Source organism: Pelobates fuscus, chromosome 1 (genome assembly GCF_036172605.1).
Source record: "Pelobates fuscus isolate aPelFus1 chromosome 1, aPelFus1.pri, whole genome shotgun sequence".
NCBI classification, from domain to species: Eukaryota; Metazoa; Chordata; class Amphibia; order Anura; family Pelobatidae; genus Pelobates; species Pelobates fuscus.
In genome coordinates, this window is record NC_086317.1 from 313,589,664 (window position 1) to 313,878,021 (window position 288,358).

Here is a 288,358-nt window from a genome sequence, read left to right on the forward strand (position 1 = left end):
AATTATCAGTCTATAATTTTAATGGTAGGTGTATTTTAATAATGTGAGACAGAATAACAACAAAAAAAAAAAAAAATCCAGAAAAACGCATGTCAAAAAATTTATAAACTGATTTGCATGTCAATGAGTGAAATAAGTATTTGACCCCTTAACAATCAGCAAGATTTCTGGCTCCCAGGTGTCTTTTATACATGTAATGAGCTGAGATTAGGAGCACTCTCTTAAAGGGAGTGCTCCTAATCTCAGCTTGTTACCTGTATAACAGACATGTGTCCACAGAAGAAATCAATCAGATTACAAACTCTCCACCATGGCCAAGACCAAAGAACTGTCCAAGGATGTCACGGACAAGATTGTAGACCTACACATTGCTGGAATGGGCTTCAAGACCATCCCCAAGCATCTTGGTGAGAAGGTGGCAACAGTTGGTGCGATTATTCGCAAATGGAAGAAACACAAAATAACTGTCAGTCTCCTTCGGTCTGGTGCTCCATGCAAGATCTCATCTCGTCGAGTTTCAATGATGATGAGAACGGTGAGGGATCAGCCCAGAACTACACAGCAGGATCTTGTTAATGATCTCAGGGCAGCTGGGACCATAGTCACCAAGAAAACAATTGGTAACACACTAAAGAAGGACTGAAATCCTGCAGCGCCCGCAAGGTCCCCCTGCTCAAGAAAGCACATGTACAGGCCCATCTGAAGTTTGCCAATGAACATCTGAATGATTCAGAGGAGAACTGGATGAAAGTGTTGTTGTCAGAGGAGACCAAAATCGAGCTCTTTAGCATCAACTCAACTCGCCGTGTTTGGAGGAGGAGGAATGCTGCCTATGACCCCAAGAACACCACCCCCACTGTCAAACATGGAGGTGGAAACATTATGCTTTGGGGGTGTTTTTCTGCTAAGGGGACAGGACAACTGCACCGCATGAAAGGGACGATGGATGGGGCCATGTACCGCCAAAATCTTGGGTGAGAACCTCGTTCCCTCAGCCAGGACATTGAAAATGGGTCATGGATTAGTATTCCAGCATGACAATGACCCAAAACACACAGCCAAGGCAGCAAAGTACTAAGTCGAAGGGGTCAAATACTTATTTCAATCATTGACATGCAAATTAATTTATAACTTTTTTGACAGGTGTTTTTCTGGATTTTTTTTGTTATTCTGTCTCTCACTGTTAAAATACACATACCATTAAAATTATAGACTGATCATTTCTTTGTCAGTGGGCAAACGTTCAAAATCAGCAGGAGATCGAATATTTTTTTCCCTCTCTGTAGTTATATATACAGTATTTGATTGCATGCTTTTACAAAACTAGTTTGGTGTATGATTGATTGGTGAATGTGACTAGGTTGGTGGTTGGATGATAAGTGGGATAGAGCTGGGAGAGGGTATGTGTAGAGGCTACTTGTCGTGTTGTATGTTTGTAGGAATGCTGCTTGTGGGTTTGCCTGTCTGAGGATCGCTGCATCTTGTATTGCATTTATGGCTGTATTGGGGGAATATGGTTTAGGTGTGGGTTAGTGTTATAGTGGGAATATAGGGGCTGTAGTGGGAGGATTATGGCTATAGCTGGTAACTAAAAGCCCCACAGTGATGGTAGGGACTTTGGTGGGGTGGATAGTGGCTATGGTAGGGGGATGGGGTAGTTGATATGGTAGGGGGGTTAGTGGCTATTGTAGGGAGGATAGTAGCTATCGTGGACGGATAGGGCTTATAGCAGGAGAACTGGAGCTGTAGTGGGAGGTTAAGGACTATAATGATATAATGGGGGCTATGCTGGGGTGACAAGAGCTAGAGAGAGGTGAGAGGGGCTGTGGTGGGGTCACAGAGACGGTCATGGGAGGATAGGAACTATTGCAGGGAGGATAGTGGCTGTAGTGGGTGACAGGGCTATAATGGGGTGACACAGGCTGTGGGGGTATAAGGGCTATAGTGGGGGAACAGGAAGCCGTACAAAAGTGTATTCCCTCTTCCAGAGGTTTACCTTGGCGCCAGGGAAGGGGAAATCTGATTCTTTGGTAGTCAGGTGGGAGATGCAGCATGTCTGTACCCCCAGTGGGGTGCGGACAGCTCCTTCTGGCCGGCACCTGGAAATGTATGAGAGCATTGTCGCGGTAACCTCAGTGGAGCTAAAATCTGTGTTTTTTGCAAGCTGTCTTTAGATATACCCACAAATTAAAAATGCATAATTTAATGCATGCATGTTTTCATTGGAGGCATATCTACTAAATAGTGATTCATTTTTTTAAATTTGGACAATGGAGTGTACCTCTAAATGAAATGGGCCAGCATTATGTGTAACTGTTAAAGTTGCCATCTATTAACACCAGATTGGTTAAAAGGGAATTTAAAGCCAAAAGTATGCCTACGTAAACAATTTATTCCCTTCGTTTCCAGAAATGTGACAATTCTGGCCATGGTAAGAAATGTTTTGCCACAACTGTTGTTTGGCTACGAACGGTTTAATAAATACCAACTTTAAAAGCAGTTGTTCTCAAACAGTGGTCTACGGACCCTCATTGTTACTCAGAACAAAATAAGTGTTTATGGAAAGACGGGAGATGTGAAAGAGGTAGAAAGTTGAAAGAACGAGTTCTTCACTCTTTGTAAACTTTGTTTTACATCAAGCTTTCATATATGTTTTGGCTTTTGTTTAAGACTTCAAATGACATGGTGGAAAGACGTAAAACAACTGAGAACCAGCTTATTAAAGTACATGCCGCAGTCCCATCTAATTCTAAGTATGTACATATACATTCTGGGCTGGAATGGTGAATTAGCTGCCCTAAAATTACCGCTTCTCAACATGTAAGCACAGAGTTCAATAAACCATGTTCCGTCACGTTTTTCGTGTGTGATTGCTATGGAAAATATCCACTGACGTTTCATAACAAGGTCTCAAATCGTAGTCGCAATAACCAATAGAAAATCGACCCTTAAAAGAGAGGAAAAGTGCATTATTAATTTCTCTCATCACAAGTCCATGTGAGTGATAATACAGTACTTACTCTAGCCAACTTGAAAACAGCTATAATGCATGAAACACTAGTAGAAATAAGACATGCAATGTCAGATTATCAGTAAATCAGTGAACATTTTAACAGAAAGAGACAAGCTCTTAATTATTAAAGTCTAATTCCTGAATATCTTATACATTATAAGTCAATCACTAACTTTTTTCTTACAACGCAATAAAAAAATAAAATAAAAAAAAATTTGCTTGTATCTAAATATTTAGATTCACAATTTTTAAATTAATTTGGTACTATAATTTTGTTTTAAATATGTTTATTGGTATCATGTCAAGTTTTCTTACTTCAAACAGAGTTTCATGAAAGCGAACAGTCGCCTGCGCAGAGGCTTAAGCATCTGTATAAAATTACAGTTGTTAATTATCGCCTGCGCAGAGGCGTACCTATCAGGTCATTTTTATCGTACATAAACTATGTCTAGGCTTTAATCTAACATTTAACCACAGTATTCTGAATTAACATTTCAACATACTTGTCTAGAAGAACAACATTAGTTGTGTATTGCATACAGCTGTATAGGGTGGTTCTAAATTGGCCCTTGTGGAGATGTAGTGGTACCTTAAGGACTATGTAAAGGCTTGTGCCATGTAGGTGCGTTACCTAGGTGGATAGTGAAAGTGCTATGCTTTTAACATTTCGCATGGCTATCCCGTGGATGGTTATTTGTGACTCATGTAATTGTGTTGCACGTATTATCATCCGTGTCATGTCGTGGATGTGATTTACGGCTGCATGTGCACATTGCAGTCGGTCGCCTGTGTGAAAGTGTGTTCCTCGTTGTATTACTCGAAGCAGTCAGTCGTCTGCGCGGGGGCGTTTCATACCCTGCAGCTAACATCGCGTTTAGTTGCCTGCGCTGATGCGTGTTTCTCAATACTTCTATCATAGCGTTTTTTTTTGGTTTTTTTTGCCTGCGCCGAGGTTCCTTTCACCTAGCTGCAGTGATGACTTTTGGTGCCTGCGCAGAGGTTGTTTGGGTATGACTATTGCATCCTTAATAGTGATCTTAGTTTGTGTGCTGTGTTTGGTTTGAGTTGTGTGTGGGTGTTGTTCGGTGAGTGAGGTGTGTATTCCTGGTATCTATTGTAGAGTCTGTCAGCGCCGCGCGTGCTTAACATGTTCTTAGGGCTGTGTGTGGTTCAGTGTTGTTCAGATGTGTGGTATATTTGCTTGGCGTGTTTCGGGCGTCTGGTTTGTTATCTCGTGTGCATCCTAACTTTCTGGTGGGTTCGGTTATGTGGCCCGTGCCTCCTGTGTTATAGGCGGTAATGTGGGTTATGTGTGTTGCGTTGTTTCGTCTTGTTCTGTCTATTATTGGCCGCTGTAGCCCCTCGGTGTATTCTCAGGTATCTGTGTTGTGTGTGGCTGGTATGTCTTGCTAGTGTCTCCTCAGCATGTGGTTGGTCATTGTCGTATTATGTGTCTCCTTTCTCATCGCCTGGTTATGTGGCTATCTTTTGTGTCTGAGGTTGTTTTTCGAGTGTATGTGTGTGTGGCGGTGTCCCGAGGGGGTATGTGAGGGGGTTGCGGGTTGGTGGCCTGTTATCCAGTCCCCCGTTGCCGCCCCGTTCTGCTCAGCCCCCAGGTCCCTCGGCTCCCCGCTCTGGCCTGCCGCTTTCTTGCTCGTTCCTCTCGGGGGTGTCTGCCGCAAGGCGGCTTTGGAAGGGGTCGGACGTGGTGTGGCGTAGCCAGTAGAACCAGCGTTGTGTGTATTGGTCTCTTTGTCGCGGGGTGACGGCTTTCACGTCTTCGAATGTTCGCGTCGCTTCCACTTCTGCTACCCATCGTTTCAGTGGGGGCGTAGCTGTTTGTTTCCAGTAGATGGGGATGGTTGCCTTGGCCGCGTTGAGCAGTCTGGGGATGATGGATCTGACGTATGCCGGTGTTGGCATGGTGGTTTTGTGTAGGAGGAAGGCAGCTGGGGTCTCTGGTATTAATTCATCCGTTACTTCGTGTATAGTCTTCCCAATCATCTCCCAGTATGGACGGATCTTGGGGCACGACCACCAAATGTGCTTGAATGTGCCTACTGCCTCCTCGCATCTCCAGCAGGTGTCTGGCACCTCTGGGTTCCTTGCGTGGAGCATTGATGGTGTCAGGTACCACCGAGTGAGGATCTTGTAGGAATTTTCCTGTAGACGTGCTGAGCCCGGTGTCTTTTGTATCAAGGTGATGGCCGTGTCCCAGTCTGCCTCTGTCATGGGCTCGTCTAGGTCCTCCTCCCATTGTCTGATGCATGGGGGTGCCAGTAGGTATCTGCTCGTGATTAGGGTCTGGTATATCTGTGATATGGCTCGGGGTGGTTCTTGGTCTTGCAAACAGAGGTGTTCGAATGTGGTTGGTTCCCTCAGGAGGTATGGTTTCTGGGGGATGGATCGGGCGTATCGTGTCATTTGCGCTCTCTGGAGTGTGTGTGCGAAGGTATGTGGTTTGTCCGGGAATAGTTCATGTAGTGGTCGGATGTCGAAGGGGTTTCGGAGGATGTCTTTTATGCGGATGATTGGCTTGTGTCCTAGTGGGTGCGGAGTTGTGCCCATGTCTCCTGCCGGGAAGTCTGGGTTGCCTCTCAAGGGGAGGAGTGGGCCGGGGTCTGTCGTCAGGTACTGTTTCGTGCCCTGTTTGTGCCAGACTTGCATGGTGGCTGCCACAAATGGGTTGGTGATGTGCTTGTGTTTGTATGTGGCTTTTGGGATCCACGGTAGTGTCCTGAGATCGCAGTTGGTCGTGTCTGATTCTAGTTGGGTCCACTGTTTCGAGCCGCTTGCTACCGTCCAACTGATGATCCTCGTGAGGTGTGCCGCGTGGTGATATTTCTCGAAGTCCGGCAGTGCCAATCCCCCCCGTAGTTTGGGTAGGATTAGTTGGGCATGTGCTATCCGGGGGGACCTGCCTTTCCATATAAATTTGCGGACTTCCGTTTTCAGTGCCGTAAAAAATGATAGTGGAGCTGTTATCGGGACTGTTTGGAATATGAACAGTAGCTTGGGAAGCAGCGTCATCTTGACCGCGTTCACCCGTCCGAGCCATGATATGTAGTATGAGCTCCATTTGTGCAGTTCCTCCGTTGCTTTTCTCAACAGTGGGAGGTAGTTTTGGGCGTACAGGTCTGCTGGATTGGGTGTGAGCCAGACCCCCAGGTACCTCATTCTGTGGTCGCACCAGCGGTATGGGTGTTGTCTCTGGATCGTTGTTTTCAGTGCGTGGTTGACCGTGAGGTTTAGGATCTCTGACTTCGAGTGATTGATTTGGAGATTCGAGAGTCGGCCATATAGTTCAAATTCTGTCTGTATTGCCCTGAGGGAGGTCTCTGGGTTCGTGACTACAAACAACAGGTCGTCCGCGTACGCCATGATTTTGTGGTGCGTTTTTCCGATCTCCATTCCTTGTATGTCCGCATTCTGTCTGATCTTATTAAGAAAAGGCTCCAGCGTCATAGCAAACAGTAAGGGTGAGAGCGGGCATCCTTGCCTGGTTCCGTTGAGGATGTTGAATGGGTCCGATAGTGCGCCGTTGATCCTGAGCCTTGCTGACGGGTCAGTGTATAGCGCCATCACCCAGGTGAGGAACTTCGCCCCGACGCCGAACTGTCGCAGTGTTGCGAACATCATGTCCCAGTCCACTCTGTCAAACGCTTTTTCTGCGTCTGTAGACAGGAGTAGTACCGGCGTCTTTAGCGTCTTGGCGTGGGCTATGATATTTAGGGCTCTGATGGTGTTGTCCCTCACTTCCCTGCCTGGGATGAATCCCGTTTGGTCTGGGTGGATTGACGCGGGGAGCAGTGGCGCCAGTCTGGTCGCGAGGATGCTTGCGAGAAGCTTGAGGTCTGTGTTTAACACCGATATCGGGCGGTAGCTGGGGCACAGTGTTGGGTCCTTCCCTTCCTTCGGGAGTAAGGTGATGTTGGCCGAGGTGAATTGGGCCGTCGGTGTGGCTCCTTCTTGGATGGAATTAAGTGCCACCAGGAGTTTCGGTGTCGTTACCTGCGTAAATGTTTTGTAATATTGGAGGGGGAGGCCGTCCGGTCCTGGGGCTCTGCCGGTTCTCGCCCTCTTGATGGCATATGCTATGTCCTCTGGTGTTATGGGTGCTTCTAACGCTTCCCGTGCTATGTCGCCTAAGTCGGGCACGTTCGCGGAGACCAGGTAGTCCCTGATATTTTCAGTGATGTTTGGCCGTGGGGCTCCTGGGGCTGTCTGGCGGAGGTTATACAGGTTCTGGTAGTATGCTCGGAATGTTGCGGATATGTGGTCCGGCCTGTGTCTGAGTTGTTGTCTGGCGTCCTTGATTTTCGGGATGTAGAGTTGGGTTCTACGCTGTTTGAGGAGGTTTGCAAGTAGTCTCCCGCATTTGTCCCCGTGTTCATGTATCATGTGTTTGAAGTGTTGATATGAGCGTTGTATTGAGCGGTTGAGATGTGTGGTGAGTTGATCACGTTTGGTTATCAGGTCTCTGTATGTTGTTGCGTCCAGGGTGCGTTTATGTCGCGCCTCTAGGGTTGCTATGTCTCGGCCGAGGTCGGTTATCTCTTGTATCGCCTTCTTTTTGCGTGATGCGCTGAGTGCTATGATCTGGCCTCGGATCACAGTTTTGTGTGCCTCCCAACACGTCAGTGGCGTTACGTCGTCGGTTTCGTTTTCCACAAAGTATGTTCGTATGGAGTCGCTGATTTTATCTACCACTGTTGTGTCGGAGAGCAGCGATTCGTTCAGCCGCCACGACATTTGTTTGGGCCTGAACAGCGGTGATTTCAGCCGTATGCGGATTGGGCAGTGGTCTGACCATGTCATCGGTATAATCTCTGCAGCGGTGAGCAGAGTCAGGTTCGGGTGCGGTGTGAGGAAGTAGTCTAGCCTCGTGTATGTTGCGTGGGTCCTGGAGTAGAAAGTATAATCGCGGTCTGTTGGGTGCATCGCCCGCCAGCAGTCTGCCAGTTGGTGGTGATGGAGGAGGCGCATGGTGTTCGCATATCTGTTATTTGGGGTAGCACTTTGTGGGGACGAGGAATCTTGGTCCGGGTGTAATGCCAGATTTAGGTCTCCGCCAATTATTAGTGTACCTTCCGTGAAGTTCATCAGCGTATTCAGTGCGCGTCCGAGGAATTGGTGTTGCTTAGTGTTCGGGGCATATATATTGGCAAACGTGTATGTTTGGTCCAGGATTGTGCCTTTAGTGAAAACATACCTACCTTGGCTGCATCTGATGGTAGCTTTTTCTGCGTATGGGATTTGTCTGGAGAAGAGAATGCCGACTCCCCGCGTGCGCTTGTCCGGGTTGTTACTGAAGTATCCCACATGGAAATTGCGGTCTTTCAGGGCTGGTGCTCTACTCTCCTGAAAGTGGGTTTCTTGCAGGAAGGCTATTGACGCCTTGTAGTGCTTTAGATCTCGTAATAGTCTTGTTCGTTTTTCCCTGATGTTCAGTCCGTGCACGTTGTACGAGACGATAGTCAGGTCCTCCCGCGCGAATCCGTTTGGCCCCGGGGCTGGCATCCCGCGGGCGGCCCAGGGGGACCTGTGGATATGGCTGGGGGTGGGGGCTGAAGGAGGTGGGTGGTGTTGGGTTTGCGGGTGTTTGTGCGGGTTGCGTCGTGTAGGTGTCTGTGCGTGTGGGTGGTGTATCTGCCTTGTGTGTGTATGCACTGCCTCTGGGGGTCAGTGTCCGTGTAGGGTAATGGACAGTTAACCCGTCAGTGCGACTGAGTGTCCGGCCTGTCGGTGGGACCTAGTCGTCTTTTGGGTGTGTGCGTCCCTTCCTGCGAAGGGGGCCGTGTGTCCTGGTCCTGCGGGGAAGTCTAGCCGTGTGCCTGAGCTTTCCCTACCGAGTCCGTAGGGGTGTTTGTGTTTTGACGTATGATTTGGTGTGTGGATTCCCGTCTCTCTAGTGGCTATGTGATCGGAGCTTCCGCTCGTTCTCTCGGTGTGGTGCGTGGATGGGTCGTTTGGTGTGCGTTAGTGCGTGGTGGTGCTGGTTTTTGAGCTGCCTTATGGTGTTCTGGTGTGGTGGTCACCCTGTCAGCCTATGCGCTGGCGCGGTCCTACCGGGGGGGGGGCCCATGATCCGTGGGCTTTGCATGGTTTTTGGTGGACAGTCGTGTGTCGTGGTGGTTTGGTTGTTCTCAGTAATTTGTCAGGGTCGTGGGGCGGCTGGTCTCTCGGGTCTGCCTTGGGGGGGTGCTGCTGCGTACTTCTTTTAGCGTCTCTAATACTGGTATTTTGAGAACTGGGGTCGTGATAGGGCGGCTTTTGCCTTTGCGGCGTCTTAGGGAGTCTCTGTCTCGTATCATGTAGTATGTCTGTCTACCAAGTATGTGGGAGCACTAGTCAAAGGGTCTGCTGGCGCCACGTCTGCGAGCATTGAGGCGTTCTGTGTGCCCAGCGGGGGCCGTGTGGCATCTTAGACATCAGATATATCACAAATAGCAAGCATGCATAGATTATAACCCCTTAACTGCTTTGTAATTCGTTTTGTCTCCCCTCATCTGCTCTTGTTGCCTGTGGTCTCCCATTCCCCTCTCGCCATTCCTAGGGCGCCCCACGGCTAGCATTAGGGTTGTAGTGATCCCCTCCCTCCCTCCTCGCCCTCTCCTTGCCCCTTTCATGCTCTCACTGTCTCCCCTTTCCCCCCTTTCTTCCCCCAGCCCTCCTTCCTCTCCCCTCCCTCTGTATGCTTACTGCCGTCTGTGTTTGCACTTTGTGCTCGCGAAGCCCGTGCCCTTCCCCCCCTGCCCTTTTCCCCTGGCCCTCCCTCCCGTCCCTAGTGTGGCTCCATTTGTGCGTGCATTCTGTGTCCTTCCTGTGTGCCATGCGGTTCCGTAGAGCTTGGGCGTCAGGTGTTAGTTCGTCCATAACCTCTTTGGCCCCTTGGCCTGGCCCGACCTTTGTTCCCATTCCCCTCCCCAAGAGTCCAGTTCCCTCCCTTCTAGTTCAAAGTTGTGTGTGGTATTATGCGGTAGTCCCCTCAGGCCCCCCGGTTACCCTTTCCCGCCCCAATCTTTCTAGCTTGTACTTGTGTGTGCGTCTATAGTTGGTACTCACAGTTCGGTGTGTTCTCTCTGCCGCCCTTGAGTCCCCCCCTGGTTGTTTGATGGTCTGTTTACCGCTCACGCCTCGCCTGGCCCGGGTTATAGTCGCGGCGGCGTTGGTGCTGGGGCCCTTGAGGGTTTTGGTCCTGTCTGCGTGGTTGCTGCAGTCCTGGTGGTTGCTGGAGGAATGACCTTGTTAGCCAATCGGGTACCTGTATTGGTGGGAGGCCTAGGGTGCGTAGAAAGCTTGGGACTTCTTCTGCTTTTCTCAGCGTTAGTTGATCCGGGCCTTGTCTGGCTGTCAGGGAAAATGGGTAGCCCCATCGGTACGGAATTCCTGCTTGTTGTAGCGCTGAGGTCACAGGGCGTAGAGCTCGCCTTGCTTGTAGTGTATAGCGGGACAGATCTTGGTATATGGATATGCTTTGCCCCTCTTGGCGTATGGTTCCCATGCGGCGTGCTGTGCGCAGTATTTCCTCCTTTAGCTGGTAATTGTCCAGGCAGCAAATGATGTCCCTGGGCTGGTCTTCTGGGGCCGGTATGGGTCTTAGGGCCCTGTGTGCCCTCACTAGGGGTACTATAATTTTGTACATTGGTAAACAATCAGGCCAGATATATCAAGTATAAATCCGCTCCACACGGAGAAGGTTTGACACAGTAGTGAACCTTCCTTGCAGTTGCTTTCTTGACAAAATATATCTAAACCAGCATGTAAAATCATCCACCAAGTTAAAAAAAGAAATAAAAAAAAAGTCCATTTGCACGAACATTCGTGCATTCGAATGGGACTTAGTCGTTTTTTCTATGTAAACTGACTTTACGGTTGGAAATAGACCGGCCGCACAGCCAAACTCTGTGGAACTGTTTTGGGCAGGAAATCCAGCGTGCGGTCGGTCAAAAGAGGCTTCCCCAAAACTTTAACCTCATGGCAAATTTACTTTGTTCATGGGATCTGAGCGCTGTTCACCTATATTGGGCGCTCAGATCCGAGCTATCTGGGGATAGGTTAAATGTGGAGGTTCTGTGTAATATAATAAGAATTATTTATTTTTTTGTACTTTAACGTATTTTTGCTGTAAAATTTTCTGTACCTGGAGATAATTAAGTTTACTGCAGTGCCTTAAGCCAATTATCTCCAGGATGGAGAGGAGGGATTTCATTGTGTATGTGGGAGTGTTATTATGTTAATTAGTGTTCCCATTGGTTTGTGTCCCTTTTGTCACAGTTTACCACCAGGTCCAGGGGGTGTGCTTCTGGCCTGAAAACTTGTATAAAAGAAGTAATAAACGCTCATTGGAGTCAGATCATCTTGTACCTTCATGAAGTTTCGGCTCATGTTTGGGGGATTGGAGAACTACACTCTGGGGATTGCTATAATCACTATACTTCCCAGGGTATAATCACTAAGCTCTGCTAGGAGCTTGTTCCTGTTCTCTGGAATTCGGAGAGGTCGACCTACTGGAAGCTGGACCCTGGTCTTGGGTCAAGAGTAGGTGCAGACGGCGAGACCCCAACCAAGCTGCGGCGGTTCGTGGGGTCTGCAGTGGTTATGGTGTCAGGCGGAGTGCTTGGAGACCTCAGAAAGCACTAGGAGCATCCATCAGCGGAAGGTACTCGGTCGGGGTGCCAGCAGATCCGTTACAGTTACTTTTGATTGGTTTTCAAGAATAGGGTACAGAAAGGAATAAGGGATGTAGGGAAGAGACATCATCATACCAGATAATGTTACATGTTACATTTGCACCATTGAACATGCTTATGGCTTACTACATGGCATTATATTTTATCGGAGCCAAAAAACATGAAATGTACATTCAGAAGTCTCTGAACCTCCCAGTTACTGGGTACAAAATAATGGTTTAAGCTCATGGTTGAGATACATACTAGAGTTGTAACTCCGGACCCAAGGTTAGGTTCCTTGCTGTAGGTTGTGTGGCCTGGTCTGTACAAACATGAACGAACATGAAGTTTACATTTCACTTGGATATGGAGCAAAGAGTATTCGATCTAGGGTACTAGGCCTTTGTCTGGGGCCTGGTTTGTGTATCTGGTTGGTTGGTACCAGGTTGCTAGTGACAGCATTGTGAAACACAGGGGTAGGCAACCATTGAGCAGCACTGTGCCGAAATAGGATTGTGATGTCCCGTAGCATGCCCATCCTATTTTTTTTTTAAATTGAGGTGTGCATGTTGTGTTATTTATACTGCAGTTGCTTTGTATCGTTGTATTTGTGCGTATTTGGTCTGTTATATTGTATATGTTCATGAGTAGTTTGTGGTATCGTGTATGATACCTATGAATGTGGGCTATGTATGGGGGCTGCTTGTGGAATTGTGTGTTTGGATGCACAGGCATAACTAGAAACCACAGGGACCCGGTGTGAAAAGTGCCCTGGGCCCCCCCCCCCCCCCATGCATCTTCCCCCGCCCCTACATTTGTACTACACATACACATGCAGAACGGACACACATGCTAATACACAGACACACAGAATGACACTTCTACATATACATAGACACACACGCGGATACACCGACACACAGAATAACACTCATACAGATATAAACAGTGACACACATGCATAGGGGCACACACTGTTACACATGCAGACAAACAGATACACATACAGACACACATATAGACACGCATGCAGATACACAGACACAGTAAATGACAAACATTCAGATATACATACAGACATATACACACACAGACACACATATGTACTGATACAGACAGTCTCTCACACACACACAAACTGCTAAAAGAAAAAAAAATAGTCACCCTCCTGTTTCCAACCCTTTAGGTGCAGGAGGGTGACGTTCCTGGGGTCCAGTGGTTGCCTCATGCCTCCTCTCCTCCCCAGCGGTCTCCTCCCACGGGGCGCTCTGTTAGCTGGGAGGAAGTGACGGCTTCCTCCCAGCTCTGTCATCATCACTGGGGCCTGGTCCTGCTCTTGAAGCGCCGCAACGCTGACCGTGCCAGGAATACATGGTCATCATCATCAAGAGCATGGGCCACCCGATAGGCCCCTTCAATATGGCTGCAGTGGCACCCTTGGAGTGACGGGCCCGGTTGCAGCTGCGACCCCTGCAACCACAGTAGTTCCGTCAATGTGTGGATGGATTTGTCACATTGTGTGTTTGGTAGTGTGTGTATGTGTGGGGTTGTTTGGTGTATTGCATGTGAGAGGCTGCATGTGGGGTTGTGTGCAGGAATGAGTATTATCAGTGGTGTTGAGTTTGTGGGTGGACTTTTCGTATTATTTGTATAAGGGGAGGGTTATTCTGCATTTCTGTGTTTATCTAGCAGTGTGGGTAGCTTCTCTGGGTTCCAGTGGGGACCAGGCTGGTCGGGTAAAGTTCAAGAACATGAGCTGCAACAGCAGCTGCAGGCTGCTCGACTATAATGTGGATTCCCTTTCACAAGTGCTGGAATAAAGTAATCTGAGATCACTTCCTCTACGTGCTGCAATGCATACATTTAGGATTGTTCTTTACCACCCTGTCGTATTATCAGATATCTGAAATTTCACTGGGACTCCTGATAGGTCAGAGCCTGTTTGGCTCTGGCAGCCTTGAGTGCCGTGCAAAGACACCTTGAGTGCCGTGCATTGCACACGTGTCATAGGTTGCCTACCCCTGGTGTAACATATACTAATTTCATCTTTGCCTTCCAAAGAATTACCTTGTACAATTGTGTTTGGGTGGAATGAACACAGCTGTTGGAGTCGGTCCTCTGAAAGCTGGCCTCAGTTGACATTGAGGTTGGCTTTGGAGTTTGAGCGTTAGGTATTGTTCAATTCTGCGTATTGGTCCCATCTCTCCCATGCTTCTACCCAAAATGTGGAGGGCTGAAGTGCCTTTCGCACCATGATTTCATTGCGTTTTGTTTTTTAATTTGGTCTATACATTCTTGGGTCTTAGGGGAGATGGTTTGTAGCCAGTGTCGGTTAATTATGGTCAGTGCTGCTATTATTATATGGTATATTAGATATAGTTGATATTTTGAGGTTTTTTTCAGGAACTAGAGGCAGACTTAACACTGCAATGTAAACACTGCAGTTTATTTGAAACTGCTAAATTTTAGATTGCAGGGTTAATTGGTCAGGACAATGCACCCAGCCAACTTCAATGAGCTGAAGTGGTATTGGTTCCCTTATTGTCCCTTTAATAATATTACAGCCAACCTGCAGGGATCTACAGGACTCTGTCACCTTTATAAAACTATGCAACTAGGCAATATTGATAAGGTCAAATACTTATTAAAGGCACGATGTGCTTTATAGCCTGTATGGCATTATATCTTTATCATTGCTTGTAGTATATTGTAGCTGATAATGGTGTAAGCCAATATTTTAGCAAAGTGTGGAGATGCTGATAACAAATACAAGAAATAGGACTGCACTGTAAGCAAATACATTTTTAAGTATTTAATTTAATCCATGAGCACACTCACCTGAGGCTTCTTAAAATAGTCAAGTCCTCTTCCAATCTTAATCAACCAACCATTGTTGAACCTGCAGTTGTGAATGTTATAAATCATTAATATATAATAAGTTGGGATCCTTCGGCTATGTTTAATTAACACTAGTCTGCATGTTAAAGCCAGACATATGATTTATACCTACCTAATTTCTCGGTCGTGGATGGATGAAGAGAAAGTGACATCCAATGTTACACCATAATCCAGCAGGGAATTCTTGATCTCTTGCAAGCCACTGCACTGCTGATCTTTACCATTTTCCTGATCCAATACATAGTAGCTTAAGGTTACACTTTATGGTTTGCTAAAGAGTCATTATTGTTAGACTATATATGGCTGTGCTAAAACGATTATTTTCCTGCAAACTATACTTATTGATCATTTGAAAACAGAATGCTCATGTATATTAAGAAGAGTCTCTATTATAAACTGCCCATTAACAAGAAATCATAATTTGCTATATTACTACTAAACCATAGTGAATATTTATTTACTCAAAAGAAGACAAAGTCTTATTAAATAATTATCTAATGTACATTCCAAAAAAAACTCTTGAAATCTAGATAATGCTTACCTCATCTCTGGAAGTTAGTAGGTTAATTTGTTTGACTTTTGAAGGTCCTTTGATAAGCATTTCGCAGAAACGTAAAAAGTTATACAGCTGAAAATACAGAAATAGATGCACAGGACATATAGTGAGGGATAAAACAAATGCACCTAGGAAATGCAAAATGCCTTCCATACTATATACCTACCTGATGCACGTATCGGATGTAAGGATCTTCTACCCACACTTCTGTGAGCATTTCATTTATGTATGGCTTGAATAGATTTTCATAGCTATACCCTGTTGAATTTTCTAAAATCTTGATTTGCTTATGATATTTTCCTTCTGTAATAAAAAACAAACAAAAAAATAAATAAAAATTAGAATGTACTGATATATGGCATTGGAATTGCTTTAGAATGATCCCCTTCACATATGTATATACATGAAACACCAAGCCCCAGAATTAAATTAGACTGTAAGTCATATTTAGAAAGAGTAGTTCTGAGCCAGTTTCATTCTAATGGTTTCCCTGGTGATAATTACAGATTGAGCATTCTGAAATAGAATTGCTATATTTAAATACAGCTCTGTTTTTATCATGATCCAATGGGTGCAGTAACACTGTATACCGCAACAATACCCCTTAGCTGTATTTTTCAACTTTTGGAATGACAGCCTGGCTGTAATAACATACCTCCCAACTTTGTAAAGTATAAATGAATGTAGGAAATGGTGTAGGTAGACTATGCATGGGATGGCGGGTGGGGGGTATGAAGGTGACTGTGGGCTGTGTGAGTCTGGATTTGCATGGCTGCCCAAGTACTAACGGGTTGCCGAAGTGTACTTTGCCCTGGACTGTGCTTATTGGGGACATTTGGTGTGCTTAGAAGCAGGACATCAGGGAACAAACCCAAGATGGCTGGATAGGAGCCCCAAATCTGAAGTGCCTTTCCAAACTAAGGCTGTTGGTAGGTATGCAGTATTACTGCAAGCTGGAATGAGCAGCATGCTGACTAGATAGTGAGTATTGTGGAACTATATGTGTAAAGATTAATGGAAGGATTGAAAAGCCTTTCTAAACAGATGAGTTCCAGAGTAATGCGAATTTCAGGGGAAATAACTTCTAAGAAAGTTGTAAAGCATTAAAAGGAACACCCAAGACCACTGAAGCACTTTAGCTTGGTGAACTGCTTTATGTGTGAAGATTGTTCTCGTTTTACAAAACAGTGCAGATTTCAATCTAGATTGGCACTTTTATATATTAGCCTGGTTATACCGTGGCTGTCAATCAGACAAACAGTATTTTCCTGTTACTCACTAAAGCTAAACTCAAAAGGCAGAAATTTCCCTGAGCACCTGCCTTGCAAAGACTTCCCAATGAGCTGTATTGGGAAGTCTGTAACTGGAGAGACACAGATTGAAAGGATTATTTACTGTAGAGCAAACTAAAGTATGTGTATGACCTGGACACCCCCACAAATATACGATCAGCATACATATAAAATAAAATGCAATATCCTTTTGTATCTGACCTTCCTTCTCTTTAAGCACGTGGTGTTTGATTTTTTCAGCTCTCTCCATGTAGTCTGTTACCTTTTGTCTGTAATGGGCTCTTTTTGCATCATCTTTAGTGGCTAAGGGAAAAAAAAAATCAATGTGATCAATACATCAGTTAAGAGAATTGTGAAATGATAAAGTAATATACTACTATTCGGCAATTTAATTAGTCCCTCCAGTCAGTATTACACCATTTTCAAACAGTTTAAAACTGAACTAGCAACCTTGGCCACCCAAAGCCTAACCAATACAGGAGATATGGTTAAGGCAGAGATTACACACTTCCTTAGTTGTCTTTGGAACAAATTACACGTTACTGTTTAATGTTACGTACACATGGCTCAGTCCATCTACAATTTAGAATTTGTGCATTTATTAATTGATAATTGTTCCACATGTAATGACAATGAGTAGCCTTTACATGCACGTTTTTTAAAACTTCAATGCTATATTTTAAAATATTTAAAGAAATAATATAGCATTAGGAATACAAACATGCATTCCTAATTTTCTAGGGTCCTAGTAATAAGTTACATTAATGACATGTCCACTCCATGAACTAAAATATTAGATTAACCTACTTTTGTTCTTCCAGCATGCCTGATTTCTTGCCGCCATCCAGTCTGAGACCATCAAGCATTAGGAGACTAGTGCGCTGCGCGCAAATCATAGCACTGCACCAATCCGCATCTTCGCGTAGAGAACCCCTGACCCAATGCACCTCTATGGAACGTATTCAGCTTCTAATTGCAGAGCATACAGAAAGACCTCTATGTGGCGGAACCAGCCTCGCCACTGTCCACTGGAGGAGCCTGGTTGCTCGCCTGCTCCCTTTAGACTATGGCCCGGCATTTAAAACCTTTTATTTTCCCTGCAGAAAGGCGTATTCGTGCCTTTCTGCCGGGGTGTTCGATCTACCGTACAAAGTACCGAACAATCGACCACCTGGGAACTGGAGTGTGCTGTCAATTGACCGCCCAGAAGCTGCGGTTAACCGCAGCTTAATTGACGAACGCTGGGTGGCCTTTGTTTGTTTGCCGAACACATGGCAGCGTCCATTTTAACTCCCGAACGGCCAGCGGTGTTCAGCGCCCAAACTATGGAACTGAAAACGGACACTTATTTGCGCGAACACCGCTGAGCCGCCAGCCTCCTTACCTCTGCATTTGGTAGTGGAACCGAATGACTGTTCATTCGGTAGTTTAACCGTATGAACAGCATCACCCCAGATAGCCATGCCATGGAGCCTATTCGTGTAACGAAAGACTATCGGAAAGACTTTGGCTCCATGGCGATTTAACTGTATGTATGTGATCTGAGCGCCATTCGGTAATAATGTGCGCTCAGATCTAAGCTATCTGGGGATATGTAGAATGTGTATGTTTTATGTGATCAATGTAACCGTATGTAATTTTATGTCTTTTTACTGAAAATGTGTGTAATGGAGTTTTGCCTCTGTCCTTGGAGATAATTGGATTACTTCCCAATTATCTCCAGGCCAGAGAGGAGGGATTGTGATGCATTGTGGGATTGTTGAAATGTGTAAGTCTGTGATTGGTCCTTTTACTCTTTGTGTACCAGTCTTCCATCTGGTCCCCTAGGGGAGTGTCCACCAGGTGGGAGACCTGAAAAAAGCCGGGCAGTTAGCCCCAGTAAACCAGATTCTGCTTGACCCTCAAAACGAAGTGTCATCTCGTTATTGGGGGAATTGGATTGTATGTTGATTGCCAGGAGTCTAAGCTGATTGTATGCTTTTCCTGTTCGGCTGTTTCCAGTGTTCGTGTGTTTCCTGTTCGGGAGTTGGAGGATTGGTGTAGTTTGCAGTTGGGGAGATTGGTGCTTGCAGTAGCTGCCTGTGCATCTGGAAAGGGGAATATCGCCTAAACGTTTTTTAACCTTGTGTGCAAATCGGTCTGTTACACTCTAGATGTGGTATTAGGCAGCAGTGTAAACACTGCCTTTTCTCTGCAGGGACAGACTGTTTTCCCCAGAGCCACTATATTAAGGTGTAGATGGTTTGGTGTCTACAGTGTTCCCTTTAAAATTATTATTATTATTTTTTTTTTTTCTCAATTCTTTATTTTTGCAGTGCTTTAAATTCACAGACATGCTTGTTTTTCACGACAGCAGATACATGCCAGTGTAAAAATACAAATTATACATTGTCGCGGTAATTGTTGACAGCACTTTTTTTTTTTTTTTGTAAGCGTAATAAACAAGAAGATGATGATAGTTAAGTAGTGTTACAAATCACGAGTAATAGCATGCATAACATTGTAGACATAGATGTGTTAAACAGGCTATAGAAGGTTGAACAGCTAACTCTGCTTCATGACTGTAGGTAATTTCGTCGGTACATCTAGACTGCTGTTTTTGAGCGTCAAACATACATAGATTTTGCTTAGACTGAAATAACAAGCTGTACTCGCTTTGGACATGTTAAGTAAAGAGCATTAGGTTACATGGTAGGCAAGCAGATTGTATGTAGGCATACATTGACTATTGTAGGAGTAAATTGTGCTAACAAATTATATCTCAAGAACCTCTGAGTAACAACAAATACATTAAAACAGAGTAATGCTATGACGGTTATTGCTGTGTGGTGTACAGGTTTGAGTGACAAGATTGAGTATCTAAGTGCACGATGATAGTGAGCATTCTAAAATCAGCAATTGCGCCAGCGTTTCTAGCTAGGGGCACACTCTTTACTATAAGATGCTAAACATGTTGTGAAGTGTTGGTGGTGGGAGCTGGTGTATGGTAAGGTACGAAGTTACATAGAGTCCCAATAGGTAGTAGAAAGATCATGCATAGTTTTAGCATGTTAGTCCCATTGCGTGGAGCTCCATCACCAGCTTGCAGCTGCCTTCCCTATCCAGCCTTGTCACCCGATCCCTGAGCGGAGCTGAGTGTAGGATCGTTCAGAGGTAGTCAGCTGGTCGGCTGTACAGCCCTTTGTGGACGCGGTGCCTCCATAGCCCCGGATTATTGCGAGGGCTTGTACCTTCAGGCCACGAGCCTGGGGTCCTTCCAGGTCCAGGATCATCCCCGTCGAGGGGGTGCGTTGGGTCTTGCGTATGTCAGGCTTGTGTCTCCGTGTGTTGCTTACGGCCCTCCGCCTGTGTGGCCGGTACCTGCGGGTGAGTCCCCTCATTGCCCTCTGTCCAGGCGGGCGTTTTATGTGGATTATATAAGATTTACCGGTAGTAGCGCCCATTAGAGGCTTCCCTGTCCCCTCGGTGCTGCTGGGTTGTGCTGTGGTCGGATCAGGAGGAGGTTTGGCTGCAGCTGGTCGTGTGTGGGCCCAAAGCTAAGCCCAGAACCTCTCAAAAATCCGGTCCAGTGAGTCTCTTGTGTTGAGATTGGGTTCGGGTGGTGCAGGTTGCTGCTGATTGCCCTTGGTTAGGTCGTCGCTTGTGTCCGCCATCTTAGAGGCCTGTATCTCCGGTCCGTCTGCTCTAGCTGCCGGTTTCAATAGCAGGTCGGAGACCGGTCCAGTTCTTTGTGGCGGGGACCGGGATAACCCCCACCGGTCCGTAGGGGGGGGGGTTTGGTTAGTGCCTGCTTGTGGCTCAGAGTGATGAGCGGGAAGCGGCCGTCCTCCCAGCCCGGTCACTCTCGTAGGCCTCAGCCTTCCGCCTTGAATCCCGGGCATTCCGGGTGACGTGTTGGGTATCTGCGGGTGCATACTGGGTTCCCCAATTAGTGTAGCCTCGTTATGTGAGGTTTTCACGGTTGCACCCCCTGATTTCAGGCGTTTTTGTCGTCGGTTGGTGAGAGCTCAAGCAGAGCACGTCTTGCTCGGTTGCAGGTCAGGCTCCGCCCCCCTTATTATTATTTTTTTTTAAACGGTTAATAACTTTCCTTCCCACACCTTGGTAATCCACCTTGTTTCCTCTCCTAAAACTGTGTCATCCAAAAAACGAACCATTCATTGTAAACTATTCTAGTAACCTACTTTTTCCCATACATGAAATACATCCTAACTCCCTCTAGAATGTAAGCTCGTTTGAGTGTGGCCCCCTGCACTTTCTGTTCTTGGGTGTCCAACTTGTCTTGTAACAAATACTTGACTATTAGTCCACCTATTGTACTCCTAAAACGGCTTCATTAAGATAAAGTTGTTTGGGTGCTTAAATTATCCATCTAAGATCAAAATTAATTTCAATTTAAATGAAAAATGTGTATGTAATTAATTGATAACACACTGTCATTTGTGAAATTATGAATGATGTACTCTGCACTTCCACATGTTTTTGTCCCTTCACTGACCCTTTAAAACCTGTATTAGCAAGTCAATGCCCTCTTGGTAGCACACAAGACTCTCCTGATACCGGCCACTGGTGTCCAATTCTACAGCTCTCCTTAGCACTCCAGATGCAGAGTTCTCAATCCCAAACACAGAAGACATGGCAGATCTCAGGATCCCTCTAGAAGCAGTCCTCAAGCAGCGCTCTCCAATAACACAGCTTTTTGCCTGAAAAATAAACATTTGTGAGAGCGAGAACTGAGGATTAAAATAGATCTCTTGGGTTTTTTCAGGTAACACGCAATGCTTTAAAGACTCAAGAATGCAGTAACAAGACATCATATAAAAAAAAATGTTTTAATATAACATGGATGCAAAAAAATTAAAATTAAATACCGGTACTAAAAAACCTTCAACCATTACCCGTGGCAATTTTGTCACAATCATGTACATATCGACGGAAGGTTAAATGGTGCACAAGGAGGAAAATATATGTATAGCGAGCATACACAATATAAATCGAAACAAATAGCTGCAACTCACTGGGAGTCCTGGTGAGATCTCCTAAGTGCTAAATAGGTAATAAGGAATAGTGAGTGCGCTTACAATAAATAAAATACAGTGTTAATCACACCTAAAAAATCTGAAGGGCATATAACACATTTGATTACAATGCAATAATACCAAAGTGCTATAGTGCTTTAAGAAATTTACACAATATGTGGAGTGCCAAAGTGCATATATGTGCAGACAAGGGATATCCAATATAAATAAAAAAAGGACTGATATACTTGCAGAGCTTCTGGAACAAATAATACACGGCTCTGTAATACAAATAATACAACACCTAGTGCAATATGTTTGTACAGTGCAAAATTAACAATAAATAAATAGGTATCTCACTCACAATGGTGGAGTGGTTGAAGTACCACCCCAAACTATCAGGCTCCAGGGAGGATCAGCCCCCAGTGATCGTGGGATCCACTCAGTGTAGAAAGAACGTGGGCCAATCCGGATATGTGTAAACCAAGAATTTCTTTATTACCAATGCATAAAAAGATATAAAACACCAGTCTCCTGCAACCTGCTACCGATAGTCCGAGAAAGAGAGAGAAGGTCTATAATCAGAGTGTCCTCCTCGCAGCTCAATCCTCATGGATACACGGATACACGGTGTAGGTGCAAAAACTTCCAGATTGTTCAGATGCAATGCATTTCTCCCCTCCCACGGGGCTTTTTCAACTTGAAAAAGCCCCGTGGGAGGGGAGAAATGCATTGCATCTGAACAATCCGGAAGTTTTTGCACCTACACCGTGTATCCGTGTATCTATGAGGATTGAGCTGCGAGGAGGACACTCTGATTATAGACCTTCTCTCTCTTTCTCGGACTATCGGTAGCAGGTTGCAGGAGACTGGTGTTTTATATCTTTTTATGCATTGGTAATAAAGAAATTCTTGGTTTACACATATCCGGATTGGCCCACGTTCTTTCTACACTGAGTGGATCCCACGATCACTGGGGGCTGATCCTCCCTGGAGCCTGATAGTTTGGGGTGGTACTTCAACCACTCCACCATTGTGAGTGAGATACCTATTTATTTATTGTTAATTTTGCACTGTACAAACATATTGCACTAGGTGTTGTATTATTTGTATTACAGAGCCGTGTATTATTTGTTCCAGAAGCTCTGCAAGTATATCAGTCCTTTTTTTATTTATATTGGATATCCCTTATCTGCACATATATGCACTTTGGCACTCCACATATTGTGTAAATTTCTTAAAGCACTATAGCACTTTGGTATTATTGCATTGTAATCAAATGTGTTATATGCCCTTCAGATTTTTTAGGTGTGATTAACACTGTATTTTATTTATTGTAAGCGCACTCACTATTCCTTATTACCTATTTCACAATCATGTACAGTTGATTCTAGTGTTCCTGTTTTTGGAAGTCTAAATTATGAAAATGTTCATACTGGAAGCTGTAATCACAGAATGTCTGTCAGCATAAAAGGCTAACCAGTTGTTATCTTATGAACAGGAAAATAAAATAAATAGATGTATAAATATCCAATTTCTAGTTTAGCTAAAGGAAGATTCCAAGCATCACAACTACTACAGCACACAAAATTAAATGAATACTCTAAGTACCAAAACGCTTTATGAAGCAGTTTTGGTGTACAGATCATGCCCCTGCAGTCTCACTGCTAAATTCTCTGCCATTTAGGCTTCAGATCGCTTTGTTTATTTAGCCATAGCCACACTCCCCCTGGCTTAGTCTCACAAAGCCACAAGGTAAATGGGTGGTGGTGTGTGTGTGTGTGTGTGTGTGTCAGGAGAGGTGTGGCTAGGGCTGCATAAACAAAGACAATTAATTCCACTACATCCGACAGAGTGCCAGGCGTCCCTGCTTAGAAGCTTCCATTAGCTCCCCTGAACATTATAGTGCCATATATGGTGATTGGAGAGTTCCTGTAAGGGGGGACACAAATATCTAGACCGACTGTAGTATACTCTAATGTTAGAAATACAGGTTTGTACTTCTAAAGTTAGAGTGCTGCTTTAAAATATACATTCTCTATTAACTAAGCATGAACAATATTCCAATGGAATGGTATTACCTATAAAATGGTATGGCAATAACAGCACTGTAAGTATGATGAATGAGCTAGAGTTTCCCAGATGGCAACTATTTATTATATGTATTTATATAGCGCCAGCTTATTCCGCAGCGCTTTACCATAAGAGGGGAATTTACCAAATGAGACAATAACAAAATGTAACAGGAACAATAAGTAGTTGAGGACCCTGCTCAAACGAGCTGACACTCTAGAGGAGGTGGGGTATAAAAACACCATAGGAAGAGTATTGAGGTAGACAGCAAATAGACATGGTGGGAAAGTAGCAGAACTGAAGGTGAGAGTGGACAGTGGCCCTTTAAGAGAGGAAGGATTAGCAAGAGCGGAGAGACCGAGAGGGGGCATACCTATGAATCAGTGAAGAAATGTAAGAGGGACTATGAGTTGGTTGGAGCTTTATAGGTAAGGGTTAGTGTTTTAAATTGACACCTGTAGGGTACAGGAAGCCAGTAAAAGGATCGACAGAGGGGTGAGGTGTGAGAGGAGCAACAAGAGAGAAAGATCAGCAGCAGCATTCATCACAGATTGTAGGGGGGTAGTACGGCTACTGGGGAGATCAATTAGGAGAGAATTACAGTACTAGAGCATGAACAAGCTCCTTGGTAGCATCTTGCGTAAGAAAAGTAGCGGCCAATGTTTTTAAGCTGGAATCGACAGGTTTTAGCAACAGACTGGACATGAGGCACACAGGTGAGGCCAGGATCAAAAATGACACCAAGATAGCGAGCTTGAAAGGATGGGTTGAGCCAGGTAACGTCAACCTGCAGAGAGAGAGTGAAGGAGGAGGATCAGTGTTATGAGGAGGAAAAATAAGAAACCCAGTTTTAGAGAGATTGCGTTTCAGAAAGCAGACATCCAATCAGAGATAGAGGAAAGGCAATTGGTGACATGTTGTAGGACAGAAGGGGAGAGGTATATCTGGGTGTTGTCGGCATACAGGTGGTAGTGGAATCCAAATGAATTAATGAGTTTGCCAAGAGAGGCAGTATAGAGAGAGAACAAAAGGGGACCAAGAACTGAACCTTGAGGGACTTCCGATTGAGACAGGATGAGGAGAGGTGGTGTCGTCGGAAAAAGAGACACTGAAGGAGCGTTGGGAGAGATAGGAGGAGAATCATGACAGGGTTGTGTCACAGAGACCAAGAGATTGAAGAGTTAGGAGAAGAAGTCATGATCAACAGTGTCAAAGGCAGCAAAAAGGTAAAAAATAACTAGTATGGAGAAGTAGCCTTTGGATTTAGCTGCAATTAGATCATTTATAACTCTGGTCAGAGCAGTCTCTGTGAAGTGGAGGGGGCGGAATTCAGACTGAAGAGGGTCAAGGAGAGAGTTGGAATTGAGGAAACAAGTCACACGGGTAAAGACAAGTCTTTCCAAAAACTTTGAGGAGAAAGGGAGCAGGGATATGGGACAATAGCTGGAAGGAGAGGTAAGGTCAAGAGATGGCTTTTTGAGGACAGGTACAACAGTAGCATGTTTAAGGGGAGCTGGGACAACACCAGAAGAAAGAGAGCAATTGAAGATGTGTGTTAATGACTGCACCAGTCAAGGGACGAGAGATCTGATGAGGTGGGACGGGATGGGATCAAGCGGACACGTGGTGGGACGAGAGTAAAGGAGAAGTGTAGCCACCTCCTGTTCAGTAGCTGGAGAGAAGTCTTGGAGGGTAGGGATAGTATGGTCCAAGTGAAGTTGAGATAGAGAGGGGAGAATTAATCCCTAACTGTTTAATCTTGTCAGTAAAGTAACATGCAAAGGTATCAACTGAAAGATTAGTTTGTGGGGAGGCCAAAGCAGGGTGAAGAAAAGAGTTAAAAGTATTAAAGAGATTACTAGGATTGAGGAAGCATGAACTAATGACATAGGAAAAGTAGGACTGTTTCGCAAGGGTGAGGGCTACGCTCTATGAACTTTATTTTGCTGTCAAATAAACACTTTACCAAAATATCTCAGAACATCAACTCAGTCATGATATTAAAGGAACACTATAGTCGCCTAAATTACTTTAGCTAAATAAAGCAGTTTTAGTGTATAGATCATTCCCCTGCAATTTCACTGCTCAATTCACTGTCATTTAGGAGTTAAATCACTTTGTTTCTGTTTATGCAGCCCTAGCCACACCTCCTCTGGCTATGATTGACACAGCCTGCATGAAAAAAAAACTGGTTTCACTTTCAAACAGATGTAATTTACCTTAAAGGACCACTATAGTGCCAGGAAAACTTACTCGTTTTCCTGGCACTATAGTGCCCTAAGGGTGCCCCCATCTTCAGGGACCCCCTCCCGCCGGGCTGGATGGAGAGTAAAGGGTTAAAACTTACCTTTATTCCATTGCCGGGCGGGGAGCTCTCCTCCTCCTCTCCTCCCATTCGGCTGAATGCGCGCGCATTCGGCCGGTCTCATAGGAAAGCATTATCAGCAAAGAACCCCAAGAGACATATACAAAATAGAAAAAATCTCAGGCACTCACTGTGATTGTTCTTCAAGCAGGTTTATTGCAACGTTTCGACCTCAAGCTTGAAAAAGACCTCATTGAGGTCGAAACGTTGCAATAAACCTGCTTGAAGAACAATCACAGTGAGTGTCTGAGATTTTTTCTATTTTTTACTAGAGGATTTGGTGGCTGGATTAACCCATTTATAAACATAGCAGTTTCACTGAAACTGCTATGTTTATAAAAAAAATAATGGGTTAACCCTAGCTGGACCTGGCACCCAGACCACTTCATTAAGCTGAAGTGGTCTGGGTGCCTAGAGTGGTCCTTTAAATAATTGTATCTCAATCTCTAAATTGAACTTTAATCACATACAGGAGGCTTTTGCAGGGTCTAGAAAGCTATTAACAGAACGTGCAATAAAGAAAGCCTAAATAGGGCTCTCTTTACAGGAAGTGTTTATGGAAGGCTGTGCAAGTCACATGCAGGGAGGTGTGACTAGGGTTCATAAACAACGGGATTTAACTCCTAAATGGCAGAGGATTAAGCAGTGAGGCTGCAGTGGCATGTTCTATACACCAAAACTGCTTCATTGAGCTAAAGTTGTTCAGGTAACTATAGTGTCCCTTTAAGGAGCTTGTCTAACTCTAACTACACAGCAGGAATAAGTACATTCATGTCAACACACAAAATACTGAAGGAGATTTGTTTACAATGGCTTGAATGTTTTGCCAAAACAAAAAGAAAAAACAACCAACCTCTTCCATCAACTATTTAATACCAATATTAAACGAAACAAACAAAATGTATCCTTGAAGCCATAAGTTAAGTAAACAGTTCAGAGACAGATAACTAGTTAATGCTCAGTATTTAATGACCTGACCCTCATTATATAGAGAGCCTTTCCTGTGTGGGAGAGGGGAGGAGGATTCTCAGATTTTGCTTTTCCATTTAAAGTTAAGCCCCTTCCACATACAGCCTAGGGTTACATGTTTATCATCCATGTCCCACCCTGCCAGCCCCCACTACCTCCTATTTAGGGTGCAGCCAGTTTCCCCAGCTCACGTGTCCATTAGACTGATGGGCAACAACTTGACTTGCCAGATCCTGGACTTCCGAGTCGTGACGTCACCGTTAGAGCTCCACTCGGATCACTGACATATTACACTGTAAGAAGATTCCAAGCAGCCAGGCTGTAGGCAGGGGATGATACAAAAGGAAGTATACGTCATTGGCTTCGCCAAAATGGCAGACGCAGCGAAAACACAGAAATGCAGCGGTTATATCTTTTGTGTATAGAACTCGTGCTCCACTGAGGATACCGGAAGTGCCTGGAAAGGGACTGTCTGCATGTCACCTCTAGAGCTGTGAGCAGGGCTCTCCATCCCAGGCTCGGGTGTTATTGAAGTTATTGAAAGGTAGTAAGGTATATGTACAGCTGTTAATATGTATGGAAACTAGACCCAGCAATGCCAACTATAACTTACACAAGTACTCTGAATGTGCCTGCTTACCCTCATATTACTGTTTTTATAATAGGTTCCATGTTCATCTGTTCTTTTACCTATTTATTGAATGTTAATGTTTATATAGATCAATTTATATATTGGGCGTGGGGGGAACCTACTGGCATGTAGCTGATATATTTTGCAAATTAACTTGTAAACTAATGAACAACATATTACAGGTCAGAAGATTTCAGTGATGACAATGGCAACATTGTGCAGGAATGTGAAGGTATGTTTTTTATTATTATTATTATTATGTTATTATGTATATAGCGCCAACACATTTTCGCAGCGCTTTACATTGGGTGGACGAACAAACATGTAGTTTTAACCAGACAAGTTGGACACACAGGAACAGAGAGGTTGAGGGTCCTGCCCAATGAGCTTACATGCTAGAGTGAGTGGGGTAAAGTGACAAAAGGTAAGGATAGTATTAGACTAATGACAATTTCAAAAGAAGAATCATTCAGGAGCTATTAACAGTTTAATTGATACGCTTTTATAAAGAAGTGGGTTTTTAATGATTTTTTTGAAGGAGTGGAGACTGGGTGAGCATCTAACGGAGGAGGGAAGTGAGTTCCACAGGAATGGTGCAGCCCTCGAGAAATCTTGAAGGCGAGCATCAGAGGTGGGAGTACGGACAGAAGATAGATGTAAGTCTTCAGCAGATCGTAAGGGCCTAGACGGGACATAGTTGTGTATTAGTGAGGATAGATAAGCGGGAGTAGCATTATGTAGAGATTTGAAAGCAAGAACCAGAATTTAAAATTGAGCCCTATATCTTACAGGAAGACAATGTAGGGACTGACAGAAGGGTGAGGTGTGAGCGGACAGGAAGATGAGTCTCTTGAGCGCAAGTTGGGAGCACGTAAGACAACTGAGAAGCGGATTACAGTAGTCAAGGCGAGAAACGACAGTGGAATGGACCAGCCACTTAGTCGCATCTGGCGTTAAGTAAGGTCGGATGCGTGCAATGTTTTTGAGATAGAAGCAGCAGGATTTGGCAATAGACTGAACATGAGGTGTGAAGGAGAGGTCGGAGTCAAAGAGAACACCTAGGCAGCAAGCCTGCATGGTGGAGCTGATGGTAGCACCATTGACTTGGAGGGAGACAGACACAGGAGTAGCAACAACACTTGAAGGAGGAAAGACCAGAATTTCAGTTTTGGTTGAGTTTAAGGAAGTGAGCAGCCATCCAGGTAGAAATAGCAGAGAGGCAGTCAGAGACACTAGTCAAGAGGGACAGGGAGAGATCAAGAGAGGACAGATAGATTTGTGTGTCATACGCATAGAAATTATATTGGAAGCCAAAGGAGCTAATGAGTTTACCAAGGCAGGCAGTATAGATAGAGAACAGTAGGGGACCAAGGACTGAATCTTGGGGGACACCAACAGAGAGGAGTTGGGGAGAAGAAGCAGAGCCAGAAAAAGAGCGCTGGGTGAGGTAGGAGGAGCACCAGGAGAGAGCAATATCTTGTAGACCAATATTGCTGAGGATGAGAAGAAGCTGTTGATGATCAACAGTGTAGAAAGCCGCAGAAAGGTCAAAGAGAATTAGGATAGCATAGTGACCATGAGATTTTGCAGCGAGTAGTAGATCATTGGATACTTTGGTCAGTGCTGTTTCCAAACACACACACACACACACACACACTGCATTCACTATACACACTAAAAACACACACTCTACATTCATTATATATACATACACTCACTGCATTCACTATACACACTACACAAACACACACTGCATTTACTAATCAAATACTCTCACTGCATCCACTACATATAAACACATAGATATATTCTTGAAAACATAAAAAATTCTGACTGGCATGTTTATTTTGTGCATTTACCTTAATTAAAAAAAGATTTGCAAATAAATAATAAACATGTTCAGTTAACAGTAGATTTGTGTAGAAATAATGTATTTTTTCAAAATGGTAAATGTACAGAATATCGGTATGTGTAAGTAATCGGCCTAAAAGTTTGCAGATTATCGGCTCTAAAAAAATCAATATCGGTCGATTCCCGAGTAAGGATGAGATGCAAGGGAATTGGATCTAGGGAGCAGGTGGTGGGGCGGGAGGACTGGAGCAGAGCAGAAACCTCTTCTGCTGTAGCGGGTGCGAATGAACATAGAACAGCAGAGGGAGGGAGGTTAGGGAAAGTATTGTTAGGGGAAGAAGAAAGATGAGAGATCTCTTCCCTAATTGTAGAGATCTTGTCAGTGAAGTGAGTTGCAAAGTCTGAGGCGGTCAAGTTAGTAGGTGGAGGAGGAACAATAGGGTCGAAGAAGAGAGTTAAATGTGTTAAATAGTCATTTGGTTTCGCGGGAGTGTGTGGTTATGAGGCTATTGAAGTAATTTACTTTTGCAGAGGAAACAGCCAAGCTGTATGAGCGCAGCATAAATTTATAGTGGAGAAAGTCAGATGCACAGTGAGACTTTCTCCAACAGTGTTCAGCAGTTCTGGAGCATTTCTGGAGGTATCGAGTCAGCTTGGTGTGCCAAGGTTGTTGTTGGGGGAGCTTGCTGCGTTTAAATGTAGGAGGTGCCATGATGTCTAGTTGAAAGGAGAGGGTGGAATTGTAGAAGGGGGTTGCCGAGCTAGGACAGGTGAGGTTTGAGATAGGTAAAAGGAGTTTGGAGATTAGTGGAGAAATGATCTAGGTTAAGACATTGGAGGTTTCTATGAGATTGATGTTCAGACAGTGGTATCAATTGGGTCTTGGGTATGCCGATGTCAAAAGTCAGCAGATGGTGGTAAGATAGAGGAAAAGGAATATTGGAGAAATTAGAGGAAGTACAGAGATTGGTGAAGGCGAGATCAAGAGTGTTTCTCGCTGTATGGGTTGCTAAATTGGACCATTGCGTGAGGCCAAAGGCGGAAGTTACAGAGTGCAGACGAGAGGCATCACTGCAGTTGGGGTTGTTGATTGGGATATTGAAATCCCCAAGTATAAGGGAAGGAGTGCTAGATGAGAGGAAGTGGGGAAGCCAGGAAGAAAAGTGCTCAATTAATAGCCTAGGATGACCGGGCACGGGGTTGATGATAGCAATTCTTAAAGGTGTGGGGTTAAGTCGGCGGGCAGTGTGAACTTCTAAAGAAGAAAAGGATAGGGCTGGGGCAGTTATGATTGGTTGAAATGTACATTGAGGGGAGAGAAGTATGCCTACACCACCTCCTTTACAGTTGAGTCTCTGAGTGTGAGAGAATTGTAGCCCACCAAAACATAAAAAGGCAGGAGTAGTGCTATCAGAGGGGGACAGCTAGGTCTCTCTAAGTGCAAGTAGTGTGAGTGAGTTTGAGATGAAAAAGTAGTGTATGGCCATTGATTTATTTTCTCTAATTTATAGTTTTAAAAGAATTAGTAAAACAGCAAGTGATATGTAAATAATACATTATTTTAGAGCAGCTGAAAAGTCCACAAAGAGAGACAAAATATGATATGGATTTCTACTAGCAAACAAACAAGTTAGAAAATGTATAGGGTTATTCTCTAAAGTGAGAATTTAAGGTGAACTTCAAATTTAGGGTCGTAATAGCCAGCTACGCTTTTAGTTGAGTTTTTCTGACCATCAAATCTAAATTCACTTTGAATTCTCACTTTAGTGAATAAGCCAGTTTGTTTATTTTTTTAATTTATTTTTTTTTAGTTGCTGCAAAATACACCGTGCACAAGTTATGTGCTGTCTACTTAGTAGGCGTATGACTTGAACACACAACTTGATTTTTCAATTAAAATTTCAAATGGAAATTGATTTGTGCAAGGTAAGCCTAGTATAAATCATATTTAGCACATATACCCCCAAACAAAACATGCATGCAATTATTTTTGCTATGGCATTCTATCTAAAAACCACTTGCAAAAGGTGCAGTTCTCTTATCTGCAGCATTTGCAAGCCCTCCCCTTCTTCCCCAAGCCAGACATTCTATGACTTCCCAATCCCAGACTTCCAGTGCAGCTCAATTGCAGGGCAGGTGATCTGGGCAATACCTGCCTTTTTTGTTTAGTGCAGCTGAGCTAAACTACCAGGAGGTAATAGAACCAGTTGTCTGATCGCCAGCAGGCTGTAACAAAGTTTATTTATAAAAGTGCTGATTTCTATTGAAATGTGCACTTTTTAAAAAATGGGGGAAAAAGCGGATATACTCTTAACACATAAAGGACTTCAGCAATCTGAAGTGTTTTTAGGGCAGATTTTCTCAACCTTTTTACAGAGAAGTACCCTGCACATCTAAAAAAAATCCTAAGTATCCCTGCCTCGAGAAAGTAATTTCTATTGACTTAAATTCCAGATGAAATGTGTAGACACAGGTATTTAAGTTAATCTCATGTTTGAGAACAAGGTAGTAAATAACATTTTTAAGATAAATATGACATCATGTGACTATTGTGTATGTAAGGATGAGTGTATGAACTATTAATCTGAAGTATAAAAGTCACAAAGTGAAAATATAATACACAAACAAAAGTTTCACACAGAGGACACACATTTACTCACAGAGGATACTGACAGACACACTCACTGATTTAATTAATACTGACAGGCACACTCACTGATTTGACAGACACATACACATTCTCTCATACACACAAATTAATTGCGGCTGAATATGTAAAATAACAGAGAGAGTCCAATGTTGGAGTATATCTAGGTATATGGAATGGAATGGATGTGGAAATACACTTACATTCAGTAGAGCTCCAAACCACCTCTAGGGTATTGCTTTAAATTGAAACTTTAGGATATATGTGTGTCTGCTTATGATCAGTATAGATCTCCAATAAGACAAGCAATAGAAAGCAGAAGATAGGAGCAATATATAGTGTGGTATATATCGTGCAAACATGGAAAATATATGTATATATTATATGCACTCACATAATTCAGAGCCTTGAAGGGCTCAATTAAAATAGTGTGAATTTTTACAATCCCCACTCCAGGATAACATTCAGCCAGGTGTGGTGAGCGGTATGATGTAAGACAAAACACAAATATAGTGCTCTTTGTAGATGACAGCAAGGTAGTAGACCATAGAATACTATTTAATTTTTTAGCAATTTATGGTATTGCTCAGTCTGTTTTAGGCTTAAATGGATAACAATATACCCGCTACAGATTGTAGCTGATAAGAGTGTAGTATTACACATAATGCTGCTGCACAGTTGCAGGCTGTACAAAAATATAGCAAGAACACTAGAAATAGAGCAATATAACAAGCTACCTATACCTAGAATAAGAGTCCGATCAGTGCTAATTCAAGAAAGGGGAATCATAATCTGGTCATATGATCAGGAAGTTTAGTTCTGTCAGAAAACAAACTGCATATATGTTGTCATGGTGGTCCGGTCACTAGATCAGACTAGATGAGGATAGAGAATGAATTATGTGACTTTTTTTTGATACAATGGTCTGACCCAGCCGAAAATACATTCTATATTTAGGTGAGGATAAATAAAACAATGTGGAAATCGTAGATAAGGATGCTGTCCACGTGATCGGACCAAAAAATAAATAGTATGCACATGACTATAGAGAGCACTATATTTGTATTTTCTGTTCTGTTGCCTATTGCATGTCTTAATTAGGTTCTATACTAATCAGATTATACCTATATATTCTAAGGTGGGGATTGTTTCATCCAAACTTAGTACTGTAGAGCTGATTTGGAGTTTTATTGAATTTAAGTGCCTTTCCACATCCATTTTATATACCAAGATATCCTCCACCATTGGACTTTCTCTATTTTTTCTTTTACATATCCATCCATCTGAAGCGCAACTACCAACCTACTGTGAATAATTAGCATTATGCCAGAAATAACTTTGGAAGGCTATCGATTAACAGAACTATTTTAGTGCTTGATTTTTTTTATTATTCCAATGTTTTACTAATTGTCTATTATAAACTTGCTACTGTATTCAGTAGAATAGTACTGCATGTGAGTGTGTTTATAATTGATAAAACAGAATATGGTAGTGGTGTTTAGTAGCGAAGCACCTTTAATTATTTATTTTATAAATGACTGTTTTTTTATTTTTTTTTATTCAGATTTTTCAAGAGCTTCCAGTTCTGCCTATTCTGTCTCATGGTGGAATCCGACATAAATTTACCAAGACCCGTTATCCCGATGAAGTAAGTTTGCTTTTGTTCACTGGTTTTGTTATTTTTTTTGCTGTTTGGGTGTCATGAATATGCAGATGACCTTAGTTATCTTTTGTTCATTGGCATACTTTGCTTCCCTGGGCATCATTGCCTATTGCCTTAATCTGGTAGAAACAGCAAAGTTGTCCAGGCATTCAAGGTCTTCATACATCAGCAGATTTGTTGGAAAAGCATGACATGACTGTATACTTGTTTGTGTTTCTGCCTCTAAAGTGTTTCTTTAAAGGAACACGCTGTTGGCAAACAGTCTTCAATCTGGCAGGGCCATCAGCTCTACCCCGGGTCTTTCATTTCAGTCCGAGGCTTCCATCAGTAAATCTCAGGTTTACAGCAGTAGCAAATCCAAAATAAATTTTATTTAATGAGAAGACTAAAAAAAACCTTACATTTTGTCCATCATGTATGACAAAATGATTTAAATAAAAAGCAATAAATACCTGTGGTCAAGATACGACCGGAGATCAACAAAATAAATTCCCACCCAAATGTAATTCCTAACATGTCAAAGGATTGGCTGTGCATGTTATTTTGCTTCAAACAAGGGTTTCTTATAGCAACTAAAACAAAACCTGCATAATACCTAACGAAGCCCATCATGGGGGTAAAATTATGACAAGCACATAGTCATAGTAACATCACAACACAAGGGCATCAGTAAATCACGTAAACCAGCACAGTATTCAGAAACATAAGAAGCACAAAATCACAGAACATAGAAAGAAAAAATGGACTTAACATTCTGAAATTATTTTTGCTTACTCAACATCTTCTAGGTGCGTTTCAGTATGTGTTTTAAGACCATGTATACAATGAGGAAAGGAGGATTGCATGTTGGTAATATTGTAATAATTGTACGTTTTATTTTGCAGGCCTTCCAGCCAAAGCCTGAAGACCATGAAAAGTATGGTGGAGATCCACAGCAACCACATCAACTGCATCTTATAACGCGAATAAAATCTGGGCTTGGGCGACCACACTGGGAGAAAGAAACCTTGAAAGCTCTTGGTCTGATTAAGGTATCTTTGGATATTAATGTGTGTACATAAGACACAGGGTCTCCCTTTTAGACTGGAAGAAATTTAGATTTAGTCCAAGGCAAAAGGAAAGGTTTTATTTTTTATCTCTTTTTTTTTTCTTTTTAGTAAGAACAATAAGGATGGGGAAATCTCACCTGAAGGGGTGATTTTTATCAGACCTTATGCAGATGTTTAAACAGCAACTTGATGAATACTTGCAAACACAATATTCAGTCATATCATTTTTAATATGTGAGGCTTTTTCATCCAAGCAATGATATGACTGCAGTTCTGTGGTTGAGAAGGGATTTTGTTCCTAGCTTTTTGCCTTCTTTTGGGGCAACTGCAAAAACAGATTTGAGGGACCCAAGTATCTTTTCAGCATATATAACTATATGTACCTACTTCTCCTCCATAACACAATAACATAATCGGACAAGAGGTAAAATTTGTTTTTGTGTGTATCTCTCTCTCTCTCTCTCTCTCTCTCTCTCTCTCTCTCTCTCATTGTTTTTTCATATGTGCCTATCCATAAACATAGAATTTATATTAAAGAAAATAATATATATATATATATATATATATTATATTAGAAAAAATAGTGAAAACAAAGGCTTGCACTCACGGTCTTTTTCTTTTGTAAAAGTTTTCTTTCTTTATTCCATTACTTGTTAAAACATAATCTTAAAACATAATCTTAGTCATCTTAGTCGATTATGACTAAGATTATGTTTTAACAAGTAATGGAATAAAGAAAGAAAACTTTTACAAAAGAAAAAGACCGTGAGTGCAAGCCTTTGTTTTCACTATTTTTTCTACTATCTTTGGCTGTGGCTGGAATGCACCCGGCATTTGGAAATATCTGAAAGTGTGTGCAGGGATGAAAAGGAATTTTTATTTATTTATATATATATATATATATATATATATATATATATATATATATATATATATATATATATATTCTCTATGTTTATGGATAGACATGAAAAAACAATGAGATATATATATATATATATATATATATATATATATATATATATATATATATTCTCTATGTTTATGGATAGACATGAAAAAACAATGAGATATATATATATATATATATATATATATATATATATATATATATATATATATATATATATATATATATATATATATATACATTGTTAAACACAAATACACACCAGTCAAGCCATAAGACTTGCTTTTCCCACAGAAATCTTACGTTAACAGTGCTCTCACTACTGCAAGGGATTCTGGGTAGGCGTATGAGAAATGAGCTCAACAAAGAACCACATTTGTGTGTGTAATTGTGTTTAGCAATGTATTAACTATCCACTTCAGGTGGAAGGGATTTTCATCCACACTTTTTTCATATATATTTTTCCCCACCAAAACTCTTTTGGGGGGGGGAGGGGGGGGAGGGTGTGTGTGTGTGTGTGTGTCACAAAAGAGTTGTGGTGTATATATGTATAACAAAAAAGGTTATGGTGGGGGGAAAAATTGTGATTGATAACCCCTTCCACCTGGTCAAAGCTGTTCTATACAGCAAACACAGACTTAAATAAATCCATGTTTAAAATGGAATGAGGCAAAAATGTAATTCTTTGTTAAACTAATTTGCATATGCCCACCCAGACAAATTTGTGATTTCTTGATTGGTGTGCAGATTTTTGTCTAACATTGTTTTAACCCCTTAACGCCGTTACAGTGTTCTATGCTGTGCCCATTATAATGTGCTTTAAAGCCGTTGCGGCTGCATTGAACGCCGTAACGGCTGAAGCCCCCAGGAGGTAAGATTTACTTACCTCCGCCGCGATCCTCTTCGGGAGGACTGCCTAACAGCCCAGGCAGCCCTGCCATGGCAAATCGGGCCCCCTAAAGCTGGCTGTGGATCTGCCAGCAGGGGGACTGTCTGGGCTGTTATATTTATATATATCTCTATCTCTCTATCTCTCTATCTATCTCTCTATCTATCTCTCTATCTATCTCTCTATCTATCTCTCTATCTATCTCTCTATCTATCTCTATCTCTATCTCTATCTCTATCTCTATCTCTATCTCTATCTCTATCTATATCTCTATCTATATCTCTATCTATATATATCTCTATCTATATATATCTCTATCTATATATATCTCTATCTATATATATCTCTATCTATATATATCTCTATCTATATATATCTCTATCTATATATATCTCTATCTCTATATATATCTCTATCTCTATCTCTATATATATCTCTATCTCTATCTCTATATATATCTCTATCTCTATCTCTATATATATATCTCTATCTCTATCTCTATATATATCTCTATCTCTATCTCTATATATATCTCTATCTCTATCTCTATCTCTATATATATCTCTATCTCTATCTCTATCTCTATATATATCTCTATCTCTATCTCTATCTCTATATATATCTCTATCTCTATCTCTATATATATCTCTATCTCTATATATGTATATATGTAGAAACAATCGCACTCCTGGGACTTGGTTGAAGTAGTAAAATTTAGCTTTTATTTATTCCATATAAAATATCAACGTTTCAGCTCCAACATGGAGCTTTCACCAGGACAGGTAACATGTAACAAATGTGCAGACAAGAGAATATATACCCCAGATCCCTCCAAAACAAACTGAACACTCAAATTAAATTAAATATGCACCACTGGAGTGTATTTACTGAATCAGTGTCCGGATGTAGCACAGCTGGCCATGGCTGTCTCCCACTCTGCCCTTGTATCTGCATAATTGGGGCTCAGAGGGAAGGGGGGAGGGGAGTGTTTGTGTTCCAACCATTTCCTGGCAATATCCAGTATGCATGGTTTGAGGTTACCATGATTACAAACAGAACTTTAACTCTCATCATCCTTAGCCAGCGGTGTTGCCCAGGTACTTGATTCAGTAGTGTAAAAAAGCTTGTATAAATAGAAAGTTACTAAGCAGTTAATTATTAAAAACAAATACTCGCAGGACAAGATGGTGAATCACAAAGCTAACAAATTATTAGTATAATAGACGGATAGTTAGAATGCATCTTATCTATAAGGGAAGGACTTGGTGGGAGTAGCGACAGAGTACCGTCAACCTTATAGTAATAGCTTGTACTGGCACTTTTTTTAAGTGGCAAAAAGGTTTTAGTGCTAAGACAACATAACCTCAACAGAATAGCTATAGCAGGGTAATGGCAATAGGAATGAGTTAGTGCAGGACTTGACACACAGTGACAGTGCAATGAAGTAACTATTTGAAAATAGTAACATAATATAATTGTACATATTAGGTATATTGAGCTGGACACATAATGACATGGTATTGTCAATACAGTAGCTAACACATGTAGCAACAATTAATATACTGGAAGTGTTGTCACATTAAAGTTTAGCACACCAGAGATAAGTAGCAGATGCTAAGTATAGACATAGAGGAATTATCCTAAAAATACTGATAATTCCTCTATGTCTATACTGCTTAGTAACTTTCTATTTATACAAGCTTTTTTACACTACTGAATCAAGTACCTGGGCAACACCGCTGGCTAAGGATGATGAGAGTTAAAGTTCTGTTTGTAATCATGGTAACCTCAAACCATGCATACTGGATATTGCCAGGAAATGGTTGGAACACAAACACTCCCCTCCCCCCTTCCCTCTGAGCCCCAATTATGCAGATACAAGGGCAGAGTGGGAGACAGCCATGGCCAGCTGTGCTACATCCGGACACTGATTCAGTAAATACACTCCAGTGGTGCATATTTAATTTAATTTGAGTGTTCAGTTTGTTTTGGAGGGATCTGGGGTATATATTCTCTTGTCTGCACATTTGTTACATGTTACCTGTCCTGATGAAAGCTCCATGTTGGAGCTGAAACGTTGATATTTTATATGGAATAAATAAAAGCTAAATTTTACTACTTCAACCAAGTCCCAGGAGTGCGATTTGTTTCTACACCCATATCTACCTTTGCCACAACCAGCACCGGGCACTACAAAAGTCTTCTTGGAGTGCAAGCTACTACAATGTATATATATATATGTGTGTGTGTGTGTGTGTGTGTGTATGTGTATATATATATATATATATATATATATATATATATATATATATATATATATATAATCTATCCTGATGAAAGCTCCAAACGGGAGCTGAAACGTTGACCCTCTGGATTGACTTACAATAAACCAACACATTTTTGGAAGACCTAGAGTGCCGGTATTATTTTTCTATTTCTGTATATTGTATTTAGACTGAGCACCAGGCAATATTTATACCTATAGTTGGAGTGCTGGAATACCCAATTTTTGTGTATATATATGTATATATATGTATATATATATGTGTGTATATATATATATATATATATGTGTGTGTATATATATATGTATGTATATATATTTTAATGTTAAGTAGAAGTACATATATTAGTATTTAAAATACTTAGAATGACGTTATATAAAAGACCTCTATACATATTTTATATTTATACACATATATAATTACAAAAATAAAATATTTAAAAAAAATAATTATATTATAAATACATATGTAATTTCATTCTAACACTTAGAATGACATTCTATATCTATATATAAAATACAAATAACCGTGTGTATATGTGTGTGTGTGTATATATATATATATATATATATATATAAATAACTACATAAGTGTACACGTAGACTTTAAAAACATATATATTAAAATTCTACGTGTATATTTAAGTAATATTTTAACATAATTATATGTTTTTAATCAATTAAAATTTGATTGACAGGCCTGACAACCCAGGCACAGAGGTACAATGTTCAAAACACACACAATACTACAAGGAACCCCCTCAAGTCATATATCCCCGGATAGCTGCATCTGAGCGCCCAACATATCCAAATAGTGCTCAGATCCCGTAAATGCAGCCGAATCACCACTGGGGTTAGGTTTTGACCGACCGAACACGTGACGCCAGTTCAAAATAGTTCTATAAGGAAAGTGGTAGCGATTTGTGTCCGATTTTAGTTCCATGCACTTGACGAGCGAACACTGCTGTCTGCGTTCGTGTGAAAAGATAGCTGCCAACTTCATTCCCACGTGTTCGTGCATACAAACAGTGGCCACCCAACCGAACACTTAGAATACTGAGGTTGATCATAAAACCCACTCTAGCCCTGTCGGTGAGATAGGCTCTAGCCGTGTCGGTGGAATGGTTGTATTTCGAAGTGTATGCTGACCTGGTTTAATAACCCCTTAAGGACCAAACTTCTGGAATAAAAGGGAATCATGACATGTCACACATGTCATGTGTCCTTAAGGGGTTAAATACCGGTTATAAAGATAACCGCTGTAACATAAATGGGACTTCATGAGCGGACGTATTGACTGTTGCAACCTCCAGGTTAGGGGCAGCAACTACTGCGATGGGGTTTTACGCCTCGGCTTGATGTGCCGTACCGCCTAGTAAAGTCTGCAGAGTAAGGGGAAATCGGTCCATGCGGTGGTCTATTTCTTCGATTCGCACGTCATCACCAGAAGCTTGTGGGTTGACACCTGCAGGGTCCATGGCCCTATTGTAATATCAGTCGTGTGATAACCCAAGACACATCATGTAAACTAACAGAAAAGCCAAGCATGTATTACCGAACCTTAAAATGGTCAGGTTTAACATAGGTAGAAAAGAGTAGTCAAGGGATCGCCAAAAGTCAGGATACCAGAAATCAAGAGAACAATATAAGAATAGCTGGGTTAAGACACCAGAAATCAGAGTCAAAATACAAGCCGAGTCAGGGAACCAGAGAACAGAGAAGTCTAAAGCCAAGCCGAGTCAAAACACAGAAATAATATAATCGCAAGGAGAACCAAATAGCACTAAGGGGAACACAAGGAAGCACAATTGGGCAAGGAAGAAAGCAAAAGGTGCCCTTTTTATAAGGAAGTGTAATTTGCTTTAAGGCCACGCTCCCAAAACATTCTGGGCCAGTATTGATAATGCAGGACTGCGTCATAAAAGGACATGCCGAACTCGTTGGGAGAGGAGTCTGCCCTGGATCCTGCACGATGGAACAAGGTAAGAGATTGTGACCACTCCCTCTAGAATGTAAACTGATTTGAGCAACATTCTCTGTTCCTGTGCGTTCAACTAGTCTCGTTACAAATACTTTTGTTCATCCATTTTACTGTGCTGTGTAATTTGGGGGTGCTTTAATAATAAAATACATACATTAGCAACAATACTGGCAAACCCACTTGTTAATACATATATCAAAACTGACAACTACACATCCTAACACCTGTACAGATTCATATGAATAGAATGAGAGAGTGAAGATAAATAATATATTATTTGATTACTATTACTGCTCTGTATTGTCTAAGCTTATTAAACCGTTTACAAGGACTTGAATGACCCAAAGCCACATATCCCCTGGCTATGACTAAGACAGCCACCATGCTCTAGAAGTTTATAAACAGCGCAAGAGAGATGAAACTCTAAATTAAACACACTGTGCAATAAGGGAAACATAACAATTTTGAGTCTTATTCAGGAAGTGTGTAGGGAGACTGTGCGAGTCACAGCCAGCTGAAGTTTTACTAGGGCTCTATAACCAAAGTTATTTAACTTCTAAATGGAAGAGACTTTGTCAGTGATACTACAGTGGCATGATCTCTATACCAAATCGATTAATTAAGCAAAAATTGTTATGATGGTTAGTGTTCCTTTAAAGAGCATCACATTATTACTACAGCCCTTGTTGCCCATTAACGCTCTTGAAGTAGACCTCGCAAAAACTGTTACACTTGTATTAAAAGCAAAAACATGTGCCATTTAAACGGTGTTGACTCTCCTGAAGCGTTACATGACATTTCATGAGTTGAATATTCTAAATGTGTTATAATATTTTGTCTATAAATTGGAATCGTTATTTCTTTCATAGGCTCATCAACCAGTTGTGCACAAAAATATTCCTGCAGTCAACGAAAAGCTTAAAATTATCAAGCATTTGATCAGGTTGGTACTATAATTTATTCATTTTTCATTCAATTCAATCTCTATAAAAATGTTCTATTCTGCATTTTCCTTTTTTTGAAAAAAATATCAAATTAAAAAGAAATGTGAAACAGACAAAAAGTATAGACGTTAACCTCCCTGCAGGCAACATTCACCGGTCTTCAAATATATTTCTTCCTAGTTAGCACTTCTCACCCAGCTTATCTCTCAGTCACGTCTCAGTAATTTTCCTTTAGCATATACCTTCTCATGCCTTTCCATGCTCTCTCTCTCTTATGCCTTTACACTAGATTTGTAACCTTTTAATGTCTCCATTGCCTTCTGGATTATCAGTATAGATAAGTGCACACTTCAATCTTTAAGGGTTTACTCCAAGCACCATGACCAGTTCAATGATTTAAAGTGGTTATGGTGTTTGGAGTTGGTATGTGCAGAAATTCAGTTTGAAACCCTGCACATACAGAGTTAAAGCCCTTTGCTGCTTGAGGTATAATCCCACCTCTAACAGCATCATTAGCTAGCCTAGAATGAGAGTTCTGGACTGGTTTATGTTAAATCTTTGCATATTTGGCATCTGTTGACAACATTCAAAGCATGCTGGTGGCACTTGCTCCCTGCTTGTGCCACCCTAATCCTACCCTCAGCCCATGCTTTGGGATGTCTTTGCCCTACAGTGAAACACTGAAGAAGTGTCAGGCGTTTTTATTAAATCCCTGTATTGTTTTTTTTTTGTTTGTTTGGAGTAACCCTTTAATTCTGATAATTGTAGAGGGGTCTTCACACCCCCTAATGCCCACAGTCTGCATAATGGAGCTTGGAGTTCTCATGGTCTCTTTCCCCAACACAGCTGTTGTGATTCGAAATTCAGAATAGAAGGCAAATGAAGACTTCAGTGGCTCCTTTGTGGCACATTATTTAGTTAAATGTGTGCAATAAATGTGTTGCATATTTCTATGTATGATATTATAAATTGTATGCTATATAATGTTTTATTTGTTCTAACAACGTTTGTGTACTTCCAGAGTTCAACCACTGAAACTGCCTCACGGCATTCCAACAGAAGATGATATATCAGACACTTACCTGAAGAGCAATGGGGAGTTGGTGATTAGAAAGAAGCTGCAAGCAATTGAGACTAAATCAATTGAATCATAAAGCTTCATTCGAAAAGCATGTGATGGGCAATGCCATATTTATTGAAGGAAACCAGGAAATCATCCAAAAATACTAATTACATGTTGTGTATTGCACATTGGTGCATTCAGAAGATGTTGGTATATAATACTCTTATGTGTGTGTACTTTGTAAAATAAATTACATATTTTGTATAAATGATTTGTGGACTGTTTATAATGGAAAAAGTAGTATTGTGCATTAAGGCCTACAAAAAAAAGTACAAATGTGTTAGAAAAATTTGTTAAAGGGACATTTCAGGCACCCAGACCACTTCAGCTAATTGGAGTGGTCTGGGTGCTGTGACCCTTTTGCACTTAGAGCTGCAATGTAAAACATTGCAGTTCAAGAGAACTGCAATGTTTACATTGCAGCTCTAAGTCTGCCCTCTGTGGCTGTCTAACAGAAAGCCACTAGAGGGCTTCTGGCATCCAAACCGACCCTTGGTCGGCTATCTGATGCTGGACCTCATCAGAAATGGTAGCTTGATCCAATCACAATGCTTCCCCATAAGATTGGCTGAGACTGACAAGGCGGCAGATCAGGGGCAGAGCCAGCATGATTCAAACACAGCCCTGGCCAATCCGCATTTCCTCATAGAGATGAATTGAATCAGTGAATCTCTATGAGGAAAGTTCAGTGTCTGCATGCAGAGGGGGGGGGGGGGGGAGGAATGTTTGGATGCATTTTAGGCACCCATGACCCAGGAAGGATCTCTAACAGCCATCTAAGGAGTGGCCAGTGAAGTAATCACTAAGCTGTAATGTAAACACTGCATTTTCTCTGAAAAGACAGTGTTTACAGCAAAAAGCTTGAAGGTAATGATTCTACTCACCAGAACAAATTCAATAAGCTGTAGTTGTTCTGGTGACTATAGTGTCCCTTTAAATAGGTGCCCAAACCCAAAACGAAAAAAAGAAACCACAACCAAGTCTCTACATGATACAATGCAAGCCATGAAACCCAGAATGGGAATGACCTAAATTGCCAGAGGCATAGGCAACACTGATAGTCGTCTTTACACCTTTTTGGAGTGAGTTAAGGTACATGGCCCACATCTAAGAGATCCTCTGATGCGTACCTTCAATCTAAATAGATTGCTGAGTAAAGAGAACTGTGAATGTTACCAATGCCTCGGGTGTGTCACATGTGGAGACATGAGACCAGGTAAGACCTTTTCACATCCCCATACTGGCAAAGTGTTTCATATTAAACACTGTATATTACCTGCACCTCCATGTTTGTCATTTATAAACTACAATGTCCATGTGGACTTTCGTATATAGGTGCATTAAACTACGTGAGAGGATTTGGGGACATCACTGCTCTATAAGCACAATTTACAGGGATGCTCATTTGGACAAGTCGATGGCTAGACACTTTGCACAAATAGGGCACACACTTCTTTCCCTACGTTTTATGGCCATAGACTCTGTTCCAGATTCGTCCCTTGGGTTGATCGAGCCAATTAGTTATTCAAATTTGAATGTTTCTGCATCTACACATTGGATACCTCTGCTCCCCTGGTTTCACAAAAATAAAAAAAGACTCATTGTTTGTTGCTGACTCGCTAACTAGGCTGATCTAGAATGACTATTGAAGCCTTGTAGCAGCTGGCTGATGTGTATTGGGGTACCGCTACTTTGTTTCTGAGCATGATCTTTTAAAACTTTTATTTTGGAACAGAATTGTTATGTTTGCCTATATAGGTGTTGGTATGCTGTATTTGCACTTCATTTTTGTCCCAGTGGATTGAAATATTGATGCTGTTCATGTGCCAATATTCAAACTGCTTAGAAGTAAAGTGGTGAGTTTGATCACTATTTAGTCTCCTGAATGCTCTGTTTATAATATATATTATATTCAATAGGTCATTTTGAAAGTTCTCTATCATGAAAGATACAAAAAGATTTTCCTTCATTTTAAGGGATATTTAATTTCTTTATTTTTTTATTTTTTTATATTCTTTATTTTTATTGTGCAAGGCATAACAACACTTACGCTGACACAACAGCAGATGCAAGTACAATGGATTTAACATCGCAAAAACAAAGGCATGGCAATAATAATCAGCACGTTATTTTATAATGAGAAATAGAAAAATTGCAGGCTAGTATGTTGCTCAGATCCGGAAGATAGGGAAATGGAGTTGCATAGCCTGTTAAATTGTCTATTCGGTCTATCGCCTCTTATGAAAGAGTAGGTAGGTGCAGTTAGTGACATTTTGAGGCGGTATAGGCCTTATACCTCTTGTTTAGTAGCCGGGAAGTCGATGTGGGTCTATATGTACACCAATGTAAAGTCGGTGGGTGGGGAGGGGTTAAGAGGTGTATCCCTCAAGCCAGAAGATGGGGGAAATTGTGTCAGCGGGTATCTTAATTAGTGTCGGGTTCCAGGTAAGATTAACGTAAAACATAATTTAAACAGTGAAACAATCCGTTATAAGCAGAACAGAGCATGAACTGATATGAGTTAGAGGTATTGCAGTCTAATGAGTTCTTTAGGAGATAGCTGCCGAAGCAGAGTTGCCTCGTTTGGCAGCCGGCACAGACAAGCAAACATTAGCTGGGTCCCAGGTGTGTGGTTGCGGCGCTTGGGTTGTTGGTATCGTACCCTCTGGTGGCATGGTCAGTCCCAGTTGCTGTAGGGTGCTTTAAATTTAGATTCCCTGAGTCCCGCCTGGGGTATCAGCAAGAATTTTGGGGTGCCCCATTTGTAAGGTATGTTGTGTCATATCAATTCCGTTGTCAGCGGTTATAAGGACCTGCGCCACTCCAGAGTTCTCTGGATAGAACATTAGCGTGTGATCTTCGAAGTCATATGGTGATCTAGTCCGCATGCCGTTAGGAGCGCTTGCCTATCCGGCCCATTTTGAAATCGGACGATGACATCCCTGTTCACCTGTGAAGCGTGATGTAGGCGCCGGTAATCTGAAGCATCCATCCAGGGCCATAATTTTGGCCTGCTTGGCTGAGGAGAGGTGTGTGAGTAACCTCCTGACTAGGTGAGGAATTTCAGCTGAGCTGATCTGCTCTGGTATGCCCCTTATCTTAAAATCTTTCCATATCCTGCGGTCTTCCATCATCGCCATGCAGCTCTGAATCTGGGCCTGTTCACAGCGCATCTCACGTATCTCTTGTTCCATGTTATTTAGGCGGGTCTCAGGAGCGGCCGTGGTTATCTCTGCACCATTGAGGCGCCTCGACGCTCTGCTAATCTCCTCCTTGAAGGAGTTAATATCAGCAGCTAGATTGCGGCAGAGGACGTCCAGCAGGGCCTTCAATCTTTCTTCCATCACCGGTGACCCCCTCGGACCTCTTTACAGGTAAGTCAGCTCTCGTTCTTCTGGTGATGGGGGCTAGCTCCTCCATGTCAGGGAGGGATGTTTCGCTGGATGAGTAGGACAGCCTGTCGGAGAGAGGCGCCATGCCAGGCTTCATTGCTCCTTGCTGCCTTCTCACGAGATCTCTGATGTTCGAGCTTGTCAGGATTTTGTGCACTTTATATTTTTTAGTTTTTCGCCCGATATTTAGTGGGAGCGGTTCCTCTCTTTTGGCGGTCAGGTACCGTGCTGAAAAGGCAAGTATTAGGGCTTTATTTGCAGAATGGCCTGGAGCTCTCTTATTTGCGTCCGGACAGTATCAAGGGATATTTAATTTCTGATGCTAAAATGTGCAAATTTTTTCTTTTAGGTTGCTAATCATTCCAGGGTATTTAAAGGGACACTCCATTACCAAAAAAATAAATAAAATACTGTGTAGAACAGCGGTTCCCAGAGGTACACAAAAAAAAACTAGTAATGGTGGCGATGCAACAGCCCCACACGGGCTGGGGACTGCAATGTGAGCAGGTCCATCGGGTGGCCCATGCACTCAGGGCTACTCGATGGACATGTGCCAAGAGGGGCCCTGTTGTGCGCTGCAGCGCTTTAATAGCGCAACCGGGCCCCTTCTAACCTGACCGGAGAGCTGGGAGGGAGTGAGTGCAAGTCGTGCACTTCCTCCTAGATATAACCAAGCTGCGCAGAAAGGGGCCGGCGGAGAGGACCGGACTGAGACCTTAATTCACAACAGCTTCAGCCACAGAAGCCACCCAAAAGGTTTGTGTATGTTGGGTGTTCGTATGTATGTAGTGTTTGTATCTTTGTGTGTATCTGTATGCCTTTGTGTGTGCGTATTTGTGTGTGTGTCTTTGCATGTGTGTGTCAGTGTGTATCTGTATGTATCTGTATGTCAGTTTGTGTATCTATATGTCTGTGTATCTGTCAGTGCGTATCTGTATGTCTGTGTGTCTGTCTGCGTATCTATATGTATGTATGTCAGTTTGTGGGTCATTGTGTGTATGTGTCAGTCTATGTATCTGTACGTTAGTGTGTATCTGTTTATCTGTTTGTGTCAGTGTGCATCTGTACGTCGGTGTGTCAGTTTGCATATCTGTATGTTTGTGCATCTGTGTGTTTGTCAGTGTGCGTATTTGTATGTCTGTATCTGTGTGTGGGTCAGTGTGGGTATCTGTTTGTCAGTCTGCATCTGTATGTCTATCTGTGTGTGCATCTGTATGTCTGTGGTGTGTGTATATCTATCTGTGTCTGTGTCAATGTGCGTATCTGTATGTCAGTGTGTGGGTCAGTGTGTGTATGTGTCAGTCTATGTATCTGTATGTGTGTGTATGTTAGTGTGTATCTGTATGTCTGTATCTGTGTGTGTATCAATATATCTGTATGTCTCTCAGTGTGCATCTGTATGTTTGTGTATCTGTGCGTTTGTCAGTGTGCGTATTTGCATTTCTGTGTGTGTGTGGGTCAGTGTGTGCATCTGTATGCAGTGGTGTATCCTGGTTTTGTGCTGCCCTAGGCAGGACAAAACTCAGGCGCCCCCCCTTCCCCCCGCGCCACCCCCACCCAACCTTTCCCCCCGCCCCGCATTCTATATACACACACACACACACATTCACTGACAGATACGCATACACTAGCTAACAGAAACACACACTCGCTAACAGAAACACACACACACTAACAGACACACTCACACTCAGTAACAGACAAACACACTCAGTAACAGACAAACACACTCAGTAACAGACAAACACACTCACTAACAGACAAACACACTCACTAACAGACAAACACACTAACAGACACACACTCACTAGCAGACACACACACTCACAGGCAAACACACACACTAACAGACACACACACTAACAGACACACACACACACACACTAACAGACACACACACTAACAGACACTAACAGACACAGACACTAACAGACACAAACAGACACAGACACACACTCACCCACCCACATTAACACATTTTTTAAAATTAATTTTTAACACATTTTTTTAAAATTTATTTTTAACACATTTTTTTAAATTTATTTTTAACACATTTTTTTAAATTTATTATTAACACGTTTTTTTTTTAAATTTATTTGCTGCTGGGCGATCGGGCGGCACTGCCTGGCGGGCAGGCGACCGGCGAGGGAGCACTTCCCCTGAGCTGTCTGCTCAGCTCCCTCGCGCGCCTCAGAGTGAGGCTGGGAGCCGGAATATGACATCATATTCCGGCTCCGCCTCCCAGCCCCACTCTGCGGCTGGGGAGGGAGCTGAGCAGACAGCTCAGGGGAAGTGCTCCCTCGCCGGCCGCCCGCCAGCGCTGCCCGACCGCCGGCATGTCTGTTAGCCGCAAGGCTAACAAGACATTTGCCTTGGGCATTTGGGGGCGGCTTTTTTTGCCGCCCCCTGGAAAATGCCGCCCAAGGCAAATGCCTTGTTTGCCTCGCGGCTAATACGCCCCTGTCTGTATGTCTGTGTATCTGTGTGTGTGCATTAATCTATGTGTGTGTGTCAATCTGTCAGGCCTGGCCCATCCATAAGTCCCACCGATCAGCTTGTTCGCCAGAGAGGGCTGGGAGGCCACTCAAACCTAAAAATTTTTTTTAAAAAAATCATAGGAGTCTGAAAACAGAGGCTGGCCGGGTCCTTAGGGTTATGCATGTTTCCCATTGAAGTTCCAGCACTCTGAGATTACTAGCTGTGCGTGCTGGAACTTCAATGGGAACTTTACTTACAGCAATTTGCTGCAGGGCTGTTGCTGTGGGTTGGCACGCGGGAGTGTCAGAATTCACCTTTGTGTCTGGCAATGTGTGCTGTAACGGCCACATAGCTAATACACAGGCGGCGGGACGTGCAGGAGTCGGACTGAGCCAGCAACTGTGTAGACAAGAGGCGCGGAGCTACAAGGAGTCAATTCAGACTCCACTTCAGCTAGGATCCACCACACCATGGATACAGAAAGGGTAAATAATTATTAGCTTCAATGTACACAGTGCACTGGACATAGGGATTCCAACAGACACATTACATCTCCAGCACACACACCACATCCCCTGCACACACGCACACACTACATCCCCAGCACAAACACTACATTCCCAGCACACACACAAACACACTACATCTCCAGCACATACACAAAGACACTACATACCCAGCATACACACACACACACTACATCCCCAGCATACACACAAACACACTACATCCCTAGCACACATAGACACACTATATCCCCCGCACACACACATACACACTATATCCCCAGCACACAGACATGCTACATCCTCAGCACACAATGCCATAACTATATCATAACTACATAATACATAAATACAATGCCATAACTACATCATCAGCACACACCCATACACACTACATCCCTAGCATACACACAGACACAATGCATCCCCAGCATACACACAAACAGACACACGCTATATCCCTAGGACACACACAGACACACTAGATCCCTAGCACACACATCGACACGCTACATCTCCAGCACACACACTACATCCCCAGCACACACATAGACACACTACATCTCCAGCACACACACTATATGTACACACAAATATGTAGTCACGTTTCATTTAGTGTGCATTTATCTAAATATGTTACTGGAATGTATTTATCTAATCATGATGTATTTCATTTTGGTTTTAATTATCATAATACAACATAATGAATGTGGGAGTGTTTTGGGGGACCCAGGCAGAAAAATGTCTTGGGCCGGCCCTGGTATCTGTGTTTGTTATTGTGTCTGTATGCATGTGAGCGTGTGTATCTATGTGTCTGTATCTGTATGTGCATCAGTGTATATGTGTGTGTGTGTATATCTGTGCCAGTGTGTGTATCTGTATGTCTGTTTATCTGTGTGTTCATCTGTATATCTGTGTATTTGTGTGTGTGTCAGTTTATATGTCAGTATGTGTGTCTGTGTATCTACATGTGTATCTGTGTCAATGATTGTATCTGTGTGTCTATGTATCTGCATGTGTGGCAGTGTCTGTATCTGTGTATCTGCATGTGTGGTAGTGTGTTTATCAGCGTGTCTGTTCAACTCTATGTATATGAGTGTTTCCATATTTTTATCTGCATGTGTGGCAGTGTTTGTACCTGTGTGTCTGTACATTTGGATATGTGTTAGTGTGTGTATAAGTATGTCCTTCCAACTTTATGTATGTCAGTGTGTGTAGCAGTGTGTCTGTGCAGCTGTATGTGTGTCAGTGTTTGCATCTGCATGTGTGGAAGTGTTTGTGCCTGTCTGTAAATCTGTGTGTGTGTCAACCTGTGTGTTTGTATCTGTATGTGCCAGTGTTTTACCTGTGTGTATGTGCAACTGTATGTGTGTCTCTTCATTTGCATGTGTATCTCAGTGCTTGTATTTGTGTCTATGTATTTGCATGTGTGTCAGTGTGTGTAACTGTATTATATATCTGTACGAGTGTGTCATTGTTTGTATCTGTGTGTCTGTACATCTGTATGTATGTCAGAATTTGTATCTGTGTATTTGCACGTGTGTCAGTCTGTGTGTATATGTGTATCTGCACTATGGTGAGCCTGGAACAGAGAAAAAGGGGAGATGGGACAGAGGAAAGCATTTAAAGTTGAAATAACAGCAACTATAATAATTACAAATATTTCGCTAATATAAGGGGTACAAAAGTTTGGGAACCACTGGTGTAGCATATAAACTTCAAACGAAAACATGCATTTAATTATGCATTTTTTTCCATTGGGGGTTATATCTAAAAACTGATTGCAAAAGTTTTCTTATCTGCAGCCTTTGCATGCCTTCCACTTCTAACGTCCAATCACAGACCTCCCAATGCAGCTCAATGAGAAGTCTTTGCAAGGCAGGTGCTCTGGGCAATTGCTGCCTCTTGAGTTTAGCTCTAATGAACCTGTTGTCTGCTTGAAAGCTACAGTGTAAAAAGGTTAAATGATGCTGGCGGGTTAGGGCCTAACTGCCGACTGAGCAGGACACACACTGAAGGAACTCTTTGATGAAACCTGGGGATTAAGTTAAAATTCTCGCAAGTCATTAATTATTGGGGTCTCCTTACCCTTTTTTCGTCCTGGTGACACAGTCTACTTGCCTTGGACAACAGATTCCTATTATGGCTATGGGTGTCTCATGGACCTTGCAATCGACTGTTCTTTCACTCAAGGCAGGGGAAGCGACCGATTCCCCGCGCTTCATGATTTTTACAGGGCCATTCTTTATCCCCATGTCTAGCCCGATGGGGGTTATCCCAGTCCCAACCAGCACTGTTATCTACTATCCCTTTTACTCTAGGGACAGCACTGGATGCAGATCTGCAAGTTGAGCTGCCTAAGATGGCAGCTATTCAGTACAGATTTCTGTTCGGGTATGACGAGATCTGTGCTCACTTTTGGAGGAAATTTGAGGAAAGGGTGCTATAGTTCACTTTGCCAGGACTTTGCCCTGTGCATATGGCACAGAAGGGTAATTGTCCATTGCATATCGGCTCCTGAATTCTTGGGGCTGCGGATGCGGGAGCTGGGAATGCAAACAGCCAGTTTTGCTACTTTTAATAGAGAATGGCCTAGGGAGCGCTAGAGGGTAGTTCTGCAGATGTGGTTCTGCCTTAAGTAACAAACTAGAGAGATAACTTTATTGCGGGCATCATTAAATCAATGATCCATAAAAAGGATAAAAATAAAACGTAATGCACCATCACCACTAAGGATAAAATGCTGGGGGTAGAAGGGGCACAATAATATCAAAAAGGTAGAAATGCTAATGGGGTCTGAAGGGAAAACAATCCTGCAAAAAAAACGCTGTATAAATTTCTCTAACTGTAGAGACTCTTTACCACAGCAGCAGGGTAAACCCAAGACTCCAAAAAGGAGAGAGAATCTTTGATAGCAACTAGTCATAAAATGTGGAAACAGTATCTATGGGAAAACAAGTATATCCTTGCCACTTACTACAGTGAGCTAATGCGCAATGTGATGGATCTATCTAAGGAGATCCTCCTATGAATGCAGAGCTTTGTAGAGAAAAAGGGCTTATATGGTAGCTTGTGGAAAAACCCAACAGACACTGTTCTATAGACACACTGCTTAGCTGGTTCTCATACTTGAAAAGATGCCAAGTGTCTCATACCATAGATACAGTTGAAGAGAACCTGCTATGTATGCAGGGCTTGGTGGAGAAATACACTCACACTATTGCTGTAAAAGAAAAAGATTCTACTCTGAAAGCATACTACTTTAAGTTCTAACAATTGGTTAGATACCAATAGTCCCCATCCCTCCTTAACCGAAGAATAAACTCAAACGTGCATATATTAAAAGCAAATAGCGAACCTAACGTACGTTTCGGCGCTGCCAAAGCGCCTTTGTCAAAGGTAAGGCAGGTACTGAAACAGTGGCGCTTAAGTACGCCCTGTGAGTGATCCAGCAACCAATCATAATGAGAGGTGTGTCCCATCTATGCGCGCCAAGCCGGCACGCTGTACGAGCTGTCAATCAGCATTAGGTCCGCCCACGTGTGTAGGTGGGGCGGGACCTATGAGCGGCAAGAAAGATGCCTGGCCGATCCGTTCGCAAGTACAGTGTTATGCATAGAGGATAGCACTGTAATCCATCTTATATGGATACGATCATTTTGTGATTCCCTGTCCCTGGTGGAACCATAATATGTTGTAAACACCGTTGTATATAGGGAGGTAATAGATCTCTAAACCGATATAGTGATTTGTACACAACATGTCACAGTATCTGGGAACCATAATGTAACATGTTGTAAACACCGTTGTATATAGGGAAGTAATAGATCTATAAACCGATATAGTGATTTGTACACAACATGTCACAGTATCTGGGACACCCAGAAAAAGCACATGAGTGAAACTAATATCAACTTTGTTCCGTGTGTACCCATATATACAGATGGATGATGTGGAAAACAAGAGGTTTTTTTTTTTTTTTTAATTCTTTATTTTGGTTGTGCACAGGATGAACAAACAGCCGGCTTGTGCCACAACAGCGACATCCGGTAGGATAGGTGAACAGTGGTATTACATAGTGTGGCTTTTGATGTACAGGCACATTTTTTATAGTATTGATATGTCTTCATAGGTGGAATACACGAGTTACACTAAGCATTATTCATATGTGAAATACACGAGTTACGCTAAGCATTATTCATATGTGAAATACACGAGTTACGCTAAGCATTATTCATATGTGAAATACACGAGTTACGCTAAGCATTTGTCATAGGTGAAATACACGAGTTACGCTAAGCATTTAAATAGGTGAAATACACGAGTTACGCTAAGCATTTTGCATAGGTGAAATACACGAGTTACGCTAAGCATTTAAATAGGTGAAATACACGAGTTACGCTAAGCATTTTACATTGGTGAAATACACGAGTTACGCTAAGCATTTTACATAGGTGAAATACACGAGTTACGCTAAGCATTTGTCATAGGTGAAATACACGAGTTACGCTAAACATGCTTCATATGTGAAATACACGAGTTACGCTAAGCATTTGTCATAGGCGAAATACACAAGTTACGCTAAACATGCTTCATATGTGAAATACACGAATTACGCTTAGCATTTGTCATAGGTGAAATACACGAGTTACGCTAAATATGCTTCATATGTGACATACACTAGTTACGCTAGGCATTTTCATAGGCGAAATACACAAGTTACTCTAAGCATTATTACTATTGAATAGCCCAGCTATAACGATTATTCAGGTAGATTAACGTAAGGTATTATAGAACAAAGTGAGGTACGATAAGGTACCACCAGGCAGAGCGCGGCAGTTTAGATCGCCATCTGTGGTAGTCCGGGTGTTGAGGACCGCTATGTGGTGTTCGCTTGGCTGTGACCCAATTGTCAGTTATGTCCGTGTAGCGGTGTATACCGCCAGAGTGTTCTTTGGTGAGGCTGTCTGCGGTACTGTTTTCCATGTCTTCCTTCATGCTGTTAGTTGGCATCCTCACACAGGCATGGGTATGTACTCAGCTGTCAGCCAAAGTCCACAAGGTTTCAACGTCCTGCCGCCGGGCATTGTGTCAGAGGGTCGCTGTGGTTATAGTGCCTGGACGTGAGGTAAGTACAGGTGTTGCGCCATGCAGATCACAGTGTCCAGATACGGGTAGCTGTGTAGTCGTTTAAAGGGGATAGCTTATCCGGGCCTTCCCCCAGTGTTGGCCCACAATCTTGGTGGTAGGAGGTTGAGGTGAAGCGCTCTCGCTTGGGGCTTGCCCTGCGCTTGTAGGTTGAGTATGTGGCAGCGCCGTAAATTCCCCTCTCCCTCTTTCATCCACGTTTTCCGTTCAGGGTTGTTCTGCAATTCAGCTATGTGATATGTGGGGTCTGCATCTGCGTTGCCTGTGCGGTCTGTCTTCCGTGGCCTGTGGGGTAGGCGCTGCACGGTCGGCCATTTTAGTGAGGCCGCGTGGTAGCTATCAGCCATCGACGCCGAGTCACCCAGGCTCGCCATGGAGATGTTTGCCTGCCTGGTGGGGACCGGGATAACCCCCGCCGGTCCAAGGGGGGGGTACACGGGGCCGGGCGGTCTCCAGTCGCGTTGTGGTTCGCTGTAGCCGGGATGGAAAGCGAGGCAGCGGCCGTCTGCTCCACTCCCCTCCCAGGTAGGCCTCAGTCCCCAATCCCCAGAGCATCTCACCGGGACCCAGATCCACCCGATTTCAGGTGCTCTAGCTGCACCGGGACACTCCAGGAGTTTGTGCCACAAATTTCTCGGATGTTTCATGCGGATTTTAGAGGGTTTTTGCCCAATATTATATGGTTTCCTCAGGAGCTGTGGTGACTTGCAGCCTGCCAGCATGGCCGCCCGGCCCCGCCCCCGAAAACAAGAGTTTACAGGCGTAAAACCCTACTTAGTATTATAGACCCCTGAAAATAGAGCTGTCCATGTTTCTACCGGTGTTAAACCTCGTTTCTGGGGGAGACAGATCCCACTGGAGGAGGTAAGTATTGGAAGTCTCTGTGATCTAGATACACCCTTTGTGGTTCCCTGTGTGGGATCACATGAGTCTAAACTCGCTTGGAGGAAACAGAGATATCCAAATGTGGAGCTCTGTCTATGTATGGTCTATAACTCTATTGTGCTGCTGGTTGGTTGGAGAGTACCTGGTTATGTGAGGATTATTTACAGTAAAAAGTAAAGAGAGACATAAGTAAAGAACACTTCAACACATTAACTATATACATATCTACAGGTATAGAACATCATGTGTCTATGAAAGGAGTGAAGGTAAAACCCTCATTCAGACCTTTGGGGGCTAGTGTATCCAACTTAAAGATCCAATAGCATTCCCTTCTTTTGAGGGTCAGGTCTAAATCACCACCTCTTTTGCCTAGCTGAATTTTTTCGATGCCCGCAAATTTGATGCATTTAGGGGTATCTATATGACTGTTTCTGATGTGCCTAGCCACTGGTGTGTCCCTATTGGAAGTCACAGAGTGGACATGTTCCATGATGCGTTTTTTGAAAGGGCGTATAGTCTTCCCCACATACTTCATGCCGCATTTGCATGTAAGTAGGTAGATCATGCCTAGGGTGTTGCAGTTGAAGAACTGTTTAATGGGGATTTCTACACGCGACACATCTTCCACACTGATATGTGCCATGTATCTTCACCCAGGTGTGGTTTTTCTTTTTTGATGCCGAGAAATGGCTGGGTACCAGTATTTCTTTCACGTTTTTTCCTCTTCTGGCTGTTATTGACACTTTGGTAGTGATTGTGTCCTTGAGGTGAGGATCCTGAGTTGGTAACGGCCAGAAACGTCCCATCACTTTCTTCACCTCATTCCATCCCGCATCATAGCTTGCTATGCATCTTATAGTTTTCTTGGGGTCCAATTTGGGCTTGTTGGTGAGTAATTCCTCTCGTTCGAGGTTAAGTGCTCGCTGGTAGGCGTGTTTTAAGCACCTATTCGGGTAGCCTCTCTGTTTGAATCTTATTCGTAGATCTGCAGCTTGAGTTTTAAAGTCATCAATGGATGAACAGTTCCTTCTTAGTCTCAAGTACTGCCCCACTGGGATCCCTCTTTTGAGAGGGATAGGGTGGTGGCTTTCCCATCGTAGCATGTTGTTAGTAGAAGTGGGCTTGCGATAGAGAGTAGTCTCTATACCGTGGTCATTGGTTATCTTGAGGGTACAGTCTAAGAAATTGAGCATCTGATCCCCAAATTCCATAGTGAGTCTTAGATTGAGGTTGTTCGTGTTCAAATATTCTCTCTCCTTTTTGGAGTCTTGGGTTTACCCTGCTGCTGTGGTAAAGAGTCTCTACAGTTAGAGAAATTTATACAGCGTTTTTTTGCAGGATTGTTTTCCCTTCAGACCCCATTAGCATTTCTACCTTTTTGATATTATTGTGCCCCTTCTACCCCCAGCATTGTATCCTTAGTGGTGATGGTGCATTAAGTTTTATTTTGATCCTTTTTAGGGATCATTGATTTAATGATGCCCGCAATAAAGTTATCTCTCTAGTTTGTTACTTAAGGCAGAACCACATCTGCAGAACTACCCTCTAGCGCTCCCTAGGCCATTCTAGCTTACGGATTACGCTTTCACCATTTTCTAGTCTATGTACAAATACAAGGGTTATCCCCTATTAGTTCTGCAGACACACTCTTGTTTCCACTTGTTGGGAACTCAGCACTTAGGTGCTCTCTCTTTTTCTACTTTTAATAGAGTCTGACAAATTTTAAGCTGTCACCAACACACCTTTCCTTGTCTAGGTATAGGATGAAACATCGCTATCTACTGCCAGACGCTTAGATATTATACACCGACAAACTTTTTAGTTGTAATAATGTTTTCAGCAGTTGCTCTAATCTTTTGTTTATCTTATCCTTTATTTGTCTTCTATTAGTAAGCTCTCATTAGCCCAGGGATTGCTCCTGGTGGATCTCTATCAAGGCCAAAAGCAGCATCACTTTATTATTCAATTTAATGTTTATGTCACACCTGTAGCTAAGACCTAGTCTACACATTATTAAAAGCAGAGTTTATAACATTTTAAAAAATATGCATTCCATTTTATTTGCATTAGAAGCATTTATGATAATCTGCAAATATCTCCATATAAAATTGTAAATGTGCCAATTTCTATTTTGCTAAATGAAAAAACAAGAGGACACAGAGTATTTCAGCAAGCTAAAGTGGTTTAAAGGTCCAGAGCGTCCCTTTAACTGTATACTCTTTGGACGATAAGCATAAATGCATGGTAAAACCTGTTGCATGCTAAGTCAGTTTTCTGACAATGATGATACTGTGGCACAGAGCAGAACCAACTCTAATTGAGTTATAAACAGAATTCGTGCACATAAATGCACAATACAATGCCATAATAACAGGCCAGGCCTGTGTTCTCTTGTGACTGTCCTGCCATCAGAGTCCTGCCATCAGAGGGATACATTGATAGCAGAAGCAAAATTGATGTATATGTGGGAATGAGTGTTTCATTTCAATCACACATGGATTAAAACAGATAATTAAAAAGTGACGGTTTGCTTTTCTGGTTATAAATACCTGCATAATAATTTATTTTTGATGAATTTTTTGAATAAAATATTTCGATTGCTTCAGCCTTCCTTAAATATACATTTTATTAATATTTCTTCATCATAAATACACTTAAAGGTAGATACACATTTACAAAATATGAAACTTCAAAGGGCATAATATGAGAATCATTTTAATACATGGGTGGCAAAAAAAGTGCATGTTTAAATGTTTCAACTGTTGCATGTCTAACTAATTTTTTAAAAGGAAATCATTAAACCCACTCTTTAATCCCTAAAACTTTATATAAACTTGAGCAATGGGGAGATCTATTAATATTGTTATTGTCTAGAAATTATAGAATGCGAATCTGATAAAGATATGTCAGTATAGTGATTTATGTGTTAAGTGGAAATGTCCCCACCTCATTTATGTCTTTATTAGATCTTGCAGCTAATGCCTGCTTTAAGTTTGTGCAAAATATTAACTTGTTCAATTAAATAAAATCTCTTAACTTAACCTATGTGATCCCTAAATAAGAAAGTGGCAAATGCTATGATTTTCTAAATGTAATAATGCACTAGGGGAAAAAATGCACGAGGGGAAAAAAATAATAATAACAGTAAGTGATCTGTTTATACCATCTGAATTAAACAGTGATGCTTTAAAACGTTATAAAATTACAATTTCTTCTATTCAAATTACTGTAGAATGGTTAAAGGACCACTATAGGCACCCAGACCACTTCAGCTTTATGAAGTGGTCTGGGTGCCAGGTCCAGCTAGGGTTAACCCATTTTTTTTTACAAACATAGCAGTTTCAGAGAAACTGCTATGTTTATTAATAGGTTAATCCAGCCCTCAAATCCTCTAGTGGCTGTCTCACTGACAGCCGCTAGAGGCGCTTGCGTGATTCTCACTGTAAATATCATTGATAATGCTTTCCCATGAGACCGGCTGAATGCGCGCGCAGCTCTTGCCGGGTGTGCGCATTCAGCCGAATGGGAGGAGAGGAGGAGGAACGGAGGAGGAGAGCTCCCCGCCCGGCGCTGGAGAAAGGTAAGTTTTAACCCCTTTCCTCTCCCCAGAGCCCGGCGGGAGGGGGACCCTAAGGGTGGGGGCACCCTCAGGGCACTATAGTGGTCCTTTAAAAGTAATCTAGCTAAGTGGTGTATAAGTATTCAAGATTTATTCAAGTTTGCTTTTTGTAACTCTGCCACTTTAATTACTGCATGTTCCCCGTACTTAAATCCAACATGCAATGAGCAATAAGAACAATATACTTTGCTGCACATCCCTGTGTCAGAATGTACCCAGGTGAACCTGATTTAGCTATCATTTACAGTAAATTTCAGTAGTTCCTTTAAGTCTCTGATTAGTATTACTTCTCTATCACAGCCACTCTCTCAATAAATGGAAAATAAAACCTATAAATAACACACAGCTCCATAAATAAATCACCTGAGTGTAAACTGCAGCCTATTACTCAGAGTAATACATATGTTCATGGTACTAGTCATGTTAAATTATTTTTATCAATTCCTATTCTAATTAAAAGGACTTTCCAGGGCCACGAAAACAAACCCATTTTCCTGGCACTGCAGAATCCTGCAGTGCCCCCCTCCCACCCACCCCCCATCCAATGTTGCTGAATGGGTTAAAACCCCTTTAGGGACTTACCTGAATCCAGCGCCAATGTCCCTTGGCGCTGGGTCAGGCTCTGCCCACGCTCCTACCCTGCCGACATCAGCCCGCGGGGGGAGACTTTATGCGCATGTGCGGCAATGGCCGCGCGCGCATTAGACCTCCCCATAGGAAAGCATTAGTCAATGCTTTCCTATGGGGATTCCGGTAACACTGGAGGTACTCATGTATAGCGTGAGGATGTCCAGCATCATTTTAAACACTTTTCATGTTCTAAGAATCTGGAAGTCCCTCTAGTGGCTGTCTGTTAGAGGACTTAACTCTGCAAGGTAATTATTGCTGTTTATAAAAACTGCAATAATTACACTTGCACGGTTAAGGGTAGTGGGAGTTGGCACCCAGACCACTCCAATGGGCAGAAGTGGTCTGGGTGCCTGGAGTGTCCCTTTAAGCAGAAAAACTCAAGTGGTTGCAATTTCTTTGAGATGGAAAAAAATGTTTTGTGTAATTTGTTTCTAAGTAAATCTCAGTTTTTGGGCCTTACTGTTCTTTAAATGTAGACAATGTCATATATTTTATACATTTGCCTATACAAAATCTTCAAAGTCTGTCCATGTTCTTATTCCATATAATCTGTTAGGAAGAGGTAAGGAGCAAAAATTAGCAGCGTGGTTCACATCCCCACCCAAAAAATGAGGTATTGGAAGATTTGAGCCTTGCAGCTCTGTACAGTAGGAAATGTTGCAATCATATTCCTCATTACAATGTAGCAGAAGAGACAGTCTGGCATTCTGCCGCCATCACCATGGAATAAAAGATAGATTTTTCATTAGACAGTAAAATCGGTGGTTTGTCATACTCCAAAATCTGTAAAAGAAAAAAAATTAAGTCTGTCTGTCTATCTATTCCCACACAGCATATCTTAGTGTAACGTGGAGTGTACTTTCAGTTGTATGCTAGCTTTTGAAACATAGGATGTGACGGCAGATAAGAATCATTCAGCCCATTTAGTCTGCACAAATTATCTAGCCTTATACCTATACTAGCTATAAGATAAAGCCAGGGACTAATGAGAGTATTTAGAACATTTTGAAATGATAGCCTTCAGGAAATGAGTTGTACCCAGACAAAATGTTATTTTTCATTTGGCTGAACCACATTTTTATGCCAGGCACAAGTCTACCCTATACATAAAAAGCTAAATATGGGGGCAGGGCCTGACAGCTAACCATAATAGCCGCAGGGTGCCCACTACTCTTGAGAATTGTGTCTGCATACATGTTTATCCTCAGCACTACACAAGAATGTCAAAAAGCTATACATACGCATAATGACTATGTTTTACCATGTTTACACAATCTACTACTTATTCCACTCTCAAACAAAAAGTCCATAATTAAGTATAAAGTTATTTTCTGACAATTAAACAAACAACTGATCACTGCCCACTATTTTACAGAGATGCCTACCTCCTTATCAAACAAACAATACATTCTCAACACTAAACTAATATCACTGTTCTTTTTTTGCGATAACATTTACAAACGAACCCATGAAAGAATGATATTCCAAAAATGGAACATTTATAAGTATTGGATTACATGCAACCTGAAATCTTCTAGAAAATTCTACGGACTGTGTCTAAATAGGCTTATATTTACCAATATAGATACCGCACTCTCCTGGATCACTAGGCGCAACCGGGCCTGAGGTTGGCCAATCCTCACAATGTGATTTGCAAAAAAGTAATGATGGTCCAGGCACTCCAGTTCAATACAGTGGGCAGATTTGTTAGAGCAAAATCCAAAAAACGTTTCGTCCAACAACAGGGCCTTTGTCAGCTGGATTGAACTGGAGTGCCTGGGTCGTCTTTACTTTTTTGTAAATACGATTACAGACATTCTGGAAGCAATTTCTGTTAAAATTGTGCGGCTGTATATACGGTCCAGTCAGTACACCACCCAACAACAACAAAAAAAATAACAACGTAACAACAGAGTGCAAATTGTAAAAACATTGTGTATTCAATAAAATTGTGAGCACAAACCCAAAAGTACAAAAGCAAGAGAGCCACCTAGTGCATTTTGTGTCTAGAGTGGGTTTCACATTTACAAAAACAACACAAAGTTCTTTTTATTTATGTTGGCAACATCTAGTAGGGAATGTGGCTTTGTTACATTTGCCTCTGGCTGCAAAGTCTACATGTTTTATATGTGTTTCATTAATTAATCAGTGATAGAAAATATCTATTATGGAGCTATATACGATGTAGGTGTGTCTACTTGCCTATAATTAAGTGCCACTCACGCTAGGCTCAAAATGCATTTGGTGGCTTTGTGCTCTCTTATTTTTGGGTGCCAAATATTTTGATTAAATATAATTTTTTTCTACGATTTGCATTCTCGTTACATTCTATGGAGTGTTTTCTTCTCGGTTTTATTTGTTGGCTGGTATGTATAGGCTGGATCTGCATGTAGAAGGAGCTTCCTCTCTTATTCGGTGGATACCCGGTTACAGGCTACTGTAATTATATGCACATTTTATATTGTGACTGATCCTATACCTTCTTTTTATACACACGTATAACATACACACGTATAACTCATTGCTTACCTTTCCATTTTCCATTACAAGTATCTTGTCACAGTGGAATACAGTGTTTAGACGGTGAGCTATAATGAGCACGGTGCATTCTCTAAATGCATCTTTAATGGTTTTCTGGATAAGTGCATCAGTTTCATTATCAATTGCAGCAGTTGCTTCATCTAAAACTAATATCTACAAATAAATAATAAAACGTTTAGCACCTTTACATAAAGGAAAAGTGTATTGATAAAAAAAGTGTATGATATAGAGAAATACTTGAAAGTTTACTAAAAGCTATCCATGGGTTGTGCTTTTTTCTTTTTTAATTCCCCATCCCCATTTTAGGTAAACACAATTAAGATACATTTCAAAAGATTTTAAAATATTCAAAAATGTGGAGCAGTCACCATGGAAACCAACAGAATCAGGAAGGATACTCCATTTTCAGCATTTATTTAAACACTTTATACACCGCTCCCTAAGGGTGCTATCGTTTTGAAGTGAAAGTTGATTAGCAGGTATTAAATTGGAACTGACAAAATTCAGATTTTTGCACAAAGCAGAATTTAGCAGAGGGTTGAGCTATTTATTTATTTACATTATATCCATTTCTGCCCCAGCACAACTAGGACTTGCCATGCAGATTAATATAATTTACGAAACTACAGACGTACAGAAGGCATGTAAGAGAAGATTAGCTCATACAAATTTCTCTGCAGATAGCATCGAAAGGGGAAGTAGTCATTGTAGATAAACCATGAACAGACATTCCTAACCTGATCCTATATTTGCAGCTTTAACGTACAACCCAACACGCAGATTGTAAACCCACCAGGAGAAAATCAAGACAGAAAATCGAGACAGAAGGAATGGCCCTAAACCGGTCCTTATAATGGCCAGAATAAAGAATAAACTAAAGGAAAGTCAAGACAAGCCAAGGGACACCAGAAACCCCCACCAGGGACCTCTACTCAGGACCATACCCCTTCCAATGCATTAGGTATTGAAGGGCTCCCCTGGAGAGACGGGAATCCACAATAGACTGGACCTTGTAGTCGTTCTGCTATTCAACCTCAACTGGAGCGGGATCACTAAAGGGTCTCGTGAACTTATTATAAGTGAGTGGTTTCAATAGTAAAACGTGAAAGGTATTAGGGATGCACAAAGCAGAAGGCAATTGCAACTTGTATGAAACAGGGTTCACGCGTCTTAGTATCTGATAGGGGCCTATGAAGCGAGGAGCCAACTTTTTGGAAAGCACTTTCAGGTTGACATCCTTGGTACTGAGCTAAACCCTATCACCCACTTGATAAGTTGGAGCTGCTTGTTGGTGTTTGTCAGTGTAGTTCTTCTGCAAGGCAGCTTTATGAGTTAGGATGTGTTGATCCTGCTCCCATGTAGACCTCAGATTACCCAAATATTCCTCTGCAGCTGGAAGAATAGAAGAAAAGACAGCTGGAAGAATAGAAGGATGGAAACCATAATTGAGGTAAAAAGGACTGTGGCTCGTGGATTCTCGTTGAGTACAATTGTGAGCATACTCAGCCCAGGGAAGCAGCTTCGCCCAGTTATCCTGGTCGTCCAAGATAAAACACCGTAGATATTGTTCCAAGGATTGGTTAGTTCTCTCAGCAGCGCAGTTAGATTGAGGATGATAGGCCGATGAATGACATAACTTGATACCTAGTTGGCTAGTGAATGCCTTCCAGAATCGGGAGACAAATTGTGTACCCCTATCTGACACTATCTCTTCAGGTATGCCATGTAAGTGGAACACCGCTCTTGCAAATATATCCGCTAATTCTATAGATGAAGGTAGTTTGGGCAAGGACACAAAATGGACCATCTTAGAAAACAGTAAGAGTTAAGATTTCGGTAAATACACTATAAAATCAATGGAAATGTTGGACCAGGATTTTTTAGGTATGTCCAAAGGTTGCAACAAATCACAAGGTAAAACATGAGGAGTTTTAGATTAAGCACATACGTGACATGTTTGTACGTACTCTTTAACATCCTGCCTAAAAGAAGGCAACCAAAACTGAGCAGCAAGGAGATCACTGGTCTTCTTTGTTCCAGGATGGCCAGCGGTTTTGTTATCGTGGCATAAAGCTGGGATCTCTTTACGGTTACGGAAGGCCAAAGGAACAAACAGTCTATCCTGTGGAGTCTGGCTAGGTGCTTCAGGTTGTACTTCATTTAAAGACTTAATGAGGTCTGAACCAATGTTAAGTTGTGTAACTGCTATTATCTTGTTTTTAGGGATAATAGGAGCTACTTCATCAACTGTTCAAATTGACTGGATAATGCGTCTGCTTTGGTATTGTTGGTACCTGGTCTATAAGTAAGCACAAAGTTAAAATGTGAGAAAAACAAAGACCAACATGCCTGTCTAGCTGTTAGTCTTTTGACCTCACTAATATAGGATAGGTTTTTATGATCCGTCAGGATCGTAATAGGGATGGACGTACCTGATCCGGATGGGCTAAGATAGGAGCTGAGGCTAACGCAGCCTTCAGGGTGTCAAAGGCGGCAAGTGCTTCTGGAGTCCACACCTGATTAGCTTTGCCCTTCTTAGTCACGTTAGAGATAGGCGACATTATGGAACAAAACCCTTTAATAAACCTCCTATAGTAGTTAGAAAACCCTATGAAATGTTGGATGGCTTTCAACCCCGTGGGTATGGGCCATTTGCAGATGGCATCTAGTTTCTTGGGATCCATTTCAAAACCAGACACAGAAATTATATACCCCGGAAAATGCATCTTTTCTTGATCGAATAAACACTTCTCTAATTTGCAGTACAAGCCATTGTTCAACAACTTACATAGGACTTTTCTTACATGTATATGATGGGTTTTTAGATATGGGGAATAAATCAGTATATCGTATAAGTATACGATAACAAATTCATAATGCTCATACCTGTTATTAAAAGCCGTCTTCCATTCTTCCCCCTCTTTGATCCTCACCAAATTATATGCAATTATATCCTGGAACCTTTCATCCGGTCAAATAGTTCTGTGATCAGGGGATTGGGATAAACGTTACGTATAGTGATCTTATTCAACCCCCTGTAATCTATACATGGCCTGAGATCACCCTCCTTCTTTAAAACAAACAAGAACCCTGCTCCAGCAGGAGGTGAAGACCTTCTGATAAATCCCTTCTCAAGGTTCTCCCTTATGTATTCCTCCAATATCTGATTTTCTTTAAGAGAAAGAGGATAAACAGTGCCTCTGGGTGGCAACAACTGCAACAACTCAATAGAGCAGTCATACGACCGATGTGGTGGTAATTCGTCTGCTTTCTTTTTGTCCAAGACCTCCTTCAAGTCTTGGTAGATCTTGGGCACATCTGTGGATAATGGAGGCAAGACAGGCATGTTTATGAGGCCCATGGGTCTGACTTTAGTGATACATCCTTCTGTACAAGAATGACCCAATCTGAGAACCTCTCTTTTCTCCCAATCTGTGGGTTATGTTTACCATGGATACCCCAACACTATAGGAAATGACAGGAAGGAAATTGCAATACAACAATCTCCTTATGAAGAACCCCAACTATCATAAAGACCGGAATAGATTCCTTAGTATTGGTGGGTTCCTCAAAGGGTCTATCATCCACGTCCTCTACGGCCAAGGGTGTTGCTCTGTCTTCGAGAGGGAGACCATATTTATTAGCAAAGACCTTATCTATGAAGTTTTCTGCTGCCCCCGAGTCTATAAGGGCATGTGTATGGACAGCATTTCCCTCCCATTTCAAGGTGATGGGTAGTAGAAGTCTTTTTTCATGTTTACATATGGAGGACTCATTAAGTACACCCAAGGCCAGTCCTCCATAGGACCTTAGTCTCTGGAATTTTTTCGGCTTTTCTGGACATGATAAATTAAGATGTCCCCTCTTACCGCAGTTCATGCACAATCCTTCTCTCCTTCTATGTTGACGCTCTGCCTCAGACAATCTTGTCATACCCAATTGCATGGGTTCTGGGATAGCTACTGTCATAGAGTCTGAGGGGAAGGTTTGTGCTAGTCTGATAGCTGGTCTTCTGTGTCTTTCTCTGGTATTTTGTCTGTGCTTAGCCTCTCATCTATGTGCCCAAGATAAGGGATGAGCTCCTCTAATGTTTCTGGTAGATCCTTGGTGATCAGCTTTCCTGCCAGGGGGATCAAAAGCTCTCCTGAAAGCTGCTAGGAACTGAGAATAGTCGTATACTAAAGGACTGTTGTTCTCCCAGAGCGGATTTGCCCAAACAAGAGCTCTATCAGTGAGCAGGGTAATGATCAAGCCTATCTTGGCCCTGTCAGTAGGGTATGCTCTGGGACACAATTCAAACAAAATGTTGACCTGATTAAGAAAGCCCCTACATTTTGATGGATCCCCGCTATAACATAAGGATTGATTGGGATTAGAGGTACTGCTGTGGGTTGAGTAAATTCTGCACCAGCAGGTATAGGGCTAAGTGAATGGGCTGGCAGGTCATTTGATCTTTTAATCAGATTTTGCAAGGCCTGAGCGAACTGATCCATACGGTGGTCCATACCATCAAGTCTTGCGTCTTGAGCCATTACCTGGGATTAACACCTGCAGGGTCCATTGGCCCTATTGTAATGTAACGTACAACCCAACACACAGATTGTAAAGCCACCAGGAGAAAATGGAGGCAGAAAAATGTCCCTAAACCGGTCCTTAAAATGGCTGGAAAGAATAAACTAAATGAAAGTCAAAACAAGCCAAGGTCAAGGGATGCCAGAAATACACAATAACCGAGAAACAAAGCCGAGTCAAGGGAGCCGGAAAATAGAATAGTTGAGAGCAAGCCGGGTCAAAACCAAAGAACTATCACAAAGGACGCAGGAACGCGCTAAAGGGACACTAGTGACATAAGGCACACTAGGAACCACAACAGGGCACTGTGTTTTGGGCAGATTGGGCTTTTATATGGTTGGGGGAGTGGTTAGCATAGCCACATCCCCAAAAGGTGTGTATTTGCTGAGCTCTATTGCATAGAGCTCTCCTAATGTCATGACGCCGGCATGTGTGCCCCACGTCATAAAAAGGGGCTGGCGCACAGCGGTCGGCGTCCTAAAGCTAAGTGGAGCCTCATTAAGCGTGGGAGCGGTGGTCCGCCCGATCTCGGCGGACCGACAAGGTGAGTGAGAGAGGGCTGAGAGCAACCAATTACTACCTTTAAATACACTGATCAGTAATAACATTAAAACCACTGACAAGTGAAGTGAATAACATTGATTATATTGTTACGATCGCACCTGTCGAGGGGTGGGATATATCAGGAATGGAAGTGAACAGCCAGTTCTTGAATGTCTAGAGAACTGGGTCAGAGCATCACCTAAACGTCTTGTGGAGAGTTTGTATCTACCAAAAGTGATGCAAGGAAGGACAACCGGTGAACGAGTGGCAGGGTCACTGGTGCCAGAGGCTCATTAATGCATGTGGGGAGTGAAGGCTAGCCCGTTTGGTCTGATCCCACAGAAAAACTACTATCGCTCAAATAACTAAGAATGTAATTCTGGGCATGATAGAAAGGTGTTTGAATACACAGTGCATCTCAGTTTGCTGCGTATGGCGCTGCGTCGGTGCCGACCTGTCAAAGTGCCCATGATGACCCCTGACAACCACTAAAAGCGCCTTCAATGGAGACGTGAGTGTCAGAACTGGACCATGTTGCAATGTTAGAAATTTGCCTGGTATAATGCATCAACTTTTCTTGTAGATCAGGTTGATGGCCTTCCAATTCTTTGGGCAGACAGGCCCCCTTTTGGACATGTTCACCCCTCTGGGCGGTTCTGGTTATGTGATTCGTGTCAATAGCCCACCCTTTTACCCCGCCCACGGACATCCTGCTTCACCGGACACTGCTGGTAGTGGGCATGGATTTACTTGCAAGATGAAAGCGAGAGATTAGCATAGAGTATGTGTTTTCTGATAGCTATATCCTGTGAGTTTTTCCTCCAGCACCACCTTCACCAGATACATGACGCTTGGGAGGTATGACTGTTTTAGTGTAATCAATAAGATCCTGTAATTAGGTCCATCATAATTGTCAGCACCAGGCCCAATCGGCTCTTAATTTGGCCCTGCATCTGACCCAAGAGTTAACATGACAATTTCAGATAGTCATTATGCCATCGTCTTACTAGACAGCACCACCACTTAATGAATCATTTTGAAATCTCTTTTCTGACTATCTAATAACTTTTTATAAAGATTTTTTTTAAAAAAGATTTTTTTTAAATCATTATTTATAACAAATTATAAGCCGTTCCTTTTGAATTTTATATTCATGGTTTTCTATGTATTTTCAAACATCTGTCCACTCTGCCTGTCTGCCCCTTCCACCTTATTTTCTGCAAGTTCCAAGGTGAAGAAAATGTATGCATGTCATTATAAATGCAAAACTCCCTCTATTCATGATAATTTATTTTATCTTATTCCTGACAATGAAAGTACAAATTAAATTTATGAATATGCACTTATTCACTTTATTCAGATTTATGATCCATTAAAAACATTTTAACTAACTAGGTATCAAATATTATTATGTATGTATCTGTTTTATTCTATATTGATTCTGAAGTAAATGTCAATTGGCTGTGTTATAAGTGTATAATATATAGACTCTTTTAAATGAGGACTGTACTGCTGTGTAAGATCTATTACGATCACATTGAAGTATGCAAATGAAGTCTGTTTGCCATATCTATCTGCAATAAGAATTACACTGCTGTAGAACTTTAAATTCCCTGCTTGAAAATGGCGGCGACAGCATCACGTCCTGAGGAAGCAGGGCAGACCGGAGAAACGTGTTGACATCATTCGTGGGTGCGGAGACTGCAGGAGCTCAGGGTAAATACTCTCATGCCATTCGTGCTGTACTGAAACTGGATCATTACATATTGGACATTTAAACCATCTAGAGCAAGCGTCTCCAGCATTACCACCTGAGTTACTTTGACAAAGCTTGGCAGTGAGTAACAGCGTATGCTGAGCCTACTCACCACGTTCTCTTGTAAGAGACAGTGTGTTTACTTTTTATTACCACTAGGTTTTTTACTAATAAATTTGTTTGCACTTTGTTCAAATACAACTGAGCTTTTTCATTATTTTGCTTGAACCTGATTTCCTTAACCTAAATACTTGGGTAATTTTGTGGGAAATTTGGTATACCAACATAAAAAATGTTAAAAGCATTATTTTTCTAAGACAGTCTGCACTATTATGTGTATTTATATATTTTTTTTACATGTACTGTGAGATGTGTTTATCTGGGGCTATCTACTGACCATTGAGTATTACTACAACCTTTTTGAAAACATTTTTTTTACCATCTTTAGTTGACTTTGAGTTATCGTCTAAACGTTTATGCCACTATACTCCAATCTTCTTTTTTTTATATTTTTTAATATTTTCTTTTGCATAAATAATACAAATAAAACTTTTTTTTTTTTGTGCATGGTTTGACAAGATGATATACGTTGCCACAACAGCAAACATAATCACAGCAATATCACATGTTTCTACATATGTGGCATTGGAGTGTAAGCACATTTTTAACATTTTTAAAACGTGGTAAGTCATTCTAGTGATTTGACATGCAAGTATCAGCATTAGGAGATATGTTCTTTAAGCATTGTCATCAGTAGTGTATTTAAGCTATAAACAGGCTTGAACAGTTATATCCCTAAGTTTACATAGCTATGTCTAGACGCTTTATGCTGTAGGTGTTTAGGCTATTAGGCATGGAAAACATAGGCTAACAACATACTATAGGTACAGAAACATTCTGAGTGCTGGCTAGCATCGCCCATCCACTGAGTTGGGTTACGGTAGAGTCACCCTGCTTCGGTCTATCAACAAGCTTTAATTCTAACATGCAATTAGGTCGTTTTTTACCCTGCCTAGCTGGCTGAAAGTGTGAACACGGTTCCTTGTAGGCATGGCATTAAGTCAGCGACAAATGTCATTAACTAAACATGTAATATATGCAAACCTAAAATATAAACTAACAGAAGGTAGCATTAGTTCAGATGCATCTGAGGGGTGCATACTAGGCAAGACCTGGTCAGCGGTGTCTGCAGGAGAAAGTCCCGTCTTGCGAGTATGCATAGCTCGCGTGTCAGTCCTCCGACCTGCCCTCTCCTCGCATTGGAGGGTTGGAGCCTCACCAGTGTGGCCCGTTCAGCCGATGCCCCGCTTGTGCGTGGGTGTTGCAGGTGATGCAGGTGTCTGGCTGGGAGCTGCTATGGTCGACTGCTTGCAGAGTAGTACAGTCTCTTGGGTAAGTGATCTCCGGGGTGCTGTGGGTGTATTGCGGGGACTCCTAGGTCGGTTCCGTCCCGACTGGCTGTCATGATGGGGCTGTACCTGCTCGGATCTTCCAGCCCGGGTTGTAGCGGCGAGCACTTCCCTGTGTCCTCGGGTCCCTTTCCCATACGTGGGGGGACTGTGGGCCCTCCAGCGCCTCGCTCTCCCGATGCTCCTTTGGGTGTGTGGACGGTGGGTCATATTTTGTTCCGGTATGCTCCCCTGCCCAGAAGGAGATTTGTTACTCCGAGCCGTGAAGCGAGATCGCGGTCGGGCTTGTTGGGGTGGACAGGAACGTTTGCTTTGCTGTGGTCGCTTTGCGCCGGCCATTTTGTGCCCTCCTTGTGGTTGTGGTGAGGGGTGAGTGTCACCCTTGATTTCGTCTGGAATGTCCAGGCGCCGTGGCAGCCTGCGCCAGAATGCCGCAAAGATTTTGTTTAGCCGTGCTGTGTAGTCAGCTTGGTCGGTGAGGATCGTGTTTGGCTCCCTTGTGCTCTCTCCGGGTTGCTTGGGAGCCATCCTCGCCTCAATCCCAGGGTCATTCCGGAGCTGTTGTGTGTCAGGCTGTAGTGCGGGGGTAGTCGCCCCCAGCGAGGACCGGGATATCCCCCACCGGTCCAGAGGGGGGGTTGCAGGGCCCTGCTGATTGCTTGCTTGCGAGCGTGGCCTGTGTCAGGGGATCGGCCGCCTCCCCCTAGTTGCAGGCTCCACTCCGAAGTAGGCCTTGTGGCCGGTCCAGGCATGTTCAGGTGATTTCGACGCGGGTCAGGGATCATTGTGTGCCCCTGGTGATCCTGTGTCGTTCTCTGGGCTCCGTTTGTTGTTGGCACCAGTAGTTCGTGCAGGATTGTCATTTTTGTGCCCTCTATTGCAGGAGCCCTCAGAAAGCACGACCGGCCATCTTGGCTGCCAGGCCCCGCCCCCAATAAAACTTTTTTTGAGCATTTGTTATTGGAGTGTGGTATCAGTTTCTATATTTTTGTCTTAGTATTCTTAGGTTCGTTATAGGTGGGGAACCTTGATACCTGCACCAAACGACAGTTTGAGTGCCAACACATACTTCTCTTTGTTATATTTAACAGCATGGTTATTTTGGGCTAACATTTGAAATTCCCTGGTTAAATTCTAACAATTGAAATTGAACTTCACATTTTATAGCTGAGCTGGACAAATTCTCTAAGTTGCCTTTGTTTTCATTTCAGCAATTTTATTCAGCTGGTGACTCTCAGCCAACGAATAACATCCAAAATTGGGCCTGGTTTAACATTTTTGCATAAGCTTTGAAATTATTCTACATTGATTTGGAAAAAGTGGAATATAAATATCAGAAATATAAAATATAAAAATCATGTATAAAAAATATCAGATATTAAAATGTTTTTTTAAAAATACTAAATCCAAAAATATCAAATCACTTGAAAAGCTTATCCAAAAAATATTAAATCAAGACCTTGGTATGATAATGTAGTAGTACCAACCTCCATTTTAGCATATCAACTCAGACTAGAAGCAGTGTTAGCGCCTGATAAAGCCAAGTAAGTGGCTCTGTCCGGTGCTAATCCGTTTCCGTTCTGAGCTGATATGCCACGGTGCCAGGGCACATGGCACCATAGCTACTACAGCATGATTTACAGCATACTGTTATAGTGTCTTTTGAACTGTTTTATATATATTGGTATATTTTGAGAAGGTGTGCCATACTGTACAGTGTAAGTTATATTCAAGAAATATTACATTTATTCAAAACAGTTGATCGGTTTGTTAGCTATAAGTTGTGATAAGATTTAAATTAACAGCTTTTTTCTATCAATCAAATACAAATCTGTTCTGGCAAAGCCTGAAAAGTAAATTCTAATTGTTTCATAATCCTCTGAATGTTTGTAGTATTGTTTGCTCAAGCAGTGACACATGCAAAATAACCCTTGGCACACGGGTACGTGCAGTATATAACAGGAATATGGCTCGGATTGAACTGCAGTGGAGGAAGGTGTTAGATTCTTACCGCTATACTTCAATAGCATTAACCAGTTTTTAAAAAAATTTTTACTAATACAAAGGTGCAGGCGTATGGAGTAATATGAGTGATAGAAAAGACTATCACATCAGAAAAACCCAGTGGTTAACTTACCCTTAAAATAAGGGATACAAAATATATGGTACAACAAATATCTGGAGAAAGAGATAAATAGGGAGATAATGGTGCAGTATGTCTAGTACTTTTAAATGGTGAAATAAAGACCAAATGTAGCAAACTCACATGGCTTAGAGCCTGGGAGGATAGGCTCAAGTCACACACGCAGGGGTATTTAAAGACAATACCGAGCTTCTTCTATAGTGGCATCCAGGTACTCAGGGAGAAGAGAAAAAAATGGAACAAACTCCTAGTGTATTACCCTTTCAAATGATATCACAAATTAGAATGTTGCAAATAATTGCTCACCTTGTTGAGAGCCAAAGGAAACTGGGCTCTCAGTGTAATTGGCACTGTGCCTTTAAGAGGGCACAACTCTTCTTTTAAAGCCGAAGAAGATGCTGCAGCTCACAGGACTCAGTTGAAAAATAAAAACACTTTATTTATAAACAAACATAAAATATATAATAGAATATCATGTAATAATGGTTCTTTTAAAAGTCCATTCTGATTGGTTCCTCTGATCTTCAATTAGTACGTCCGTCCATCCGTCCGAGTATTTCAAAAACAAGCGCAGAAAATCATTAGTGATTTTTCTGATAATGGTTACCATAAAAAAACTTTTGGACATTGCCTATCAAGAGACAGCACTTAAAAATTGAGATAAGCCACCAACCTCTAATGAAAGCGACACAGCCTTTATTACCGATTGAGAAAGCGTTTTAGTGATAAGGCGAAACGCGTCTCGGACAGCAAGGACTTTTAAAAGAACTATTATTACATGGTATTCTATTATATATTTTATGTTTGTTTATAAATAAAGTGTTTTTATTTTTCAACTGTGTCCTGTGAGCTGCAGCATCTTCTTCCTGCTTTAAAAGAAGAGTTGTGCCAATTACAGTTTAGTTTCCTTTGGCTCTCAACAAGGTGAGCAATTATTTGCAACATTCTAATTTGTGATATCATTTGAAAGGGTAATACACTAGGAGTCTGTTCCATTTTTTTCTCTTCTCCCTGAGTACCTGGATGCCACTAGAGAAGAAGCCCAGTATTGTCTTTAAATACCCCTGCGTGTGTGACTTGAGCCTATCCTCCCAGGCTCTAAGCCATGTGAGTTTGCTACATTTGGTCTTTTTTTCACCATTTAAAAGTACTAGACATACTGCACCATTATCTGCCTATTTATCTCTTTCTCCAGATATTTGTTGTACCATATATTTTGTATCCCTTATTTTAAGGGTAAGTTAACCTAATGTAGCGCTCCACTGGGTTTTTCTGATGTGATAGTCTTTTCTCTCACTCATATTACTCCATACGCCTGCAGTTTAGAGGTATCTGCTTATCCTAATTGGGTTCTGTAATCTATAACAATTTCGAAGTGCCTATTTTTCACAAATTTTTTGTATTTATTACTAATACAAAGGTGATTTTTTGCTAAAGTGAGAATGTAAAGTGAATTTAAAATTAAAGGCCAGGGGGGGCGGGGCCTGGCTGCCAACCGAGATGGCCGCATGTAGAGTGTGCTCCGGGTAAAACACTCCAGCAGAGCCCTAATTTAGAACCGTTACACCGGCAAACTCGACTACCTGAAAGCAGGCAAAAGCAGACTTTATTTCTGCAACACCTGAAAGACTCCTGGATACAAAATGAGCAGCCTGTTCTCGGCACACAACTGCGGCCTACCTGGGGGTGCTGGCGTGGAAGAAGCGGCCGATCTTCCTGCTGGCTATCCGGCTGCTAAAGGTGGAAGCGACAGGGGCTCCCGTCTCCCCCCCTTGCCGGTGGGGGTTATCCCGGCACCAGCACTCACACCGCAACCACGACCACTCGGTGGCCCTGCGACACAGCACATGTCCCTGCTGGAAGAATCGGCGGAAGCCAAGATGGCGGGAGCAAGACCCCACAACTTGCCACAAGACCCGAGGGAAACAACTCTCGCTAAGCTGGACGCACTACTTTTTGGCGCAAACTCGAAGAGAGGCAACGGAGTGCCAGCAAGCTAGACCTCTCACATCCGGCTGCTGACATAAAGAGCCGAAACCAGCCCACACCTAAAGCACCGGAGGCCCACAGACAGGAAGCCTCCACTCGACGACCGCACGCCGCGTGGGTCTGCCGCTCCTCTCTAGCTACCCATGCATTCGCTCGCACTAAGAAGAGGAGGACAGTCCGCAGGAGGAGTGTGGTTCCATCAAAGCCAACTCAGAGGCAATGCCTTATCAAGCTACAAACCACCAGGCGAATCACAGCCGCAACGCAGAAAGTGAGGAGGCCGGCTCGATGCCACCGACTCGCTATGGCTGAGCCCTACCGCCAAAGGCACACCTCGCACCGTTTGAGAGATCCTGCCCATCACAAAGTGAGGCACCAAGGAAGAGGGTTGCTGCCCCAGGTGATGATTAGCGCTACTCCCCAAGCCTGCACCTACCTGAGCTCACCAGAGACGGACAAGGTCCTGTACCTACCCTTCCTTACTGGACACTCCACTGGTTGGGACTGTAGATACCCACTGAGGGGCATCGGGTAGCTGTAAACGCAGGGCCATATCCTGCCACAGGCCTCCCCACCACATTAAGCCACACACAGTAGTAATTACCCTAACTAGCTTAAATAGGCTTCACCATAGCTTGATACTTAACACCTCTGGCTCAACAGGCACCATGTACCGTTATTATGTCCCAATGTTCCATATTGTTTTAGCTTACTTGTTTCAACTTACTTATTTTGCTAACCATAGGGAATCGTGTTTTCACATCATCACAGTTAGCCAAGGCGCTGTGAGGGGTGATGGGAGCCAGTGGCAAATATATGTGGTGTGTAGCCCCAACATGTTAACATATGTAACTTAGTCAGATCTACCATTCAGATCCGCAGTTTAGCTTGTTTTATCTAACATCTAAAAATGTGCACAATCCTCAAACGCTATGACACAACATCTCGATGTATGTTCAAGGAATGATTATTGCTGCCGTCATGGCATTTCGAATTTGTATGTTAATCTTTGCACAATAAAAATAAAGAATTTAAAAAAAAAAAAAAAATTAAAGGCCAGAGTAGCCAAAGTAACATTTCAAATTCTCTTTGAATTCACTTTTAATTCTCAGTTTAATAAATAACTCTATAAGTGTTTGAAAAACACAAAGGGTTTAATTAGGTCACAAATGAATGGGTCATATTTCACATATAACACTTCAGCTGGAGTCTGTCACATTTGTGTCAGTTTATAATAGTGCTTATTTCAATAGAAATCACACTTTTATAATTTGGGGAGAGAAACATCTCCCATATGATTTCAGCCCATCTAATGATTTTCCTTAGGAAAATATTGGGAAGCTATGGCATATGTGTTGCAAAACGCCAAACTGCGCCAATTACGATCTCCTCACAGAGATGCATTGAATCGATGCATCTCTTTGAGAAATGTTCAGCGACTCCATGCAGAATGAGGAGACGCTGAACGTCAGTGTTGCTCGGTGTACAGCACTGACCCAGAAAGCACTTCTAGCGGTCATCTGAGTGACTGTCACTAGAGGTGTTTCTAGGCAGTCATGTAAATACTGCCTATTCTCTGAAAACGCAGTGCTTACATTTAAAATGCCTTCAGGGACATACTATGCACACCACAACAACTGCATTAAGCAGACATATAGTGTCCTGTTAAGCCTGTTACTAAAATGATACTCAGTATCAAAACTCACACGTATATGACTGATCCTGAGTGTTTTTTTTTGGGGGGGGGGGGATGGTAAACCCCCTCTTGTGGCAGTCAGCATATTTTGTAAATACTGGAAGGTAACCAAGGATAGTGGGAGAGTCAACACTTACAAAAGCAGCATCTTAATTAAGATAGGGAAATAGCTGCATGTCCCTTTGCCTTTGATATGGTTTATTTTGTACTAGAATTTTAAATTGAAAAGGTGTCCTGCCCTTGGCTTCAACGAACAGAAGTGGGAGTCAGGGTAGGCAATGTTTGGCACTCCAGATGTTGTGGACTTCATCTCCCTTGATGCTTTGCCAGATTAATTGCTTTAAGAGCATTATGGGAGATATAGTCCATAACAACTGGAGTGCCGAAGGTTTATCACCATACTACTCATTTATCTCAGTGTGCAACAACAAGCAAAGTGTGGACTTGGCAAAGACAAATACAAATTAAATGTCCAGCACTAAACTGACTCACACTACGAGATTCTTAACATGTTGTTTGTAAGTACTGGCAGTGGCTGTTACAGTAATACACATACAAACATTTGACCCTCAAACCAGCTACTAGATGGTTACCATTATTAATTATTGTTATAGTTGCATTAATAACTTATTTACAGCTAATGGCTTAAATGTTAAGTGCTACCAAAAATATTAACGCTTATTTTTTAAATATAATGTTTGTAGCCTACCTTGCTGTTTCGTAACAATGCCCGTGCCATGCACAGAAGCTGACGCTCTCCAACTGAGAAATTACTTCCATTTTCTCTCACTTCTGAGTATAGCTGTTTGTCCATCTGTGCTACCTAAGCAATAAGAGATGGGAGTCATTTTGGAGATTTCATATAGGGCAGAACCAGTTGGTAAAATTCATTTTGTTGCATTTCCTTTAACAAAGATCTTGGTGTCAGTAGCTGTTAGTTTTCAATGTCTTATATTAGTTGAAGACACACTGGTATAAACATTCCCCTTAAATCGACTATGTCATGTTTATTTATTTTTAATGTATAAATAGAAAACTAAGGTGAATTTAAAACACCCCTAAAACAAACCAAAGGGACACAAAAAGGAACACTTAAAGAGATCCTATAGTGCCAGAAAAACAAAGCAGTTTTCCTGTCTCTACAGGTTTCTAAGGTGTCCGCCCCGGTGCTGAAGGGGTTAAAACCCCTTCAGTCACTTACCTGAATCCAGTGCCAAATCCACTTCAATGAGCTGAAGTGGTCTGGGTGCCTACAGTGTTCCTTTAAATGAAATTAAATAAACTTGCAACATGACAGAGTTGCTTAATGTTTGCCATTTATCAATTTACATTTTCATTTAAAGGAACACTGTAGGCAGTGGCACCCAGACCACTTCAGCTCACTATAGTAGTCTGGGTGCAGTGTCTTTTTTGCTGCAATGATAGTAGCTCGAAGTCTGCCTCCAGTGGCTGTCTACAAGACAGCCACTAGAGGGCTTCCTGAATTGAAACGGACCTTTGGTCTGTTATCTGACACTGGAAGTCCTCACGCTCTGCATGAGCACCTCCAGCGTAGGATTTTTCTCCATAGGAAAGCATTGATTTGATGCTTTCCTATGGGGAGGCCTAATATGCGCCCTGCATTTGCTGTGCTTGTGCTTTAGCGCCCGCTCGTCGCAGGATCAGGTAAGTAAATAAAAGGTTTTTAGCCCTTTATTTACCTCGGGGGGGGGGGGGGGGGGGGGGAGAGGAGGCTTTGTATTCCTGGCACTATAGTATCCCTTTAACGCTAATTTCTACTCAAGTCCTGTTTCACTTTCACTAACCGCCTGGAATATTTCACTATAGCTGATCTCAGCCACCTTTCCCATTTCACTTCATGGTCTCACACACACAATCTATTCCATTTCACTGTACTGTCTCTCATTCATCCTGTCCCAATTTCACCTTACCCTCTTACACTGACCCGTTTCACATGTGCCCCAGTTCCCCTATTTCATTATATCCTCTCACAAATAGCCCCCCTTCTTTTACTTCATTACAAGCTTACTGTCCAATATGATCTTGGTCTAATATGTCAGCTTCCTTTCTGTCCTAATCATGTGATTGGAGAGCAGTGACCTAAACATAGACACCTAACTTGGGTTTCATAGGTAGGAGATATTCCACCCAATGGGGAACAAACTGAAAAAAACAAATGCCATATTTATCCTCCAGACTTACCCATTAAATTAAAGCTATTAATTTATTGGATGGCAAAAGAAGGATTGGGTAGAGTATGGACTTCCCACAGCAAGAAACAAATACATTTTGCTTACAAGTGGATTTTCATCAAGCTTGGGTTTCAGTGGAATGTATTCAGGTGTCTTTCTTTGTTTTCCCCTCAAACACTCTTCCACGACTCTAACAGTATAAAATGATGAGGCACTCTACAGTGGTATAACTTTCTAGCAGAGTGGGAGACATAATATAGGGATTCTGTTGGCTCTGCCAGCAGCTTTTTCCTGTATTATGTTTGCACCCTCCACTCCAGCTCGCAATCTCTGGGCTTCTATAGTCATTTAGTGAAGGATATTAACGAAAATTATCTGATTCAACATTTCAAATAATTCATTTATTTTGGGGGAAATAGTCTCTGTGAAAAAATTTATGTGTCTGTAGCTCAGATTGAAAATATGCAATAATTCTTAAGGTATAAATCCTGTAATTATTGATACATTTGTTTGTTGAATTCAGATATTAAATCAAACCTATAGTTTCGTAACTACATGTAGAATTTGATTAATGCAGAGGAAGCGGTTTCTTAAAATGTTTCAATTTTTTTTTCAAGATTATGGTTTGTTTTTTTATAGTTATTTTTATTACCAATTTTTTAAAGCATTTAGATATTATCACTTTGTAATTCCAAGCTGAGTGGATTGGAAAACGTTAATGTGATTTGCAACCATTTGGGGAAATAGTTGGATATTATTTTAGATTGTCTAAACAAGTAATCAATACTTTGTAGAAGCAGAAAATTGGGATTATATTCCTGTGTAAAACTTCAGGAATACATGTGCTTTATGCTTCTTTATTGCAAGAGATATTGTAATGTGATTTTACATGTCATATAATGGTGAAGAATATTAAATTTGAATGCAATATGTCATTTTTGACATTTGGGGTAGCGGGAGCGTTAGCCTGGAATCAGTAGGTCTTGGATACTTTCAGACCTTGAGATCGGCTGCTTCTCCTGCCTGGTTTGCGCTAGGCCGCATTTGCCATGGTGGGGAAATAGATTCCTGCCAAGTCTGTAGTCGCTGCACAGTGCATCAGGTATGTCGGGGGAGCAAATACTGCACACAGCCCCTCTACTCCCAACCAGTTATGGTTAATATAATCTGTGTTTGCCAATACAGTTGAGGAGCTCGCTCAAGATGCGTCTCCCCACCATGATAGTCAAGCCCCACACTTAATTTTTTTATATTAAGACAATTATTATTATTATTTTTTTTTTTAAGTTTCACTAAATATTATTTGTAATATTTTGTCCTACTATTATCCCTATAATGACAGGTCTGGAATCAGATTCCCTATCACAACCAATGTCGGATCTGGAATCAGATGATTTATCACAACCAGTGTCAGGTCTGGAATCAGATGCCCTATTACAGCAGTATCAGGTCTGGAATCAGATGACCTATCACAACCAGTGTCAGGTCTGGAATCAGATTCCCTATCACAACCAATGTCAGATCTGGAATCAGATGATTTATCACAACCAGTGTCAGGTCTGGAATCAGATGCCCTATTACAGCAGTATCAGGTCTGGAATCAGATGACCTATCACAACCAGTGACAGGTCTGGAATCAGATGACCTATCACACCAATGTCAATTCTGCAATCAGATGACCTATCACTATTCAAATAACCTGTTCGTTCTCATATTTTTAGGTATCACTTGATATAACTTACTACTCGGGACATTTCTAATTTCTTCATTTTTTGCCAACATTTCAAGATGAAATGAAATTAAATGTTATAAAAATTGCCCAATTCAGACATGTCTCAGGTCCATTACATTTTTTTAACTTGGTTTCTATTAACTACGATTAGTTATTTAGTAATGGTGTACATGTATTATATTACATACTATGTCCATTGTTTGCTGGTGATAGTAATGTTGTTTACTTAAAGATTTATCTGCTATATACCAAGTTGTTTTGAGTGGACAACTGACTTGTAAAATGTAGGCAAATAATTACACTGGGAACTAATCGGTTAGGGTTCTTTAAAATTTTCAATTTTCACAACCCCCATTCAGTGAAGAAGTCCTTACGTGTGTGCATGGGCTATATTATACTTTATGGTAGTGTTGCACAGATCTTTCGGCTTTCTCACTTTAGCAAATAACCCTGTTAGTATTAGGTGTGCAAGTGCTATATTGTCTGTGTGAGAAGGTACTCCTGGTGAGGTCTCTATTTAAGAGCCTTCATTTTGTAATTTAAAATATAGGCTGCTGATCAGAATGTGTTTAGGGAAGAAGTACTTGATCATGTAGACTGATTTATACATACGTGTTGTCTCATGTGAGTTCTTTCTAAGGCTTTCCAGATCTCCTCATCTGTATGTTGACTCATCGGGTCCAAATTCGACCTACAATGTAGCATAACATTTACTATGACAATATTTTGGAACATGTTAAAATGATTTCCTCTTTATACACTATCAGGCCTATTCACAAAAGTTCATACTGCAGTGAATTAAAATCTCAATGAAAAAAAAGGGCTAAAATAGTCGATCTAGAAAAATTCTCCAACTCAGGTAAAGTCATAGATTGTTGTTTTAGCTACATATTGCCATTCAAACTATAATTAGTTATAACTCAGAGTTCAGTGAATATTCGTGTCTGCTCTTTCAAATGAGGGATCCCTGTGACCCCGGTGCAAAAACTGATCCGTGGCACCCCCCACCCCCCTACCGGTTACACCGCGCGGGCCGGGGGCCGCAACACACGGCAGTGGGCAACCGGTCGCAGGGCGGCTGGGCCCCCTGGTGTACCGGGCCCAGTCGCAGCTGCGACCCCTGCATGTACACCACTGTACACACACACACACACATGCACACATGCATACATACAGACACATACATACAAACACATATACATACACACACATACAAACAAACACACATACATACAGACATACATACAGACACATACATACATACATACATACAAACACACACACAGATATACAGACACATACATACACACAGACAGACATACACACATACACACAGACATACAGAGAAACATTCATACAGACACACACACAATATTTTAGTCAGCCTCCTGTTTCCTACCTTTTAGATGCAGGAGGGTCAATTCACTGGGGTCCAGTGATGGCTCAACCTGATGGGAGTCAGAGTTCTCACTCTGACTCCCTCCTATTTTCCTTCCACATGGCTCTACTACTACTACTGTAATCCAATTACCTCCAACCACAGAAAAAAACGAATTTTTACAAACCCCCCAAAATACCTTAAAACACACAAAACCCCCAGTTACATTCCCGGATAGCCCTGATCTGGGTGACCAACATATTCAAAAATCAGCCAGATCAGTTCAGGCGTTCAGGAATTTCCTGGAAGTCTTATTTTTTAAACCACCGTGCACATGGTCCTATGCCCAAAACAGTTCCAGGGAATCAGGCCTAACGTCGGTCTCTCTGTCTGGAGTACGAAAGTACATAACTCACATGAACAGAGCCTTTTAAAGTGCATTGGGCAAGGTATATTGCAGGGTCCATAGTCCTGAGGCTGGCCAGCAGGCCCCTCAAAGAACCCGTGAAGAGGTTCAGTTCGTCACACTATCTATAGGCCAGTAAGTCTTATTTCAGTATTGGGTAAAGTGATGGAAACCATGTTAAATTATAGGATTGTTGAACATCTAAAAATCACATGGATTTCAAGATCAGAGACAACATGGGTTTACTTCAGATCACAAACTAATCTTATTGATTTTTTTGATTGGGTAACTAAAATAATATATCAGGGTGGTGCAGTAGACTTTGCTTACCTAGATTTCAGTAAAGCTTTTGACAGTGTTCCATATAGAAAGCTTATCAATAAATTGCAATCTTAAAAAAAAAAAGTTTTTTTTGTATCCTAGCTATTAGTCAGCAACTGACAAGGGAGAGCAGAAAAGACCTCCCATGCGAGGTCTTTCTGCTTTCCTCCCATAACAACCACAACACATGTGCTGTGGTTGCTATGGAAACTCTTAAAAGTGCAGGCTAGGGAGTATAGGAATGTATCACATAACCCTTCACTGAAAAGTGTTGATTTTCTAATATCAGTTGAGGTGTCCTATATCCTCTAATGTTACTATGGAGTTCAAAACCCTTTACATCCTGTCACTTAGCATCCAGAAAGTAGTGATGGGCCGAGGCCGGCAGGGAGATCACACGATCTCCCCTGCCAGCCCCTGCAGGGCCAGCGCTATCCGAACGCTGGCCCTGCAGTAGGCCACGGCGGGCCGGTGGGGAGATCAAAGATCTCCCTCACAGGCCCACATACCATATACTGCGGCCGCCGGCGGGGAGAGAGGGAGAGAGTGAGGGAGCCAGGAGAGGAACCCGGAGGAGCTCTAACTTAAAGCTCCGCCGGGTTCCTCTTGCGAGATTCGGAGCGTTGCCATGGCAACGCTCCGGGTCTCGCGGGAGTGAACTCTAACCCCACAGGCTAGAGTTCACTCACCACTAGGGCCACCAGGGATGGATGGCAGCAGCACGATCCCCTCTCCCAGGCATAAGGTAAGCAGGGAGGGGGGAATAATCACCCAAGTCACATCGGCCTCACTTGCTCACACACACCCTGCACACTTGGCACTCACAGCACCCTCACTCACTCACACACTGCACCCCTGGCACTCACAGCACCCTTACTCACACACACACACACACACACACTGCACCCCTGACATTCACAGCAGCCTTACACATACACACACTGCATCCCTGACACTCACAGCACCCTCACACATACACACACTGCACCCCTGACACTCACAGCACCCTCACTCGCACACACTACACCCCTGACACTCACAGCACCCTCACTCGCACACACTGCACCCCTGACACTCACAGCACCCTCACTCACACACACTGCACCCCTGACACTCACAGCACCCTCACTCACACACACACTGCACCCCTAATACCCCCACAGAACCCTCACTCACTCACACTACACCCCTGACACTCACAGCACCCTCACTCACACACACACTGCACCCCTGACACTCACAGCACCCTCACTCACACACACACTGCACCCCTGACACTCACAGCACCCTCACTCACACACTACACACACACTGCACCCCTGACACTCAGCACCCTCACTCACACACACACACACACTGCAACCTTGACACTGACAGCACCCTCACACACACACACACACACTGGACCCCTGACACCTACATCACTATCACTCACACACACCCTCACTCACTCACACACTACACACACACACACATACTGCACCCCTGACACTCACAGCACCCTCACTCACGCACACACACACTGCACCCCTTACACTCACAGCACCCTCACACATACACACACTGCAGCCCTGACACTGACAGCACCCACACACACACACACACTGCACCCCTGACACTGACAGCACCCACACACATACACTGCACCCCTGACACTCACAGCACCCACACACACACACTGCACCCCTGACACAGAAAGCACCCACACACACTGCACCCCTGACACTCACAGCACCCTCACTCGCACACACTGCACCTGTAGCAGTACTTACCCTCTCCAGGGGCCAGCCGGGGTCCTCTCTTCTCGCCGCGCGCGGTCCTGCTCCTGCACGAGCCGCGCGCGGCTCATCCAACGACGAGATAAGGAAGGCGGGCAGTGACCGCGAGAAGCGGTCACGTGTCCCGCCTATAACTAAGAGCGCGCCGCGTGTCTCGGGAGCGCTCTTAAAGGGACAGTGGGAGACAAAATTAGAATCAGTCTCCCATTGGCCCCTGGCATGCCACGTTCCCCATACACTCACGTTTTGGGGGCGTGGATATAACAGGGGCCAATCAAAGTGAACATTAGGGTATTTATACTCACCTGTTTCCTTTGCACCTTGCCCTATCGTGGTTTCTGTTCAGTTCCCTTTAGTGCTTCTTTCGTTCAGTTGTTTTTTTGGTGCTTGACCTTGGCTTTGTTCCTGACTCCGTTCTCTCTTTATCCTTGCTTGTTTATCCGCCGGTTTGTCCTCCTGTGTACCAGTCCCCGGCTTGTTCTACTTTACGCTGTCTCTCCGTCCCCTTGACCTCGGCTTGTTCTGGACTCTGTCTTTTCTTGTACTCGTCTAAGTCCGGCCATTCTAAGGTCCGGTAAGACGAATCCTGTTTTCTTGTCTCTTGACTATCTGGTCTATTCCTGCGTGTTGGGGTATATTACCGTGACATTACGATAGGGCCTAAATAAAATCACCGTCAAAAATGCGTACCCCATACCTTTTATCACGGAACTATTTGATAGGCTTAAACATGCCATGGTTTTTACTAAATTGGACCTTATGGGTGCTTACAATCTCATACGTATCAAAAAGGATCACGAATGGAAGACCGCATTCAATACCAGGAGTGGTCACTACAAATATACTGTGATGCCCTTTGGCCTTTGTAACGCCCCAGCAGTTTTTCAAGAATTTATTAATGATGTCCTACGTTAGTACATACACACATTCGTAATAGTATACTTGGACGACATATTAATTTATTCAACTGATTTACAGACTCATCACATGCATGTTAAATTAGTGTTGAGAACTCTTCTTGTTAACGGTCTCTATTGCAAACTCGAAAAATGTTCATTTGATCAATCAGAAGTCCAATTCTTGGGTTATATAATCTCTGCTAAGGGTTTTCGTATGGATCCCAAGAAACTTTCTGCCATCATGGAATGGCCTCTACCTCAGGGTTTGAAAGCCATTCAGCGTTTTCTGGGTTTTTCAAATTATTATAGGCGCTTTATTAAAGGGTTTTCTGCCATTGTAGCACCTATAACCAGAATGACCAAAAAGGATGGTAATACTCATGTCTGGAAACCAGAGGCACTTGAGGCCTTTGAATTCCTGAAGGCTTCATTCGCTTCTGCCCCTATTTTACAGCATCCTGTCCCTTCCCTACCCTTTATTCTTGAAGTTGATGCTTCTGATATTGGGGTAGGTGCTGTCTTGTCTCAAAGAGATTCACCTGAAAAGCCGTTACACCCTTGTGGCTTCTTTTCCAGACCGATGTCCAAAGCAGAAAAGAATTATGATGTAGGCAATCGCGAACTCCTTGCTATCATTTTGGCACTCAAGGAATGGAGACATCTACTAGAAGGTACTAGGGATCCCACCCTCATTTTAACGGATCACAAAAACCTCTCCTACCCTAGTGAAGCAAAAAGATTGTCTTCTAGGCAGGCCAGGTGGTCTCTGTTTTTGTCTCGTTTCAATTACATAATCACATACAGACCAGGTGATCGTAATACTAAAGCTGTCCAGACAATTCGAAACTACTGACAAACTAGAAATTGATGTTACCCCTGTCATTCCTCCCGACAGAATAATAGCTACTACTGTTCTATCTATTTCTTCTTCCCTCTTACAAGCTATACAGGCTAAACAAAACATGGCTCCTGGAGAGAGGCCTGCTGATAAACTGTTCATTGATATCCCCGAGAGACGGGACATTATGTCATTGTATCATGACACAAGAACTGCTGGACACCCTGGTATTTCTAAAACGTTATCAGCAGGGGGGGTACTGTAGCAGTACTTACCCTCTCCAGGGGCCGGCCGGGGTCCTCTCTTCTCGCCGCGTGCAATCCTGCTCCTGCACGAGCCGCGCGCGGCTCATCCAACGACGAGATCAGGAAGGCGGGCAGTGACCGCGAGAAGCGGTCACGTGTCCCGCCTGACACTAAGAGCGCGCCGCGCGTCTCAGGCGCACTCTTAAAGGGACAGTGGGAGACAAAATTAGAATCAGTCTCCCATTGGCCCCTGGCATGCCACGTTCCCCATACACTCACGTTTTGGGGGCGTGGATATAACAGGGGCCAATCAAAGTGAACATTAGGGTATTTATACTCACCTGTTTCCTTTGCACCTTGCCCTATCGTGGTTTCTGTTCAGTTCCCTTTAGTGCTTGTTTCGTTCAGTTGTTTTTTTGGTGCTTGACCTTGGCTTTGTTCCTGACTCCGTTCTCTCTTTATCCTTGCTTGTTTATCCGCCGGTTTGTCCTCCTGTGTACCAGTCCCCGGCTTGTTCTACTTTACGCTGTCTCTCCGTCCCCTTGACCTCGGCTTGTTCTGGACTCTGTCTTTTCTTGTACTCGTCTAAGTCCGGCCATTCTAAGGTCCGGTAAGACGAATCCTGTTTTCTTGTCTCTTGACTATCTGGTCTATTCCTGCGTGTTGGGGTATATTACCGTGACATTACGATAGGGCCTAAATAAAATCACCGTCAAAAATGCGTACCCCATACCTTTTATCACGGAACTATTTGATAGGCTTAAACATGCCATGGTTTTTACTAAATTGGACCTTATGGGTGCTTACAATCTCATACGTATCAAAAAGGATCACGAATGGAAGACCGCATTCAATACCAGGAGTGGTCACTACGAATATACTGTGATGCCCTTTGGCCTTTGTAACGCCCCAGCAGTTTTTCAAGAATTTATTAATGATGTCCTACGTTAGTACATACACACATTCGTAATAGTATACTTGGACGACATATTAATTTATTCAACTGATTTACAGACTCATCACATGCATGTTAAATTAGTGTTGAGAACTCTTCTTGTTAACGGTCTCTATTGCAAACTCGAAAAATGTTCATTTGATCAATCAGAAGTCCAATTCTTGGGTTATATAATCTCTGCTAAGGGTTTTCGTATGGATCCCAAGAAACTTTCTGCCATCATGGAATGGCCTCTACCTCAGGGTTTGAAAGCCATTCAGCGTTTTCTGGGTTTTTCAAATTATTATAGGCGCTTTATTAAAGGGTTTTCTGCCATTATAGCACCTATAACCAGAATGACCAAAAAGGATGGTAATACTCATGTCTGGAAACCAGAGGCACTTGAGGCCTTTGAATTCCTGAAGGCTTCATTCGCTTCTGCCCCTATTTTACAGCATCCTGTCCCTTCCCTACCCTTTATTCTTGAAGTTGATGCTTCTGATATTGGGGTAGGTGCTGTCTTGTCTCAAAGAGATTCACCTGAAAAGCCGTTACACCCTTGTGGCTTCTTTTCCAGACCGATGTCCAAAGCAGAAAAGAATTATGATGTAGGCAATCGCGAACTCCTTGCTATCATTTTGGCACTCAAGGAATGGAGACATCTACTAGAAGGTACTAGGGATCCCACCCTCATTTTAACGGATCACAAAAACCTCTCCTACCCTAGTGAAGCAAAAAGATTGTCTTCTAGGCAGGCCAGGTGGTCTCTGTTTTTGTCTCGTTTCAATTACATAATCACATACAGACCAGGTGATCGTAATACTAAAGCTGTCCAGACAATTCGAAACTACTGACAAACTAGAAATTGATGTTACCCCTGTCATTCCTCCCGACAGAATAATAGCTACTACTGTTCTATCTATTTCTTCTTCCCTCTTACAAGCTATACAGGCTAAACAAAACATGGCTCCTGGAGAGAGGCCTGCTGATAAACTGTTCATTGATATCCCCGAGAGACGGGACATTATGTCATTGTATCATGACACAAGAACTGCTGGACACCCTGGTATTTCTAAAACGTTATCAGCAGGGGGGGTACTGTAGCAGTACTTACCCTCTCCAGGGGCCGGCCGGGGTCCTCTCTTCTCGCCGCGCGCAATCCTGCTCCTGCACGAGCCGCGCGCGGCTCATCCAACGACGAGATCAGGAAGGCGGGCAGTGACCGCGAGAAGCGGTCACGTGTCCCGCCTGACACTAAGAGCGCGCCGCGCGTCTCAGGCGCACTCTTAAAGGGACAGTGGGAGACAAAATTAGAATCAGTCTCCCATTGGCCCCTGGCATGCCACGTTCCCCATACACTCACGTTTTGGGGGCGTGGATATAACAGGGGCCAATCAAAGTGAACATTAGGGTATTTATACTCACCTGTTTCCTTTGCACCTTGCCCTATCGTGGTTTCTGTTCAGTTCCCTTTAGTGCTTGTTTCGTTCAGTTGTTTTTTTGGTGCTTGACCTTGGCTTTGTTCCTGACTCCGTTCTCTCTTTATCCTTGCTTGTTTATCCGCCAGTTTGTCCTCCTGTGTACCAGTCCCCGGCTTGTTCTACTTTACGCTGTCTCTCCGTCCCCTTGACCTCGGCTTGTTCTGGACTCTGTCTTTTCTTGTACTCGTCTAAGTCCGGCCATTCTAAGGTCTGGTAAGACGAATCCTGTTTTCTTGTCTCTTGACTATCTGGACTATTCCTGCGTGTTGGGGTATATTACCGTGACATTACGATAGGGCCTAAATAAAATCACCGTCAAAAATGCGTACCCCATACCTTTTATCACGGAACTATTTGATAGGCTTAAACATGCCATGGTTTTTACTAAATTGGACCTTATGGGTGCTTACAATCTCATACGTATCAAAAAGGATCACGAATGGAAGACCGCATTCAATACCAGGAGTGGTCACTACGAATATACTGTGATGCCCTTTGGCCTTTGTAACGCCCCAGCAGTTTTTCAAGAATTTATTAATGATGTCCTACGTTAGTACATACACACATTCGTAATAGTATACTTGGACGACATATTAATTTATTCAACTGATTTACAGACTCATCACATGCATGTTAAATTAGTGTTGAGAACTCTTCTTGTTAACGGTCTCTATTGCAAACTCGAAAAATGTTCATTTGATCAATCAGAAGTCCAATTCTTGGGTTATATAATCTCTGCTAAGGGTTTTCGTATGGATCCCAAGAAACTTTCTGCCATCATGGAATGGCCTCTACCTCAGGGTTTGAAAGCCATTCAGCGTTTTCTGGGTTTTTCAAATTATTATAGGCGCTTTATTAAAGGGTTTTCTGCCATTGTAGCACCTATAACCAGAATGACCAAAAAGGATGGTAATACTCATGTCTGGAAACCAGAGGCACTTGAGGCCTTTGAATTCCTGAAGGCTTCATTCGCTTCTGCCCCTATTTTACAGCATCCTGTCCCTTCCCTACCCTTTATTCTTGAAGTTGATGCTTCTGATATTGGGGTAGGTGCTGTCTTGTCTCAAAGAGATTCACCTGAAAAGCCGTTACACCCTTGTGGCTTCTTTTCCAGACCGATGTCCAAAGCAGAAAAGAATTATGATGTAGGCAATCGCGAACTCCTTGCTATCATTTTGGCACTCAAGGAATGGAGACATCTACTAGAAGGTACTAGGGATCCCACCCTCATTTTAACGGATCACAAAAACCTCTCCTACCCTAGTGAAGCAAAAAGATTGTCTTCTAGGCAGGCCAGGTGGTCTCTGTTTTTGTCTCGTTTCAATTACATAATCACATACAGACCAGGTGATCGTAATACTAAAGCTGTCCAGACAATTCGAAACTACTGACAAACTAGAAATTGATGTTACCCCTGTCATTCCTCCCGACAGAATAATAGCTACTACTGTTCTATCTATTTCTTCTTCCCTCTTACAAGCTATACAGGCTAAACAAAACATGGCTCCTGGAGAGAGGCCTGCTGATAAACTGTTCATTGATATCCCCGAGAGACGGGACATTATGTCATTGTATCATGACACAAGAACTGCTGGACACCCTGGTATTTCTAAAACGTTATCAGCAGGGGGGGTACTGTAGCAGTACTTACCCTCTCCAGGGGCCGGCCGGGGTCCTCTCTTCTCGCCGCGCGCAATCCTGCTCCTGCACGAGCCGCGCGCGGCTCATCCAACGACGAGATCAGGAAGGCGGGCAGTGACCGCGAGAAGCGGTCACGTGTCCCGCCTGACACTAAGAGCGCGCCGCGCGTCTCAGGCGCACTCTTAAAGGGACAGTGGGAGACAAAATTAGAATCAGTCTCCCATTGGCCCCTGGCATGCCACGTTCCCCATACACTCACGTTTTGGGGGCGTGGATATAACAGGGGCCAATCAAAGTGAACATTAGGGTATTTATACTCACCTGTTTCCTTTGCACCTTGCCCTATCGTGGTTTCTGTTCAGTTCCCTTTAGTGCTTGTTTCGTTCAGTTGTTTTTTTGGTGCTTGACCTTGGCTTTGTTCCTGACTCCGTTCTCTCTTTATCCTTGCTTGTTTATCCGCCGGTTTGTCCTCCTGTGTACCAGTCCCCGGCTTGTTCTACTTTACGCTGTCTCTCCGTCCCCTTGACCTCGGCTTGTTCTGGACTCTGTCTTTTCTTGTACTCGTCTAAGTCCGGCCATTCTAAGGTCTGGTAAGACGAATCCTGTTTTCTTGTCTCTTGACTATCTGGACTATTCCTGCGTGTTGGGGTATATTACCGTGACAGCACCCCTGACACAGCACCCTCACTCACACACACTGCACCTCTGACACTCACAGCACCATCACTCACACACACTGCACCCCTGACACACACAGCACCATCACTCACACACACTGCACCCCTGACACCCCTGACACTCACAGCACCCTCACACATACACACACTGCACCCCTGACACTGACAGCACCCACACACACTGCACCCCTGACACTGACAGCACCATCACTCACACACACTGTACCCCTGACACTCACAGCTTCCTCACACGCACATAGCACCCTCACGCAAACATAGCACCCATCGCACACAGCACCCTTACCCACACAGCACCCTCACGCAAACACAGCACCCATCACGCACACACACACACACACACACTACACCCCTTACACACACACTGCACAATACGCTTTCCTAGCATTTTTTTCTCCTGGTATCCCATCTATGGAGACACCAGAGACAAATTTCAAGCAAACACAGTGCAAGCATGTTATTAAATTCGCTTGCGCTGTGCAGAACAAATACAGGGTATTTTTCTCATGCTAGAGCTCTTCAGCAGAGCTCTGCGCATGATCTACCCTGGAAGAGCATAAAAACAACATCACTTTGTGATGGGGTGTGCTTGTCATTGGTGATGACAAAACACACCCTATCTGGCCCCGCCCCTTTTTAAGTGGGCCGCTGTAATTAAAAAAAGGCCCGGGCCGAATTTTCTTCCCAGTCCGGCCCTTAATGGAAGTATTTTCATCCTGTTCCCACCGGTTGACAGGCTTTACATCTGCACCAACTACATTATTGCAAAAAAAGTAAAAAATGTCTAAAATGTTAATTTGAGAAGGTGAATGGCAAACATAAAAAGGTAGAAAAAGAAACTGGCTGAGGTAAGAAAGCATTCCAGTTTTTCAAAACTCTTGTCAAACCAAGTGAATTTAAAGTAGTCAACCGTTCTATCAATATTTTACATTTAGCATTCTGGTTGGTAAATAGAGGTAACTGATTGAATGTCCAAATAAAACCATATGTTAGGGTTCTGATATTACAACTATACCAAATAGCTATGTGCAGGTTTGCAATAAAAAAGCTCAATTTTCACTAAATTTACATCTGTGTACCAATACTTGAAAGGAGGTCAATACAAAGAAAGATATCATGGCACTAGAAAAAGTCCAGAGACGAGCTACAACATTGATAAAAGGAATGAAGCATTTTAGTTATGAAGAAAGGTTAATTAAAAATTAAATCTGTTTAGTTTGGAAAGACGGCGCCTGAGAGGGGATATGATAACATTATCCAAATATATTCAGGGCCAGTACAAACCTTTATCTGGAAATCTATTCATAAACAGGGCTATACATAGGACACAAGGTCACACATTTAGGCTGGAAGAAAGGAGATTTCATCTAAGGCAAAGAAAAGGTTTTTTTACAGTAAGAGCAATAAGGATATGGAATCCTCTGCCTGAAGAGGTGGTTTTGTCAGAGTCATTACAGATGTTTAAACTGCAATTAGATAAATACTTGCAAAAACATAGCATACAGGGATATACCGTATATACTCGAGTATAAGCCGACCCGAAGATAAGCCGAGGCCCCTAATTTTACCCCAAAAAACTGGGAAAACTTATTGACTCGAGTATAAGACTAGGGTGGGAAATGCAGCAGCTACTGGTAAATTTCTAAATAAAATTAGATCCTAAAAAAAATATATTAATTGAATATTTATTTACAGTGTGTGTATAATGAATGCAGTGTGTGTGTATGAGTGCAGCGTGTGTGTGTGAGTGCAGCGTGTGTGTGTGTGCAGTGTGTGTGTGTGTGTGTGTGTGTTGCAGTGGTGGGGGGGTGGGCAATTTTATTATTTTATTTATTATTTTTTTATTATTTTAATATATTTTTTCATTATTATTTCTTATTTAATTATTATTTTTATTTTCATCCCCCCTCCCTGCTTGATACATGGCAGGGAGGGGGGCTCCTTCCCTGGTGGTCCAGCATTGGCAGTTCAGTGGGGGGGGGGGGGGGAGAGGGGGCTGGCAGAGATCTTACTTACCCGTCCTGCAGCTCCTGTCAGCTCTCTCCTCCTCTGCGCCGTCCGGTCAGCTCCTCTATCAGCTCACACTGTAAGTCTCGCGAGAGCCGAGGCTCTCGCGAGACTTACACTGGGAGCTGACCGAGGTGCTGAACGGACGGCGCGGAGGAGGAGAGAGCTGACAGGAGCTGCAGGACGGGTAAGTAAGATCTCTGCCAGCCCCCTCTCCCTCAGTCTGTATTATGGCAATGCAAATTGCCATAACACAGACTATTGACTCGAGTATAAGCCGAGTTCCGGTTTTTCAGCACAAAAAATGTGCTGAAAAACTCGGCTTATACTCGAGTATATACGGTAATTTCTAATTAGTGGGGTAATAGCTGCTTGATCCAAGGAGACATCTGACTGCTATTTTGGGGTCAAGAAGGAATGTTTTCCTAGTTTGTTGCAAATTTGGAAGCGCTTCAGAATAGTTGTTTTGCCTTCTTTTGGATCAACAGCAAAAACATATGTGAGGAAGGCTGAACTTGATGGACGCAAGTCTCTTTTCAGCTATGTAACTATGTAACAAAATACAACGTTGCTTTCACCTATACCAGTGGTAGTCAACCTTTTTCTACCTACCGCCCACTTATGCATCTTTTTGGTTGAAGAAATTTCCTTACCGCCCACCAGTTTTCGCGCAAGTGCGGAATATTTTTTAGAAAGGAGGGTGTTTTAAAAAAAATAAATGTACGTACATTTATCTTTTTATTTCTACTTAATGCATGTTTATAATGTTTTTAACTTTATAAAGTTTAATGAAAAACAATAAAGTAAATTTAAATTACATTTACTAGTGATTAATGAGATCCTTGAGGTTGATGCTGCAAGACTAAATATTTTATATCTGGTTCGATTTTCGTAAGGAACAAACTAAGGTCTCCTCTTTCAGTGATATTCAGACAACATCTCTGTTTGCGCATAATATGATTTCTCATCTGTGCGTCAGCTCCCCTCCTCTCCCTCCTCAATTCCCCTCCCCACTTTGCCTAACCTTCCTTATAGCAATGCCCAGTAGGAAGGCTGAGCTAGGTATCCCACTTACTATTACTTACTATAGCCCACTATAACAGACAGGCACACATACATACATACAGACACACACACACACATACATACACACATACAGACACACAGACACACAGACAGGCACACACATACAGACACATAGACAGGCACACATACAGACATACACACATAAGACACATACATACAAACAGACACACACAGACATGCATACAGACACACAAGACATACATACAAAGGCACATACACACAGACAGACACAAGACACACATACATACGACACACACACAAAGACACATACAAAGACACACATACATACAAAGACACATACATAAGACACACATACAGACAGACACATACAGACAGACACATACAGACAGACACATACATAGACACATACATACAGACAGACACAGGCACACACACACACACACACATACAGACACACACACACACATACATACAAAGACGCATACACAAACAAACACACACAATCACAGGAGGCCCGGTCGCGCTGTTAAAGCGCCCAGCGATGACCGGGCCCCCTTACAATCCACATCCATCGGGAGGCCCTGACAGCATGGGCCACCCGATGGAACCCTCCACATGTGGCACCGGCGGTTTGCCGCGCGGGCCGGGGCCGCAAATGGTGATGGCGGTACCCGGTCACAGGGGTACTGCCGTCTCGCACCCGCCTGCCCGGTCTCTCAAGATTAGAAAATCCCTACCGCCCGCCTGGAATCCTGAAACGCCCACTAGTGGGTGGTAGGGACCAGGTTGACGACCCATGACCTATACAAAGATATGTCACAGTAAAGCCCTTGTGACAGGATAAATTTTTTGTCACGAGTTCAATAATATTTAATATGTACACTATGTTAGTAAAACTACTAGCTTATGTATAGATGATACGTTTCTTTTCATCTATTAAATAAGCTACACAAGATGTCTTCTTTTTTAAATGTACTTGTATTCACTTCGCCATTGGTACAACAGTAAAGACTTCCAAGTATCATGTACACAGCCAGCTCCGCACAAGAGATACATCAATTATCTCGCCATTGCGACATATGGACGTCTACATGCATAATTTTAGTATCAGGGTGAAAGTGCTCTTCAGATAAGTATGTCTATTAGCATATCCACTAACTGGTGATTTCATGCAAAGATTCAGTCTATAACTTCCTGCACACGAATGTACTTGTGAACAACAGATTCAGTCTCAAGGTGTGTTACTTCTAGTCTTACCTTACATTTCCAACAAACAGAACAGGCTCTTGAGGGATAATAGACAATTTCATCCTTAGATCCTGCAGTCCAATTTTGCTTATGCAGATATTGTCGATACTAATTAGACCTCCGTCCAACTCAACTAATCTGAACAGTGTCACACCTAGAGAGGTTTTACCTGTTGATTAAAAAAAAATTAGCCCATGGAGCATGAAGTAAACATTTAAAAAGGATCAGAATTTACTCGAGAGCTGGTATCCTCCAGAATGGTAAATTAGAATTCAAAGCTAGATATGTTTCAGCTTTACACTATGTAATTATGATATGGTAACAACAATCTGTTAATGTGAGAATTATTAACGGAATGCAATCACCACAACCACTTAGTCTAGGTACTGTGGTTATGGTGCCATGGCTCTCTGGGTACAGCAGAGGGAGAGAGATGGGTGACAGAAAAAGCCCTGTTCTTTTTTTAAACCATTCCAAAAAGTTTAACAGAACCCTGGGGGATGGTTTCCACAGAGTCATAGCATCATTACCAGAACAACAAGCTGTTGTGGTTATGGTGGCTAATGTATTCCTTGAACTATGAGAACATAGTACTTCTATAACAATAAGAAAATCTGCAGAGCTGTAATTCTAAGATTTCATTGCTTTTTATAGTTTGTATTGTAACCAGACATTATCATAATAATTTTAGTAGCAAAAAGTCCTGAAAAAATTGTCCATAACTAAATATTTTGGATGTAAATCTAGACACTAGTTGTAGAATGTCTAAAAAAAAAAAATGGAAAAGGACACATTACATGAGTATAAAAGTAAAGGCATTATAATTAGGGTTGATATATTGGGATATTAGTGTAAGCCACAACTGATCTGATTGAAAATAATGAACTTTTTTTTTAGATTTGGGGAGAAATAAACACCAACCGGAGCCAGTTCTTCCAACTATTCCAACTTTCTCTTGTGGTCCAATACTGAATGATACATTCTTGAGTACCAGTGGTAAGTTTTCCCGATAGCGCATTTCTACATTTTCAAACTTGATTGCTCCTTGTTGGGGCCAGTCATCAGGAGGTGATTCTTCCGGAATTTTGGAGGGGGCTTCAGATTCCAGATTCTGGCAAAGAAAATTAATATAAATATGTAAAAACCTGGATATGTTCTCTGCCTATGATAACTGAATCTGCATTTTACAGAGGCATTTAATTTAAGTAAAATCATGGTACATTTTAAATATATGCTACAATATTTAGTGTTGTGCAATTGCCCCATATATAGGCGTACTGTATATATTGTTGGTTTATTTTGAGGTACATGCCCATTTCAGCTTTCACAAATAGATTTTTCACATTTTGATTTGCAAGGCTTGGGTTTCATTTAGGACAGTTTAGCAGCACACAAATTAATTGCTCCAAATGGAAGTATTCATTTTTCAGATGTAGTCAAATCAAAAAATGTAAATGGGATACTTTAATGTCCCCTTTTTATTATGTTTACCAACTTTTCGCTTTGTCATTTTACCATGAGACTATAGAAAAGCTTGTCATACACTTTTTTTTCCACACACATTGCAATGATGATGTAGCTTTATGTTATTTCATTGATGGAGAAAAAAAAAACCAATATGTATTTGTGTTAAATATTAATCCACACCTATGTATCCTTTAACTGGCTTTGCCTTTTTTTTTTTTTTTAAATGCTTTATTTCTGTTGTGCATGTTTTAAACAACTCGCGTGTGTTGCCACATCAGCAGTTACACGCAAAATCAAACATTTTCAAACATGGCAAGTAACATTTCTGCACATTTTTAAAAGGCTTTGCCTTTTCTGAACTGGACTGTGGGGCAAGTTTCTAAATATTTTATAATGTTTTAAAGGTTAACACGCGTTATTATTGATTTCTAAGTTTATTTAATGGCGGAAATGTTAGTCAAGTGAAAACAGCCCTTCATCTTAGATTGTACAGTGTACATAAATGTTTCCTTAAATCACGTCTTTAGAAGATACAGATGTGCCCATTCCAGTTTTTCTGGTCACATGGCTCATTTGGAACAGTTTGCCAGCCCACCAATTCAAACAACCCAAACAAAAGCAAAATAGTTTTTCATAAGTAGACATCACAGAGCCATTTAACTTATTTTATGCAGCATTTTTCCACCATATTCAGGCACCATTTGTGGCATTTGTTTTCTCTGCAGTTTTTTATAAAGTACAGTGTGACTATCAAAGCATGTATACGTTTATAAGGTTTATTTGGTTATTACGCGCGCAAATTTGGGTCATGAAGCTAACAGTCTCCAAACATTACTAAATATGTGTTTTGATTGAGTAGATTTAACAATCTACCACTTGAAATTAAGACAAGTTATTGAGACACGTATACAATATTTTTATTGTTTTGTTTTTGAAGTACCCACGTGCTGTATTTTATCATTTTTCATGCAGTCATTTTACCACCAATGGTTAATGGCACCCTGTCACAATAATACACAAATCTAATATCACACTCAATATGAAATTAAGATCCTAATTCTCGACTGGGAGGTGGCAGCACGGTCATACCCTCCCAAATGAGTGTTTTATAAAAATAAAATCTTTATGATATACTCATATTGACTTTGTTGGAATTTCACTAAAATTCCAACCCAGTAAAAAGATATACTAAGACAAATTAGGGACTACTCTGTCTCAGTATTTTCCTACACCTGGCACTTTTTGTCTCCTTTTTGTATCGACCTCAATGCTGTAACCCCCGGCCACAGGACCCTCATCAGCCATGTCACCGTTGACGGTCTTTGCAAATCATGCAAAGTCACCAGACAGTGACGCGTTAAGTTACAATATCACTATTCATTTTTGTTTGTATTTCCAAAGGATTCAACACTTCCACCTTCACTCTACCGATAGGGCTTACAAGAATGGAGTCCTTGTAAGTTAGTTTAGGCTGCTTGGAAGGAGAGTAGCAGTAGTTCTGATTTTTCGGTTTCTACAGGCCCAGCACAGTTTCTCAGAGATTTGCTTAAAGGACCACTATAGGCACCCAGACCACTTCAGCTCAATGAAGTGGTCTGGGTGCCAGGCCCCTCTAGTTTTACCCTGCAGCTGAAAACATAGCAGTTTCAGAGAAACTGCTATGTTTCACTGAGGGTTAATCCAGCCTCTAGTGGCTGCCGCGCATGCGCATTCGGATCTGCCGTCGGCAGGGGGTGAAGAGTTCCTCAGCACAGAGGGAGCCCGGCGCTGGAGAAAGGTAAGGGGCTGAAAGGCTTTAAACCCCTTCAGCCCAGCGGGAGGGGGGCCCTGAGGGTGGGGACCTAATGACCCTACAGTGCCGAGTTTGTTTTCCTGGCACTATAGTACTCCTTTAAGTGATGCATCAGGTTTCTAAATTCACAGCACCAATGCATTGTGTGTGCAACAGTCTGTATCCTGCAAACGGACAGCATGGTGTAACAGTTGTTCAGCATTTGAGATGACAGCAGAGTTTTTGTAGAAAATCATAGTCAGGCTAAGTATTCATGGTTAAACAACTGATAAAAAATAAACTTTTTGAGAAGTAATAGTAAGAACTATTCTAGACATGCTGAAGTTAAGTAGCAGAACACCCTAGAGGCCCACTGGTCCCTTATCATGCACCAGGCATCACATGTTTAACATTCCCCTCTGAATTAGGCTGCAGATAATTTAAATAAAATGCAAGACAAAAAAAACCCCAAAAACAAAACTATGCCAGAAAAAATGTTAAAAATAAAGATAAGACAGGATCATGCTGTATGGAAGCTATTGTGTGAGACAAGAGCAAACTAGCAGAAGTCTGCAGTCAACATATCCTCCTCGGGGACAGACCACAATCTTGCTCTGGTAATGCAGTCGATGGGCATAAGGGCCCAGGTAGAGGCCACAGGAGTATCATGTTGGATTGTGAGGACGGACCCAGCTGAGTCCAGCAGTAGGCGATCTGTGAGAGCAGCCACTTCTCCCGTCCAGCATTTCTACTATACCTCACTTTCACCTCTGCGGATTACACAGGTGAGCCTGGTGTTGAGGTCACCCTAAGCGACCCCATATGCAGGGCCGGACTGGCCCACCGGGATACCGGGAAATTTCCCGGTGGGCCGTCGGCACCTGGGGCCGGGGTGACCTGCGGCCGCAGGGAGAACTTGATTGGCGGCCACAGGGGAAGTTCTTCTGGGCCGGCGGCCGGTGGGGGGGCAGGCTGTTCTGGGGGAGCAGGCTGTTCTGTCTCTGCTCCCCCTCCCTCGCGCGCAGCTTAATGAGACCAGAGCCGGAATATGACGTCATATTCCGGCTCCGGTCTCTTTCTAGCCCGCGAGGGAGGGGGAGCAGAGACAGAACAGCCTGCTCCCCCACCGGCCGCCGGCCCAGAAGAGCTTCCCCTGCGGCCGCCAATCAAGTTCTCCCTGCGGCCGCCAGCACAGCAGTCTGCCCACCCACAGGTACCAAAAAGTATGTATGTCAGTGTGTGTGTGTGTGTGTGTCATGCTGTGTGTGTGTGTGTCTGTCATGCTGTGTGTGTGTGTGTGTGTCTGTCATGCTGTGTGTGTGTGTCTGTCATGCTGTGTGTGTGTGTCTGTCATGCTGTGTGTGTGTGTGTCTGTCATGCTGTGTGTGTGTGTCTGTTTGTGTCATGGTGTGTGTCTGTGTCATGCTGTGTGTGTCTGTCTGTGTCATGCTGTGTGTCTGTCTGTGTCATGCTGTGTGTCTGTCTGTGTCATGCAGTGTGTGTCTGTCTGTGTCATGCGGTGTGTCTGTCTGTGTCATGCGGTGTGTCTGTCTGTGTTATGCGGTGTGTCTGTCTGTGTCATGCGGTGTGTCTGTCTGTGTCATGCGGTGTGTCTGTCTGTGTCATGCGGTGTGTCTGTCTGTGTCATGCTGTGTGTCTGTCTGTGTCATGCTGTGCCTGTCTGTGTCATGCTGTGCCTGTCTGTGTCATGCTGTGTCTGTCTGTGTCATGCTGTGTTTGTGTCTGTCTGTGCCATGCTGTGTATGGGTCTGTCTGTGTCATGCTGTGTGTGTGTGTGTGTCTGTCTGTGTCATGCTGTGTGTCTGTCATGGTGTGTGTGTGTGTGTCAGTCGTGGTGTCTGTGTGTGTTTTTAAAAATAATGTTTTACTCACCTTTTTTTTTTTCCAACGTCGTGCTGGTCTCTGCCTCTATGACTGAGATCATCAAGCTTGATGATCTCAGCCAATCCGCACCGACACAGGAAGCGCCTCTAGTGACCGTCTGAGTGTCTGTCACTAGAGGTGTCACTAGGAAGCAATGTAAACACTGCCTTTTCTCTGCAAAGTCAGTGTTTACATTCAAAAGCCTGCAGGGACAGGCTATAGACACCAGAAACACTACATTAAGCTGTGTGTGTGTGCGCCTGCTAGTGAGCTTGCTTGCTTGCGTGTGTGTGTGTGTGTGTGTGCCTGCTAGTGAGTGAGCTTGGGTTTTTATGTCAATGAGCTTATGTATATTAGTGAAATTGTTTGTCTATGAGGCTGTGTATCAATGAGCTTGTGTGTGTCAGTGAGATTGTCTGTGTCTGCATGTGAGTATGCTTACTGTATAATTAAATGTTTTACTCTGAAAGGACCAATATATTATATTAGAAAAAGCTATATATATATATATATATAACATAACTCTATTATCTGGGGTGGCAAGACATAGCCTTACATATTACATGCGACAATATGTGGCGCAATGACTTATGGGGCTGGCATAGATTTTTTTTTTCCAGGGCTGCTTTGTATCCCCAGTCCGGCCCTGCCCATATGGCAGCAGTGCAGCAGGATTTAATCTGAGTCGGACAAGTGCCCCAAGAGTTGTAGAAGCCAGTTAAGTTAGTGGCTAAGCAAAGAGCTCTGGTAAAACACATCCTGCTGCAATGAAGATCAGGCCTTGTGCCGGGATCATTTTTCAACAAGCCATCATGTCACAATGAAGATAAAACACATTTTAATTGCACCACTATTCTAAAAAGTGGTCTAAACTGCTAAAAGTGGAGTATTCACCATGGATACCAAGGGAACAGTGGCAATTTATAGTTTTGCTCTACAATTTAGAACACTTGGATAAATCTCTCCACAGTGTGTACACTGATCAGCCACAACATTAAAACCAACTGCCCTTGTGCTGCCAAAACAGCTCTGATGCATCAAGGCATGGGCTGTACAAGACATCTGAATATGTCCTATGGTATATTGCACCAAGCAAAGAGCAGCAGATCCTTCAAGTTCTGCAAGTTGCAAAGTGGATCGGATTTGTTGTTCAAGCACATCCCGCTGATGTCCAATCGGATTGAGATCTGGGGAATTTGGAGGCCAAGGCAATACTTTTAACTCTATGTCATGTTCCTCAAACCATTCCTGAACAATTTTGCCAGTGTGCATTATCCTGATGAAAGAGGCCACTGCCATCAAGGAATACCCTGCAATGAAGGGGTGTACATGGTCTGCAACACTCTCTAGGTAAGTGGTACTTATCAAAGAAATATCCACATACCAAAACAGAACATTGCCCAGAGCATAACACTGCTTCTGCCGGGTTGCCGTCTTCCCATAGTGTATCATACTGACATCTTTTCACCATGTAAATGATGCACCCACCTTAAATAAAATTTGATTCATCAGACCAGGCAACCTACATCCATTGCTCCATGATCCAGTTCTGATACTCATGTCCCCATCGAAGGCATTTTCGGCGGTGGACGGGGTCATCATGGACATACTGACTAATCTATGGCTATGTAGCCTCATACGCAGAAAAATGTGATGCATCGTTTGTTCTGACACCTTTATATCATGGTCAGCATTACGTTTTTGAGCAATTTGAGCTACAGTAGCTCTTCAGTGTGATCGGACTAGATGGGCTAGCATTCGTTCTTCAAGTGCCCATGATCCTGACACCAGTTCAACAACTGCCCTTCCTTGCATCACTTTTGAAAGGTACTAACCAGTGTATACAGTGAACACCCATTTTAGAGATGCTCTGACCCAGTCCTCCAGCCATCACTATTTGACCCTTGTCAAAGTCACTCAGATCTGTTTACATTGTGTTTGCTTCCAACACATGCAATTCAAGAACAGACTTTTCACTTGTTGTCTAATATATCCTTGCCAGATGTCAATGTTATTCACTTCACCTGTCAGTGGTTTTAGTACTTTGGCTGATCAGTGTATGTATTTATATATAAAAAAAGAATTAGACAGAGACGCATACAGCGGAGGCAAAGTTATTGGCTTATGGTGTGCAGAAAACAATAACACTTATTATTTGTTACAGTGTGTGTAATAAAATCTTTTTTCTGTGTGTTTTTTCCAGTTGATTAAAATAAGTATTTTATGTATATATCTTCTTCTTGTGTAAAAGGCTCGCCATGTTAATATACGTCCATATTAACCAAAAATACTAATAAGCAATCAGAATTAAAGTTTCTTCAGGTGTATTCTTACAGTTACAGACACAAAATAAAACAACAAAGGATGTTACAGGATAATGGATGTTCAACAGCAGATGGTAATTGCCGGACTCCGGAAGGAAGAGTTAGTCTCTACATAGTCAGACAGCTGGACAAGAAGAACCTTGTGGTCCTATGTTCACTATTCTATATAGATATGACCATAATGATATCAGAGTATAACCATAGACTTCTCCAGGGCTGCATCTTTTCCGTGGAACTCCCTTCCCTTCTCTGTTAGACTTTCACCCAGTCTCCACTCCTTCAAAAAATCTTTGAAAATACTCTTCTTCAGGAAAGCATATATTTTAAACTGTTAGCGTGTTTCCAACCTCCCTCCCCCACCCCACTCCTACCCACACCCAATGACTCCTCTCCTGCAACTGTCAAAAATAAGATCTCAGTGAATACTTTTCTAGCAACCTATTTCATTACCCCTATTTATACCTTTTGTGTCACTATACCCCACTCCCTCTAGCATGAAACCTCACTGAGCAGGGCCCTCAACCCCTCTGTTCCTGTGCGTCCATTTGTCTAGTTACAATTACGTGTCTGTTTGTCCACCCATTGCACAGCGCTACGGAATAATAATAATATGGCGCTATACAAATAATAATAATAGCCATATAAGGACAAGACCCACAATTACAACATTCCAGAGTTCTCTTGGTACAGCATAGCAAAGTACCATCTGCTCTTTTTAACAACCATGCCTACTATGACTATAAATAGGAACATAGTAATATTCTACAGTGTGTTTATAATGACAATACCATTTCAGGACCAGAGTTAGGCTAATTACTTGTTACTTTGACAGACCTGGCTTTTCATTGGCCTTGAATGAGTTAAATAGCAATGCATAAAAGATTTTTATCAGCTTACAATGAATGTCAACAGTACACAATGGTGCAAGTTCAAGTACTTGTGTGAGTTTGATTGTCTCCTAGGGAACTAATAACATCACAATCACGCAAACTGTCACGTGGCACTTTAACCTACACTCTACTTAGAGATAAAGGTTTTAATCTTTGGACTGTGGCAGTGCCCAACTGCGCCTTTCGTAGTTTGTCTATTTAATTAGATATATACACAGAATTCCCATGGCTGCTATAAACATAGCAGACATTTAACCCCTTAAGGACCAAACTTCTGCAATAAAAGGGAATCATGACATGTCACACATGTCATGTGTCCTTAAAGGGGTTAATGTAGGTTACACCACGTGTTGTTAAAGCACATCCATACAGTCACATTTATGTTACACTTTCACAGATCTGCAATGTTTTTTTTTTATCCCAAACGTATTTTGAATGATATGCTTTTTTTTTTTTTATACAGGGACATAGATGCCACTAACCACCAGTTAGTACTTACTATTTTTCAAGCTGAAGCAGGTGTTAGTTGTGTGAGCTAGTAACTTCATCTGACATTGGTCATTTTTACCATCTAGCATGGAAATCGGGTGCTATGTACCAATCATCTTTTTGGGAGTCGTTAAAAGGAGCCACTAATAACCCATAACCAACCGTGAAATTCTGTGGCATGGAAACAGCTGCACGTAACAGCTATTTTAAACATTACCGGTTTGTTGGTTATTGATTGCAACAAGTGTGGAAATAAGCCCTAAGTTACTAAACTGCATACACACATGAATCACTGATCTCCGTGTTCTAAATACAAGGCGCAGATGAGAGTAAAGCCAAGAGGTGCTGTATCTACGTTTCCTGTAGATCTTGTTTGAGGAAGCACACAGATATCGCTCTTACACTGCTCCTAAGCACCTTTATTTACTATTTGGAACAATGTGTGGCACAATCTAGCACATGTGACATTAAATGTAGGGAAAGATGCACAGCAAATGTGGAATAAAATACAGCAAATGGAATCAAGGGTGGATGCGGTACCTAATCTTGGGTGGGGCACTGGTATCGGGCTGTAGTGTTGTGATAGGGGCTGTAGTGGAGTGATAGGGGCTTTAGTGGAGTGATAGGGGCTGTAGTGGAGGGATAGGGCCCGTAGTGGAGTGATAGGGGCTTTAGTGGAGTGATAGGAGCTGTAGTGGAGGGATAGGGCCCGTAGTGGAGTGATAGGGGCTTTAGTGGAGGGATAGGGCCCGTAGTGGAGGGATAGGGGCTTTAGTGGAGTGATAGGAGCTGTAGTGGAGTAATGGGGGCTGTACGGTGAGGGGATACGGGTTGTAGTGTGGGGTGATTGAGGCTGTAATGTGAGGGTATACAGGGCTGTAATCATGGCATAGAGGGCTGTAGTGGGGACTCTAGTAGGTTATATGGGCTGTAAGGGGTGGGGAAGAAGCTGTAGTTGGTGGATAGTGGCTTTGGTTGGGGGGCCAGGAGCTATAATTGGGATATTAGGGGCTGTAATGGCGGTTAGGGACTGAAGTAAGGGACTGTGGCTGTAGTAGAGGATAGGAGTTTATAGGGGTGGATAGGGGCTTTAGTGGGGTTATAGGAGATTCAGTGGTCCCCACTGGATCCTCCACTGCATAGAATGTAATACATCATCTGTGGGATGGAAAATGGCAAGCAGAGTGAAATGCAACACATCAGATAAAATCTGTGTAATTGGGAATAAAATCTAACTAAGGGGATAAAACATATCCAGGAGCATTTTATATATGATATGGATGACTTTTGTGAAAAGTTGATGGCATATGGTATATCGAAGATGAAATATGGTAAGGTGAATTATGGCATGAAGGCATTGTGCGTGGGGTTTATAAGTGGATCTCCACAGTAATAAACAAAATGTGCTCTTTGCAAGAGCTGAACACACAACTCCAGGACAATTGTTACTGTGTGAATTGCATTGATTTATCACTATTCGACATTGTAATGTGCATTTGTAGGAATTAAAATAAAACATACGTTGTGTTATACATTACCTTCTTAAAACAATGGAATCCAAAGGTTATGAAATCAAACAATACCATGAAGTCAATAAAAGGAAGATTAAACTTTACATATTAAATTAAGGCACGATCCAAAATTGATAGATAAACAATGCACTAACTTGTTACCCAAAAACTGAGAAATACACACACAACCAATTGTAACACAAAACAGATAATAGGATATCAACATTTGTTAATTATCATTGTCTGTAGTTTTCCCCTCTATTTGATTTGTATAATTTGACAGATCTATATATCCTTATCCAAACACATACCTATTTTATAAATCCGTGCTTAGTATTTTTTTAAGAATGTTGCACTAGAAAAAAAACAACAATATCCAGAAAATAAAAATTGAGATAGGCACTATGAAACGGAAGTGATCCTGTTCGGGGCTGTGCGGGACACATCAGCCTGGTGTCTTGAATCCCGATGGGGTAAAATCTGTGATTTTGCCAACGTGCCATTGATCACTAGGCCTGGCACTATTGCCCGAGGTAGGTATGAGTCCCAGTAATTGCAGGAATGTAGCTGCATTCGACAGCAATGTTAGCCACTGACGGTGGCCGTCTCTGTCAGCGATTAGTACTCCCATTTATTTGGGATGTCAGCTGCTCTTGTGCAGATGCGAGTAAACCCGAGTGAGGTCACTCCTTTTAGGGAGGCACGCCATTTAACATCTGGCGACTCAGGTCTTGAAAGAAGCTCTGGGAGGGCTCTTCAAAGGTGAATGGGGTTTGTCCCCTAATCGCCCATAGGAAGCCCTCTTGGTCTGTGCGAGATTTAAAGCATATAATGACATCTCTATAGGTGGTGTGCCTATCATGAGATTGCCCAGGCAAGCGGAATAGTAAATCTAGAGCGAGCCCCTTAGCTTGTTTGAGCGGTAATGTAGCGGAGATCAGCCTCCTAATATATTGTGGTACTTCTTCTGCCGCTATGGTGTCAGGAATTCCCTTACCTTTAGATTTCTTTGGCTTGCTGTGTCCTCCAGCTGTCCAGCCAAGGTATTCAACTGTTGACATATGTTGGAAAGCTCCAGCATTTGCTTCACAGTGGCATCTTGTTTGAACATCTTCTGCTATGGCCTTTATCTGGCCTGTCAGAGTGCCCAGTTCGTCCTTAATCACAGCAAGCTCTGATGTGAAGAAGGCCTTGAGATCGGACCCCATGCCTTGGTGGCTGGGGATTCAGTCTGCCTGTGGGGCAAGGCCTGACTCCTCTACTGGGGGATTGGTGTCGCCACATTGCCTAAATCTTTGTCCTCCGAGGCTGAGAGTGAGTCAAGCACTAGATCAGGCAAGAGGTCAGTCATCTTAGGCCTGCAGGATTGGGAGAGTAGCTGACGAATAACTCGGGTATTTCCTTCACTCAACCCCCAGGTCTTTATGGAGTACTTACCCATGATATACTAAGGGTTATAGCAGCCTCTGGTACTCTGGAGTAAGGTATAAACCGATTTGTAATACGTTATAGTCATATTTTTGTCGGAGCTCAAGACTTACTTTAAAGAGACATTCATTCATCTCCCCAGGCACTGTCCCTCCATTCGGTATTAAACCATTTTCATTTAGCCGGCCTTCACAGGAGTTATCTCTAAGGCAGAAATTACACATTTCCTTCAAGCCATACCAATTCACTGTCAGGATCGGGACAGGGATCCAACACGCAGAGTACAAAGAGTGGAAAGGTACGTATACCGGGCCTTAGAATGGCCGGACTAACGTACCGAGAGTAAAGAATAGTCAGAGGCAAGCCGAGGTCGAGGGAACGAGAAGACAGATAAGCGAGAGACAAGCCGGGTCAAGGGATAACAGAGAAACAGGGTAGTACAACGAGCCGAGTCAAAACCAATGAAGCAAACTAGAATACCAGAGCACTGAGTGACTAGACAAGCTAGAACCACGACAGGGCAATGAGCTGAAGTAAGGAGTAAGCTTAAATACCCTGGCTCTGGATGGAAATCACGCCTCTGACAAGTACCGATTGGATATCGGACACTTGAGTGACAGATTGCTCGTGCTAGCGTCATGACGTCACGTATTGAGCGTCCTGCTAGAAAAGGACGTGGATTCCTCGCGGCCGGTGTTTAAGTGATTGGATGAACCGCGAGGAACGGAGGAAACAGCTCGCCTGGACGGATACACCACCAAGTCTCTACCTCCCTTAGAGGTAGAGGCCTCAGGTACCCTGACAGTACCCCCCCTCTCAGATACGCCCACCGGGCGGAATGAACCGGGGCGAGATGGGAAGCGAAGGTGAAATGCTCTGCGAAGGCGAGAAGCATGGACGTCCTCCTGAGGTACCCAACTCCTCTCCTCAGGACCATATCCCTTCCAGTTGACCAGATATTGCAATTTTCCCCTTGAAATTCTGGAGTCAATGATGGAGTTGACCTCGTACTCTTCCCGACCCTCCACCTGAACAGGACGAGGCGAGGAGACCTTAGAAGAGAATTTGTTGCAAATGAGGGGTTTCAACAAGGAGACATGAAAAGAGTTAGGAATGCGTAAGGCAGGTGGCAGAGCAAGGCGATACGCAACCGGATTGATACGAGTGAGAACCCTGTAAGGGCCTATGTAACGAGGAGCAAATTTCATGGACGGAACTTTTAGGCGAATATTCTTAGTACTCAACCATACCCTATCCCCAGGAACAAAAACAGGAGCCGCTCTTCTATGTTTGTCAGCGTGTTTCTTGAACAGCGAGGAACTATGTAATAGAATTTGTCGAGTCTGGTCCCATAATTTCTTCAGGTTGGCGACATGATCATCAACCGACGGTATCCCCTGAGAAGAGGAAACCGAAGGAAAAATCGAAGGATGAAAGCCATAGTTCATGAAGAAAGGGCTAGAGCGAGTTGAATCGCAAACAAGGTTATTGTGTGCGAACTCCGCCCAAGGAATCAGACCGACCCAATCGTCCTGGTGTTCGGAAACAAAGCAACGCAGATACTGTTCGATCTTTTGATTAGTACGTTCAGCAGCTCCGTTGGACTGAGGGTGATAGGCAGAGGAAAAGTTCAATTTGATGCCCATTTGAGAACAAAAGGATCTCCAGAAACGTGAGACAAATTGAGAGCCTCTATCAGAAACAATTTCTGAAGGGATCCCATGTAGACGAAAAACTTCTCTCGCAAAAATCTCCGCCAATTCAGGAGAAGTCGGAAGTTTGGGTAGTGGCACGAAATGGGCCATCTTGGTAAATCTATCCACCACCGTGAGAATAACAGTATGTCTTTTGGAAGCAGGCAAATCAACGATAAAGTCAATGGACAAACAGGACCAAGGTTTCTCAGGAATGTCCAAGGGGTGTAACAGGCCACATGGGGATGCATGAGATAGTTTAGTCTTGGCACAAGTCTCACAAGCTGCAACGAACTCCTCAATATCCTTACGAAGTGAAGGCCACCAGAAATCCTTGGATATCAGAGAGTACGTCTTGCGAATACCAGGATGACCAGCTATTTTACTTTCATGAAAACATTGTAAGAGCTCCAGTTGAAGTTCAGGGGGAACAAAGTTTCTTCCCTCAGGAGTGTTTCCGGGAGCTAGATGTTGCGATTTCAAGATCTGGTCAAGTAGCGGGGAATGAATTTTGAGACTGGTATTAGCAATAATATTGCATTTGGGTACAATGGAAGACAAAAGTGGTTCAACTGAAGCAGAGGGTTCATATTGGCGAGATAGCGCATCGGCTTTAGAATTCTTTGACCCAGGTCTGTAAGTCAGAACGTAATTGAAATGGGTAAGAAACAACGACCAACGAGCCTGCCTGGAGGACAGACGCTTGGCCTCTCCGATATAGGACAAGTTTTTGTGGTCTGTCAGGATGGTAACAGGATGTAATGTACCTTCCAATAAATGTCTCCATTCTTTCAAAGCCTTGATAACCGCTAGTAATTCTCTGTCACCAATGTCATACCTGCTTTCAGTACCGGTCAATTTTTTAGAGAAAAATCCACATGGATGTAATGGTTTATCAACACCCAACCTTTGAGATAGAACAGCCCCTAAACCCGTCTCTGATGCGTCTACCTCGAGCAAAAATGGCAGAGAAGTGTCAGGGTGAACTAAAATTGGAGCGGAAGCGAAAAGCTCCTTGAGAGTCTTGAACGCAAGGAGAGCTTCAGTAGTCCAATTCTTAGTGTCAGCCCCCTGTTTGGTCATGTTAGTGATGGGTGCAATAATGGAAGAATAGCCCTTAATAAAGCGCCTATAATAATTGGAAAAACCAATAAATCTCTGTATGGCTTTAAGACCTGTGGGTAAAGGCCACTCTAGAATGGATTGGAGCTTATCCGGATCCATCTTAAATCCCTCCCCAGAGATCACATAGCCGAGAAAGGTTACCTGGGTTTGATCAAAGCTACATTTCTCCAACTTGCAGTACAAGCCATGCTGGAGAAGCTTGTGCAAAACCCTCCTGACTTGTTTGTGATGAATCTCAATGTCACTAGAATGAATGAGTATATCATCTAGGTATACAATGACGCACTCTTGCTGAAATTCCCTAAGAACCTCATTAATCAGATCTTGGAATACTGCTGGCGCATTGCATAACCCAAAAGGCATGACAGTATATTCATAGTGGCCATATCGAGTATTGAAAGCCGTCATCCACTCATGTCCCTGCTGGATTCTCACCAAGTTATATGCCCCTCTGAGGTCTAACTTGGTGAAAATTGTAGAGCCCTTCAAACGATCGAAGAGTTCGGTAATCAAGGGAATCGGGTAGGCATTTTTAATGGTTATTTTATTCAAGCCTCGATAATCAATACAAGGTCTCAAAGAACCATCTTTCTTTTTAACAAAAAAAAATCCAGCCCCGGCAGGAGAGGAGGACCTCCTGATGAATCCCTTGTCTAAATTTTCGTGAATATATTCCTCTAGGACTGAGTTCTCCTTTATAGATAATGGGTATACATGACCTCTGGGAGGCATGGTACCAGGGAGTAGGTTAATTTTGCAATCAAAGGACCTGTGTGGGGGTAAGGTATCGGCTTTCTTTTTGTCAAATACTGCCTTTAAATCTAGATACTGAGACGGAATTTGTGTCTCTGTAGGATTGTCAGAGGTATTCGATGTATTAGTTAATCCAAGAGGTAAGACCTTCCGCAAGCATTTTTCTTGACAATTCTCTCCCCACGAAACTATCTCCCCTGATTCCCAATTAATAATAGGGTTGTGTCTCCTCAGCCAGGAGTACCCCAGAACTATGGGAATAGACGGAGAAGAAATGAGCATCAAGGATATATCCTCTTTATGCAGGATGCCAACAGTCAAGTTAATCGGTATGGTTTCATGAAAAATAACAGGCTCAAGTAACGGTCTACCATCGATGGCCTCAACAGCCAGAGGTGTCTCTTTTAACTGGGATGGAATAGCATGCTTGGCAGCAAAACCCTGATCTATAAAGCTCTCAGCAGCTCCAGAATCGATTAGTGCCATAGTCTTAACTACTCCCTTCTCCCACTTTAAAGAAACGGGTAACACAAGCCTGAGCTCCTTGTAGTTGTGAATAGAGGACAAAGTAGAAACACCCAAGGCCTGTCCTCTAGAGGAACTTAGGTGCGAGCGTTTCCCGAACGATTGGGACAATTTAGGCGTAAATGACCCCTGACTCCACAATACATACATAAACCCTCCCTTCTCCTGTACTGTTTCTCCCTTTCAGTGAGATGAGTACTGCCTATCTGCATAGGTTCAGGAATACGTAAGTCTTCGAACTCAGAGATTTGAAAGGTAGGCGCTAGTTTAAAGGAGGGTCTACGGGTCCTATCTCGAGTGTTCTGCCTCTCTCTTAAGCGTTCATCAATACGAGATATAAAAGAAATTAAATCCTCCAAATTTTCAGGGAGTTCTCTAGTAGCGACCTCGTCAAGAATTACATCTGATAACCCATTCAGAAACACATCTATATAAGCCTGTTCGTTCCACTTAACTTCTGCCGCCAAGGATCTGAACTCTAGTGCATAATCCACAAGTGTTCGATTGTCCTGTTTAAGGCGCAACATTAATCTAGCTGCATTGACCTTTCTGCCAGGAGGGTCAAAAGTTCTTCTAAACGCAGCTACAAAGGCATTATAATTATAGACGAGTGGATTATCATTCTCCCATAAAGGATTGGCCCATCTCAAAGCTTTTTCAATGAGCAGAGTAATAATAAATCCAACCTTTGCTCTATCTGTAGGATAAGAGTGGGGTTGTAGTTCGAAATGGATGCTAATCTGGTTTAGAAAGCCACGACACTTCTCCGGTGACCCGCCATAACGTACTGGTGGGGTAATACGGGAAGAAGCACCTACAGTGGCTACCTCTAGACCTGAGACTGCAGGAGAGATAGAAGGAGTACGTGTCTCCTCAGGTGGATTACTAGCACGAGACAAAAGTGCCTGTAGTGCCAAAGCCATCTGATCCATCCTATGTTCCATGGCGTCAAACCTGGGATCCGAAGAACCAAGCTGACTGTTTGTACCTGCAGGATCCATTGGCCCTGTCGTAATGTCAGGATCGGGACAGGGATCCAACACGCAGAGTACAAAGAGTGGAAAGGTACGTATACCGGGCCTTAGAATGGCCGGACTAACGTACCGAGAGTAAAGAATAGTCAGAGGCAAGCCGAGGTCGAGGGAACGAGAAGACAGATAAGCGAGAGACAAGCCGGGTCAAGGGATAACAGAGAAACAGGGTAGTACAACGAGCCGAGTCAAAACCAATGAAGCAAACTAGAATACCAGAGCACTGAGTGACTAGACAAGCTAGAACCACGACAGGGCAATGAGCTGAAGTAAGGAGTAAGCTTAAATACCCTGGCTCTGGATGGAAATCACGCCTCTGACAAGTACCGATTGGATATCGGACACTTGAGTGACAGATTGCTCGTGCTAGCGTCATGACGTCACGTATTGAGCGTCCTGCTAGAAAAGGACGTGGATTCCTCGCGGCCGGTGTTTAAGTGATTGGATGAACCGCGAGGAACGGAGGAAACAGCTCGCCTGGACGGATACACCACCAAGTCTCTACCTCCCTTAGAGGTAGAGGCCTCAGGTACCCTGACATTCACACCAGCAATAGTTGCCTTGATTGGTTGAGATTGTCAGATGACCATTTTTAGCCAATCACTGCTGCCCATTGCTGCTCACACTAATTCTTCCTCATTAGTCTAATCAGCACAGAAGGGATGGGCTGATGGGGACTCTCTTTTAGCATTAAAACAATAAAATCGAAGTATGGTGCTAGGTGATTCCAGAAACTATGACCACTTCAATAAGACAAAGCAGTTACAATAGCAATAGTGTCCCTTTAATATGAACAGTTCTATAAAGAGTTTTTATAAATGTATGTTTTTGATCTTTTTGGTTTGGAACTAGCCGTACCATAAGTGATACTTGTAACGGAGCTCCAGTACTCCAACCGAGTACCTCCGCCAAGTCTGCTTCCTTGTAGCTATCAGGGACCCTGAAACACTTCAGACCCAGACGCCGAGGCTTGACTGGGATCACTTAGGGCCTTTTCCACCCTGGACCAAACACCAGATGACACATGGTGAAGGTTAAACAGCAACTCTTTAATGAATACAGCACACATAGTTTAAGCCCCCAACAGACTCATTTACATACAATAGGCTACATAGATTACTATAGTACAAGGAAGTACAAGGAAGGATGGGGTCAGACAATAGCAAGGGATGATGGGAGATTGAGGAGGGACAGAGTAGCTAGATTAAACTGGTCTGGCAGTGTCCATGGGACAACGCCCTGCTGGGGAAAGAATAGGACAGGAGAAAGGGGGGAGGGGAAGATGCACAGACCAGCAATACATTCAACATACCCTGCACAAATAATAGGCACAATGTGACAAAACACAAAAGGAATTTGGGAGCCCACCCATTGTGCCTGTCTTCCATCCCCAGTGATGGTGACTGCCGTCACAATAATGTCCCATGTACTGACCTAAAGGTTAACATACATGTAGACTTTTTTTTAACAGTTTTTTTTATATGTTTAAAAAAGTAGACTTACATCTATGTAGTAATTTATCCTCTCAACTGATGTGAATCTGGCTTCTGTCTCTGTCGCCAAACGAGCAGTAAACTGGAAGAGTCCTGTAAGCTAAAACAGCGGTAGAATCGATATACGATGTTTACTGTTTATGATTCAGAGAAAGCAAGTGAAATTAGAATATTTCCTTTTTTTATTTGTAAAATTTAAAATTTAAATAACACATATTCCTGATGAGCAAAACAGAATCACATGGAGATCACACCACCAACTAAATGCAATATAGCTTGCACACAAGTGTTTACTCCAGTATAGATGATGCTTTTTTTTATTCTGTAGACACTATGCCCAGGATGCTTTATATACTTGCTTGTATCTATTCAGGGGTCTCTGCTCTTGGAACCTCACATTGTACGGACTACAAAGTAGTGAATTATTCAATTAATGCAGTGTTCAATCCTAATGATCGACCTCTGGATTTACTTCATTAATGGGCATACAATGAGTATGTATGTGTTTTAATTTAATTATCAACAGTACAATCTGCAAATCACAGATTAGATTAGATTGGCACTATTTATATCAGAAGCAGATGCTTACCTACAGTAACAGAAAAAGAAGAATCAAATCATTTACAACTTTACTTTCTGTTACTGTGTATGATTAAATCAATTCTAGCTCATTACAATAGTTTTTAGCAACAATAATATATATTGTGATGAGTTTTGACCAATCTGCAGCACTCTGGATGTTGTTAATTGCAAATCAGCCATTGGCCTGCAGAAGATGATCGGAACTGTAGTCCAACAAGAGAAGGACAGATTTGCATCATTTGCAACATCTAGAATACTACCATCACTACTGTACCTGCACAGCATAAGAGATGGCTAACCCTGCATATGCTGGTGGTATATGCCCATGCATCAGGACTATGCACACTGCAGTGAGAGTAATAATGGTAATGCTAATCAGGTCAAGACGCACAGCCAGCCACCGTGTTGCACAGGTAAAGAGAAAGTAAGGCACATGGTTGATATCCAAAAGTTTGTGGAACCTAAAAAATAAAACAATTGTGACATACATTTAATTCCAGGTATAAAATAGAAGTGCAGATCCCTGCTGAAATATGCAAAATGAAAAAAGAAAAAAAAAAGAAATGGGGCAGACAGGGGCGAATGGAATAATACACCACATACAGATTAAGGATAAAATGTAAGTGTTTTTTTTTCTAAAAACAAAGAAGCCACATATTTTTTTTTCTTTCTACTAATGGCTGTGCAGCCTGGTCAGTATAAAGTTTCTGTAAGGTTTCCTAAACATATAACATGGGAACCGCTGTCTATTTCCACCCACAGTTCAATACAATGTTTTCAATGAAAAAACTGAACGAGTATCTGCCTTACCTGGTATTAGTGATGAGCATTATTTTTTTATTATTTGCCTGTGCATTTTGCATTCAGTTTGTACTAGAAAATGGTGAACAATATTACAGAAATTTATGGCGAGTTACATTTTAGAAATGTACACCAACTCTCACCTAAAACGTTTTATAGTTTCTTTATGAATCATCCAAACACATAGTTGTGGTGTGTGACGGTTAGTTAATCAATAACACAGGCTATTTATTTCCTGTCTGGTATAAAACTGAATACCAAGTATAATGGAAATTCTTTGTTTCCTCAATGAGCTATATTTCACACAGCAGCATCAATATTGCATATAACATTTCAAATTATTCCTTATATCTGTTCCAGATTTTGAGGTTTTTTTTAGCGGCCAGCAGGTTAAAAAAAACTACTGGAATAAATGACAATAAGTGTGTCACAGGACATGCCCATTACAAGTGTAACAACTTCAAAAGTACTCTGTATATGTGCAGAGCCGGCAAAACATAGGTGAGCACATATGGTAATGCACACATTACTGACAAGTCCTCTTTATAAGCCATCTCTCTTGCCACAATTTGATATATTGGATTGTGCACTCACAGGTTTGGGACATATGTAAGTCATAGAAAGATTAAAACTCACTTGAGAAGTGCATCATTGCCTTTGGAATAGGCTTGGATTGTTGTTATCCCATGCAAAGTGGAAGTAACATGAGATAGGAATGGAGACTGGCTTATGTTATCAAGACGTTTCAGTTCCCGTATCAGTATTCTGTAATTGCAAGGAAAATATTTAGTGCTTTACATTATATATTACTAACAGTCTTTTTTTTTTTTTTTTTTTTCAATATCTCTATTAAAGTCAGGAAACATTGCACCACAAAAGCATTACATATAACAATAAAAGAAGAGAGTGCAATTATCAGGGCATCGTAAAAAATGACTAACAAATACCTAACAATCATTTAACCACCAACCATAATGCTGTATGGAATGAGCCTATTTGTCTGCAAATTACTAAAAGATTTCGAGGACAAAATCTGAAGGAGAGCAGATGGTGCAAAGCTATTGTAGAACCTTTGCTGAAGGAAGAAGTTCCTACATGTAATCAGAGTCAGGTATTGCTTTTACCAACATGTCAAATATTTCGTTTGAAGTAGTATTTTATGTTAGTGAACCTTTTAGAATGCAGACAATATGTCATTCTCTGTAGTCCTATAATCTCTTTTTCAATACCTATGCCCTCTGTTAGAAGGCATATGTATTGTTAACTCAGTTAGAGTTACTCCCAACTAGTTGTCCACCCGCTCAAAGTCCAATTATGAGATCAGGAGACACACATTTGAGAGGCAGGAACTGGAATTATTGCTATCTCTATATATGCAATTATAACATTCTTTATTTAGCTAGGGATAACACATATGGTGGTGATGTTAAGTGGCAGAATTAAAATAAATAATATCTACCCTTATCTCCTTGGTATGATCTTTATCCTATACCCAGCCCAAATCCAATCAAAACAATATATATTTTTTTTTTTTAGCCAGCAACAATCAGAAAGCTCTGAGAGGCCTCATTTACATCAAAATCCACTACTGTTCCATGTCTTTATTATGCTCTTCAGTACCCAGGGACTATCTCAATCTTGCTAACCCACTCCCCAGCACTTCCAGACCGTTAAAGGATGGAATTGACATTTGAAGAATTGTTAATTCTTCATTATCAAGGTAGCCAAGTTGGTATCTGAGTACTGAATAGTGTTGGTTTACCGAAAAACAATTCTAAAAGGTCTAGTATTAAAAAGTGGGATGTCACTAGGGCTGTAGTAATTATGTTGCTTAGAGAGTCCCTATAATCTTCCCAAGTCTCATACCCAGTTAAAGTATTTAGATGAATATCGTGGGAAAGAATATAACATTAATTTCTACATCTACTAAAGAAGTAAAAGTTTTTTTTTACATTTATTGACTAAATAAACTAAAGTTTTCTTGCATGTCTCCAAACGGCAGAACCTACTTTGAAGCCTTGTTAATGGCAAAGAAGAGTATGATTAAAGGTATCACAGACAAAAGGAACCATGGGAATACAGAGCTAATAATTCCAAGGCAAAAGACAACAAGGATCAGATTTTGTATTAGTTGCTCCATTTGACTCGGAAGACGGGTATCCACTGAAATTACAATTAAAAAAAAATAGACTTAGACTATTTGGTAGGCATTTTGTTAAATATATAAAGTGTACTGCTAAGAATATTAATCAGATTTAACTGAAAACATTAATTAAGCGGTCAAGCTAATTCATTTTACCTTGGGATGCATAAGGCAAACTACGGTTATCTTCACAACTTGCTATGTTAAGTTTAGAGCACTCACAAATGCTTCTCATTTACTTACCATGTTGCTTCCTCTGATGTCTTACGTTCACACAGACAAGAGAGTAAGAATGTACATTTGAACACACAAGCATAACTGGACCTGTTCGGCACGTCTCATATATACTGCACTATATTCATCCACTTAATTCCTTATGGACAGGCGTGACAAAACCCCTATTTTGGCTTCCCCAGTCATTCTCCTACTCAGTTCGGCAATTTACTTAATATTGGATTCCCCTATCCTGCTACCAATCAAGAATACTAAGTACCGAACGCCGACCACCCCTCTGGCTCATTAAGTTCAAAGAAACCACAAGAATTAAGTGCTCTCTTTGTGTGGCTTAACAGAGTGGCAGGAGACAACCCCAGACTGTTAAGATGGAGCTTGGCACTGCAGTCATACAACTTTACTATGCAATACCGACCAGGAAAGCAGAACGCCAATGCAGATGGGGTCTAGACGGGTATGCCGTCCCATGGAACTGGGGGGGAGCTATGTGACAAAACCCCTATTTTCCCCAGAGCCATTCTCCTACTCAGTTCGGCCATTTACTTAATATTTGATTCCCCTATCCTGCTACCATTCGAGAATACTAAGTACCGAACGCCGACCACCCCCATGGCTCAGTAAGTTCAAAGAAACCACAAGAATTAAGTGCTCTCTTTGTGCGGCCATCTTGTCGCACAAAAGCAGGGAGCGTCGTCGAGTGCCTGGAACTCCGAGGCGGACACTCAACGGCCCGAACACCGGTGATACCATACGAACGCTTGCTTCTGTTCGCGGCAAACCAGGAGAGCGCTGTTCGGTAGGTTTGTTCGACTGGATCTCACGAACAAACACTACCCATGAGCCTTTTCGTTCAGTTTAGAACTCTCGAACTTCACCCCGGTGGGATCTGAGCGCTTTTCGGATATGTTGGGTGCTCAGATCCAGGCTATCTGAGGATGTATAGACTATGGGAGTTCGGATATGTGAAAAATGATTTTGTGTATTTTAAAGTATTTTTGGAGTTTTGGTAAAAGTAAATGTTTACTGTACCTGGAGATAATTGAATTTAATACAGTACTTAACCCAATTATCTCCCAGGTACAGAGGAGGGATTTTCCTATTTTATGTGGGAGTTTCCTGGACCTGAGAGCCAATGTCATTGTGTAATTGTTTGTACTGCAGTCTACTCTCAGGTCCGGGGGGATTGTCCCTTGCATGGGGACTTGCATAAAAGGCCAGTTGTGGCTACCATTAAACATATCGTTTTACCCCTTTATGAAGTCTTGGCTCATGTTGGGAGCTATAATCACTACAACCACTTCTATGCTTGGATTTCGGGAGACTCTTCACGGATATACTCAGTCAGAGTATAGGGGATCCGTTACATCAGGTGTTTGTGCTATATGTGTAGCATATTCTACAAAACTGAAAGATCTCAGTTGATTCCTTGTACGAGAGGACATCACTGCAGCAGCAGCAGCAAGTTCTAGCAATTTGCTGCAAGTACAGATCAACCAGATTTATCTTCTTTATTTTTTTTTATTTAATTATCTTTATAATACATTAAAAAGAGTGCTCCTCTGGCCATATATAGTGTAATAAAGAGGAGGGTAGGAGCCCAACTTTCTCACAGTTTCACAGTTTAACAATTGTCCTATGGACTCATGGTCATAACACTTATTAATTAGTTAATTTAACAGATTTTTTTTATTAATGCCATTTTAACAAGCAATATTAAATTTATAAATTTTCTTTACTATCCTTTTAAGTGCACTCAGAACTGTAACGTTTATCATTATGAAAACATACATAAAGAAATTATAGTAAAAAGTTTAGATCAAGTATCGCTCACCCTCATCCATGTCTTTGGTGAATCTGTTCAAGATGCGGCCTGTGGGTGTAGTATCAAACAGCTTTACAGGGCTATAGAGGATTTTGAGAAACAACTGATCATGGAGCCTTGTTGAAGCCTTCAGCGTGCTCTAAAAATAATATCAAGCACAATTTAATTACTTAGAGCACAGCTTCTGTGATGAAACAAGTAGTAATTTAATATGCTAGCATAACAGATTCATGAGGTCTCTGTCTACGCATACCATAATGTGATGCATTGATATAGCTATTTAACCAGCAAACAAGAGGTTAAACTATTCCATCAGGGTCCTGGTCTCTGGCCAGGAAGGAGTTAAATGTCTCTGGAGATTTGTTTTTCTGGCAAGAAAGGGGCAAAACATACATAGAGGGAATGTGTATCTGCGATAGAAGAGGTAAAATTTTACTGAGGGGTCTGGTGCTGTCCCTCTAACTATCACCTCTGGTCTCTGACACATAACTTGCACAATATGCATGAGTAACACTAGAAGAATACATTGTCATGTTGTTATATAATAGTGAATCACAATGTATAAGTGCAAATTCTTTATCTCGAACACAGTGTGGTGAAGCAAAGATGGTTGCCGCAATGGAAACTCTGCAAAGCCGCTCAAGTCGTGAGATCCAACGGTGGAGGGAATCATTCAATACCAGGTTTAAGGCACTGTGCCAAGTGTTTTGGCATCATCTCAGGATTCGATCAAAAAATATGTACCCCCTTTACTACACTGCCAGGGAAAGTAGGACCCCCTCAAGGTAACTCTGCCATACAAGTGCCTTCTACTTTAGCTGCCTGGGCCGAGAGCCACTCAAGGTACAGCTTTGATGCATCGATCACCCACGCGGAGGATCAAACTTCGAAGGCGGACTGCATCATCTGGATCCGCTGCCTACCGCAGAAGGGGAAAGCATTCGACACTCAGGAGTGCCTGAGTCTGTGGACTCATGATGCAGACTCTAACACAGGGCTGGGGCCAAAGGGGATCCTTCCTCAACCGTGGATCTGCTATATTATGCCCGAGCTTTCCTGTTCACACGACAACTCTACATTCAATCCTGCATAGGACCGTAAAGGGGCAAATAAGTATTTTAGAGACAGGGCTGGACTCGCTGCCGCATTCCATCTGTGGCATCGGATGAACAGACCAGATGAAACTTCTCGGCATGTTGAAGCCTCTGTCTTAACCTCTTTGCCGTATTAGTAGTTCAGCATATTATAATCATATTATATTATTGATATTATTGTGTTGTATTATTCTATAAGTCTCAATAAAAAAGAGATTTACAAAAAAAATAAAAATACAATAGGAAGGGCAGCATGGGCGATAGGAACCAAGTCACAGGGTGGAAAAGGTGAGTATGAAATGAAAAGTAGACCCACTAAGTAAAGGACCACTAAATTCACCCAGCCTAAACAGGCTAAACATAAAATGCCACACATGCAGACTCCATTTCAAATCACTGAAGTGGTCATGGTGCTCGGAGTAAACCTGTAAGTTGAGACAGTAGGATACAGGTCTCAGGAATGGCAGTTCTCCTCAGAGGCCAAGAGGTGGGTTTTAAAGGATTCTTCTTAAAGGATTGAAGAGTAGGGGGGAGTCTAATGGGAGAAGGCAGGCTGTTCCATATGAATGTGCGTTAGCCGTTAGCAGTACAGGTACAAGCAGCGGCCAGGATAATATCACCATTTACACATCAGACTGATCTTACCCATAAGAGAAAGAGTAAGAATTACTAAAGAAAAAGATTAGATTTTACTATAACTACTCAGTTATTTTACGATATACATTAAAGGCATTGTATGTCTGTGTGTAATACGACATATTTAAACATTTTTTTATAGAAGTTTTAATTGCCTGATAACATAACTGAGTTTACTTTATAACATGTCCTTGTACATCAGTATAGCTACAGATTACAGGTCATTTGGTGAGATTAGTGCCTCAAGAACATCAGTGTATCTCATATGTTACTCCATAGCAGATGGTGTAGCTGAGTCTCACATAAGCTTTCAATTAATGTGAACGTACATACACTAACTGAATGTGGTCTGTACTTGATATAGTGTCTGTACTGGGTGTTATTTCTGGCTTAATGGAGTAAGTGAAACTATTGTGGATATGCCCCATATCTGAACTTCAGAGCCATATCCCTGTATACTCAGACTCATGGACTGCATTGTATATGGTATAAAAATACAGTAATTTCAGAAATTACAAAGATTACATTCTTACTTTACCTTTACAAACACATATCCCCGAAAGAATCTCAGAAGGAGGCCTGCCACCATTGATAAAACATATATCAGAACATAGAAATGTAGGTGAGGGTTATCTCTCATGCTGCCACTTGGAAACGTTGTATTGTTTATAACAAAAGTTGTGTTCTAGGTAATGAAGAAAACAAAAAAAAAATAAACTGTATGTAATAAGCAATACTGGGATAGAGGCCTGAAAAACACATTGGGGGTTGTCATAGAGGGGCTGAATAGTTTTGGGTATTGGGATGACAAGCAAAAGAGGAGAGTGAGAAAAAAAAAGATGAGGGTGACAGTCGAGTGTCATTATTATGGATTTAAAACTACAAGGAAAAATACATAGATCCATTATTTTAAATATTTCATAGCCTTACAGTGGAATAACACAAGTTACTCCCTCAATGAAAGCAGTTTAATTAACTTTTTCTAATTGTGATTATACGTTTATTGTTTCACAGTGACTCACCCCGTTGCCTTGATTAATCCAGTAGCTAAGCCACCAATTGCAGAAGGCTAGGCTCCCTGTGGTTAATATGAACAATACAGCGTTGGCAGTGAATAGGATTGACCCTCCAGCAGCCTTAATGTAGACTCTGTATATGGACCAAGGTACCGAACCATCTCCCTTCTCTTCTGCCTGCATGAGCGCTGTAGAAATGTTATTACAAGAAGGACATTGATAAACCATGGCAATTATGGACAAATTATATCAATTAGATACTGACTAGTTGTATTGGGTTTCATTTGCCAGAAGAAATGAGGTTCTATAATTGCACACGCAAAAATGACAAGGTGTTGCTATGAGTAATAAGCGTAGCAACTATAGCACATGCTCTGTAGCTGCTGTGATAGAGGACATATAAGGATTCTCTAGCCAATCACTTAAAGGAACACTCCACTGCCCATATACGAAATAAATCAAACATACACATTAAACATCTTTATAACAAATAGAGAGTGATATTAAAGCGGTAGCCAAAGCCCGATAACCACTGCATACACTTGTTCTATGGTTCTTGATTCTACGGTTATGAGTCAAACTGTTTTCAAGTAGGCTGACCAACATTTTGGATCCCTAAGGCATCTCCTGCTAGCTCTCTGCTCCCCTTTTGCTCATGTAGAAATGTGGAAGTTCAATTCCTAGTGCAATATCAGTTTCATCCTTAATTGCATGGCATTGACTTGCTAAGTGTGTCATTTTACAATACGCCCATAACAGCGTGTCATTTTAAAATAGATTCATATTTAATATGCTACAGCATGGCAATTTGTCATGTGAAGCACATGTTACACTAAAGTATATTTTAACTGTGCATAAAGTATATATTTACATAATGCTTAAAACGATAGGTTTATGCATCTTGAAGTTTTGTGCTTTTATTAAGCAATCATACTATATGTAGTTAAGTTTTATTTCATTATTATAGATAAATGGTAATTAAACTATTGATTATTGAAGTATTATTAGGAAATACAGCAAACAAGAGATGAAAGGAAGAATTGCATTTAGAACATTTTCCTCGCTCTATGTCTACAATCAAAATTTCACCTCATCTACTCGGTACAACTAATATGTTATTTGAAACAGCAGCATTTTTACATAATGGCAATTCTCAGTAACAGAAACATATGTTGTATATGTCCCATTCACCAAAGAAAATATATTTCTTAATGAATTTAATTAACTAAGGAAGTTAGATTTTAGCTGTAGACTGATATGATTTTATTTCCTTTGTTCCTGTATGATGTTGCATACATTTCAAATACAATATTGTACAGCGGATAACTTAACCTTGCTGTTTAATATTTTATCAGGTACCATAAACATTTAGGCCCAAAATCAAAACTGGGCTCTACAGATGCAAATACGATATTCACATACCCCTGACCTTCTTCTCTTCATTGTAATTTAGGCTACCCAAATTTCCCTCTGATTCGTGTACAGATCCCTTTTCATCATCATCATGATCTTCATCATCACCATCTTGATCTGCCTGCACTACTGTTGGTAGGACTGTAGACGTCCCTCTCTGGGAGCTTGCATGAGTGTGCTCATCTATAACATCCACTGTGATCATCACCTCTTGTTCATCTTTTTCAGCAATGTGACTACTGTTTTGCAATCCTTCTGCAGTGGCCATCTTCAGGTTTTCAAGATTCCTAGACTCCTCCGTCAAAACTGAAATAAAATTATTGTCAGACTATTACTACAGTGGCTATAGAATTAATTAGAATCACTGACTACACATTGCAACTTAAACACCTTCTTTCAATTTGGAAATAAAAATAAAATGTATTCTGATGGCAATCTATTTGTATCTTCACTTCCAATGTTCACATTTAAGTAACTTCATTCACGTACTTACATGAATGAAAGTTCTTGTAACTGATACACTACATATTCCATAAACCTCTACTGTTTAGGGGCTAATGGTATATGCACAGCACTCCAGCTGAATGCAATCTGAGATTCACTGATAAATCGTAGCTAGATAGATCTTAGATCTGCAGCAAAAAAGAGGAATTATGATGTATATTTTTTATTTATTTTTTATTTTAAAAGGAATGCTAACTAAATCTACTAGGCTGCTGGAGTGCTTATTCCCACATTTTCGTAACCCCGTCAACTGACTTTGTGCCAAACCACTCACGTGGTTTAACACAAACTGAGGGTTCCCCATGGCTCATCACTCCCCACACAGCTATTGCATGAGTTACAATTACGCTTAAGAAATATAAATGTTTTAACAATATTCTTTAGCTGACATGCCTGGGTGACTGTTGACTTGCGTCAAATCACTCAAAAATGGCTTTACAGACAACTATATGAATTGCAGACACCATAGCCATTACAGTTAGTTGGTGTGGCTATAGTTCTTAGAATGCCTCCTTAATATTGTTTGTTTGTTTTAATGCATTAGTTCTATAATATTTTAAAAGGGGGTACATACATAACTCCAGACTTAAGTGCCCATTAAAAAAAATAAAATAAATAAATAAATAAATAGTACCACACTGTAATAAAAATAGCTTACCTTCATCTTTGCTGCCCTCAGGAAATAAAACAGGATAAGTACTGGATACGTTTCTGTGAAACACATCCTGTTTCTTCACAGAATGCTGTGTGTCACCTTTAAAGACATTCTGTAATGGGCGTTTGACAGGAAAGTGTTTGTCAGTGAAAATGGTTGATACTAACATAGGTGTTGTCTAGCACTGAATATACTACTAAGGGTCTGTTTACTAAACAATGAGAACTAAACACTGACCTTCAAATTGTGTTGGCTAAAATGATCAAAGTAGGAAACTGTCAGGATCGGGACAGGGATCCAACACGCAGAGTACAAAGAGTGGAAAGGTACGTATACCGGGCCTTAGAATGGCCGGACTAACGTACCGAGAGTAAAGAATAGTCAGAGGCAAGCCGAGGTCGAGGGAACGAGAAGACAGATAAGCGAGAGACAAGCCGGGTCAAGGGATAACAGAGAAACAGGGTAGTACAACGAGCCGAGTCAAAACCAATGAAGCAAACTAGAATACCAGAGCACTGAGTGACTAGACAAGCTAGAACCACGACAGGGCAATGAGCTGAAGTAAGGAGTAAGCTTAAATACCCTGGCTCTGGATGGAAATCACGCCTCTGACAAGTACCGATTGGATATCGGACACTTGAGTGACAGATTGCTCGTGCTAGCGTCATGACGTCACGTATTGAGCGTCCTGCTAGAAAAGGACGTGGATTCCTCGCGGCCGGTGTTTAAGTGACTGGATGAACCGCGAGGAACGGAGGAAACAGCTCGCCTGGACGGATACACCACCAAGTCTCTACCTCCCTTAGAGGTAGAGGCCTCAGGTACCCTGACAGTACCCCCCCTCTCAGATACGCCCACCGGGCGGAATGAACCGGGGCGAGATGGGAAGCGAAGGTGAAATGCTCTGCGAAGGCGAGAAGCATGGACGTCCTCCTGAGGTACCCAACTCCTCTCCTCAGGACCATATCCCTTCCAGTTGACCAGATATTGCAATTCTCCCCTTGAAATTCTGGAGTCAATGATGGAGTTGACCTCGTACTCTTCCCGACCCTCCACCTGAACAGGACGAGGCGAGGAGATCTTAGAAGAGAATTTGTTGCAAATGAGGGGTTTCAACAAGGAGACATGAAAAGAGTTAGGAATGCGTAAGGCAGGTGGCAGAGCAAGGCGATACGCAACCGGATTGATACGAGTGAGAACCCTGTAAGGGCCTATGTAACGAGGAGCAAATTTCATGGACGGAACTTTTAGGCGAATATTCTTAGTACTCAACCATACCCTATCCCCAGGAACAAAAACAGGAGCCGCTCTTCTATGTTTGTCAGCGTGTTTCTTGAACAGCGAGGAACTATGTAATAGAATTTGTCGAGTCTGGTCCCATAATTTCTTCAGGTTGGCGACATGATCATCAACCGACGGTATCCCCTGAGAAGAGGAAACCGAAGGAAAAATCGAAGGATGAAAGCCATAGTTCATGAAGAAAGGGCTAGAGCGAGTTGAATCGCAAACAAGGTTATTGTGTGCGAACTCCGCCCAAGGAATCAGACCGACCCAATCGTCCTGGTGTTCGGAAACAAAGCAACGCAGATACTGTTCGATCTTTTGATTAGTACGTTCAGCAGCTCCGTTAGACTGAGGGTGATAGGCAGAGGAAAAGTTCAATTTGATGCCCATTTGAGAACAAAAGGATCTCCAGAAACGTGAGACAAATTGAGAGCCTCTATCAGAAACAATTTCTGAAGGGATCCCATGTAGACGAAAAACTTCTCTCGCAAAAATCTCCGCCAATTCAGGAGAAGTCGGAAGTTTGGGTAGTGGCACGAAATGGGCCATCTTGGTAAATCTATCCACCACCGTGAGGATAACAGTCTGTCTTTTGGAAGCAGGCAAATCAACGATAAAGTCAATGGACAAACAGGACCAAGGTTTCTCAGGAATGTCCAAGGGGTGTAACAGGCCACATGGGGATGCATGAGATAGTTTAGTCTTGGCACAAGTCTCACAAGCTGCAACGAACTCCTCAATATCCTTACGAAGTGAAGGCCACCAGAAATCCTTGGATATCAGAGAGTACGTCTTGCGAATACCAGGATGACCAGCTATTTTACTTTCATGAAAACATTGTAAGAGCTCCAGTTGAAGTTCAGGAGGAACAAAGTTTCTTCCCTCAGGAGTGTTTCCGGGAGCTAGATGTTGCGATTTCAAGATCTGGTCAAGTAGCGGGGAATGAATTTTGAGACTGGTATTAGCAATAATATTGCATTTGGGTACAATGGAAGACAAAAGTGGTTCAACTGAAGCAGAGGGTTCATATTGGCGAGATAGCGCATCGGCTTTAGAATTCTTTGACCCAGGTCTGTAAGTCAGAACGTAATTGAAATGGGTAAGAAACAACGACCAACGAGCCTGCCTGGAGGACAGACGCTTGGCCTCTCCGATATAGGACAAGTTTTTGTGGTCTGTCAGGATGGTAACAGGATGTAATGTACCTTCCAATAAATGTCTCCATTCTTTCAAAGCCTTGATAACCGCTAGTAATTCTCTGTCACCAATGTCATACCTGCTTTCAGTACCGGTCAATTTTTTAGAGAAAAATCCACATGGATGTAATGGTTTATCAACACCCAACCTTTGAGATAGAACAGCACCTAAACCAGTCTCTGATGCGTCTACCTCGAGCAAAAATGGCAGAGAAGTGTCAGGGTGAACTAAAATTGGAGCGGAAGCGAAAAGCTCCTTGAGAGTCTTGAACGCAAGGAGAGCTTCAGTAGTCCAATTCTTAGTGTCAGCCCCCTGTTTGGTCATGTTAGTGATGGGTGCAATAATGGAAGAATAGCCCTTAATAAAGCGCCTATAATAATTGGAAAAACCAATAAATCTCTGTATGGCTTTAAGACCTGTGGGTAAAGGCCACTCTAGAATGGATTGGAGCTTATCCGGATCCATCTTAAATCCCTCCCCAGAGATCACATAGCCGAGAAAGGTTACCTGGGTTTGATCAAAGCTACATTTCTCCAACTTGCAGTACAAGCCATGCTGGAGAAGCTTGTGCAAAACTCTCCTGACTTGTTTGTGATGAATCTCAATGTCACTAGAATGAATGAGTATATCATCTAGGTATACAATGACGCACTCTTGCTGAAATTCTCTAAGAACCTCATTAATCAGATCTTGGAATACTGCTGGTGCATTGCATAACCCAAAAGGCATGACGGTATATTCATAGTGGCCATATCGAGTATTGAATGCCGTCATCCACTCATGTCCCTGCTGGATTCTCACCAAGTTATATGCCCCTCTGAGGTCTAACTTGGTGAAAATTGTAGAGCCCTTCAAACGATCGAAGAGTTCGGTGATCAAGGGAATCGGGTAGGCATTTTTAATGGTTATCTTATTCAGGCCTCGATAATCAATACAAGGTCTCAAAGAACCATCTTTCTTTTTAACAAAAAAAAATCCAGCCCCGGCAGGGGAGGAAGACCTCCTGATGAATCCCTTGTCTAAATTCTCGTGAATATATTCCTCTAGGACTGAGTTCTCCTTTATAGATAATGGGTATACATGACCTCTGGGAGGCATGGTACCAGGGAGTAGGTTAATTTTGCAATCAAAGGACCTGTGTGGGGGTAAGGTATCGGCTTTCTTTTTGTCAAATACTGCCTTTAAATCTAGATACTGAGGCGGAATTTGTGTCTCTGTAGGGTTGTCAGAGGTATTCGATGTATTAGTTAACCCAAGAGGTAAGACCTTCCGCAAGCATTTTTCTTGACAATTCTCTCCCCACGAAACTATCTCCCCTGACTCCCAATTAATAATAGGGTTGTGTCTCCTCAGCCAGGAGTACCCCAGAACTATGGGAATAGACGGAGAAGAAATGAGCATTAAGGATATATCCTCTTTATGCAGGATGCCAACAGTCAAGTTAATCGGTATGGTCTCATGAAAAATAACAGGCTCAAGTAACGGTCTACCATCGATGGCCTCAACGGCCAGAGGTGTCTCTTTTAACTGGGATGGAATAGCATGCTTGGCAGCAAAACCCTGATCTATAAAGCTCTCAGCAGCTCCAGAATCGATTAGTGCCATAGCCTTAACTACTCCCTTCTCCCACTTTAAAGAAACGGGTAACACAAGCCTGAGCTCCTTGTAGTTGTGAATAGAGGACAAAGTAGAAACACCCAAGGCCTGTCCTCTAGAGGAACTTAGGTGCGAGCGTTTCCCGAACGATTGGGACAATTTAGGCGTAAATGACCCCTGACTCCACAATACATACATAAACCCTCCCTTCTCCTGTACTGTCTCTCCCTTTCAGTGAGATGAGTACTGCCTATCTGCATAGGTTCAGGAATACGTAAGTCCTCGAACTCAGAGATTTGAAAGGTAGGCGCTAGTTTAAAGGAGGGTCTACGGGTCTTATCTCGAGTGTTCTGCCTCTCTCTTAAGCGTTCATCAATACGAGATATAAAAGAAATTAAATCCTCCAAATTTTCAGGGAGTTCTCTAGTAGCGACCTCGTCAAGAATTACATCTGATAACCCATTCAGAAACACATCTATATAAGCCTGTTCGTTCCACTTAACTTCTGCCGCCAAGGATCTGAACTCTAGTGCATAATCCACAAGTGTTCGATTGTCCTGTTTAAGGCGCAACATTAATCTAGCTGCATTGACCTTTCTGCCAGGAGGGTCAAAAGTTCTTCTAAACGCAGCTACAAAGGCATTATAATTATAGACGAGTGGATTATCATTCTCCCATAAAGGATTGGCCCATCTCAAAGCTTTTTCAATGAGCAGAGTAATAATAAATCCAACTTTTGCTCTATCTGTAGGATAAGAGCGGGGTTGTAGTTCGAAATGGATACTAATCTGGTTTAGAAAGCCACGACACTTCTCCGGTGACCCGCCATAACGTACTGGTGGGGTAATACGGGAAGAAGCACCTACAGTGGCTACCTCTAGACCTGAGACTGCAGGAGAGATAGAAGGAGTACGTGTCTCCTCAGGTGGATTACTAGCACGGGACAAAAGTGCCTGTAGTGCCAAAGCCATCTGATCCATCCTATGTTCCATGGCGTCAAACCTGGGATCCGAAGAACCAAGCTGACTGTTTGTACCTGCAGGATCCATTGGCCCTGTCGTAATGTCAGGATCGGGACAGGGATCCAACACGCAGAGTACAAAGAGTGGAAAGGTACGTATACCGGGCCTTAGAATGGCCGGACTAACGTACCGAGAGTAAAGAATAGTCAGAGGCAAGCCGAGGTCGAGGGAACGAGAAGACAGATAAGCGAGAGACAAGCCGGGTCAAGGGATAACAGAGAAACAGGGTAGTACAACGAGCCGAGTCAAAACCAATGAAGCAAACTAGAATACCAGAGCACTGAGTGACTAGACAAGCTAGAACCACGACAGGGCAATGAGCTGAAGTAAGGAGTAAGCTTAAATACCCTGGCTCTGGATGGAAATCACGCCTCTGACAAGTACCGATTGGATATCGGACACTTGAGTGACAGATTGCTCGTGCTAGCGTCATGACGTCACGTATTGAGCGTCCTGCTAGAAAAGGACGTGGATTCCTCGCGGCCGGTGTTTAAGTGACTGGATGAACCGCGAGGAACGGAGGAAACAGCTCGCCTGGACGGATACACCACCAAGTCTCTACCTCCCTTAGAGGTAGAGGCCTCAGGTACCCTGACAGAAACCAAATTGAACTCAAAAGAATTTGAGATATTTTCCAGTGCTTCTATTTGGATCTAAATTTTGCTAATTATTTATCAATTCATCAAAACCCATTTTTAAAGGGATACTTTATGCTGGAACTAAGCTACATTTCAAATATATAATAAAGATGAAAACATTAACAATATGCAAAACAACTAAAACAAGTCTAAAAATATACTACTGATTTTTTTCTAATACATGTAGTGAGAAGCAGTAGGTAGACACCTCCCATGTCAAGAAGAAGCCCCACCAATCATTGTGTTCTATAGTTACCAGTTTAATGCTCCAGCATCTATCATTCGACCTCTCTCCTGCTCAATAAACTGTCACCAATCCTTTATTCCTTTTTCAATGCAATGCTACAACATCCATCATCGGCTCCCTCTCCATTTCAATATTTTAGCGTCCATCATTCCTTCTCCAGTTCTATATGTCAACATATATTATCATCTTCCCATTTCTGTTAAATACCCACTCTCTAGCTCAGTACTCCAGAATCCATCATTCACACCTTTTTCACTAATATTTTACAGAAATCTGTGCTGTTAGTACCTAGAATTAGCACATGGGCTTAATGTTAAACACAGCCATCAAACGGTTTTTGCAAAGATGTGTTGAAAAAGCTTTTAATATTTGTTGTCCTCACCACTTCCTGCAGGCTCTGAAATAACGCTGCATAGTCACCCTTCAGGTCCATCAGATCCTCATGTGTGCCCTGCTCTGCAATGTGCCCATCTTTCATGAACAGAATTTCCTCGCATTCTGACAGATACTGCAAGAAAATATTATAATAATCATATTCAATTCTCATTATAAGATTTCATTTACTGTGATTAAGAAACTCACACTTTATGACAGTCTTACATAGATTATTCCTCTACCAGGAGAAGAAGTGTGAGTCTAGGGCAAACAAAAATTGGTATCAGTAAAGCTTTTAGTAGAGCCAGGAAAAAAATTGGTATCAGCAGAGCTTTCAGTAGAGCCAGAAAGAAAGGGGGTATTCTGCCTTCAAACATGTCGTGGGAGAACTATTATACATTATTCAAGGGCTACATTTGGACTTATTGTCTTGAGTCTTGACTGCCCCTATGTGTGGAATCATTCTGATATGCAAATGGTACAGGTTCTCTTCATAAAGTGAGCAAAAACATTTTTGAGATGTGAGCATTGACTAACCGAACTGCAAGCTACTGAGTTTCTCTAAGTTTTAGTTCTCAGACTTCTCATATTTTTTGTTTTTGTTACAGTGTAACCCCTTAGTGACCAGGCCATTTTTTAATTTTCTTACCGTTAAGAACTAGGAATGTTTTTCCATTTCTGCGGTGTTTGTGTTTAGTTGTAATTTTCCTCTTACTCGTTTACTGTACCCACACATATTATATACAGTTTTTAAAGATACCATTACTTTCATCATATCCTATAATTTACTATAAAAAAAAAATCACGGTACAAATCCCCGAAATGATCTGGAGCTGAAACTGTAAAAAACTCAGTTGCGTCCCTGGGTTTGCTTTTTTGAACATCAAAAAATCATTGTGGGTTGCAATCTGCATTAGGTAGATTTCAACCTTTTTGTACCAGGCCCTTGTCCTTCGTATAATTAGTTAGGGCTGCAGAAGCTGATCTGCCAGATCAACCCCACCCATATGCCGGTTATAGTCCTTGATGTACACTGGCTTCCTTGTGCTCTCAGCTCTGCCACATACAGAGACCTCCACAATCCGCTCAGTGTGGATGGTGGTAAGAAGATACGCATCCTTCTTGTACTTAACTGCCAACAGCTCCTCTTGGCGCAGAGCTGAGGTCTTCCCCCTTCGTAGCCGGGTGATTGCAATTTGTCCTGGGAAACCTGTGCGGTTCTTTTTAATTGTAACGCAAGCTACTGTATCAAAACAATACAGTAGCTTGAACAAATGGTCACTTGTTTAAAAATTGTCTGAATACAAGTGATACCCTTTGTTCATCAGGGGGAATATCAGGTCCCAGTCAATCTTGCCACTGGTTCCCGTATGTTCTGGGTAACCTGGAGGGTCAAGGTGGCTATCCTTTCCCTTGTACACCCGGAAGGCCTGAGTAAACCTAGTCTCGCTATCACAGAGCTTATACATCTTTACACTATACCTAGAGCGCTTGGAAGGAATATACTGCTTGAATACCAGCCTTCCCTTAAACTTCATCAGGGATTCATCCACGCATATATTCCTTCCAGGTTGTATAAGCCTCTGCAAACCTGGCAGCGAAGTGAGTGATCAGGGGGCGGATTTTTTACAGCCTGTCAAACTGGGGATGCTCCCTATGGGGGTACAGGCTGTTGCCGCTGAAGTGCATGAAATGTAGAATCATTTCATACCTCTTCCTTGACATACATTGGGGGTAGAGCAGATGGGGCTACTGCTCCAGGAGCGGATGGAGGGCTTCTTTATGATGCCCATCAGCATAGTCAATGCCCAGAATCTTTTAAATTCTGGCACATCGATGGGGGCCCATTGCTGCTTTGCCAAAAAAGAGTCAGGCTTTGCAGCACGAACTGATCGGCATATAAATTAGTTTGGGCGACAATGTTCCCCAAAACATTATCGCCCAGAAACACCTCCATAAACTGCTAAGAGCTAAATCCTGCGACATCCAAATTAACGCCAGGATTTGCAGTAAAGGATGGGATATCTGGCCTCTGGCAATGAGACACTACCCACTCCTCAGCAGTACGTCTCCTTCTGGCTGGGAGACTAGCAGGCACAGATACAACATAACTAGATACATCACTAGCAGCAGACACTGTATCTAGTGATGATGTATCTGAGCACCTGGCAGGGTCAAAATCAGGGTCGGAGTCTGACATAGACGCGTCAGGCTCTAGCGCAAGGATGGCATATGCCTGCTCAGCGCTATATGACTTCCGTGACCCCTATGACATGATCACAATCACTTTACTTAGTGATCTGCCACAAAAAAAAAATAAGTGCTGCTGTGCAAGAGCCTGTGATCTATACAGTGATCATTGGCAGGACAGGGGTTAATGGCTCTGAAAAGAGCCTTTGGGTCTCAAGATTTTACAAATCTCTATCTAAAACTACCTAAATCTCTCTAGCTAAAACACACATCTCTCTCACGAAAGCACAAGTGAAGAGAGGGATGGAGATCCACACTAATCAGACAAATGGGGAACACACTTGGAATAAAATTGTTAATGGGGCAAGCAGTAATTGGATGACCCTAGCCTGCCCCTATGATGAGGCAGGCTAGGGACACCCCCAGAAGCCCCATGATGCACTGCCTTTAGAAAGGCAGCGCCATCTTGGGAGCCACATGGCTGGAGGGGGGGGGGGGTCTAATATTGATTATTTTATAAATTTTATATATATATATATATATATATATATATATATATATATATTTTATATATATATTATTATATCTTCATTGAGTGCCTCGAGGCACTCAGCACATGCAGAGCATCGCTGCAATAGTATCAGAGCTTCCAGTGCTCAAAATAGCCGCAGACATATCAGGTACGTACGAGGTCATTATGGACTATTTTTTGTCGGACGTACCTAATACGTCCGCGGTTGGGAAGGGCTTAAATTAACCCTATAGTTACCCAGAACACTTCCTCTCAATGAAGTGGTCTGGGTGAAGTCGCTCTGTCCTTTTAACCCTGCAAAATAAAACAATGTAGTTTTATGTATATTTTGTTGGGTTAAATCAAGCGAGTTTCTTTCTGACAGCCACTGAAGGTGGTTCTGCTGCACTGACCAAGCAGAAGCCCCGCAGGAAAGCAGTGATTCAATGCTTTCCTATGGGGAAGTTTGAATGTGCCTGGGGCATATGCTGCACATGTGCATTAGGACCCTGATGCTCCTCTATAAGGAGCATTACGTTGGACCAACCCTGGAAGTGCAGAGGTATTCCTATTACCTCTCACTTTCCATGTACAAGGCAATGGCACATTCGTCTGAAAAACACCTTTATTTCTCACACTAAACTACAGCAGTTTCAATGTTAATCAGAAAGGTTAGAACAGTTTGTGAAGGGGCACATGAATACCAAATTGGAAGCTTTTATGAGTGAAAGTATATTTTTCTCCTAAACTTGGCAGCCTAGAAGATTTTTAAAAGTGAGACTACTGATATATCCCCATTGTATAAATGCAAATTACTACAGAATATACTAGTGCAATATAAAGACTAACAATGATAAAAATAATAATATGTACTGACTTCTATGGAGGCAATTTATAACAAATAAATGGTTTCTTTTTTGTGTAGACACATCTTCTGAGAGGGTATGGGAAGCAAGACAGCCCAAAATTACCAATATTGCCTATTTAATCACATATTAAAGCCAAATTCATGATGTTCACAATTCACATCAGAACTGGCAAGGAGAAAGATAAACTCTTACGGGTATTTAGTTTAGACTTAGCAATCATTTTCCGATAACAAGAGTGTCAAAACCTGTTTTTATAACACAGGGTGTGATATTTATTGTCCATTGCACTGCAGAAAATGATAGACACAGACAGTGATTTGTTTAGTATGTTCCAAGGCAGCTCATATGTAAAGAAACTGTACCTGCAGCTGATGTGTTACAAACAAGACACTCCTATTTCGCATTCCAATCTTAATTGCTTTGTTGAACAATTCTTCAGCCACATACACGTCCACTGCACTAAGTGGATCATCCAACAGAACCAAGCTTCTGTCACTGTAGAGAGCCCGGGCCAAGCTGATCCTCTGGCGTTGTCCTCCACTGAGATTTACTCCACGTTCCCCTATCTAGAGTGAGAAAGTTATTTTACTATCAGCCAAACACAAATACACATTGACAAAGGAGGTGGGATATCAGTGCTTGCTAGTCTCTTCTTTTCTAGCAATACGGTAGGTATGGAACGGAAGGTAGTGTCAAGAAGCAGCGCTTATGGTGGTCTTCTCAAGCTCAGGGCAAAAAAAGGAGAAAGGATACAAATTTAGAGTAGTATATTTGACTGTTGGTGATAGTAAATAAAGGAAAAATTGCACTTACAATTTTCTGGATCTTATATTCATGGTGATGGTCTTGATGCAGGTGCAGACACCTTTGTGAGTGCATCAAGACCACCATCATATCCATAGATGGGGATTGTACCATCCAGGCGCATATATCTGGAGCTAAAGATAAGCTCCAGAAAATTGTAAGTGCAATTTTTCCTTTATTTACTATAACCACCAGTCAAATATACTACACTATATTTGTGTCCTCTCCCCTTTTTTTGCCCTGAGCTTGAGAAGACCACCATAGGTGCTGATTCCTGACACTACCTTCCACAAATACACATTGATAAAAGCTGCCAAAAGAACACGGCATATGTATTAAAGGACCACTAAAGTCACCCAAACGACTTTCCCTCAACGAAGTGTGGTCTGAGTGCAGTGGTCCAGTCATTTTAACCCTGCAATGTAAAACATTGTAACTTTGTTGAAACTGCAATATCTACATTGCACAGTTAAATCCAGGGGCTGGATATTACCTAGGATAGGGGCACTTTGGCATTAGGAACACAGGTTTACTATAGTATTCCTTTAAAGAAAATTATATAAAAAGTCAAACCAGGAACTGCACTCATCCATACATAAAAATCAAGGGCCAGCATTAAGACACTAGAAATAGTTTGTAATCAAAAAGAAAAAAAGGTCCATACACTCCAAGACTTGGATATGAAAATTTATTGGAACCAAAATATCCAGTAGCAACGTTTCAAACATTAAGGACCTTTTGGTCGAAACTTTCCTGTTGGATATTTTTATTCATAAGGTCTCAAGGCCTGACTCAGACACAGGGTCATCACTCTCATCCGAAGAAGAACAAGATTACCCAGGGAGTGCAGACAAGCACTGGTGCGAGCTTTACCCACAAAAGACGATCCACAGGAAGCGTACGCAGCGCTCCAGGCCTCCATTAGGGATGACCTGTAATTGATCTGGGATGATATCCAAGGTCTCAAACACAGCATGGGATAGATGGAGACGGACTATAATAACATGCTGTCTGCCCAGTCGGCCACGGCAGATACACTTGCTACTTAGACAGCAAATTCTGCAATATGGCCTACCACACTACCACATCGCTACAACTCACTACACACTACCACACTACAACAACCTACTGGGTAGAAAGCTTCATATCCAGATTGATTTTGTGAGCCCACCTGAAGGCCCACCTTCAAAAAGACCTAACTGACCACTCTCCAATCTTTTCCAGATGGGATACATACAAGCAGAGCTGTATTTAGCTTGAGGGTGACTAGGCATTTGCCTTGGGCGGCAAAAAAACCCTTGTCAGTCTTTTTCTTGGGGGGGCCCAAGAGCTGGCCACCTTAGGCTTGCCCAAAGCTGGCGTCTGTTCTGTTTGTGGGCTGGCGGCGAGGGCTCACTCTCCCCTCAGCTCTTCCTGCTCATCCCCCCCGCACGCACTGCAGTGATGCCGGATGCCAAAAAAATGATGTCACTCCAGCATCACTAAGAGGTGCGCGAGGGAGCTGAGCAGGAAGATTACATCTCCCTCACCACCTGCAGTGACCTCACACCTGTGCCTGCCGAACTGCAGACAGCTTTACTGGATCCCAAGGAAGAATCAACTCCAGCACTCCTAAAGGTAGGGAGGCTGCATTGATTGGACATTTAATTTTTATTTTTTTAAATTGTGAGTGTGTTAGTGTGTGTCTGTTAATGAGCATGTGTGTGTCTGTTAGTGAGTGTATATGTGTTTGTCAGTGGTAGTGTCTGTCAGTGTGTTTGTATCTATCACTGAGAGTGTGTGCATGTATGTCTGTCAGTATATTCATGCATGTTTCAGTGTGTGTATGTGTGTCTGTCGGTGTGTGTATGCGTGTGTCAGTGTGTGTGTATGTCTGTTAGTGTATGTCTGTCAGTATGTGTCTGATCATGCCCATGCAGTCTCACTGCTCCATTTTTTGATACTTAGGAGTTAAATCACTTTGTTTATGTAGTCCAACACACACCTCCCTGCATGTTATGTGCACAGCTTTCCCAAATACTTCCTGTAAAGTGAGATCTAATGTTTACACTTCTTACATTGTATAGTCTGTTTTATTTAGAATTTCTTATCTATAGTTGTTATTCATTTTAGAATGCCCCTGAGTTGATCGTTCTCAGGCTTTATCAAAGTAAATCCCAATAAGTGAATATAGAGAGGATATATTTCAGAAAGATGATAGTAACTTGTGTATTGTGTTACTTACCTCTGTCAGGTCACCATCTGGTAAAGCATCAATGTCAGGATACAAGCAGCATACTTCTAAAGTGTTCTTGTATCTGTACATAGAATGATATTACGTGATAATAGCAATAATAATAATAACAATGCACATTCATTAAAGTACTATGAAATGTTGTGCAGCATGTGAACTCTTCAAAAAAAGGCTTATATCATGTTGTCATTGTGACGAATGCCCTTTGGACCCATTCTTTTTAATATTTTTATTAGTGATATTGCAGACGGTCTTGATGGTAAGGTATGTCTTTTTGCTGATGATGCTAAGATATGTAACAGGGTTGATGTTCCAAGAGGGATAAGCCAAATGGCAAATGATTTAGGTAAACTAGAAAAATGGTCAGAGTTGTGGCAACTGACATTTAATGTGGATAAGTGCAAGATAATGCATCTTGGACGTAAAAACCCAAGGGCAGAGTACAGAATATTTGATATTAACCTCACCATCTGAGGAAAGTCTTAACCTCACCATCTGAGGAAAGGGATTTAGGGGTGATTATTTCTGATGACTTAAAGGTAGGCAGACAATGTAATCGAGCAGCAGGAAATGCTAGCAGAATGATTGGTTGTATAGGGAGAGGTATTAGCAGTAGAAAGAGGGAAGTGCTCATGCCATTGTACAGAACACTGGTGAGACCTCACTTGGAGTATTGTACGCAGTACTGGAGATTGTATCTTCAGAAGGATATTGAAACTTTAGAGAGAGTTCAGAGAAGGGCTACTAAACTGGTTCATGGATTGCAGGATAAAACCTACAAGGAAAGGTTAAAGGAACTTAACATGCATAGCTTGGAGGAAAGACGAGACAGGGGGGATATGATAGAAACATTTAAATACATAAAGGGAATAAACACAGTAAAGGAGGAGACTATAATTAAAAGAAGAAAAACTACCATAACAAGAGGACATAGAGGGACAAAGGTTTAAAATAATATCAGGAAGTATTACTTTACTGATAGGGTAGTGGATGCATGTAACAGCCTTCCAGCAGAAGTGGTAGAGGTTAACACAGTAAAGGAGTTTAAGCATGCGTGGGATAGGCATAAGGCTATCCTAACTATATGATAAGGCCAGGAACTAATGAAAGTATTTAGAAAATTGGGCAGAATAGATGGGCCAAATGGTTATTATCTGCTGTCACATTCTATGTTTCTATGAGCCCATCGAACAAACGCTACCAACAATCCAGAGTATGCGTTCGGTATTTCTTTTGCATGGCACTCCCGAAGTTGACCGGCAAAAGCCCCCTGGAACTATTTTGGGCACAGGACCATATGTGCGATGTGTCAGAACTTTACCCCAGTGGCGTTTCAGCTGTGTTCGTGGGATTTGAGCGCTTTTTGGATATGTTGGGCGCTCAGATCCAGGCTTTCCGGGGATATATAGACTGTGGGGTTCCTATGTGGGAAATATGTATTTTGATGTGTTTTTCATACTTTATGTTTTATCGCTGAGTCATAGTGACACTGCACTTTGGGGACATTTTGTAGGTGTGTATGTGGGAGTGTTCTGGGCGGGTTTGCTGTGACTCTGAAATGTATAAAAGCAGGCCATCTGGCCAGATTCAAGCATTCCAGTTTGTACTCCCAGAACTATGTGTCGTCTAGTTACCGGGAAGGGAGAGAGCTAATCACTGTTCCAGCTTTTCCAATGTGGAGGATTCAGCGGGGAAAGTCCTTGTAAGGACTAGAGCTCCCAGGACTGTGTGTCATCCAGTCCCTGAGAGTAGATAGAGCTAGACCCCTATTCGGCTCCAGGACGGAGAGGTTCCAGGACCCCAGTCAAGCCATGGCGACTGGGGGCAGAAGTGCTGAGGTTTTTCCCTTGTTCCAGCTAGGAAGCAGTCCTTGGCGGAGGTACCCATCCGGGGTACAGGGAGCTCCGTTACAGTCATTGTTTGGTTAAAGAACGTTTTACTTTTGTACTCAACCAGTTATAATTGATGCCAACAAAAGCAAAAGCGCTAAACTGTACCAAATGACTCTACCAATGCATATGCTACTAACAAAGGCCTTGATTTAATATTTTTGGATGAGCTTCTCAAATTATTAATATTTTTGGGTAAACTTTTTAAATGCTTTTTGTAGGATGTTAAAATTTCAAAATATATCATAAATGAAAATATATATTAATATTTTTTTAAAAATATATATTTTTAAATATTTAATAGTTTAAAAATGTTAACAAACAAAATTAAATCTTTTGAAAAGGTTATTAAAAAAATCGATCTGCATAGGCCCCAAAAGTGGCATCCATTAAATTTTTAGTGTGTCTTTCTGACAAGTTAAATTAACTGAGGCGTCATAGTGGCGTCTCTTGAGACAGCGATCATACATTTTAATGTTAAGACTCTTCATGGCTAGCAAAATGAATACAGCTGCTTTAAAGGGCAATTGGCACTCTAAAAATTCATAAAAACTGCACAAATTGACACATTAACAAATTTGATTAGAACACTGCAACAGGCAGATGAAGTGGAACTTCTAGCTATAATTGGATTTCCAGATCACAGTACTGAAATCTTTACAATTATACTTAAAACAGAAAATATGCATATCACTTACTTTTCTCCATCATATTCTCTCCCAAACAAGATGTTTTCTCGCAGCGAAGCATTGAAAATCCATGGCTGCTGAGCTGCGTAGGCAATGTTGCCTGCCACTGACATTATACCTTTTACCAAGGTCACCTAAATAAAGAACAAACACACGTTTAGCACTGATTTAGCAGCATGGCAGTTCAGTATCTGAAAATAAAATTATGAACAATTCAATCCATTGATTTTGTAATTACTTTCTGTAAGGTAATTACAATGTATAGGTTAATTTCCAAAACACTAATACAAACATGCATTAAGGCAATTCTTCTAAAGGTGTGCTATTCTGCCATTAGATTATTAAAGGTAACTGGTTCAGTCACTGCTCAACCACTCGAGCATGCACAGCCTTTTACACTGCTGCAGAATATGTGACACTTCATCTATACTGCCTCCCTTGGTAAACTCATTAGCTCCTTTGGCTTCCAATATAATTTCTATGCAGATGACACGCAAATCTACCTGTCCTCTCCTGATCTCTCCCCGTCCCTCTTGACTAGTGTCTCTGACTGTATTTCTGCTATTTCTAACTGGATGGCTGCCCACTTCCTTAATCTAAACTTGACCAAAACTGTAATGCTGGTCTTTCCTCCCTCAAGTGTTGTTACTCCTGCGTCTGTCTCCCTCCAAGTCAACGATGCTACCATCAGCTCCACCACGCAGGCTCACTGCCTAGGTGTTCTCTTTGACTCCGACCTCTCCTTCAAGCCTCATGTTCAGTCTATCGCCAAATCCTATAATTTCCATCTCAAACCCATTGCACGCATCTGCCCCCTACTTAACGCCAGATGCGACTTAGGTGTTGGTCCATTCCACTGTCCTTTCTTGCCTTGCCTACTGTAATCCGCTTCTCAGTGGTCTTACGTGCTCCCAACTTGCGCCGTTTCAGTCCATAATGAATGCGGGGGCAAGGCTCATCTTCCTGTCCGCCCGCACCGCCCACACCTCACCCTTCTGTCCTTCCCTACATTGGCTTCCTATAAGATATAGAGCTCAATTTAAAATTCTGATTCTTGCTTTCAAATCTCTGCATAATGCTGCTCCCACCTATCAAGCCTCCCTTATACACAAGTATGTCCCGTCTAGGCCCTTACGATCTGCTGAAGACTTACGTCTATCTTCTGTCCGTACTCCCACCTCTGATGCTCGCCTTCAAGATTTCTCGAGGGCTGCATCGTTCCTGTGGAACTCGCTTCTCTCTTCCGTTAGATGCTCACCCAGTTTCCACTCCTTCAAAAAATCGTTAAAACCCCACTTCTTCATAAAAGCATATCACTTAAACTGTTAATAGCTCCTGTCTGATTCCTCTTCTGCAACTGTCATTAGTCTAATACTATCCTTACCATTTGTGTAATTTTACCCCACTCCCTCTAGCATGTAAGCTCATTGAGCAGGGCCCTCAACCCCTCTGTTCTTGTGTGTCCAACTTGTCTTGTTACAACTACATGTCTGTTTGTCCACCCATTGTAAAGCGCTGCGGAATTTGATGGCGCTATATAAATAACATAATAATAATACATAAATCCTACAAGTCAACAGAAAATTAGTATCTCAGATTTGTACAATGCCTACTCTGAGTATGTAATAGCACATCCTCAAGATTGGGTGTGTTCTTATGTGATTATGAGTTATTTAGTATTTTTTTTTTTTTTGAGTTTTATACTACCATACCTTAAATAATTAATTTAAGGCCACCTGTCATGATATTTTCCATTTTGCAGAAATGAATTCCTCTACAGAATTCATCTATATATTGTGCTAGCCAAATATCTAGCATATGTATACATTTCTTTATAAAACACCACTTAAATCTCACTCCCCAGAGACTCTATGTCTGTCTGCATCAGAACACACTTATGGGCTGCTCTCTGAGTCAGCTGCAATGTGTTTCAGTGCATGTACATTGTGCGCACGTCATCTGAGTAATTGCCATGTTGGATGAAGACCTTGCAAATGTTTTCTTTCCTTCATTCAATATTTTATATTCAGCAGGTCCAGCAATGCGAGCATGTACTCAGAATCAACAAAGAAGTCAACCGATTATTATGCCCTTAAGGACGGAGTCAATTGTACAAAACGTAAACAAAACCTTAAAATTTGCGCTACATGTCTGTTCAACCATGAATTACCTCTTTCACATTAAGTGCACCCACACCTATTATATATAATTTTGTTCAGGAGAAACATGGCTTTCATTTCACATCAACTATTCATATATATGACAAGTTGTTATGAAAAAAATCTAAAAAAGTGTGAGAAATTAAGATATTTTTTCTTCATTCTTTTAGTTTTGTGTGGCATTTTACCTGTGAATGTTATAATGCTGTTAGCTTTTAGTACAATAAAATACACATGTTTGTATTAAGCAATGTCTCACAAGTATAGCAGTTCCCCCCATGAACAGGTTTTATGGTGTTTTGGAAAGTTAAAGGGTCAAATATAGCACGTTCCATTTTACAGTTTGTACACATTGAAATTTGCCAGATTAGTTATGTTGCCTTTGAAATCGTATCGTAGCACAGGAATGAGAATTACCCCCATGATGGCATACCATTTGCCAAAGCAGAGAACCCAAGGTATTCAACATGGGGTATGTCCAGTCTGTTTTAGTAGAAACTTATTCACAAACACTGGTCAAAATTAGCGTTCATATTTGTTTTTGTGTGAAAAAAGCAAAAACAAATATGAACGCTAACTTTGGCCAATGTTTGTGACTAAGTGGCTACTAAAAAAGACTGGACATACCCCACTTGCAATACCTTGGGTTGTCTACTTTTGCAAATGGTATGCCATTATTGGGGTAATTTTCCTTCCTGGGCTACCATCTGAAAGGCAACATTACCAATCTGGCAGATTTGTATGTGAAAAAAACTGAAATACAAGCCTTATATTTGACTCTCTAACGTTCCAAAACTCAATAAAACCTGTACATGGGAGGGCTACTTTTATACTCGGGAGATTTCACTGAACACAAATATTAGTGTTTCAAAACAGTAAAATGTATTACAACAATATCATCAGTGAAAGTGCCGTTTGTGTGTGAAAAATGAAAAAAAAAAAAAAACTTTCACTGACAACATCATCGTTGCAATACAATTTACTGTTTTGAAACACTGATATTTGTGTTCAGCAAAGTCTCACGAGTAAAAGAATACCCCTCCATGTACAGGTTTTATGTATGGTGTCTTAGAAAGTTACATGGTTAAATATAGTGCTAGCAAATTAAATTCCCCGGACTTTCTGCCTGGGTTGTCAGGCACGTCCCTCAAATTTTAATTAATAAAATCACATAATAATGTTTAAAGATTACATAAATATACATGTAGAATTTTAATATATACACATATATATATTTAAATTCTACATGTAAATTTATGTAATCATTTATGTAATTATATATTAATTAAAAGATTGGAAAAAGCATTTGACTCTCTATTTAATAGGCTGATGTTCTGGCAATGAAGCAAGCACATCAGCATCATCATGGGAGCTGTGCCACGTATAGGGAAGCCAGGGCAAGCTTCCCAAAAGGAGGCAATGCAAAGCGTATCAATTAAACTGTTAATAGCTCCCAACTGATTCCTCTCTTGTAACTGTCATTACTTCTCTAATACTACACTTTGTGTCACTTTACCCCACTCCCTCTAACATGTACGCTCATTGAGCGGGGCCCTCAACCCCTCTGTTCCTGTGCCTCCAACTTGTCTGGGTACAGCTACATGTCTGTTCGTCCACCCACTGTAAAGCTCTGCAGAAATTGTTGGCGCTATATAAATAATATTAATAACAATAATAAAAGGATCATGCCCATGAGGGGAAGTGAAAAAAAAAATGTACAGCAAAAGGAACAGGTTTATAGAAAGTTTACATTCCAACAACAGGTTGACTTTAAATAACAAAACAAGCAGATGTATAGAGTTTTAGAAAACATAAAATAATTATTATAACAGCGGCAAATGTATTATTTTTTTTGAATTGGTTGGGGACTAAATATCCCATAAAGATCAGGCTCCAGACAGCTGCTTGTACATCATGCAAACGTAGTCTACAACAGCTGCAGCACCAAATGCATGCCATGACTGTTCTATAGCAAGACCCATGTGCCATCTGATCTGTTGCATCAGATGTTTGTGACTGTTAACATAAGCTTGGCTAAGCTGGATGACTTTGCACAAAAAACTGTGTTTTTTACATTTAACTTCTTACCCATCCTTTGCTCACAGATAAGAAGACAGTTCCTTATTTCTCTTCCAGTTTACATACATGTGAAAGTTCTCAGGTTATATATTAGAATGATAACTTTAAATGGGAACTGTCAACAGACTCTATGGAAATTGTATCACTGAATAAAATTAGCTTTTTGCATGTGATCCTCTGTTTTCTTTAAAATATTTTCACAAATGCCTTTACAATCCAGTTCATTCCAGACAAAACCAGGCTAACATTGCAAGTGAGCAGGAGGAGAAATATTATTTTAGACACCGCTTACAAAATTGCAGGGGTTGTGTTCAAAGTATAACTTTATTATATGCAACTGTTTGTCATTGCTTTAACACACAGATCACACTTGATCAATTCTGTTCGTATAAGCATGACTGCATACAGTACAAAACATTTATGCCACTATCTCAGGAAAATGAGCACATTTCCAAAAGGAACCTATTAAATGGGATAACTAAAAAAGTTTCTAAATAAGAAGTGAATCAATGTGCGATCCCATTCACACTCAAGCTGCACATAAAAAAATAATAAATAATAATAAAGAGGATGAATGAAAAAGATACTGTATTAATCAAAATTGTAGACATACAAAAACAATATTTTGGTTTTGTTTTGCCATATACATTGGTTTCATTTTCTTGAATTGCTAATCAATGAAATTATTATTATTATTTTGATTGGTATTTATATAGCGCCAATAAATGAGACAATTAAACAGTGAGACAGGAACAAAAGGTAGATAGGTAGACCTAATGTTCCTGTGTCACTGTGTAATTGCCTAATTTAGTGTAAATTTCTCCCACTTTCATAATATTGAGTAAATGATTGTGAGACTTTAGTTTCCTTTCCTGCCAAGCTCATGCCAGAATTTTACCCTTTCTAAATTTCATAAAATTGTAATCCTGATATGACAATAGTTCTTGATAAAGCACATTTATTACCTTTGTTTATAAGAAAAGCTTTTATAAATATTACTGTAGGGAATGACATGGTAAATGTTAGAAAGCATAATGTAACAGGATATCATATATGAAGTGACATTAAACCCCACTCTCCTCCTCCTCCACTTTCTTATGTAAAATTCTAAATTAAACTTGAATAGGAATGTTCCCTTACCTGACCAAGTATAGATAATATGAAAGAACTTTTGCCACTCCCAACACTTCCACATATTCCAATAAGTTTGCCCTATAAAAGCAGAAACATGTTGTTATCTGACAGCATTTTCGATCAATCTTAATTTTATTAGCAATGCAAGCATTCAATGAAACACATCTACATAGAGATGGCATGGACCACATTATTAAAAGGACACTGTAGGCACCCAGACCACATTATCTCATTGAAGAGGTCTGGGTGCTATGTCCCTTTGGCACTTAGTGTTGCAATGTAAAACATTGAGAAACTGCAATGCTTAAATTGTAGCTCTAAGTCTGCTAGAAGGACTTCCTGGTTTGAAACTGACTTTTGGTCCTTTGTTTGACGCTGGTTGTCCTCGCACTCTACATGAGGACTTCCAGCGTCAGATTTTTCCCATAGGAAAGCATCGATGAATCCTTTCCTAAGGGGGCATCCTAATTTGAGCGTGGCCATTGGCGCACATGCGCATTAGGTCTCCCCTGCAGGATGACGTCGGCGGGGGAGGAACATGGGCGGAGCCTGACCCAGCACCGAGGGACAATGGCGTTGGATTCAGGTAAGTGGCTGAAGGAGTTGTAATCCGTTCAGTGCCGCGGGAGGAGGGGTTGCGAGGGAATGGCTTTGTTTTCCTGGCACTATAGAATCCCTTCAAATAAATGATCAACACAACACATTGCAAGCAATTGTTAAATACATAAATTGTCTAGATCACGTAAAACAAGTCGCAAAAACTACCTATGGGTAGGATGGAAGACAATGACTAGCAGTGGAAAAGCCACAGTGGATAAAATAGATGATTTTTAAAATGTGTTTGTTTTTTTTTTTTTTTTGTTTTTTTTTTTTTTTTTTTTTTAAATTCTTTATTTTTCGTGCAATAGAGTTAACAGACAAGCCTGTGGTACCACAATAACAGCTCAGGCGATTCATAGCTTATATTGACATAAAAGAGGTACGTTGCACATTTTTTTTTTTTTTTTAAGGAAACAGGTTATAAACATTTGGTCAACAGAGATAAGACAAGCTTTGTGGTAGTTACGTTCAGAACATAGTGTTATTATATGATTTTAGCAAGCTTGACTATATAGTGAGGTCGATAGAGTATTATTAAGCTCGTCGTCGCTTAACAGTGCTAATTTAGTAATAGCTCATGGATTAATGTTTCTCGTTTAGAACATAACATTAGGTAAGAGTTAGTCATTTTTATGACCCTATGTAACACCGCTTTACTATCTAGTCATGCAATTCTTACTTTGAGGGCTATTAGAGCTAAGACTCGCATCAGTTAGGGAACCAGCATGAAATTTTATATTTATCGATTAAGCTAACACGTTTGTGGGTACTACATGAGTAAGTCGAAACAATGTTGATTAAACTAGTGGTTCGTTCTTAAGTTAGATATCTTGCAGGCTTTAGGCTAGACAATATGAAGCTGGAGTATCTAAACATATATACGTGTAGGCAGTTAATAACTCTGCAGGGAGTGAGGTAAATGCAGCCCAAAGACTGTAACATTACGGTCAGGTAGTAATTGGAGCAGTTCCCGTATGGAGGAGCCTGGTGAGGGAGTCCAGCAGGAGCTCTCTGTGTCTGGCATACCCCGGTCTAATCCCAACTGGTTGCCAGACGCAGTCCTCGAGGGCTCTTGTGCTGTCGAGGGCTGTAGCACCATGCGGTCAGTGGGAGAAGCTGATTGTCCTGCTTGTTCTTCCAGCCCTGGTCAGTAATGGAGCTTGCTCGGTCCAAGGTGGCCCAGAGTGCGCTTCTGGGGTTACCGCTTTGGCATGGGCATGTAGAGGAAGTGCTGGCTGTGGTGATTCTCGCCTGTCAGCTTGCATTGTCTGGGATCGTTTCATGTTCCTTCAGGGACCTCCCATGGTAGCAGCTCAGCTCACCGTCTCAGTCGGTTCAGTTGCTGTGCAGCCGTCGGCCATTTTGATGTGACCGCGTGGAGGCCGCGCTCCTCCAGCTTCGGGCCATCTAGGTGGGATGCTTAGTCGGTAGCCCGCCTTATGAGGACCGGGATGACCCCCCCGGCCCACAGGGGGGGAAACAGGACCAGGAGGGAGCCAGGTAGATGGTGGTTCATTGTAGTCGGGGTGGAGAGCGAGGCAGCGGCCGTCCGCCCCACTCCCCTCCCGTGTAGGCCTCAATCTCTGAGCCCCAGAGTCTCGTACCAGGACCTAGGGCTACCCTGCTGCGGGCGCCCCAGCTACACCGGGACACTCCAGAGCCTCGTGCCAAGGACCCCCGGGTCAGTATAAGCCAGGTAAGGTGGGTAAATACCCTGTTTTCCGTTGTTTGCTCGGGAGCCCTGTTGATATGCAGCCTCCTGGCATGGCCGCCCGGCCCCGCCCCCCCTAAAATGTGTTTGTTTTTTAACTTACAACAATCTTTTTTGTTTTAATTAAACATCACTTACTTTAATAACATTCTTTTAAAAGAAAAAACAATATCTATACATTATTTAAGACACATTATAGTTTAAAGGTTATTGAGTATACCAGTGTTATTTAGCATAAAGCTGTATATTCATGCAACATTTACATTTTTGGTAAATTAATTCTATTAATCCAAGTTAATTTGTCTGCAGAGATAACATGCACCTTTTCACAACAAATATAGTTAGATAGTTAGATAGGCTGAAAAGAGACTGATGCCCATCAAGTTCAGCTTTCCTCACATGTTTTGTTTTGCTGTTGATCCAAAAGAAGGCAAAAAAACCCACCATGAAGCGCTTCCAATTTTGCAACAAACTAGGAAAAATATTCCTTCTTGGCAGTCAGATTTATCCTTGGATCAAGAATATATTACCCTTCAGTTTAAAAATTATATCATTAAATATTATGTTTTTGCAAGTATGCACCTAGTTGCTGTTTAAACAACTGCACAGACTCTGATAAAACGACTCCTTCAAGGAGAGAATTCCACATCCACATTATTGTTCTTACGGTAAAAAAACCCTTTCCTTTACTTAAAGGACCAATATAGGCACCCAGACCACTTCAGCTTAATGAAGTGGTCTGGGTGCCAGGTCCAGCTAGGATTAACCCTTTTTTATATAAACATAGCAGTTTCAGAGAAACTGCTATGTCTATAATAGGGTTAATCCAGCCTCTAGTGGCTGTCTCATTGACAGCTGCTAGAGGCGCTTCTCACTGTGATTTTCAAAAAGCTAACTATTAAAGGGACACCCAAAACACAATTACAACCCATGCTCAATGCACATAATTCACACAACACATGTTATTCATTTTAGCTGCAATACTAATAACCATGTGCTTGCTGGTATCCATTTTTATCCCCAGCATATTTCCATTAAATGTTATCTTTCCCCATCCATAACAAAATTAAAGATTTTCTTTGAAAACTTAATTACCACACTACCGTTTGCATACAAACCTTCTGCAGAGTGAAATTGATATTAAGAAGCACAGGTGGGTGCTCAAACAAGGAATATTCCATTCCTCCAACACACAACGGTTGTTTCAAATCAAAATGGCCATTTTCTAAACTTGAGCTTTTCTCGGGGGCACTCTTGTTATGCTGCTGGGAAAGTTTTTTGTTACACGAATCTTCTAATCTATCGGTTTTATGGTTTTCACATATACTCTTTAAGCTGCCTTTCCCTGGTTTCCATGATAGGTAAGCTCCTTTGAATTCAATGATGTCATCTGGTATCCCATTCTGGTTACTGTACATCTCGATCTCCTCCATCAAGAACAGTTTCTGCAAAAGCGGAAATCCAATACAAGCATAAAGGCAATGAAAATTGAGATTTATTTTATTCAACTGCATGGGGATGGGAGAGGATATTCAAGTTGAAATGTACTATTGATAGTTACTATATGGAGGTACAGGAACTCAAAACACAATTGTCAAAATGTCAACAGGAAAGTGTGCAAATCCATAAACAGGTACATTCATGGGGTAAAGAGGTTAAACTAGACACCTCCTTGAATGAGTCTCAAAGTTTGAGTAAGCAATTGCAAACGTTGCAGGAACAGGTTACCCAATTAATTACTGTTTAGTCATGACAGAACCAATCGGTTAAACATTCTGTTGCACCCTCTTTCTCTGATAAAAGTGATGGAAGATTGTGGCTGAGAGTGATGAGAGTGCCCAGAGTGAAAGTTACATTTTCTGTTTATTCTGAAGGTCAGATTTTAGAAAAAAAAAAAAGAAAATCTGTGGTGTTACAAGGTGCCAACCAGGCCAGAACACACAGATCAGAAGGAATTTCCCTCCAAAAGGAGATAAAAAAGCAAAAACTTTAAATTTCTTAAGGAGACTGTTGCAGAACTCTCAAAAAATGGTACAGCTAATTTTGCTGAACATCTAGAGTCATGAAGATGCAATGCAATCTTTGGGAATGCATGATGATATTTACAAAAAGCATTATGTAGTGTGGACTTTTGCCAGTCATCATAGGCATTACTTTGAAGGGTCACAAGGTATGCGAACTTGGTCCAAAATTAAATATGAGATTAAGCTAGAAGTTGGACAGTACAAGACGGTTGCAGCAGCTAAAAAGGATGTGCATAATCCAAAATGTTGTTCTATTCTAATCAGAGTCCCAGATAATTTTTGACTGTTAAAATGTTATTGTTAAAGGGACACTATAGTCACCCAGACCACTTCAGCTCAATGAAGTGGTCTGGGTGCCATCCCTCAGGTTTTTTTTTTTTTTTTTTAATTCTTTATTTTTTTTGTGCAGATTATTACAAGTTATCAACAGACGTCACAACAGCGTGTTTCAGGAATTGCAAAAGTTAGACTGTGGCTGAGAGGTTCAAAAACTTTTTTTTTATATAAAGAGATAACAAGCTTAACTATACGTTTATATTGTCAGAGTAGCATTAAGTGAATAACGTTTAGTAATGCTAGTTTGGCTATGCTAGTGTAGTTATAATACAATACTATGGTATACTGTGGGACAATAACTGGCTTATGTGTAATATATGAGTCGTGCTCTACAGACATAGGCTATGAGGAGTTAGATAGCTGGAAATTACGCTAGGTCGTGCCTATGATGTCAGGAAATCTCGCTGAACTGTCTTAACAAAAGATAAAGTTGTTATGTCAGGAGTTAATTAAGCATTAAACAACTGGGAGTTGGCTTCAACATATTTTGCAGGTTCATAACCGATGAGGGCAAAAGTAAAAAAAAAAACGGAAACATAGTCTGCTTGGGTGATGCCTCAGGCCTCTGAGTTTGGGTACTTAGGTTTTGTGGAAGCTCGGAAAACAGTCCAGGCTAAGGATAAAAGTACCCTTGTGTGGCAGTGTGGTAGGCGCTTCAGCCTATACCCAGCGCAGGAATGTCCTGGAGTTTGGCGTTAGAAGCCCTCTTTTTTTTTTTTTTAATTCTTTATTTATAATTTTTGGTGCAAGATATTTTAGTTTCATAGACATGTGTGCACGTGAGTGCTCCAAAAAACAGTTTGATAGAATATCGTTTAAGGTTTGCACCAAATTTTGGGTCAAGCAATAACGTAGTCAGAAATAACATCAACATATGAAACTGTATATGAGGCGCTATCTAGATGTGTTCGTATGTTTTGTATACCCTCGTGAGTAGGGTGGAGCTGAGTGATTGGTGTCAGCACGTGCGGGTTATGGGTCTGCTGGTGTTGGCGCTCCGTGTGGGCGGTGGTGCGTTAGTGCGGTTATGGTGTGCCTGTGTTGCGCTTACACCGAGTTCGTAAGTCTAGCTCTTTATGTGGAGCTGAGTGAGGGAGTCTGTCGCAGGTGGTGCTTTAGCATTGATTGAGTACCCCTAACCAAGGGGGTAACGGGGGGGGGACCTGTAGTTGTGAAGCCTAAGTATACCTAAAGCGCTGGTAGTGAGTGTAAGTTAAAGAACCAGAACGAAAAAGCAAAAGACAATAAACAATATCAAACATTAATGTCCGAACAGGGAAGGTATGCCACTGTTGTGTTAGAGAGGCAGGTGGTGCCAATTCACACCGGTCATGGGACGGGGTGTTGTGATCCGCTGTGTCCCGGCTCAAACGGGTTGGTGTTCTCCGGGTCTTCGGACGTTATTTGAGGTCTGTGTCGTGTAGCGTTCATGGAGCTAGTCAGTCCCAGGGTGTCCAGGAGGGGTGTTGCTCCTTCAACTGAGGTCAGGACATGAGTGCATCCTTTATGTGTTATCTCCAAAGTTCCGTTAGCGCCCCATCTGTAGGCGATATTCGCTGAACGTAGTTGTGTGGTGAGTGGTCCATAGGATTTGCGCCACAAGAGAGTAGCTTTCGACAGGTCCTGGAAGAATGTCAATGATGAATTCTCGAATAGCAGTGGTGTCTTGCCTTTCAGCCCCGTCATTATGTGTAGTTTATCTTGTATAGAGACACATTTGAGGATAACATCTCTGGCTGGTGGAGATTTTATATGTGGGGCGCTGGGTAAGCGGTATACTCCATCGATTATGATTTTTTTTACGAGTGAGTGTGGTAACACAGTATTCAAGAGGCGCCTGACATAGTGCGGCAGCTCGTCGGCAGAGATCGCCATGGGTATGCCCCGGATTTTAATGTGGGAACGGCGTTGTCGGTCTTCCAAAGTCGACATTTTAATCGCCAGGTAGGTGTGTTGTTGCTGGAGTTGTCTGATGGTGTCTTCCATCTGGTTCATGTGAGTGTGAACCGACACCACTTCTTCCTCCGTGGCTCGCACCCTTTCTGCGACTGTGTGTAATTCAGTCTTGAGGATGGCTGAGTCGGCTGCCAGGAGTTTGTGGATCTCTGCTAGGAGAATTTTGAGGTCTCGTTTGGTGGTTGGAGCTGAGTCATCTGTGGACTCCAGTGGACGTGCCAGTGGCTCCTGTGAAGGCCCTGGGGAGTCAGGTCTGTGCAACATTGTGATGTGTGCACTTATCTGCTGTAGAGCCTGGGGGTGCTCCTGAGAGTCAGAGCCCAGGCTTTCACGGGTTTGCGGCCTTGCGGGTGTTGGTGCCTGGAGGGGCTCAGGGGAGGCAGGTTCAGGCTGTCTTATGCTGGGTGCCTTGTCCTGCTGTCTGTTCTGAGGGAGGCCAGTTGGATTGGGGCTCAGGTGGGCTGTGTTGGGTGCCCGGGCTAAGTCCGGCCTGTCTGGCATGGTAGCTGGCTTAGAGGTAGCAGGCCGTTGCAGCATGGCCCCTATATCCCTGTCCCCGGACGTACCTTGTGGCTTTTGGGACCGGCGCCCCATGGCTGGTGTGTGGGCAGGGATGGTGGGTATTTCCCACGGGTAGGTGGAATCCCCGAGTTCTGCCGGGTGTCCGCGTAGGATTTCCGCGAGGCCGGGGCTCGACGGCGTTTGGTAGGCCCCGTTTTTACGTCTCCTTTTCTGTAGTCGCTGCGGCTGGAAAAAAGGCATCGGGTGGTACCGTGAGTCGTGCTTGTGCCCGTGCGGTAGGTGGCAAGGCTGGATGGGCGCTGGAAATCGTGATATCGGTAGGATTAGGCTGAGATAGTTGGGAGCTAATTGAAATGGCGTCCGTTCGGGTCTGGTAGCAGGCTCCGCCCCCCTAGAAGCCCTCTTAATGGTGTCTCTGCAATGAGATTCAGCTTCTTCAGTAGGCTGTGGGGTGGACCCTTGTATTGCGACCCGGTTGGAGACTGTGGTCATAAGGGGCAGACGTGTGCCGCGCTGGTCCCTGGTGCTTGGATCCGGTGAGGTGCGTGGGGCTTGTTTGGGGCTCCAACGAGCGTAGGAGCGGGTGTTTATGCCCGAGGCTCTTGGCGCCTCTTCCCGCCTTGTCGGTCGCTTGCCTCTGTGTAGCCGCATAACTGCTCTGGGGGGCTGAGACCATGGATCATAGTGGTGGCGCCGGTTTGCAGGGTGGATCAACTTAGCCACTGATCTCACTGCTTTTTCTGTGAGTCATTCCTTGCTTGCACAGTGTCGTCCAGGAGCTTGTACACAGCCTGTCAAATGCCTCCAGTGCCTGCGTTGGCGGTCGGGTGCTTGTACTGTCGGAATTGGGCCTTTGCTGGGCCGCCATCTTGGCTGCGTCTCGTCAGAGTAATACCCCTGCAAGCTGCACGGTCAGTAACCCCGTCAGTGCACTCAGAGTGGCCAGTGGGGACCGGGATAACCCCCACCGGTCCAAAGGGGGGGGGGGGGTAGGGTGCTTGCTGCGTCGCTTAGGATCTCTGAGGTCGGGGAGAGCGGACGCTACTCCCAGGTTTCAGCTCAGGTAGGCCGCACTTGGTTTTCAGTGCCCCTGGTCCCGACGGGCGTCAGAGTGGTATTCCCCGCTTCTATGGTGCACCCCCAACGTGGGTAGTGCACCCTGGTGCTTCTTTGGGCCCAGAGGCCGGCGTTATTTAGCTTTTTCCTGCCCGCCGGACAGGAGCTCATGGAACCCACGTCCACTCCGTTTGGCGGTCAGGCTCCGTCCCCCCATCCCTCAGGTTTTAACCCTTCAGATGCAAACATAGAAGTTTCATAGAAACTGCTATGTTTACATTTGGGGTTAAGCCAGCCTCTAGTGGCTGTCTTCCGGACAGCCACTAGAGGCGCATGTGCAACGCTGGAGGCATATTATGCCTCCATCGCGCAGAGCGTCCATAGGAAAGCATTAAGAAATGCTTTCCTATGGACACTTTGAATAAGCGTGTGCGCGGCACTTGCCACGCATGCGCATTCGGCTCCGCTGACGTCAGATGGGGGAGCTGACGTCGGCAGGGGAGGAGAGGTCACCAGCGCCGAGAGAGCCCGGTGCTGGAATAAGGTAAGTGGCTGAAGGGTTTTAACCCCTTCAGCGCCACTGGAGGGGAACCCTGAGGGTGGGGGCACCCTCAGGGCACAATAGTGTCAGGAAAACCGCTTTATTACAGTGATCCTTTAATATTTTTTCCCCAGATTTATCCAACCAATACAGAAAAACTCAAACTCACTACTATTTATGTGAAAGTAGTGGAATGCGTCCAGCATATTAACATTTAGATCTAAGTAGTAATGTTGAAAAAAATCTTTAAAGCAGCTATACCTTTGCTATTTTGGCATACAGTATCATAAAGTATTAACTTATCACATTGTGCTGCTTAGTGAATAACCCCTTGATATATCTTTCACGCAGCCAGATCATGGAACTGACTGAAACAAGAACATTTCAAGATCTGTTTACTTAACACCAAGTTTGGTACAGCAAATGTAGTCACTTTGATTAATGTCAGTTCTCTTGATTTTTAATTCTGCAATATCTAGGCTTTTCATACACTGGATAACTAATTACATTAAGCAAATTTTACCTGGAATCTTGCTATAGAGACAGAGGCTTCAGAAGCTGCTTTTACCCCATGTGGTATCATTTTAATAGCTGATGTCATTGCATTGAAAATTGTGACAACTGTAAAAGCCTACAAAAAAGACAAAACAAAATTCCATGTGAGTACCATGAAAGCACAAAGAGGATGTGACTTTTATCTAATGTATTGTTAAAAGGCAAACAGAGCATTTTACATTGATTTGCCAATTTCTATTTAAATCAACATATCACACAGTGGAAGACCAAGTGACTGATGTTTTTCACAGTAGACTGACCATGCACAATTTATGAGATCCTTTTGTAAGAAATATGATTTAATCTATATATTGTGCTGGTAAAACGTAGCATTTAATACAGACCTATACAACATAAGGCCTGACAAAGGATTTCGTGAGATCCACACACTAAGGGAGCCCATCAGGTGGCCCATAAACTTAGGTCCATTCAGTGGGCATGTGTCAGCAGGGGTCGGTTGGATGTTGTGGCCCTTTACCTGCGTGACCAAGCCCCTTGCTTATCGACAGCATGGGAGGAGACAGCTGATCACTTTTTCCCAGAGATACTGGAGGCACGTTGGAGGGAGGACAAAGCAGTTAGGTTTGTGTGTATCTGTATTTTTGTCAGTGTGTGTATCATCTACATATTTAACCGTATTTATGTACTTGCACCAAAAGTTTCACTGTTCAATTTACTGCCATTTATGAGTTAAATCACTTTTGTTTCTGTTTATGCAGCCCTAGTCACGCCTTCCCTGGCTGTGACTGACACAGCCTGCATGAGAACAAAATGGTTTCATTTTTTTAAAAATTACATGTTAACCTACTTTAAACGTTTTTATCTCCTGCTCTTTATATTAAACTTTAATTATAAACAGGAGGCTCCTGTAGGGTCTAGCAAGCTATTAACAGAGCAGGAGATAAGAAATTCTAAATTAAACAGAAAGTGAAATACATGAAGTTTAAAAAGTAGACGCCTCTTTACAGGAAGTGTTTAGGAAGGCTATGTAAGTCACATACAGGGAGGAGTGTCTAGGGCTGCAAAAACAAAGTGATTTAACTCCTAAATAGCAGAGAATGGAGCATGGAGGTTGCAGGGGCATGGTCTATACACCAAACCTGCTTCACATGACTACATAAACACATTGCAATCTGTGAAAAAAATGAATACCAGAGAAGTAGAACACAAAAATGCATGCCTTTAAGAAGGATTTCCTCTTTAAAATTGGGAATCCTGAGAGGTATAAGAGTGTAAGAGTTTGAGGCTGTAAGGAATGTATCACATTATCTTTCTAGTTATAGAATGTCACATACCTCAGGTGCACTCAGATCATATCCAAGAGCCATGTGCACTGTGAACGTGCACACACTGGCAATCACTACTACAGCAGGAGCTATTCCAGTAGTAACACTCTGCACATACCCAGCTTTTTCCAAATATACCTTTTCTGCATTTCTGATAGCTAAAGGAGAAAGAAATAAAATATTTTAATTGCCTGTTATGCTTTAAAGGCGAAATGTCACTTCCCAGGATTTGTAATATTATGTGTACATATCCCTATACTAGCAAATATGTATTTATAACTAGTGGAAAAATACAATTAAATGCAAAAATCCACACATCTTTATTCTGTAAATGGGAGCCTCTACCTTAGCCACCTGTCAATCATTGTTACAAGCTAGGTCATTTGCACCTGGCAATCAGCAGAGAAAAATACAAAACTTACAGAGAAGTTTACAACTTCTGCTCATTTACAATGTTTGCCTGGTTTTGCTTTGTCTGAACTTGCTAAACCTTTAATATGAATGAAAAAAAGGTTAAATTGACACTATAGTCACCAAAACAACTTTAGCTTAATGAAGCAGTTGTGGTGTATAACTACATAATCCTAATTGTTGGGAATTCTCACTCTTTATCTCCTTACATCTTAGTATTTCATCCCATTTGCCATATTATTCACCTTCTTTATTTAATAATTTGTATAATCTCCAGACATTCATTGAAATGAGGTACATAGAGTAGACTCTCCACTTTGATTCTTCTCTTACAGTATCCACACAATTTTGTATGTTCTCGGCCACCTTCCTCTCTCACAAGTTGGTCTATGACGTCATAATTTCATTCGCCTATCATGGCTTAGAGCGCGATATTTAAACCTGAGTTAATAGAGATTTCATTCCCCCTTGAAGAGCCGCTTACCAGTGAAAAGCGTGTCGCGGCTCATTCTGTCTGATACCTCCAGCTTCCTACATTGATATACTACCTTTACTCTAGATGCTGATATTATCCAGACTATTTGATTTCGCTGATGTTAGGCTGCTGGGGGTTTTCGGCACATTAGTCTCCTGCAAAGCTACACCAGACTGAGACTGATTTCAGCACACTATAGTGCTCATTTTTATTGCGGGAGACAGTACCACTCATTAGGCAGTTAGACTAGTCATTTAACTTGATAGGTGCCCTTGAAGGCACAGATTTACCCTTTGGACTTTAGACCAGTCTATTTCTGCTCTTTTGTTTTTTGCTAACTATTTAGCTAAGTTATCCCTCTTTAGACCCCCTATTTAGGTAGCAATACTAGATTTAACTCTTTATAATTAAGGATTGTGTATATATGACTGCAGCAGTGAACAGTATTTTCTCCAGACACTCCAAATAATTGTTTAAAGGACCACTATAGGCACCCAGATCACTTCAGCTTAATGAAGTGGTCTGGGTGCCAGGTCCCTCTAGGAGGAACCCTTTCTGCTGTAAACATAGCAGTTTCAGAGAAACTGCTATGTTTACTTTAGGGTTAATCCAGCCTCTAGCGGCTGTCTCATTGATTTTCACAGTGAGAAGACGCCAGCATTGAGAATGCTTTCCTATGGACTGGCTGAATGTGCGCACGGCTCTTGCCGCGCATCCGCATTCAGCCGATGACAGGAAAGGAGGCGGACAGTCCCCACCGCCGAGGGAACCCGGCGGTGGAGAAAAGGTGAGTGTTTAACCCCTTCCTCACCCTAGAGCCCGGCGGGAGTGGGACCCTAAGGGTGGGGGGACCTAGAGACCTTATAGTGCCAGGAAAACGAGTATGTTTTCCTGGCACTATAGTGGTCGTTTAAGCGATATTTACCTAATTGTTGCTAATTCATCTCTGTTTAGGATAGGAACCAGATTTTGCTCTTCATTTAATACAATAACCTAGATACTATATTGCAACAGTGTCCTATCTACATAGTTAACCTACCCTGGGATCCTTTAAGAGTCTATAAGCTTATACCCAGCGTATGTACATCCTAAATATTTAGGTCTCTACATTTTATTATTTACTTGTTTACTTCACTCACGTTCCCTCACATATATTTTTTCACATATTTAGTTTTTTTTGTTATGTGTGTGTGTGCTTTTTAACTATTAAGTACTATTAAACGTTACGTTTTATGATCCAATTTCAGTTTAGGACAGTGCTTCTCTAAATCAGGGTTAACCCCTTCACTGCCCTACGATTTTCTTTTGTTACATATTAGCTTCCAACTGCTTTAATAACTACTAGTTGTGGAGTATAGATCATGTCCCTGCAGGCTCCTTACTCAGTTCTCTGCCATTTAGGAGTTAAATCACTTTGATTATGCAGCCCTAGTCACACCTCCCTGCATGTGACTTACACTGCCTGTCTAAACACTTCCTGTAAAGAGTCATCTAATGTTTACACTTCCTTTATTGCACATTCATTTAATTTTGTATCCCCTGCCTTGGTGATGGCTTGCTAGACCCCACAGAAGCCTCCTGTGTGTAACTGAAGTTCAATTTGCAGAGCAGGAGATAAAAACTTTTTTTCTAATTGAAAATTAAAATAATAATATTTTTTTCTTGCAGGCTGTGTCAGCCACAGTCAGTGGAGTTGTGGCTATTGATGCATAAACAGAAACAAAAGTGATTTAGCTCCTAAGTGGCCAGTGAATTGAGTAATACAGCTTCAGATGCACAATCTATACACAAAAACTGCTCTATTAAGGTAAAGTTGTTTTGGTGATTAAAGTATCCCTTTAAGACAAGTTATAAGTGATTTTCAACATTTTGTTCAATTGCATAAATTCCAGAAAAGTAACAGCTTCTCTATAAACTAAATTGTTACATGCCATTATTACATTGTAACAAATTGCAAGTTTGACCCTTGATAATTTCACCATGCAACTCCATGTACAAGGGGAACTATGCCATGACAAGTACAGTTAAAGAATCACGGGGGCGGGGCCTGACCGCCATGGAGAACAGACGTGCCTTGGAAGAGCTCCTCCATGACTCTGTGAATAAACGCATGATTATGCCTGTTACTGCTCAAAATGGGGGAACCCAAGCGAAGCCCTTTATACCCAACAGGTCAACCAAGCTGAGAATCGCTCGAGGAGATGCAGCCTGGTGAAGTCCAGACGGGGGACGCGGCCGAACCCCAGGACCGGAGAAGCCAGAAAGCGGCCAAGTACATACCAGGGCCCCGTTACTCCCCCCGTATGGACCGGGGGGGTGATCCCGGTCCCCACCAGGAGGAATACCCAGCTCCAACAGGGGCGCCCCGGGCGACAGGAGAAAGCGGCACTGTACCCAATATGGCGGACACCGCGTGGTCGCCACAAACCAGCACTGACCGAGAAGACATCCTCTCCAGGCTGGACCGGCACTTCTCCAACTTCTGGAAGCGACTAGAGCGGCTGATGAGCCGCCCTGCTCCTCCACCAACGAACACCTACTGCTTGCCGCGGAGTCCACCTCCTAAGCTCTCAGCTCCATCAGCGGGGAAAGTCCCAATATGGCGACGGACCAAACAGCACACCTCACTCAAAGCGAGAACACGGAAACCACCAAGAGGTATCCACACAAGGCCACAACCGCAGCCAAAGCCCTGGTCCTCAAGAAGAACCAGCACGCACCAGCAAGCACTGACTACACTGCACCTGTCGCCGGATGGGCCGCTGGCTTCACCTGGAAGCTTACAGCCCAGCCGGGGTATAGGTTAACTGACTGCTGGTCTGTGCTGGCATGCCAGGCTTGCTGCTGTAAAAGATCACTCCTCCATTGCTAGTGATGCATGGCAGTGTTACCCATGTCTATTAGCCACCAATTGATGATTAAATGTTTTGGCTAGCTTATGCTTTGTCTCTCCTCTCACCACTTACTCTCACATTTCTCTTGCACTAACTTAGCTGTGCTTTGGGTCTCCCATGCCGTGCATCGCTATAACTTATAAATGCAAACCCAGCACCAAGACTAGGCGCGCATGTGATGAGCCTCAAGGCTATACCTAAACTGTGCTTTTTCAAATCAGACCTGTTGTTTATACAATGCAGACCTCTCACCCATGCACAATTAGGACTAACAACGCTGTTGCGGTTAGCGCAGTTTAACATGTTTAAGTCCTCTCACCTTAAAGACCCATAGCGATATTAATAGAAGTTGATGCAAATGATTATAATAGTTTTAAAAAATCTCATGTTTTGACACTTCTCCAGCTTTAGCCTGATATTATTATAAAATGTGCCGTCAAGCCGCAATGCCATGTCAAACCCATTGTTGCTAATTATCTTGTCAATGCTGTTGTGGCATTGCTAGAAAAATGTTCCTTGTTTTTACATGCACAAGAAAAATAAAGAATTAAAAAAAAAAAAAAAAAAGATTCACTATAGGGTCAGGAACACAAACATGTATTCCTGACCCTATAGTGTTAAAACCACTATCTAGCCCCCCTGAGCCCCTCATGCCTCCATAAATATAGCAAAATCCTACTGTATTCAAGCCTGAAGCTGTAACTCTGCATGCTGTTTGTCTCAGAAAAACATCATCAGAAGTGGTAGCCTGATCCAATCACAGTGCTTCCCCATAGGATTGGCTGAGACTGACAAGGCGGCAGATCAGGGGCAGAGCCAGCATGATTCAAACACAGCCCTGGCCAATCAGCATCTCCTCATAGAGATGAATTGAATCAATGAATCTCTATGAGGAAAGTTCAGTGTCTGCATGCAGAGGGAGGAGATACTGAATGTTTGGATGCATTTTAGGCAGCCATGACCCAGGAAGGATCTCTAACAGCCATCTGAGGAGTGGCCAGTGAACTTATCACTAGGCTGTAATGTTAACAGTGCATTTTCTCTGAAAAGACAGTGTTTACAGCAAAAAGCCTGAATGTGAATGCACTACTTAATGGAAAGAAAATTTCTACTCACCAGAACAAATTCAATAAGCTGTAGTTGTTCTGGTGACTATAGTGTCCCTTAAAAAAAAAAAAACTGTCATATTTGTATTGGTGAAACTACTATTTAAGCCAGAGCTGTATTAAAATTGCCCAAGGGCCCCAAGGAGGATGCTGCATTGTGGCATTTTCTGAGAGCCCTGGACCCTGTTCTTTAAATGGGGGAGGAGTGTTGTGCGTGTCTGTGGTGCCTGGAATTGTGTATGTGTTTGTTGAGAAGGTTGAGTGTGTGTTGTGGGGGAGACAATGATGTGTGCTCCTTGTATGTGTTAAGTTGCCCCCTTTCATGCTTACATTTTGGCAGGGTGTGGGGTACAATCCCTTGGGGTGTGGTGGGGGAGCTCTATGGTCTTCACCTCTATCCGGTGCAGATCACTTTGAGAGCTCGGTTAGTGGAGTTCAGTCAATAACTTTGGAGTCTGGCTTTGGTCTTTTAATGACTAAAAAGCCATTACTTGTGTTGTTTGGTAATGCAGGGTGAGTAGGTATACCTTTTGATCTACCTGCTGGCTCAATGAGGGCATCCTCACAGACAGAGCTGGTGCTCCAGACCCAAGCAACGACCTATGTAGCCCTGACTGAACATTTATTTGTGTGAGGAGTGCCAAGCTGGTAAACAAAACCCATCTACTCACTCAGCACTTTTGGGCAGTAGGGCCAACATCTTCCCAATATGTCCAGAGCTCACATATACACATTAAGAAATTTTCTTTCCATTAAGTAGTGCATTCACACATGCGGGTGATCTTTCAAAGATGCCATGTCACACATGAACTTTCATGCCATGTTTTCGCATCATCACAAGATACCAGGAGATCTACAGTGAATGTCAGGTTCTGCCTTGACAGCCTTATAGATGACAAAAGTGATAATAAAAAAATATACAGTTCACAGCTATTATGTAGAGAATTATTGGATTGTGCAACCCTTTTCAAATTATTTTTTTGCATTCAGTTCAGTAATAATGTAGAGATTATTTTCAGATTATCAGATAATGTTAGAGATCATTATCAATGTATGCAATCACAGTAGAATCACTATTTTATTATAGACAAAGTCAAAGTAAAAACAAATTCAAGAAAAATACTAAATTAGGTGCCCACTATTTATTTTAAAAAGGGCTGCAGTAAATCTTACAAGGATTCCCCAACCTTGTGAAAATACAAGGATAAAAATTTAAAAAGTAGATAAACCGTGCCTAGGACCAGATAACCTCAAAATGCAATCTTACAATAACAAACCTATACATACAAATGCTGTAGATATGCTGTACAGATATATATATATTGTTGATTTGTAAGTTGTAATAAAGTTAGTCCTTTTTAGATTTAATTTATTATGAATTTATTTGGATTTTACTTTGCTATTTACCTGGTTTCCTGGTTCCACATATCCCTGGTGGGGATTATACCACCACCACCACCTTATAACACTAGAGCAGGTCCTTGCTCTAGATCATGTAAGTAGGATACCTACTTTTTACTACTTCAGATTATTGGCTTTGATACTGTGCCATTGGATATCTCACCTTTTGTTTCAACATATTGCACTTCTTGGAAAACACCATAATCACTGTGGACTGTATATCCTGAGACGGAGCTAGTACAGTCCACGCTGAAAACAGCAGAGCTCCTAGTAGCTCAATAAAGTGTGAGTGTGCCTTAGCTGATTTTAGTAGTTTGTATATATTTAAATACCTATTACACTATATTTGTGTTTTATTCTTTTCTCCCTTTTCTTGAGAAATCTGATTACATACAGATACATCATATTTATGTATGTATATGTTTTTTATTGTAATATTGCACTTTAAGGTTATCTGGTTCTAGGCACAGTTCATTTACTTTAAAAAATGTTATCCTCATAAAACAAAATTCACCTTGAATGTTCCGTATGAAAGTATTTTCCCATGCATACATTTTAATAAATCGAATGCAATTAAGAATTTCATTCATTATCCGCACTCTTCTGTCTGTCACCGTTATACATTTTCTTCTAAAATACGCAGTCATCCTGGAAGCCAACATCTGAAGGCAAGTAAAATGGGAAAAAAATTGTATTATTTGCAGGTTGCATTACATTAATATATGGCATTAAAATAAAACAAACATATTTAATCCTCTGATACACATTATAAAACTAAGTGGTGATTTTCATATAAAGAAGATTGTATAAATGAGAGATAGTAAGAAATGTGACGTGAGAAATAAGAAAGAAAAAAAAAGTGGATGGTTTATTTAAGGAGACCATAAGCTACAAAACGAGTTTCCAGGAGTCAACTAGAATTTTCTAGATCATTTGTTAAAGGGATATTTTAAGCACCAGAACAATGTAAGTTTAAAGGGACACTGTATGCACCCAAACCACTTCAGCCCATTGGAGTGGTCTGGATGCCAACTCCCATCACTCTTAACCCTGCAAGTGTGATTATTGCAGTTTTTATAAACTGCAATAATTACCTTGCAGGGTTAAGTCCTCTTCTAGTGGCTGTCCACCAGACAGCCACTAGAGGGACTTCCGGGTTCTTAGATGACTTTTGTCTAAACGACGCTGGACGTCCTCGCACGCTGCATGAGGACCTCCAGCGTCGCCGGAATCCCAATAGGAAATCATTGAATAATGCTTTCCTATGGGGAGGTCTAATGCGTGCATTAGGTCTCCCCCGCATAAAACACTATTTAATATAGTATACCTCGTAACAATTGTCCCTTGGCTTATGGTGGTGATGGATGATTACAGAGATTTATATAATAATATAATAATGTGTTATCAAAATGTGTTACAAAATGTATGATAATAACTCTTTAAGAGATGCACTAGTCCTCTGTAATGCCTATACATTACAATTTGTTTCTACTTAGAGAACTCTAACCAATCTACGGGTATTGGGGAGGAGTGCTGACCGCTCGACACACCCACATGGATTCTTGTGTGGATGTGTGTGTAACTTTTGGGTGTGTGATAGAATGAGAAATCAGATTAGCCTACCGGCAATTGGGGAGATAGGTGAATATAGTCACACCTCCCGTTCAGTATAATTAGGCGTATGATTTTGCATCCAATAGGAATAGGAGGGAGGAATGTTGCATAGATTTTGATCGATACACAATGAACTTGGTACCGCCCTTCAGTGGGCAAATCCCAATGAGGATTAAGGTGGGTGTATACATCACACACCCTGAGCATTTTGATTGACACACAAGGAACTTGGTACCGCCCCTCAGCAGGCGAAGCCCAATGGTTGTCTAAATGACGCTGGACGTCCTTACGCTCTGCATGAGGACCTACAGCGTTGCTGGAATCCCAATAGGAAAGCATTAGGTCTCCCCAGCCGGCAGACATCAGCGATTGAGGAGTGTGTGCGGAGCCTGACCCAGAGCCGAGGGACATTCAGCACTGGATTCAGGTAAGTGTCTGAAGGGGTTTTAACCCCTTCAGCGACATGGGAGGGAGGGAGGCACTCCAGAATTCTACAGTGCCAGAAAAACGGGTTTGTTTTCATGGCACTGGAGAATACCTTTAAGGGACCAGTTTTAGCGTAGAGATCATGCCGCTGCAATATCACTGCTCAATTCTCTGCAGTTTGGCAGTTAAATGTCTTTTGTTTCTGGTTAAGCTCTAGCCAACCCTCCCTTCGCTGTGTCTTACACAGTCTACATGAAAAAAGGTTTCATTTTCAATCAATATGACAGCACAGTGTGTTTACATTAAAAGTTTTTATCTCCTCCTCTGATAATTTAATTTTAATTACATGGTGTATATTCTACATTAAACAGACTGTGTAAAAAGTGATCACTCTTTATAGGAAATGTGTAGGAAGGCTGTGTAGGTCACATACAGAGGAGGTGTGAATAAGGCTGTATAAACAAAGTGAATTAAGGCCTAAATGGCAGAGAATTGAACAGTTAGACTTCAGGGATATAATCTATGCAAAAGAACACTCCATTAAGATGTTTTGCTGCTTATAGTGTTCCTTTAAATGACACTTTCTAGCAAAAGTATAATTAAATGGTTTTATGCATCACATGTTTGTAAAACAAAATGTCACAATGCCACTATCTGGTGTATATTTTCTCGCAAAGTGCTTTGTAATGAGGGAGTTAAGGAATGGAGTGATTGATAGAGATGGGAGTAAAGGATTTGAGTGATTGGTAGTGAGGAAGTTAGGGAAAGGAATGATTGGTTGTGAAGGGAGTTAAGGAATCGAGTGATTGGAAGCGAGCGAGTTGGGAAAAGGAGTGATTGGTTGTGATGGGAGTTAAGGAATTGAGTGATTGGAAGTGATGGATTTAAGGAATGGACTGATTGAAAGCGAGGGAGTTAAAGAAAGGAGTGATTGGCAGTGATGTGAGTTAAGGAATGGAGTGATTGGTACTAAGGAAGTTAAGGAACAGAGTTACTGATAGTGAGTGGGGTTAGGAATGAAGACACTTACCATGAACGGATAGAAGAATATAAATACGGCTGAACCTATCAGAGCAGTGGGACCTAGGAACACAGCCGTATATACCAGACCCAAGACTGCAATTACAGGACCGGCAGCCAAAATGCAGCCTATGGCAGCCACTTCAAAGAGCCGGTGACCATCATTGGAGCACATATTAATGAGCTGGAAAACAAACATTACTAAACTCTATTAACTTTGTAGGTTATTTAGGACCTCTAGCACTTTATAAGGATATTGGAGAACACTATTACCAAAGAAAAATTTATATTTACATTAAAAATCAAAAAAACAATAACACATATCCACACACATAGTATATAAGTCAATTTTCTTTCATTTACATTTTTTTTATTTAACTCTGTTTCCCAGTAGTTGGGCATGCTGGTGGGTGTTTCTTGCCATTCTAACTGCTGTGGAATACAACACACAGACACGCATATGAAACACATTTACACATAGACAAATGCACACTCCCTAGTAATTGCATTCTCTTCCTTCATACAAATCCTGGGCTACCTGGAATTGATAAAAGTCACACTCCAGTTGCAACAGGTTTTTGTTATTTCTGTCTCCATCCTCTGGTTTGTGGCTTCCTTACGGGCATGTAAACCCCGTCAATCTCAAGATTAATATTTCAATAGCCTCAGATATTTACCTCTCCAGCAGTCACTTCTTTTGATTCTTTTAGTTTTAGGATCTTCTTGAAAGCCATAGAGAGCACAGCTCCCTTTAGCCGAATTCCTGTTCTGTAATTCATAGCCCAATTTAGGGCAAAGGACCAAGAGCGAATAAACTCCGCTCCAAAAATGCCAAATGCAAGAAGAAGGCCATGAAGGAGATCTGAATCTGTGGATTGTGAATAATCCAATAATGCGCGAATAAAAATAGCCTACAAAAAAAAACAGACAAAAAAAGCAGAAAAACTATTAAAATGTATATGTTCATCTTGCTGTATACATATTTGTCCTATTTATTATAACTACTAAGACTGTAGCAGCATTAAAGGGACACTATAGGCACCAAATTAACTATAGTTTAACAAAGCAGTTTTGGTGTATAGATCATGCCCCTGCAGTCTCACTGCTCAATTCTCTGCCATTTAGGAGTTAGATCACTTTAGTTTCTGTCCATGCAGCCCTAGCCACACCTCCCCTGGCTGTGATATACACAACCTGAATTAATTTTCAATCAAATCAATAATTTTCAATCAAATGTAGCTTACTTTTAAGGGTCTAATCTCCTGCTCTGTAAATTTAACACTACTCACACACTAGGACCCTGCGGGGTCTAGAAGTCTATTAACAGAAGAGGAGAAAAGCTATTCTAAATTAAACAGAATTTGCACTAATATATAAATAGTTCATGTGAAATGAAAGCCCTGTGTAAAAGTGATGGTGCACTTAATATGAAAGAGGTAAATTATGGTTGAACAAACATACAGCGAAAATTCCAGGTTTAGTTTTAATTAGAACTTTTATAATTGCCTCCATCCTTAAGGGCTTAACAGAGCACGGCATACATTCTAAATCAGAAGAATTTGCAAGAAAGCAACTTTAAACATAAGATCTATCTTTACAGGAAGCGTTTGGAAAGACCGTATAGGTCACATGCGGGGAGGTGTGATTAGGGATGTGTAAATAAAGTGATTGAAATGATGATTGAGCAGTAATACTGCAGGGGCATTATCTGTACAAAAAAACTGCTTCATTAAGCTAAAGGTTTTTTTTATGCCAATAATGTCCCTTTGAGCACTAAAATTAATTGAAGGGCACCATTCTCTCATCTTTTCTCAAACAGTTTGATAAAAATCTGAGCTTTCTCAGGCACCCAGAGATCATTACTACTTTAGCTGATCTGATCATTTGTAAATTATATTAATACGTTACCAATTCTTTCTAACTCAGCAGAGACTGGGAAAGCGTAGTGATTTTAGGCTGGACAGATTTAATTTTGATAATGCAGAAGTGTAAAGTCTTCGGCACTATCAGGCACACTGAAGAAGGGCATTCTAGCTGAATAGCAAATATCTGTTGAGGAGATAAATTAAATCTCATTGCTTCCACTATGGTGAGATTACCTGCCAATACAGTTCCCTGAATACAAAGTTCTCACAAAAAAAGAAACCCAAAAACTTTTGTCCCTTCATTCCTGCTGCTTCATCCAGATCTATTTCCTATTCCTAAATTAAAAAAAAAAACCTGGTAACTGGCTCCTCAACAATTTCAAACCGTTAAACCCTACATGGTGGAAGAAACCAGACTGGTTCCAAGCAGGTAAACACAAAAGATTGAGCAACCAATCTCTCACTCTACCCAATTTCAGATATCATACCTTGCCACTGGCATCCAACAGCTGAAGTTCACTGAATCACTTTGAATCGATAGTAATAACAGGTGGGAAGTTGAAGGTGATGCACTAGTGTCTTTTTCCAATCCATATTACTGCGTAACTATGTTACTAAGTAACTAGGATGTTAGACAGTGCGCTGACACCAGTTAATACTACTTCGATTAATTCCTGTGTAACTGATCTCATCAACACTTAACACAATAACCTCCAGCCTCTTCCTTTCTATATCTCATCCAACTCTTTATCTCGTTTAACTATCTCTTTAAAACAATATCTGAAATATTTACTTTAAAAAAAATATTTTTAAAACCTGTTTTCTATGTTACAAAGATTATTTCAAACTCTCCTGGTTGTTTCTTACAGGAACACCCCAAGCACCACAACCACTACAGTATGCTGTAGTGATTATGATGCTTGGAGTGCCCTGGCACAGCCAAATGGTAAGGAGCCAAACCAGTGACTTCAAACCTGAGGCCACACCGCACGTACCCTACTAATTCCGGAATTCTGGGATTTTCGTGAGCTCTCCTGAGCCTTGTTGATTTAAGCACTTTGTAAATATTGAAGGTAGAAAGCAGTGCTATGTGAACAACAGATAAGAAGTCGAACTGTTCAAAAATAGTTTGACTCCTTATAAAGGAGGGAAACCATGGCACTCCTGCAAACATAGCCACTACAGCTGTATGTATTTGTTTCACAAGTTTTCTGTTCAGATATATAAAAAAGCAGGACTCACCGGGCCAATGAAATTTGCTACCATAGTAATAATCAGAGAAAACAATGCCAGCAAGGATCTGGTTTGACAAAACCTCCACATCACCAGGCTCAGAGATGCTTTTTTCTTACCCCGTTTTCTTACTTCATCTTCCCAAAGGCTTTGTAATCTGAATTCAATAACAATTGCAAATACTGTTATTAAGAAAGTGTATATCACAAAGCAATGTTACTATCAGATCATATATCCTAAGCAACCTTATACAGATGGCAGCCATTTTAACAACGTTATTTCCCTTAAATAAGGGTGCAGTTGCCCAAAACAGAAACATTTTTAGGAAGAAATAATTTAACAAATAAAAGAATGTATAAATAGAACAATAAAAATCTTAATTGTCTGGGACCCTGTGTATAAACGTTTCATTTGCATATAGAGTTGTACTCCAAAATTTAGAAAACATGAGTGAGCAAGCAAAACACATTTTCTTTTGTCTTATAGGATTAATATGCAACTGTAGGCTATAACAGAATAGCACAATCATAAAACAAAACATAGCAACAAAGAAAAAAAATGAAATGACCACTGTTCAAAATTCATCATACCCTTAGTTCTTAATACTGTTTATTGCCCCTTTTAGCATCAATGACAGCATGCAGTCTTTTAAAATAGTTGTCTATGAGGTCCCTAATTCTTGCAGGTGGTATAGCTGCCTATTCGTCTCAGCAAAATGCCTTCCGGTCATGCAAAGTCTTTGGTCCTCTTGCATGAACCGCACGTTTGAGATCTCCCCAGAGTGGCTCGATGATAGTAAGGTCAGGAGACTGTGATGGCCACTACAGAACTTTCACCTTTTTCTGTTGTAACCACTGGAGGGTCAACTTGACCTTGTACTTAGGGTCATTGTCATGCAGGAAAGTCCAAGAGCGTCCCATGAGCAGCCTTCATGCAGAAGAATGCAAATTGTCTGCCAGTATTTTCTGATAAGATGCTGCATTCATCTTGCCATCAATTTTCACAAGATTCCCCGTGCCTTTAAAGCTCACACACACCCAAAACATCAGTGAGCCACCACCATGCTGCACAGTGAGGATGGTATTCTTTTCACTATAGGCCTTGTTGTACCCTCTCCAAACATAGAGCTTATGGTTGTGACCATAAAGCTCTATTTTGGTCTTGTCACTCCAACTTACAGTGTGCCAGAAGCTATGAAGCATGTCAAGGTGTTGTCAAGCATATTGTAACTAGGTTTTTTATGGCATTGGTGCAGTAAAGTCTTCTTTCTGGCAACTCGACCATGCAGCTTATTTTTGTTCAAGTATCGTAATATTGTGCTCCTTGAGACAACCGTACTGTCTTTTTCCACAGCAGCCTGTATTTCTCCTGAGGTTACCTGTGGGTTTTTCTTTCTATCCTGAACAATTATTCTGGCAGTTGTGGTTGAAACCTTTCTTGGTCTATCTGACCGTGGCTTGATATTAAGAGATCCCCAAATGTTCCACTTCTTCATAAGTGATTGAACAGTACTGACTGGCATTCTCAAGGCTTTGGATATCTTTTTATATCCTTTTCCATCTTTATAAAGTCCCATTACCTTGTTACACAAGTCTTTTGATTGTTCTTTTCTGCTCCCCATGGCTCAGTATCTAGCCTGCTCAGTTCATCCACGTGGAGCTAACAAACGTATTGACTATTTTTACACAAACATTAATTGCAATTTAAAAAGCCACAGTTGTGGAACATTAGCCTTTAATTGACATTTTAACGTGTGTGTGTCACCTTGTGTGTAACAAGGACAGACATTCAAGAGTATGTAGGCTTTTGATCAGTGCCATTTGGGTGATTTCTGAATTAAAAAGGAGTAAAACAGTTATGTGATAATAAATAGCTTCCTATGATCACCATCCTTCAATGAATCATATTTTCAAAATCAATTCCAAAATTTCTCAATTTCTGCCAGCGTATGCAAACTGTAAGCACAACTGTATTTGCATTATTGGGGAACTTAGGTAAAACAAGAGTAACTGATGCTTCTCTAACATCAAATTTAATGAAATGAAAAAACGCTTGCTTTTTGTTCAAGTTTCTTAAGATAGAGTCCAAATTAATGAGATGTTACATTTTATGTCTATTTTCTGCATAATTCTATTCTTAAATCAAATGCAGGGTACTTAAATGTCTCCTTAGTAAAACAAGGTAGTGTTGCCTCAAATGTTATTCTATCATTACTTCATTAGTTTATTACCAATGAGATCTGGTAATTGGAGATCAGAAGACCAGAGTACCAGATTCTGTACAACCGCATGTAGGTACAAATGAATATGATGTTATTTCTAAACTATTTGACGGTACTTTTAAGGTACTCTCCAAATAAGTTTTGGCAGAAAAGTAAAACAAACCTCTTTCACAATTTCCAGTAAAATAAAAATCTTCACTTAAAATTGATGATTATGTTAGCTTTAGTGTACTAATAATCTTAATTTTAATAACGACAGGAGGCAAGTATTTTGCATAATCTTTCTTTGCTAACTCCATAGCAGCAAAGAAAAATAATGAGAAAACTGAGAAACAATCACAAGCAAGCATAAGTTACAAGAGGCATGTCTCACTGCAGCGATTCCTTCTTAAAAACTGCGACATCACAAGTCCATTAAACAACGAAACAGTAGAAGAACACGATGTTGTAAGCTTTAATTAAACACGAACAGGATGAAGAAGGTCCCAACAAAGAGACGTCTTGGATTCAACTGTATGTTCCGATTAAAATGACGAGGAAGATCCCATCGAAGGAACACTTTGGGTTCAACTGTGGGTTTCAATTAAACTGAAAAGAGAATATAAAGAGTTTTAGTCTCCAGAAAAGGTTGTATATAAAAGTATACCCTGACTGTTTATACTACGTATAATTGATATAGTACAATCCCGTCCTCCCCCAGCTAGTGTAACTAACTAAAACAAACAACTCCCGTACAAAGCGACAACGTCCCACAGAGAAAAAACTACGTTAGTGTAGGCAATACAAAGTATGGACATAACAACAAGGAAAACCATAAGCAAGGTAACCAGAAACAAAGGGAGGGAAATAGTCAGAGAAAGGACAGGGGGGGAAAATACTTGCCTCCTGTCATTATTAAAATTAAGATTATTAGTACACTAAAGCCAACCTAATCTTAAATTTTACCACATGACAGGAGGCTTCATATTTTGCAGTTTCAACGCTGAGATAAAAGAGCAGACGCTGGATTTGACAGAAGTCGGAAATAGAATGTCCGAAGAGTAGATTCTCTCGTCCAATCCGCAGCCCGTAGAATGTCTGGAAGTGAGGCCCCTGCCGAGAAGGCGGATGAGGCTGCGGAGAAGAAGTCTGCAAATGAGGGGGCCTTGCCCAACTGGGATCTCTTGGAGTGGAATGTGAGCCGCTGAAATGGCCAACATTAATGGACCGATACGATTTCCCAGCTGCAATCAGAGAGGTGAGAACATTTAGGATACAGGGAACAGGTGCAGTAAAGGGATCGAGGTCCCCTACCAAACACCAGTTGGCCCAAGATTTCCATGCAGATAGTTCCCGGAGCCCAGGAGTCCCATAGGAGGTCCTTAGCATCCTGCGATAAGTCTCCGACTCGCCAGGAACCCTGGAAAGTGTCCAGGCCAACAGGAGAAGGTGACCGTTAGCGCCACTCTCAATCGGATCTGGTGAAGGATTCTCGCTATCATTGTGAAGGGCAGGAAGGCATAGGCTTCTCGCTGTGGCCACAGTTGCAGAAATGCTTTCCACTGCTGGGCTCTCTGGGTCTTGTAGCGAACTGTAGAAGTCATTTGTCTGTCGGTTGTTGAGTGAGGCGAACAGGTTGAGGGAGAAAGGACCTCTTCGTTCGTTCAGCGAAGCAAAAATGTGAGGGTCCAGCTGCCAGTCGCTGCTGTCTCGCCAGTGGCGTGAATACCAATCTGCTGTGAGGTTGGATTTTTCCGGCAGATGCTCTGCTAGTAGCGTAATGTTGCAGGGTAGGCAGTAGTCGAAAATCTCTTTCGTGAGTTCTACCAGTGCATGAGAGCGTGTGCCTCCAAGGTGGTTGATCTAATGCACTGCTGAGATATTGTCCATTTGAAACAGGATGCAACAATTGGATTTCCCTTTCGCCAGACTGCGGAGGGCGAATGACACTGCTAGGAGCTCCAAGCAGTTTATGTGCATCAATAGTTCTTCGGAGGTCCATACTCCTCCCGTGGACGTGTCACCGCCCGTTGCTCCCCAACCTGATCGGCTGGCATCTGATTCCAGCACGGAGTTTGGTCGGCTTCCGAATATGGCTTGGCCATTCCAGGCCTGCATGAAGTTCAGCCACCAGTATAGTTCTGCCCAGATGTCGTCCGACATCTGGACTGGTTGATTGTACATTGGGTTTTGACGTAGGAATCTAGTCTTGAGGCGTTGCGTGGCCTTGTAGTGTAGGGATCCTGGGAATATAGCCTGTATGGATGAAGACAGAAGGCTTGCTATCCGTGCAAGTAGGCACAAAGGTATGGACCTCATGTGAAGAACCGTCCGGGTCTTCCTGCGAATCGAGGTAACCTTTGCAGCCGGAAGATGAAGGGTGCAAGGCCTGGAGTCTATTTCGAAGCCCAGAAATTGGACCGATTGTGCTAGATCCAGAACTGATTTGGCATGATTGATCACAAAGCCTAGCGATTCTAGCAGGTGTACTGTATAATCGGTGTGTGTCCGGAGAGTTTGTGCGTCTCCGTCGAAGATCAGGATGTTGTCGAAATAAATTATACATCTTATGCCGCGGACCCGAATGTGCGCCACCGCATGCTTCAGCATTTTGGTGAAGCACCAAGGGGGCGAGCTGAGGCTGAATGGGAGGCAAGTGAACTGCCAAGCTGTTCTGTGCCAGTGGAAACGAAGTAAGGAGCGACTGTGTTCGTGGACCAGAATAGTCAGGTAAGCGTCCTTGAGATTCGTTGTCTCGAAGCAGATCCTGGAGGAGGTGAATGCCCTCCATTTTGAAGTGTCTGTATACCACTGTATATAACTGAGCGAAATTCTCCAGTCTTCTTCCTGACCAGGAAAATGTTGCTGAAGAATCCGGTCAAATCCGGGGCCCGTTGGCCAGAAGCGGCTCGTGGCACAGCCCCTTTACCAACCAGCCCTGCCAAAAACACCACGGAAGACTTTCCTCATTGATGATTGAGCCTTGTTGAGGGATGTAAATATGTTGACCCTCTTGTTGAGCTCTTTAAGAAAGGCCTCTCCAAATAATTTACCTTGTGCTAGGGGTCCGAGCTATTTATTCCCCAATTCCACAAGCTTGTCATCGATACGGTATAGTGCTTGTAACGGAGCTCCCTGTACCCTGACTGGGTACCTCCGCCAAGGACCGCTTCCGAGCGGGAACAGGGGACAAACCGCAGCACTTCTGCCCACAGTCGCCGTGGCTTGACTCGAGCCCTGGAACCGCTCTTTCCTGGAGCCGAATGAGGAATTCACTCTAGACACCCCAAGGCACTGGACAACACTCAGTCCTGGGAGCTCTAGTCCTTACAAGGACTTTCCCCATTGAATCCCCTGCAAGCTGGAAAAGCAGACACAGGGGTTAAATCTTCCTTCCCTCCAATAACAGGACGACTCACAGTTTTGGAGTGCAAGCTGGAATGCTTTAATGGCAGCCACAACTGGTTTTATATGCATGTCCCGATGCAAGGGGCACTACCCTCTGGACCTTGTGGGGGACTGCAGCACAAAGTCACAGTCCAATGACAAAGGTGTTTAAATACATGACACTCCCATATACAAGCATACAATCCGTCCCCTCTGCCTGGGAGATAATTCGGTCATTAACTGTACTAATTCTAATGCAATTATCTCCAAGCACAAAAAAAACATACTTTTTCAAAACAAAAGTACCCCAAAACACATAAAATCCCCACAAATGTTACATCCCATGACAGCCCTGGTCTAGGTGACCAACATATCCAAAAATCACCCAGATCAGTTCAGGGGTTCAGGAATTTCATGGAAGTCATCATTTTGAACGACCGTGCACATGGTCCTATGCCCAAAACAGTTTCATGAAATCAGTGCTAACGGTCGGTCAAGTTTGGTAGTCTTTTACAGGTTTCCCTGCAGGGCCCATAGTCTGTGGGCAGGAGGCTGGCAATCAGGCTCCTCCAGGAGCTCGTGGCAAACTCATTTGGAGAGGGGAGTCTGTCACAGTGCTGCTCAGCGTCTCTCGGAAGAGAGAGCCACTTAGTATTCCTGATGAAGCAGAAGCACCTTTGTGCCCACTCTCGGGTGTCACGTGCCCACTCACACACCGTGTCTGGGGTAAAGCTGTCTGCTCGCTCATAGGCATCGTCTGCCAGTTTCATAATCCTCGCTCAAAGAGTTTATCCTGAGCCCCCTTAAAACTGCGTTCCACTCCTTTGAGTGGGTCCCAACCCCCACGGGACATGAAAGCCAGCATGAGCTTGTAACGGACCGTTTCAGCAGCAAGGGGTTAAAATCCGTTTAGGCGATATTCCCCTTTCAGATATAAAGGCAGCTTCAGTAAAACGCCAAACTCCCGAATTGAATACAAGTGAATGCACCAAACTCCCGAACTGCATACAAAGGAATAAGGTAGCACTCCAAACTCCCGAACCGAAACCTCACGAATAGCTGCTAGCAGACGAACAGGAAAAGCTCCCAAGCGGCTTAAACTCCTGGCAATCAGTCTCTATCAGCATACAGTGAATCCCCCCAAGAACGAGACAAGGCTCTGTGTTGAGGGTCAAGCAGTGGTCTGTTTATTGAGGGCTACCTGCCCCTGTATTTATGCAGGTCTCCCACCTGGTGGACACTCCCCTAGGGGACCAGATGGAAGACTGTAACAACGGACAGACAAGTAGCATTTCAGGACATACAGTCACAACACTTCCCCACAATGCATCTTGGCTTCCTCTCCTCTGCCCTGGAGATAATTGAGAAGTAATTCAATTATCTCCCAGGACAAAGGCAAAACTCCATTACACACGTGGGAACACAAAAACAGTAAAATACTTTAAAATACATAAAGTCACATTTTACACATAATACACAGACATTTCACATATCCCCAGATAGCTGGGATCTGAGCGCACAAAACTAGCGAATAGCGCTCAGATCCTATACACACAGTTCAATTGCCATGGAGCCAAAGTCTTTAATTACACGACTGGGCTCCATGGCTGTGCTATCTGGGTTAACACATTCACATCACACAAAATACCGAAGGGACATATATTTGTTAGATCGGTACGAAATAGAACCAGGCGGCGGACGGCTCAGCGGTGTTCGTGCAAGTAAGTGTCCGTTTTTAGCTCCATAGTTTAAGTGCCGAACACCGCTGGCCGTATGGGACTTTTAAAATGGGCGCCGCCACGTGTTCGGTAAACGAACAAAGACCACCCTGCATTCGTCAATTAAGCTGCAGTTAACCGCAGCTTCAGGGTGGTCAATTGGTGGCACACTCCAGCTCCCGGGTGGTCGCTCCTTCGGTAGTTTGTTCGGTAGATAAAATCTACCGAACACCCTGGCAGAAAGGCACGAATAAGCCTTTCTGCAGGGAAAAATAAGTTGTTTAAAAGTCTGGTCCATAGTCCAAAGGCAACAGACGGGCAACCAGGCTTCTCCAATACAATGTGGCGAGATTGCTCTTGTCACAGAGCTGATCAAAGTCGGGTGTATGAGCCACCTTACACAAGATCCAGCGCTCTCACCTATCCACTAAACAGCAACTTCAATGTTGAAAGATGTTATTATTATTATTTTTTTTTTTTTTTAAAAACACCTAATCTAGGCAAAAATAATGGGGGCTTAGTTACATTATATGATCATACATTGCATAAGCCTGCCACAACGTCAATGTGACCCATCTTTGGGAGCCACCTTGTCTAGTAGAATTGGACGAGGGCACTCTGACCTCATGCGTTTCCGCAACTCTTTGTCCAGGGATTTTCAGAGCCAAAAGTGCATAAACTTCACATGGTGTTCGGGGGGGTCCATTCCTCAGAGCGGGGATGACGTATTTTCCTGGGGTCAAATATCCGGAGGCCAGAGGTGTCCAGGAATACCTCTGATTCAGCTTGTGGAGCATCCATCGTCGTGGCCATGGAACCCTGGGGGTTAACCAAGGTATGTATCTTGTAAGGAACCAGTCAGAGTTGAGACCAGAGTCCCAGTCACTCTCCTCCGGTACGGAGGCCTCCGCCTGCCATTCATCTAGCACCGAAAGTGCTTGCCTGGTCCCACATTCTGATCCTCCTCTGACATCTGTGCAGGCCTGTGGGCCGTATGGGTCGCTGTCTTTTTGTGTTTGGCAGGGGCCCTGCCTTTTGATTTGGCATGAGTGTAGTGGCACGGAGGGTAGCAGAGGCCTGGGGACCAAGGGAGTCGTATGGAAACAGGTACCGGATGACCTGTACTAATTGTGGACGGTAAGCCAGTACAAGCAGATGGAGAAGGTATGTAATCACTGGGGCTCACCCAGGAGTTCAGAATCCTGCATGAACAGCTCAGTTCAGCAGCTCATAAATAGGGGCTCACCCTGACCAGAGTAAGGGATAAACCCAAATGGCTGTCATTATGAAATGCTGCACATACAAAGTTTAATTCCTGTGCTCCCGGAGGTGTAACTCCAGCTCTAGCAGCATCATTGGAGTTTCATCATCAGCCAGCCAGGAACAAGAATGAATGGCAATGGCCGTGGCTTCTGAGACACTGCAGAAGCAGGAAGAAGCATTACTGGACCACCATGGAGCAGCAGAGCCTGGCAGTGATGCAGGTAAGCGGGGACAACCATTGCTAATCGGTCCAGGTTACTCTTTGCATCATATTCATGGGCTGTAGTGGTTATGATGATTGAAATAACCCTTTAATAAGCAGAAAAAGAATTTGGAAACTAATCCTATGTAGAAGGCCACAGAGTACCCTGTTTCTATTGAGAGTATCTCTTCCACATGTCATACTGATGCTTTGATTGATGGATTTGTATGTGGTTTCACACATGTACCAGTTTTTTTTGTGGTATTCGATAAAAATAGTTAGAGGAAATCTTTATATTTGAAAGGTCACAGGAAAACACTTAAAAGCAGGAACATATTTTGAATGAATGTAGCACTAGGAAATATTAAAGCGGCACTGTCATGCCGAACTTACCTTTCCCTAATAGCTTCCTCTTATCTTTCTCTCTCAGGATCTGTTCTTCATTTCTTTCTGTCTGCTCTAGTTTTCTTTAAAACATAAGACAAAGTAGGGATTATTTTGTCTTATGTATATATTTCCTACGCCTGACCAGCTATGACCAGTGGAGGAGCAAAGTGTGCTCCATTTCCTGTGGTCAGAGCAATGATCTCACCAAACAGTGCCCTTCTAAGTTGAATAGAATCGATGGAAGTCCAGCGGTGTTCAGGAGTTTGTGTATCCGATTTTAGTTCCATGAAATTCATGCCCAAACACCGCTGCCTGCGTTCATGCGAACAAGATGGGGGGGACTGGTACGTAGTCCTGCCCTGTAACAAGGGGGCAGGTAGGGCAGAGGACAGCTGCGCTCTGCCCTGATGCCAGCTCTTCTGCTGGGACAATGCCAGGGGCTTGTCTGTGGGCGACAGCCCCAGATGTTGGTGGGTGGGACCGACCGTCTCCACTCCCTGTATCTTTCCCTGTGGTTGGAGAGGGGGACCACCTGTCCCCTCCCAAGGTGTCTCTAGCTGCCACTGGGGAGAGAGGGCAATATGCTCCTCTCCCTGTAATGCACATGGCCGCTGGGGAGTGAGACCGACTGTCACCACTCCCAATAACTTGCCCTGCTGCTGGGGAGAGAGATAGGATTGTCTCCTCTCCCTGTAAGTTAAGCCGACTATCTCGCCTCCCAGTAACGCTGCCCGGTGCTGGGTAGTGAGACCAACTAACTCCACTCCCAGGGATGCTTGCTGCTGCGGGGATGAGGGACCAACAATCTCCTCTCCCGGGAACACTGACTGACGCTGGGGAGAGAGACCCGATTGTCTCCTCTCCCTGCATGGTACACTTCCGCTGGGGAGTAGGACCGACTGTCCCTACTCCTGGTAAACAGGCTCCCCAACATTTAATTAGAATTCTAGTTGTATACTACTAGATAGTGGCAGGAAGAAAGGTGACGGTGAAGCGCTGATAATATGTATCCCGTGATATAAAGTGCGGCATATAGAGCAATACCTCTACCTTAAAATATTTCAATACAGGAATCTTAATGGAGGTATGCTGTACCTTAAAGGCAAAAGGCAAAATAACCACACATAGTGTATACTGTGATATAAATAAGCAGTGTACAAAAATAGGGGAAATATGCCCACTCACACTTTCAGGAGCTAAAAATATATAGCTCACTGTGATCGCTTGTAGGGTCCGTGGAGGCGACCCTATCCCTTCTTGGATGATTGTTCCTTTTGTCACTTGTTTTCTAGATCAAAACACAAACATCTATGGTGCAATATTGTGGGTTCCAGTAGTGATATTCAAAAAGTAAAATATGTACTTACAAACCCAGAGCCCTCCACATCGGCTCTGGTCTGAGGGTGTATGTAGTTAAGGACTACAAGCCTTCTTTATAAAAATAGCAGGAGATGCCACAAGTGGTATGAAAATAGTAAGCAATTTATTGTAACATATATTTTAAAAAAGTAATAGTAATATAAAATAATGTGTATACATAAAATACCACTAAAATGGAAAAAAAAGTCCAATATCAAAGTCTCTTTCCTCACAAGGTCCCCAGGACGCGTTTCGCCGCTCTGGCTTCTTCAACTGGTGGTTGGAGAAAAATCTTTGCTTCTTCCTTGGACCGGCTCCTGCTATAAGTACCCCTTCATGGGTACTGTGATTAATTTCCGGCTTGTTGAATCGCGGGCGTTCACCATGGGAACGGTGACGCCCTGCGTTCCAAGCCTCGCTTTCAGTCAGTCTTCTGATCCGCACGTCACTTCCGGTTTTCGTCTATGTGCCGATACGTCATCTCTATGCGCTCGTCACTCGCGTTCTCTATGTTATCGGTTGACATGGCAACGAGAGAGTTGGTACACATAATAACACACGATTAAATGCTCATATTGGACAAATTTATTTTACACCTTTAGAATAAATGATCTATCTTTCACATCACAATTCGGAAATGGTACATTGATCCTAAAATCCAGCCTCTCCTATAGGGATATTTCTACCTTTGTATGAAATATACTAATGTATAAATAAGTAGAATTAAAGTTATTTAAGGGGATAATACAGCCCATAAATAATTAAATTTAACAATACAATAGATAAAACCATTATATAAAAATTCCACAATGCAAATGTGCTATATTTAAAAGGAAAGGGTATAGTAGTTTAAAAAGTTTTCAAACGAGACCATATAAATAAATAAAAGGAGAGAAGGGTAGAACTCGCATTCCCATTTTAAAAGCCTATCACCATAAAATTATTGCTTTAAAAAATGGCACATCTCAAAATCCGCATTGAGACCGTAAGGGATTAGGGTGTTAAATTTAAAAATCGATTCCATTTCGTTTTTACTCATCTTGGTATTAAAGTCACCTCCTCCCCAATCTCTTTCTAATTTTTTATACCTATAAATTTAGAGTTTTTTGTTTCACAATTGTGGTATCTTTTATAGTGTGCAGAAACGCTATGGTTCTCAAAACCTTTAGTGATGTTTCTGACTGCTCTTCTATGCGGATATGTAATGCCCTTGTGGTTTTTCCAATATAGTATAATCCACAAGGGCATATAATTAGATAAATTAAATTATTAGAGTAACAGGTTAAGAGGTCTTTTATTTTATATTCTATTCCATCTTTATTTGTAAAGCTTTTTATATGTCTTTTTTTATTTGATGTCCTCCTGCATGCCAAACAGCTTCCACACCCATAAAAACTTTTATCTGTATTTAAAACTTTTCTATTCCTCTTCATTTCTTTTATAAAGCTAGATGTGAGGGTGGTACGGAGATTTTTAACTCCTCTATGAATAAAGTATGGTTTTTCTGGGAGAAATTCCTTTACTGCCGGATCCTGTAGAAGGATGGGCCAGAACTTTGAGATTTTCTGTCTAACTTTATGGTTATCTGTACTGTAGTTACATATAAAAGGAATTTCTTTTAACTCGTTTTCTTTTTTCTCTCTATACTTCAAAAGGCCCTCTCTTTCTATTCCCTCCACTTCTTTTCTGATTCTTTCCAATTTGAGTTCCTCATAGCCCTTATCTATAAAATCTTGTTTGATTCTGTCAGATTGTATTTCGAAGGTCGGGAGATCTGTGCAGTTTCGACGTATACGGAGGAATTGTCCTCTAGGGGCATTCTCCAGCCATGGTGAGAAATGGCAGCTTTCTCTCCCTATGTAACTGTTAGCTTCTACTACTTTAAAGTAGTTCCTAGTTTTAATCTCATTGCCTTCTGTATATATTTCCAAATCTAAGAATATAACATTGGACTTGCTCCAGTTGCTTGTGAGCTTTATTCCTCATGTATTAGTGTTGAGATGTTCCAAAAATTGAACAAGATCCTCCTATTCTCCCTCCCAAATGAAAAAATCAATGTAACAGCCATAGGTGACCAAGTTCTGCCTCCAGCTATGTGGACCATATCCGAAAACATTTTCCCAATGGGCCATAAATAAGTTAGCATAGCTGGGGGCGAACTTGGTCCCCATGGCCGTCCCATTTATCTGCAAAAAGAATTCATCACCGTACCAAACAAAATTATTTTTAAGGATGATCTCTATACCTTCCATAATGAAGTCTATTTTTGTCTCAGTAATATCCGAGAAATTGTTAAGAAAATATTTTACTGCGTTGCATCCATACTCATGTGGAATGTTACTGTAGAGCGCAGAGACATCGCTAGTAACTAAAAAACACTTAGGATTCCAAATACAATTTTTTAAAATGTTTAAAATAGCTATAGTATCTTTTATGTACAAGGTAGTTTTTTTCACCAGGGGTTGTAAATGTATGTCCACATAGTGGGACAATCGGCTAGATATCGAGTCTATCCCTGCAACTATAGGTCTCCCCGGAGGGTTGAGGGTATCTTTATGAACTTTAGGGAGGAAATAGAAAACAGGGTTTTTTGGATATTTAATGTTAAGAAAGTTATACTCTTTTTCATTAAGTATTTTCTGTTCTAGACCTTTATTTAAAACATTTAAAAAGACTTGATTCATATCATTGCTGGGATTCGAATTAAGTTTCTTATAAGTATGTTCATCCCCTAAAATTCTCTCTGCTTCTTTACAGTAGAAATCTTTAGACATTAAAACTATCCCCCCCCCCCCCTTTATCGGCTGTTTTTTTGGGGTTTTTTTTTTTGTTTTGTTTTTTTCATTCTTTATTTTTGCAGTGCTTTTGATGGTTACAGGCATACATATGGTACCCCAACAGCATTCCATACGCTGAGTTCGAAACATAAGTTACAGTGGGTAGTAGATGGACAATGCACTTTTTTTTTTTTGATATGACATAGATGTTACATAGATAACAAGCTGATAAGTGTTGCATTAGTGTATAAAATGCTAGGCTAAAATTGCGCTTAACTCCTACGCATCAGTAGTTATAACAACATGCTAGAGCTTTAAAAGCGAAACCCATACGTTTGGTATCAATGTGCTGTATTTTCCTGGCTCGGCTGCGCTTGGCAAATGTTACGGTAAGATTCAAAAGCGTAATCTGCGCTTTTTAAGATAGAGGTGCACGCTAAGTAAATACGGTTCTGGCTAGTAACTGTGTGAACCTTAAAGTAAAAGAACTGATTTTAAAAGTGTAAATAAAATCACCTGGCAACACTAGTATCCTAATTCAACATGCAGACCTTGATTCTGGTTACAAGGGGACAGTGCTTATGTTAGTCTAGTGTCAACACGAGTTATATAGGTATATAATGCTAGGCACAGGTTCTGGCTGGTGCGTTTAAGCTTTGTAGCAGTGGTATGGGTATACAAGCTAGTCAAACGTTAAGTCTCACATACAGTGGGGGCAATAGTGATCGACAGTTGCTAGTGTGAGCTGCTTAGAGATAATTAAAAGCATACGTTCCAACAGTGTAGACAGATTCAAATAATAGTAAAGTGGGGGAAAAAAAGGAAAGTTAGTTATGAGTCCACAAACCAGTCCCTTTTAACCCATGCCGGTTCGTGGCAAGTTGTCTCCAGGGGTAGAAAGGCAGCGGACATCGGAGCGTTGCTCGCATGCCGGGGGTCCCCTCTGACCCCAGACCTGTGTAGAGGGCAGCAACTTCGGACCGCCGACCGGAGGGCTCCGTGTTTTCAAATGTTGGTAATCGTATAGACAGTGTCTAATTTCAAGTAGAACGTCCCTAGAAAGACTCCTATCTGTACATAGGAGTCTGAGGCATCAAGGGACACTCAGGAGACTTTAGACACCGACGTAAAAATGCAAAGATAACCAGAATTCATACCCTCACCCTAGAGGACTGCATAGTGTAATGCCATTCTGGCTACATGCTATATCCTAAGATAGAGGGATTTTTAACAGCATTTGTCCATTAGGAGAGATGTTCAATCCTCTAACGTATATGAACGGTTAATCTGGTTGCCCTTTGCTATATGATAAATAAACATAACGAATCAGCTGTATTCAAGTATAAACATGTAGCAGTATCGCCCCATAACTGTCAGCAACATAATTTGCAACGTTAGCCTCGTTCAACACACTATTACCATAAATGGCATACAGTGATAATCATGCCGTTATGGTAACCTGCAACTTTGTATTACACTGTAGCGCATCTCAACGGCTACATTGTTACCGCTCCTCGCACACACCTAGATGCCGGTGGAATTCACCGGCACTGAGGTGGTTAATATGCTGTGAGGACTGTGCAGTGGAATGCCGCTCTGGCCGTAGGTCACACATTGAGACTGAGAGACTTTTAAAGCCCGGCTTCTCTCTGTTATACAATAAAGAAACAGAAAGAATCAGCTTTGAATCTCGATCGGCACACACAGTGACAACCAGGCCGTTTTGAATCCATGGGATGTGATCCGTAACTTCGGAATTTCTTGTAGCACAGTTCAATGGCTAAAGAGATACTGCTCCCTTTATATATCTAGATGCCTGTGGACTTTCACGGCACTGAGGTGGTTAATACGTGTAGACAACCACACGGAGTAGAACACATATGATTGGATGGCTGTACCTGCTCATTTGCATACCATCACGTGGGGGAGTTTGGCGCCGGAATACTCAGAATACCGGCTTATGATTGTACAATTCTCAGAGACACAGCTATCTGTCTACGTATAAAAGGAGACAAGGGACCAGTCTCCAGTCAGCCCCTGACGAAGGTGCATCTAAGCAAGCACCGAAACGCGCGTCGGGCTCTATGGGCTCATTTTCACTCACTATTCCTTTTCACTAGGGCTATCTATCACTATGTGCAGGCAACCAACATTCTAAGTATGGTTCTGCACATAGAGTCACTCTAATTATTTCTTTCACCTCCTTTTGCTGGGTCACAGTTTTTTACATATTATAGTCTGTAGAGGATTTTTCCTCAAGTACTATGGGGTTATCTTGACAAGCATGCAGTACACATCCCAGTAGATCTTGTGACTACTACAAGAGTAACGTTACAGGAACTTAGCAGTTATTTCTAGTGTTATATGTGTACCTAGATGCTAATAGTTAATCTACAGTGGTGAAGCTGCATGCCACCCCTGACGCCGATACAGGCTTCCGATTTAACCAGTCACTTACAACCATATACCGTGTGGTGTATAGTAGAGTTAATCAGTAACCATTCGGCGCAAACTATTACCCAGACTTTTTCAGTGACCTATTCCAGATACCTATGTCAGCCGCCTGACAGACACCTATTCCACACGCTCTAGCCACTGGACTTGACCGTACCTAATTGTCTAATAAAGTCAGTACCCAGAGGGGATTTCTGGAGCGAATAGGTACCAAGGTATCACTGGATCTATTTGGAGGTGAGCCATTAAGGCTGGATTACACTAGGTTTATTTAATATCTATTTATATACTTAATTCAGATTACTCAGTACCCATATCGTATGGTTATTTATCTATCTACCCATTCATTTATTATTTTTTCCAGTATTATACTCAGCCAGTCTGGATTACTCCAACTTTTTGAGTATCTTTTTCTATCTTTATTACTAGGGGTCAAGCCCCAGGACACCCCTGGAGTGTCCACCAAGGTGCTGTTCCACCAGTGTAGTGGTTCCAATTTTCTGGACCCATCCTCACAAGTGGAACCTTCCTATTTACTCCGTGTGTTCAAAGCTTTCCTATGTCTGGTGCAGCGGAGAATGCTGGTGTTCCGTCGCCGCCTGTGGCGGGCTTTCTTCCTGCAGGGTGGTTGCTGTCGCGGAGGCAAACTCCCCATGACCCTCAGCCCGGGCGGGCCACGTGCCTGTATGGCTAGCGTGGGGATGGTTGCTGCGCCAGGAGTAAGGCGCCTCTGATCCCTCTTTCTCGCTGCAGTAGTCGGGTATGGATTGTATAGCCGCCATTTCGGAGCTTGTTTTTGCTCGGGTCGAGTGTTCATGTGGCGTGGGTCAGGCTGTCGCTTCTGTGGCAGTTTAGCAGTCGAGTGGGTCTGGGTTGGATGGTGTGTCTTTTCCATCAGTTTTCGCCAGAAGTCGTTAAAGATTTTCTCCAGTCTGGCCGCACATCCAGGTTCGTCCTGGCTGCTGATAAGCCGCGTGGTCGCCGCCATCTTTGGCGAGTCTCTTGGCCCTCTGATGGGTGTTTTTGTGCCCACAGTGGCTGAGGGGACTCCTAGTAGTGGACCGGGATCACCCCCGCCGGTCCATAGGGGGGGTTGCGGGGTACTCGCGGGTGGCGCTCAGCTCTCGGGCCGCTCCGGACTGGGAACTCGGCCGCTGCTCCCCACCATTGCGCTCCCGGCCACATGCTTCCGCGGGTCAATCCTGGTGCCTGTTGTCCGTTCACGGTCCACATCACTGGTTCACCGTGTGGACTGAGAACAGGGTCGTCGTTTAAGGTCAGTGTGTGCCGGTTCATGAGGTTTGGAGGTGCCTTTTTAGCTGTTTTTCGCAGTTTAGTCAGGAGCATCAGTTAGGCACGTCTTCCCTCCATGGCAGTCAGGCCCCGCCCCCTTTATCGGCTGGTTTAATAATAAGGTTGGTATCTGCTTTTAGATCACTCAGTGCTTTCTTCTCTTGTATAGTTAAGTTATGATTAAAATTCTTGCCCTTTTCTTATTTCTTTATTTCCGTCATAACCATAGTTTCGAATGTTGTCATTTTATCCGAAACCATATGTTTCGGGTAGAATGCAGATTTTTCTTTTAATTTTGTATATTTCAATTCTTCCTCTTGATTATATTGCAGTTCTATGGGATTTTTAGCAAAATATTTCTTTAGACATACATTTCTCTTGAATTTATTCAAGTCTACATAGAAATCAAACTGGTTTAGAGGTTTGTTAGGGGCAAATTTTAATCCCTTCGTCAGAACTTTTTTGTGATGTTCCGTTAATATTTTTTGACTTAGATTAAAAATGCCTTAGGGGAGTTATATCCTCTGCATTCTTTCTCGTCTTTCTTTTTTTGACGTGTTTTCCTCCTCTTGTACCTCTAGACTTGAATTCCTTCTTCTTTTGTAGGGCGTTGTATTTTCTTGGATTTCCTCTCTCTTGTATCTCTCCTTTCCCTTGTTCCTCCAAAAATCCTGTTCTTCGAAATCATCTAAAACTTGGAATCTATTGCTAGTTTGCACTGGTTCCTCTTTCTTGTGGGTGGTAGGCCTTAAGCTCGAAATTTCCTTCATTTCTCTTCTGGTTCTCGTCCCTTCTTTCGGTCTTGCTCCTTCATGTCTATATCCTTTTCCATACCCTTCTTTCTGGGTTTCCTCATATGTGGGTCTTCTTCTCTCTCTAGGTGCTTCTTCATGTACAAACCTCCTATCATTATGTTCTTTTTCCTGATATCTTGTGTTGTTTCGATATCTATCCTTATTATATGTGTATTGCATTCTCGGTCTAGCATTCTCCCAATTTCTCAAAGGGTATTGGTCATAGTTGTTTCTATATCTATGATTATAGGACCTATATTCTCTATATTTCTGATAAATTTTATTTTCTGTGTTCTCTCTATACGGTAATTTTTTTATATTTTGGTGAATCTTTTCCAATTTCTTTATTTTCTACTTCTTTATTTTGATGGTTGTATTTTGAAAATGTTCTGACCTCTTTGGTTTTGTAATCTTTAATATCTCAAAGATATTTACTTTTCTTTACATCTATTACCTATTTCTCTAATTTATCCAAATTTTCTTTAATGTCTTGTGTCATCTGATCAAATTGTTCTCGATTTAATGTGTTCAAGATGGCGTTTTGGTTTTTATTAATTTCTAAGTCCAATTCTTTTACATATTCCTTTCTCTTTTTTAGTATAAGGTTCATGGAGGTTATGGAAAAATGCTCTAACATGGAATTCCATTCCTCAATGAAACTTGTGACATCTTTGTCAAATGTAGGCGTTTTGAAATATCTCAGACCTCTGGGAGTAATGCCTTCTTTTAAATATTTCTCTAGTAGGAGACAACTCTAGAAGGGTATGGAAAAGGATATAGACATGAAGGAGCAAGACCGAAAGAAGGGACGAGAACCAGAAGAGAAATGAAGGAAATTTCGAGCTTAAGGCCTACCACCCACAAGAAAGAGGAACCAGTGCAAAGTAGCAATAGATTCCAAGTTTTAGATGATTTCGAAGAACAGGATTTTTGGAGGAACAAGGGAAAGGAGAGATACAAGAGAGAGGAAATCCAAGAAAATACAACGCCCTACAAAAGAAGAAGGAATTCAAGTCTAGAGGTACAAGAGGAGGAAAACCCTTTCCTTTTAAATATAGCACATTTGCACTGTGGAATTTTTATATAATGGTTTTATCTATTGCGTTGTTAAATGTAATTATTTATGGGCTGTATTATCCCCTTAAATAACTTTAATTCTACTTCTTTATACATTAGTATTTTTCATACAAAGGTAGAAATATCCCTATGGGAGAGGCTGGATTTTAGGATCAATGTACCATTTCCGAATTGTGATGTGAAAGATGGATCATTCATTCTAAAGGTGTAAAAGAAATGTGTCCAATATGAGAATTTAATCGTGTGTTATTATGTGTACCAACTCTCTCGTTGCCATGTCAACCGATAACATAGAGAACGCGAGTGACGAGCGCATAGAGATGACGTATCGGCACATAGACGAAAACCGGAAGTGACGTGTGGATCAGAAGACGGACTGAAAGCGAGGCTTGGAACGCAGGGCGCCACCGTTCCCATGGTGAACGCCCGCGATTCAACAAGCCCGAAATTAATCACTGTACCCATTAAGGGGTACTTATAGCAGGAGCCGGTCCAAGGAAGAAGCAAAGATTTTTCTCCAACCACCAGTTGAAGAAGCCAGAGTGGCGAAACGCGTCCTGGGGACCTTGTGAGGAAAGAGACTTTGATATTGGACTTTTTTTGCCATTTTAGTGGTATTTTATGTATACACATTATTTTATATTACTATTACTTTTTTAAAATATATGTTACAATAAATTGTTTACTATTTTCATACCACTTGTGGCATCTCCTGCTATTTTTTATAAAGAAGGCTTGTAGTCCTTAACTACATACACCCTCAGACCAGAGCCGATGTGGAGGGCTCTGGGTTTGTAAGTACATATTTTACTTTTTGAATATCACTACTGCAACCCACAATATTGCACCATAGATGTTTGTGTTTTGATCTAGAAAACAAGTGACAAAAGGAACAATCATCCAAGAAGGGATAGGGTCGCCTCCACGGACCCTACAAGCGATCACAGTGAGCTATATATTTTTAGCTCCTGAAAGTGTGAGTGGGCATATTTCCCCTATTTTTGTACACTGCTTATTTATATCACAGTATACACTATGTGTGGTTATTTTGCCTTTTGTCTTTAAGGTACAGCATACCTCCATTAAGATTCCTGTATTGAAATATTTTAAGGTAGAGGTATTGCTCTATATTCCGCACTTTATATCACGGGATACATATTATCAGCGCTTCACCTTCACCTTCCTACCCTATGTTTTAAGATAAGATTTTGGTGTTATAGCGGCTGTGTTTTGCGGTGTTATACAACAACTACCCATCTTTCCATAGTAGCGCCAGTACACTCTATTTTCTATATAGATATTGGCAGGTGTTTGTAGCAGGTAAAATTCACTAAAATATACACTGTCAGAAATTAAAAATGAATCCTACATTTTAGGCCACAATAGAGAAACTGGAAACAAAAACACCACAGCCATGATTATATATATTTAAGCCTAAAATGTATAATTCAGTTTGAAATTAATATGATTTCCTGACCCTTTAGTGTATAACCTTGTAGATCTGCAGTCTTCAAGCATCCCCTTAAGCCTCTAGCTTAAGGGGATGCTATAGGCATCAAAACAAGTTAAGCTTAATGAAGCAGTTTTGGTGTGTAGATCATGCTCCTGCAAGCTCACTGCTCAAATTCTGCCATTTAGGAGTTGACTAGGGCTGTATAAACAAAAACTGATTTAAAGGACCACTCTAGTGCCAGGAAAGCATACTCGTTTTCCTGGCACTAGAGTGCCCTGAGGGTGCCCCCACCCTCAGGGACCCCCTCCCGCCCGGCTCTGGAAAGGGGAAAAGGGTTAAAACTTACCTTTTTCCAGCGCTGGGCGGAGAGCTCTCCTCCTCCTCTCCGCCTCCGTTCCTCCCCGTCGGCTGAATGCGCACGCGCGGCAAGAGCTGCGCGCGCATTCAGCCGGTCGCATAGGAAAGCATTCATAATGCTTTCCTATGGACGCTTGCGTGCTCTCACTGTGATTTTCACAGTGAGAATCACGCAAGCGCCTCTAGCGGCTGTCAATGAGACAGCCACTAGAGGAAAAAGGGGAAGGCTTAACTAATTGATAAACATAGCAGTTTCTCTGAAACTGCTATGTTTATAAAAAAAATAGTTAACCCTAGCTGGACCTGGCACCCATACCACTTCATTAAGCTGAAGTGGTCTGGGTGCCTAGAGTGGTCCTTTAAATGCTAAATGTGAGAGAATTGAGCAGTGAGTCTGCAGGGGCACGACCTATACACAAAACTGCTTGAGGAGGCTAACAATATTTTGGAGACTAAAGTGTGCCTTCAAGGACTGGAAAACATTGCAACTCTTATTGATAGTTTTGTATCCAATTCAGGCGACAACTCTAGGCACATTGTCACAAATATACCCTTTACTTTTATAAAAGTTGCTGTTTTCAGGAGCTAACTCAGCTACTAGCATCATACAATACAATCAGCCTCATTTAATTGATAAAGTCTTTGGAAATTGCATTGCGCCAAAGACGGAATACAAACATGTGGCATATATACAAGATGTTTTTTTTTTAAAGCAAATGATTAGAAATGAGTTCCTGATATATAATTGATTGACAGTAAGCTTTCTTTCTCATCTTTGTATTTTTCATTGCTCTTTACAATAATACGTGACTTGTGGAACAGGGGATTATAAAGTAACAATCTTGTTATTTTACACATAGCATTGCTGAGACGTTATGAGTTTGATGATAGTTCAAATATTTTCATTGTACTGTTGCAAAGACAACACTGTTTTGGTCCTGTTATTTCAAATGAAAAGCACAGAATGGCAGCAATGAGCCATATGGAAGCTGCCTGGATCCAAAATGATTTTCATTTTATTAGAACACTAGACTGTAAAACAATATTTGGCAAATTGATGTGCTAGATATAGTATGCTAAGTCCCTTTAAAACAGATCCTGTACTGTGGTGTCTAGCAATAGGCTAAGCAACATCAAATATATTTGAAATAGGATTAAAATGAAACATATCAATTATACCAAATTTGAATAATAAGAAGAGTGAAAATAAAACTAAATGGACGATACAAACATCTTAAACAAAATTACCAGAGTAAGTCTGCAAAGCATCATAAACAAAGAGTGGTACCGATATAAAGAGATTCTGTTTTAGTAATTTTAACAATAGGGCGACAGAAGCTTATGAAATACACTCAGAATAAAGGTGATAATAATGCTGGACAGAGCCAGCTGAGAAAAACACCACTTTGGGCTTTGATTTAATATTTTTGGATAAGCTTTTGAAATGATTTCATATGTTTGTTTAACCCCTTAAGGACCAAACTTCTGGGATAAAAGGGAATCATGACATGTCACACATGTCATGTGTCCTTAAGGGGATAAACTAGTTAAATATTTTTTTTCCAAATACATTTTTATTGAGAGTATCACATATATGTACAAGATTAAATCTTAGAAGTCAATTAAAGAATAACAGTTTACATTGCTGACATAAGATTAGCAGTGTGATGGTATGTACTAATACAAACAACACATACTGTAGTGTGATATTTTTGATTTACTGATATATTTTTTAGATATGATATATTCTGTGCTATTTTAATATGTTGAAACAATTATGTTTATCCAAAACAAATAACTAATTTCAAAAGCTTATCCAAAAATATTTAATTAAGTAAGCCCTTGTTTGAAGTGTAGTGAAAAAACAGAAGCCAAGAAAAATAAGGGGTGGGGTTATAACTTCATTATTTAAAGCACAATAAAGCAGAACATATATGTTGATGTTATTGTATAGCCATCACGAAAAAAATCTGAGAAGTAAAGAAAACAAAGCAAAAATCAATCCTTTGGGCAATCCCAAAACACAACCCATAGTAGAGATAAGCTTGAAAGAATCCCATCCACCCTTGCCCTTGAAGAGTCGGGGGTGAAATTAAGGGACATTTGCAAGATCCTTGACATAGAATGCATGGCTGACGTCATCAGAAGTGATGATCTCAGTCAATCACTATGCTTTCCCTTATGATCTCAGTCAAGGAGGTGGGACGGGGGGCAAAGCCAAACACCACCCTAGCAAATCAGCATCTCCTCAATCAATGCATCTCTATGGGGAAAGTTCAGCGTCTTAATGCAGAGCGTGGAGTCACTGAAGGTCAGGAAGCACCTCTAGTGGACGTCTGAGGAGTGGCCACTGGAGTTGTTACTGGTTTGTAATGTAAACTTTGAAAAGGCAGTGTTTACAGCAAAAAGCTTGTAGGGACATGCTATAAACCACGAATAGTGCACCAAGCGATAAACAATATCCAAGTCACACAGTAATTTGGAAACTGGACTTAGAGAGGATCTCTATTGCAGAGTGGAGTGACGTAAGTCTTGATAAAAGGTAAGCTGTTGGACCACAAAATTTAGTGGCACCTTGCCCTTTAGTGCCACCAGCACTATTTATCTTGTGACACTCGTAAAAGGAGAATCATGTCTTGGGGGACAGATTTAGGGACACAGGGACATTTAGAGATCCAGTACACCCCATCTATAGCCAGCCCTCTAGCCATTTTAGGAGGTAAGAGTTTAGAGAAAAACCTCTGAGCAAAATCGTAAAACTTCTCCACTTCAACTGATTCACTGGTGTCTCAACTTTTTAGGTTCCTCCTGTAGACTCTATTATGTAGAGAGTCAGCTCCAAAAGGGTTATTTACTAAACACTGGATATAACCTTACTCTGACTGCAATGGAAATTCTCACATTTACTAAAGCCAAGTATGGTTGCTGTTCGGTCAATCTTAGCAAATCTGCAGCAATGAATTCAATGACTGGATTAAAATCCATGTTTTTGCATTAAATGTCTATTAGAAAATTAAATAATATTACCCTAGTAATAGTAAAGGGGCATAACAACTACTACCTGTTAAAAGACAAAAAAGCCATCAGGTCTTTTTTCTTCTAACTCTTTTTTTCTTTGGCCCCAAAAAAGACTAAATTTAAACCCACAATTCTCAACGCGATTTGCACAAAAAGAACAAAAAAGACAAAAAAAGTCAAAAACAGCAAACAAAGTTGATACACTCCCATAAGCATTTTATTTTTTTTAAATCCTCGCTGATTGATTTATTTTTTAAATCCAGGACAAAATTTGCTGCGTTTGGTCAGGATTTCAGCCAAAATGTGAACCAAATTCAAGAAAAATTTGGACATTGTTAAATAGTGTGAACAATAATCAAATTTTTCCATCCGACACCCATTAAAGTCAGACTGAATGAGACTCCATTAGCTTCATCTCTGAGGTCTGCATTATAGTTCTTAATGTAGAATTATCCTCCTCCATGACCCTCTCCCTGTCACTGTATTAATCTCTTCTTCAACAATGTAATACATTTTTAATATCGCCTTAGAGGCACAGTATGTCTGTCCCCTTTAGTAACAGAGGTGTTGTGATCTACTCTAGCGTATTGTAGGCACAGAGCCTGTGCTACTAAAATGGGGTTCTGAGCCCCAAACCCATATGCCTGCAAGGAGGTTGAAAGCAGTGTCAGATTGGTCGACAAACAAATTAAGCCAAAATTTAGGTGCTAAAACTAAAGCAATTCAGATGACTAAAATACTAAGACTAAATACTAAATACTTAGACTAAAACTAAAACTGCATTTTTGTTGAAAGACTATGACTAAAATTAAATAGAAATTTGCCGCCAAGACACATAGGGGAGGTAGGACACATGGGGGAGGTAGGAGACGAAATGAGACACATCGGGGGCTGAGGTAATTAAACAAATGGGGGCCTGGGCAATTGAGACATGTGGATCGCTGGGGGAAAGAGACACATGGTGTCTAGAGCATGCCAGGTAAATTGCACCACGGTTTTCAGACATTAAAGACAATGGGAATATCTGCTCTGCTCTAGGGCACATGGGTTGTAGAAATAAAAAGGACTGTTTCCTGAACCCGGCTGTGCAATAGGAAAATGTTCTTGTTGGCCCTTCTAACACACTGCATGATTCCTAAGGGTCCTGAGGCATCCAGCCATTTTTATTTTTTAACTGTTTGCCTGCTTGCACCTCAGTGCCGTTGGCTATTTTCCTGAGCAGCACACTTGATGATTTGCAGCTGTCACAGAGCATTACTTCACAGGTAAATGTCCAATGAAAAAACAGTGAGAGCACACAATCTATAGAATTACCACAGGTTATCAAATAAAGACAACTGTAAAAGAACAAGAAAAAGACCATGTAATAGTATAGTTAATAACCACTTATTATAATAATCACTATATGGTCCCACTTGCATGGTGCTGAACCATGTTAGATAGCTGGCTCAGACTTTGAAAGCCTTGTAAAATAGAAGGATGAGGTAGATGGTCCTTTAGAGATGTTTAAAGTGCAGTTCCCAACTTGACTGGAGCCCCTTATCAGCTTATAAACTCCAGGATACCAAACGGGTGCAGGGATAACAATTTATTAAAGCACTATTAAAACACACAATCTCAGTAATATAAAATATATTAGTCCACCTCACTTGACGTGTTTCGGCAAAATAAGCTTTTCTTAAAAGTGTCTGTGTCCTTCTATTCTGTATTCTTCCTGCTTTTAAATATGAATTTGGCGCCTCTTTCTGTCAATTTTCCTGCCCAACAGCATCCTCCAATCAGTTCTTCTTCCAGGTTGCACGTCTATGACGTTGGGGTGTTCGCGACGTAGAGGTGCTCTCGGAGCTCCTCCCCTCTGCATCTCGACACAAGTGACTGGATCTCACCATGAACGCCTTCCGTGCACACTCACTAAATGTCGGGACGGAACTCTTATAACCACATTCCAGCTCAATGTCTTTTAGGGGCAGAAGTGGCGTTAAAAACCACTCCATTCATTACTTAAACCCTAAAGCTTAACTTTTTTTATTAATTCTTTATTTTTATCGTGCAGGGATATTCACAAACAGCACGCTCTGCCATAACAGCTAGGGCATGCAGAGTGTCAACATTAGTGTACATTGGTTCGGCAGGAAAAAACATTGCACATTTTTGTATTATAATTAAGTAACAGAAAGTTGCATCCTATTTCATGTTTGTAAAAATAATAAATTGTTTAACTTAGCTGATAACTGTAGCATAACCATCATATTCAATAAGACTGCATATTTGGTTTGGATTATCTCTTAGTGGTTCTCGCTATCTTTGCAGTATATCACAGTAGGATACTAAGACAAATAGGGATCGCGTTTGTTTTAAGCTGTACTTTGTAGTCACTATTCTTGCTAAGACATAGCTAAGTTACATACTGTGTCGTGCTTAATAGTAAATAGCAGGCTACAAGCATTTAGTTAGTAAGTGACGTCTAGCATATAGTTCTAACAGGTGTGGACAGTAGGAGAAACAGTTAAGCTAAAACAGGTGAGGCAAACATCCTAGAAATACCACTGGGCAGTAGAAAATGTGCTTCAGCATACTTTCCCATTAAGTTGGGTGTGGAGTAAGACTCAATGATTATATGAGAGTTCGTGCCTGGATGATGGAAACACAGTCCTACTATGGTAGGTTGTCTTAGGCCGTTCAGCCAACTTCCATAGAGGGAAAGACCCGCCGTCTTTTCCGCTCGGTAGGTTCAGATCCCCTGGGCATAGTCTCTCTGTGATAGGGGCCAGCTCCAGTACCACTCTGAAGTGTATGCAGCCGCTCTGTTCTTTTCTTTGTTGCTGTGTCCGCAGGGAGCTGGGTCGTGCTGTGCCGGGTGCTGGGAAGGAGGCTTGGTGATGCCTTTGTAGGTGCCGCTTTTGTGGAGGGCTCGCTTGTGTGTGGTCGCCTGCGGGTACCTGTGTTGCCGTCCGGATGGCTTTGCTCCATATCCCACCTGTCCGCTCCCAGTCTTCGTAGCTGTCGGGAGGCTGTACTGGGGCCACATGGGGGGTTTCCCCTCAGGCAGCGCCGAACCGCCGGGCAGATTCACTTTGCCACCGCTTTCACCGCTTGTTGGAAGGGCTGTCTCTTGGCCTTACACTTCGCCCAAAGGTACACGCAAAGCTGTTCAAAGAACCCTGTTATGTGTTTGGGTGGCTTGTGCATCTTGTGCCTTATTCTGCGCTGCTTCTGCGCCGCCATTTTAGCTCGGCCCTGGTGGTCCCTTGTGGACAGGGCTTGTGTCGCTTGGGTTGTTAGATTCATGGGGCTATTCAACCCCTGCGAGGACCGGGATATCCCCCGCCGGTCAAGAGAAGGGGGAGGGTGGGTAGCAGGGCTGCAGTGTGCTCACGCTTGGGAGCCCATCCAGTGCCGGGAGGTCGGCCGTCTCCCCCGGGTCCCAGACTTCGCTCGGGTTTAGGCCGCATGGCCGGAACGGGTTTATCTGCGGCGCACCGGTGCTGGTCCGGTACCATTCAGTTGCTCTTGTCGTGCTGTGCTCGTATCCGGTCACCGTTTGCTGTTGGTGCTTTTGGGTCACTCAATCGTGGCTTTCTTGTACCTGTCTTAGCAAGAGCTCCTAAAGTGTGTGACCGGCCATGTTTGCTGCCAGGCCCCGCCCCCAGAGCTTAACTTCTTTATAGGAAATGAAAGCCTAATACGCCATATTTTTGGAGTGTAATATAATACATAGTAATGTGGTATAACAAGTTAAAAAACATTGTAAATGAAATTTATTTCCTTGAAATAAAAAAAATTTATAAAACAAAATCAGGGTACTAAAAAGAAGTAAGAAAGAGATTCCCTTCTTTTTTATTCTGGCTCCAATAGTTCTCAATTAATAAAAAAGAGAATTGGCATATCTTGAAAGAAGAATGTGATATTAATATGTTTTTTTTTTATTGTCGAGATTGTGTAGGTTGCAAGGTAAGACCTAACAAGAATAGGACCATTATAAGTTTCACCTCATTAAATACTAAGGAAGAGTATTGAATTAAATCTTTTATCTCCTGTAATTGTAAAGATGTCATTTGTATGTTAACTTGTCCCTGTGGTCTAAAATGCATAGGGAAGACATCAAGATGTTTAAAAAATATGCATTAGGGAACAAATATACACTTTAAAGAGAAAATATGAAAACCATAGTGTATCCAAATATTTTGCAGAAGTATATAATGGTGACCCCAGTGGCCTTGATTTTGTGGGTAAAGATCAAGGTCCTATGGAGGGGTGGAGATAAAGACAGCTTCCTTGGGAAATCAGAAATGAGGTGGATCTTTAACATGGATACCTTGCAACCTCACGGTCTTAGCATTGATTTTTTTTGTTTAATTCAAGTTTTATTGTTTTGCAATAAAGACACATAAAAACATAGGGGTACAGAACGGAGAAAGGGACAGTCAGGGGGAAAGTGTATACATGTACATACACAGCATATAAGCATAGTATCATGTTTTACAGTATAGTTTCCTGTGTGGTCAGTAACTGTACATATATATATATATATATATATATATATACATCTATACCCTACCCTGTACGTTGATACTGGGTTCCTCAGTTCGGGAGGTATCCCTCTGTGCCTGTAGGGGCCCATGTGGAGGCGATGCCTCGGGATCCTGTCCCACCTAAGTGTAGTGCATCTCCTGAAACTACCTAACCCCATCGTGTCCGCTACCGTGGTGTGCGTGCTAAGTCGTCGCTGTATTATCAATTTTGATGTTGAACCAAACAGTGTATTAGGGTAATGAAAAACGAAAGGGGTGTGGGAAAGAGATGGGGTGGGACGAGTCCCATCAAGTATTTGAGAGGATGGGGGGAGGGTAGGGGAGGGGCTAGGGCACAGTGGTTACCATGTGGTGTATGTATTGGCGGGCTGTGTTTTACCTTTCTCTTTTGCCCAGTATCTGAACCAGGGCTCCCAGATACGTTGGTATTTTCTATGTTTACCTTGGGTGGATTAATGCAGGTTTTCCATTTCCCTCATAGTTTCTACCCTGTCAACCCATTCAGCTACCGTGGGGACTGCAGTTTTTTCCAGTATACCGGCGTGACGGACCGCCTCGCACCCCGACCGGGTACCTCCGTCAATCACTGCTTCCTAGTACTTGTGAGTACCATAAGCACTGCACTGGAACACCATAACCACCATAAACCCCACAAACCGCTGTAGCTTGGTTGGGGTCTCACCGTCCTCCACCCAGCTTCCAGTGGGTAGACCTCTCGTAGTCCAGAGAGTGTAGCAGGAACAGCTCTTATCAGAGCTAGTGATTATACTCAGGGGAGTATTGTGATATAGCAATCCCCAGAGTGAATGTACCGGGTGCTGGGAAGGAGGCTTGGTGATGCCTTTGTAGGTGCCGCTTTTGTGGAGGGCTCGCTTGTGTGTGGTCGCCTGCGGGTACCTGTGTTGCCGTCCGGATGGCTTTGCTCCATATCCCACCTGTCCGCTCCCAGTCTTCGTAGCTGTCGGGAGGCTGTACTGGGGCCACATGGGGGGTTTCCCCTCAGGCAGCGCCGAACCGCCGGGCAGATTCACTTTGCCACCGCTTTCACCGCTTGTTGGAAGGGCTGTCTCTTGGCCTTACACTTCGCCCAAAGGTACACGCAAAGCTGTTCAAAGAACCCTGTTATGTGTTTGGGTGGCTTGTGCATCTTGTGCCTTATTCTGCGCTGCTTCTGCGCCGCCATTTTAGCTCGGCCCTGGTGGTCCCTTGTGGACAGGGCTTGTGTCGCTTGGGTTGTTAGATTCATGGGGCTATTCAACCCCTGCGAGGACCGGGATATCCCCCGCCGGTCAAGAGAAGGGGGAGGGTGGGTAGCAGGGCTGCAGTGTGCTCACGCTTGGGAGCCCATCCAGTGCCGGGAGGTCGGCCGTCTCCCCCGGGTCCCAGACTTCGCTCGGGTTTAGGCCGCATGGCCGGAACGGGTTTATCTGCGGCGCACCGGTGCTGGTCCGGTACCATTCAGTTGCTCTTGTCGTGCTGTGCTCGTATCCGGTCACCGTTTGCTGTTGGTGCTTTTGGGTCACTCAATCGTGGCTTTCTTGTACCTGTCTTAGCAAGAGCTCCTAAAGTGTGTGACCGGCCATGTTTGCTGCCAGGCCCCGCCCCCAGAGCTTAACTTCTTTATAGGAAATGAAAGCCTAATACGCCATATTTTTGGAGTGTAATATAATACATAGTAATGTGGTATAACAAGTTAAAAAACATTGTAAATGAAATTTATTTCCTTGAAATAAAAAAAATTTATAAAACAAAATCAGGGTACTAAAAAGAAGTAAGAAAGAGATTCCCTTCTTTTTTATTCTGGCTCCAATAGTTCTCAATTAATAAAAAAGAGAATTGGCATATCTTGAAAGAAGAATGTGATATTAATATGTTTTTTTTTTATTGTCGAGATTGTGTAGGTTGCAAGGTAAGACCTAACAAGAATAGGACCATTATAAGTTTCACCTCATTAAATACTAAGGAAGAGTATTGAATTAAATCTTTTATCTCCTGTAATTGTAAAGATGTCATTTGTATGTTAACTTGTCCCTGTGGTCTAAAATGCATAGGGAAGACATCAAGATGTTTAAAAAATATGCATTAGGGAACAAATATACACTTTAAAGAGAAAATATGAAAACCATAGTGTATCCAAATATTTTGCAGAAGTATATAATGGTGACCCCAGTGGCCTTGATTTTGTGGGTAAAGATCAAGGTCCTATGGAGGGGTGGAGATAAAGACAGCTTCCTTGGGAAATCAGAAATGAGGTGGATCTTTAACATGGATACCTTGCAACCTCACGGTCTTAGCATTGATTTTTTTTGTTTAATTCAAGTTTTATTGTTTTGCAATAAAGACACATAAAAACATAGGGGTACAGAACGGAGAAAGGGACAGTCAGGGGGAAAGTGTATACATGTACATACACAGCATATAAGCATAGTATCATGTTTTACAGTATAGTTTCCTGTGTGGTCAGTAACTGTACATATATATATATATATATATATATATATATACATCTATACCCTACCCTGTACGTTGATACTGGGTTCCTCAGTTCGGGAGGTATCCCTCTGTGCCTGTAGGGGCCCATGTGGAGGCGATGCCTCGGGATCCTGTCCCACCTAAGTGTAGTGCATCTCCTGAAACTACCTAACCCCATCGTGTCCGCTACCGTGGTGTGCGTGCTAAGTCGTCGCTGTATTATCAATTTTGATGTTGAACCAAACAGTGTATTAGGGTAATGAAAAACGAAAGGGGTGTGGGAAAGAGATGGGGTGGGACGAGTCCCATCAAGTATTTGAGAGGATGGGGGGAGGGTAGGGGAGGGGCTAGGGCACAGTGGTTACCATGTGGTGTATGTATTGGCGGGCTGTGTTTTACCTTTCTCTTTTGCCCAGTATCTGAACCAGGGCTCCCAGATACGTTGGTATTTTCTATGTTTACCTTGGGTGGATTAATGCAGGTTTTCCATTTCCCTCATAGTTTCTACCCTGTCAACCCATTCAGCTACCGTGGGGACTGCAGTTTTTTCCAGTATACCGGCGTGACGGACCGCCTCGCACCCCGACCGGGTACCTCCGTCAATCACTGCTTCCTAGTACTTGTGAGTACCATAAGCACTGCACTGGAACACCATAACCACCATAAACCCCACAAACCGCTGTAGCTTGGTTGGGGTCTCACCGTCCTCCACCCAGCTTCCAGTGGGTAGACCTCTCGTAGTCCAGAGAGTGTAGCAGGAACAGCTCTTATCAGAGCTAGTGATTATACTCAGGGGAGTATTGTGATATAGCAATCCCCAGAGTGAATGTAGTTCTCCAATCCCCCAAACATGAGCCAAGACTTCATGAAGGGGTAAACAAATCTCTATTTAATGGGAGCCACACTGCCTTTTATGCAAGTCCCCAAAGAAGGTGTACGCCAACATGGACCTTGTTGGGGATAGGGACACAAACTTACACACCAATAATAACACATTTACAATGTAAGGAACTCCCACATATAGCACACAATCCCTCCCCTCTGCTTGGGAGATAATTTGATCAGTAACTGTACTAATTCTAATCCAATTATCTCCAAGCACAGTAAAAAAACATGCTTTTTTAAAACACCCCAAAAGTACCCTAAAATACATAAAACCCCACAAATGTTACATCCCCTTTATAGCCCTGACCTGGGTGACCAACATATTCCAAAATCACCCAGATCAGTTCAGGGGTTCAGGAATTTCCTGGAAGTCTTATTTTTGACCAACCGTGCACATGGTCCCATGCCCAAAACAGTTCCAGAGAATTAGTGCTAACGGTCGGTCTCTCTATCTGGAGTACAAAAGTACATACTTCACATGAACAGAGCCTTTTAAAGTATTTTAGCCAGGTCTATTGCAGGGGCCATAGTCACAGGGTAGGAGGCTGGCAAAAAGGCCCCTCCAAAACCCAGTGGCGAAGTTACTTTACACAGGGGAAGTTCAAGGATAGCAGCACATATTATAATTAAAAATTAAAGGTATAACACCTTGGATATATGAAAATTAAAGGCATAATACCCTGACTATATAACACTTAAAGGAAAAGCGCCTCAGATTAGTATCTATTTGTAACTTTCGTCACAACTGGTATAAGATTATTTGCCTCCCCCAGCAAAAGCCACATTAGGAGCTGTTTTTGTGGGTCCTGAAAGGTGTGTGGCTTTTCCAGCAGAAGCTGGGACGGGGTCAAGGTGTGCGGTAGTTCTAGTATGTGGATGCCTGTATGGTTCCAGAATTTTCTAATGTGCAGGCAGGTCCACTATATGTGTTCCATGCATCCCACATCTCCTTTGCACCTCCAGCATCTATCACTAATTGTGGGTCAGAACTGGTGGAGTATATCTGGTGTCCTGTATCACCTCGTTATGCGTTTGTAGAAAGACTCTCGGCTAACCGATGCTGCCATTGTTTTATTAAAAATGTGTTCCTGGGGCGGAGCTTGCATGCAGACCTGATAAGACGCCATTTTCTTGACCTCCTCCCGAGTCAACCTCAATCCGTCAAATTCAGACAAAAATAATAACAATCCACCCTGGAAACCTACTCACCCTGACCCAGCAAGTTGCGCTGAGCCGGCTGATGCCTTTTTTCCCGCCGCAGAGGCTACCTAAGCGGCGCCGCCGAGTTGAGGCCTACCGCCCGCTGACAACCACAGACCTCGAGTCACTTCTGTGGAGAAACTTTACTGACCAGCCAGGAGCAGAGCCACTGTCACACGACTCGGCCATGGGCCGCAGATCGCAGAAGTCGGCTACCGGGCCCGCCAACAGAGACATCGGGGCCATGCTCCAAAGACCGGCGAGACCCGAACCTCCTCTGCCACCGGAGGAATCCCAAAGTGAGGCCGAAACTGAGCCGGAGAGGCCGGAGAGGCCGGAGAGGTCGGAGGGGCCGGAGCGAAGGCAACCAGAGGTAACACCAACCCTAGTGACAACAGCGTCCCTAAACATAGCCGCCGCAGATGACTCTGCCCCGACCACAAAGGGGGATCTACAATTACTCCTTGCCAGCATCCACAAATTATTGGAAACAGATTCCGCAAAGCTCAAAACTGAGTTGCGAGAGATCAGGGAGACAGTGGGAGCAGTCGGCGACAACGTGCAAGACGCACACACTAAGATTGCTGGGGTACAGGACACAATACTCCAACTCCAACGGAACCAAACACTCCTAATGGGGAAACTTGCAGTTATGGAGGACCGACACCGCCGAGCCCACATAAAAATCAGGGGGATACCGGCCGCGATAACGGCAGAGGAACTACCCCATTATATACGGCGCCTCCTCATGACTATACTTCCCCCAGCTGTGGCCCGCAAAATGAATGCTGAAAGTATATATCGCCTCCCCTCGACAAACAACACAAAATCCAACTTAAACAGGGACGTTATCTTGAGATGCCACACCGTCCAGGACAAAATACAAATTCTGCAAGCTGTTAAAGGCAAGACACCAATTACCTTTGAGGACTCCACCTTGCTATTCTTTCAAGACTTGTCAAGAGCTACCCTATTGTGGAGGAAGTCATGCGGACCCGTCACCACCCAGCTACGCTCGGCAGGCCTGCCGTACAGATGGGGGACGGACAATTCCATAGTAGTCACACAAGCCGGTGCTGTACATGCCTTGCACACCATGGAAGAAGCAGCACCATTTCTAAAAAAATTGGGCATACCAGCCGTACCAGCGACACCAGAGCAACCAGCAAGATCCTGGGACCCGAACACAGTTACACCCTTCACCCCGCGCTCTCGAGTTGTACCACCACCCGTTACATAGGGCGCTACGTTGCGTATTGGATCTGATCAGGAGCTGATGTGGACATTAGTAGCGAAGAAGGGACTTTCGATAACGATGGTTCAACCTTTATTACTTTTCGTTTAAAATTTTATTGTTTGTCTGTATTTACGTTTATTGGTATATATGCTTAACCGGCACCCACCACCTCCCCACCCCCCTAACTACACCATGTGAACTAACCCTCAACCGCACCACTAGTACGGGGGATGACAGGTGAGGTTCCCTGACGTGCACCTCAATACATGAGGTTCAACCAAGCATGTTTACTTGGCCCATGGTAGGTTCACACGAATCACATGACGTCATATCACACCCCCCCCCCCCATGACCTCCTCCAGGTCTTGGGCCCAACACCCGCCCGCACCAACACAAAACAAGCTACCACACGACCGGGACTAACACTAGCCCAGCGACCTACACGAAACACCGACCGAGACCCAACAAGATGCGGGCGACAGCTGTAACCGAGCCTGACACACCACATATACTCGGGTCACCGACAGCCAGCCTCACTCTAATTACACGGATACACCCCCAATTGACCCAAGACCCCCAGCACACCACAGTGCAACCGACTTAAGAACACTATCCGGTGGCTTCACCGACGCTCTAAACCCCTGACACCAAGGTTACCTGTGGATCTAACTTAATTGTATGCTAACCTGACTTCCTAACCATAAAAAACAGTGTTGATGGCATACACGGCAAAACGGACTACAGCTATAAACAACATGTAAAACAGAACACCAGTCTCACCCTGTAGCAGCATGATGTGTAACTCTTCACTTGCTTATGAGATGTTATGATTTGTATTGAAGCTGGTCTGCACCTGCCGTTGTGACAGGGCAAACTTGTATGTTAAATTACAACACTGACAAAATAAAGAATTTATAAAAAAAAAAAAAAAAATGTGTTCCTAGTCTCTAGTTGACATATGCATGTGTAGTCCCCGCATCCATTTCCTTTGGAAAGTTTGCACCTCTTGCTCGCCCTGGGTTAAGTGTAACAATTGGTATATTTGAGAGCGAATACTTTTGTTTACTCAATGAAGTGCAAAGTCGTTCAAATGGGGTCAGTGCTCGGGGAGTCCAGTGGGGTATAAACGAATGCGTCAGGAAGTGCTTCAATTGCGAATTTCTCATAGTGTCACTCAGTGAAGGTTGCCCACCAGGCCTCTGAAGAGCAATAACTTTAGGAGGTTTCTCTGCTGTCAGTATATCACTGAGTCGTGGGTTCACCAATCCCAGCAGTTTCATCAAAAATGGTGCTCCCTGGCCTCCTAGGAGGTGCAGGTTGTTTGCCAGCGGGAATAACGGGATATACCAGGAGATAAATTCCAGGCATTTTTGTGTAATCTCCATTTTTGCAGGATATGGTGTATGAGGAGGTGTGGAACCTGTGATATTTTTTGCAAGTGGCAGGTCTGCCAGGTAAGTGTGGCCAGTGGTACTGTGGAGAAGCTTTGTTTCTAGTCATGCCATGCCTTTTTGTGGGCCTCATCTGTCCACTCCCTGATTCTGGTGAAGAGGACTGCGATATAATATTTGTGAATTTGGGGTAGGCTCAAGCCCCCTCCCTTCCTATTGCATGTAAGGGTATCTTATGACAACCGTGATTTTTTATGTCCCCATACAAAAGCCAGGAAACACCTCTTCAGGTTATGGAAGAATTGGTTTTCTAGCGCTATCGGTAAAGCTTAAAACAAATAAAGGATCCTTGGCACGATCATCATCTTAAGAATATTGACTCTGCCAAAGAGCGATAAGTGAGGTTCCCATTGTCTCAATTTGGATTCTATGTCCGCTATGAGCGGGAGATAATTAAGTCGGTAGAGACCCTTAGTAGTGTGTGTAAGTTTAACACCCAGATACTTCAAGTCAGACTCTGTCCATTTATAGCTATATGCGGTTTGGAGTCTAGATTTTATGAACTAATCTATTCCAAGCCCCAGTATTTCTCATTTGTTAGCGTTAATTTTAAAGTTAGAGCATGCACTAAACTTATCTATTTCTGTTTTGATGTGTATGATTGCTTTGGGTTGGTGAAGGTGAGGAGCATGTCATCCACAAAGGCGGAGACTTTTATCTCCCTCCTCCCGGTCCCATAGCCCCGAATATTATCATTGGTCCTAATGGCGTTCAGAAAAGGCTCCACGGACAGAAAAAGAGGAACGGTGACAGGGGCACCTTGCTACTATTCCGAAACAAAGGCGAGTTCTGCCCATAAACCTTAACCGTGGCCGTAGCTCCCCTATATAGCGTCTGTACCCAGTTCCTGAAGTTAGGTCTCAGCCCCAGTTTCTCAAGGATGGAAAAAAGGTAATCCCAATCTACTCTGTCAAACGCTTTTTCAGTGTCGATAGAGTGCAAGCGTGTTAGGGTTTTAGATGCGCCGTGGATGACATTAATGATTTGTGTGGTATTATCCCTAGCCTCTCGACCTGGGACAAACTCTGCCTGATCTGGATGTATTAGTTCCGGAAGGTGGGATTTGAGCCTATTGGCCAATATCTTGGTGAAAATCTTAAGGTCTATATTGATCAGGGAGATGGGTCTAAAACTGCTGCGTAGAGTAGGATCTTTACCCAGTTTAGGTAATACTGCGATCGATGCTTCCAGCATCGGGGGTGGGAGATTCGTATGAGGTGGTGATCTATTAAGTACTTCTAGGTAGGGGGTGCCAATATGTGTTTGAAGGACTGATAATATCGGGCTGTTATTCCGTCAGGGCCTGGGCTTTTGCCTTTAGGTAGGGTTGCTATCGCTGTCTGCAGCTCCTCCTCTGTGATAGGCGTTTCTAATAGAGAAATGTGTTCTATTGTTTTCTTTAAGTTAGCTGTGATGTAGTCTTTTATCTCAGGAGGGGGTGTTAATATTGATTTTGAAATAAATTATTTTATCTAATTTATCATTTCTCTTGTTATATATTCTCCTCTACAATATTTTATTATATAGGGTTTGATTATATATACATATTTTTATATATATATATATATATATATTTATTTATTTGTGTATGTGTGTGTGTATATATATATATATATATATATATATATATATATATATATATATATATATATATATATATATGGATTTTTGAATGTATTGACTCTCTCATCTTTTATACCAGAATTGTGATATATTAATAATTTATCAACTATCTTACACTGAATTTAATATTGTTTTAAATTATATATGTGAAAGTCAGGTTTTTATCTGTTGAAAATAAAAGCATAGTTACAATGTTTTTTTAACTTGTTATACCATATTACTATGTATTATATTACACCCTGAAAATTTGGCAGATTAGGCTTTAATTTCCTATAAAGGAGTTAAGTTCTGTGTTTAAGTAATGAAGGGAGTGGTTTTTAACCCAGGGAGTGGTTTTTCATTTCCCCAAAAGACATTGAGCTGGAATGCGGTAATAAGAGATGCGTCCCGACGTTTAGTAACTGTGCACGGAGGGCATGAATGGTCAGATCCAGTCACTTGCATCGAAACGCAGAGTGGAGGAGCTCCGCGAACGCCTCTATGTCATAAACATCCTGACGTCATAGACGCACAACCGGGAAGAAAATCTGATTGGAGGACGCGGTTGGGCCTGAAAATTGACGGAAAGAGGTGCCAAATTCATATTTAAAAGCCAGAAGAATACAGAATGGTGCTTAAAGGGAATCTCCAGTGCCAGGAAAACGATCCGTTTTCCTGGCACTGGAGGGTCCCTCTCCCTCCCACCCACCAATCCCCAGGTACTGAAGGGGTGAAAACCCCTTCAGTCACTTACCTGAGGCAGTGGCGATGTCCCTCGCCGCTATCTCCTCCTCCGCGACGCTCCTCCTCTCCATTGCGTCGGCCGGTGGGTGAGACTAATCCCGCCCACCGGCCGAGGAGACCTAATGCGCATGCGCGGCAATGCCGCGCATGTGCATTAGCGCTCCCCATAGGAAAGCATTGACAAATCATTTCAATGCTTTCCTATGGGGATTTGAGCGACGCTGGAGGTCCTCACACAGCGTGAGGACATCCAGCGACGCTCTAGCACAGGTTTCCTGTGCTATAGAGCAGGAAGTGACCTCCAGTGGCTGTCTAGTAGACAGCCACTAGAGGTGGAGTTAACCCTGCAATGTAATTATTGCAGTTTATAAAAAACTGCAATAATTACACTTGCAGGGTTAAGAGTAGTGGGAGTTGGCACCCAGACCACTCCAATGGGCAGAAGTGGTCTGGGTGCTTGGAGTGTCCCTTTAATAAATTGTTATCCATGCACCCATTTGGTATCCTGGAGTTTATAAGCTGACAAGGGGCTCCAAGTCAAATTGGGAACTGCACTTTAACCATCTATAAAGGACCAAATACCTCATCCTTCTATTTTACAAGGCTTTCAAAGTCTGAGCCAGCTATCTATGTGGCTCAACACCATGCAAGTGGGACCATATAGTGACTATTACAATAAGTGGTTGTTAACTGTACTACTCTATGGTATTATTCTTATGTTTTTTACAGTTGTCTTTATTTGATAGCCTATGGTAATTCTATATATTGTGTGCTCTCACTGTTTTAAACACTTTTGTTACTGTGCATGTTAAATACAACACACATGTCAAGCATAGTTTCAGCTACAGGAAATTTGTCATGGAACAGATACGGAGTCAAGAGTGTACATTTAACAATACAACATAAGTAAAACAAAACTAAAGTTTGTCAAGTATAACATGGCCATGGATAATTTTCAGACAGTATAGTTGTATCAAAGGTCAGTAGAATCCCAAAAAAACAAGCAAACAAAAAAAAAACTTCAACATCGTTGACAAAAAATCCGTTGCGAGCAAAGCAGTAACTCAACTTTTAACTGCCCATGTTTTCATGAGAACTTCTAATACTAACATACCTTGCATGAGGAATAGAAGGACCAGCCCACTGGTAAGCACTGCTACCATTATAATTCAAATACATAGATGACCTTCAAATGAACACTAGTGCTGGAAAAAGTAACCGTGTGCAAATGTTATTACTTACCACAAATCCCAAGGCCAAAGACACAAGAGTCAATATTCTATGTTCATGTCCATACATTCATATTTCACAAAGGATCAGACTTGTTTGTTCTTTCAATCAGTATCTGACATTTGGAATGTTAAACACACTCTATTATTTAAACTAAGTGATCTACACATTAAACTACTAACATGACAAGCAACGCTCAAGGGAACACATAACTGTTTGTGTATGGATAGGAGTATATGCATTTATCCTGCCATTTTGATATGTAAGCATTTGTGGATGAACAGGTTCCTTCTTATTTTTGGTTGATATCCATGGTTTAATGAATAAACCCATATATGTAGCAAATGAGAATTCAAGTCATTAGACTTTAATGATTAAGATTAAAATCTCAATTACAAAAAAAAATTAGAAAATAAACACACATATACTAAAATAATAATCTTTTGGACATGGGACTATTCCATGACACATTTTCAAAAAGAAAATGCAAAACGTATTTTAAAAATTCACTTTTTGGTGCCAGCCCCCTCTAAGTCTCCAGAGCCAAGATGTACAACAACAAAGTATACCGCCCAGTAAAAAGATCCATATGCAGAACAAAACAAACAACAATTAATAGGAGTGCCATGGTAAATGTTCTCTTATTGATATGTACATTGGTTCACAAAAGGTTGGGGCTATCCTTCATGCTCGTCAGTGATGTACACCTTGTTCACAGTTTCGGTCTTGCTGATGATTCCTACAAAGCCTGACATCTCAAAAAATGTTTTATGTATCACAATTACACAAACCTACACATATAGAACAAACTTCCTCTTAGTCACCTCCCGGATGGTCAAGGCAGATCTCCACTTTCTGATGTGAACAGGTTAGCAGTTAGCAGGAGGTATGTACAACTGCAAGCTCCTAAGGTCAGGAACAGGATGTCATAGTACCAAAAGCTGTACTATAATTGTAAGAAATATAAGAAAATGTGTGCATGCGAGTTGCTGACTTCACTATATTTAAAGAGTACAAAATATATGTTAATCCAACTGATTGATGATTACTTATTTATTATTTCATTCTTCAGAGCTGGCAAAAATCAGACACTGCTTACTAATCATTTTTCAATTTTCACAAAACTACAAGAAAGTTTATTCATGATAACCATAAGGAACTTATGTAAGAACCATATGCAGACTGTAAGTTTTGTGATGCAGATTTACAGGCTAACAATCTACACAATGTACATGCCAGATGCACTAATATTCAAGAGAAAAAAATAATAATTATGCAGTGACCTGTTTGTAATTTAAAATGCTATAACTAAGTTGTGTTCTAGGGACTACTTATCTTTTAAAAACACTATTCATGTCAGCCTAGAAAATGTCGCAAAAATAAATTATCCATACAAGTAAACTCTTATTCCAAATTATCCAAAGTATCCTAATTCTTTTTTTACAATTAAAAGCTACCAACTACCTTGTTTTCTTTTCCATATATAAAAATTCAATGTTTCTTGCATGCATGTTTATTGTAAAATTGTGCAGTCTTATCTCAGGCCACGCTATTGTTAACACTGAACTGCCAGTATCTGCAGTTGTGGCAATATCGGCATGTATGTACCTTGTATGCACATTAAAATAAGGAATAAAAAAAAAAATTAAATAAAGATCCTACCTTTCACAGTTCAATTCTGATGACTCCTGTGAAGGAAGACCCCATAGGTCACTCATTTTGAGTTCTGACATCTTGTAAGCCTTCCTTGCAAGGGGAGTAATCCAGTTCAATGTTGTGAAGGATAACAAGCCCGCATTATCAATGGGATGCTGGTGTCTATAAAACACAATTAACAGTTAAGTCAACGTCCTCCTGTCTATTTGCATTACCATATTCTTTTACTCTCAAACGCACCACTAAAATAATAAATGGGCCACATTACCAATGATTGTGTTTGTATGTAAGCTGACATGTATTAGGCACAGCACTTAGAACAGCACATGTAGTCGCGTCAACCATTTGGACAGTTGGAGATAACTTTAAATAGGCAGTGAGTCCATAGATCTACTAGTATTCAAGAGGACTTTGGGCACTGGTCATTAAATTGAACACTGAGTAGGGGAAAAGTAGTCTACCATTACTAATATGCCAGCACATAGCCTGGGGTGACAGAGACAGCACCATTCACTTCCCCTTCAAAAATGGCCCGAATTTAGAACAGCAGACACCATAAGAAGATGGTACCCGATAGTATACCAACCACCAATGTAGGTCACAATGGCATGTTTTTTTCTGGCAGTGCTCTGAGATCAACCGTATTCCTACTCAAATTAAAAAAATATGTAATAAAAAGATACATAATGCTGATTCACGTATTAGAGAAAATAATGGTATTTCTGTGTTCTAGAAAGATTAATAAACAACGTGTTTTATGGATAATTATAATCCTCAACAACCCCTTAATCCAATTATTTTCCCAGAAGACATCATCATTAAGTATCCCGTCTCACTCTCTCTTTCAATAAACTAGAAGTTGTTACATTTATCCATAGAAATTGAATTTCTGCTATTGAAGATTATAAGGAAATTAGCTACTCCTATTCATTATCTGCCTATCAACCAATCAAACTATCCCCAGCCAGTGTAAGATTAAGGATCTGCACACATGTAGGGACCAATAGGTAATTGTACTGGTATGGTAAGCCATGGGGTGATATCTGAGCCACTGCTAATGTGTATGTAACAAATATTTTAACATAGTTTAGGTCTTACTTAAAGGGACACTATAGTCACCCAGACCACTTCAGCTCAATGAAGTGGTCTGGGTGCCAGGTCCCTCTAGGGTTAACCCTACCTGCTGTAAACATAGCAGTTTCAGTTTTTGGGGTTAAGCCAATCTCTAATGGCTGTCTTCCGGACAGCCACTAGAGGCGCATCTGCGACGCTGGAGGCATATTATGCCTCCATCACGCAGAGCGTCCATAGGAAAGCATTGAAAAATGCTTTCCTATGGACACTTTGAATGCGCATGCGGCACTGCCGCGCATGCGCATTCTGCTCCGCTGAGGTCTGACGGGGGAGCTGACGTCGGCGGGGGTGGAGAGGTAAGGGAGCCCGGTGGTGGAAGAAGGTGAGTAACTGAAGGGGTTTTAACCCCTTCAGCGCCACGGGAGGGGGACCCTGAGTGATCCTTTAAAACCAACTGTATGGAAAAAAGGAATAACATAAAAAATATATATATATATATTTATTTATTTTATTTTAAATGATCTGTTATCCAAGAAATATCTTGATACCAAAGTCATCTGAACACAAATCCACACACCAGTCAAGCCGTAAGACTTGCATTTCCCACAGAAATCTTTCCAGTAGGAGTATGCAAATGAGCTCAGCAAAGAACCACATTTTTGCCTCATAATTACACTTTATACATGGATTCCTTGGAGTATGTGTCTGCTATATACAACAGCTTTGAAAGACAACTCAGGAAGAGTGGCAAAGCCAGTGAACCACTCATGGACAGCAGCATGAGGTTGGTTACTGGCTTGCTATGGAGGCTTGGCGTTACTTGTAAAGTACATACCAACAGAGATGTGGTGGGAAAAAAAGTGTGGATAAAAACCCCTTCCACCTGAAGTAAGTGGATAGTTAATACATTGCTAAACACAAATACACACACCAGTCAAGCCATAAGACTTGCTTTATCCCATGTATAAAGTGGAATTATGAGGCAAAAATGTGGTTCTTTGTTGAGCTCATTTGCATATGCCTTCCCAGAATCCCTTGCACTAGTGAGAGCGCTGTTAAAGTGAGATTTATGTGGGAAAAGCAAGTCTTGACTGGTGTGTGTATTTGTGTTTAGCAATGTATTAAAGGAACACTATAGTCACCTAAATTACTTTAGCTAAATAAAGCAGTTTTAGTGTATAGATCATTCCCCTGCAATCTCACTGCTCAATTCACTGTCATTTAGGAGTTAAATAACTTTGTTTCTGTTTATGCAGCCCTAGCCACACCTCCCCTGGCTATGATTGACAGAGCCTGCATGAAAAAAAATGGTTTCACTTTCAAACAGATGTAATTTACCTTAAATAATTGTATCTCAATCTCTAAATTGAACTTTAATCACATACAGGAGGCTCTTGCAGGGTCTAGCAAGCTATTCACATAGCAGGGGATAAGAAAATCTTAATTAAACAGAACTTGCAATATAGGAAGCCTAAATAGGACTCTCTTTACAGGAAGTGTTTATGGAAGGTTGTGCAAGTCACATGCAGGGAGGTGTGACTAGGGTTCATAAACTAAGGGATTTAACTCCTAAATGGCAGAGGATTGAGCAGTGAGGCTGCAGGGGCATGTTCTATACACCAAAACTGCTTAATTAAGCTAAAGTTGTTCAGGTGACTATAGTGTCCCTTTAACTATCCACTTACTTCAGGTGGAAGAGGTTTTCATCCCTACTTTTTACTCCACCACAACTCTTTTGGTATATATCTATATAGATAAATATATATATATATATATCCCTAGCAGGGCTCGACAAATCATAGGTGCCAGGTCGTTATTTTCGCCCTCGTGCCTGTGTGTTTGCCAGCCCGTTCTGTGGTGCGGACTCAGCTACCAGCGGCAGCTTTGGAGGCGAGTGGCAAAGGAGCAGAGCAGGAAGAACTTAACAGGAAAATATCCCCTCCAGCTCTCCCAAAGATTGGTAGGATGGGATAATTTAAATTAAAAACCAAATAAAAATAATTTGTGAGTTTGTCTGTGTGAGTGTCAAATCGTTGAGTGTGTCTGTCTGTCAGTAATTATGTGTTTGTCTGAGTGTGTGAATCTGTATGTCTATCAGTGTGTCAAATTAGTGAGTGTGTGTCTCTCAGTGGGAGTGTCTGAGTGTGACCAGCCCCCCTACCATTGCATGGAAAAGATCTTTTACTCACCTTTTTTTCCCGTGCCATGCCAGTCTCGCCATGGCTTGCTCCGCCTCCATGGCTGAGATCATCAATCATGATGTTCTCAGACAATCTTTCCTGCAGGAAGCATTGGGAAGCTATTGTGCATGCATGGCAAATTGTTGCACTGAGCCAATCGGCATCTCCTCATGGGGAACATTTAGCGCCTCCATGCAGAGCGTGGAGAAGCTGAATGTCGGTGTTGCACACTGTGCAGCACTGAACTAGGAAGCACCTCTAGAGAATGCCTGAGTGACTGCCACTAGAGAAATAGCTAGGCAGCAATGTAAACATTGCAATTTTTCTGATAAGACAGTGGTTATGTTGAAAAACATGCAGGGACAGACTATAGACACCAGATGTAGTGGTTCTGGTGACTATAATGCCCCTTTGCATTTTTTGTCATGGAAAATAAAGCTTTGAATATTAATAAAAAAACAAAAATCCTGGGAGCTAACTTTTTAGCTGGCTCCCAGATGCAAGCATATCTTGGATCTTGGATCTAGGAGCCAGCTAAAAAAAGTTAGTATTTTTTAATTAACAAAGCTTTAGTTTTAACAACAAAAATGTAAAGGGACACTATAATCAAAAAAACACTACAGCTTAATGATTCAATGCATCTCTATAAGAAGATGTTGATTGGCTCAGTGCTTTGCCATGCATGCGCAATAGCCTCCCAATGCTTTCCTATATATATATACATATATCAGCAATTCTTGTGTGCAGATGATTTTGGCATCAAGATATATTAGTACTAACATATACTAATTATATATATACATATTTTACGATAGAAGGGATGGTCCACACTCACTGTCTTTTTAAAATGTAGCTTATAATATTACATTATTAAAAAAGCAATGAACTTGATGATAAACAGCGTCAACGTTTCAGTCCCCGGTCGGGACTTTCCTCAGGACAGCTATCCTGAGGAAAGTCCCGGTTAGGAATTGAAACGTTGACACTGTTTATCATCAAGTTCATTGCTTTTTTAATAATGTAATATTAAAAGCTATGTTTTAAAGACTACAAGTGCAGACCATCGCTTCTATATTGATATATTAACGTGACTACAGTCTGTGTTCCTATATAAAATTCTCTTTGAGAACATCATTGTGACATATGGCATCAACATACTATGGACGATAGGTCCAATTTAAATACAAAAACTTTTATCAATGCATATTTTAAAAGTACAAACATTTCCATATGCTTAGTTTTAAATAAACATATGAACATATTCAAAATACCTGGAATATGATAAAATATTATACTGCTGAGATATGTATCACTGTTTTGCCCTGTGGGCTGTTTGAGCAGCCATATGCTTCCACAGTGGTGAATCCCTCAATGCTTTGGAACCAGCAGCTCATTAGGTTTGGTGACTAAGCATTGTGGGAGTGCACAGATGTCAATATCTGCAGGCATAATATTTTTAGTTTATATCTTCCTTGTACGACAAACACAGAATTTATTATTAGATTTGAATTATCCATGTGGCTGTGTTCAACTGTTACCAAAAAGCTATCTTCAGCAGGTTTCCTTAATATTAATGCATTGCCCTTTTAAGGAGTGGCTGTGACATTAACAACTTAATAAGGTTGACAATGCATAGGTTGACCTAGAGATGTGCTCAGCCAGCACCTGCTTGAGTGCTTGCAGAAAAGAAACACCAAAACACTAAATTAAAGGAAATATTAACTATTTCTAGTTCATGATATTCTATAGCTCTCTAGGAAAGATAAATTAATACCTACATGTACTTTTGACAAACGAGTAAGGTGATGAGGGCTCTGTACAAACAAGTGTACAGATTACACTTCCAAGATCACTTCAACTTTAAAAAGAATAAAAATACAGGTGGCACTTTTATGTTCCGATACATGTCACTGCTATGCACGTAACAGCAAGAAACACCAAAACGACAAGTCAAAATAGGTTGTTTTTTTAACCCCTTAAGGGCTGCTAGCAATATTTGCAATTATCACAATCTGGATAAATCTACCGCAGTGTCTGATTTTAAATGTACAAGTGATTTAGTGTCAACATTATCAACATGTAAAAGTTGATCTTACTGGTATTACAAATGTTGGCATCCTGTTTACTACTAGGGTCTTTAATGTGCCAGAGTGCCATGGACCATGTTTCAACGCCAGGGGTTTAAACTAATGATGTGCAGGGTAAATTTACCTTTTGGTGGTGCGGATAGGTTTGAGAAGAGGCAGACTATATTTATATCTGCAGGCAAACTGCTTCTTTTCAGGGGTCCCCATTGTGTCCACTGATCTGTTTGTAAGAAAAGAGTATTACATTTATATGTAGAAAGTAAACATAACAAGAATCAAATGTGTGCAGTGCAACCATACATAATACCTGAACCGTATCTCCCAACATTACAAATAGACAAGGGGAAGCACTTTAATTTAAATGGTCTGAGTGGAGATGTGGCCAGGATTGAGGTATGCTTGACAAAGACCCTGTTGGGTCAAAACGTTGCTGTTGTCTTGCTCTAAATAAAACTGCTATATTGGCTTTTATCCTTGAGTGCCTGGATCAATATTTATTTTCTATATCGAGAAATTGTTGGTGACTTACTAATAATTTCAGTAACTTAAATGTAATTTAGAACAAGAACAATGCATCTTATTTACACAGACCGATTTTTAAACACATTTATTGTAGTTTACAGGCACATTACTTGGGGTATTATTGATGTGGAGCTCTGTTATACTCTCATATACACCAACAATATGAAAAGAAAAGATGGATTTTAGGATAGAAAAATGATTTGAGCCAAAAATAGGGAGTGTCCCTCCTGATAAAGCACACTTGGGAGATATGCCTGAAATAAGGTCACCGTACACACTCTATTTTTTTTTTTCTTACCTCATCACTTTTGCACTATGTTTATATGGAGGTGGGATTAAAGGACGTTGAACTCCCTGAGTCATTGTCACTAACCTTTACCGCTCACTTACCAACAAAAAGGACAAGGTATAAGATATTTAATCAGATCACTCTGATTAATTCAAAATTAGAGACTAGGTCAGGACAACCAAACTGTTCCCAAATTTATCATAGCAGTGTTCTTCTCTGAGATCAATAATACTGAGTGCAATTATTTAATATAAAGAAGGATTAATACATGTAATAACATGTTCAAATATTTAAGTGGAAAAGGGATATGCCAGTGATGCATATTTGTGGGCATTAGTTATCCAGCCATGCCAGCACTGTATAAAGTAAACAAGGCTCAAACTACCCTTAAAACCATCCTACCGTTCTAGAACCTCACTGTGCCACGTTCTAACAGCCAGATAAGAGCACCCAGGAGAGCCTTCACACAGGCACTGCCGTGCAGCATGACAGAGGCACTAGGCAAAGTGTACACGAACCGGCTCAGCCACTAACAGGGCACCCAAGAAAAACTTCACCGGACTCCTAGCGCATAGTGGCCCTCCCACTACTCGGGTCACGCCCGCTATTGCCCACCCCCAGACCTCTCAGCATGTGCCAGGCTATATATATATAGAATACCGTACACATATCCCGTAGCTGGTAGGTCATGCTCACAGCAGGTGCTTGTATGCTAACAGGCTGCCAAATGCCAATCAACATTATAATGTCCCCTCTGTCAGCCAGGCATGTATTGTCACAGAGACAGGCAGCCTGGAACTAGGAAACCGAAATGGATACCAGGGTGCTTAGAAATAGTGCCTCCTGGCGGCAAGATAACTGCGAACAGTACTGTTTACGAAGTGGAAATTCAAATATAGGGGTTGGAGGGTGGGGGGTGCGTGACTTGAAGACTTTGGCTGCTTGGGGACTAATAAATGGTGTTCATAGAAGGATTCAGTTGCCACAGTGATCTAGAGTGTTTACCAGTTTGGGGCATCCCCTGCATTCTTCACACTGTAGTGTTATGGTGCTTAAGTGTTCCTTTAATCCCTAAAACATTGGCAAGATTTTTTCCTAACAGTTGTGGATCTCTAATAAGGAGAGCTAGGCCGCCTAAGGTTTGGGTCGAGTTAGGAAGTGGCGCACATCAGGGTGCCTGTGGACTGACCATCCGGTGGGTGCAAACCCAGTGCATAGCTCCCTGGAGTGCATCAGCGCAGTGGCGTACACGTGACCCATGGGGCCCCGGTGCGAAAATTGATCCGTGGGCCCCCCACCCCAGCGCTTACTCATAGGTCGTGTGTACACAAACACATGTAATACAAATACACACACACACATTGAAATACATGCAGACACACAGATATAAACACTGACACTTACACACAGGCAGACACAGACTGACACAGATACACAACCTGACACACATGCAGATACAAATATACAAACACTGACACATGGATTCAGACACACTGGCACACATACAGATACACAGATAAACACACTGACTCTATACAGATACACAGACAGATATACACACACAGGTACACACACTGTCAACATACATATATACAAATATATACAATAACATACAGATACACACTGACACACATACAGACATGCAGATCCACATCCTGACACATATGCAGATACACATAAGCACAAATACAAACACTGACACACATGCAAATACACATACACACAGTTACACACACTAACACACATGAACATACACACAATGACACACATGCAGGTACAGATACACACAGACTACAAATAGAAACATAGATATAATTGATATTATTATTATTATTATTACTGGCATTTATAAAGCACCAACAAATTCTGTAGCGCTGTACAATTGGGAAAAAGACAAACACAATAAGAACAGAACAATACAACAGGTAGAGGACCCTGCCCATGAGCTTACAAACTAAAGGTTAAACTGGGGAACTGAGGGGGGCGGGGCCGGACCACCGAGCTGGCTGGTCGCATGCGAGACCAGCTCCTGCAGCATAACAAAAGAAACTGCTATTTTTCCACGAAATTTGGCGCAAAACCGGCCGGCAGCGGTGGCCCTAGACGGGCAGAGATCCCTGAGATCCAGGGTGAGGCTGGCCCAACAGGCTACAGTCCCCTGGAGGAGGAATCCTGCCGACTCTCTCAAGGCCTACTCCGGAGGCGAGCGGGGCGGAAGGCCGCTGCCCTGCCGCCCACTGTTCGGGGCTTAGAGTCGGACCCGTGGGGATACCGGCCCCGTTCCCCCCCCCCTGGACCGGGGGGGTGATCCCGGTCTACACCCTCGAGACCCACTCTAACAAGCCTGCACCCTGACGTCTCCCGCCCGTACTGCAGACCGCATGTCGGGCCCAAGATGGCCGCTAAGCACCAAACCCTGCAACTAAGAGACAGCCTGGAAGCACAGGCATGGGGGAAAAAAATCTTACGGCTCAATAAACTTACCACGCATGGGAAGAGGGACGAGGCGACGGCTGCTCAGCCCGAAGGGCACACAGCAAGGCGACATGCTCGCCGATGCACCCGCCAGCGGATCCTCCGAGAAGGAAACTGCACTGCGGTACAAAGCCACATGCCGCGCAAGTTACCCCCTCGCATCCGCACTCCTATACAGCACTCCCACACACCTCAGAACCAACGAGAAAGTCCTGACCCAGGGGCCAGACGATCTGGAAACCGGGTGAGCAAGGAAGGCAATCCGCAGAGGCTAGTCCCCGCCGAAAACAGGGATCCCATTCCGGAAACATGCCACATGGACTGTCACAGGGTCCAGGACCAAAAGGGGAGCCCCATTGAAGAGACTACCTGCGGGGAAAACTGGGTCTCTCTACCTAGAGGCATTTGTTAAGTGCTATCCAACTTTCCTACTGATTGCTTGATGGGGATAACGGCTTACTGCTAATCCAACGTCAAAATATACATGAACCCCACCCAGTGGTTATTCTAAGCTTATATTTACATGCCGTTTTGTTTTAATGCATTTTATTTCATTCTACCTCCTCAACCAGTGCGTAATTACTGTGTATTCCTGCCTCTCTTATTCAAACAACCACAGGCAAGATCCACTTATGCAGGCTCAATGTAAAATACCAGTGCAGTTTTTGTTAATTTACATGTTCTTATTACCTCACAGCTGTCATTACCATTTTAACTTGGTGAACTTAGGACGAGCATAGCCTAATAATCATTATGTTACACACTCTTAGATCACAGCGTGCAACTCACTCTACACTAGTAATGAGTACTGTTATCCTGTTCATCTTATTTTATTATTTCTTAATAATCTGTGTACATTTTCATGCACAAGCCATGCTTTCCTCATATGTCTCTTCTCTAACCAGGTCTCCATGACATGTGCATTATGTTACCATATCCCAAACCAAACCTGAACCTAAACTGTTGTATTAGAGATCATTTAAATATTAACAAATTTGCCTGAATATCAGATGCCATAACGTGTAACACCATTGTTCAACTATTCTACCGGATGTCGCTGTTGTGGCACACGCCGGCTGTTTGTTCATTCCGTGCACAACCAAAATAAAGAATTAAAAAATAAAAAAAAAACTGGGGAAATGAGACAAGATGTAGCAGAGGGATTTGTATATGATGGCAGAGAGAGTTAATAGTATAACGCACTATACTGTCAATATACTGACTAAATACAGATACACAGATATACACACTGACACACATACTGACAACATATAGATACACACTGACAGATATTGAGACACACACACTGACATAGTGACTGACAGATATATGAACACACTGTGGCAGGACTGCTGCCGGTCTGTTAATTGCCTGTCTGATATTATGTGTGTTTCCCCATCTTTTCGTGTCTTTTGCCCAGTCCCCGTTCAGGAGTGCTTCCACAAAGGGAATTCATTGGCCTTTCGAACGAGGGCCACCCCGATACCCCGTTTAGATGTTGGCTTAGAACCTTCACACCTCGCAACATAGTGGCAAACCGCAAGGGAAGCAATTAATGAGTACTTCTCCTGGTGAATGCCATTTGTACAGACGAACGCCAGCCAGGGGTAGCACTCGTGGATTGTTTCCCGATTTGTTATTTCCCGAACGAGGGTCTCCACAGTGCCCCATTGGAATGTTCGCACCAATCAATTAGAACGTTCGCACTCGCAACATTAGTGTGAAACGGCAAGGGAAGTAATTCATGAGTGCTACCCAAGGTGGCCGCCATTTCGTATAGGTGAACAGCACTCACGGGGAGCATTCATATACTGAAAGGATATGCTTCCCTTGCCTTGTTTCCACACAGGGACCCCACGAACGGAGGCAGTTCACAACAGGGGCCGTGTGAGGGTCCCTGAGGTTGATGTGGACACTTTTGGGGCACTGGCGAGTTTGGCGGGCTTTGCGGTGCCTGCTGGGACAAAGCAGAACGTAAGGATGTCCAGCTACATTTAGGCGACATAGACTCTGGTAGACAGCTACTAGAGGCTGTCTTAATACTGCAATGTAGTTTCTCAAAAACTTAGTGGGACAGGGACACTGCACCCAGACCACTTCAATGAGATGAAGTGGTCTAGGTGCCTATATTGTCCATTTAAGCTGTAGTTGTTCTGATGACAACTACAGCTTAATCTTCCAAACCAAGAGGTAACAAGACCTGGTGTCTGCTGGAAATCCAGGGGGATGTTAATCAGGTTAATTGATTGATGTGTCAATTTCTATTGAAATCTGCACTTTGTATTCATTTTTTAAAAAGAGGACACACTCTCTTTAAAAATAAAGTATTTCGGGGGGGCGGGGCCGGGCCGCCATGCCGAACGGACGCACAATGGAGTAGCTCCTGAGATACTCTCCAGTTTTGGCAATTTTAAAACTACCTGCATACTCATCCAAAGACTGGTAGCTGTGACCCAGTGCCTGAAGCCACCCTGGCCCCGGGGAGAGGCTTGCTGGGAAGTTTAAGTCCCTCGGAGGGGCGATCCCCGTCATCCACATGGGGACCGCTCGGGCGGTGAGTGGGGTGGACGGCCGCTGCCCGGCTATCCTGCCCGCCAGCGGCAAGGCAGAAGCACAAGGCTCGGCGGATCCGGTCCTGTTCCCCCCCCTCTGGACCGGCGGGGGTGATCCCGGTCCCCACCCCGCGGCCCATCAGAGCGCAGCAACAACGGCACTCAAAGCGCCAGCAGAGCGGACACAGCGCAAAGAGGCCGCTTCTAAAATGGCGGAGACGGCACGACAAGCCACCCACGATCAAAAGCCGAATGGCGCCCCCTCCTCTACTGACTCCACACGGGCGGACTGCCGATGCGGGCTGCAAGGGCACAAGCAAGTACAAGCCATGACCCCACAAGCCAGGCTATGGCGGAGATGCGCTACACCAATCGAGCCCAAAGCCATGAAGCACGGAGTGAGACACTACCATAGTGCACAGGCCTTACCTACCACACCGCCCAGATCATCACAGGGGGACAGAAACAGAAGGATCTGCATCAACAGCCGACTGGTCTGCCGTCGAAGACAGGCACCCGACTGGATCACAGGTCAACCTTAAAGAGCCATACCGCCATGCTACTTTGCCACTTAACGGGACTAGAATACACATAAGTCTCCAGACCTTTTGTACCTCTCCAAAATGAAACCTCCTTCATGACCAACGAAAGGTCTCTAAATGTACATCCACGGATCGTCACCCTGCTGGCATGGAGTCCAATTGGGGGTGGTAAAGCTGCAGGGCAATCTCGAAAGCTGATGCTCCCCCTGTTTTATTGCCTTTGCCCTCCAGCTACTAAATGTCTAGGTTAAAGCACAACATTCAATTGCATAGTCAAAGCCTAGTCAGTCAAAAGCCTGTTTAACTACACCGCTATAGTATCAAAGCATGATAGTATTAATCGACTAAGAATGGTATTAAAGCGACTAACTGAAATCTAGCCTGACCATTTACTGTAACCAAACTGTACCAATATGTTAATACAGCTCTCATAATATGCATGCATAACCTGTAACATCTATAGAATAAGCATTGAACAAGCCTTCTTACAGTACATCTTTAAAAACCTAACTTAAGCTGCATAAAATGTTAAAAAATTGTGCCTGTTAATCTTTTGTCCCGCATGTTGCGCGAGGAAAATGCCTGAGGACTGCTTTTGGGGCACCTCATGCCTGCCTGTAATATCTATGTGCACTACAAAAATAAAGAATTAAAAAAAAAAAAAAAAAAAATAAAGTATTTCAGTCGTAGAAAGTGTCCATTTACGATAAAGAGGGCATAAGGAAAAGAAAAACAAAATATTTCAGGGACGCTTTAATGGGATATATAATATTGCAGTTTTTAAGGTATTACAGTTTTTGAGATCAATACATTTGTCATTCTGCAACAATACTTGGACATGGTTAACATGCATTTTGTTTGTCATCAGCCTAATTTGTCTCAACTATGTATCACTGGCGGATTCAGGGGGGCAACTGGGCAATTGCCCCCCCTGAGGCTCTCCCCTGCCAGCTAATGCAGGGCTGGCACTGTCTGAGCGCCAGCCCTGCAATGTGCCTTCATGGACCGGAGGGGAGCTCAGAGATCACACATTGCCTCCCACACACATACACAGCCCCCCATACACACACTGCCCCCACACACACAAACACTGCCCCTCCATACACACATTGCCCCACACACAGTGCCCCATACACACATTGCCCCACATACCCTACACATTCACACACTACACCCCCCCACACACACACACTGCACCCCTCACACACACCACTGCTCTTATGCCCTACTACAGCTCCATATCTCAGCAGACCCCAGGTAAGTTGTCAAACTGTTCTTAAATGGTTTGACTACTTACTCTGGGAGGGGGACCTGGCACTCCTGGCACCATAACCACTACACAGAGCTGTAGTGGTTACTGTGCATGGATTATTTTTTTAAAGAATCTACAAGTGCCCCTCCCGAGGTCAGGCTCTGGATCTGCCACTGCTATGTATGTAACACTACAGCAGACCAAATCCAACACCTAACAGCACAACTTGCCAAATGCAGGTTCAAGTTAATGAACTTAGAGCAGTGTTCCCCAACCCCCGGGCCGCGGACCGGTACCGGTCCGTGGATCAAACGGTACCGGGCCGCCCAGGGGTGTGGGGTGTGCGAGCCTGCCGGCTAATGCAGGGCTGGCATTGCCCAAGTGCCAGCCCTGCAATGTGCCTGCGGACCGGAGGGGAGATCAGAGATCTCCCTCCCCGGTCTGCAGGCACATTGCTGGCAGCCGGCAGGGGAGTGAGAGAGGACCCGGAAGCTCCTCCGGGTCCTCCTCTCGCGAGATTTGGAGCGTTGCCGCGGTAACCACGGCAACGCTCCAAATCTCGCGAGAGTGAACTCTAGCCCTGTAACTGGGCTAGAGTTCACCTCACCACCACCGGACCACCAGGGAATCCCCACCGGACCACCAGGGACTAAGAAATGTCCCCCCTCCTCCCAGTAAAGGTAAGAAGGGAGGGGGGACATGAATATATTAATTTTAATTAAATAAATTTAAAAAAAGCCTCCTTACGCCCCATACACACACTGCCCACACACACACACTACACACACTGCCCCACAAACACTGCCCCATACACACTACAAACACTGCCCCATGCACACACTACACACATTGCCCCACAAACACTGCCCCCATGCACACACTACACACACTGCCCCATACACACACTACACACATTGCCCCACAAACACTGCCCCATACACACTACACACATTGCCCCACAAACACTGCCCCATACACACTACACACATTGCCCCACAAACACTGCCCCCATGCACACACTACACACACTGCCCCACAAACACTGCCCCATACACACACTACACACATTGCCCCATACACACACTACATACACTGCCCCACAAACACTGTCCCCATACACACACTGCCCCACAAACACTGCCCCATACACACACTACACACATTGCCCCATACACACACTACAAACACTGCCCCATACACAGACTGCACACACTGCCCCACAAACACTGCCCCATAAACACACTACACACACTGCCCCATACACACACTGCCCCATACACACACTGCCCCATACACACACTACACACACTGCCCCATACACACACTACACACACTGCCCCACAAACACTGCCCCCATACACACACTGCCCCACAAACATTTCCCCCATACACACACTACACACACTGCCCCACAAACACTGCCCCATAAACACACTACACACATTGCCCCATACACACACTGCCCCATACACACACTGCCCCATACACACACTACACACACTGCCCCATACACACACTACACACACTGCCCCACAAACACTGCCCCCATACACACACTGCACACACTGCCCCACAAACATTTCCCCCATACACACACTACACACACTGCCCCACAAACACTGCCCCCCACACACACACTGCAACTCTCACACACACTGCCACCCTCACATACACACTGCACCGCTCACACACACATACACACAATTTTGAGTCTATGTCTTTATGTGACTGTGTTTGTGATTTTCTGACTATGTATGTGTCTGCGTGTTTTTTTTAATATATGTGACTTTGGTTTTTTTTTGTCTTATTAAATCAAAACAAGCGGGCCACGGAAAAATTATCAAATGTTTACCGGTCCGCGGCGATAAAAAGGTTGGGGAGCACTGACTTAGAGGACAGATCCCACTGCAGCAATATTCACCTCAGCGGGATCCCAGAAACGGCGGCCCCCCAGGCAGTCCCCCTGCGGTCAGTGACCGCGATCTGCAGAGTATGATCGCAGTGAGAGGCTGTCTCTGCGATCTGAATGCAGAGACAGCCTCTCTCTGCAATCTGATCGCAGTGACAGCCTGTAACTGCGATCAGAGGTTACTATGTGTCAGCCTATTGGCTGACCCATAGTAACTGCAGGCAGGATCCCCCTGCAGATCGCGGTGGGGGGCATGCCTGGCCACCCAGGCACTCCCCCTGTGGCCAATTACCGTGATCTGCAGGAGGTGATCACAGTGACAGCCAGTCACTGTGATCACTGTTCCTGTGTGTCAGCCAGTGATGTAAAATCACTGGCTGACACTGTCTCTGCCCCTCTCCTCCCAGGGCCGGACTGGCCCACCGGGATACCGGGAAATTTCCCGGTGGGCAGCGGCATCTGGGGGCTGCGCTGGTATGTGCCACCGAGAGGCCGGTCCGGTGGCACACTCAGAGGGGGGCCGGCGGCCGCGTTCCAGGCTGGAGCCGCCGGGCCGGATGGCAGCCTTGCCGGTCCGGCGGCACTCCTAATGCTGAGGGCTGAAGGGGGAGCATATCTCTACCATGCTCCCTCGCGGTTCCCACAATCCCCAGCACGGATTCTGCTGGGGATTGTGGGAACCGCGAGGGAACATGGTAGAGATATGCTCCCTCCCCCTTCAGCCCTCAGCATTAACAGTGCCGCCGGACCGGCGAGGCTGCCATCCGGCCCGGCGGCTCCAGCCTGGAATGCGGCCGGCCCCCTGACTCCTCTCAGGTGGGTGGGGGGGAGTATGAATAGAGAGAGAGAGAGAGACAGAGGGGGGGTGAAAAGAGAGAGAGAGACAGGGGGGTGAATAGAGAGAGAGAGAGACGGGGACTGAATAGAGAGAGAGAGACAGAGGGGGGGGTGAATAGAGAGAGAGAGAGACAGGGGGGTGAATAGAGAGAGAGACAGAGGGGGGTGAATAGAGAGAGAGACAGAGGGGAGGGGTGAATATAGAGAGAGGCAGAGTGGGGGTGAATAGAGAGAGAGAAAGAGGGGGGTGAACAGAGAGAGAGAGACAAAGGGGGGGGTGAATAGAGGGGGGTGAATAGAGAGAGAGACAGAGGGGGTGAATAGAGAGAGAGACAGAGGGGGTGAATAGAGAGAGAGACAGAGGGGGGTGAATAGAGAGAGAGAGACGGGGTGTGAATAGAGAGAGAGAGAGACGGGGGGGTGAAAAGAGAGAGAGGGGGGGAGAGTGCCACAGGGAGAGGGGGGAGAAAGAGACAGAGGTGGGAGAGTGAGACACAAGGGGAGAAAGAGGGGTGAATAGAGAGAGACAGAGGGGGAGGGAGAGTGCCACAGGGAAAGGAGGGAGAAAGAGACAGAGGGGGGAGAGTGAGACACAAGGGGAGAAAGAGGGGTGAATAGAGAGAGACAGAGGGGGAGGGAGAGTGCCACAGGGAAAAGGGGGAGAAAGAGACAGAGGGGGGAGAGTGAGACATAAGGGGAGAAAGAGGGGTGAATAGAGAGACACAGAGGGGGAGGGAGAGTGCCACAGGGAAAGGAGGGAGAAAGAGATAGAGGGGGGAGAGTGAGACACAAGGGGAGAAAGAGGGGCGAATAGAGAGAGACAGAGGGGGAGGGAGAGTGCCACAGGGAAAAGGGGGAGAAAGAGACAGAGGGGGGAGAGTGAGACACAAGGGGAGAAAGAGGGGTGAATAGAGAGAGACAGAGGGGTTGGGAGAGTGCCACAGGGAAAGGAGGGAGAAAGAGACAAAGGGAGGAGAGTGAGACACAAGGGGGAAAAGAGGGGTGAATAGAGAGAGACAGAGGGGGAGGGGGAGTGCCACAGGGAAAGGAGGGAGAAAGAGACAGAGGGGGGAGAGTGAGACACAAGGGGGGAAAGAGGGGTGAATAGAGAGAGACAGAGGGGGAGGGAGAGTGCCACAGGGAAAGGAGGGAGAAAGAGACAGAGGGGGGAGAGTGAGACACAAGGGGAGAAAGAGGGGTGAATAGAGAGAGACAGAGGGGGAGGGAGAGTGCCTCAGGGAAACTCTAGCCCTGGAGCTACGGGCTAGAGTTCACTCTCACCACTGCGACCACCAGGGATTCCTGGTGGTCCAAGTGGTGAGAGTGAACTCTAGCCCAATACAAACACTGCCCACACACACACCATACACATTCACACACTGCCCCCCCATACATACACACAGACCCCCATACACACATTGCCCTACACACACAGCCACCCATACACACATTGCCCCACGCACCCTACACACTGAACCTTTCACACATTGCACCACTGCTCCTATACCCTACTACAGCCCCATATCCCAGCAGACCCCAGGTAAGTTGTCAAACTGTACTTAAACTGGGAGCGGGTACACTCTGGGAGCGGGTACACAGAGCAGTAGTGGTCATTGTGCATGGATTATTTCTTTAAATAATCTATAGGTGCCCCTCCTGAGATCAGGCTCTGGATCCGCCACTGATTTTATATATATATATATATATATATATATATATATATATAAAATTATGCCTGTTATATTTACACATATATTAATGTACATTTATATATGCATAATACACTAAGAAATGTCATTGATATGTACAATATGTAATAAGCAGATATTGGCCCAGTCTTGTTGCTAGGTCCATACTTTAGCACAATAACATATTTAACCCCTTCACGACGGGTGACGGACGAGGTCCGTCATCCTGGGGATGCCCTTAACGACGGGTGACGGACCTCGTCCGTCACGCGGTAAAATTAACCCCAGATCGCCGCAATCGCGGCGATCGCGGGGTTAATGGTGCTCCGGTCTGCCTCTGCATTAGAGGCAGACCGGGAGCACCGGATCGGGCTGTCAGAGTACATGTGCCCGCTCTGACAGCATGCCAGAGCGGGCACATGTGCTGTGTATACTCACCTCCGCCTCCCTGCACTTCCGGGTTCAGTGTGAAGTGCAGGGAGACGGATCTTCACTGATCCTGCCCCCTGGTGTTAAAAAAAAAAGTTAAATTAAAATCCCACCCCCCCCTTTACCCATATTAATAAAAAAATTAACCCCTTCCCTGCCAATTGATCACTGACTACAGTGATCAATTGGCAGGGATTACATTTTAATATGATCTGATTTTTTTTTTTAACCCCTGAGGGTTAATTCTTTTTTTTTTTAACCCTCAGGGGTTAAATTTATTTTATTAATTAATTTAAATATTTTAAAATTATAAATTTAGCTAGCTGGGGAGGGTGGAAGTTAGTGGGGAATTGGGGGATTTAGTGTTAGGCTAACTAGGGGTTAACGTTAAAAAAGTTTTAAAATAAGCTTTAAAAAGTTAAAAAATTAAGTAAAAAAAAAGTTTTAATAACGTTTAAGTAAAAAATAAAAAAAAATAAACCCTTTACCCAGTCCAAATAAAAATTAACCCCTTGCCTGCCAGTCTATCACTGCCTACAGTGATCAAAATACAGATCACAGTATTATACTGTGATCTAATTTTTTTTTAACCTCTGACGATTAACTTTTATTTATTTTTTAACCCTCAGGGGTTAAATTAATTTAATTAACTAATTTAAATATTGTATAATTAAATATTTTGCTAGCTGGGGTGGGTGGGAGTTATGGGAAAATGGGGAATTTACTGTTAGTGCTGCTTACTGCTAGTTAGGGGTTAACGGTAAAAGAAAAAGCTTAGAAAAATGTTAAACCTGTAAAAAAAAGTTTTACGAAAGTTTAGGAAACTTTAAAAAAATTAATAAGCAAAACAAAAGTTTAAAAAATAGTTTTAAAAAGTAAAAAAAGTTTTAAAAAGTAAAAAAATACATTTAATAACGCTCATTACCACTACACCTGGTACAAGCTAGCGGAAAAATGATCCCACGCTAAGGTTCAAAATATGCCTTTTGAAATACCCTGGGATGTCTTCTTTAAGAAATGGTATGGCTTTATGGGGTATTTGGATTATATAGCCTGGTAAAATACTCTAAAATGGGACATGGGCACAGCGTAAAAATTTAAAGTTTGAAAAAAATGGAATGGCTGTGTCCCAAATGTGCCCCTCCGATGTCCACATATACCTGGCAAAGGTACATACGGGGGTATTTTTGTACTCAGCCGACATAGCTGAGCAACATATAAAGTATTATAGAGTGGTGGTACACAAAATGTTTGCAAAATATACTGTGCAAACTCACTTTGTGTGTCAAAAAGGCAGAAAAAACGCTTATTACCACTACACCTGGTACAAGCTAGCGGAAAAATTATCCCACACTAATTTTCAAAATATGCCTTTTGAAATACCCTGGGATGTCTTCTTTAAGAAATGGTATGGCTTTATGGGGTATTTGGATTATATAGCCTGGTAAAATACTCTAAAATGGGACATGGGCACAGCGTAAAAATGTAAAGTTTGAAAAAAAATGGAATGGCTGTGTCCCAAATGTGCCCCTCCGATGTCCACATATACCTGGCAAAGGTACATACGGGGGTATTTTTGTACTCAGCCGACATAGCTGAGCAACATATAAAGTATTATAGAGTGGTGGTACACATAAGGTTTGCAAAATATACTGTGCAAACTCACTTTGTGTGTCAAAAAGGCAGAAAAAACGCTTATTACCACTACACCTGGTACAAGCTAGCGGAAAAATTATCCCACGCTAAGGTTCAAAATATGCCTTTTGAAATACCCTGGGGTGTCTACTTTAAGAAATGGTAGGCCTTTGTGGGGTAGTTTGAATTTAAAACTTACGAAGATGCTTGGAAATTGCACATAGGTCCAGCGTCAAAATTCAAAGTTCTGTAAAAACTGATATGGCTTGGTCTCCAATATGCCACTGTAGCTTCACAAAATAGTGCCAAAGACATTCATTGGGGATGTCTTTTTACTCAGAAGACTTAGCTGAGCATAATTTGAAGGTTTTGAACTTAGTGGCACATATGAAATATACAAAATGCCCAGCAAAAATGCAATCCGTATGTCAAAAAATGCACAAAATTATTTTTTACCACATACTTTGGCATATATTGGTGAATAAATGGGGGCATGCTAAGGCACAATATGCACCTTATGATATACCCTGGAGTGTCTACTTTTACAAATGGTAGGCCTTTGTGGGTTTTTTTTTGAACAGTCAAACTGTTATAATACCCCAAATAGAAGCATAGGCTCATTAAATCCGTCTCTCAAAATTCAACTGTGAATACTGAAAAAGACAGGTCTCCTGTATGGCACTGTAGCTTTACGAAATAGTGCCATAGACATACAATGGGGGTGTCCTTTTACTCAGAAGACTTAGCTGAGCATAATTTGGGGGGTTTGAACTTAGTGGCACATATGAAATATACAAAATGCCCAGCAAAAATGCAATCCGTATGTAAAAAATGCACAAAATTATTTTTTACCACATACTTTGGCATGTAATGGTAAAAAAATGGGGGCATGTTAAGGCACAATATGCACCTTATGAGATACCCTGGAGTGTCTACTTTTACAAATGGTAGGCCTTTGTGGGGGTTTTTGAACAGTCAAACTGTTATAATACCCCAAATGGAAGCATAGGCTCATTAAATCCGTCTCTCAAAATTCTACTGTGAATACTGAAAAGGACAGGTCTCCTGTATGGCACTGTAGCTTCACGAAATAGTGCCATAGACATACAATGGGGGTGTCCTTTTACTCAGAAGACTTAGCTGAGCATAATTTGGGGGGTTTGAACTTAGTGGCACATATGAAATATACAAAATGCCCAGCAAAAATGCAATCCGTATGTAAAAAATGCACACAATTATTTTTTACCACATACTTTGGCATGTAATGGTAAAAAAATGGGGGCATGTTAAGGCACAATATGCACCTTATGAGATACCCTGGAGTGTCTACTTTTACAAATGGTAGGCCTTTGTGGGGGTTTTTGAACAGTCAAACTGTTATAATACCCCAAATGGAAGCATAGGCTCATTATATCCGTCTCTCAAAATTCTACTGTGAATACTGAAAAGGACAGGTCTCCTATATGGCACTGTAGCTTCACAAAATAGTGCCAAAGACATACAATGGGGGTACCGTTGTACTCAGCAGAAGTAACTGAACACATAATAAAACTTTGTACAGGAATAGCACACAACAACTTTACAAAATACACATGAGAAGTTCTTTGTTATACGTTTGTGTGCGAAAACCCCCCAAAAACACAATTTTACTCCAATATTTAGCAGAGGTTGGCGGTAAAATGGCTACGTAGAAAGTGTCAAAACAACCTTAGGTAAATAGCCTGTGGTGTCTACTTTATATAAATATATACTTTTGTGTGGCAATTTTGTTTTATTTTATGGCTATTAGGCTTACAAGACAAACATACCAAATTCTAAAATCGCTCCATATTAAAATTTTATTTTACTCCTTGTGCTTTGTGACCTGTAACTACCAAAAAAAACTTAAAATCCCAGACACATTATATATTCTGTAAATCAGAACAAATAAATGAATTTATTTTTAATTACTTTCCTTAACCTGCACTAATTATGCACACATTATGATTGCAAAAACTGTAAAAAAAAACAATATTTTTCATTTTTTTTGCATTTTTCTGTATTTTTTTTATAATAAGTAAGCATTTATATATTTATATGTTATATCAAATTAAAGCCCTTTCTGTCCTTTAAAAAACAGTATATAATATGTGTCGGTGCAATAAATGAGAGAGATGCAAATTGCAGTTGAACGCAAACAGCAAGAAAATGCAAAAATTGCTTGTGTCATTAAGCGTAAGTCAAGCTTCTGAAGCTCTGTCCTTAAGGGGTTAAAGTGAAGAGTGCACCCACAGGACCTCAAAATAAACAAGATAACGTAATTTTTTACAGTTGTGCCCTACATAGATTCACCATTTCGGTCCCATTACCAAGCTTTCCTTAATATGTCATGGTAGTTGGACTGAAACATTGGTTATATGCAAAGGCACGTCTGCTTAAAATAAATCTGCACTCTTTTTTTTTTTAAGCCTTTATGTGCTTTTTTTCACGTTGGAGTAATAATTTTAATTTTAAGTTATCTTTTCTAACTCTGTATCTGCACTCTGTATCTGCACACTATGCTGGCGCGACGCATTATGGGGCTGGTGAATCATTTTTTTCCAGGGCTGCTTTTAATTCCCAGTCCGGCCCTGTCTCCTCCCCTCTTAACCCCTTAAAGTTAAAAATAAAATAAATTTACACACATTTACACATACACTAAGTGTATTTTAATATTTATATATATATATAATTATATATATATATTAATATCAAAATACACGTAGAAGGATATTGATTAAATATATACATAATTATAATTATATATATATTTTATAATTAAAAAAATGTAAATACGTTAAAAAATAAAAATAAAAAAATAAAAAATAAATAATTAAAAATATATATGTGTGTAATTTCGTTCTAACTGTATTTTGATATTAATATATATATATATATCAAAATACACGTAGAACGAAATAATATATATATGTATATACCTAAGTATATACGTATACATCACTATATGTATACCTATATATAAATAAAAATAATTGTAAAAAAATTATATAAATATATATATATATAAATATATATACACACGTGTATATATAATAATTTTACATATATATTTATGTAATAATTTTACATAAATAGGTCCTTTTATTAATTACAATTTGCGGGACCTGCCTAACAACCCAGGCCGAAAGTATAGGGAATTTAATTTGCGAGCACTATATTTAACCCTATAACTTTCCAAGACATTATAAAACCTGTACATGGGGGGTACTGTTTTACTCGGGAGACATCGCTGAACACAAATATTTGTGTTTCAAAACCGTAAAATGTATTACAACAATGATATCGTCAGGGAAAGTTAAATATTTTGCATTTTTCGCACACAAACGGCAATTACACTGACGATATTTTTGCTGTAATACTTTTTACTGTTTTAAAACACAAATATTTGTGTTCAGCAAAGTCTCCTGAGTATAACAGTACTCCTCATGTACAGGTTTTATGGTGTTTTCAAAAGTTACAGAGTCAAATATAACGCTTGCGTTTCAGTTTTTTCACAATGAAATTCGCCAGATTGGTTACGTTGGCTTTGAGACCATATAGTAGCCCAGAAATAAGAATTACCTCCATAATGGCATACCATTTGCAAAAGTAGACAACCCAAGGTATTGCAAATGGGGTATGTTCAGTCTTTTTTAGTAGCCACTTAGTCACAAACACTGGCCAAAATTGGCTTTCAAATTAGTTTTTTGCATTTTTCACACACAAACAAATATTAACGTTAACTTTGGCTAGTGTTTGTGACCAAGTGGCTACTAAAAAAGACTGGACATACCCCATTTGCAATACCTTGGGTTGTCTACTTTTGCAAATGGTATGCCATCATGGGGGTAATTCTCATTCCTGGGCTACCATACAGTCTCAAAGGCAACGTAACCAAACTGGCAAATTTCAATGTGAAAAAACTGAAAAGTGTAACATGCTATATTTGACCCTGTAACTTCCCAAAACACCATAAAACCTGTACATAGGGGCTACTGTTTTACACGTGAGACATCGCTGAATACAAATATGTGTATTTTATTGCAGTAAAAGCAAACAGTATTATGACATTCACAGTTAGAATGTCACATAAAACTAAGAAAATTTTTAAAAAATCGTATTTTCTCTCATTTTTTTATATTGTATTCATATTACGTTATGTTCCATACCTAAATATTTGATTTCAAATGAAAGCCCGGTTTCCCCTGAATAAAATGATATATAATAAGTGTGGGTGCATTTAATATGAAAGAGGTAAATTATTGTTGAACAGACATATAGTCAAAATCTGTGGTTTGTTTACATTTTTTTTGGTTCACAACTTGTACATTTGGCTGCGGTCTTAAGGGGTTAAGTGTCACAAAGATTACATATTTTGTTTTTCAGTTTAACTCATGGATGGCATTGTGTCTCAGGGCTCTTTTGATCACTGAAAACAATCTCGGACACCTGTGATAATTAGATTGCCAGGTGAGCCCAATTTAAGGAAAAACTACTAAAGGAGGGTGTTCCACATTATTAAGCAGAGCACCATTTTCATGCAATATGGGGAAGAAAAAGGATCTCTCTGCTGCCGAAAAGAGTGAAATAGTTCAATGCCTTGGACGAGGTATGAAAACATTAGACATTTCACGAAAACATAAGCGTGATCATCTCACTATTAAGAGATTTGTGGCTGATTCAGAGCAGAGACGGGTTCGTGCCGATAAAGGCACATTGAGGAAGATTTCTGCCAGATCCATGCATCGGATCAAGAGAGCAGCTGCTAAAATACCATTACATAGCAGCAAACAGATATTTGAAGCTGCTGGTGCCTCTGGAGTCCCACGGACATCAAGGTGTAGAGTCCTCTAGAGTCTTGCAACTGTGCATAAACCTTCAATTCGGCCACCACTAACCAATGCTCACAAGCAGAAATGGCTGCATTGGGCAGAAAAATACATGAAGACTAATTTTCAAACAGTCCTGTTCACTGATGAGTGCCGTGCAACCCTGGATGGTCCAGATGGATGGAGTAGTGGATGGTTGGTGGACAGCCACCCTGTTCCAACAAGGCTGCAACGTCAGCAAGGTGGTGGTGAAGTCATGTTTTGGGATGGAATAATGGGAATAGAGCTGGTCGGCCCCTTTAGGGTCCCCGAAGGTGTAAAGATGACCTCTGCAAAGTATGTGGAGTTTCTGACTAACCACTTTCTTCCCTGGTACAGAAGGAAGAACTATGCTTTCCGTAATAAAATCATCTTCATGCATGACAATGCACCATCTCATGCTGCAAAGAATACCTCTGCATCAATGGCTGCTATGGGGATAAAAGGAGAGAAAGTCATGGTGTGGCCTCCATCCTCCCCTGACCTCAATCCTATTGAGAATCTTTGGAGCATCCTCAAGCAAAAGATCTATGAGTCTGGGAGGCAGTTTACATCCAAACAGCAGCTCTGGGAGGCTATTCTGACATCTTGCAAACAAATTCAAGCAGAAGATAAAAAGAAAGACAACAGGGTGAGAGAGACTGACCCTGATGTCAGGCTGAGGACTAAGTGAGCAACACAAATAGGGCATAAACCCAGAGCTATAAATACTAAAGAAAAAATCCCAAATGGTAGGACTATATGGAGGGAGAAAAAGAGAAGTTAAACCCCCCAATAATCACTAACATAGGGTGTGCCCACATGGAGGGATGAATAACTCAAATCCCATGGTATCAAATAAATAAAAATAAAAATAAATATAAATAACATTCTTTATTAGACAAAAACTGTAGAAAAAACACCCAATAAAATAGAACCAAAATAAGTGCAAAAACAAGTGTATAAAAAATGTATTATACACACAGGGTCTGAATAGACTGAGGTCCCATAGGTATATAGTATGATAAATATCTAGAAAAGGTAGACCATGTAGCTGGATAGGAGTCTAGATAAATATAGAGGAAAGGACTTATAAATATATAGAACAAGTGTTCAAAGATGAAACAAAATACCTTCCTCAGGGAACTAGGACCAGAGAACAGTCACAGGGACCCCAGATATAAAGGGAAAAACAGCCCAACAAAAATGGATTGACCTCCTATTAAAGGTTATTAGGTAATCAATAAAGTAAGTAGAAATATAGGAGATACAGATATCCAAAGTAAATAATTATAAATATCCCCTATCAAGGATCCAAACTGCCTAGAGGATACTGCTCATGCAGAATCTACATTGAATTTAACTAGGAGGAGTAATCTATAATATTCCTAGATAACAGTATCCAAATGCTAAATAGCTAAGTATATCAAAGTAAGAGATACTAGGTTGCAACCTGCTATGAGACACACTCTAATTGTTAAAGAGGAAAAATAGACAGAGTTACTACAAACTTGAATAGCCATCTAACTTATGTTTGGTCCAAGCGGAGAGACTGGGCTGTACAATCCCTAGAAACTCAAGCTGGCTAATAAAGTAAATAAATAAGAGGTAAGGGTAAGCTGCAAAATAGACTACTAGACCGAGACAAATCTCCTGCCTAAATACATCCGGTATGGTGACCAGGCAGCACTAACCCTGAATTCAGTTACTAATAGTAATTCAGCTGAGCAGATAACAAAAAGACCTATAGTGGTATGAAGACCCTAAAGGCAGCGTCTAACTCAGTGGTATGAAGACCCTAAAGGCAGCGTCTAACTCAGTTAGACGCTGCCTTTGTTGAGTTAGATGCTGACTTTAGGGTCTTCATACCACTGAGTTAGACGCTGCCTTTGTTGAGTTGGACGCTGCCTTTAGGGTCTTCATACCACTGAGTTAGACGCTGCCTTTAGGGTCAGTTATCAGGCCAGTCATTCACAAGTGGCTCGGAGGGTGGGTTCCTGCACCAGCATAGGCCAGGTACACAATTGTCCAGCATCTCCACACTGTCCATGGAAGCGTTCAGCTGTCCATCTCCCAAACACTGGAGAGAAAGAGGAAGTACCCCCCACCCACCTGCGATCCCTGGCCCTGAATGCCAGCATTTCAAAATTCCTGGCCTTTGAAACGCTGTCATTCTGTCTAGTGGAGACGGACAGTTTTAAAAACCTGATGGCGTTATTGTACTGCAAGAAATGCACCGCAGGCTGCAAATGTTTCTTTTTTTATATGTCCCAATATTTTGGCGGCTACCCCAATTAAAAAAACAAACAAAAAACAAACAAATAAAAAACAGTGTTGGCTACCTCCTCCTCCTCCTACACCACTTCCACCTACACCGCCATGGTCACCGCCTCCTCAACCTATGGGTCACTTAGTATAAACTATGTACACAATAGCAGAGGCTTGTGAAGGCCTTTTCTCCATGCATCAGGAGTTGAGCATTTCTCCATGCATCAGGACTGCAAGAAATGCACCGCAGGCTGCAAATGTTTCTTTTTTTTATATGTCCCAATATTTTGGCGGCTACACCAATAAAAAAACAAACAAAAAAATAAATAATAAAAAACAGTGCTGGCTACCTCCTCCTCCACCACCGCTTCCACCTACACCGCCACGGTCACCTCCTCCTCAACCTATGGGTCACTTAGTATAAACTATGTACACAATAGCAGAGGCTTGTGAAGGCCTTTTCCCCATGCATCAGGAGTTGAGCATTTCTCCATGCATCAGGACTGCAAGAATTGCACCGCAGGCCGCAAATGTTTCTTTTTTTATATGTCCCAATATTTTGGGGGCTACCCCAATAAAAAAAAAAAAGCAAAACAAACAAATAAAAAACAGTGTTGGCTACCTCATCCTCCACCACCGCCTCCTCAACCTATGGGTTACTTAGTATAAACTATGTACACAATAGCAGAGTCTTGTGAAGGTCTTTTCTCCATGCATCAGGAGTTGAGCTCAGTTTGAACAATGAAAGAGAATACCCTCCAACCCTCTCTCAAATGGATAATTCTGGTGATCCTCCTGACAGCCATGCTTTAGATTTTGATTTATGTTCTTCCAAAGCTAAAATCAAATAGCACAATAGTTTTTGGCTCAGCTGTATTTTTAATTTTTATGTATTTTATGTTATTTTAAGTGATTTCCCTATCCACATTTGTTTGCAGGGCACTTGTCCTACTCTTACCCTCATTTTACTTCCTTTTGCAGCCCTCTAGCCCTATCGAGGACTTTTTCAGAGCCATTTTTGTGCCCAAAAGTTTGGGTCCCCATTGACTTCAATGGGGTTCGGGGTCAAGTTCGGGGTCAAGTTCGAGCCCGAACCCGGACCCGGACTTTTTACCGAAGTTTGGCCAAACCCGCCGAACCTGAACATCCAGGTGTCTGCTCAACTCTAAACGTGACCTGTTAAAATGTGTCAAAAGTTAAAATGTTGTTATAAGTTTGATTGAAATAGCTTTTGATTTCATTAAATATGCTGCAAACACAACAAATGACAATTTTCAGTTCTTTACAACCTATAAAGTGTTTTGAAACTTACTGTGCGTAATAATTTGGAACAGTGCATTGTAAGTTTTTTATGTTCAAAAAAAATACTGTTCGGGGCGGAGCTTAACCGCCGACGAAGATGGCCGCGGTCTGAGTGAGCTCCGAGGCGGCAAACGGCACTTCAGCCTACAATAGGGGCACCAGAGCCGATACACAAGCCCTGGACCGACTCCCACGACCCTGTACCACGCTAGACCACAGCACAATGGGTGGAGGGAGGAAATCGAAAACCGGAGCAGCCGTGGCTCCGATATTCAAAACGAGGTCAGACAAAGAGACGCCATGCTCTCACAGCCAGCAGGCCTCAGACTCAGACTCTGACACCAGCATAGAAAGCCACAAAAGGGAATCATCACCCCTCACTAAAAAGGACCTGAAAGACTTGCTGACTGACATGAAGTCCTTAGTGGCCGAAGAACTTGCCAAACACTTAACCCCACTCAAAGAAGGACTGACTGACCTCTCTAAACGCACACATGCGCTTGAAAACAAAATGGACGAGGTAACCGCCACCACTTCCACTCACGAAGCCTCCCTCAAAGACCTACAAGAGCAAATTGCGTACTTGGAAGATACGCAGGAAGACTTGAACAACAGGTCAAGGCGCAATAACATCCGCATAAGGGGGCTGCCAGAATCCTCAGCACCAGAAGCACTTACCGCCATGCTCCATGAGGCCTTCAGCAGCCTGCTGCCTGACGCCCCACCGTCAGATCTCCTCCTCGATAGAGCACATAGGGCCCTCCGCCCACTATCCACAAGCTCCACGCAGCCTCGAGACATTATCATCCGATGTCACTACTTTCACATCAAAGAGGCGATTATGCGCGCAACGAGAGAGACCCCGCTACAAATTGAAGGCCACACAGTACAGCTGTACCAGGACCTGGCACCCACTACCCTTCGCAAACGCAGGGAACTAAGGCCGCTGACCCAAGCACTACAAGCGCGGAGAATACGCTACTCCTGGGGTCATCCCTTTAAACTAGTGGTGAGACACGACAACCACACATACACGCTTCATAGGCCGTCAGAAGCCCGAGAATTTGCCGCACAACTAGGCCTCCAAGACCTCACCCAAGAACTAGCCGCATCTCTACAGCAGCCTTTGACCCAACGCCGCACATGGGAACCGCAGCCTCAAAGAGACCGAGAAAGACGACAGCGCCCCTCGCAATCCCACGCCTAAACACCGCAAGCTCCGCAGCCGCACCCCGACACCCACGATGTTTCCGCAACAAACCAACTCCGCAACGCAGACCCAGGCCCTTGCAAACGGCCGCACTGAATGAAGCACCCTGACCAGGGGTCACAAAGGGACCCAGCCATGGGCCTGGATACAAACTTTAAACATCACCGAACAAATTGAGACACCAAGCACCCTGCCCGCTCCTCGGCCCCCAGGGGACACTTGACAGCCTCAGGACTTAACCAGGCTCCCCCATACCTGCTCGGGATCCTGGGATCCCCCACCAAGGTCACGCAACAAGCCCAAGCACGCAACCCAGCACCCCATGGCCGCACGTGGCGGAGGCCCCACTTGGCTGATAGACGCTTGGATCGACGCCCTGCCACCGGCCTGATGGAGACAAAGCTGAGAGAACTCTATTGACTCTGGGAAAACCGTAAGAGCACAGTGGGGACACTCTTTCTGCCTACCATGGGGTTGGGAAAGGGATCGGGAGGGTAGCGGTTCGGGGCCCTGGCGGCCGCCCCCCCCCCTCCCCACAGAGCGGGGGGCGGCAGGCGGCGACGGCGCCGGACCCGAAGGGGGGAGATTACACCCTAACTACTGCACACGAACTGTTTGATCGCCCCCCAGTGTACGGGCCTACCAGCAGATGTATTGGGGACGCTCTGTGGGTCGGGGGGCAGGGGAGGGAGGACAGCCCGGGGCTCTGGCGGCCTTCCCCCCCCTCCGCCGAGGCGGGGGGGGTGGTGGGCCGCGACGGCCCCGAGGTCGGGGGGGATATGGCTCCCCAGCAGTCACAAACCAGCTGACCTTTGCACCAACAACTCCTGGTGGGTGGGACCGAGGGGTGGGAAATGTCAAACGACTCGGGGCCCTGGCGGCCATCCCCCCTCCCCCTTCCAAGGGACGGGGGGGGCGGCGGGCCGCGACGGCCTGAAACCAGTGTAGCTGGTGCACTTAGACAAATGTACGACCCCTATACCACTATTAGAACACACAACAGCACCCTGCAACAGGACTAGACCCGGGGGGGCCTGGTCCCCACGCCAGCCTAAGACTCCCGAGCCGCTGGGCCCACTAACGAACCACCCCGACAGACCAATTACCGTGCCGGGGTGCGGCACGACACATACACCCATGTACATAGTTTTAGGGAGACCCACGGGTCTGGCCCTCTCCTCTCGACGGCACATACACCCACTTCCCCCTTCCGGACCCCAAGCCCCGTGGAGAGGGCACCAGACTGGGGACGCCCTGACTTACAGCAGTTACCTTCCAAGTTACACTTACTCAGGTTCTACGTTAAATTGAAACTGCCCGCAAGACATTGCACAATGTTTGCCGCCCGCTCCCAGAAAGACTACCACTTCCCCCCCATACACGACCTGATAAGTGCCACCGGTCTCCAACCATACAGGCCTGAGAGACCCCCTGCAACTCAGTCTACCCTCGCTGGCAATAGACGTAAGCCCAGCACACTCACACCCTAACCTACCCCACCCTCTATACCTAGTACCTCTGCTGCCTCCTTGGGACCACCCGGACCCCGGTGCTCCCCCTCTACACCTCCCCGTACCCCCTAGGACACACCGCAGCAAGCGTTTACCCTACCTTGGACCATGCCGCTCAAACTACACTGTATTTCCATCAACGCAAAGGGCCTTAACAACCCTAAAAAACGACACTCCCTACTACGATGAGCCCACAGCCAAAAGGCGGACATTCTTATGATCCAAGAAACCCACTTCACCCCTCACAAACACTTCCCACTCAAGAACAAACACTACAACCGCAGCTTCCTTGCCAACTCGCCGGACGCCAAAACCAAAGGGGTGGCCATCATACTCAAATCATCCTGCCCACTGACCGATGTCCAAGCCATCCCAGACACACAAGGGAGGTTCCTAACACTCACGGGCAAAATAGGCCCCTCCACCTACTCCATCACATCACTATACGCCCCCACTACCCCGGACACACTATTTTGGCAAACGTTCTCGGCCCACCTAGCAGCACTCAACACAACTTTCACCATCATAGGCGGCGACTGCAATGCCACACACCATCCAGTCTTGGACCGCACCACCAAATCCCAGGATGACTCAAGACCATCATACAACGACGCCCTTTTCTCCCACTTCTTAAGCACACACAACCTATTGGACATCTGGAGAGCCCAACACCCCTCAACCCTTGACTACACATTCTATTCCCACCCTCACAACACATACTCCCGCATCGACTACTTCCTCATCTCCCCAAACATCACGACAAGAATCACACACACTTCCATTGGCCACATAACTTGGTCGGACCATGCCGACATATCCCTAACCCTCTCAATCCCCAATATGACGCGCCCATGGACGTGGAAACTCAACTCACAACTCCTACAAGACAAGCAAACGACCACGCCCCTTGCCAATGACATCAAAGAGTATTTCACCCTAAATGACCCGTCTGTATCCTCCCCAATCACTGTATGGGCAGCACACAAACCGGTAATCCGAGGTAAACTGATAGCCATAGCAACAGCACGCAAAAAGCAACACAACAAACAACTGCTAGAAACCATTGCCGAAATAGGCCGTCTAGAAACCCTACATAAACAAAACTCAACCCCCTCTCTCCTCGAACAGCTCACAACAGCTAGGGCCCTACTCAAACGCTTATCACTCTCAGCCACGACAAAAGCACTCACATGGACCAAGCAAAAACATTATGAGAAGGGTAACAAAGCGGACGCAATGCTAGCAAAACGCCTTAAAAACCTAACCGATATGAAACGAATCTCCCAAATCCGCACCACGGACGGCACAATAAGCAACGACCCACACACGATAGGGAAAATCTTCCAACAATACTTCACAACCCTCTACAATCATACCCCTGATCCCCGTACTGACCTAACCCAAACCCTAACTGACGCCTTCCTCGAGAAGCTTTCCCTCCCCTCCCTCACTGACGCAGCCAGAACGCTAATCTCGGCAGACATCTCCCCAGAAGAACTATTGGCAGCAATCAAAACCTTAAAGCCTAATAAAAGTCCCGGCCCCGACGGCCTAACGGCCATTTACTACAAATCATTTGGAGACATCCTCACCCCATGACTTTGCAAAGTCTTTAACGCGATGCTCAAAGGCGACCCACTACCCCCAGACATGACTCAAGCCAACATCACCCTCCTGCCCAAGCCCGGTAAAGTCCATGACGAACCAGGCCACTACCGCCCCATCTCACTCCTAAACATTGACTTAAAACTCCTGACCAAAGTTATGACGACGAGACTTAAACCCCTTCTACCAAAACTCATTAAACCGGACCAGGTAGGCTTTATCCCAGAAAGACAAGCACAAGACAATACGAGAAGAACAATAGACCTAATCTGGTACGCAAACCAAAAACACCTCCCGACAACAATACTCTCCCTAGATGCCGAGAAGGCATTCGACCGCCTTCTCTGGCCTTACCTCTTTGCAGTGCTCCGCAAGTTTGGATTCCCACAAGAACTCACACACTTCCTACAAGCGATGTATCACGCACCGGCCGCACAACTGCTGATCCCCAACATTACCCCTCCCTCCTTTCCTATTTTGAACGGCACCCATCAGGGCTAACCCCTCTCCCCCCTCTTATTCGCCATATCCCTTGAACCCCTCCTAGAGACCATACGAACCAACCCACATATCACAGGACTCCAAATCAGAGATGAAACATTTACCGTTGCCGCATACGCTGATGACGTCCTTCTCAGCCTAACCAACCCCATCCCAACCCTGACTGCCCTCCTATCCACCCTACAAGACTACTCAGCGATCTCAGGATACCAACTAAACGCCACAAAATCAGACCTCATGCCGCTCCACCTCACTGAATCCACTATTCACACCCTAAAACGTGAATTCCCTTTCCGCATCTGCCCAACGAATCACATACCTAGGCGTCCAAATCACCAACGACACCACCGCCCTCTACTCAGCCAACTACCCCCCCCATTCCAGAAAGCATTCTCAGATCTTGAACGCTGGAAACCAATGGCTATCTCCTGGCTCGGGAGAATAGCCTCGGTTAAAATGAATCTCCTACCTAAGTTCCTTTACGCCTTCCAGGCACTACCCATCCCTTGTAAAAAAAACAACCGTAAACTCCTACAATTAGCCATAGACAGATTCATCTGGAACGGGAAGAAACCCCGAGTCCGCAGGGCCACCTTATATGTACCTACACCATCTGGAGGACTAGGCCTTCCCAACCTCACACACTATCTACATGCAGCCCACCTGACGCAAATCCAACACTGGCATCTTCCCCCGCACACAAACGGTGGGTGGACTTGGAACACTCCATTTTTGGCAGAGACCACCCCTCCCAATACATGTGGCTCCCAAAACAGTACAGGCCACTACCACCCCCCACATCCCCAACGATCACCTACTCCCTGGACCTCTGGGACCGCCTCAGCGACAAATTTGACTTATCCACAGGCCTATCCCCCCTTACCCCAATCCTCCGCAACAAAATGTTCCCGCCCGGCCACACACCGCAACACTACACCCACTTCGAAGACAGGGACATAGTCAGACTTGGACACCTTTACCCTAACGGCAAACTCCTGCAATACGCAGAAATCCCCGACCCCGAAACCTTAACCACATATGATTATTTTAGGTACCTCCAACTCCGAAGCTTCGCCACAACAGACACAGTCCGCATAGCAGCCACCTCGACCCTGACAGTATTCGAAAGGGACACCCTCCGCGCACCAGCTAGAAAGAGCCAAATATCCGCCCTATACACGACACTAACTACACACCACACCCAGGTAGCCCTCCCATACATAACAGCATGGGAGACCGACTTAGGACCTCCCGAAGACCCAACTGAATGGGCAGATGTCTGGTCATCCATCAAATCTATCTCAACCTGCGTAACCCACAAAGAGCAGGCTTACAAAATGCTCTTGAGATGGTACCTCACCCCCTGACGCTTAAAAGCAATGAAACAACTCCCCACTAACCTCTGCTGGAAACTGTGCGGCGATACTGGCACTTTCCTCCACTGCTGGTGGACATGCCCCAAACTCTCCCCCCTCTGGAACACAATCACAGCACTCCTGTCCAGAATACTTACCAAACCTGTGCCCCTAGACCAATGGGCCCTCCTACTCTCTAAACCCTTAGACACCTTCACCCGCAGCGAAAACAAACTCATTGCAAGAGTGGCCCTAGCCACTCGGAGAGCAATCGCAGAAGTCTGGTCCACACAACATATACCCACCCATCCCCAAATACACACTAAAATAACTGACAGCATTGACATGGACAAGCTCACAGCACAAATACATGACACCCCAAAATCATTTCACAAAATCTGGGACCCATGGCTAGAAGGACACAGCTCACTCCCGTGGTGACCTGCCACAATCTCCTGCAGCCATGCCACCACCACTGACGCAATGCCCACCTACTAGATCTCCCACCCATCCTACCCTACTCGGGGCCCTGGAAGGGACCCAAGGAGGCAGCACCACTTCCCTCTTCCACCAGGTACGCCTCCCACCGCCCACACACTGCCCCACCTACCTAACCACCCTCTGACCACCGCACCGTACCCAACTGCCTGGCTCTGCCGATGCAGCCGCAATCAACAAAAATTACTACGACGGCAACCCCTACTCCAGCGAATCCCTTTACAAACGACCACCACCAGAACCCCTGACATCACAGACTCATAAGCTATACCACAATTCGCAACCTGTCAGGGATCTTACCTGGAGTGGGAGTCCGGCAGGCAGAGTTAAGGCACCCTTTGCAATTCCTAACTAACCCAATTATCATAACTAACCCCGTATTTCTTACTTCTGTGCAAACGTTCATATGATATGACATTTAAAAGTGAAAAATAAAGAATCTTTAAAAAAAAAAAAAAAATACTGTTATCCTTAGGAGGCTTGTTCAATAAAATTTAAATTGTACTCTTAATAGTTGATAACATGAGAATTATGCTGACTGTTATTTACTAGGCATGTGCATGGGGAAAATTTTCGGTTCGGTTCGGCATTCCGAAATTATGAATTTTCGCAATTCGGGACTTCGGCAATTCGGCCCTTAAACACTTCGGAACTTCGGCAACTTCGGCACTTCAGCACTTCGGAACTTCGGCACTTCGGCAGTTCAACACTTCAGAAATTCTGCATCTTCGGAACTTCGGCATTTTGGCACTTCGGAACTTAAGCAATTCGGACATTCGGAAGTACCCGAATGTCCGAATTGCCCGAAATTCGTCTTCGTTTCATATTTGGACCGAAACGAATTGCACATGTCTATTATTTACATCAATTATTTGGGTAAATTAGAAAAATATAATTTGCATACAAATTTGGAACAGGGGGTAGAAAATAAAAATTGTAGGTCGCGCCACTAAAGCCAATAAAAAGGATATGATAAAACCAATAATAAATAATAAAAATGATGAGGATATATCATACCACAATAAACTGTAGGGTAATTCAAATATAATAATGTACTTATATTGACATATGTAAGTACATTACTGCATTTTAATTACCCTACAGTTTATTGTGGTCTGATATATCCTCATCATTTTTATTATTTATTATTGGTTTTATCATATCCTTTTTATTGGTTTTAGTGGTGCGACCTATAATTTTTTTTTCTAATCTAGTATTATGCTCTGAATAATTTCCCACGCCGGAAGGGCGGCAACATGACCATTAGGTGCCTTAACCACAATTTTATACTTTACTTTATTCACTATTTGTTTTGCTAATATATTTTTTTACACCAGTTACACCAGTGCTATTAGAAAGGCACTATGCTACCTCATGCGGGCTCAGGCCACCTATATCACCATCACCTCCACTCCCACACCCTCAGGGTACGCTATGAGTACCATGCACAAAGATTTGGCCTATGTGTACATACTTTGGATTTTCCCCTCACTTATTTTTCTTTTTTTTTTCTTACTCCTGCCCTTTTTATGTTCCCAGTTGTTTTCCTCCAGCTAGGATCCTACAAGACAATTTATCCCGACTAGCAACTCCCTCAAATTCCAGCAGAGGGTTGTCCTGCACATAGGTGGTATTGGATCCGCATAAAACAAAAGTTCCCTATGACTTGTGCCGATTATTGGGACTTCGCACTAACCCATATGACTCATACGTACGAGTCATTAGCAAACCCATCATTAATACACACTGATATACTCCATAACATCCGTGGGCTAAATATGCCCCACAATGGTTCTCCAAGAAGCACGCAAATCTGTGGCGAATGTATTGTGTCTCCAAGAAACACACTTCACACTTCACACATGTCATTAAAGGGCCTGGTATTTATTTTATTAAATTGATATATTTAATACTAAATGTTTTTATTTTCAGATGGTAAAGTACGAGAAGGAAGAGATTCAAATGAAACAAATGTCAGCAAAAGTACAGCTAGAAAAAATAATTTAATTTGTAATTTAAATAATATTATATGCTCATGTTCTTTAAGTCTTTATTAATAAATTATCCTAGAAATATATTATTTCTTTTGACAGGATTTACATCAAGAGCACCTGTAGCACAGAATTCTCAAGCAACTTCCAACCCTTCCCCCTTTCCAATCTAAAAGAAAAAAGACCAGAGCTGGGAGGAAATGACAGCCAGCTACTTCCTCCCAACTTCATACAGAGAGCTCCGTGTGGGAGGGAGGCGACGGCGGCACAGGCAGCTTGGGGAATAGAGGCAGACGTGAGTTTCTGCAAACCCTCACACTCGCTCCCATCAGCCTCAGCTCAAATATAAAAATTATAGCATTATGACATTTGTGTATGTGTCTATGTATGTTAGATTGTGTGTGTATGTATAAGTGTGTGTATTAAGGTGTGTGCATATTAAAAACAAAAGAGAATTGGGGGCACACCTAGAACAGGCATCTTGGAGGAATGGTGCTGACGTAGTGACCAAAGTTTATACATAATGCAAACTAATTTACAATGTACTCATAAAAATACATTTCTATATTCTATAAGGATACTTAAACTTGCCTATTTCAGCAAACAATTATGGGGATTCAGTTCCACCATATAGCCATTTTGTGTTAAGCCCACCACTACTTCACAGTACTCAAATATCGGTGGGTCCTACACTTATTCCAACGTGGAAAGCAAACCAAATAGTGCTAGTGCTATATAAGCTGAGGTCACTTTAATTATAGTTTTCCTTGAGCAGATTTATCATTTGCATTGTGAGTATATACATCAAAGCACTATCACTTTGATTGTTTAGTTTTGACACTGTATTTTTTAAATTGCATTTATCACATACATTTTGCATTCTATATATTCACAGTGCTCTTACAACAGATTGTTTAAATACACCAGCTTATTTAGCACTAGTACTAATTGATTTGTCTCCCACGTTGGAATTAGTGTAGTATCCACCGATATTGCGGGTACTGTAAAGTAGGGCTGGGCTTAACACAATATGGCTATATGGTGAGTCCCCATATTTGTTTGCTGTCATAGGCGATTTTAAATAGCCTTAAAGAATTTAGAATTTTTTTGACGAGTGCGGTGTTCCCTAATCTGTATTATGTATACATTTTGGTCACAACAGCAGCACCATTCCTGCAAGGTGCATGTTCCGGGCGTTCCCCCAATTCCCTTTTTTCTATCTATGTAAATTTGGATTCCAGACCAGATTCCTTTTTGGATGAGAACTCCGCCCATCTTCAGAGGCCCCCTTTGGAGGTGACCAAAGGTATATATCTGAGGAGGTTTTGGATAGTAATGTCACTTTAATTATAATTTTATAGAGCATATATATAACTTGCATTGTGAGTATATACATCAAAGCACTATTACTTTAATTGTTTAGTTTTGACACTGTACTTTTGTATTGCATTTACACATTAATTTTGCATTATATATAATCACAATGCTCTTACAACAGATTAAATATACTTCATCATATTTAGTTTGCCTCCCACGTTGGAATTAGTGTAGGACCCACCGATATTGAGGTACTGTGTAATGGTGGGCTTAACACAAAATGGCCATATGGTGGAACTGAATCCGATTATTTGTTTGCTGAGATAGGCAATTTTAAGTTGCCTTACAGAATTTAGAAAATTATTTTTATGAGTGTGCTGTTCCTTAATCTGTATTATGTATACATTTTGATCACTACAGCAGCACCATTCTTGCAAGATACATGTTCTGGGTGTGCCCCCAATTTCCTTTTGTTTTTACTATGTAAGTTTGGAATCCAGACCATATTCCTTTTGGGCTGAGCACCCCACCCAGTTCTCCAGCTTCAGAGGCCCCTTTGGAAGTCACTACAGGTATATATATTAGAGGAGGTTTTAAATAGTAATGTCACTTTTATTATAACTGTATTGAGCAGATATATAATGTGCATTGTGAATATATACATCAAAGCACTATCACTTTAATTGTTTAGTTTTGACATTGTATTTTTTTAAATTGCATTTATCACATTAACTTTGCATTCTATACATTCACAGTGCTCTTACAACAGATTATTTAAATACACTTCAGCTTATTTAGCACAGTTGATTTGTCTCCCACGTTGGAATTGGTGCAGGACCAACCAATATTGGGGTACTGTGAAGTAGTGGTGGGCTTAATACAATATGGTCATATGGTGGAACTGAATTGTTTGCTGAGATAGGCGATTTTAAGTAGCCTTATAAAATTTAGAAATATATTTTTATGAGTGCATTGTTCCTTAATCTTTAAGGTGTGTGCATGTATCTGTATGCATGTCCTTCTTTGTGTCAGGGTGTTCATTTTTGTCATTGTTGCCAAGTGTCCCGTTTTTTTCCGGGGACAGTCCTGGCAGGTTAAAGTCTGTCACGGGTAATTCAGTCATCTGGGACAGTCCTGGCATGTGCGCTTGAGAGTCAGGACCGGGGTGCGCAAGATTAGAGTGACTAGCAAGAGGGAAGTGCACAGCGCTCCCTCCTGCCAGTCACTCAATGTAGCGTGGACGCCGGTACAGGAGAGTCTGTTTTCTGTACCTGGCCGGACTAACAGGAAGTGCTCACTGAGAAAGCCCTTCCGGTCAGTCCGGCTGGGTACAGGAAACAGAAGCTCCTGTACCGCAGTCTGCTTCGCTCGACCATGCTACACTGCGAAGTAGGAAGCATACCAGGGTTGGAGATGAACATGAAGGGTGTGTGTGGAGGGAGAGGAACACTGTGGGTGGAGGGAGAGGAACATTAAGGGGGGAGGGAGAGGAACACTAAGGGGGGTAAGAGGGGAACACTAAGGGGGTGGGGGGAGAGGGGAACACTAAGGAGGGGAACACTAAGGGGGTGGGGGTAGAGAGGAACACTAAGGGGGTGGGGGTAGAGAGGAACACTAAGGGGGTGGGGGTAGAGAGGAACACTAAGGAGGGGAGAGGGGAACACTAAGGGGGTGGGGGAGAGGGGAACACTAAGGGGGTGGGGGAGAGGGGAACACTAAGGGGGTGGGGGAGAGGGGAACACTAAGGGGGTTGGGGAGAGGGGAACACTAAGGGGGTGGGGGAGAGGGGAACACTAAGGAGGGGAGGGGGGAACGCTAAGGGGGGAAGAGAGGAACACTAAGGGGGTGGGAGAAGAGGGGAACACTAAGGGAGGAAGTTAATTGCGAAGGAAGTTGGATGTTCCCAAAGTGCTGTATCAAATCACATTAATAGAAAGTTATATGGAAGGGGAAAGTGTGGAAGAAAAAGGTGCACAAGCAGCAGGGATGACCGCAGCCTGGAGAGGATTGTCAGGAAAAGGCCATTCAAAAGTGTTGGGGACTTTCACAAGGAGTGGACTGAGGCTAGAGTCAGTGCATCAAGAGCCACCACACACAGATGGATCCTGGACATGGGCTTCAGATGTTATATTCCTCTTGTCAAGCCGCTCCTGAACAACAAACAACGTCAGAAGCAACCTGGTCTGTTGCTCAATGGTCCAAAGTCCTCTTGTCTGATGAGAGCAACTTTTGCATCTCATTTGGAAACCAAGGACCCAGAGTCTGGAGGAAGAATGGAGAGGCACACACTGCAAGATGCTTGAAGTCCAGTGTGAAGTTTCCACAGTCTGTGTTGATTTGGGGAGCCATGTCATCTGCTGGTGTTGGTCCACTGTGCTTCATTAAGTCCAGGGTCAACACAGCCGTCTATCAGGAGATTTTGGAGCACTTCATGCTTCCTTCCACAGATGAGCTTTATGGGGATGCTGACTTCATTTTCCAGCCCACACTGCCAAAAGCACCAAAGCCTGGTTCAATGACCGTGGGATTACTGTGCTTGATTGGCCAACAAACTCGCCTGACCTGAACCCCATAGAGAATCTATGGGGCATTGCCAAGAGAAAGATGAGAGACATGAGACCGAACAATGCAGAAGAGCTGAAGGCTGCTATTGAAGCATCCTGGTCTTCCATAACACCTCAGCAGTGCCACAGGCTGATAGCTTCCATGCCATGCCGCATTGAGGCAGTACTTGCTGCAAAAGGGGCCCAAACCAAGTACCTAGTCCATATGCATGCTTATACTTTTCAAAGGTCTGATATTGTTCTATGTACACTCCTTGTTTTATTGATTGCATGTAATATTCTAATTTACTGAGATTGTGGATTTGGGGTTTTCATGAGCTGTAAGCCATAATCATTGCACTTATGACAAATCACGGCTTGAACTATCTTGCTTTGCATGTAATGCGTCTATCTTATATATTAGTTTCCCCTTTTATGTTGCATTACTGAAATAAATAAACTTTTGCACGATGTTCTAATTTTTCGAGTATCACCTGTAATTGATAGCTGTGCTGCAAAGTGTTCCTGGAAACTATGTCTGTGTGTCCGGGTATGTTTTTGTGTGTGTGTGTATTTGTCATTGTGTGTCTCGGTGTGTCAGGGAGTGTGTATCGGTGTGTAAAGATGTTTGTGTGTCATGGTGTGTGTATCTCTGTGTCAAGGTGTGCATCTGTGAGTCGTAGGGCCGGATTAACATGGGAGCTGATGGAGGTGCAGCTCCATGCCTTAAGAATAGGCCCATTGATTAAAAAAAAAAAAAAAAAGAAATACTACTCTTCACATGCTCCTATTTAAGTATGAAAACTTAAGAGGGATATAGAGGAACACAACTGGTGTGGACTGGCTGACAATGAAATTAGTTAAGGTAAAGCTGACTTCAGGGCCGGCGCTTCCTATAGGCGACTTACGCCTAGGGCGCCCCTTAGGAAGGGGCACCGCCAGGAATGCCTGAGCGCTCTATAGAGAGCCTCAGGTGGCTGCAGCACTGCACGAGCACCGATCTGAGCGCGCAAGAAAAAAAGGGATCGGCAGGAGGAAGGCGCACAGCGCTCCCTCCTGTCAGTCCCTCTGTTGTAGGGTGGCAGAGCTCCGTCCAGACCGCGGTACAGGAGCATCCGTCTCCTGTACCCGGCCTGACTGACCAGAAATGCTCACTCAATGAGCACTTGCTGTCAGTCCGGCCGGGTACAGGAAACAGAAGCTCCTGTATCGCGGACTGGACGAAGCTCGGCCACGCAGGCTACACTAGAGGTAGGGGAGGGTGGGTGAGACAAGAGAGGGAGGGGGAGAGAGAGAAAAGAGAGAAAGGGGGAAGAGAGAGACAACAGAGGGAGGGGGAAGAGAGAGACAACAGAGGGAGGGGGAAGAGAGAGACAACAGAGGGAGGGGGAAGAGAGAGACAACAGAGGGAGGGGGAAAAGAGAGACAACAGAGGGAGGGGGAAGAGAGAGACAAGGGAAGGGGAGAGACAACAGAGGGGGAAGAGAGAGACAATGGAGGGGGAAGAGGGAGACAATGGAGGGGGAAGAGAGAGACAATGGAGGGGGAAGAGAGAGACAATGGAGGGGGAAGAGAGAGACAATGGAGGGGGAGCGAGAGACAAGGGAGGGGGGAACGAGAGACGAGGGAGGGAGGGAGAGAGACAAGGGAGGGAGGGAGAGAGACACGGGGAGAGAGAGACGAGGGGGAGAGAGAGACGAAAGAGGGAAGGGGTGAGACAAGAGAGGGAGGGAGGAAGAGAGAGAGGGGGAAGAGAGAGACAACAGAGGGAGGGGGAAGAGAGAGACAAGGGAAGGGGAGAGACAACAGAGGGGGAAGAGAGAGACAATGGAGGGAGAAGAGAGAGACAATGGAGGGGGAAGAGAGAGACAATGGAGGGGGAAGAGAGAGACAATGGAGGGGGAGCGAGAGACAAGGGAGGGGTCGAACGAGAGACGAGGGAGAGAGGGAGAGAGACAAGGGAGGGAGGGAGAGAGACGAGGGGGAGAGAGAGACGAAAGAGGGAAGGGGTGAGACAAGAGAGGGAGGGAGGAAGAGAGAGAGGGGGAAGAGAGAGACAACAGAGGGAGGGAAGAGAGAGACAAGGGAGGGGGAGAGACAACAGAGGGGAGAAGAGAAAGACAAGGGAGGGGGAGAGACAACAGAGGGGGGGAGAGTCTGACAAGGAAAGGGGAGAGACAACAGAGGGGGAAGAGAGAGACAAGGGAGGGGGAGAGAGACAAAGGAGGGGGAGAGAGACAAGGGAGGGGGAGAGAGAGACAAGGGAGGGGGAGAGAGAGACAAGGGAGGTGGGAAGCGAGAGACGAGGGAGAGAGAGCGAAAGACGAAGGAGAGGGGAACGAGAGACGAGGGAGGGGGAACGAGAGATGAGGGAGGGGGTATGAGAGACGAGGGAGGGGGAGAGAGAGACGAGGGGGGGAAGCAAGAGACGAGGGAGGGGGGAAGTGAGAGACAAGGGAGGGAGGGAGAGCGATAGACAAGGGAGGGAGGGAGAGCGAGAGACAAGGCAGGGTGGGAGAGCGAGAGACGAGGGAGGAGGAGCGAGAGACAAGAGAGGGAGGGGAGAAGAGAGAGACAAGAGAGGGAGGGGGAGAGAAAGACAAGAGAGGGAGGGGGAGCGAAAGACAAGAGAGGGAGGGGGAAAGAGAGAGAAAAGAGGGTGAGGGGGAAAGAGAGAGAAAAGAGAAGGAGGGGGAAGAGAGAGAAAAGAGAAGGAGGAGGAAGAGAGAGAAAAGAGAAGGAGGGGAAGAGAGAGAAAAGAGAGGGAGGGGGAAGAGAGAGAAAAGAGAGGGAGGGGGAAGAGAGAGACAACAGAGGGGGCGGAGGGGAAGAGAGATACAAGAGAGGGGGGCGGAGGGGAAGAGAGATACAAGAGAGGGGGGAGGAGAGGAAGAGAGACACAAGAGAAGGAGGTGGAGGGGAAGAGAGATACAAGAGAGGGAGGAGGAGGGGAAGAGAGATACAAGAGAGGGAGGAGGAGGGGAAGAGAGACACAAGAGAGGGAGGAGGAGGGGAAGAGAGACACAAGAGAGGGAGGAGGAGGGGAAGAGAGACACAAGAGAGGGAGGAGGAGGGGAAGAGAGACACAAGAGAGGGAGGAGGAGGGGAAGAGAGACACAAGAGAGGGAGGAGGAGGGGAAGAGAGACACAAGAGAGGGAGGAGGAGGGGAAGAGAGACACAAGAGAAGGAGGAGGAGGGGAAGAGAGACACAAGAGAAGGAGGAGGAGGGGAAGAGAGACACAAGAGAAGGAGGTGGAGGGGAAGAGAGCCAAAGAGAAGGAGGTGGAGGGGAAGAGAGACACAAGAGAGGGAGGTGGAGGGGAAGAGAGACACAAGAGAGGGAGGTGGAGGGGAAGAGAGACACAAGAGAGGGAGGAGGAGGGGAAGAGAGACACAAGAGAGGGAGGAGGAGGGGAAGAGAGACACAAGAGAGGGAGAAGGAGGGGAAGAGAGACACAGGAAAGGGAGAAGGAGGGGAAGAGAGACACAAGAGAAGGAGGAGGAGGGGAAGAGCACTTCCTGCAATGAGCACTTCCTGTCAGTCCGGCCGGGTACAGGAAACAGATGCTCCTGTATCGTGGACCGGACGGAGCTTCGGCCACGCAGGCTACACTAGAGGTAGGGGAGGGGGCGAGACAAGAGAGGGGGGAGAGAGAAAAGAGAGAAAGGGGGAAGAGAGAGACAAGGGAGGGGGAAGAGAGAGACAAGGGAGGGGGAAGAGAGAGACAAGGGAGGGGGAAGAGAGAGACAAGGGAGGGGGAAGAGAGAGACAAGGGAGGGGGGAGAGAGAGACAAGGGAGGGGGGAGAGAGAGACAAGGGAGGGGGAGAGAGAGACAAGGGAGGGGGGAGAGAGAGACAAGGGAGGGGGTGAAAGAGAGACAAGGGAGGGGGTGAAAGAGAGACAAGGGAGGGGGGAGAGTCAAGGGAGGGGGGCGAGACAAGAGAGGGGGAAGAGAGAGAAAAGAGAGAGAGGGGGAAGAGAGACAACAGAGGGGGAAGAGAGACAAGGGAGGGGAGAGGCAACAGAGGGGGAAGAGAGAGACAAGGGAGGGGGAGCGAGAGACAAGGGAGGGGGAGCGAGAGACAAGGGAGGGGGAGAGAGACAAGGGAGGGGGAGAGAGAGACAAGGGAGGGGGAGAGAGACACAAGGGAGGGGGAGCGAGAGACAAGGGAGGGGGAGCGAGAGACAAGGGAGGGGGAGCGAGAGACAAGGGAGGGGGAGCAAGAGACGAGAGGTAGGGGGAGCGAGAGACAAGAGAGGGAGGGGGAGCGAGAGACAAGAGAGGGAGGGGGAGATAGATACAAGAGAGGAAAGGGGGGAGATAGATACAAGAGAGGGAGGAGGAGGGGAAGAGAGACACGAGAGAGGGAGGAGGAGGGGAAGAGAGACACGAGAGAGGGAGGAGGAGGGGAAGAGAGACACAAGAGAGGGAGGAGGAGGGGAAGAGAGACACAGGAGAGGGAGGAGGAGGGGAAGAGAGACACGAGAGAGGGAGGAGGAGGGGAAGAGAGACACGAGGGAGGAGGAGGGGAAGAAAGACACGAGAGAGGGAAAGGAGGAGGGGAAGAGAGACACGAGAGAGGGAGGGGGGAAGAGGAACACGAGAGAGGGGACGGAGGAGGGGAATAGAGACACGAGAGAGGTGGAGGAAGAGGGGAAGAGAGACACGAGAGGGGGAGGAGGAGGGGAAGAGAGACACGAGAGGGGGAAGAGGAGGGGAAGAGAGACACGAGAGAGGGAGGAGGAGGGGAAGAGAGACACGAGAGAGGGAGGAGGAGGGGAAGAGAGACATGAGAGAGAGAGGAGGAGGGGAAGAGAGACACAGGGAGGAGGAGGGGAAGAGAGACACGAGAGAGAGGAGGAGGGGAAGAGAGACACGAGGGAGGAGGAGGGGAAGAGAGACACAAGAGAGGGAGGAGGAGGGGAAGAGAGAGATTATGGAGGGAGGGGGAGAGAAAGACAAGGGTGGGGGCTGGAGAGAGACCACTATGGGGGGGAGAGACCACTGGGGGGGAAGATACCACTAAGGGGGGGGGGGAGAGGAGCGACCACAAAAGGACAGAAGGGAGAGCTCTAAGGGACTGAAGGGAGAGCTCTTAGGGACAGGGGCTAAGAGAGAGCTCTAAGGGACAGGAGGGGAGAACTCTGTGACGAAAGCAACTTCACCACTGGTTCTTGGAGGGGACTACATGCCAGCCTTTTACCCTGTGACTATGGCCCCTTTACTTTGTTTTGGCTGAGAGACCCTAATTATGGCTATTGGGACTTTAAACAATGGTTCTTCGAACTCCTGAACAGTTGAAGTGGCCGCGAATAGACTTCAGGGGGACTTAGCCGCAAATGCCCAGGAACTATTTTCGGCATGAAAACCTCGTGGTTCCTGGTCGGTCTTTCAGCGGCACTTAGCAACGATTCTATGGAACTGTTTTGGGCATGGAACCATGCCTGCGCCTGGGCAAAAATATGACTTCCATAAAATGTCTGAACCTCTTATCTGATCTGATATGATTTTTGGATATGTTGCTCACCCAGATCAGGGCTATCAGGGGATGTAACATTTATGAGGATATATTGTATTTTGGGGTACGTATGGTACTTTATAAAAATGTGTGTTTTTTCTGCCTGGGGATAATTAAGTTAATGCATTATCTGCCTTAATTATATCACATGCAGAGGGAAGGGATTGTGTACTGTATGTGGGAGTGTCATTCATTGTCACATTGTTTGTATTGGCTTGTACACTTTGTGTTTACCTGGGCGTCAACCTTGTTGGGAAACTTGCATAAAAGGCCAGCTTTGGCTTCCATTATACAGACTTGTTCTACCCTTCATGAAGTTTAGGCTCATGGGGATTGGAAAACTACATACACTCTGGGGATTGCTATAATCACTATACTCCCCTGAGTATGGTCACTAAGCTATTATAAGAGCTGTTCCTGCTACGCTCTCTGGACTAGGAGAGGCCTACCCACTGGAAGCTGGATCCTGGTCTTGGGTCCAAGGTGGGTGGAGGACAGTGAGACCCCAACCAAGCTGCGGCGGTTCATGGGGTTTACGGTGGTTATGGTGTTCCAGTGGAGTACTGACTGATGGTATTCGTAAGTACTAGGAAGCAGCGTTTGACGGAGGTACCCGGTCCGGGTGCCAAGCGGTCCGTCACAAACTCTAAAAGACAGGAGGGGAGAGCACTACAAGAAAGGGGGCAGGGGATCACTTTGCGGGGTAGGGGGCATGAGAGAGGAGAGACCAATAAGGGATGTGGGAGAAGAGACCAATAACAGACGGGGGGAGCTCTAAGGGATGAGAGGGGAGAGCTGTAAGGGATTGGGGGCAGGGGAGAGCAATAAGGGACAGTGGGACAGGATACAGCAGTAAGGGACAGGATGGGAGAGTACTAAGGGAAAGGGGGCGGGGAGATCACTAAGGGACAGTGGAGATCACTAAGGGACAGTGGGTCAAGGGAGAGCACTAAGGGACAGGAGGGGAGAGTTCTAAAGGACCAGAGGGGAAAGAGGCTAAGGAAGGAGGGAAAGAGAAGCAAAAAGGGGCTGATAGGACTCAGCCCCTATCCTACCCCACACACTCTCTATTTCCCACTACACACACACAATGCATCCCTATACATACACAGAAACACACAATGCACCCCTACACACACAGAAACACGCCATGCTCCCTTACACACAAAGACAATGCACCCCTTGCACACATACACAGAAACACATAATGCATCCCTTACACACACTGCATTCCTTACACACAGAAACACACAATACATCCCTTACACACACATAAACACACACTGGAACACAATGTACCCATTACAGGCACACACACTGCATCCCTTACATACACAGAAACATACCTTGCATCCCTTACACATACAAACACAGACAGGGCCGCCATCAGGGGGTGACAACCATAATGGTATGTCTGTATGTCTGTCTGTCTATATGTATTTATGTCTATGTATGTATGTATGTATGTATGTATGTCTATGTATGTCTATTCATGTATGTCTATGTATGCATGTATGTCTGTCTGTATGTATGCATGTCTGTCTGTATGTATGTATGTCTGCCAGTATCAATGTATGTCTGTATGTCATCATGTATGTCTGTCTGTATGTATGTATGCCCGTATCAATGTATGTCATTATGTATGTATATATGTATGTCTGTATGTCATTATGTATGTATATATGTATGTGAGTATGAATGTATGTCTGCATATCATTATGAACGTATGTCTGTGTGTATGTGTGTATGGATGTCTGTATGCATGTATGTCAGTCTGAATGTATGTATGTATGTCATTATGAATGTATGTGTGTATGGATGTCAGTGTCTGTATGTCTGTCAGTATGTCTGTATGTGTGTATGTATGTCGGTGTCTGTATGTGTCTTTATGTCCTCATGCATGTGTGTCTGTATGTATGTTAGTATGTGTCTGTCTGTCACTATGTATGCCTGTGTGTCTGTATATGTGTGTATGTCTCAGTATTTGTGTGTCAGTATGTATGCCTGTCTGCGTGTATGTCTGTTTCAGTATGTGTGTCTGTTAGTATGTATCTGTGTCCTTTTGTATCAGTGTGTGTGTTTTGTGTCTGTGTGTGTATTCCTGTGGACGGTATTTTAGTGGCGGACCTTGTGGACGGTATTTGGAGGCGGGCCCCAGACCCTAAGCTGAGTTAGGGGCCCCAAAATTTCTGGTGGTGGCCCTGAACACAGATTCACACAATGCATCCCTTACACACATCCAGAAACACACAATACATCCCTTATACACAAACACACACGTCTTTCTATCCCTTACACAAAAACCACACTGGATCCAGTACACACATAGACTGCATCACCTACACAAACTGGTATCCCTATACACTGCATTTCATAAGCACACACTTTAAATCCTCTACAATAACACAGAACACATCCCCTACACACTCCACTCCCTGTGAGCGAACTCATGGGTGGAACATGTAGGTGGACTTATGGGTGGGTTCTGGGAGAACGGGAAGCAGCTCCATTTTTGGGGCCCAAATCTTGAGCTGTGTAAAGGGCCCCAAAAATGGAGCTGCTTCCCGTTCTCCCAGAACATTGACTTTTGTGACCACAATTACAAACAGCCGCCAGAGAGCCTGTTCTACACCAGACCAGTGGAGCCAGACTGCAGCCAGAGCCTTTCATCATCCTCATCTGGTTGTAGTATATTATCCATGGCACTAATTTCTAATTAACCTCACATTAAAGGTACACCATAGTCCACAGAACCACTGCAGCTTAATGTAGTGGTTCTGGTGTCTATAGCCTGTCTCTGCAGGCTTTTTAATGTAAACACACACTGCGTGCAGCACTGGCGTTAGTTAATATGGCAGATTCAGTGGCGTACCCACCACAGTCACAGGGGGCCCGGCTGCAGCCACGACCCCTGCGACCGCGGGCCGCCTAGATTCCACCCCCTCCTTGTTCCCCTTGTCATAGGGGGCCCAAGAGGTGGCCCGCTGGCCACCTAATGGACCTCCACGGCGGGCGGCAGAGTTCTTGTGACACTCGCGAGAGAGAGCTGTGTGACTGTGTGTGTCTGAGTGTATGTGTGTCTCAGTGTGTATATGTGTGTGTGTCTGAATGTGTATGTGTGTGTCTGAGTGTGTGTGTATGTGTTTCTGTGAGTGTGTGTCTGAGTGTATGTGTGTGTCTGTGAGTGTATGTGTGTGTGTCTGAATATGTATATGTGTGTGTGTCTCTACATGTGTCTGTATGTATGGGTCTCTGTGTATGTATGTGTGTGTCTGTATGTATGAGTCTGCATGTGTATCTGTGTGTCTACATGTGTGGGGGGGGGGGGTAGGAGGTAGATGTATGGGGGACCCCAGGGCAATTTTCGCCATGGTTTCTAGTTACGCCTCTGGGCAGATCATATGGCTGGGGCATTGTGATGTCACATGTGGGGCGGGGGCGGCAAGCTTTTAATTTGCCTAGGGCTGCAAATATCCTTATACCAGCCCTGGCTGCCTTTGCGCACTATGCAAATGCTCTTGCTGCTTCGGTCTCTCTAACAATGTGGCATGTTTCCTTTCTTCTACACTCACTACATGTTTTCTCTGTCCCAGACCGTATAACAGGAACTTCTGCATGCTAGTAAGAAGGTTAGGAGAGGAATGGAGGAGCAAGTGCTAGGGGACAGTCCTTAGAAAGCATAGACCTAGCGCATCATTAGACACATTTATGCCATACTCAGGGTGATGTCTGCACAGTATGCCCTTGGTTGGTCATCCAGCATGATTGGCAGGCATCCCGACGTGCATTCACACCAGGCTGACCATCTAATTCTTCATGCAGACACGCCCCCTTTTTGTGCATGTTTGTCCCCCACACAATCCTCAGAGGAAACTATGCAAATAGAGGTGGTCTGTCACCCTCTGTCAGATGAACGTTAGAAACTTCGTTTCACAGGGACTCTGTCTCTACTATCGAAAAGTAGAACATTTACTGCCAAACTGCCCTGTTTGTCCATCTCCATCTTTGTATAAGCTGAATATTGCCTCCACCTCCTGGAACTGTACGACAGATGGATATCTGATCTACCTTTTGCCCTCTCTTACACTTGAGGGGGGCCAAAAAAACCTTCTTGCACCAGGGCCCTCTCTAAATTAGTTCCTTCACTGTGTAGAAGTTTGTGCGTCTGTGTACAGTATGGATAGTAGTATGTCTATTATTGTGTGTCTACAGAGTGGGCAGAAATATTTCCTAGCAGTGTGTGTTTTGTGTACCTGTCATGCATTTATAAATTGTTTATTTTTGCCCCAGTCCTTTCCCCTCTCCTTCCAGGAGATCACTGTATTCAGTCTCAGGCGGTGGGGCCATGCACAGATCACTGTGTTAAGTCTGGGAGGGCAGAGCCAAACACTGCTTGCTGCTTTAAGTATGAGGGGGCGAGGCCATGTACAGATCACTGTATTGAGTTTGAGGGGGTGGAGCTAAGCACAGATCACAGTGTTCAGTCTGTGGGGGCGGACTAGGCACATTAGATTAAATATAGTGACTCCAGAGTCCTGCAGCTTGTGTTCCAATCAGCAAACACCTGACAGAAATTATGGATGGGGCTTTAAACAGAGTAGGTGACCCCCTCGAGCAAGTGCCTAAGCTGCTTAACGATACATCCGGCCATGGCTCTCGATAGTTTCTCATGATATTTTAATTAATTGAATCTTTTCCTTTTCTTTTTACAGTCGACTTCTTCAAGTACAGGTATCTTAGATACAACAGAGGGAAAATCATCTTCATCAACGATGTCAGAGGTAGAAAGTTCCACTACAGAAGAGGTAACAGAATGAAAACCACCACCTACATATAGGACACCCAACTAGTTACTCACCAATCACCTGTGTGTGAGGGTGGCGTCAGCCAGCGTCTGGAGCTGGTGAGAAATCTGTCAATGATTATATCCTGATTAGCAGGGATTCCTGGTAATACGTCTATGCCCGATCAGCTATCTCACGTTACCACGGTAACCAAGACGCACTTGGTAAAGCTTCTGCGCCCCAATCAGCTGTCTTACGTTACCACAGTAACCAGGACGCGAGCAGCCGATTCTTTATATGTGCGGGCTGTTACTTGATCGCGGTGTCCGTCTCCCTGGAAACCGGACAGACGCCAATCCCACACAATTGAGAGCAGAGCTGATAACTTTTTGGGATGATCTCCTAACTTGTGCTATCGAGCACTGGGTCAAAAATAACTGTGTAGGAGTGCAAAACTTTTGTGATATTTATGTATGTATGTATGTATGTGTATATATATATATATATAAAGTTTGAGGGCGCTCACTGAACTCCCATTTGCAAAATGTGCACATAAATCCTTCAATGCCTTGGTGCTGCAGCCACATAGGAACACATAAATAATCTTTAAATATATCCAGAAAAACTGGGCACTCACAGGTCTTGATTGGTGAAAAATGTACCGTCAACGTTTCGGACCTATCCCTGGTCCTTTCTCAAGACCTTTAATGTGTATTTATTTATTTAAGTGTTTTGAAGTGGTCATGCCCCCATGGAATCTGTTAATGCATCATTTTTAAAATGAGTTTATTCCCTTTGCTGTTGAAGATGTAAATCCTCCTCCGACAGTCATTGATCTTTCATTATTTTTATTATCTTTTATTATTATTGATCTTTCATTATTATTTCCATTATCTAGTCCAGGACACTATTTATATGCACGTAATGTCATTCATTGGCCAAGAGCACCCAGCTGATTAACTCAGCCAAACAATGGCTGATGGAACCAGTTATTAGAGTACCCTTGGCATTGTGCACAGACCAATGTTAAAGGGCAAACAATTGCAAAAAAAAAAAACAACTGTAGTTGTTATGGTGCTTGGAGTAACTCTTTAAACCATGAGACTTTCAATCTTTATAATGCCACCTGTAAAATAAATTGGGAACATTGGAAAATTAAATTGACTTTGCTCTATATTGCTAAAAATTAACAGGCCATGGAAGATCAAACCTGTGGTGTTGGAAAATGAGTCCGTTATGTGACTTGTTGGAGAAGCGAGATGTAAATTTACATGTTTAAAATAGCTACACTGATGTACAGTTGGTGACTTTGTTGCTCATGGTGGCTTCAAAGACCTTCTCAGATTCCAGAAGGAGTAAGTTAACTGACAAACAGCACCATTGAGAATCTCACCCATTCTTTGGGCTTCTTCATGGTGGAAGTGTTCATCCTCTCTGTCTCTGCATAGCTATAAGCTAATTGTAATTACTCAATTACTTAATTACAATGAAATATATTTCTGCAATGGGAGGGAATTATAGCAGAGGAACTAGACATATTAAATGACTCCTTAATATATATTACAACCTGAGACAACAATATGAAAAATATTATTTAAATATTTCCTATTAACATTATCATAATTTTTATTTATAAAGATAAAACATGCTACATATTATATATTGAGATTACAAAATGTTCAAATAACTCAATACGAGAACCAGTCTAAAAAAGTTAAAAGCACAAATGATCTGTATTGCTAAACGTACTACTAATATATGATCTCATGTATTGAATTATAAGATATATGGTAGTTCTAAAAAAAAAATTTTGAAAAAACAGCTTGTGATAAAAAGATGTCCTTATAGAGATGTAATGACAATGTTAAAATGGCAGACTTAGTTCAGTGTAATAGATGTTATGCATTTGTTTCAAGTTTTTGGGAGATTTGGATTCTGACTAATCTGTAGACAGTTCTCTGTATTGCAGCAGGAGATTGTATTTTTGAAGTCTGAGATTTGTAAATTACCTGTTAAACAAACTCCACACGGGACTGTTGCACAGCCGCTGCCAAAGAGACAGCTCTACATAATTCATTTTCAGCACTTTCAGGGTGTAATGGTGTTATGGAGACAGGCTCAGGTATCGAGTGTAGGGTTGTTGTGGAGACAGGCTCAGGAACCGAGTGTAGTGGTGTTGTGGAGACAGGCTCAGGCACCAAGTGTAGTGGTGTTGTGGAAATAAGCTCAGGCAGCGAGTGTAGTGGTGTTGTGGAGACCGGTTCAGGCACAGAATGTAGTGGTGTTGTGGAGACAGGCTGAGGCACCGAGTGTAGTGGTGTTGTGGAGACAGGCTGAGGCACCGAGTGTAGTGGTGTTGTGGAGACAGGCTCAGACATTGAGTTTGTGGAACCACCATCCTTTATGTCTAAGCTGTGCAAGACTGCAGCTAAAGAGAAAAAGATGAGGCCTGATAGAAAACAGTTGTTGTTGTTGGGGGATTCGATCACAAGAGGTGTGGAGCTGGACAATAGTGGTCTTGTGAGATGTCTTCCTGGAGCTACTGCTCACAGAGACAGGAGACGTATCTTTAATATGGTTAAGCAAGCAGGAAGGGGAATTGGATGTACTTGTGCTAAAGATATATTGGCAGGTTGCTTCCACGCTCTCATTCTCTGAAGTTCTGCCTGTGCATAACACTCAGAACGATAGGCGGATGCGTATTAGGGACTTTAACTTGTGGCTTGGTGAATGGTTTGCATCTTTCTCAAAAGAAAATTTTTTTTTTTCTCAGTGAGCGATTCAGAGGTTTTGCGGTGGTGGCAAAAGGGTGAAAAAACATCAGTCCAATTGCCCCCCAAAACAAGGACAGAAAGTGTCTGTAGCAGGTGTGTTAAAAATGATAAGCTCAGAGTCATGTGTACAGTTTAGGGAATAAGATCCATGAACTTGTGACAATAATGCAACTGATGTAGATTTAGTCGCTGTTACTGAGACATGGTATAATGAGAAAAATGACTAGGATATAGCAATACCAGGGTTCTCTTTATATAGAAAAGAAAGAGAAGGCAAGAAAGGGGGAGGGGTGGCCCTGTATGTGAAGGATAGCAAAAAAAAATAGCCTAATAAAAGTTGGTGAGGCGGACATAAAGTCAGTTTGGGTTTAGTTAGAATTTGGTAATCACACAGTAACTTCCTGATTTGAACCTGAAAACCAAAATAGCTGCTTGTGCCAGGAGCACACATATTCTAAACTCCCTAAAGGGATTATCTCTAAAACAAGTCATTGAGGAGCCAACTCGTAAGGAAGCCATACTAGATTTAGTGTTTACAAATTGAGATTTGGTATCAGATATTACTGTAGGTCAAAGTTTAGGATCCAGTGATCACAAGTCAGTGAGGTTTAATATAAGAACAGTGACTGAGTGACACCATAGAAAACCAAAAGTTTTAGACTTTAGAAAAACAGACTTTTCTAAAATTAGAATATGTGTAAAGGAGTCATTATCATACTGGAGCAGTTTAAATGGAGTCCAAGAGAAATGGGATTATTTAAAAGTTGCACTACTGAAGGCAACAGAAAATTGCATTAGGCTTGTTAGGAAGAGCAAAAACTGGACCGCCATGCTGACCGGTCACGGACTGGAGAGGCTCCTGAAAAACTTGCCTCCTTTCGGCGGAATACCCCAGTTCTATGTTTACGTTTAGGCCCGAAGAGTTACCTTATGTGTCAGTGCCACCGCAGTCCCCGAGATCAGGCGTTTTGGAGCCCATAAGGGCGATACGAGGCCTGCGAGGAGCAGCGGGGTGGACGGCCGCCGTCCTGTTTATATGCCTTGCTACCACACAACAGCCTTGTGAGATGCCTCACGGGTCCTGGGGGGTTATCTTGGTCCCCAATGGAGGAATTCAATGCCAAACATCTGCCCCACATCGAGACCCACACGACTGCCTTCCTGGGCTTTGTGCCCCCAGAGGTAATACCTCAAACCACAGCCCCACGCATGGACAGACCAACGTATCCAGGATTCCCGTTGTTGGCCATATGGAACCAAAACCGAGGGCGCAGGTAGCGGGCTCATGAAGTGCCAAGGGCTAGCAGCTTGATACCTTCTAGACTCCACAACAAGCTGCAAATCTGCTGCCACTAATCTCCAGAGGAAAGCAGTAGTGGACCATAGTCAGAAGAAACAGCGGATCTGTCTGCAGATGTATCCCAGCAGTCTCGTGTTGCCAGATCAGGTGGAATGGGTGACTCACCTTGTAGGACTCCAGTGACTTTAACAGTTAATTTTTATGTTTGTCTGATATTATTTGTTTCTGCCCACCAGTGTTTTTTTTCTTTTTCGCTTGACTACATAGTATACAGCATTTACTCTATGCCAGTGGATTTACTAATGTTTTTACTAGTCTCTTACTCAAGGCATGTATTTCTACCTAAGTCTAGGGTTTCCCTAAATGTGTTTCCTCGATAGTTCTATCTACCTAGACAAGTATGTTCCTGTATATTCCTTTTCAAAACAAAAATAAGTGCAGCAAATCTTCCATCTATAAGTTTTTGTTATATCATATGTCACTTACCAACTGTCATTAAATAGGCATGCATCTGACAATGCGCTCCAAAAATAAAAGAATGTCAAAAAAGAAACAAAAGAAGGAAGGTATGTAAAAAAGGATAAAGGTCTAGCTGACTGCCTCAATTAATATTTTTGTTCACTATTTACAGATGAAAATGAAGGAAAAAGACCTCAGTTAGCAAAGAGGACAAATAGGTAATTTGTTACATGTGAGTTTACAGAGGAAGAGGTTCTATTTCAACTGTCAAAAGTAAAGAAAAATAAGTCGATGGGGTCTGATGGAATACACCCAAAGTCATTCAATGAGCTTATTGGTGTACTAGCAAAACCATAAGTGGATTTATTTAACCATTCATTGTTAACGGGAGAAGTCCCAGAAGACTGGAAATTAGCAAATGTTGTGCCCAGGTAGTAGGGAGGAGTCGGGCAACTGTCGGCCAGTGAGCCTTACTTCAGTAGTGGGGAAAGTAATGAAACCATGTTAAAAGGATAGGATTGTTGAACATCTAAAATCACATGTATTTCAAGATCAGAGACAACATGGGTTTACTTCAGGGAGGTCGTGCCAAACTAATCGCTTTTTAAATTTTATATTTGATTGGGTAACTAAAATAATAGAGGTGGTGCAGTAGACATTGCCTACCTAGGTTTTAGTAAGGCTTTTGACACTGTCGCACATTACATAGTTACATAGCTGAAAAGAGACTTGCGTCCATCAAGAAGGCTTACATAGAAGGCTTACCAATAAACTGCAATCTTCAAGTTTGGATTTCAATATTGTTAAATGGGTTAGACAGTGGCTGAGTGAGAGGCAACAGAGGGTTGTAGTCAAGGGAGTATATTCGAAGCATGGTCTTGTTACCAGTGGGGTACCTCACGGATCTGTACTTGGATCCATTCTCTTTAATATTTTTATTAATGATCAGGGCCGTCTTTAATATTGATTGGACCCTGGGCAAAGCATTTGCTTGGGCCCCCTGGTACCATCTCCCCAGGTGTGCAATCCCGTCCTCCACCCCAACGCAGTGGCAGTCCTAATGTAGAGAGGTGCAAGAATTTTTTTGAGCCTCCCTATCGCACGGGTGATTAAAAGGTAGTTCCCCATCTGTCGTGCAACTCCAGCAATGCATTGACAGCTGGGGCTCTACCATTTACCCATGTTTGAAGGTTTGTATTTAGCACTAAGCTGTTTTTATGTGTTTGAATGTAAACAGGTTTTTGTATGGAATGTATGTGGTGTTGGCGTACTTGCATGCATGTATTTATGTGTAGTGTTGGTTTTTGAATGCAGGGGTGTGTTTACATATAATTTTGGTGTGTGTTTGTACGTAGTGTTGGAGTTTGAATGCAGGGGTGTATTTGTATGTAGTGTTTGTATATGTGCATACATCTCCGCATTCACACACTCACACACATAGATATTTATACACACACACACACACACTGAAAAACATGCAGACACACCGATATACACACTGGCACACATGTAGATATACAGACACATATACACACATGCAGATACACAGACACACACACAGATACACAGAAACACACAAAGACAGCATACAGATACACACTGATACACATACAGACACACAGATATACAGACACATATAGACAGACAAACTGACACATACATACTGACATATGGATACCGACACATACACTGACAGACATGCTGACACACACACAGACACATACTGAGACATACTGACATACATTCACAGACACACACACAGACCTACTGACAGACACACAGACATACACACACACAGACATACTAATACCCAGGCAGACATACTGGCACACTGACACACACACAGACAGACCTACTGACAGACACACACACACAGACCTACTGACAGGCACACAGACAAACTGACACACATACACATACCTACTGACACACACACAGACCTATTGACAGACACAAACACAGACCTAGTGACAGACAGAAACACAGACCTAGTGACAGACAGAAACACAGACCTAGTGACAGACAGAAACACAGACCTAGTGACAGACTGACACACACAGACCTAGTGACAGACAGAAACACAGACCTAGTGACAGACACACACACAGACCTAGTGACAGACACACACACAGACCTAGTGACAGACAGAAACACAGACCTAGTGACAGACAAAAACACAGACCTAGTGTCAGACTGACACACACACACACACACTGACACACACAGTCCTACTGACAGACATAAACACACACATACTGATGGGCAAACTGTAAATACACATGGGCAAACTGTAAAGCCCCCCTCCAGTTTCCTACCTTCCCTGGGGTTCAGTGTGCTGCCTTGGGTGGTTGGGAGTTGGGGACTGGCTCTCTTTGCTCAGTCCCCCTCCTCGCTGCCTCCTGGCTCAGCCTCCCTCCCGTGCGGGTCATCATCTCTGAGGGAGGAAGTGACTCCCGGACGTCACTTCCTCCCAGGCTGCCGTAAAGCAGGAGGCCCGGTCGTGCTGTTAAACGGCCACAGCATCCGACCGGGCCCGTGCTGAAAAGTGCTCACCGGGTGGCCCTAAGTGTATTGGCCACCCGGTGAGCACCCTTAGAGTATGGGCCCCGGTGCAGCCGCAATACAAGCACCGCGGGCCCATTAGTAGGGAGGGAATTTTTTTTATGCAGGCTAAGGGCGGCGGGGCCAACTGGGCCCGGGGCAGCTGCCCCGTTTGCCCCGCGTTAAAGACGGCCCTGTTAATGATATTGCAGAAGGTCTTGATGGTAGGGTATGTCTTTTTGCTGATGATACCAAGTTATGTAATAGGGCTAATGTTGCAGGAGGGATAAGCCAAATGGCAAATGATTTAGGTAAACTAGAAAAATGATCAGAGCTGTGGCAACTGACATTTAATGTGGATAAGTGCAAGATAATGCATATTGGATGTAAAAACCCAAGAGCAGAGTATAGAATATTTGATGGAGTCCTAACCTCAACATCTGAGGAAATTGATTTAGGGGCAATTATTTCAGATGACTTAAAAGTATGCAGACAATGTAATAGAGCAGCAGGAAATGCTAGCAGAATGCTTAGTTGCAAAGGGAGAGTAATTAGCAGTAGAAAGAGGGAGGTGCATTGCCATTGTACAGAACACTGGTGAGACCTCACTTGGAGTATTGTACTCAGTACTGGGGACCGTATCTTAGGAACGATATTGATACTTTGGAGAGATTTCAGAGGAGGGCTACAAAACTAGTTCATGGATTGCAGGATAAATCTTACAAGGAAAAGTTAAAGGATCTTAACATGTATAGCTTGGAGGAAAGTCGAAACGGGCGGGATATGATAGAAACATTTAAATACTTAAAGGAAAATAACACAGTAAAGGAGGAGACTGTATTGAAAAGAAGAAAAACTACGACAAGAGGACATAGTCTTAAATTAGAGGGGCAAAGGTTTAAAAATAATATCAGGAAGTATTACTTTACTGAGAGGGTAGTAGATTTACGGAATAGCTTTGTAGCTGAAGTGGTAGAGGTTAACACAGTGAGCGAGTTTAAGCATGCGTGGCATAGGCATAAACCTATCATAGCTATAAGATAAAGCCAGGGACTACTGAGAGTATTTAGAAAAATGGGCAAACTAGATAGTTCTTATCTGCCATCACATTCTATGTATCTATGTTTAAAGTGAATAAGCCCCAAAGAGTCATAAAAACTGAAACAGAAAAGATACAATTATTAAAATTACATAAAATGCATTAAAGGGACACTATAATGACCAGAAGAACTACAATTTAATGTAGTTGTAGTGTATAGTATGTCCCTGCAGACTTCTTAATGATTCAATTCATCTCTATGAGGGAATGTTGAATGGCACAGGATGGCATTTTGCTGCGCATGCATAATTGCCTTCCAATGCTTTCTTATGGGAAAGCATTGGATTGGTTGAGATCATCAATATTGATAACTTCCGCTAAGGAGACGGTGCAGGGTCAGAGCTAGTCACGGCGATACCGGCCCGGAGCTAGAATAACATTTTATACCTTTTATAATGGAGTCAAGGGAAGCAGGCCACCTCAAATGTGTTTTTAACACTATAGTTTCAGGAATACATGTTTGTATTCCTGACACTATAGTGTTACTTTAAGGGGATCAAAATGTTTTAAAGGATTAAAAAAATAAACAGTATTAGTGTGATTAACTACATATTGCCTCAGATAACAAAAATAAAAGCAAATTTTATCTGATTTACATTTGTTGTATGTGCTATTTATGAGTATGAGTATGAGTTCCTATTTAGGCTCGTCACAATATCTTACCATCAAGCCAGTAAGGGCTATAATAAAGCCATTTACAATGCTTGGTGCTTCCATGCAGCTTCCATGATAAAATTTATTATATTTACCATCAGATTTATTGTGGCTACCTTAATTGTATTCATCTTCTGTGGAAATGAATAGACGTTGCTAGCACTATGTAGTACCTGGTTTGTATGGTAGACTTAAACCTTTACTACCGTGCTGGATGCTTTCATTATCTACCAACACACTATGCCTAACTAAGAAAGTTTCAAAGAGAAAGAGACAAGTATGCAAATGTAACCAATAAATGTCTTAATTAAAAAATATACATGTATGTACGTAGTGGGGAATTTCGATGCAGTATAATCCATAAACTAACCCCATTCAACCCCCCCTATAACGACAGACAACTTAGTGTGGATGAAACAGGCCACATCATTTATTATAACATAAAATAAATGACTGCATAACACATCCATAACTTTGTTTATTAATTCTCTTCTTTTCTGTAACCAAAAACGTTAGACATAAATAAGCATAAATTAACATATATACATATATAACTCAACACATAGTGTTATACAGTGACCCAACCATTCTTGCCAATAAACATACATTGTTCCTAATTACCACTTCCTCTCATCTCCCCCCTCGTCATAAATCATATCCTTCCAATGCCCGCCATCAGCTGACCTTATCCATGCTCGATGGGCACTACACCCCAGGTAACCTAATGTTAACCCTTTGAAGCAGGGGAGGTTGAGACCTGCAAACTTATTGAACTCACTCCATCTTTAAAACATAACCCCTCAAACTAAATTGGCAAGGACATACCCCCGCCACAAGACCCGCTGTTTTATCCCTAAAATCAGCGAGGAACCCCACTAAAACCACCCATGGCCTGTTCCACCGCTTCCTGTAGGGCGAGATTAAAAAGGTCGAGCCCGACCTCCATTAGGTTTACACCATCCCCCTGAAAAAAATTGTCCGCCTCTCGTTCAAAAACCCTATGGCGGACCAGTATCCCCCGAACCCCCAAAACAAACTGGGAAACCCGCCTGTTCAACTTGCGGTGGCAACGCTCCATGGCACTCTGGCTCTGGGCGCCCCGCCAGTAGTTACGGGCAATGACATTGGACCAGACCAAGCGCACGTTGGGGAACAAAACTAAAATGCGGGCTAAATCCCGCTTCACCGCCGAAATCAAATCCCAACTGGGCACCGAACCCAGATCATTCCCCCCCCAGGTGGATCACCAGGACACTCGGCACCCCTAGGAGATGGGACAGCTGCACCACCTCAGGGAGGAGCGGAACCCACCTCATACCCCTCGTACCGAGCCATCGAACCTCCGCTTTGGAAGGCGTGATACCCAACCGTTTGCCTCCAGGCCGAACCGCCGCACGCTGCCCAGCCCAGTAAACATATGATTGTCCGATGATCCAAATCCTGTGGGGAAACGAAACTCTAATAAACTGGAAATGGGAAAGGAAACTACCATCCTCATGCACCAGGAGGGGCAGCACGGGAGAAGGGCGCAAGGCACAATACTCCCCAAAGGACCAAACAGGACAAATGCTGGAACCCGGCATGGCCCCCAATCGGACCCATTTTCCCCTCCCCAAGACATCAGTCTTAGAGCGGTGGATTCTGAACGAGATCCAATCAGCCGTATGCCAGGCCTCTGGCCATGAGTCAGCGCACCATTTTGAGCCCAGAATAGCCCCAAAACCGTCCGAGCCAGCCGTATCGGTAAAAAGTGGAGGTCCGCATTAGAAACCTCCGGGGCCTGCCAGTACGACCTACCATTATATGAGGCCAAAAAGGAATCCCAGACAGCCAAGTCAGCCCGCAAGGGCCGCATAAGCCGGATAAAGTGCTGCGGGCGAACGACCCCAGATGTCGATGCCGCCAACCGCCTGTTAAAGATACGCCCCATGGGCAAAATCCGACAGGCAAAATTGAATTTCCCCAGCAGAGATTGCAGGCCACATAGCTGGATCTTCCGCTGCTCCATGGCCCGTGACACCGCAAGGCGCAGGTCCAGGACCTTGTCTTGGGGCAACCAACATTCCCCGGCCACCAAATTGATTTCTCTGCCCAGAAAACTAAGGCACATGACCTGATCCACCGTCTTGTCATGAGCCAACGGAATCGCTGAAACACCTCCCCGAGAACCCGCAGCAGGAGGGCACAGACGTGTGATTCTGCCGGCCCTACACACAGGAAATCATCCAGGTAGTGAAGGAGGGAAGCGACCCCTGCTTCCCTCCACACCACCCATTCCAGAAAAGTGCTAAAGCATTAAAAATAAAAACATGACCGAGAGCAACCCATAGGGAGGCACATATCCACAAAAAAACTGTCCCTCAAAGGCACAGCCCAGGAGATGATAGCACTCCGGTTCAACATCCGCCTTAGCTAGCAACGCCCCCGGGCCCGCAGCATGCGAACCGCTGCATCAAAGGATGCGTAGGAAACCCTGCAAAGCTCAGCCGAGATGTCATAATTCACTGAACCCCCTCGCGGGTACGACAAATGGTGAATCAAGCGATATTTCCTGGGTTCCTTCTTAGGCACCACGCCCAAAGGAGAAACCCGCAAATTAGGCATGGGTGGGGCGGAGAACGGGCCAGCCATCCAGCCCAAGGAGACCTCCTTATCCAGCTTTTCCCATACCACCTGTGGAAATTCCTGCACTGACTTGAGGTTCCGTACAGAGAGCAGCAGAGGGCGCTCAGAGAAGGGGATCCAAAAACCCTGCTCAAACCCGTCCACCAGGATCCGCGCCGCAGCCGATTCCTATAAAGGTCAAGCCATTGAAAATTGGGTCGTCGCCCTTATCCCCCATGTCCCCTTTCTCGCCCGTTTTGCCCCGCTTGAAACAGCGGGAGGCAGGATGGGCCCCACCGCAGCCGGAGCACTCGTGCTTAAACCGGCACGAGGACCCCCACTTACAGTGGCTGTCATTAAATTTCCAACAACAGCCTGGCCTCTGACCGGGGGCCAATGGTGAGGAGGATTTGTCCCCACCGCTTCCCCCCCAAGAAAGGATGAAAATGCATCCTGCTGGGGGCTGGACGGGTCATGATGGCAAGCCAGAGGCCAATATTCAACTGATCCCATGACAGCGAGGGACACACTGCCAGCCGCTGTCGAAACTGCTTGTCGTACCTCCACCAACTCAGCCCCCAATAGGTGCGACAAGTGTTCCAGATCGTGTCCTGATAACAGAACAACGCGGAGCACTTCTGGGGAGACTTCTCCCCCACCACGCTGGCCAAAAAAGAGAATGCCGAAATCCAATTCCCAAAGGCTTTGGGAATTTTCCAATAGCGGTACTTTTCCCTATCCTTTTCTGACTCCTTACCGTCATTGTTCGCCACGGGAAGAGCTTCCTCCAATGGCAGGAGGGAAAATATTTTTACAAATTCCCCTTTCCAAATCTTATCTCTCGTCTTCTGCTTCAAGTGCAAGCCCTGAGGGCCAGACCAGCACATGAAAGCAGCGCCCCGCGCCACATCCGAAACCCCCGCCTCGAGACCAGCGTCGCCCAAGGAGGAACCAACACTGGCCACCGCGGGCACAGGGGAACCCTGTTGCACCAAACCACTACCCGCCCTGGCAGGGGCCCAGAAGGGGGTGAAGACTGAACCGTACGAGGGAGCTGGGCGGGGGACAAAACACACCGAAGCTGACCATCAATAGAAGTGACCCTACTAACCGCCACCCCCCGCTCCTGTTGATCTAAAAAAAAAAAACACCTGAGATGAACCCCAGCCCGGGACCTGAAGCGCTAAAAAGGGGGGGAACATTGTACTCACCGGATGCAGCCGGGCGATCCAAGCCCAGCACTGCACTCACAGAAGGCTGAGGCAAAGAAACAGTGATTCCAGCATCCACAGAAGACATCGGCTGTGTTCCAGGCGCCACCTGCTGGACGGATCCAGAAACTGCAGCAGTGTCCTGAGAAGAAAGCAGCAGAGAGGATGTGAGCCCACGCCCCAGAGGAGATGGCCGAGGTAAGTGACCTGCAGGGGGGGAGGGGGTCCAGACAAGGTAGAAGGGGGGAGATAGCATAATACTGTTGACTTATAAGAGAGAGTGGAAGTATAAATAGTAATTCACACTCACAAACCAAAATTGATTGTAGGCATATCTTATAAAGCGATGTATATCTCAGGGTAGGTGGACCATCATAGGATACATAGAAGGGAATAAGAAAGCAAAATAGTGCAGAGTATCTTGGTAAAAAATTACACTTTAATAATGAGGCACACTTACAGTGTTGTAGTGGCAAACAGGCATATAAAATCAACCGGTCTCAGGATCTCATGGTGACTTGCAGGATCAACTTAACCCGGTCAAAATAATAAAGATAAAGATAAAACAGCCTAATATAAACAATAAAAACTCTAACACTATCAATAAGCCCTACGCGCTTCGTCCAAACGTCCTTGGACTTCCTCAGGGGCAAAAGCGTCCTTCTGTGTGTAGGTATAATCTTCCATATGATGCTGGTGGCTCTTTTGAATCCGTCCGGTTTGGCGCGCCCGGAGTGTCCTCCAATCATTAGCTCTCTTCCGGGTTCGTCCGTCCATAGTACTTCCGGGTGCGAGCCAATGACATAACCGGATATGCGTCTCACGTCTCTCTTCCGGAATTTGTTTGTGCGTTCCACCTGATGTGCGTTCCACCGCTCGTTATAGAGCGGAGAATAGCCACAGATAAATAATTAATTTAGCAATATGCAACAGTAATAATCCCTTAAACATGATGATATTTTCTAAGACTTCACTTAGAAACTATTTACAACTATTTACAAACCCTTGATAACTATACAAAATATAACATAAAGATGAAAAGTAGAATGAAAGTGTATCATATTCTACAAAAGTTATGTGCTTAGTTAGACCACATTATCAAGACATATGTTTGTCATTATTATGGTTAGAAGCAAAAAAAGAAAAAAGTACAGAAAGTACATACAGGAAGGTGTTCATTAGAGAAAACAGACCAAATCAAACTCAACGTTGAGTCCCCTAGGTTGCATGGTATGTAGGGTATGTATCCAGTATCCCTCTCTTTTTCTCAATAATGACATCAGATCACCTCCTCTATCATCTAGGACTGCGTGTTCAATGATGATACATTGGAGGGTATTAAAGCTGAAGATTGGACATTTATTGCAGTGCACTGGCACTGAGTGGGTCAACAGATGGTTTCTGATATTATGTCTATTGTAACGGACCGTTTCAGCATAAAAGGGGAAAAATCAGTTTAGGCGATAATCCCCTTTTCTGGATACAGGCACAGCTACTGCAGAACACCACACTCCCGATCTGGATACGAAATAACACTCCGAACTGGAACAGCTGAACAAGAAAAGCATACAATCGGCTTACACTCTTGGCAGTCAGCTTACAATCCAATCCCCCCCAAGAACGAGACGACACTTCATTTTGAGGGTTAAGCAGGAACTCTGGACTGGGACACCCAGTCTGGCTTTTATTTCCAACTCACACATACAGGCCACACCCAGGGGGAGGCATAAAAGAACCAATGACATAGATGTTACCTCCCACACATCCCCTCCCCTTAGTGTGACACATAATCCCATTATGCATACAGAGTAAAATATACTTTTACACAACTTTCATAACTTTAAAACCATACATCACATTCACATAAAAATACATATCCACAATCAATCCATTCAGGGGAACAACATATTAAAAATTGGCATGAATCCGACCAGGGGTTTAAAAGTTACTAAAAGTATCTTTTGGGCCCTTGCTTGCAGCATGGCACAATCTGGCCCAAACAGAAGTAAAACATCCCCCACAATGCATCCCGGCTTCCTCCCTTCTGCCCTGGAGATAATTGGAGAAGTAATCCAATTATCTAGGACTAGAGTCAGACTCCATTAACCACATGGTTGCAAAAAGACAGTAAAAGACATAAAATTACATACTGATACATTTAACACATAGAACACACATTTCTACATATCCCCAGTTTAACTGAACACAAATACCTACATAATATTTAAGACAGTATTACTGTGATATGTTACAAAGTCTTAAAGGGACATTAGTCCCAAAATGTCCACCGCTGATTTTAAAGGGCCAGTAGCAGCAATATAAATTATACATGCCCAAATATAGTCTTTAAAGTGCAATATGTCCAGGGGCCATAGTCGCAGGGCAGGAGGCTAGCAGCCAGGCTTCTCCAGCCCACAGTGGCGAAGTTGGTTTCGCCACATCTATGTTCCTGGAACCTGACTTTGGCTTTTCTACCCGTTCTTCCCAGTAGGTATACAACATGTGTCACCTACCCTGAGATATACATCGCTTTATAAGATATGCCTACAATCAATTTTGGTTTGTGAGTGTGAATTACTATTTATACTTCCACTCTCTCTTATAAGTCAACAGTATTATGCTATGTCTGTTATTATTGTATTGTAGATCCATTTTTCCCATATCTATTGAGGACCTGGAGGAGTCCTTATCTACTATACATTTAGTTCAAGGGTAATTGTTTTTGCTGTCCACTATTATCCACTAAGAGTGTGTTCTATCCACTAGGAGGTGAATCTACACTTTCTATACAAGGGGGGGAGAGAACAGAGGGGACCCAGAAGAGAGGGAAGGGACCTAGGGGGGGACAAGAAAGGTGAAAGGGGGGAGATAGGCCCACCGGGGGGGAAGGGAGGGAGAGGAGCCCAGAAAGGGGGGGGAGGGGGGCAGGGGGCCCTGTCAGGGATAAGGAGGGAGGAGGGGTGACAGGAGAGACAGAGCCCTGTGAGCCTTCCTCACTGGCAGAGGAGGCTCCCGACAGGCAAGGGGACCCCCCCAGGACCCCCAAAGGTGGTACAGAAGTACCTCGCGCGGCCGACGAGAGCCTACTTACCACCCCCTCCCTTCCCACCAGCTGCGAGGGGACCTGTACCGTTTCTATTCGCCACCTACCGCCACCGGCCCACGATCCACCGCTGGCGGCCTGGATGGATGGAGTAGCAGTAGAAGGCTGCATCCTCGGCCTAGGAGTAGTAGACCACACGTCCGCAGGCCGTGCCACGTGCGTGGCTTTGGAAGGCTGCAAATCCCGGCCTCTGGTTGCAGGCCGCGTGTCTGGAGACCCAGACACGTGGTCCTGGCGATGCCTCTGGCCCGGGCTTTGTCTGGGGAAAGTCTGGCAGGTGGGCGGGAGAGACCGCAGGGGTGCTCCAGGAGAAGCTAGGCCACGGGGGGGGGGGGGGGGAGGAGGCCACACCGGCAGCCAAACCTCCAGTAATGGGACCAAATTGCTCCCTCAGTTGCCAGCCACCATCCAGTGCTGCAGCAGCCCTGATGGACGCCAGGATCGCCTCAATATCCATCCCTCAAGCTGTGTAAAACTACAGGCCCAGGCAAACAGGAGCAGGAGGACAGGAAGCTGTTTGCTGGCCCGAATCCCAAGTGGCACTGAGGACCACCACCCCACTTACTTACATAGAACATAACCCCACCCACACACTCTTCCCAAACCACTCCCATGCATCTATCCCCACACTCCTATATGTGCCCTTGTCCGCTTAGCTACGCTATCTCCCCAGGGCCTTGTATATTATAGTGAAAGAAGGCTTTGTAATCTACATATTAAGCATAAACAACCGCAATGTGGATAAGATATCTTAATGAAAATGCTAGAAACATTTAAAAAAAATTTTTTTGCAAACGACAAAAATAAATTATCCTGTTAAAGCGTTGCGAAGCAATGAGCTGAAGTTGTTTATGGAATGGTAGTGTTTCTTGACCGTTGTAGCCACAAGCACATACATAGTGGGTAGAAAAAGCCACAGCCAATTTTATTTATTAAAACAGGCATTGCCTCCAATTAACATTAAATATATTGAACCTTATAACAACATAAGGCAATGACAATGTTTTTAACACAGGGTTAACATAATCCCAAATAACTTCCAGACTGTAATTATCATAATTAACAATTTAACCTTTCCAGCACCAGCTTGCTCCCAGGGTTCCCCGTGTTGGAACTGATCCAATGGCTGGGACAGAACTGTCTGCCTCTTCCGGCTCAAAACCTCTCACCAAGACTCCATTAGGCTATCACCACATCCTCATTGTGAGGCCATAGACCAAGCATGTCAAACTCAAGGGCTAACACGGGCCAAATAAACAAGTTTCACGTGTATGTGGTGTAACGGAGCTCACTGTACCCCTGGCTGGGTACCTCCGCCAAGGACCGCTTCCTAGCTGGAACAGGGGACAAACCGCAGCACTTCTGCCCACAGTCGCAGTGGCTTGACTGGGCCTTAGAACCGCACCTTTCTGGAGCCGAATGGGGAATTAGCTCTAGTCCTTACAAGGACTTTCCCCGTTGAATCCCCTGCAAGCTGGAACAGCAGACACAGGAGTAAATCTTCTTTCCCTCCAATAACAGGATGACAAGTGATGTTGCGAACATAACATTTTCCGTTCGCGAACGGCGAACGCGAACTTCCGCAAATGTTCGCGAACGGGCGAACCCGGCGAACCGCCATAGACTTCAATAGGCAGGCGAATTTTAAAACCCACAGGGACTCTTTCTGGCCACAAGTGATGGAAAAGTTGTTTCAAGGGGACTAACACCTGGAGGGGGATCCATGGCAAAACTCCCATGGAAAATTACATAGTTGATGCAGAGTCTGGTTTTAATCCATAAAGGGAATAAATAACCTAACATTCCTAAATTGTTTGGAATAACGTGCTTTAAAACATCAGATATGGGGAGCCAAGCAGGCAAGCAGCCCAGACGTGCCTAGCCAGAGCTCCCACGTCTGGGGAGGAAAAACGGGGTATAACGCCGGACCAAAGCCGCTCGCAGCTAAGACACCATAACACCTCTACTCAGAAGGGGCTACCGATTCGAACGGTGCCCCTCACGAGCCCCTGCACAGCCATACCGACGAAACAAGGCTTGCGGCCTACCTGGAACCGAGCCACGGGGAGACGGCCGCTCCCTGGGACATCAGCGGTAACAGGAGCCGCGGCAAGACACCCCCCCCCCCCCCGACCGGCGGGGGTTATCCCGGTCACCATCAAGCAGCCTGACTCACCTGACTCTCTCCACTGGACAGCACGCTGCACATACAGACAAGCTATGACAAGCAAGATGGCGGCAGCTGACAGCGAGAGGGAGACTGAAAAGCAGCACGAAACGCTAGAAAAGCGCCTGGACGACCTGTTTCAGAGATTCTGGCAAAAGCTCGAAAGCAAAGCAGAACTTCATAAGCAGGTACAGCGGGGAAGCACACCCCCTGGGGACAGACATCGCCAAGGGGAGCCCCCTAGGTTAAAACGAGCACCCAGTGACAAGCATGTGGCGGGGCCCGTCACCACTACCATGCGTGCCCTGCCGAAGGGCCCACGAGGCCTCCTGAAGGGCCAACCACGTAGACCCCGACACTCCCTGAGGGCGCGAAAAGCTCCCAACAGACGTGCACAGCACAAGCGGCGCACCAACGCCCCGGGAGGGGTAAAAGCTAGGCGAACACAAAGGGGACAGCATCAAGACCACCCGCGACTTCACCGAACCTGCTTCCATACTCCAGGGACGGCACCGCAAACGAGCTCCATACGCAGGCAAACACCCACAAATATCTCCCACAGGCTGCACCACCGGGACACGTGGAACCAGCTCCCTGCTGCACCACCGACAGACCGGCTGAAACCGGCCTCACGCATGGGCATAGGCTAATCAGGTTCACCTGGACTACCTACACAGCTCCAAATATACCACACAAGGACATAAAAGCTCATAATTCACCTACTGGCTGCTGTAATGTATGCCACAGCCTACCGCTCGTTATTTCTAGTTTAGTGCATTGTCTCTCACCTGTTATTTGTTTAGATCTTAGCCACACATGAAGATAACAAAACTTGACTCAAATAGAGTGCATATAACTAATCTATGCTATTAACTGTTTATGTATCACACATGCACTGTTCATTTACTATTCCTATATTAATTTAAAAAATGTGCTGTCATTTAATGCCATGATATTGTTTATTTTGTGATATCTCAGCGGCTTGTATCTGCTGTCGTGGCGATATAGGCATGTTTGTTACTCTAAGCACTACAAAAATAAAGAATTAAAAAAAAAAAAACATCAGATATGATGTTGTATCGATCAGGTAGTGTAAGGGTTATGCCCGCTTCACAGTGACAGACCAAACTCCCCGTTTAACACACCGCAAACAACCGCAAACTGTACATTTGCACAACCGCAAACTCCCCATTTGCACAAGGTTGGATACCAAGCTAGCCATGTCCCGTTCCTTGTCCTCACTGATGTCATTGAAGGTCTCTTCCTCCACCCAGCCACGTACAACACCAAGGGTCCCCGAAAGGTGACAACAAGCCCCCTGTAATTTTTTTTTTAAAATGTACACTACTGTTACACCAGATATGAGTTGCACTGGTGTGACACTGTGCCCTGGCAGGCCCTGAAACGCACACGTGTGAAGGAAACTGACTGCTATTATTTCACAGTCAAATTTCTAGGTTTTTTTTAAATGTACACTACTGTTACACCAGATATGAGTTGAACTGGTGTGACACTGTGCCCTGGCAGGCCCTGAAACACACACGTGTGAAGGAAACTGACTGCTATTATATTACAGTCAAAAAAGTTGTTTTTTTTTAAATGCAAGCTATTATGAGTGGTGGCACTGGGACCACCTTAAAAATATTGGATATCGCTAAAAATCATGATCACTATATACTTTCTCTACAAACCTCTAAAACGAACCAAACTACTCATCCATCCGCTATACCACTTTATCCCACCTAGAACTAGTGCCTAGTTAAAATACTTGACTCTTACTTACCCACACTCAGTCATGCCACACACATTTCACCACTACTCTCACTGAATCCCTCTGACTACGGCTAAATTCATCTTCTACATCAGAACACTACTCCTAAGATTGGGTTGTATCCATGTCTCGGGTCTTTCATTAAGAATAGGGGCAGCTTCGGTCTCCTTCAACACTGACACTCCAGTGCATATTATTAAAAGATTGGGCAGATGGAAATCCTCAGTCTACAACCGATATATTCCTCATCCCGAGAAAGAAATGAGGAAAGCTTTTAAAAGTTTGGCTTTGTAAATTTGATGCAATAAGTGTGTTTTTCTTTAATACCTTTCACCCTCTTTGCATGAACCCGATTTACATATATTACTAATATGTTTCTGAACATATATATTATATTATTCACTCACTCACTCACTCACTCTCTGGGCCGGCCTAAGACATCATGCTGCCTAGGTCCAACAATAAATGACTATGGGGGATAATGTATAATAAACACAGGTTACTGGCTATGGGGGGATAATGTATAATAAACACAGGTTACTGGCTATGGGAGGGATAATGTATAATAAACACAGGTTACTGGCTATGGGGGGATAATGTATAATAAACACAGGTTACTGGCTATGGGGTGATGATGTATAATAAACATGATACCGGAGAAACTGACGGAAGCGAAGCACAGAGAGATGGACACAGGTTTCTTCAGGAAGGAAGAGATTCTTTATTGGATCATCGATCGGGACTCAGAGGGACTAATGTCACCAAAATACAACAAGTTCTGAGCCCCGGACAATAGTGCAGGCTCCTTATATAGGCACATAACTCCTCCCATATTAAGCTCCACCCGCACATTCTCTTGACCAATCAATACAAATAAGAATTAATTTCCTGCTTGACCGCATGGCCTGTCCAGCACAATGGAGGAGGGGAATACTACATCCTGTATTCTTGCACATGCTCCGTACACTACTGATCGTCAGCATATGCACGTACACATGCCACGTGGTAATCTCGGCCTACTAAATTTATTTTTACCGAGATTCCACCACATTCCCCCCTTTGATGCCTCTTGATATTTCACAATTACTTGAGGCATCACTTAACCTTAGTTTGCATACACCGCAAGTTACCCTGAACCAGACCAGACTTAACTTATGATGTGAATCTTCAACACTCATCTTCCTGCATTGGTTCTCCCTGATCTAGAGCCTCATATTTATAAATTGCCATTATCTGTGCAGCAGCCTTCCTCTCTGCTATATTTTCTATCAGGCTTTGCACAGACCTAACTACTAAGGGTATAAGACACGGCAGGAGTAGACACAACATTAAAATCAGTAGGACTCCACCTACCACTGCCTTAAGCCATCCAAACCACTCATACCAGCTACCAAACCAACTACTTGGATTGTACCCTTTCCATACCTGAGTAGGCACATGCGCTAGTTTAACCATATGGCTAGTAAGCTCAGCTATTGCTTGCCCTTCGTCATCTATTTGAAGACAGCAATTGCTCAGGTTAAACTTCCCACATACACCTCCCTCTACTGCCAAAAGGTAATCCAAGGCTAATCTATTTTGGTAGACTGCTGTCCTCATCCTGGTATTATGCTTCGCTAGAAGATTGAGCGCTTGTGATGTCTCGTTAGTAATAATCTCAACCACCGCCTGTAATCTTATAATACGGTTGAGCATATAAATAGGGGTTCTATAACCAAAGGTACCATCTTCTGCCCACGTGGCTGGCCCATAATAATCTATAATACGCTGGGGAGGCCATTCATTATCTTCCCAGGCGCCTATCTCTATGGGTCCCCTTTTCTTCCTATGATTCACATCATACACTTTAACACCTAAAGTCTCACCTGTTTCAATCGGTAACAAGAAGAAGGATGGTTTGAGCATACCCAACACACATGCCCCTTCCCAGTCCTGTGGCAACTCCGAATAGGCTTTCTTACCACAGATCCAGTACAAATTTGCTGGGGCTCTCCAGGTAGATGTGATGGATAAATCAAACCACACATCCTTTAAATTGGCGTATCTAGCAAACGGGTTAGATGGTTCTGAGACATTTGAAGCCGACCACCAAGTTGTATTCTTTGTATCATCATCATAAGCTTTTTGCCCTAGACAAGTTAATTCTCCTACAGAAGTATTATACAGTATTCCTTTCCTTGCTATGCAAACATAACCTATGATGGAGGTCTTTAATCTCCACTCAGATTTACCTCTAACACTCATATGATAATCGGCTTGTGTAGATATTAATTGGTCAACTGCCTCAGAACCGGACATTACCTCCTTTGCTTCCCAAGGCCATTGGTCTCCCATGTTAGTACCTCCACACACATAGCAGTTGGTAACATTAAGACTACCGGCAATACTTTCAGCTAAATCAATGAACAGGTTTTTAGCATTATGGGGGATCTTATTATCTATGCTCATCTCTTCATAAAAGGAATGGTATACTTGATGAGTTTGGGAGGATACCGTATCAGTCTCTATCCCTATAAACAATACTGTCCCAGGATCTAAACCCGTCCCGTATATTTGAAACCCAAATAAATTGCCATACTTGTCTAAGAACTTATCGGGGTTATTTATAAGTATATGGACTGGATTACATTCCATAGACTTACAATATGGGCTGGTAGGCAACTTAGTCACTATCATGTCTTTGTCTACTGTCTGTCCCCAAGTTGCCCACCCCACACAAGACCAATATGGCCAAAAGTTATAGTCTCTATTTGGGCATCTAGGACTCACATATTTATTTTTACTACTGGGACAAATATATTTATCATTAGACCCATACGTCCTCTCCCATCTAAGATCCCCACATACATTCCACGGCTTTCTACCACTTGATATCGCCTTACACGCATCAAATAGCAGAACACCCGAAGAATGTACGGATTCTAACACCGTCTTATTAATTAGGGTCCCCTGAGGATCTCCATTCCTGAGAGTCAACCAAATTGTACGGGGTTGATACTCTGGACTGAAGCACTTAGGTTCTCCTATTCCTAAATGGCACACACTATAGTCTATATTTAGGTATCTACATCTCGATACATCTCCTTTACACTCGTATTGTGAATGCCAAATTAGGGTTTGGGAAATATGGTTACCTGTTCTTGTAGTCTTAATGCATACCTCACAGCTAGGAGTGTCGGTACCTCTACCTTCCTGAATATAAAAATACACATAAATAAACATTATCATCAACACATCTTTCGCCGTCATCCTCAGTCTTCGTCCGTGCGAAAGCACCTCAGCTTCCAGGATGTAAGGGCTGCAGGGAATGGAGTTCTGCTCGTCTTCACAGGAGTCCCTTCGAGACTTTCCCAGGCTTATATACTATACGTCGGTGGGCGGACAGGCTTTATTATGGCCTTCTCACTCACGCACCAAATCCCAAAAATAATAAAATTTTGTAATCCACACAAGTTCCTCGTTACTCCGACTGAGTCGTGCGTTTCAACCGGATCTTGCAGGGATTCTCTGGATCTGCTGTAACTTGCCAAGAATCGACTGCTGCTGGTTTAACCCTGGAGTGATGTATCCACGGAGTCACTTCGGCTACTTTTATCGCTGTAGGGGTAGACAAAAGAACAACATAAGGACCTCTCCACTTGGGCCCTAACGGTACATTATTCCACTCTTTAATCCACACTTGGTCTCCTGGATGGTAACTATGAACAGGGGGATAAATATTCACAGGTAATCTATCTTGTACCCATTTCTGTACCTCCTCCATAGTCTTACCCAACTCTACAACCTGCTGCCGGGTAATTCCTTCTCCCAACTGACTCAAGTCCCCCCTTAAGTTACCAAGTACGGGAGGTGGTCGCCCATACATGATTTCAAAAGGAGAGAGGCCCATCCTTCTGGTAGGGGTACTGCAGATTCGCAATAAAGCTATGGGTAAGAGAACGTTCCACTTAAGTTGGGTTTCCTGACACATTTTAGCCAACTGATTCTTAATAGTTCTATTCATTCTCTCTACCTTACCAGAACTCTGGGGTCTATATGCCGTATGAAGCCTCCACTTTATACCAAGCATATGAGTCAGTTGTTGTAGGCACTGATGAACGAAAGCTGGACCATTGTCCGATCCTATAGAACAGGGTAGTCCATATCGGGGTATTATTTCTCGTAGCAGGAATCTCACAACTTCTCCTGCTTTCTCTGTACGAGTGGGACATGCTTCTACCCAGCCTGAATAGGTGCACACAATTACCAGCAGGTAACGATGTCCACCCGATTTAGGCATCACTGTAAAGTCAATTTGTAAATCGGACATGGGGAGTCCCCCCATAAACTGGACTCCTGGTGGCTTTACTGGTCCTTGTCTTGCATTATTTTTAGCACACGTTACACATCTTCGTACAATGGCCTGAGTCAAGTTGGACAATCTTGGTATGTAGAAATGTTTTCTGAGAGATTCTTCTGTGCTGTCTCTCCCAGAATGTGTCCCGTTGTGATAATTTTGGACAATTTCTACCGCTAGTGATGCTGGTATGACTATTCTTCCATCTTCTAGCTGATACCACTTGTTCTCCAAATACTTTCCTGGTTCAGTCTTTAACCACTCCTCTTCTTGAGCTGTATAAACTGGAGTCCATTGGGACAGTGGAGTTGGTATAAGAGCAGCTATATGCCCCACATATTCCTGTCTTCCTGATTCAGCAGCACGCTTAGCTGCACTATCTGCCATCCGATTTCCTTTGGTTACATCACCATCTCCTCTCAGATGCGCTCGACAATGTATGATACCGACTTCTTTCGGCTCCCACACTGCTTCCAATAGTTGTAGGATTTCAGCTGCGTACTTAATTTCTTTGCCTTCTGAATTCAATAGTCCTCTTTCTTTATACAAAGCTCCGTGGGCATGAGTGGTTAAAAACGCATATTTGGAGTCCGTGTAGATGTTCACTCTTAAACCTTCAGCCAATTGTAACGCTCGTGTCAGTGCTATCAATTCTGCCTTTTCTGCTGATGTTCCTTCCGCCAGTGGCCGAGCTTCTATCACCTTGTCTATTGTTGTTACTGCATATCCTGCATAGCGGATCCCTTCTTTCACATAACTACTGCCGTCGGTATAATATTGAACATCGGGGTTCTGGATGGGAAAATCACGAAGATCTGGTCTACTTGAGAATACTTCATCCATTACTTCCAAACAATCATGTTGACTTTCAGTAGGTTGTGGCAAAAGGGTAGCTGGATTTAAGGTGTTTACAGTCTCTAAATGCACTCTTGGGTTTTCACACAACATTGCTTGATACTTGGTCATATGGCTGTCACTAAACCAATGATTTCCTTTGTAATCCAACAACGTCTGTACTGCATGTGGGACTCGTACATAAAGTTCTTGACCCAGAGTGAGTTTATCGGCTTCAGCTACAAGCAGGGCGGCTGCAGCTACGGCTCTTAGACAAGGTGGAAGTCCGCTGGCCACTGCATCCAATTGCTTAGACATGTAGGCAACAGGTCTTTGCCATGATCCCAAGTACTGTGTCAATACTCCCACAGCCATTCTTCTTTGCTCATGTACATACAGGTAGAATGGTCGTGTGTGATCAGGTAGACCTAATGCTGGGGCACTCATCAAAGCCTTCTTCACATCTTCAAATGCCGTTTGCTGTTCTTGAGTCCATAAGAAGGGGTCGTGCTCTGTACCTTTGATAGCTGCATACAGAGGTTTTGCCAGTATCGCGTAGCTGGGAATCCATATCCTACAGAAGCCTGCTGCCCCCAAGAATTCTCGCAGTTGTCTTCTATTCTTGGGTATCGGTATTTGGCACACAGCTTCTTTTCTCTCTGGCCCCATAATTCTTTGACCTTCAGAGATATGGAATCCCAGATATTTGACAGTTGGCAAACACAACTGAGCCTTCTTTCTAGACACCTTGTATCCTGCCTTCCAGAGAATGTGTAGTAGATCGTGCGTTGCTTGCTGACAGATTTCTTTTGTAACTGCTGCTATCAACAAGTCATCTACATACTGTAACAATACACACTCTCCTGGGATGGACTCGAAATCCAGTAGATCTTGACTTAGAGCTGAACCAAATAGGGTAGGTGAATTTTTAAACCCTTGGGGCAGTCTTGTCCAAGTCATTTGGCGTTTTGAGCCCGTTACAGCGTTCTCCCATTGGAAAGCGAAAATACATTGACTTTCTGCGGCAATTCGGAGGCAAAAGAAGGCATCTTTGAGGTCTAAGACTGTAAAGTAAGTAGCCCCGCCCGGAATTAAAGCAAGCAGGTTATATGGATTGGGTACAACTGGATGTATACTAACAACCGCATCATTGACTGCTCTCAAGTCCTGCACAGGTCGATACTCATCTGTACCGGGCTTTTGAACAGGCAGCAATGGGGTGTTCCAGGGGGAAGTACAGAATTTTAGGATACCATACCGTATGAACTTATCCAGATAAGATTGGATGTTCTTCTTAGCCTTCTGCGGGATGTGGTATTGTCTTAGGCTCACTGGATAAACCCCAAGTTTTAGTTCAATTTTAATAGGTGGAATATTGCGGGCCAGTCCTGGTGGGTTGTTCTCTGCCCAAACTCCTGGTATGTTGAATAAGGACTCATCACTCCTAGGGTTTTGGTTAGTCAACGCTGTATAAAGTCGCCACTCTTCTTCCTTTGGTACGGATAATGTCATGATACCTGAAGGTCCATTAAACTTTAAGGATGTTGTTCCATTTGGTAGGAACGTAATCTGCGCTTGTAATTTAGATAGCATATCACGTCCCAGCAATTGGACTGGACATTCAGGCATATAAAGGAATTGATGTTTTACTACGTGGCCTCCCAATGTACAGAGTCGACTTTTAAGAACCGGTTTTTCAGCACTTCTTCCAGTTGCTCCTATTACAGTAATAGTCCTTCCAGATGGAGGAGCAACTAGATTAGTCACCACTGAATGTTCAGCACCAGTGTCGATCATGAACGCACTCCTTTTTCCCCCTATTGATACATCGACCATAGGCTCCGCTCGACCAAGGGGGATGGAGCCCGGTCGGTATCAATAGTCCTCCATGACCGTGTCAGCCAATCCTACAAAGTCCCTGCCTTCTCTATCGCGGGACCTTTGCGCTGCTGGGAAATACCTATCTTCCCTAACACTTCCTCTGTTCCCATTGCTCCCTCTATTACCATTACTCCCTCCGGGGCCTCCTCTACCTCTCGCTCTGCCTCTAAAGTTTCCGTAACCTGCCCTGGGTTGGTCTCTCTCGTACTGCTCTCTTTGTGGACATTCGTTCCTCCAATGCCCTTCTTCCTTGCAATACGCGCACTGATTCCTACTCAAAGGCTCCCTACTCCATCTACTATCGCCTCTATCTGGGCCCCGTCTATCTACGCCTGCGATCGCTACCGCTAACATATCTGCCTTTCTACGCATCTTGCGCTCTTCCTCTTTCTTACTTTCTGTTTCCCTATTCATATATACTTTATTCGCTACCTCCATTAGTTGGGTGATAGACATACCTGCAAACCCTTCTAACTTCTGTAGCTTGCGCTTAATATCTCCGTAAGCTTGGCTGACAAAGGCGGAGTTCACCATTCGGGAATTATCTGCGTCTTCCGGATTAAAGGGGGTATACAAGCGGTATGCCTCCAATAATCGGTCATAAAAGACACTGGGCGCTTCATCACTTTTCTGAATCACCTCAACTGTCTTCGACATATTAATGGCTTTCTTTCCTCCAGCTTTCATGCCAGCAATTATAGCGTCTCTATAGGCTCTGAGTTGAACCATATCAGCACCGTTTACATTCCAATCGGGATCGGTGTTGGGATAATGTGTTGCAGCCCATGCTGATGGATTGGCTTGATTCAAAGTACGGGCTTTATCCTCTAGCGCTTTAATGGCCGCTTGATTAATTCTTGTCCTTTCCTCATTGTTAAACAAAGTCATTAATAACTGCTGGCAATCAGCCCATGTCGGGTTATGTGTCTGTACTATTGAGGTGAACAGATCAGTCATAGCTTGTGGTTTCTCAGTATACGAGGAATTGTGGGTCTTCCAATTTAAGAGATCGGTTGTCGTGAACGGGACATATACGAAGACTGGGTCTGCATGTGCCATTTGACCTGCGGCATCGATATAGGCTGACCCGGGATTCAGACGAAGAGGCATCTGATAATGTTTTAATTGTTGGGTACCGGTCAGTTGTCGGGTTTGTATGGGGCTACGTGGAGGGGCGTCAGTTATGGGTTCCAGTCGGGGAGAAATAGGGCATGAGGATGTGGGAGCTTGGTTTTGGGAAAAGGTAGTAAATAAAACACTTCGAGCCGAGCTAGAAGAAGCTTGACCGGAAGTCTGAAGTGGCGCCAAATCAGGATATTCGGATCTAATGGGGGTTGGCTCTGATTCCGGAAGGGGAGATTTAGTACGAGAGGGGGTGGATTCTGTACTGGAGGAGGAAGCGGAAGTGGATGAGGGCAATGAGGGAAGGGTTGCAGGACTTCCTGCATTTGCGTCACTTCCTCTTAACGGAAAGTAAGGGGGCGGCAAAGGGATCTCGGACTCAGGGGGCGTGTCCAAAATAGGCCTAACACCAGTCCTAGTGGACAAACAAGTCCTAGCCACCATGAGGCGACATTGCTCCTCGTGGCATGTCTGAAGCCATTTTGGCGAGTCATTTACGGCCTGTCTCCAACAATCAATATAAGGAAACTGGCCGTAAAGTTCAGGCCTACCCGATACAGCCACGTGTAAGCGCTGTACCAGAGTTGGATCCAAACTGCCACGTGGCGGCCATGCCGCAACCAAAGTAGGCCACTCCCTAGTACACAAAGTGACCAAACGTACAGGAGACATTTTAACCCCAAAATCACAAGTTTTGAATCCCTTTTTAAAATTCTTCATCATACAACCTAAGGGATCCGGAATCGTTGACTGCGACGCGCCCATACTTATCAATGGAACGTCGTTGACAACGAATACTAT

The 288,358-nt window shown here is 43.1% G+C and overlaps 2 protein-coding genes across 12 annotated transcripts; one reads left to right on the forward strand and one right to left on the reverse strand.

Moving 5' to 3' along the window:
* Positions 1-1,181: 1,181 nt before the first annotated feature.
* On the reverse strand, positions 1,182-215,666 carry MITD1 (microtubule interacting and trafficking domain containing 1). Of its 8 annotated transcripts, XM_063458732.1 has the most exons (36): positions 215,513-215,666; positions 214,424-214,519; positions 208,965-209,120; positions 168,220-168,367; positions 165,790-166,023; positions 165,123-165,296; positions 162,567-162,714; positions 155,775-155,923; positions 154,448-154,555; positions 148,608-148,934; positions 145,185-145,256; positions 139,816-139,940; positions 137,220-137,292; positions 134,554-134,757; positions 130,629-130,754; positions 124,266-124,374; positions 123,113-123,409; positions 121,697-121,878; positions 121,213-121,359; positions 118,954-119,083; positions 116,755-116,908; positions 115,382-115,510; positions 114,219-114,405; positions 113,373-113,462; positions 95,899-96,088; positions 94,987-95,146; positions 80,672-80,750; positions 76,845-76,958; positions 62,016-62,180; positions 20,930-21,134; positions 16,633-16,734; positions 15,306-15,442; positions 15,125-15,211; positions 14,696-14,811; positions 14,524-14,584; positions 1,184-2,947 (listed from the first exon to the last, which is right to left on the reverse strand). In XM_063458732.1, the coding sequence occupies exons 2-36, from the start codon at positions 214,504-214,506 to the stop codon at positions 2,852-2,854; spliced, it is 5,064 nt and encodes a 1,687-aa protein (XP_063314802.1). In that variant the 5' UTR covers positions 214,507-214,519; positions 215,513-215,666; the 3' UTR covers positions 1,184-2,851. The 8 variants fall into 8 exon arrangements, with proteins under 8 accessions (XP_063314858.1, XP_063314868.1, XP_063314802.1 ...); XM_063458740.1 differs by lacking the exons at positions 1,184-2,947; positions 14,524-14,584; positions 14,696-14,811; ... (2 more) ...; positions 16,633-16,734; positions 20,930-21,134 and adding an exon at positions 59,560-60,269; XM_063458750.1 differs by lacking the exons at positions 145,185-145,256; positions 148,608-148,934; positions 154,448-154,555; ... (6 more) ...; positions 214,424-214,519; positions 215,513-215,666 and adding an exon at positions 141,702-142,153.
* On the forward strand, positions 27,272-43,036 carry MRPL30 (mitochondrial ribosomal protein L30). Of its 4 annotated transcripts, none has more exons than XM_063458965.1 (6): positions 27,272-27,414; positions 27,675-27,719; positions 33,550-33,633; positions 34,533-34,679; positions 41,631-41,704; positions 42,727-43,036. In XM_063458965.1, the coding sequence occupies exons 2-6, from the start codon at positions 27,687-27,689 to the stop codon at positions 42,857-42,859; spliced, it is 471 nt and encodes a 156-aa protein (XP_063315035.1). In that variant the 5' UTR covers positions 27,272-27,414; positions 27,675-27,686; the 3' UTR covers positions 42,860-43,036. The 4 variants fall into 4 exon arrangements, with proteins under 4 accessions (XP_063315035.1, XP_063315043.1, XP_063315017.1 ...); XM_063458973.1 differs by having other exon boundaries at positions 27,272-27,408; positions 27,670-27,719; XM_063458947.1 differs by having other exon boundaries at positions 27,272-27,400; positions 27,670-27,719.
* Positions 215,667-288,358: the final 72,692 nt, after the last annotated feature.

Coding starts and splice junctions, on each gene's coding strand:
- MRPL30 (XM_063458965.1), top strand. CDS start 27,687: ATGACAATGGCAACATTGTGCAGGAATGTGAAG. Junction 27,720..33,549: donor CATTGTGCAGGAATGTGAAG/GTATGTTTTTTA, acceptor TTTTTTATTCAG/ATTTTTCAAGAGCTTCCAGT. Junction 41,705..42,726: donor ATTATCAAGCATTTGATCAG/GTTGGTACTATA, acceptor GTGTACTTCCAG/AGTTCAACCACTGAAACTGC.
- MITD1 (XM_063458732.1), bottom strand. CDS start 214,506: ATGGGGACCCCTGAAAAGAAGCAGTTTGCCTGCAGATATAAATATAGT. Junction 209,121..214,423: donor CCTATCCGCACCACCAAAAG/GTAAATTTACCC, acceptor TGTGTTTTATAG/ACACCAGCATCCCATTGATA. Junction 124,375..130,628: donor TTCAGAGCCTGCAGGAAGTG/GTGAGGACAACA, acceptor CGCCCATTACAG/AATGTCTTTAAAGGTGACAC.